Source organism: Rissa tridactyla, chromosome Z, assembly GCF_028500815.1.
Source record: "Rissa tridactyla isolate bRisTri1 chromosome Z, bRisTri1.patW.cur.20221130, whole genome shotgun sequence".
Lineage (NCBI taxonomy): Eukaryota > Metazoa > Chordata > Aves > Charadriiformes > Laridae > Rissa > Rissa tridactyla.
Window position 1 is genome coordinate 30,151,615 of NC_071497.1, and position 248,733 is coordinate 30,400,347.

General features: G+C 38.2%; 1 protein-coding gene across 2 annotated transcripts; it reads left to right on the plus strand.

Annotated features, from left to right (window-relative positions):
* The first annotated feature begins 55,419 nt into the window (after positions 1-55,419).
* FBN2 (fibrillin 2) lies at positions 55,420-230,243 on the plus strand. Of its 2 annotated transcripts, none has more exons than XM_054186701.1 (65): positions 55,420-55,649; positions 56,536-56,618; positions 60,497-60,595; positions 61,168-61,263; positions 63,678-63,773; positions 96,415-96,612; positions 109,327-109,452; positions 119,623-119,748; positions 121,751-121,903; positions 122,684-122,917; positions 123,812-123,949; positions 130,955-131,074; positions 131,657-131,782; positions 132,443-132,565; positions 134,650-134,772; positions 140,710-140,862; positions 141,759-141,812; positions 146,357-146,482; positions 149,480-149,605; positions 157,827-157,946; positions 162,904-163,041; positions 164,271-164,321; positions 164,793-164,918; positions 167,947-168,174; positions 170,691-170,816; positions 173,131-173,259; positions 175,384-175,509; positions 176,232-176,357; positions 177,171-177,293; positions 177,426-177,551; positions 179,477-179,602; positions 180,664-180,786; positions 182,358-182,480; positions 183,611-183,736; positions 186,497-186,619; positions 186,999-187,121; positions 191,861-192,022; positions 193,075-193,143; positions 193,789-193,914; positions 195,049-195,174; positions 195,742-195,894; positions 200,722-200,790; positions 201,298-201,423; positions 202,229-202,354; positions 202,769-202,894; positions 204,368-204,484; positions 206,401-206,529; positions 207,546-207,665; positions 211,001-211,126; positions 211,361-211,513; positions 212,098-212,163; positions 212,449-212,574; positions 212,681-212,800; positions 214,001-214,123; positions 214,575-214,706; positions 215,959-216,084; positions 218,450-218,656; positions 219,367-219,492; positions 220,090-220,212; positions 220,361-220,477; positions 221,144-221,272; positions 222,935-223,054; positions 224,796-225,027; positions 225,703-225,862; positions 228,278-230,243. In XM_054186701.1, exons 1-65 carry the CDS (start codon positions 55,420-55,422, stop codon positions 228,650-228,652), a joined length of 8,703 nt encoding a protein of 2,900 aa, XP_054042676.1. In that variant the 3' UTR covers positions 228,653-230,243. The 2 variants fall into 2 exon arrangements, with proteins under 2 accessions (XP_054042676.1, XP_054042677.1); XM_054186702.1 differs by having other exon boundaries at positions 214,575-214,619.
* Positions 230,244-248,733: the final 18,490 nt, after the last annotated feature.

The window sequence follows — 248,733 nt, forward strand, 5'->3', positions numbered from 1 at the left end:
AAACCTGACCAAAACCTTCACACGGGTTCAAGGTTATCAGGGTTTCCATCTCCTCTGGAGCCATGTAACACAATGATTTACTGATTTTTCAATAGAGGGATGCAATAAAGAAAGGCGTTCATTTTAGCAGTAGTGCAAGCTATACTATATTTTAACAAGCCCAGCCTAAGAAAACTATACATAAGCCAGTCTTAACATAGAAGACTTCACAAAAATGTAATGAAGGTAAAAACTCAAAATTTCATGGTTCACATACCTGTCTAAGTTTAAAGAGGAGCCCAGGTCACAGGGCTCACCAGTATATCAGCTTTAACAGCGCGTCTGGTTTCTTACTTACAGTGTTTCTGTAAAGCTAGGATGCTGACTTCTGCATAGTTATCACATTTTTCTGTGGCAAGACTCAACATATGTGTGCTCTCAGATTTTTTATTTCTGAAAGAAATGATTCCTTTTAGGACAGTAAGTATAACTGCATCCTGAAACCGCAACTCATAAATCAAAAAGTCCACCATAAAATTTGGTGAAGTATCACATTAGCTTTCATTTGCCCAAATAGAACTTTAACAAATGTATACTAAAAATCTAGATTTCAAATTCTGTGAAATCTTTTAAAATAAATACAAATGATCCAAAATAGTAATGACAATTTTTACTTTGTGATAAAATAATACCATATATATCAAAGGGATAATACTTACCTTTGTGAATTACTTGCTTTTGTAAGATATTATGGGATTTAGATTACATGTTTGTTTGGTTTTTGTAATTAGAGAATGGACTTCTGCAGTTTTGACAACTTCAGGAAGTGCAGTATCTTTTTCTATTCATGGATACAGTGGTAACTGGTCAAATTTCAAATGCAGGAAAGAAAGAGTCTATTAGAACATTTTAAACTATAAATATATAGGTTTCTAGGTTATTAAATTATTTTCTTATACACAGATATTACAGAAAAATGGATGATTACTGCTCTACCAATCTGATAGATAGAGTATGTACAGTAATATAGTGTTTAGCCTCCCCCTAAACAATATTAAAAACTTCCCATTTTCACAGATCTATTTTGAAGAGATTTTGATATGAAGTCACAGACTTTATTCGCTTTGGTTTTGTCCACATATTAGGAATTTCTAATCTTCCTTCAGAGGCAGTACTACAGGATATATGGGGAAAAAATTGGAGTAATTCATTAAATGCAAGACTTTTGGAGCATGTGTGGTGAAATGTTTATAAACCATCATAAGAAATAAAACTGTAATAAATTCAGATTAATATTCTTCATAGAGCTTTTTTTTCTCCCTGCTATACTTTATCAGATTGGATTAGATGCCACATGTGGGAAATACAGAAAATAAACACTTGCCCAGGGCTTCACTTGATTAATATCAGTACTCATACTTTTCAATACCTTCTTTAATTCCTCGGAAAGATTGAAATATACACTCATACAACCTGAGGCACCTTACTAGATTGACCATGAGTTGAAATCCCTTTCTTTTCAATTTCTCATTTTAAAGCTATATGAAGGAGAATTGAACACACTCACAGCATAAAACAAATCAAAACTAGACAGGATTAGATTTATAAATGGACCAAAAAAGTCTTTTGGGACAGGAAATATGACTTTTCTGCAGTGAGCAATTTTTACCACTCCTGAATCCTGACAGGTGATCCTGGTGATCCTTTCTAAGTAAATGGTATGGTTCTGTGTTTTCATGAAATACTTCATACAATATATACCATGGACCATACCACTGTTAACATCTATTATTTTATCCACTTTCATTAGAACTTGTAACAGTCAGGCACAACGATAGTGTTAACATGAATGAGATAACAGGCATGTTTGGTTTTAAGTAGATATTTTTTATCAAAGCATAAAGGAAGGATAAAAGACCATTGATATATTAGCCACTAATGTTTTCATCAAAGCTTTTATGGTTTATCTGTTGAGGCCCAGTGACATTCACAGATGCTGAGGACACCTCATGCAGTTAAACTGCAGGGAAATCAGAAATACAAACCAAGCTGGAACAAAAAGAATACTTTAGTGGTTTCAGAGAGATGGAGACATTATCTGTGCCAGCAAAGGCTTTCACGAAGTCAGAGAACTGTGTACTGTCCTTCCATTTCAACAAGAAAAAATGGTTATCTGTGTTACCTTTAACTGTTCTTGTTTATATTAAATAAGGATACAAAGTATTTTTATTGACATGTTTAAGAAAACTTTAGTCTTATTAGAAAAAACTTTTAATTCTGCGAACTTTCTTCTTACTGAGTTATAACATAAGAATTTTAGTCTTACTTAGGGAAACAGAGATATAATGGCTGATGCTAACCAGGAATGTTAGCATTTAAGTGGTACCAAAGAAACTTGTGGTGCGTCTCTTTTTCCTTTACGGTGTAAAAACACTGAATTAATCATAATCTGCATTTTCTTTTCAGATAGACCAAAGTCATTATGTTAAATTCCTCAAAATCAAATGCTACTGACATAAAAGTGACTCCCAAGAGGAAGAATTAAAAGAGATGACCCATATGTACTTCAGCCAACCTACACAGTGTTCATTAGCAGCACTAGAGCTGTCCGTAGGTCAGAACAGTTAGCGGAACAGTTTGCCAAACAGCCAGATGCTGCTGTTGGAAAGACACCAACAGCGCCTCATCTGTGTGGCTCTGGGCATTGAAAAACGAGTCAAGGCAGCAAATAAAGAAAAAAAGCTGCCTTTGGTCCTGTCCAGAACCGTGATTTAAATGACAACACTAATTAGACAAAGCAGAGTCATTCTTACTCTGTGGACTTAAAGGATATTTCACACAGATTAAAAGATGGAGATCATGTTCTCAGAAGTCTTTTTTTTTTCCTTCTTTGTTCCCCAAAGGTAGGGGTAAATTGGAAATTAAGTGTCTGCAATTTAGTTTCTCTAAGTATGGCAACACATACCCAGTTCTTGCAACACAAACCCTGTCAAAGTTCTGACTCAATGCATAGTTCAGCAATGATACCAAGCCAAAAATTCACATACAAACCAAGAAATTGTACCTTGTAGTTCTTTTTTGCACAAAAATATTAAATCAAACACTGTTTGCTAAAATATCTGCTTCATTTGCCTCTCTGGGTCGTCTTGATGGATCTCTTTAAATGCATTTAAAGGAAGTGGTGGATCCATTTAGGGATTAATTAAGGAAACAGGTTAGAAAACAAAAAGCCAAAAAAACCACAACACGTGAGGGAACCAGCAACAACAGGTGAACTGTTTCATTAAATACTATATTCCATGGTATGAGGCAGAAACTTGAAATAATACTAGAACTGTTCCAATCAAATTTAGAAATTGCATTTGTGCTGCAAAATAGCTTTCAGATGGAGAAATACTGTATTTAGATAAGCTTGGATGCAGTGATATCACAAAGGCTTATGCCAGATTTTCAGGGAGGAATGAGGCTACGCCTGCGCTGTAACTCTGAGTGCTGGTGGCCTCTGTATTTGTGAGGAAAATAGTGTTGAGTTCTGTCTCTGGTGTATGCTGTACAGCGCCTGCTTACAGCGTGCTGCCAGTATCCCCTACTTCTGATCCGTAAAGGCAAGAATTCAGACAGGAAAGGAAAGCAATGAAGCTTTCCATATACTGAAACTGTCTATATACTGAAGTACTTGAAAGAGCCTGGTTGCTACAGCAAAATAGTGAGGGCCAGCTTCTCCCCATTTGCTTCGTAAGCATGGAGCTTACCTAGCAATGGCTCAAGCGAGTGGTCATTAATGCTTGTTGTCCTTTCCCTCTTGCTTTTTAATGATGTGTCCCCTCTCCTTGCTAAGCACAAGTCCTTCAAAACCCCGAGGGGGATCTCTGGCACTTTTATTACCTGCTGCTATTCAGGCCCCCTGGGAATCTCAAGCAGAACTCCTGGTGTGCCAGCAGATTGGCATAAGAACAGCAAATGGTTTCTTTTCTTTTTGCAGCATTTGAATAATGCAGAAAGTGGAAAACTTATTATAGCCTAGCACACTGACAGCTGCTTTCTGACATTTCTGTACGAGTACGCATATTTCTCAGGAGGCCTCGTTACCGTGCCCCTACACCAAGCTAGGTTTTGCTGGGTGCTCCATGTTTCCTATCTAGCTGCGGACTCCATCCAGGAACTGATGACATAACCAACATCTCTTTCACAGATAGGGCAGCAATGTGAAACCATCTCACAGAGCCTGCAGAGAGACAATTTATGCAAAACAGCAGGCACATGGCAATGCGTTCCTATGCTGCAGGCCCCTGTGCATACCCCACCACATCAGTGGTTGATGTACTTGTATCCATGGTACTTGTATCCATGATTTCAGATGAGGACATTAAAAGTAAGAGCAGGAAGGCCCACGGTCAGAGAACCTGAATGCACGGCATGTTTTGGGTAGCTGGCACACACAAGAGAGACCTAATCATTTGCAGAAGTGTAGCACATCCTGGATTGCACAGCTGAAATAGGCCAATGGAACGGGACTCTACGAAAATGAAAATATTCAAAACTGTCTTTTCTAGTGCAATTTATTCTGCGTTTGATATCTCAATCAGCTCTGCTAATTTAGTGTTGTAAAGAAAGGGAAGCAAGGGAATAATCCCACTTCCTTGCTATAGTTTTTTGTCAGATTTCTTTTCCTTTGAAAGAACTCTTCTGAAACTTCTTTTACTGCATCATCCTGACAAGGTTTCAAGCTCTGTGCTTTTTCTTTTGACAGAGGGGGCTTATCGTCTGCACTGAGTAATAAGCCAATTGAATCAAAAGGAGAAATTTCAATGTTTATTAATGTATCAAATTCTTTAAAATTAAAAATCTTGCTGGTGCTCTCTGATTGTACAATCTGTTCAGCTGCCATGCTTGGGCTCCATCTCTAGGTGATACTCATTGACTTTCTGCACCACACAGTAGTTGACAGGGCATGCAACAGCATTCAGGAAACCTCTTACACAACAGCACCTGCATAAATGAGGACAAAAAGGCAGAATGCATCAGGCTCTATTTATATCCTCTTATTGCAGGAGTTAACACTAGAGATATATGAAACTATTTGAGAAACAACAAAAGACATAGGCTGTCTTTATTTTCATGTTTTTACTTTTCATGTGTGTTTTTAAATTGTTCTTGAAGATGTGTGGGCACAATCCTGGTGATCAGGGTAAGGGGCACAGCTGCCCCCCTGGCTCCAGGCTGGCAGGGTGATAGGCAGCAGCTGGGCAATACTCCAGGCAGGTGGATGCTATTAGCCTGGAAAGGAGCAGTGAAACACTGACCTCACAGATCAGAAGTGACAAAAAATAATAATTAAAAAAATAGGTAGTCAGGGTGGATAGGTGGAGTTTGCTGTGTGGGCTTTTTAAACTTAAATTACACTGCTGTTTTGTTTGAGGTTTTTTGTCTATTATTGTTTAGGGTAACATTAAGATTCAACAACTTTGGATATATGTGCTGTTTTAAGTAGCATGCAGAGAGGGTAGCAAAGAAGAGAAAATACACGTGAATAAAAATCAAACTAGCGCGGACTAAACCATTTGCTTTTATGAGACATTGTTCTACAGTCCCGTATTATGAAACTGATTGGAATCTGTGTGTCTTATACTATTGTTGCTTCCTGTAGAGGCAATTTATTGCTTTAGCTCTACCTTTCCTTCCATAGCTACAGCTGCATGGGAGGTTGGAACTGCAGTAAGCAGCCAAATTATCATGCCTATTTCTCCGAACAGGTCAACCACCAATAAGAAGTGACTTGGTACCTTGTTGAGTGTGGTATACCAGTAACAAGGCAAGTTCAGTTGAGCTTTTCCTAGGGAATGTTTTAAGTTCTTCAGTTCCTTGCTTCTTCCTTATGCCCAGCCTCCCTGGCTTTCCAAATAAGAAGACATTTTTAGGCTTCTTTAGTGATTGTGTGGTTAGACTAACCACCTTCTCAAGAAACAAACAGAGGATAACCTATTTTAAAACACGTGTAGGAAAAACACTATACTATTAAATCTCATCTTGCTGAAATATCAACTGCTTACTCTCTTTTTCTTACTAGGAAGTAGCTAAACTTGAAAAATAAGGTGAGTCAGTTCTCAAATATTTGATTTCACATCTCTTTTTTTCTTCAAAATAAGGTACTTCTACATATAAAAAATGATGTTTATTTTCTCTGCTGCCATAGTTTGTTCTGCAAAGCCATTTTATTAAACTATTTCTTTAGCAGAAGAATAAATACTGTTAAGCTTGATCATGTATAACAAGAGGTTTATATAAGACTACTGAAATTAAATAGAGGCTCTTCTAAAGGACAGTGACAGAGTCATACCTGAACTAGAAATTTAAAATGAAAAACATCTGGAAAGCTTTTTAAGTTCTCTTCAAATGCCTTAATGCCTTCTGCATCAAGAGTGGCAAAATAAAACATTATCTGTTTTCTGAAACTTATTTGCAAGTGAGGGAATATCATAAGAAATGTTGTGTAATACTTTTCCATGAAACAATGATTTCCTCATGGAGTATTTTATTGCATTATGTACTGTGTAATTTCCATTAGTAGCTGGAAGCTAATATTTTCTTTTCTCCATCACTTTTCTTGACAGCCTACTGTCTCTGAAAGCTAACAGTTGCAGTTGATGGTGATAAACTCTCTAAATTTGATGGTTATGTTTGTTTTTCAGTAGTGACTTTACACAAACACATACACATATATAATATTGTAATCAGAGTATACAGAAAACAGATGAACAGATAACGTGCTACGCCTCTTCCGGCTATGTAGTAGCAGAGCTTCTGAGATTGGTCAAATCCTTCACTTTTTAAGCAGTATATCCCATATAAACTGTGAGGGAAATCTTTTTTTGTGGAGGGATGTCTGTATAGATATGAGAGACACTTAAATGTAAATGCAACTTTTCTTACCAGAGAGCTGCTTTCCACTCAATTTCTGCTATGAAATGTTTATTCAGCTTCTCCTTTAACTCTTTGAGGGGGCCATTTTTCTCACACGATCTCAAATCTGCCTTCTGTATTCTCTGCAGTCCAAACCACATCAGAAGAACAGCACAGTTAATCTCTGCAAAAGCTGGAAGATTTTTCTACCTATAGACCACCAAGCCTGGACGAAAAACTCTGGGGAACTCTGGTAGGCTTCCGAAAAGAACCCTTTTCTTTTTTCTTCTTCCTGTCACCCCTAAAGACTTTAAGGCCTGTCACAAAGAGCCACATGTTGCTAAGTGGTACCTTACAAGGACTCCTCACTGACTCTGCAATCAAACAAACATTTCCTATTTATACAGCTATTAATGAATTTCTTTCAATTACTTCCTTGCAAGTGCAAAACCAGAATCACGGTGCAATATGAAGTTTTAATAAGCAAAGTTTTTAAAGACTAATACAGCTATGAATTTATGTCAGGCATGCAATTCAGTGTAATCGCATGATTAGGCACAATAGGAGTCTTCTTGTTGTCAGCTTTAGCTTTTTGGACATCTGTCAGTCTGGATTAAAAATGTTGCTTTCTTCTTAATTGGAAATGGTAGTGCCTAAGTACTTGTTTTCTAAGGTCCTTTGAATCAGTAATAAGAACCTTCTTTATTGTGAGACAGAAGAGTGAAATGAGAGGTGATCACTTTAGTTGTGGACCTTATAAACAACTAGCCATCTTTAAAAATAACCATTTTAAAAAAATACATCATATATTTGTTACTGTTGAAGGAGCCGTAGGTTGTGAGGGTTTCCTAGCTTCCCTACTTCTTCGTACAAATAATTCTCCCAAGCCTTGTAGGCTTTGCTTTCTATGAAAGTCTTAAATAATATATTAAAGGACTGCTAGGGCTCTATAAAAACAAAAATCATGAGGTATTATAGATGGAAGCAATATGAACTGATGTCACTAGCTTTTGTTCATGCTCCCAAACCATATTTACTTTGAGGCGTTGTTTCAAATCTTGCATATGCCTCTGTACGTTTGTGTTTGCCGCTACCATAGAATAAAATCCATCATCAAAACAACATGGAAGAATGCCTTAGAGGACAAAAAAGGAAAGAATCGCACCAAAACGGTGTAGCTTTTACATAAAAGAGCCTTTCATATCTCAAAAGTGTCAGTGCTACAAAGTGACACAAAAAACCTCATGTTTAAAATGGAGAGTGTGTGGGGTGTCAATGATTTGAGCGGAACGTGAAAGGACTATTCCTAAAACTTGATTTTGCTGTTGTTGATGTCAATGAAAATCAATGCATCCTTAGTGAAGTCAATATCAATATAATCTCCAAATGAAATCAGAATTCAGTGTCTTCGCTACATGCAGAAGCAAGAAAGGTTTTTTTGTTTATTTTGGTTTCCCTTTTTGGCTATGGTTTCCCAAACAAGCAGAGCTGTTCTTCTGTCCCCTTCCAACAAAATGAGAACTGTAGCTAAGTGGTGGACTGTATTGTCTGGAGTTTTATAGGGTTGGGGGTTTTGATCACTGAACACAATTAAAATAAAAAACAGAATTTCCCCAGTCACACATACTGAATTCTCCCCAGAAGTTTGACAAAATTTTATAAATAAAATCTACAACTGTTGTGTGTCTAAGGAAAACATTTCTATTCACAAGAGGGACAAAAAGCCATCTATGGTAAGAGTGCTATAATAGAATACCCTATGCTTAAAATGGGCATTTCTAGTAGTAGAAAATCATTACCAGCCCACATATTGTTTTCCTTATCTTCTTCCCATATATGCAATATTGGAAATTGTGTGATAATAAATATTACCTTGGGTTTTTAGGAAAGGAATTCTTCTTTCCCACTTGCAAGAAGTCTTAGAATTGGTAGAGTAGAAAGCTGTAAGTGTTGTAAAGTGTGAATGGAATTATTGGACCCAAAAGTTGAAGGGAAAACAGTAAAAGTACACAATGTCTTGTCTCATAGAAGACATTGCCCGAGTTCATCCAAGTTTCTTTGTTTATTTGTCCAGATCATTTTACCAGCATCACACTATTATAGTGTAGGTAAGGCAAGTTATCCTTAAAGTAAGCAAGAAAGATTTTGTTTCTTCAGAGGATCTGTTTGTCTGACAGGGTGGGCTTCTCTCTGGTTCAATTACAGAATCAAAAATTAAAATCAAAGAATTAGAGACATTAAGGGAGTTATAAGATATCAGAGTGTCTCAGCCAGAAAACATACAAATGCTGAATACAATGGTGGTTTTGTTTACGATAACCTCTTCATTAGCTAAGTATCTGAGTAAGCAGTATCTAGTGTATTCTTCTTAACTGCTGAGCAGCATTTGCTTGAGTTCATCACTGCTTTGAACTAACGTAATGATGCTTCAAACTACTAAAAATGTCAGGCATTTAATTGTACTTTTTCACAGCTGTATATATTTGGAGTGTCTACAGTGAAGTTTTTACAGTTACTCCAGTTTATATTTGAAAGAGATCTTGGCAACACTGAAAAGGCAATAGGGAAGCTGACTGATTTGCACCATTGCCCTATTGCCATTGGCATGTCAAATGCCCAAGGCAGAACAGGTGGTATAGAAGTGTTACCTAATTGTAGGGATTATCTATGGAGCAACAACTCTGTTACCTTTGTTTAAAAAACACGATATGCATCTGTTGACATAGGCAAGCTCTTCATTTAGCAGCAAGAACTAGTGAAGGGTGTTTTGTAAATTAACCCTAATTTCTACACAACTGCATAAAACATCAATGAAACGAATGAAAGATCACATTTACTAAAACTGATGACATCATTTTAGGAGTACGGAAGAAATGACTGTTAGCTATTTTTGTTTTTATAGGGTGGCTATAATGTAGTAGAGATTCACTAGTATGTAATAAAAATCCTATGAAAAATTAAGGTGTTTTTCCCCTTATCTGCAGCTGAGTTGTCTCTACAGTCAACTCAGAACAAAGCTATGTATGCACAATGATGTTGTAGCCACATCGTTGTGCTTGAACAACGTGTAAATTTCTGAGTTTGATTTGGAAATAAAGTGTTCCACCTCATATTACGGTGCTTCCAGAGGTTGCTACTTATATATGAATTATAGTCTTGTTTTCTAATCTAGGATACGAAAGAAGTGCTGTGTTCACTGGCTACCCTCTGAGTATAATGCAACCCTTGGAACGAAAACAACAAGGTGGAATGAAAGGTTAGCAACATAATTATTTCTTTAAATTTCATTATGGTCATAAACAATTACATTATAATACTCTTCTTACATCAGGAAAAAAGGTGTCAGATACATCTCTGAGTATGTAAAAGGCTTCAATAAAAAAGAGAGAAAATTATTCTTGTGGACAAGCTAAAAAGAAATTGGCTTAGATTGGAAAGATCTAGATTAGGCACAAGGAATAATTTGGTAAAAAAAACCAAAGAGCCGCTGTAATCTACTGCTTGAATGTCTAAACACGAGAGAAGAGTTTTCTGGGAAGATTTTTCAAAAATACCCATTATTTAAAAAAACTCAAACAACCGCCTAGGTTGTTCCTGTTGTTATCCCTTACTCATTAAATTATAATTTAATTTTTGCTTGTATAACACCTCACCTTGCAACCCTTTTTGTGTTTGGTAGTTCGTATATGAAGAGTATTTATTACAGCAAGAGTTTGGGAAGAAATACCAGAATACAGAATTCTTCAAAACAATTCTTCTTTTTTAATCAAGAATTATAAAAAGAACATTAAGCAGAATTTGGGGCAGGAGAGTACTCCTTTTAGGTTTTACATTCCATTTCTTATGCTTATCACAGTAACTAATTGTGTGGCGCTAACATTCCTTAGATACTTGTAAATGACTGAGTTGGGTCTAAAATAATCTCTTCCTGCCCCATGAATATCCTAGTCACTCTGTACTATGTGAGTTCACTCTTCTCAAGCATAGCAAAGAATTGAACTAGGTCTTCTGTGGTATTTCAGAGTAGAGCATTTCTACAGGAAGTAGTTTGGCAAGAGGGGCCATGTGAAATGCAATAGCTGTCAACAGATTGACAGACAGAAGTGTTTGTATATCACTGTGGCATTCATCTCCTTTGTGAACTTTACTTTGCGGCTTCGTTTTATTGCAGTATATAAAACTTGATGGAGATACTAATACAAAATCTGATGTGCTGGGTCAGCATTGGTTTTCCTTGTACAGACAGATACCCTCACATCTACTATAACATATCCATTGGTTATGTCAGCATAGAAGAAAACGATGGAAAACACCATTTGATGTAAGTGCCACTTTCAATGAAGTGGTGTTTCCTGCTGAACTTAATGATGGCTCTGATTTAGTTTGACTTACCTGTTCTGTATCATTTTCCTGCAAAAGCAAGTGGTAAATTCTATAAGCAGGAAAGAAGGGGAGAATTATGTTTGTGACAACATACAGAATTAAGCAATTTTAGAATCAGAATAGACACCCTAAGGGTATAGTGTTCACGGTTTTCATGCTCTGAAAACTATTGTTGAAACTATTTAAAAGATTCAAGCCAGAAAATGATGACTTGCACACAAGACTTAGAACTACAATAGAACGCAAAGTTTCCCACATTATTGTGCTTTTATGATGGTCTCTAGAGAACCAGTAGAGCAATGCAATTGTTGCAAACCTAACTACTAATTGTAGACTTGACTCTTTTTTCCATAGTGTTAGCTGCCTACAATATGCCACTGCTATGTATGGTCTACACCATGTCTTGGCCAATTATTCCACTGTGGGCTACATACCAATTTCTCAAGGTTTTTTATATGCTATTAAGTGATAAACAAGGGTATTTCATTGAATTTATGGACTATGAAATCATATTTTGTGCACATCTTATTGAGAATCTCTAACCTGAGAACCCCAAACTTTGAAAATATGATACAAAAATCCTATCACAAAACCATGATATAGTTCATTACAAATTTTACATGTTACACTGAACACTTTGTGCCACAATAGTGTTCTAGTCTTGAAAGGGAACTTCAAGAAATGGAAAAAAAGCCAGTAGATCTTCACACACTTCCAAGAAAAAATCTGGAAGCTGCTCTTCAATTTCCAGAGGTCCTCAGTCTTTCCTTTTTTTGACAATGGCACTTTAAGTAGCTCTGAATTTCATTACTGTAAATGTAGGAACAGTGATTTTTTTAAAATGTCCTTCCTTAAGCTGAATTTATACTCTTTTAACATTAAATTTGTTCTGGAATATAAAGTGGGGCTTACACTTAAAAAAAATAATGTATTTTTCATTATGTAGAAGTAGCCTGAGATTTTGAAACCTTTGCTTTAGTCTGCAAAATAATCAAAAGTGTAATTTTTAGGATGTATTACTGGAGAGTGCTAAGTAGAGGTTCTTTGTAGCTGTTATATTAATGATAGTTCACATTTTCTGCTAGGAGGCAAGTATGAGTCATAGTGGCAATTTTAATCCAAGCAAATAATGATAAACTCCAACCAGGGCTTCCAGGAACAAATTAGGGTGACATCTATCATTTTAATCTAAACTAAAGTACCGCTACCAAAACCAAATCTTTACGAAGTATAGTTTTAATATTGCAGATAGAATTTTTCGTGCTCTATTTCTCACAGGCTAATATACAGTCCTACCTTCAAGGAAATTGAATCTAAATAAATGTTAAGAATTAGGGACAATATCCAGTATTAAATATTTACTCCCTTTTCAAACTGCTCAGATTCCAAGTGGTCTAAATTCTGGAGGTAGTGCAAGGTAAACCAGGTGATGTATCTTAAAAAAAAGAACAGTCAAACTGTATGAAATTCCATTTATTTTTAAATACCCTGTTTGAGACCAATGAAAGCGGATGAATAGCAAACTACTCATGAGTGCAATGCCCATGGCATTTTCAGCTTCTTCCAAGTACCCTCACTATAACAGTGAAGTAGATGAGGTAGGGTAGCTTCAGTGGATGGATGGAAATCATTTCAGTTAGAGAATATTTCTCACCATATCACCAAACATATTCTTCATATTAACCAGCAAGAATTTTTCATGTCAATCTACTGACCTGTACTATATGCTAAGCAGGAAGCAAGTGTATTAGATTTTACTCATGTTTAACACTGAAATAGAAGTGATAGTATGTGTATAGAATAATGGTAACATACTCATGTATTTGGGAAAATTCATTACAATTGTGTGTTTCTGTGAGTGACAAATGTTCCGTGGGAGGAGGTCACATGTGCCATGTCCATCACCCCCACCAGCCTCTGCAAAGCTCTGCTTTCCCTTAGAGAATGGGGAGAACGGGTTTAGGTTGCATAAGGCAATGAACCATGAGATTACAACATTCACAGATGCTTTTATCTGCTGGTGTATTCAAGAGCAAATGCAAATAGATTAGGTTTGTCCACTTTTCATGTGAGCAATTTATTTACTACCTGTGTGCTTTATGTAGGTGAGATTGTGCACCACTAATACTGACAACCTGTAAGATTTATATTTCTGTCGACTAATGGACTAATCGACTAAGGTGACTTCTAGGAAAGATGCAGCAAAATAACACTTTTACTGCCATGAGTCATCACCCCCAAAATTTTCTTCTTTATTTTAATTGGAATATTTTTAATATTTTGACTGCTATAATCAGACAAGTGTGAAATACTGTGTGTTCTCTTAAGAAATCATCAGTTCAGGATCTTCTGGAAATAACACTGCCAAATGAACTGTGAGCTAATTATTCTGGCAGACTTCTGGCACCTTTTGCCTGCCTTTCCAAAAGTAAACATAGATAGGGTTTGAGAGGATTTTATCAGGATCGTAACAGTATCTTCAAAGCTTCATGCAATGAGCTTTCTCACATAGTAACAAGCTTTGGAGATGCTTAGTTCGTTTCTATGGGTTATACTGACGGGCATGGTGTTTCTATGCCATTATGAAGACCATATATTATTCTCACCTATTCTCACAAGACTTGGCAGAAGTACTGATGGGAAGATTTTTCCCAGTGAAAATCTTTCTGTTCATAAAAGTAGTTGGATTTCTCAATAGGTATGTTCTAGGTCAAGTAAAACAGGAGATGGACTTGAACATTGTGGAAAAGCCTCTGCACAGATTGGAGGCTATAAATTAATTTCACATGTGTCTATACAAGCAAAACACCTGCACACTGTAAACATAAAATTTCAGCAAAGCCAGCACTAGAAATCAGCGTAAATTGAGAGTGAGTGACAATTATGGGCTACAAAATCATATTCTGATAGCTTTCACAAAAGTTTTTCATGCTTACAACCAGATTGAGTAGCTAGTTTGACATGTTAACACACAATGTAAATGAAGTTTTAAGTGTACCAGTTATGGTGAAGGTGATGCCCATATCACCTGCCTTTCTAACATTCTAATCACTAAATAGAAACATTAATGTCCTCACATCTGAAGCTCCTTAGAGGATAAGCTAGTATTTCCTACATTATTAGGTAGATGTTTTAGATCCCATAGGGACACATGATATGTTTTGATATATGTAAATTACTAGTTTCAGTCAGTGTTGTTAAGTATGCTATGGACAGTAAACACAGGTCCAGACGCTTCTCCCTGCCATAAATCCTCCCCTCCCTCCCCCCGCCCAGTTCATAACCCTTTATTGATTTTCAGAAAATAATAAATAAAACATATTCCAAGAATTTTCAAAGTAAAATAATATTAAAAGTCTTAATACAGCTTCACAAAATTTCCTGACATTTATTTTAGTGCCATTCATGTTTCTCTGCTTTAATCTATTACGTGACAGTCATGACAGTCCTAAGTCCACATACCTTACATATCCAACAACAAATTATGTGCAAAAGTAATAAACAGATACGTATCCAAACTCAGTCACTGGTAGTGTCACTACAGCCCACCTGTTTTATCATGCTCATTCATTTATAGTTTTTCTTTATGATGGTCAGAAAAAAGATAACATTTCTTCAGATTTCTGTAGTAAGGCAAAGCTTCCATGAAGCAAGTGAGACTCAGTCTGGCGTTTATTGGAGAATTAGAGCCTAGGCTTGCATATTTTTGTTGCTTTCATGTTTTGAAAAATGATTACAATATTTTATTTCTAGGAAGAAGGCAAGCTCCAACAAATGATTTTTAAATTTTTTTTAACAAACAATACTGGATATTCTCAGGGTTATTAGATTGTTTATATGTAGCAAATTTCAATTCCAGGTTTACTTAGTTTATTGCTTCCAGGTTTATTTATTCAACCCTCAAATATTTTATCAAAAGGTATATTGATTTACAGAACTATTAATGGTGGTATTTGTTGCTTGTGAAATACTAGAAGGAACAGGTAGTGCTGTGTGGTGCAGTTTAATATGTTTGCCATAGTATATCTCAACTAAGCAATTTAATTTTTTATTAGATTTCTCTGGGAGGATTTTTATCACAATGCTTTAAATTTTTTAATTATACAGTATTGTATTGTACTTTTCCAGTTTTATATTTACTTCAGGAGAATATGGGAAAGTAAACTATCACACAGAGGACTTTATGCAGGAGTAAATCATGGCTTTTGACCTAAGGCTGAGCTGAGCTTTGTATAAATGTAAAGCACCTTTTTGGTCTTTTTGAACATGCGCATTTAAAATCTTTATTGATATATACACACACATCTGCTCCATAGATTTTTAATATACTTAGTAGACCTACATATTTGATGAAAATTTTCATATTTCTGTAGCTAGACTGAGTTCAATCAGCAATTCCCTTAAGAAAACCAGTAAAATGTAGGGAACTCCTTTTGTTCCTCAAAATAGCATAATGCAGATCTTTTAAAAGTGCTTTTGGGGGTGAGGAAGAGACATCTTAAAAGAATTAATAGTAGTCCTATGGTAAAATCTTCTCACATTTCAAATAGGTAGCTCCACCAATCCTTACCACTCAGCTGTTTGAGTAATTTGAATGCCAGAATTAACTTGCTCATAAAGATAGGGTAAGGGCCATGAAATATTTATTTATTTACTTCCGCCGAATGACTGTTTGTTTTCAGCAAAACCAAGACATTATTCTAACATTTTATACTAAAGTGGAAGATTCAATTTCTGCTAGTTATACCAAATAGTTGTGGTTTTTGGGTAAGGCCAAGTCTTAAATTCTTTGGCTGGTTGTGTACCGTCTCTGGCCCTTCTTCACATAGGTTCAATACAGACAAAACCTCCACTGACCTTGACCAGCTGTTCAGCTACTGGTCTCTTCAGTCTGGAAAAAAGACGGCTGAGAGGGGTTCTTACCAAAGCTTATAAATATTTAAAGGGTGGGTGTCAGGAGGATGGGGCCAGGCTCTTTTCAGTGGTGCCCAGTGACACGACAAGAGGTAACGGGCACAAACTTGGACACAGGAGGTTCCAGCTACACATGAGAAGGAACTTGTTTACTTGAGGGTGGCAGAGCACTGGAAGAGGCTGCCCAGAGAGGTGGTGGAGTCTCCGTCCCTGGAGACATTCAAAACCCGCCTGGACGTGTTCCTGTGCAACCTGCTCTGGGTGACCCTGCTCTGGCAGTGGGGTTGGACTAGATGATCTACAGAGGTCCCTTCCAACCCTACCATTTTGTGATTCTGTGATATTGCTGCTGGTATTCCTCATTACAAATGCCCTTGCACTGGAAGACAATTTAGCTGGTAACCTGTCAAGCTTGAAAGACTCCGGGATAATCTTCCTGGCAATTACAGTGCTTTTTTCCAACACACAGGTGACCTCTCTCCTTATCTTTTTCCTTTCTATTCTAGAATAACAGGTCAAAATCAATTTTGTGACCACCTGCTCATCTCCACCCTAAACTAGCTTAACCCAAACTCAGCCTGTGTTCTCATGATGCTGGCGTAACAGAATTCCCAGAACAATGCTGTAAAGAGTGTGTCTGCTTAAATTCACTGTGTCCAGACCCTCTGCAGCATTAGGTCATCCTGGTCATCCGCAGAACAATGATGCTCTGCTCTCCGAGGCAGGCTTTGGAATGGAAACTACAGCACACTGCTAGGAAATACTACTTCTGTCTTAGTAGTTAATACACAAAAATAATTATGTTGGGTAGCTGAATGACCAGACAATGGTAGGCTGTTGAATTCATAGCAGAGAGATAGCCTTAAGAAATTTTTTTGAAAAGATACAAATAGAGCAGCATACGAGATAAAAAGTTAGCAACAATGATCTCATTATTTTTATCAAGGTTCTTAAAATAGTTAATGGAGTCAGAAACAATGTAAGTGTGTCAGACTTGGTCAGGGGGAAAAGATAAGGAAAGGAAAATTGGTGCCAAATAGGAAGTGAGTACCACCAAAGATAGAAATCCTTGTTTTTTATGTCTGTAAAAAATACATTTAAAAGCTGGGGGGTGGGACTAAGCTGATTATATGGCCTGACACTAGTTTTTTAGCTATAATAGCTTTTTAGTGATTCCAGCCTGGAATCGGAGCTAGCTAAGTCTGTTCAAGAATGAGGTGCAGTTTAATTGCATCACCGTGCACTTTCATGTCATGAGTTTGCATTTGCACGACTCAATACCGCACTGTGTACACAAAGTCACCTAAGCCAGAAATGACTTGGTCTCTGCATTGTGCTGCACACAATGTAAACGTGCCCTCGGAGCGAAGAGCAAATTGCTAAGTTATAAATTGAAGTAGTTTGAGGTTCAGAGTTTCTGAATGTCTAGTGCAGCGTGGAATTTTACTACGCCTCTTGAGAATGAAGGAACACTTGTAATTTTAAGTTTTATAAGGCTAAATTAAGTTTTATTACTCATTTCTTGTGAGAGATCCTGTTACATATTTTGCTGTAATAAAAAATATTTAGTGATATAATATTATCACTATTTTATTGCAGCAGAATGTGTAGGTGGACACCCCTGGGAACACAAAAAATTAATGAAGTTTTAGCATAAGCTATAAAGACTCCTTGAGAAAGAGTCAGGCTTGGTGTTTCGTTACTATGATGCATACTCAAAGCAAACTGGGTGCTATAGTTTCCAGAGGGTCTAATGAACTTGTAAACCAGAAGCTCAACCTGTTGGAAAGAGAGATACTAAAAAGGAGACACCTATATACATAGTCCTTCATAATTATGAGTGAGGAAATTTATTGTTCTGACAGCCAAACTGGTGTGGCAACGCTTACTTTATTGAAAGTTAGTTCTCTTTGGTCTTTTCTTTTTTCCAGATTTTAACAGGTCATCAGGTATTGTGTAATGACCTAATGTTTAATTAGTGATTTCAGACTGTGTACAAACAAAAGGTTTTCTTCTCAAACAGATGTTTTTCAGGGAAGCTGCACGAATAAGTTCTTCCTCTAAAAAAATAAGAAATTGCAGGCAGGAAGCATATTACTAAACCAGTAACATCTACCTGACTCAGCAAGATTTAACCATAAAATAGTAACTCCTCTGTTACTGAGGAGAAGAAATGCATTTCCTTCAGCTGAAATAGTAAAAAAGAAGCTTCTTATAGATTTTATCATTATCATATATGCAGTAAAAGCAAAGCTTCTACACCTTGCTGTAGCTGTCATGTTGAAGCAGTAACAAATGCCTTTTCAAAGAGGAAAAATAAAAAATTAAATTACTGTTATTATGACATTTATCCATCTGCCAGAGACATTTTCTCTTACGTTATGGCTGAAATCATTGTGTGCAGGATTTTGTGCAGGCAATTTTTACGTTAAAAAAAGCCCAGATTTTAAGCCAATGGTGCTGCTTGCACCTTTGCAAAGGAAACTGCCTGTTTCCTTGGGGCTGTCTTTCGGACAAGCAAATTGATGTACCAGTGTGAAAAGTGGGTATATCCCAACCATTACGTCCTCTGTACCTTTGCTGTGTTGACTGGGCCCGGCAAGTTGATTCTCATCAGAGTTTCTTAGGTCTGGCACTCTGATTAAATCAACTTAGATAATATGGATGAAAGGTGCAGCATTTCAGGAGTACCCAGTAGTTCAGAACAGTGTCAGAACCTAACAGCTGAGGTGCAATATAATAAATCAGACTCTATGTAGTGGCCTTATCAATACATTAAGGTGACCTTTACGATATGAAGGAATTTAGCTTTCTACAAGAGAAATATGAAAAATAACCATAGTTGTTTTGCAACTCCAGAGAACAGTTTTCCATGAAATGTCGCCTCAAGAGATTAATGCAGCCTAAAAATTTTAGGGGTGCTCATTTGATGTGACCACATAAGATTAGGCAACCATCATAGTTGGTGTAGTGAAAAGCTTCTATATTCCCATCATTTGTGTCTCTGAGGGAAATGGAGAAACACATGACACGTTTACTGGATTGTGGTTAAAAGTGGTTGCCTAATTTACAAGCAAAGAAGTCATACTCTGTTAAGAAGGTCTTTATGGATGAATTTTGTATGAAATTAACTAGTTCAGAAATATTCTATATAGTTCCCTAAATATATTGGTACTTTTCCTTCCTGCCTTCCATTTGTTAATGGAAAGTGTCTTAGTTGCCATAAGTGCAACCTTACAGAAAACATAAGATCTCTTTTAAAGAAATGCCGAATAATTTGCCTATTTTATGAATGAGTTACTTAATGTCTATCAATAGTCATCTATGTTTAGAAGTAACTACACATATGTCTGAAACAGACCTGGCAATCTTTTTCTAACAATGCAAATTTTCCCATTCTACCTCTGCAAAGTTGTGAGATGTGAAAAATTTCTATCATGTTGTCTGTTTTAAATTACAACTTTTTAAACTATTTATGAGTTTAGAAGCTTGTTATCTATCACCCTGGAGATTTTTTAGTGGGCCCAAAACTTATGGCTGTCCTGTAAGTACCAAGAGTTGGTGGCATAGTGTCACTACAGTGTACAGATATTGATTGTCTGTTTCTTTTGACTTGTTTAACAGCAGAAAATTATCAAGTGTTTGTCACTTGGTGCCGTGGAATCCAATTATTTTCTCAGAGATAGCAAGAGTATGCTATATGCCTGCACATTAGCTTATCACACCCTCCCCTAGGCTTGAACTTTGCATGTAAATAACATGTAGCACAGTATTACTGTGTGAGTGAGCTCAAAGTATACATTTAAACACCCATTCAAAATTACAAATGCTATTTTCTCAGATCTGTAAGAGATGGAACCATGTATGTTAAAAGTTGCCTACATTACCATAGCATAAGCTGTGTCATTTTATCTGTAAAATTTGTAGTTTTGCAAGACAACTTCTCTGGAAAAATTTGATAATTATTTCCTATATATATATGTCTTCTCTTTGTTCAGTAATAAATAAATAAATAAATAAATTTAGCTCAACATCACAATCAAGCAAGTTTGATAGTACACTTACTTACACAAAATGTCAGCAGTCGGACCACATGTAAGATATTTCAAACCAAGCAAGTTTTGCAAATTGCTCTTATGGATAAACAGTTATAACTTCTTAGAAAGTAATAATAAAGACAAATGTTTCATGCCCAATAACATTGCTGGAACTGATTTTTAGCTTTCCAGGGAGTTTCAAAAGTTAGTAAGACTTTTCTTAGAAAGCATAATTCATACAAAATATAAATTATTTCTTAATAGTATATTTGCAAAAGGAAACAGTCTCTTAGGGCTTCAAATGCTACTGGGAATGGAGATCATTTCTCAGAAGTGATGTTTGGTATGACCAAACCTGATGAGTTACTAAATTTCCGGACTACAGTATTAAAGAATTCCACAAGTTTACTTTGAGTTCATGAACTATTTTTCTTATTATCATTGAAGCCATTATTACAAAAACAGTAAGTTTTTGGTTTAGAGTTATGTACCAGTGAATTTAATTTGTCAAATTTTTCATTATCTCTTGAAAGAGCAATTTAATATACTATGTATATCCTTCAGGTTGGAAGCACGGCTTATTGCCAGGGGGAGGATAGTGTGAATTTCTCAATTTCTTATAAATCTGCTTTGCATCTTTCCTTGCCCTGAGTATATAAAAAATCACTGCTGATGACTTCTCTATTTTGGCTAAATGCTATAAGCTGCATGCAAACACTATTACAGTGGGAGAAAAGACACCATAGGGATCCTCCATTAATTTCTCATATTCCCAAAATTAATTTAGGATTCAGAGACCTCTGTATGATATTATTTTGTGACAGGGAGAAGGCATCTGTCCCTAGTACATTCAGATAGTTGATTATCACACCTGGCCCAGAAAATTAGAGTGAAATCCTCTAGCTATTACCCTCCAGGATATCCTACCACATAGCAGCATGCGGGAAACTTGTCTTTCCGTCACACTTTCTGACTCTGCGTGAAATCAGCTACAGGACTATTTCCAAGTCAGTATGCAAATAACTCTGATTACGGGAACAGGAGATACTTGCTCTCTGAAGTTCATGGTCCAGCTGATCTGTGGCTTTCTTGTCTGTCTGTGGTGGTGAGGCCAGGAGGAAGGAACGCTATAGACAAATTGAGTGTGTCTCTGTTGTGCAGCTTTAGCGGGGTCTGCCTAATAGTGGTTAGGAAACTCTTGAGCCTGTGCCCATGGCGTGGTGTTTCAGACCCCTGTTACACAGTCTGGGTTGTAATTCTCCACTCTGCCATGCAGTATTGAGGCTTGCAACAAGTCAGGGTTACAAATTATATTTGGGAGAGCTACTGAAGAACACTTAAGATGCTGTGCTTCATTCCACAATTAATTCTCGTGAGCAAATTTGTTAGGAACACTTTGTCATCTTTTTCATTCCTTTGTGAACGCACAGATGCCTTTTTCTGGCTCATTTCATAGGCTATAACTGTTGATACTATAAACAAAGTTTCGTAAAGACAGATGTCTGTGGGACTCCACAGAAAAAGGAAAAAAATCCTCAGATTCCTCAAGTATGCCTTAGCAGCTGCAGTAGTTGGCACTGACTATGAGGGCTGTGCAACATTAAGTTTTATGGTTTTCTAAGCATTTCAGGTACCATTTTATACCATTCCATTGTATCAAGCTTTCCATTATTTTTGGCAGTACATCCTAAGGAATGTCTGCTTCATTCAAAAGGAGTGCTTGTGCCAGTCTCAAACTGGGGTGAAAAAAGGAAGATGGGGGTGGGGAGAGCTGTGCATGAAGGGGACACCTCATTCACAAATCACCCTATGCTTAAGGAGATGCTCACCACGTTCACCAGTCACCTCGTGTTTAAGGAGCTCCTGATTTTTATGGCATGTTGAAATCACTTGGGAAGTTCAGTGACTTTATTTGCCAGAAAAACATTCATTCATATAATTGCTTTGCTTTTCTTTATTGGCTAATATACTCATAGGAATCTAAGCATCACTTAGAGATGGAAAACTGGCTTCACTGAATTTAAGGAAAGAAAAAAAATATCTTTGAATATCTCTATTACTGAAGCACCTGTTTTGGGCAAAGTTGCATAATGTAAGATTTTGGCTTAAAGCGTTTTGTAACCAACTAAACTGTGTTGGTTTGGATGATGTTAAAAGAACTTTAAAGATGTTTCTTAGTTTTATGTCTAGACTTCAGCACTGAGGTCACTCAGCAGCTGTATTTAGTAGCTGTTGACACACTGGTACTTCAGCAGAAGTCTGAATAACGAAATATTAAGGTAGTGTACTGCTGACACTGCTTTAAGACACCATTCCTTTGGCCAATAAAGGGTTAACTGTGAAATCCTACAACAAGCTATGAAAACCCTTTTTCAGCTTAGTTACACCATTGCCTTAGTAGAAAAGCAGGGAGAATGAATCCAAGCTCCTCTAGTTCTGGATCAGCAATTCTCCTGGGAGGAACCAGAAGCTGCGTTCACTTGTCCATGTTTCAGGTTTAAATAGGCATTAAAAGGTACATTTGGGTGCGTAATGGGCAGGAGGGGGATGCAGAGTTGAGGTCAGCGAGCGGTCACTGTTACTACCCAAAACGGTTCATATCTAGGCACTTTTCTTCATGCTAACTATTAGTGTACTCCAGGAGTAATTCTGTTGAAATCATTATGACTGTTCGTACAATTATAGGTCAGGTTGTGTCAGTATGCCAGCACCTGGCCCAAAGGAAAGGGAAAAACGTCAATGAGACATTTTTCATTCCAGTTATGAGCAAGAAAAAGAGTGGGTCTTGCAGTTAGAATAGAGTAAGGACTGCCAGTAAAGTAAGCAAGGGTAAAGTTGATTATTGCCCGATGAGGGTAGAGTCCTTGTCACCTGCAATGGATGGGACAGACCCTAAACAAAGATCAGATGGGATTGACTCTATTTTTTTCTTATATCAGTTCCCCATACTTTACTGAAGTTACTGTGATATGAGGGGGAAATACATTATAAATTGCTCTCTCTTAAAAATCTCGAACCTCCACTTGGTATGTACAAATAAAAATTAATCATTTTGAAAGAAACCATACGCATTTGTCAGAAATAAAATAATTACCTGTGTTTGTTCAATCAATAACAGGTATTCACTGCATTTACTGGACTTTAGGATCTGAAATAAAGGCCTCCAGCAACTATCCTATTTTAATTTAATCTCTGAAATGCTGAATTCAATGACAATTTCATACATCTTCAACACTAAGTAAAATTTTAGGTATTTAAAATTATTTATTTTTCAAGTTAAATAAATTTATTGTCAGGAATTGCGAGTTTTAGAATATTGACATATTTTGAGTAATCAATCTTTCCAAAGTATCCCGGGAATTTAATTTCATTCCAAACTTTTCCCTTCAAAAAAGATGTGTGAAAAATTGAAATTATTTGAAGATATTTTATTATTGTTGAAAACATTGGGACTTTCTATTAAGATAATAGTAATCTGAATGTGCATAGCTCAATTTAGAAATACTGGAATGTCCTCCTCTAAGGGAAGGCTGTAGTTCCCTCTTTTATGTCTCTGTTTTCCTTTTTGTTAAGAGTTCTCCGTGTAGATGTACCTCCCACATATGATATCCTATAGCCAGGGCCTTTGATGTCAGCTTTCCTGTTCACAAGTACAGAGGGACAAAAACATTCTAAAAATATCATTGCATTATATGTAGTTAAATAAATATTGATAACATTTTCTGTAGGACAAGAAAATAAGAATTTTTTTTTTTTACCAGCTGTGTTACTGTTAGCAGAGAACTGAAATTTTTGGAAGCCTTACTCTTCTATTAATGCGTGTATCGTGTTTCAATATGGTACTGTTCCTAAAATACAGCACACTAATATTGAGCGTACAGAAGAGAATTTTCATGATATAAGAGTTTGTATGTGGTCACCATTTGATAGCTGCCTCTTAAAATGATATATCCAGGATGATTAAAGATGTGAAATTACTTTGGTCTATGACATTCACTTGCATCACTGTATTTGTTTTAGAAGAAGTTTTTATTTAAAACTTTTGGCAAAACAAAGTGCTTCCTCAGAGGTACAGACTAACCTGTTGAACACTTGTGTGTATGCAGGTTTCTCTGTTAGAAACAGACAAGTGCTTTCCTTGGTTTTTTACACCTATGCATAAAAGCAAAATTTTAGAGAGTAAAGAACTTGAAGACTTACATGAATCCAATTATTTTGTATCTGTCAACTACAATAATGTTCATCAATAACTAGTCCCTAAATTCTGAACAATGTGCTTCTTATATGGTAAAGAACATGTGCGCATATTTTGGCTGGGACAGAGTTAATTTTCTTTATCGTAGGTCATACAGTGCTATGCTTTGTATTTGTGACCAAAACAGTGTTGATAAGCACCCATGTTTTAGCTATTGCTGAGCAGTGCTTGCGCAGCATCAAAGCATTTTCTGTTTCTCACACTGCCCCACCAGCAAGCAGGCTGGGGGTGCAGAAGAATTTGGGAGGGGACACAGCTGGGACAGCTGACCCCAACTGACCCAAGGGATATTCCAGACCATATTCCAGCCTGCTGAGCAATAAAAAGCTGTGGGGAAGAGGGAGGAAGGGGGGATGTTTGGAGTTATGGCATTTGTCTTCCCAAGAAACGCATGATGAAGCTGTGCTTTCCTGGAAATGGCTTCACACCTGCCTGCCAGTTCCTTTTTTGCTTTGCTTGCTTGCGCAGCTTTTGCTTTGCCTGTGAAACTGTCTCTGTCTCAGCCCAGAAGTTTTCTCACTTTTACCCTTCTGATTCTCTCCCCACTCCCACTGGGGGAAAGTGGTGAGCAGTTGTGCCAGGCTGAGCCGCCTGCTGGGGTTAAACCACAACATTATGGAATCAAAATGTTGCAGTATCAGCTACACAGTCAGTTTTCAGATTTAATAGCCAAAGTACTTGAACTTCACTTAACCTGGATAATTAACTTAATTTTTTGACCAACAGCTTCCAAATAGTCTGCAGCAATATCATTCTTAAACTTCAATATTTTTCATGCATCACCGTCCAACTTTACACTGCAATTAAAGTCAATGAAATGTAATTAAAATGTAGGTGGTTGAGAGTTTAGAATAGTTCTGCAGGGCAGCCACAAGTTACCATGGCTTTACAAATCAAGTATAAGGATCACAGCTTTAGACCAATCTAGAGAGTTTTTTTTCATATTAGGCTTTAATCCTTCCCATATGAGACCTCGAGTCCACTTTCTTAAATGCATCACTTAATCAGTGCAAAAATCTTTATTGATAAAATCTAAAGTTTTCTTCCACCTACAATTTAGGTAATACCATATATGCAGGTTTTTGGTGTTGAAGCAATGTGCAGGCATATTTTAGATCCAGAGCAAGAGCTACATTGCTTCTTCAAGTTTCTCCAACACTCCATTTCTATTCAACACTATCACATATATATTTGTGCTTAAGTTAAAGTGTATAATTCCACCTGTACTGTGAAAGACCAGGAAAACAGCTTGTGTTCCCCACCCACACAACCTGTAGCTATGGCAGGGATGGACAGAATATGCTCCAAAATAAGGAAATGAAAACAAACAAGCTGTACTTGCAGTAAAATAACACAACACTATAGATCAGATTAAAGGAAAAAAAAAATCAAACGTCACCATGAAAATGATGTATTTCTCTCCCCAGTAACATTGAATCAGCTCAGAAAATTCACTTCAACAATTAAATGAGACAGAAGTCAGAGGAAAAATATCTCTTTGGCAACCTGTAGCAACATAATTTGTGCTTTTCATATGCACGCAAGCTCTTTTCCCTGGAAGATTCAGACCAAACAGCATGTAACCAGGGGCGAAGAAGTAGCAGGGACCAAACATGAGCTGTAATGGGGAATGCATTCTTAAGGAGCTTTGCTTAGTGGCATTAAATGAAGCGTGATTTCCAGATGCATCTTTCAGTCCATGTTCCTGGTGAGCCAGAGTCTGATTTGTCTAGCAGAAGGCAGTTTTTCCCCTGCCTGATTTTCACAATTCTCTCAGCTGAAGGTTCAGGAATTGCTATAACTTGTTCTTTGGGATACATGCTTTCCTGCTTCAGAATTCACATATAATGCTCGGGACAAAATGCTAACAATTCTTGTCAAAAACTTTTTCAGTCTCCTACTGTATCTGCCTTGTCAGGGCAACCTCTCTTCTTGGTTGGCCTATCGTGCTCAGGAGGTATTCCGCCAAGCAGCTGTAAGCAGCACAGTTTGTCCACATGACTGCAAAGGTAAGACAAAGTACAAGCAAGATGAAACGCAGGAAAGAGCTTTAGGGTTGGGTTTTAAGGAAAATTTAATTACCAAATGCAAAAGTGGCCAGGTGTGCGACCCTAAGTTCACAGGACACTCTTAGCCATATTCCTTTCCATTTCCTAGAGAAAAGGTTTTGGTACACAACAGAAATAGTGTGGAACAGAGGCTTAGCCGATACCTGTAAATACCAGGCTTGAAGGAAGGCACAAGAAAACGAGAGAAGGTGGCAAGGTCAAATTATTGGTGCGTTCTGGTTAGCTTTCACTGGTGATCTGTTACCTTCTGTCGTAGATCTTATGGCAGTCTGATGAGACTGTAAAGTTGCCAAAATAGGCAATATATGAGAGATCTGTAATCAGTTGCACAACTGGCTTGAGCATCTGCTCTACAATGTGCATTTCACCCATTCCAGAAGTTCCACTTGTCCTTGTTCAGTGTATTTCCCAATATCCATCAATGAATTCCCATGTGTTTAGCACATGTGAGCGTGCCGAAAAGTATTGAATGTTGCTGACTCTAGAATATTTGAAATGCTGATTTCAATGCAGTCAGCAAGAGCAACAGTTACATTGCACAATACATCCATTAATTCCTTTTAATCATGTCAAATTTTCAGAATTTTTACCCATGAGGGAAAAATGTGGGTTTGTATGTCCCTCTGTTGTTTGCCTGGTTTTCTTGTTTGTTGAAACTAAAGGAAAATAAATGGAACACATTGTCATATTGATTTAAAATAAAAGTACGGAGAACATTGAATAAATATTACAGATCTTATTTTTTACCATTTGAGACCTAAATGAATGTATTTGTTGATGGGAGGAAGAAATGGTATTTTGCTACTTACTAGCTTAAAAAACACTTCAACCAGCTCAGGTTTTGTTGCTTGCCAGAGACAGAAACTGCGTTTTCAGTTTTCAACAAACGAACAAATAAATTAGTCGTCCTTGGAATCTGTCGCACATTTTTAAGCTCTGCTTCTTCAAGTGAAGGAGGAATTTCATGGAAAAACCCTGGACATATTTTGAAGTCAGCAGCTGACAGTCTAATAAATTGACAAACTTTATATGTTTGATATAACTTAATGTAGCCATTGGGAATGTAATCTGCATCACTAACCGCATGCATTTTAGTAGCTTCTGTGTGTGCCATTCTTCTAAACAGGTGAGTGGTAAATTCCTAAGCTTGGTTGTTTCTGTATGATATGAACTCTGCTTTTCCATCACACTGATCTGGTGGCCTATGAGTCTCCTCATAGGTTGCTCCTGGTTGCATAACCCTGTCTTCTACCCTACTTCATAGCTTTCCCAATTGATGTCTCAGGGATGGTCTTGAACCTCTTTCTCATAGGTCATCTTCCATAAAGCTATGAGGAAGTTTCAGTCTGTCTGCTAAACTGCTTCTCTCACTTTGAAAAGATGGATAAATATTGTTCCTGAAGAATTCTTTCAGGCTAAGGAAGAAAACCTTGAAATCATGCTTTCAAATTGATCCCAGTTGTCACTGTGTGAAGTTCATTCATTAAAAAAAAAAAAGGGGGGGGGGGGGATATAATAAGATCTTCTGGATGATATTAAAAAAGTAACTTGCATTTGAAGCCAAGATGGTGAAAACGGGGTCATTTTGAAATCACGTGGTGTATCCAGCTAAAAATACATTGCTTCTTATTCAAAGAGCAGTGGACTGAGACTAAATTTCATCATACAGTCAGTTCAGAGGCTGGAGTATTTTGAGTCCCAACTGACTAACGAGAACATACATTACTACACTGGCACCTGTGCAGTAAAAAAAATCTGTCAGGCCTAATCCAGGGCAAATATAAATCAAAAATATCTTGCTACAAGAGGACAGAAAGAATTTCTTATTACAGTTGGAATTAAAATGTTGAGTTCATGAAAAAAAAGACTGTAAGGAGAGTGTGAATAAATGGCTTTCCAGAAAATAAATGCTGTCTAGGGAGCTAACAGCTTGCTTATATACAGAACATGGATTCACCCAAATTCATCAGTGATATGCAGGAAGATAAAGTGTTCTTTATATTTTTTGACACTCATTTCAAATAGAATATTGAAAAATGGTTTATTTTCATTTTCTGTCATCTAAACATACCTTTGACTTATTCAGCCATCAACAATCTTAACTGACAGACTATTTTATTAGTAACCATAAATTTGAAATTAAGATGTTGTCAGCTGTCTAATTCGGGTGGTGTCTTTGCTGAAACTCATAAGGCCTGTTTCATGAGTGGTGTGAAGCCACACTGAACCCAGGAAAGCAGAATATCTTCCTCTACTTTTCTAGTACCCTTTTAAAATGTGTAGTTTCTCCCACATTTTTTCATAAAACTTAAATGTATTATTACAGAGGATAAAAGGATTTGTAAGGTAATTACTCAAAAGTAATAATCTTTCGATTACCATGGGTATATCACAGCAGAGCTGGCTAGTCTCTGCTCTGCCCATACAGTATTTCCACTTCTTTTCATACAGCACTGCCATGTACAGGAAAGAAAGAAATTAGAAAAGAATAGCATGGCATAGCATGGCATAGCATGGCATGGCATGGCATGGCATGGCATGGCATAGAATAGAATAGAATAGAATAGAATAGAATAGAATAGAACAAATGGGATGGGATGGGATGGGATGGGATGGGATGGGATGGGATGGGACGGGACGGGACAGGACAGGATGGGACAGCATAGCATCGCATAGCATCGCATAGCATCGCATAGCATCGCATCGCATAGAATAGAATAGAATAGAATAGAATAGAATAGAATAGAATAGAATAGAATAGAATAGAATAGAATAGTTCAAGATGGAAAGTCCTACAAGGATCATCTAGTCCAACTACCTGACCACTCCATGGCTGACCAAAATTAAGCCCTACTATCAAGTGCACTGTGCAAGATGCCTCTTTTTAAGGCATTGAGAGACTTGGGGCACGGACCGCCTCTCTAGGAAGCCTGTTCCAGTGTTGGACCACCCAGGAAAGGGTGGGCACAGCCCCAGGAAAAGGGGTAGAAAGTAACACGGGTGGGGATAGCAAGGCCACCTGCACAGTTAGTGACACACCAAGACACTTTCTGCAGTCTTAGGGCCTTTCTCTGCTTTTACAGCTTGCTAATTAGACTCAGAGGGCCAGGGGCCCTTGAGGGCCAGCGCATGCCGCAGCTGCTGGGCCGGTGGTGGTATTGGCAGTGCCTGGGGCATTCTCCTAGTGCCTCCCGTGGGGTGGCCTCTTCTTGGCTGGAGAAGAGGCCTCGGGGCTGCCGTTCCTTCTCGTTGGGGGACAGCGTGGCCCCCCAGAGGAGCGTTCCCTGCCGCCGCTGGAAGTCGATGGAATTGCCGCAGCATCCTCGGGTTCCTGCTGGGGCTCCTCTTGATCCCCGGGGACAGGAACGGGGGCAGAAAGGGGGCTGGTGGCACTCCCACGAAGGGCAGCTGCTGACATGCCGGGTAGGTCATCCATGCTGGTTGCTTCCACGCTGTCGGAGTGGGTGAGGCCAGCAGTAGGAGAGCTTTCTTGGGAGGCAGCGGGCACGGGGGCAGCTGTGGGGCTCTCCTCCCGCTGCCTCGCAGCATGGCCATTGTCCAGGCCCAGCAGACGGCGGGCCTCCCCGCTGCACCGTTGCACAGCAACGTCAATAAGCCGTCGGACAAATGTTGCCGCGCGGTTTTGGAGGCAGGCTTCCATCAGCTCGACCATCATTTCTTCTTCCAGGCCAAAAAAGAACAGGAAGGGCATGAGAACGTTCTCCGCTATGTCTGCCCGTGAACGCCGGCTCCCAAATATGCGTCGCAGCTCCTGACGCACCCAGGTCCGAATGGTCTGGAGGAGAGCTGGGTGCTGCTGGAAGAGGGATGCCCATGTGCTGGGCTGGAGTCCACCCAGAGGAGCCCCGGGCACCATTCCCACAGGCTGTAGCTCTCTTGCTGCGCGGCTGTGAGCAGCTGGATGTGCAGGAGCTCCTCCTGCCTGGTGGCCGACGACAGGTGGTGCCTCAGGTGCTGTGACGACGTGCTCCTGGAAGTCGTCGTCCGTCTGCACCGAGTGCATGATGGAGCAGATCCTCCTCTTGCAGAGGGGGCACTCAGGCTTGGTGTCAACCCAGCGCAGGATGCAGGGGTAGCAGAACTGGTGGAGGCATGGCAGCAGGTAGCAGGGCTCCTCCCAGCTGTCCAGGCAGATGGGACAGCGGTTCTCCAGCTCGGCGGCCATGCTCTCCACGCTCTGCGCTGGGCTGCAGGGAGCTGCGGATGTTAAGTGGCTCCCTCTCGCTGGCGCTGCAGCAGCCGGTGTCACGCTAGAAAAGGAAGAGAGGCCACAGTCATTTGCTGGCTGCGGGCAGGGGTGGAAGAAATGCCCAGGTCCCCCAAGAAGGAAAGCCTCCCAGCTGCCCAGGCTGAGGTTTCCCCTCCAGCTCACCTCTGCTGCTGCGAGCGTGCCTCCTGGGTGCCCCGGCTGCCGGAACGTGGCAGGGCTGGGGCAAGTCCTCGAGTGGCTCTGGGTCAGGTACGGAGAGTTGCAAGAAGCAACTCCCCAAGCACGACACCAGTTCCTAGGCTTTCCTCAACACTCCGGCCTCGGCAACTTGCTCAGCTGGAGTGTGGGCACAAACCGGCTGGCTGGGCCTCGGTGCCTGCATATAAGCAGTGAGGGGCACCTGGTCACAATCCATCACTAGCTGACCTCACAATTCAGCCCTCGGTGACATCAGAACCCATTGCTCAGTCACCAAGGCCTCAGCTGTGTCTTCCCAGGGCCCCCTCAGGTCAGTCTGGCCGTGGCAGATGTCTCCAGGCACATGTGGCACGAGGGTTCATTGGATGACATGTCGTGCCTCCCTGGGAGGCTGCAGGACAACGTCCCACAAGACACCGTCCCACAAGCTCTGCCCACACCCCAGCACTGCTGGCCAGCCCTCTGGGCTGCCCTGATTCCTCCCATGCTGGGACACAGGCAGCACTTGACTCACAAGGGTGGTCCCCTCTGCTCAGCACCCGTCAGGCCTCATCCAGGCACTACATCCCTTTCTGGTGTCCTGGGCAGGAGGGAGGCCAGGAAGCCAGAGGGGAGGCTCATGGGAGGCAAGGAGGGTCTGTGGGGCTGGGGCTGGTTCAGCATGGAGCAGAGGAGGCATTGGGGCACCTCATAGCGCACCCCAGTGCCTATGGGGAAGGCATCAAGGGGATGGGGACAGGCGCTTGCCAGCCCTGTCTGGTGGGAGGGTGAGAGACGGTGGCACCTCCTGAAATGGGAGAGGTTCAGGCTGGAGATAAGGAGTGACCCCCCAAATCCCTGCAAGGATCATGAAGCACTGGAGAGGGTTGCCCTGAGAGGAGGTGGGATCCCAGAGCCTGGAGGTCTTCAAGACCTGAGTGTCCCCAGGCCAGAGCACAACTGTCACAAGCCCATGAAGGGATGTGGTTTTCCATCATGCCTGCCAGGGCACACTGCTGACTCATATTGAGCTTAGTGTCAACCAAGCACCCCCAGATCCCTTTCTGCAAAGCTGCTCTACAGCCACTCCTCTTCCAATTTTCACTTGTGCCTGGCATTCCCTTGCCCAAGGTACTGATTACCCAGTGCTTCAATCTATCTAGATACCACTCTAAGGCCTCTTGTCACTCGAGAGAGTCAACAGCACCTTCCAGTTCAGTACCATCAGCAAATATACTAAAGGTGCTTTAAACTCCTGCCTCCAGATCATGGATAAAAATAGTGAACGGAACTGGCCCTAGAATCGAGCCCTGAGGAACAACACTTGTTACTGGGCACTAGCCAGATGCAGCCTCATTCACTACAACTCCTTGAACCCTGCCATTCAGGGCCATTATTTGAACTTAGTATTTTAACAAGACCACAAATCTTATCTGTCTCTCCCATCTTCTCCCATGTCCAATTAACTGAGTTTCCTCTATCTCTCAAAGAAAGGACATAAAAGCAGCAAGCTCCTGATAAAGGAAATAATATATAACTAGTGCAAAATAAGCAAGGAGCAGAAAACTATGACAGGAAATTATGAAATATATCACAAATACAAATAAGCTTAAAAAATACTGACATAAAACCAAGCGACTGCTTGAGCAAGCAAACACTACAAATTTCTTGTCAATTATTTTTCATTCTGTCTTCTATACACATTGTTTTAATTTTTCACTGACATTTTTTGAATGTTTTACTTTTTCGTATTATCTTTTTTCATGTTTTTTCCCTTTGTTAATCTTCATTAATAATTTCTTTAATTTATTTTTTTAGTTCAGTTTTCCTTCATTAATTTCTTATCATTCTCCTTTCTCTGGGTTCTAGATAATCTACATTACCTGTGTTTGCAGTCTTTTTTTTTCCTTTGCACCCATTTGGTGATGAATGAATGCCCTAACAGGAGCAAAAGGAAACAGGCTCTCCCAAGAATGATGTATTCTTAAGGAAGTTCTCTACGAGAAGATACATTTAACTACAACTCTAAATGTTTATGCCTGTGTTTTGTAAATATTTAATGTAAAATAGTGAAATCCTGCCTTTCAAAGAGTCCAATGATAAGCAAATTACTCTAAGTAGATCATTATAGTAAGGTAAGCAAATAAGATTGCCCAGTTATGGGATTAAGATGCAAAAAGGTGAACGTCTGAGAATAGATAATCAGAACGTGACAGCAAAAGGAATTATTTAAATAAATCTGATAGATATGATGACTCTGTTGAATATGCGCTGCCTTGTGAAGCTTTTTTTTTTTCCATAAATGGACTTTAAATTGTTCTTCCTCCTTTTTTCTTCTCTGGAAAGACTGAATAAGTTTCTGTATTGTTTTTTTCTCCTCAAAACGACACATTTCTCTAGTTCTTTGCAGCAGAAGAGCATTTTATATGTTTGCATTAGACTATATCCCTTAAAGCATTACTGTTACGATCTCTCACTTTACATCATTAGGAAGGATGAGAAGAAATCACCGTAGTACTACTGGCATGCGTTTTTCAGTCAGAATAAAAAAGGGTAATTTTATCACTTTCCACTTGCCTGTCTTGAAAGTAGAAGATAACGAATTATTCTGGGAAGACCTGTCCTTTTAGTGGTTTGTGTACACAAAGATTGTTTGGGGGACTTCACTCTCTCCAGATATTGATGCTTCTTACAGGAAGAGCAAACATTTCAATAATCCTTATGAATACCCTAGCAAGGCTCTTTTAAACAAAGACTGAATTTACTTATTTGTAATCTTGCTGTAACCGTGTGCCAGCTCTTCTTTTCCCAGGAAATACTGAATGCTGTATACCTTGGTAGGCTGAAGTCAGTACACAAGATCCTTTCTTAGCATACAGTGTGAGTTTCGAATACAATTAGCAGAACTCACAGGAAACCCAAGCCAGTAACATTACCTGTCTCAAAGCTCTGAGTGTTGTGTGTGTGTATGTTTGTGTGTGTGTCACATTATCCTGCACCACATGCAGCCATTGCATTTGTGCCGTATGGTGCCGAACACACCCTTTTGGGGCCGTTAGACCACGCTTTTTCCCTGGTGCAATCTGTTCTAGTCCACTGTTCACGGCATGCAGAAAACTACCACCAACGAGATCTGGCATTAATACACACTCACATCTGCAGTCTCGGTGAAATACCAAAACATCCAGACATGAAAATGAAACTTCACAAAGTAGTAGAAAATACCTAGTAAGGTGCAATTCTACATTGGCAGAAGAATGCAGTAGATGACCTAATGTCTTCCCCACTCCACCTCCTTTTCTTGCTACTTGTTAGTGTTGTTACTTCTCTGCTTTTTGAAGGGAACTGAGTTGCTTCCTCACTACCAGAACTGGACCTTCTAGAACAAGAGCATGATATGAGCAGGCTACCATACAGAAACTTGGTCTGAGTTTTACCATTGCAAGGGCTTAATAAAGGACTGTAATCTCCAGATCTGCCAGCTTGACGCCTTGCAATCACAGTTCAAAATTATGTGATACCATAAATAAATAGCATGGAACTACATGGTAATATGCAGTACAAATACTTTTGTAGTCTACACTGAATTTGAAGTTTCCTCCTATGGAAATAGTTTTTACATTTTGAGACTGTTAAACATGTAAATTTATAGCCAAGCTACAATACGAGATTGCACCCAATAGTGGTCACAGCTCAGCAGCAGAGTGTAGCACTGGCACGGGAAATAAAGGTGTTCAGCACCATCCTAGCTCACACCGTAATGCAGCATTCCCAGATACAACTCTCAACTGCTTAGAAAAGTTCAGTCTCCCATATTTTGGCTCTGTATTTCTTTAAAACTTTAGCCAACTGAGCTTCAAGAAAAACATATTCTAGGATTCTGGAGGACAGAAATACCAATGTAATAAAGGGCTATCTCTCTAAAGTGGGTGGTAAGTCAAACTATCAGCGTTTTTTACACCTAAGTAGAAAAAAGACATTAAAAACTTACACATGTTTAATTTAATGAAACAAGTAACCTACTGCTACTGGAAATTACTGCTCAGAAAGACACCCTCCTGCCCACACCCACACACTTAACTGTCTTGAGTAAAACTAAAGATGTGGGATTCTCCACCGTGTATGCATATTTCTCTACTGGAGTTTATATATTCAGGACAGTTATTCATGGTTTCTGAATTCAGTTACTGGAGACAGAATGCAGTAATGAAATCTCATCTGAACTGGCTGTGCACTCACTATCTTGGATGATTTCAAGGTCAGTAAGACAGAAGTGATAAATGAGTTGCAATGACTCAAAACCAATAAATCCTCAGGTCCAGATGGGTTTTATCCAAGGTTGTTAAAGATACTAAGAAAGAATAATGTAGACTGGTGGCAGTAATCCTGGAAAATTAGATTATTGTGAAGAGGTTTTGGAAGCTACAGGAGAAATAAGACTGACGTACAAAAATGTAGTAAGCAAAATAATACAAAGTTACTTAAAATGCATGCAAAATAAATACAAGCAATCTGCACCTGGTATGAAAATACCTGCTAAAAACACAGTTGGATAATAAATAAACCCCTTCAGGAGATCAGGCTGAGCTAAGGCCATTCAATGGCAGGCTTCCCTCTCTGAAAAGGAGACTCCCTCCTCACCCTCATCTCCCCACTCCCATTTTCAGCCAAGATCATCAACAACTGCTTCAAGAGCAGTCATTTAAACCCTGACACAGAGGCTGAAAGCAAGACCTTCAGGGTATCTCCAAGAAAATGTATTAATAAAAAGAAAGAGGAGGACCTTTACACTGGTTTTTGGATTTGTCTCTCAAATCATACTGGAATTTCTAGGAAAGAACATTTTAACAGTTTTAAAAGATTGTATGTATTCTATACATATAATGCATGGGAAATCATAGGCAAAGTCATGTTGTTCTTTTAGTATCATCTACCATATTTTCTCCTGAATGTTTTATTAGATCTAACAGTAAGATTCTGATTTTTTTTAATGATTCTGATAGTCTTTGCTAATTATTTTCTGTAATTGTAGATAGCAAGAAAGAACCTAGCATATTACTGAATGATTCCCTGATTGCTAGCCCACCTATGGTAAGGAATGGCAAGCCCTGAAATCACATGAAGGAAACTAATGAGAAACCTTAAAGCACATGGGAGGGATGAAGTAGGTCCTGGAAATCTTGGGAATCTGCTGTCTGTGGGCTGAGGGACACTGAGGATTCTCAGGACTCAGTGAGGAGGGTGGCAAGCTAATAGAAACAACTGTTTCTGCCAAGGCAACTATGGGTGCAATCCTGTGGACATAAACTTTTTTTAAAAAATGTGGCTACATTACTGTTCTCTTGAAAGCAAATTAATGCAAAAAAACCCCAAGCTGTATTGTTTCTTTATTTCTTGTTATCTTCTAGTTTCTCTACTGAGACACTTTTCTGAAAATATCAGTCTGAAAAGACTGATACTGTTTATGAAGCACGGAAAGGATTAATCTGGTCTCACTCAAGTGTGTGTTCCAAGTCAGCCAGTAACAAGGCGCAAAGGGGGCAGGGGCGGTGGGCAGCGGGCATACTTTCCTATGAGAAGTATCTAAGATTAGAGCCATGAATTTGTCCCTTGGTACTAGAGAGAGCATAAAGGACTATTTTAAACTGGGCATCTAACCTTGAAGCCACATAGTTTAATTTATGATAGAAATTTGTATTGTATACTATCCTTAAAGTATCTTCTGCTACTGAAGCTTATTTATAGACTAAATTAACTTCTCAATAACAATGGTAAGCTCTTTCCTAACGTTAATTTCCTAATTCTGTTGTCAAAATGGGACAAAATAATTTGATGTTATATTGATATGTTTGAGAATATGTTGAAATAGCAAATACAGCAAGTGCCAAATGTTCTAGTCTTGAGAACAACTTGCTGCCTGTCAAGAGAGTTGGCTATAGGAAACAGGCATCAATTTACAGCTTTAAGTTTACTCACAAAAAAATATATGAACATAAATCTTAAAATTTCTGAGATTAAGGTATCTGAGATAAGGTGGGATAAGATAAAATGCACTCTTTAGTCCTCCAACTTTATTTAAAAACCTCAGAACTCTGTTTCTGGGTTTCTTATTTTTCCATGCTCTATCCTTCATCTATAGGTTATCACTTTTACAAAGAAGTGAAGCTAAGAACTCCTTTTTGGTTCTAGTCTCCTCATCTAATAAAAATCTTTGTTCTCTGAATTGAATCCGGTCCTATTTCTCTAATTTATTGTCATGGAATTCAGGCTGTCAGTGCAAGGTCTGCAAGGATAAAATAAAACTTAGCTGCAGGTTCTTCCCACCTCCTTTCTCTATCTATTTTTAGTAGTATTGCCATCCTGCCCATCATTCAAGCCCATACTCTCATCATCATTCGCAATTTCCATCATTTGCTCTGCATATGATGTTCCATCTCTATGACCAAAAGTCTTGTTCTGGCTGTCATCTCACATGCCAGTGAGGACCACTCTTTCCCTAGTGCTTTGAAATGCAATATATATCCAGATTGCTAATACAAAGATAAATTTCTTCCATTGTTTCACTGATTTCACATCCTCTATTATATCAAATATAGATTATATGATCTTACTTTCTAAGACTCTTGCAGTAACTTCTCTTTGGGATTAAGAGACTGACTGTTGTCTGGCCTGTGGAACAAATGTTCACAGACAAGCATGCTTAAAAACTCGACATATTTCTGCATCTTTCTTGCTCTTTTTCCTCTTTGGAAAAATAAATCCTGAAGGTATCTGTAAAATATCCTTTTTTCCCCCTCATTCCTATTTTTCTATATTTTTTACTAAATAGCTATGCCACATACATAATGAATCCATCTGTCAAGCTTAACAATATTTCTTCTGTGCCATCTCTCCTAGATAATTCCTGTCTCTTTTATATTGATCATAATATTTTGCTATCAAGAAACTTTAATTCATGTGTTTATCCCACACTTGTAGAATACAGTCTTGATCCATTAATAAAGCCCCTAGATGTCACTGTAATAATATAAAAAACAGTAAAATTGTAAATAGGAGCAACATTGTTTTACAATTAAGTTGATATCTGTCATGATTTTGGCCGGATTGGCCAATCAGAACGACAGATGTCCCCCCCCACTCTCCTCAGAGAGGAGAGGATGAGATAAGGAGATTTACGAGTTTAGAAAAAGAACTAAACTACTCTAATGAAAATAATAATAAATAAGGAAATAGTAAATAATAACGGAATAATAAAAATTAAAGAAAAAAGTATACAATATATACAAAACCGTATCCAGCTCCCAGGATGATGATTATGTCACCAGCAGACACAGGGAAAGTCCCACACTGGAGTCAGCGACGGACAGGAGCTGAATTCTGGAACTAGAGTCAGGAATGCTCGGATCGGGATCAAAGGCAGACGAACAGACAGGGTCCTCCTCAGACGTCGGCCATTGAAGAAAGAGCGAGCCAGAGGCACCTTGCCCTTTTGATCCCTCAGCTTTTATACTGAGCGTGATGCATGTGGGATGGAATACCCTGTTGGTCAGTTTTGGGTCACCTGTCCCATCTGCTCCTCCCTGCAGGTGGGACCCCTCTGTGCTTCTCCGCTTCCGACCCTCTAATGGGGCAAACAGCGACGTTAGCTGACCTTGGTTGTTATAGCAATAAGTATAAGCAAGAGCCTCTGTGCATACCATTCCTTGGTATAATCAGGTCTTATCAGTCTGAGAGTGAACAGTTTCTGAACAATATGCTGTTAATTTCAGGCTTTAGTCAGTTAGAAGAGGCCCAGCTAAAAAGTAAAATTACAAATCAGAAAACTGGTTCTGTTTTACCTCAAACCAGGACATTCCACCCCTTATTCCATACCATTTGCATCATGCTCAGATTACTGTCACTTCTTTTCCATCAAATATATACATATATATAGATACATAGATCTCTCACTTATGATTTTATCTTTATACACCAAAGTTCATCAAGTTCATTTAGGTCATAATTGCAGGTTTTCTCCATCATAGCAGACTCTCAGGGCAGAAAAGATGATGTAAAGTTTATTGCGGTCCACGTCCACAGGTAGTATGTCCATCCTGAAGAGTTTGCTGGACACCACTTGATGAAGCTAGCTCAGGTCTCATCACCATGTTATCCTGAAAAACACTTACAGAACACTGTTAGTATTATATAACAATTAACATCATACAGCTCAGAGTTGAGTATTTTCACGAAGGGTTAAATTTCCTTGAGGTACACACTGAATTTCTCCATTCTCCATCATCACCCACCAAGTACATCCAGGTCCTTGAGAAAAAACAGCCCCATGAATGGGTTTGCCTTTGCCTGAAGTAGGAGAAACCCAAACAGCTTTCCCCAGCATATTCCTTTCAAGCACCACAGGGACCTTATCCCCTTCTATATTATGTTAAAGGTCTGATTGAGTAGGACCAGCTCGATTGATGGATCCCCTGGTGTTAACTAACCAGGTAGCTTGTGCTAAATGCTTGTCCCAGTTTTAAAAGGTTCCACCCCCCATTGATTTCAGGGTGGTTTTTAATAGTCCATTGTATTGCTCAATTTTCCCAGAAGCCGGCGCATGATAGGGCATGTGATATACCCACTCAATACCACATTCTTTTGCCCAAGTGCTTATAAGATTATTTTTGAAATGAGTCCCATTGTCTGATTCAATTCTTTCTGGAGTACCATGTCGCCACAAGACTTGCCTTTCAAGGCCCAGGATGGTATTCTGGGCAGTAGCATGGGGTACGACATAGGTTTCCAACCATCTGGTGCTTGCTTCCACCATTGTAAGCACATAACGCTTACCCTGACGTGTTTGGGGGAGTGCGATGTAGTCAATTTGCCAGGCCTCCCCATACTTACATTTCAACCATCATCCCCCATACCACAAAGGTTTTAACCTTTTAGCTTGTTTGATTTCAGCGCATGTTTCACAGTCGTGGATAACCTGTGCAATAGCCTCCATGGTTAAATCCACCCCTCAGTCACAAGCCTTCCTTGATGACCTGACGTGTCATGGGCCCACCAAGCTAAAAATAGTTCACCTTTATGTTCCCAGTCCAAATCTGTCTGGAAAATCTTAGCAGCCTTATCCACTTGCTGATTGTTTTGATGTTCCTCAGTGGCTCGACTCATGGGTACATGGGCATCTACCTAGCGTACCTTTACAAATAGTTTCCCTAGACACTCAGCAATGTCTTGCCACAATTCAGCAGCCCAGATGGGTTTACCTCTGCGCTGCCGGTTGCTCTGCTTCCACTACTTTAGCCATCCCCACAGAGCATTTGCCATCATCCATGGGTCAGTATAGAGATAGAGTATTGGCCACTTTTCTCGTTCAGCAATGTCTGAGGCCAGCTGGATAGCTTTTACCTCTGCAAATTGACTTGATTCACCTTCTCCTTTAGTTGCTTCTGCAACTTGTTGTGTAGGACTCCATACAGCAGCTTTCCACTTTCTGTGTTTCCCTACAATACGACAAGACCCATCGGTGAACAGAACACATTGTTTCTCATTATCAGAGAGTTCATTATATGGTGGGCCCTCCTCAGCACGTGTTACCACCTCCTCAGGTGGTGTTGTGAAATCTTTGCCTTCGGAGCAGTTTGTGATCACTTCTACAATCCCTGGACGATTTGGGTTTCCTATTCGAGTTCACTGAATGATTAAGACAACTCACTTACTCCAGGTAGCATCGGTGGCATGATGAGTAGAAGGAACTTTACCCTTGAACATCCAGCCCAGCACTGGTAATTGGGGTGCTAAGAGGATCTGTGTTTCAGTACCTACTACCCCTGAAGCAGCTCTAACTCCTTCATATGTTGCCAATATTTCTTTCTCAGCTGGAGTATAGTTGGCTTCAGATCCTCTGTATCCCCGACTCCAAAATCCCAGGGGTCAACCTCGAGACTCCCCTGGTGCTTTCTGCCAGAGGCTCCAGGTAGGGCCATTGTCTCTCGCTGCAGTATAGAGCACATTTTTAATGTCCTGTCCTGTTCGGACTGGTCCAAGTGTTACTGCATGCACAATCTCTTGTTTAATTTGCTCAAAGACTTGTCGTTGCTCAGGACCCCACATAAACTCATTTTTCTTTCGAGTCCCTTCACCCGCCTAAGAAGGCTTGTGTTTCCTTTTTGTTAGTAGGTGGGGACATAGATGTTATTTTTTTAATCACATCCGTTGGGATCTGACGATGCCCATCTTGCCATTTAATTCCTAAGAACTGGATGTCTCCTGCAGGTCCCTTGACCTTACCTCTTCTTATGGCAAAACCTGCTTTCAAAAGAATCTTGATTATTTTCTTAACCTTTCTTGAAAACTTCTGCTGTATTAGCCCACACAATGATGTCATCAATGTATTGCAGGTGTTCTGGAGCTCCACCCTTTTCCAGCAGAGTCTGGATCAGTCCATGGCAAATAGTAGAGCTGTGTTTCCACCCCTGGGGCAGTCGATTCCAGGTGTACTGGACACCGCTCCAGGTGAAAGCAAACTCTGGCCTGCACTCTGCTGACAAAGAGATTGAGAAAAATGCATTAGCGATGTCAATTGTGGCACACCACTTGGCTGCCTTTGACTCCAGTTCATACTGCAATTCTAGCATGGCTGGCACAGCAGCACTCAGTGGTGGTGTGACTTCATTCAGGCCACAATAGTCTACTGTTAGCCGCCAGTCTCCATCAGACTTTCGCACTAGCCATATTGGGCTGTTAAAGGGTGAGGGAGTCTTGCTGATCACTCCTTGGGTCTCCAGCCAACGAATCAGGTTCTGGATGGGAATCAGGGAGTCTCGGTTAGTGCAATACTGTCGCTGATGCACTGTGGCAGTAGCAATTGGCACCTGCTGTTCTTTAACCTTCAGCAGTCCCACAACTGAAGGGTCATCTGAAAGGCCAGGTAAGGTAGACATCTGTGTAATGTCCTTAGTCTCTACAGCTGCTATACCAAAAGCCCATCGATACCCTTTCGGGTCTTTGAAATATCCTCTTTTGAGGAAGTCTATGTCAAGGATGCATGAAGCATCTGGACCAGTGATAATGGGATGCTTCTCCCATTTATTCCCAGTTAGGCTCACTTCAGCCTCCTGTACAGTCACTTCTTGAGACCCACCTGTCACTCCAGAAATAGTCACATATTCTGTCCCTTTATGATTCGATGGCAATAGGGTGCACTGTGCACCAGTGTCCACAAGGGCTGTATATTTTTGTGGCTCTAATGTGCCAGGCCATCGAATCCACACAGTCCAATAAACTCTGTTGTCCCTCTCCTCCTCCTGGCTGGAGGCAGGGCACCTCTAATGTCTGTAATTAGTAGATGAGTTTCTACCTGGACTGGAGAACCGCCCCCTGTGGACTGGAGCAGCAGTCCTCCTGGAATAATTTGTTCTTCTATCTGCATTACCTTGCAATTCACTTACTCATGCCTGTAGGGCTGAGGTAGGTTTTTTATCCCACTTACTCATGTCCTCTCCTTAGTCACAGAGGCAAAACCACAGGATATTTCGTAGTGTGCTCTGTTTCCTCTGAGTCTGTCTCATAGGAGGGAGTCTTCTCCTAATGGCTGCAACATGGGTCCGCGCAGGGGAAGAATAAGATCTCTCCTCCATCCTAGATAGTTTATCAAACAGTTTCTCATTTTTCTCAATCATTTTCTCAGTTTTATCAGTTAATCTTTCCACAGCTGCTACAGTGAAGGGACAAGAAAGACTGTCTTCATACTGTTGCATTCTGCTAGCCACTTCATTTACAGTTAGTGAATCATCATCAACTCTTCCCCAAATCAGCATTGACAAGGTATGGGAATACATTGGTGGTGCACCCTGTACAAACTTTTGCAGCATAGGTCATCTACATGGCATTTCATCAGGATCTACATTCACTTCCCAGTCACCATAAATCACCTCTTTCACAGCCATTTCTCTCAGGTACTTAATACCTTTCTTTATGCTGGTCCATTTAATTGGGCGGCATTCAATATCATCCTTAAAAGGATATCTGCCTTTTACGGCTGATACGAGTTGCCTCCAGAGACTGAGAGTCTGTGACTTTTTCCCAAGAGCTTTATCTACACCGCCCTCTCTGGCCAGGTCTCCTAACTGCCTGGCTTTGCTACCATCTAACTCCATGCTATCAGCCCCATTATCCCAGCATCGGAGCAACCAGGAGACAAGTGTCTCACCATCATTCCAGGTAAAATCCTTTCTCATATTTCGCAGATCCTTCATAGAGAAGGATTTAATGATCACCTCTGTATCTGATTCCTCCTCCTGGGCTGATGCAGGAGCCTCTCCCCTATCGTCTTTAGAAGAACCCTTTCCTCGATCTTCATCAGAAGAGTCCTCCCCCCTGCTATATGGCCTTACTTATTCTTTACCACAAGGCAAAGAGGAACTTACTGACTTCTTCTTTTTCCTTCTGGTCACCGGGGCAACTTGTACCAGTGCCGATGGAGTTCAAGTAGTGCATATCGTACAATACCTACTCTTGCACAAAAATTAAAAGAGAAACCACCCCTGCACCCCATGCAGGAAAATCGACACCAAAAGCATGATTTTAGGAGCACAAATGTCATTCACGATACCCAAAGGAGATCCCTCTCCTGGCTCTGATGGTGACAATTTGACATAAGAAGTAAAGGGCGAAGTAAATATGTCCATAGTAAAATTCAAAGTATAATTAGTGTAAGTAGTAACAGAATCCATTATGTAATGCCCAAGGTATGAAGATAAAGAAGTTATACATTCAATCACAGCCTGAATCAGAGTTAAAAACAGCAGCAAAATAGCACATTTGAACTATTGCATACAGACAGAAAGAGCAAGCAAGCAATACAACACATAAGGCAAGCTAAGCATTGTCATATCAATTAACTTTAAAGCAATCCCTACAAAGAGACGATACAATAATCTGTTTAGCAACAACATGATATGAGCTGTCTGCATCAATCTCTGAGTAAACTGGAATTCAAACTATTCAGACCATCTATCAGAACTCTGGTAGTGCCACAGTTGGGCCACAGTTGGTGCCCCACTCCTCAGACGTCGGCCATTGAAGAAAGAGCGAGCCAGAGGTGCCTTGCCCCTTTGATCCCTCAGCTTTTATACTGAGCGTGATGCATATCGGATGGAATACCCTGTTGGTCAGTTTGGGGTCACCTGTCCCATCTGCTCCTCCCTGCAGGTGGGACCCCTCTGTGCTTCTCCGCTTCCAACCCTCTAACGGGGCAAGCAGCGACGTTAGCTGACCTTGGTTGTTATAGCAATAGGTATAAGCAAGAGCCTCTGTGCACACCATTCCTTGGTGTAATCAGGTCTTATCACTCTGAGAGGGAACGGTGTCTGAACAATAAGCTGTTAATTTCAGGCTTTAGTCAGTTAGAAGAGGCCCAGCTAAAAAGTAAAATTACAAATCAGAAAATTAGTTGTTTTACCTCAAAGCAGGACAATCTTCAATGACACTCCACTCAAGTAACTTGATAAACAGACATCAGTCAACAGATTAGGGAGAAAAAGAGATGTTTTGTAAGCTGTTGAACTTCAAGAATATTACATAGATGTTGTGTTCCCTCTGCCTTTGGCATTACCTGGCTAAAAAGAAGATTCTAGAAAACACTTCCACAACAACATTGTGTCAATAAAGATAACTGAACTACAATGTAATTAAAAGGTATTTTATAACACAGTGTGTTAGACTATAACGACAAAGAGGATCTGCTGCGTGAGTAGGCGTCCGTTCTGACCCCACCCACATTCTAAGTGACCTGAAGTATCCTTGCGGGCTCAAGTAGAAATTTTGTTTGACTGTTAGTTAAAGACCACTTCTGCTTGGCAACAGACCTTTGTGAGTCCCTTGAGCAGTGATTTAAGAGTAGTTTTACTACACTATGTTTACAAACAGGAATCACATTACCAGTTGTTGAAGCATAGCCATCACTGGAGAGATCCAGTACACAGCATGGAAGGATGAAAGTTTTGAGCAAAGAAAACATGTTGAAATCTGCCTTCTTTCAAAAGTGGACTGTGATGTGCAAAGGTGACTTTTCACTTTGAGAAGATTATAACAGGTTCACCCAAACCAGCATACTCTGCCCTTCCTCTATTATTCTAGTCCTTCCCATCTCTGGCTGGGTCTATGAATTGTCTCAGGCTGGAAAGATGGATAATGGATGTATTCTACTGTCACATTCACATATATTTTCCACTACTGAAAGTATCTTTAAGATTTGTGCCAAAAGAAATCAGTGGAGAATGTGGCTTGGTTTTAGCTGCTGGTCTGAAAAGCTCTGTCATGGTAGTCATACAAGTCTTTGCTTTTACTCTGTGCAAAGTACTTTCTAGGCTAAGGTAAGTATTATCACATTTTCTTTGTTTGGTTTTCTAAGGTCTAACTGGGAAGTGGATACTAAGTCCTTCTAAAAAATATTTACATTTTCCATATATATAGCCATATTTATATATTTGTACATATAAGAGAATATCAATATGCTTTCTTCCTAAGCAAAAGAGAACATCTAAGAGAATGAAGCTGTTCATATTTTTGTCTGTATGGTGAAAAAAAATCTGAGGCTAGGTTTTCTAGATTGTGAAAAAACGTATACATCATGATATGATGCTTGAATTAACAAACACAGGTTTTTGATTTTAAAATGTCAAAGGCAAGTTAAAAGAGAGTACCTGGTCAAAGAGTTCTATGACTATTTTTCTCTGAATGCAAAACACATATGCAATCTGTGAAATGTTCTACCGTAGGCTGAAGGGAAAGGGGTGTAACTAGCATTTCCTTTTCAGTCTGAAAATTTACAGGAATGCAACAGCACATCTGTATGGAATTAGCATGGCTTCTCTCCCTAATACATTGAGATTCATGTGACTGCAAACCTAGAGTCTATAATCTTGAGTCCAGATTTGTTTTACCTAATAAAAACATCAGGACTGATTGTACCTTAGGGTCTAATATTTAAAAACACTAAAATTGTATTTTTAAGAAAATAAAAATAAAAGCAGACAGTTTCCTAGTATTTTTAAGCCCTTGCATCTTTAGATATCTGTGTAAGAAGTTGTGTGTAGCAGGCTATATACCAAACAACGTACCTATATTAGCAGGCACTACAGCTAGATTTACCATCAGTATACGCAGAAAAATCCTTCTTTTTGGAAAGGCACATTACAAACTTTTCTGCTGACTGCTAGTTTTCTTCTGGAATTTGCATTGGTGTATGACCTATTCTTTTTCCTTCCATTAGTCTATAAAAAGGACGTGCTATATATATAGCCATAATATGCCATAATTACAATATGCTGGCATAGTGCCGCTGAAATAAGTTAATGCAAAGCTTGAATTGTTCTTAGTATATGTAGTGCCATCACAGATTTTCTAGGCATTCCATAATGATAACATATATATATATATATATCATTCTATATGATATTATGTATTAGACTTTCATAATAGAATATATAACAGATACTTATTTCTCCATGTGTTTTGAGCATGGACCTATTTTAAATCTCCTGAATAATGATCAGTGTTTTATATGCCAAGATTATGCTGATTTGAACCTTACATAAATTTTGTACCCATCTGTTTCAATTTGTGGTTGAGTGAAAATTACCAGCCTTGCTTTTCGTACGTATGTGACTATATAAAGGAACTGCCATGATAGTAATTCAGCAACTTAACATTTGCATGTTTACACCATGCAGTAAATCACAATCTACCTGTATTTACATTCCATAAATCTATTTTAATTTGTCAAAAATAAGTTTGGTTCTAGTATGCAAAAAACAATGATCTCATGTCCATCAGAGTGGAAGAACACAGAACAAACACAACAGAAAATTGTTGTTTATTGATTTATTGTTAAGAATTATTTTTATTTAGGTAACGCTACTGTTTAGTTTGGGACTTACCAGAAATTCTTGGGATTGCTGTCAAGATTGCTTTTCTTCGGTGATTCCACAGATGAAGTAGTATTTAATAAAAAGAGAGAACATGGGCTTTAAGCAGTGATACAGCCAGAGTGGCAGTCACTAAAAAGTTGCACTATTTACATGAATGGTGGAATTCAGGTGAACTGAAACTTGGCTGCAACTCTTAAATACTCTCCCAGTTCATCCTTGTTGCCTTTAGTTAAAACTTCATCTTCATGTGGACATGCAGAAGCACTGAAATGTAGAAGCACTCTAGTTTTTCAGATTCCTAATTTGTGGTGCAATACTCACGTGGTTGTAGCAGCAACTCCTAGAACTTCACCACTAGTTTGGACAAAGAAAACTGCCTCAGTGCACAAAGTCAATGTGGAGATGTTGTTGGCACACTGCATAATAACTATTACATATGCTTTTAGATAGATGAATAGCCAAAGGAATTAATATTTGAACATGTAATTTCAGTGAGACTTAGGATACTTGAATCGTTTCTTTTTAAAGATGTTGTTAAAGAGAAGCTCAGTCAGAAAATAGTGCTTAAAGGAACCTATAAGAGAACAAATACTTTCAATCATACAGCTATAAAATTATTAATGTATTTAAATAATTAAACCCATGTAGTTCAGCTTTTAATGTCAGGTGAAACTTCTCATGAACAACTGAGCTCTTTTATGTGCTCCACCTACAGACTCCTCAGGGTAGTTTCTAGAATGAAGGCAAATCAAAACAGTTACAACTATAGAAGTCTTCCTGGTAAGTACTGTAGCAGCTATACCCTTTTTTTCATAGACAATACAGAATATCCAAGAATCTCTGTTGTGTTTTATATTTTATTTAACTTGACTCATTTTAAAATAGGCACTGAGGTGTTTGAGCTCTACTAAGGGATGGCTTCAACCTCCTGTTTCATTTAAGACATGTATACAGATCTTATTTCCATTGATAATCTGCTTAACCTCTTCTGCATCCAGGAAAAAAAAAAGAGTGCTAAATTTTTGGTTTGTCCACCCTTGACTCCTTACATCTGATGATTGACTTTGGAGCTTAAAGTAGGATTTCATTTCTGGTAGATGAGATGTCTAAATTAGGAACATTTCACTATTGTTTTTTCCCACTTCAAATAAAGAAAAAACAGTACAGAGTAGTACACCCTACCTCTCCCATGCTAAAAAAAATAAATAGCCAAATAATACAAGGTTTAACAGGCAAAATAGTCAAATCAGTCCTGGAAGGATGTACCTTACTTACATTTTTGTATGTATCATAAAGGTAAAGTAGCTGCTATCTTAAAGTTATGAGTAATTTTCTCAGGAATCAGACATTCAAAACTAGGTTATCTTTTTGTAGCTGAAGCTTTGTAGCACTGAAATATTTTTTGTTTAATTGCATGGAACAGTTCTCTTATGACATGTTTCAGTACTATGATGGCTTTTTTGCCTTTTTCAAATTGTTTTTTTATGTCTTAAGTATCTTCCTGTTCATGTTTTATGACGCCACTTAATGGCTTCCTTTCTTCCTTTCAACATGCCTTAATTAATGTATACTTTTTTTTTCATCTGCAGTGAACATATTACTTTGAAACCACTGTTAAACTAATTTTTAATTTTACAAATGATAAACCTACAACTCTGTGGGATGAGTGATCTATATGTTGTATACGTAAGGGACTTTATGTTGAGGGACAATATCCAATGTCCTGACTGTAGAGTAACTGTAAGTGAGTTAGTCAAAATTATGAATCGGAATTTCTTCTTAAATGGTTGTAATATCCTTTATATGCATTGAATTTTGCAGATGAGAACAGAAATGGAAGAGATCATAATTATTTACTTATTTGGTTTTTATTGAGATTAAGTTTTATTTATTGTTCTTACTAGTTTTTATTTGTTGTTTACCAAATTGTGAGCATATACCAAATCAGTGCACACATTTAAACAGAGGAAAAAGGAAGTGAGGCCAATTAATTTAATTTCCCGGCCTGAAATGATGCTGAGAAGGAGATGATAATTCAAGTTTCCATGTGAAAACAAGAACATCAAAGAAACCTAAGAGAGACTTGTCAAAAGCAAGCAAGAAGATCAATAAAACAGGACAGAACAATAAAAATAGATGTTGTCTACCTGATTTTAGTAATGCCTTTGAAACAGTCTCAACTGACAAGCAGAAATCACAGTCTAGATTAAATTACTCGGTAATATATAATCGGCTAAAGAAAACATCCTAGAGCAGCTATCAATAGCTTACTGCCAAGGAGGAACCAAGTACTATGTGTCAGTTTCAGACAGCCTTGGACCCATTACTTTTCAATATGTTTTTTTTAAAGAGCATATGATAGAAAATTTATTCCATTTGCAGATTAATGCCAACCTGGAGGGAGAACAACTACTTTGGAGGACAGGATTAGCATTCAGAATAGCCCCATAAATTAGATAAATGGCAAAAAGAAAAAAGAAAAGGTTAAAAAAAAAGGAGTTTGCACCTCACGAAAATGAAATGTGTTTTTACTGCTTAGGTATCACTCTTGTAGAAAAACATTGGAATATTACAAAATTCTATAAGCTAAAGTGAATAATAATGTCAGTACTGTTTTGAAAAATACAAGCACCCTATAGTCTATAAACATTATTGATTTTAGGCTGTAAGGTAAATTAATTACTCCCTCCTTTCCGATCAGCTTGGGCAGTCTCAGCTAGAGAATTGTCTTTGAGCTTTGAGCACCTCACTTGAAGAAGTAAGTCGGCCCAGCAGAACAAATCAAGGCAACAAGTGAAGATCTGGAAAGCCTCAAAAAAGACACATGCTTGTTTAGTCAGAGAAGAACAAAAAAGGACAGAACGATATTCTTCAAACATGAAGCACATAAGAAGATGCTGGAAATAAAATGGGAATGGGAGGGAGGTTTTTAAAATGCAGAACTTAGGATTCCTATTGGGTATTTGGAAAACTTTTTAGTGGTAAATCAATGGCATCGGTAGCAGATCACCTGCAACCCTGCAGAATTCCTGCACTTGAGTCACAGGTTAAACGGTCAATTTCTAGGACACACGTTGTAGCTGGGTTGTTTTTTTTTTTTGCTTTACAGCAAAGAGGATTAATTAGATGACTTTCCAAGGCCTCTTCCAGAAATACTTTTTAAGTGTTTCTGTGATGAAGATACCGTAGAAAGATACCAAATGAAGATTTGGCCCTGACTGAAAAGGTGAAGATAGGGAGCATGCATTAGATCCACTGGGGAAGAGGGAACAGCTGAAAAGAGTAAGAGAGAAAAAGAGCTGCTGTAGTTGGAGATACTGCTGTCAGCACTACTCTCAAACAGGTTTATATAAGGTAAGGCCAGAAAAGAGGAGGCAGCAATAAGGTGCAAAATTAGACCCACAGAATCAGTTTTTTATCTGGGTAGACATTACAGCTTGACCGTGTACTTCTGGGGAAAGAGAAGACGTAGCAAAGGATGATGACATGGAAGTTACAAAAGTGAGCAACAGAAAGTTTACAAGATTTGTGTTGTTCCGGGTTGGTTTTTTTTTTTTAAAGAGGAAGGGGAGGACTGGCTTAAGAGGAATAATCCAAAACCTCAATTTTTACAATGTTTATTTTAACACAACAACTAAACATTCACAGGAAGATGTCAGAAAGACAGGATGACATGTTAGACTAGTTGAAGGAAACGGTTTATCAGAAATGAGTGGTGTTTGTGAGCCATCAACTTGCCAATAGGAGTTCACTCAGATGCCTCAGTTCTTACAGAACCTGAATTCCACTCTGGCCTGTTTTCCATGGGATTTAGTACATGGGAGCCTAGGGTCTATTGGGAATCAATAGGTATTTTGCACTTTGCTTTATTAACAGTGGAATAAAAAGAGAAAAAATCAAACTGCACTTCACAGGCATTCCATTCAACATGTTTATAACTTCACAATTTAACATTTTGCAGTATTGTCCTATTTCTTAGTCTGCTCTGCCACATTTTAAAAAAATGTTTATGTTTTTTATGTTTGGAATGGTCAAAAATAGTGGTGGTAAGAAGTCAGGTGAGAGCATTTGTCCTCCTGTCAAAATAAAGTATACCAAAATAATATTACAAAGATGCATATGTTTAACAAGTAAGGAACTTGTTTTTACACAAAAAGTCAGTTGTGTAGGTTGAACTTGAGATGTACTTAGAAAAGGAGAAAGAAAGAGCGAAATTCTTGAATTATTCATTTTTTAAATTTTTTTCTGGTCCCTTCTAACCAATATTTATCTTTTGAATCACTTTTTACCTAGAATAAAACTCGACAATCTCAAAAGAACTATTCAAGCACTTTTTCTGCGGAGGCAGCAGGAGGTATTGCTCATGATGCCCAAAACCTGAACGCTTCCTGCTATACTTGGTATGGCCACACGCTCAGGTACATCCCTTGCTACCGGGACAACCATGTGGAAGGACCAGCAAACCACATCCTGTACCTGTATATAGCCAAGTGCTTAAACCTGTGAGCTGATGACCCTGTTTCACACCATATGCTAAGGTCCTAAAACTGGCGTCTGGCACTGAACATTGAAAAGATAGGGCCCGGCACCTGAAATCTACAGAAGCACAAGTTCACACATTTGTAATGATTTCATTTTTACTGTAGCCATGAAGCAAAAGAGCAACAAAAAAAAAAAAACCAAAACACCCAACCAAAAAAAAAAAAAAGCCCCAAACACAAAAAACCTCAAAACAAACAAAAACGGTTTGCCCTATACTGGAAAACCCTTTAAGACAGGTATATTCTTTTATATCAAGTATGTGTTATAATTTACATGACTTATGCTTTCAGTCTATGGCCTTGGGCAAACAGATGGGCCCAATACTGCAGCCTCTTTCATTAAGAGAAAACTTTCTGTAGGACAGGACCAGTCCACAATAGATTCAACTCCTCTTAATGCTGTGGAAGGAAAATAACATGACAGCAGTTTGGATAGTAGCATTAAGAAGAAAAAAAAAAGGTTTTTTAAATTCAGACAGTCTCTTGTCATTTGTACTTTTAATACCAGTACTGATCTAGGCATCCACCGCTGAGTGCTTTTAATCATTCGGCGTAATGAATAGCTGAGGATATTTTTAACTGACAATCAAATGTGGCCATTGAGAGAGATCATTTTTAGGACTAAAAGAAATGATTTGCATCCAAGAAGTCTAGTTTAACTCAATCCTGCTTCAGCAAAGTGATAGCCCACATTTTTACTTTGTTTCCAAATGCCAAAATAGTAGGAGTGCCTTTACTTAAAAATAACTCCCACCCTTGTTTGGGAAGAAAAAAGTGAATCACATGGGAAAAGTGTGGATTCAAGAATAATCTACATTATGAGTTTTTCTCTGGGAATATTTTCTGTATGTAAACGTACAATTACATGTTTCCTGAACATCCACTATATATAACATTTTGAACTATTTTTATCAGAATTGGTCAGACTTGAAGTGGAAGTTCAGCTACGACAAAGTAGCCATCGTTCATCCTTCTGCATCAGTCACATGATGTCAATAGATTATGGCATCCTCCATGAAAGGAGCTATTCTATTTTATAACAGCTAGGGAATAGACTGGGAGGGAACCTCTAGCATCATTGAATTCAAATGCTTTTTAAGAGATGGAAGCCACAGTCAATAACATCTTTTCTAAAGAAATCTAGTTTCATCTCAAAAGTACTTAAAGTTTTAGATTCTACTTTTTCCATTGCAGAGTTGTATTCCTGTCTTATCCCAGAGACTTTTCTAATTGAAGCACTAATTTGAATTATCATCACTTTGCACTTTCGTTTTCTTCTTTTATTTTCCTTCACTATTTTTTTAAGAGAACTGCTGTTATCAGAAGAACCCAAACTCTTTAGCAGTAGTTTTCTTCCCTTGACCATACCAGTGGCTTTTTTTTGTGCACTATTCCAATTTTAATTTGGAATTCACATCTTTTTCTAATGTGAATAATCAGAACATAATCATTATTTTAGATGATGTCTGATCAGTGCCTTGTGCCCATAAAAAGTATTAATGCTTCTCTTTCTAATGAACACAGCTTTGTTGGTAAGAACTTAATTTGTATGCATATCTACATGGACTATTTGTATCACAATCTTATCAGAATTAAGACTCCTTGCTATTGAATGTTTTTTATTTTTGTGTGCTAGTTCCTTGCAAAATTCTAGAAAGTTGCTACCTAGTCCTCTTCTGGTTTGTGCGCAATGGGGTCTCTGAGTCTTAGAAATCACTTAACAAATCAGTGGTAGATGCTGACCATTTGCTTTTGTTCCTGGGCTCAGTATCTACAGTTTCAAAGTTAAAAAACCCAACCCAACCATAAAGAGTCTATATATATTGGCTTTGAACCAGAATTCCCCCCCCCCGCCATAATTTCTAGCCCACCGCTGCTGTGTAACTGGTTAACTTTTTTTATTTGTTTGTTTCCCTGATCTTTTTTTTTTTCCTTAAGATTTTCTTGTGTTGTCCTTTTCCAGATGTAGCTCTGTTTAACTTCTGGGAATTACTTCTTTATCTCTGTGCTTCCTGATATCCAAGGCCCCACGCTTATCTCAGATCAGTTCTTTCCTTTTTATTCTTTGTAGCCTGCCTGCTTATTCTTTGCATTTTTCTTGAGATAGTTATTCACCCAAACAGGCATGGAATCCTTCTCTCTCCCTGGCTTTGTTAGGTGCATCTTATTCATGGCAGGTTTAACAGCTTCTGTTTTGAAGAAATTCCAAACCCCACCTATATTCATAAGTTCCTGCACTCTTCTAACTAGTTGTCTTCATTAAATACTTCCCTTAATTTCTCACGGGTTTACCTTTAAAGATTCAGATCCTCCCATGTGAAACTGCTTTTGCTAACCTTCAAAATTTAAACAAAATTAGCTTCTCATCAATCAGAACATAGATCTTTTAAATGGAGCCTCTACAGTGACTTGAATAAGGGAATGGCTTCATGACCTCTCAGCTAGTGGGTTTTATTTCAGAGATAACAAAACATGGCTCCTGCCTCTCATTCCAGAATTAGAAGTGACAGATAATATGCGCGTGGAGCTAAAAAAAGCTGCTACATGGTTTTTTGTTTTGTTTTAACGGACAATAAAAGAAGTTTCCTGGTTGCCACGGTATGCCACAGTATGTATGGTGACGTGCTCAAGCATATAGCTGTAATTCAGAGCGATAAATCTTCTCAGATGACAAAACCAGATTGTGTCCTGTTGTTATCAGAATGACCCACAGGGAGCACTCGGGGACTTTCAGCTGGGACATGTCTTCATTGCTTTTGTTTGCTTTTTACTGGTGGCTAAGTATTCAGCACATCTAGGTAAATGCAATGGGTTTGGACTTGAGAAGTAAGTACAAAATTAGCCAAGCTGGGGTTGTTTTATTTGCATTCATTTTCAGATGCTTATGTAGAGAAAAACAGCAAGCGGAAAACAATTAAAAAAAAAAAAAAAAACCGAAGGCGTGCCCTTGCAAAACCTACTCTTAAAGGAAACTGCAAACTAACGCAGTTCAACGTTTCTTAGCTCTTGGTGTTTTTCAAGTGTTTTGAAGACATTTGTCGACTTGCTGACAAAAATACCAACAGACAAGGCTGAAGCGATATTAGGCGGAATGAGCTCCCGCTTCAGGCGCCTCCGCCCGGCACCGCTGTGCCCAAGGCAGGTGGGTGCGGGCGGCCGGACCCCCGCACCCCACACAGCCCTTCCCGAGCCCGGGGGAAAGCTCCATCCCTCGGCTTCACCCTGCCGGGCCGGTCCTCATCCTGCAGCTTCGCCCTGGGGCCTTTCATCTCAACCCCAGGTGCTCTTCCATGGAAGGGTTTTACTTACAAACCCCTCCACAAAGGCGGGATCGTACACATTTCGTGGCATGGCTCCCAGAGGTTTCGGAGGATCATCGTCATCACCACCACCGCAGTCACGCACCTCCCGCACCCCTCGCCCCGCAGCCGCTCGCCCCCGCCCCCCCCGGGGCCGCCGCAGCTACCGGCCGGGAGCCGCCGGCCCCGCCTCTGCCCCCCGGCCTCTCCCGCACCGCCAGCCCGCTGTAAAACCGCGCTCCGCGCCGGGCAGGGGCTGCTGCTCTCCTCTCAGCCCATCCCGGCGGGTCGCATCGGGCGCCGTTATCGTTAATTGTCATCCTTGTACTTGTGTTTGGTTTTGTCCCCCCCCCGCCACCTCCCCCCGGGAAATTCAACGTGGTTCTGTTGGATTTCCTTTTTCGGAGGAGGGGAGAGGGGGAAGAAAATCCCAACTAACTCAACTTCTTTTTCTTCTTTTTTTTCCCCCCTCTTTGAAGAGAGGGGGGGGCGGGTGGGATGCGACGTGGACCCCGCTGTTGGTATCACGGCGTCCCGCTGACGGCTGCTGCGGCAGGGCAGGCTGGGGAGGAGAGAAGAAAGAGTTTCCGCGGCTGAAGCCTTCCCCCGGCGAGGAGCGGAGCCCTGCCGGCCGACGGCGGTGCGGGACAGGCTCACCTCTCCCCGCCTCCCCCCCCGCCGCCTCCGCCGCTTCCCAGCCGGGGCCGCCGCAGGATGGGGAGACGGCGGTGGCTGTGGCTGCAGCCCTGCCTGCTGTGGCTGGGCTGCCTGGCCCTGTGGGCTCAGGGAGCTGCCGGGCAACAAAAGCCGCCGCCGGTTCGCCCGGCGGGAGGAGCGAGCGGCATCTACCCCGCCGCCGCGTACCGGGAGGACGGGGCCCATCCCGCCGTCGCCGCCGCCGGCCGGGTCCGCAGGCGAGGAGGACAGCAGGAGCTGCTCCGCGGGTAGGGACGCGCCGCCATCGAGCCCCCCGCCTTCCGCATCCCCGGACCCCTTCCCCGCAGCCCCCCAGCCACCAGCACCACCACACAACCCCCCCCTCCCTTCTGCCCCCCAGCACCCCCTACCTCCCCCGCCTGCCCCCTACCCCCAAACCCCATCCTGCGGTCTCTCTTCCTGCCTACGGTACCTCTGACCTTCCGGCCCCTTTATGGGACGAGGGGAATCGTGTGGTTAATCGGACTTGGGTGTTTTGTCCTCGGCTGTGAAATACGGTCTTTTAATTAGTGCGATTATATTAAAAGCAGACATGGTGTGGGGCTATGGTACAACTAGCAGATGTACCGTGTTGGGCTCTTCATTCAAGCGTATTGCAATATTAAGATACTTTGGCATTCCCTTTACTTGGGCTTCTGCTGAGAAACTATTCAAAATCTGCTTTTTTTTCTAATGTTTTGGGGAGTTCTGGGTGATTTGAATTAGTTTGTTAATCTGTATGGCCAGTCATCCCTTCTGTCTTGTGTCAGGCGGCAGCACGAAGCCAATTTTTACAGCAAGACTTCTAAGGCTGTATATGAGCACAGAGCCAAACTCATCCCTTGCGTATCCTCAATAGTTCCACCAGGGATGAATGTGGCCTGCTGTTGCCTAGTCTGCCTCTCCTCTTTATACTAACCAGTGGAATGAGTACAAAATAAAATGGCTTGGAACTTCTTATAAGTGGAGGAAGATTTTGTTTCTTTGGGGAGGATTTTTTTGTAGACATCTTTGCTATATGCTGTTTTTTTTGTTTCATGCGTCTGGTTTCTTCCCTTGTGTGCACATAAAACTTTGGATTCTATTTACAGTGATTTATATTTTCGTATATACATTTATTTGTTTGTGTGACAGGCCAAATGTGTGTGGCTCTAGATTCCATTCGTATTGTTGCCCTGGATGGAAAACTCTTCCTGGAGGAAATCAGTGCATTGTTCGTAAGTGTCTGACTTCAAGTTTCTACTGCCCTAGGGGTAATAATAAAAAGAAATATTCTTCTGTAAGTTATGGCCCCATTCAGTATGAGAAAAGAGAATTTAGTTCTGTCTTTTGCCTTATTTTTAAAAAGAAGAAAAAGAAAAAAAGAACGATGGATTTACAGGTCCATGTTTCTTGTAATCGAAAGATTGGCCAATTACTGTATTTTATTTGGTGTGTTCATAAGGGGTATGTCTCCACTTTTTAAAAAGAAGGACATCACAATGAAGGAAAAGGGAAAAAATCAAATAATCAACTATAGTAACAGGAAAAAACAGGCCAAAAAGTCTTGATATAAAGCACATCAGATCTGAAGTTTGGTGAAACTTCTGTGCTAGGCTTGGAATTGCAATCAAATGGAAAACTTTTTTACATCTGGGGTGCGTATTCTCTTGCCTGTCATTTTTAGTTGTGTTTTAATAGCTATAAAGCATGTAGACTTGGATTATATGGCTGGTCATAACAGGTACTCTGCTGACAGATGTGGCTGTTGACATGGCTTGGCAAAAAAAAAAAAAAAAGAAGGGGTGGGGGAAATCTGCTCAGTACTCTGGTTAGGAAACATTGTCTACCTAGAAAGGAAATGGAGAATTAAGTTGAATTTTCTGTCTGTTAGATAAAAGCTGGTATTAAACACATGCTTCTTATAGTCCTTGAATTTTAATGTGAGTCTGTTCCCATTCGTCCTGGTCTGTCACCGTCTCTTTTGCTAGTAAGTATGTTCAACTTCAGAATTCAGGTCCAAGAACATTCTGCCCTTTACATAAGCAATGAAGGCCTTTGGAATACTCCATCTAACAAACTGCAGACATCCAGGACTAAACTAGGGAAGGATGGGTAGTAAGCCAAGATCTGCTAGACTTAAAGATGACTTTTGGGCTGTTGCTTTATGATTCAGGACTATCAGCCTGCTCACATCTATTTGTTTTACATGAATGAATTTGTCTTGCTAGTATTTCTTATCATTGTGCCATGTATCAACGATTTTCATGTAAGATTGACCTAGCATTTCCTAGAAAACGTTAACCATGTTATTAAGAGGAAGATGCTGGTATCAATGCCAATGTGGAATAAGAGGAACTCCTCAAAATGTTCAGTTCACATTTATAATCTCTTATGATATTGTCTTACTTAAATGTAAACCCGAGTTTTTAAAATAGATTTAGGCTGCCTAATGGATGAGGCTTTGAGCAACCTGGTCTAGTGGGAAGTGTCCCTGCCCATGGGATGAGGGTTGGAACTAGATGATATTTAAGGTCCCTTCCAACCCAAACCATTCTATGATTCTATAATATGCTGTTGATAGGTTTTTCAAATTCATCTGGGCATCTAGCTCGAATGAAATCAGGGAGAGACAATGATTTTGGTGCTTTCAGAAATCCTTATAATGTACCCTTAAATTGTGACTCTTGGTGCCTCTTAAGGACCTCAGTCTCAGGTCTCTTCACATCCAGAATAATCTTTGACTTATTATTAATTTATGTGCACAAAGGACATCTTTTAGCTCCTGTTTCCTTACTGGAGCTTCGTTGCAGCTCTCTAACATGTTTGGTGGGTGAATGATTTTGCCAGACCATCTGTAAGATTGGCTGTGACACTTTTCTATTTGTACTTTTGGTGAAGGTTTAAGACCACAGATTTCTATGCGCACATTAAACATTTGTTGGGATGGTGGTCCCTCTAGCCAGAGCTGTTTAGCTAGAGAAAGTCTCCTGCACAGGATGATGGACAAGCTAGCAAACTTTTTATTGGAGATGCGTTAATTATAAACAGTGCAGATTGTAACTGGTGATTTTAAAGTATTATTTCATGAAGAGAGATCTATGAGACAGTGGTAGGTCAACAGGAAACCATTCTGACTTAGAGTGTTTTCAGTTGATAACATGATGATGGTTGTTGGCAGTCTGTGACATATTTATGATTAAAAGTGATCTTTTATCTAAAAAACAAAGGTCTGGTTGGGTTTACTTTTTCTTTAAATAAAATAAACTGTACTGATGAAAGCATATTTAGAAAATGCTTTCAGCTATATGGCTTTCAGTTGATAAAAAGTTATTCCCTTACAGATAATAAACTAACAAAATGGTCTAAATGTAGACCTTGCTTAATCAAGAGATTGAGCTATGTTGTATAAAGATGGACAGAACAGTGACATAAGGAAAACAGCCTGGTTCCCTGTGTTTGTCAAGTGCTCTAAATCTGAGACCTGTTTCTCACTTTTATGTCTGCTAATGGAAAAAGCGTTTCGTATCAGTCAGTGGTATGTCTCTAATTTCAACTGAATAACGAAATCCCACAAACTCCTTCAACTCTCATGCCTTCACATTTAGGGCATAGTTGTAGAGGATTTCATGATAAATGTAGATGATCTGCATTCCGTCTTTCTGCTGCCTGATGAGTGGTGTCAATGGACCACTAATGTGGCTTTGTCTATGCTCTCATAAAGAAAATGTGTCCTTTATAGGTGTATGTCAAGGAGGACGCGGGTTTACAAAATTTGGCCTGGTTTGGTCATGTTTGACATCAGTACAGAGCTTCTCATTTGGTGGAGAAAGGGTAAAAGGGAGCATGTAAACTTCACAGGTATCATATTTCTATAATAGGGCAAGAAAACAGTTTGCTTCCATATGGGAGTTGTGTCTCATTTATGCATGTTTTCCTAAGTCAGAAGTGGAGCACAAACATTCCGGAAAAGGTCTTATCTCTGCTTTCTTTTTTTTTTTTTTTTTTTTGTGTGTATATGGCCAGGTGGGGTTTTTTTCCCATTTCTTTTAATGTATACAGACAGGTTTTTTAGGTAGTCGGTATATTCTTAGCAGGTTATTTACTGGAGGTATTTGTTGCTTTTGTTGGCCTTCAGTGGAGATGTGCTTTCAGATTCTCTCAAAACCCTCAAGTTATTTACAAAGAAACTGTGATTCTTGTTTGGTTTTTTTGCTTTCCAAGTTGTCTCTTGCAAGATAAGTGGTTTTTGAGGTCTTCGTGTGCCATACTGCCTCTTAATATTTCAGGCTGTCTTTTGGTGCATTTGCTAATCCTGCTAGATGAATTCATTTGGATCTCCCGTAGAATCTGGATTTAGCCTTTAACTTATTTCTGGTTCTGTTGTTCCCTTGTGCGATGAAGCTCCCTTGTCTGGTGAGCAAGAAGGGAAGGTGGGACTTTGATGCATCAGGGGACAGCAGCATGGCATGCACGTTACACACACAGGGTATGGTGCGGAAAGGCTTCCCTGAGATTTCATAAAGTCAGTTTCTAAATGACAATGTGGAAATATTTGAGTATAGAAAACTGTATTTAGGGAAACTACACAAAATCTGCAAAGCCCAGCGTGTGGACATTGACTTCCCACAAAACAGCTTTGTGTAAAGGATGGATAAGCTTAGAAAAGAGACCCTAAAATGCCTCTAAACCAGCGATTATAAGAGAGAAGCCATACCATAAATTGGCATTTATGATCTATATTGTTTGTATTCATTCAAATCTTGGATTCTTGGTAAAGTTTTCTACAGGTCTTGTGGTCTAAAATATATAATTTTAATAATTTTACATTACTTGTGTAATAGGGTGGTATTCCTAATTAGGGAAGGAGTTGATTATCTGGTTTCAGTGGTCAGACCAGTGTTTGAATATGCCATATTCAATTCTGTTTTTCTTTAAATTTGTCAGAGATACTGATTACACCAAAATTCAGTTTACTTTGTTTAACTTACAGTTAGTTTCATATGTGTATTAACTGTCCCAACGAACTGTGCATTCAAGTGGGTTTTTATTTATTTATTTATTTAAGACTAACGTTACTGTTAATCACTGTCTCTTTAATTGTGTTTTTCCTCAGCGATTTGTAGAAATAGCTGTGGTGATGGATTTTGTTCCCGTCCTAACATGTGCACTTGTGCAAGTGGACAAATATCACCTACTTGTGGATCGAAATCTAGTAAGGACATACTATATTTATTTTCATTAGAGATTCCATTTTAAGTAATTCTCTTTGAGTATCAACTCAAAAATAGCTACTGTGTAAATTCTCTAAAAATAACTTGTAATTACTGCATACACGCATGTAACTTACATTTTGGTATATCTCTAGTTTTTGATAAAGTTTGGTATACTATGTGTGCATGTTTACTCTGTGTGACAAATTGAAAAAAAAAAACGTGTTTAAAGCAATAAGCAAGTTCAAATATAAATGTCTGTGATATTAACATTTTTGGGTCCATTTTCCTAAGAAATATAGATCATACAGGCTTTAAGATAGTTAAAAGCTCTACGTTGCTAAGTATAGTAACGGAAAACTCTAAAAATCAACTTTTCATGGTTGCTTTTAAATTAATGGCTGTCTAATAGCTACAGCTTGGATGGCTTAGGTTAGAACAACACCTGAGTGTACGCTTAAATACATAGCATATATTGTACGAAACTCATGTCTGCTTTCAGACACGTCTTGTCTTTTGTCCACGTTTGCTTCCCAATGTGGTGTTTTTGCCTGACGCTGGTGTCTCTCTGCAGTACAACAGTGCAGCATCAGATGCATGAATGGGGGCACCTGCACAGATGACCGGTGCCAGTGCCAGAAGGGCTATGTGGGAACTTACTGCGGCCAGCGTAAGTAACTGCTCTGCTGCATCTAAAACTACGTCCACGTTAAGTCCCGCAGGTTGGCCTTCTTTCTTTAGGTAGGGTAGGAAGATAAAAAAGCCAATCTGCTGAAATACAATGAAGTGTCCGTGAGCAATGTAATGCTGTTTTGAGGTATAGTGTGTAGCTGAAAGTCAGTTCATGCATGAAGTGCATTTGTGTTGTCTACAAATTTGGGATTGAATTCAACAAATAGTTTTGGAAAATCCTTTGGGAGCAATGGCCATATACATCCCACTCTCCTTTTCTTACCAGATGATCACTAATTTTTCATTCTCTCTGGCAAAGTTTCTACATCTCCAAAGAACAGCCTAACTGCTAGGTTAAAGCATGTTTTTCTGTTTTCTGCTTGACTAAGGAAAACGATGAAATACAGTTCAAGCTTTTGGATACCTTTCTGGTTTGGCAGACAAGCTAGAAAGTCAATTATTTGCACAGCTCTACCTATCACAGTGCAGTGTTTACAAGCTATACAAATCTAGCAAACAGTAAAAATCACTAAAGGCTGCAGGGATGAAGAAAGACTCATAGTGTATTCTGAGGCCAGCTGGCTACTAATTAGCTGAGAGATTAATTGCTGAAAGTAGTCTGAAGGAACTAGAGACAAACAAAAGGCAGCTAGGCTAAGAGTAGTTAGGCTGAGTAGTGTGGAAGAATATCCTTTTGTCTTAGTCGTTTTTGCAAGTGCTGGAGACTAGTCTTGTTCTTGCTTTAGTTCTACCTGGGTACAAATCTCTAAAATTTGGTAATAATTGTAGTCCTAAAATGTGACCCCAATCACAGTCAGGTTTACCTTTAAGGGTTGGTGCCCTCTTCCTGTTTATTTTAAAGTATTGGGTCAACCCTGAATGCTCTCAGACGGAGCATACCTCAGGTGAATAAATGAAAAATGGATTAAATTTTCAAGCAGTCACTCTAAAGCAATCCAGAAAAATCTGAACAAACTGTGGAGACCGGTCTCAGTGTGTAGGATAGTTAAAATTTCAAGTAAGATTGAGTACTTGTCTTCTAGAGACGGTGGGGAATAAATGTCTGAAAAATTTAAATATGTCTTTATTTCTTTTTAATAAAATGTAATTGTGTCACAAATATGCTGAAGTTAATTGTCACACCGAAGTATTATTGTTTGCTAATTCAGTAATGTAACACATGCAGACAGTATCTTCATTTTATGCATGATATGTATTCTCAGGAAAAAGTAATTCCGTTTTCTAGTTCTTGATAAGAAGTAAGGCTTTATCACATTTCCACATAACAGTATATTATGCGTTCCCCACAGTGATACAGGAAGCACGGGTACATTTTTTCCAGTTTGAAAGATTTACCTTTTCTAGGTTGCTGAGGTTCTTTGCACTGGATACTCAAATATATTGCAAATGTCACCTTCCAACTGGGGAGACCTGTGTAGGAAGGCAGCCTAGAGACTTCTAGATCTAAATCTCTTTGCTATTGTTCAGAGACACTTAAAAATGGTGGGGCTGTCCTTTAAGGTGAAATACTTCAATTTGTTATGTGTGCTAGTTCTGAACAAGGCTATAGATCCTGGAAACAATGACCCTGAAAACAGAATTAGTTAGTTAAAGCTCTCTTTTAATGGTATTTTTCAACCTCGCTGAAGAACTGTCTTCCTTTCAAACTGAGAGGATTTCAGTTCTTTTGCAGGAGGCTTTGTTCTTCATTCATGCCATTGATAAATAGCATGAGTGGGTGCTCTGAAGTCCCACAACTGTAAAGTACCTTCTCCATGTGTGTATACTGTGGATTTATACTCCCCCCAAATCATATTATTTCTTGTTGGGATCTTGTAGAAAACACAGTTTTTAAAGGTACTTAAGGATGAGTTAAACCAGCGATTCTTTTCGCTTCCTCTGAGCATCACTTCTTCTGCCAGCACTATCAACTCTGAGAACTGGGTTATCTGTCTCTTGGACTCCCCAAGCCTCCTTTATTGAAATGTCTGTTGCCGTTGTGACTGAATAGCACAACTTAATATGCTCAAAAAACCTCAAAATAGTTGAATTTTTTTATCTGCTAACTTCAGTGGTGGATATAAGTTTTTACGATTAGTGACTAGAGCTGCACAACTGTTTAAAAATATCCATAAGTTAAACATCTGCTAAGAATATGTGCTGAATATGATTAATTAAACAGCTGCTTGCAATTAGTGTTAAACAGGTGCTAATGGAATTTGGGCTAATGGAATTTGACTTGAACAATCACTATTGCTGGTCGTGATGGGTAGGAAGGAGATCAGTTTGATCTTCAAGTCCAGAAAGACTTAGAGCAGTTGAGAGGAGAAAAATGTTTTTTAATACTGCATGTGGTATTTTTTGAAATGTCATTACTATAACATTTAAAACTTTTTTTTTGGTTAATTAAAGCTGTCTGTGAAAATGGCTGCCAGAATGGAGGACGGTGTATTGGACCTAATCGCTGTGCATGTGTCTACGGATTTACTGGCCCTCAGTGTGAAAGAGGTAAAAGAAATAAATAAGGAAGGAAATTATGAGCATTTCTATCCAACAATACAGTATGTACATATTTTATGCTGTGTATTTTCTGGCTGAGCCAGTAGGCTTCCAGTAAACCATTTATTATTTATAATTTTAGAAAGTGCCTTCCTTTTTAGTCTGGTATCCACACTTCAGCTTGGCAAGTACAAAGCTGTCACAATTGGTAGGAATTTGAGCTAATTTAGGCTGTTTATTTCGTTCATATAATAGTTAAAACATGAACTCTCAGCTACATGAAATAACATTACAGCAAAAAATGATGATAGTGTTAGAATTGCGTAAATGTAACTAATTAAGGATTGTTTTTCTGTATAACACCTCTTTCATAAGAGGAACCTGGGAAGTTATTTGCTCTGGTTAGTTCTATCCTAAAGGAGAAGCCAGAGATAGAGTGAAAAACTAACCAGCTACCATAACACTGAGATCAGTTCTTAAACCCACTCTTATTCAAGAAAACAACTTAGACTTGGCTTAATTTGTAATTTTTTTCACGAACTGGGGACTCGGCTACAGTTTTATTGTAAAATTTCATGGAGAAATCCCTCAGCCTTCTTTTATGGGCTTAGAGATGCTGACAAAGTCAGTTTTAATGATGCTGAGCAAAACATTTTTAGGGTTACGCTATGTGATTAGCACACATAATTAATGCACTAAGTCCATATATAATGATTTAGAATAAACCTGCTTCCACTTTTTAGTAAATCAGAGCATTGTTTGTATTGTGAAACCAAGAGTGGAAGTACAGTAATGTTGAACAGGTCAACATTAGATGTAATTGTAGAACGTATTCTGTGTGCATCAAACTGACAAGTGTAACCCAAAAAACTGTCTATTTAGAATGGATTTTTAATGAGTGGATACAGTGAGGAATGCTTATCAAAACAATAATGTACATCCTTCAGTATGAAGTTTTAAGAATAATCAAAGGTGATGCTGAAGAGCTTAGCAGAAATATTCTTTGTCTTCAAGTTGTTGTGTTTGTGAATACATCTTCTTATCAAATAGGGTACTAAAGAACTGAGCAGTCATAGTGTAAAATGTGAAGTACTAGTATGCATAGTTATCTTAGTCCTTTAAAACGTACAGAAGATTGTCAATACTAAAAATGGAGATGGGATCATTTGCATTAATAGAAAACAGGAAGTCACATTCTTAATTCACATTAGCAGTGGACGAGACACCCACTCGGGGTGGGTGTAGTAGAACTTCTTAGATCAATGAAATAATTTAAATCAGAAAGGACCTCCACAGGCCAACTAGTCCAAAACCTGCTCAAAGCAGGTCTAATCAGATCAGCCTGCTCAGGTCCATGTCCTGTCAGGTTTTGAATGCATTCAAGGATGGAGATTCCACAACATCTCTGGGCAACCTGTTCCAGCATTTGACCAATCTCCTGGTTTAAAAAAAAGAAAAAAAAATCCCTAATATCTAATTGCAATTTTGCGTGTTCCAACTTCTGTTTGTTGCCTCTTGGTCTGTTTGCTGTGGGCCTCCAAGAAGAGTCTGCCTTCAATTTCTCTGTATCCTCTGAGCAGGTAGCAATTGTTACAGGCAGCAGTAAAGTCACCTTGAAACCTTCCCTTCTTAGGGCTGGGTGAACTCGGGCTCCTCAGCCTCTCCACACAGGGCAAGTTCTCCAGCTCCCTGACGAGTTTGGTGGCCCTCCCCTGGATGTCCTTCAGTATGTCCATTTCTTTCTTGTACTGGGAGTCCAAAGCTAGATGCCGTACTCTGATGCAGTCTTAGAAGTGCCAAATGGAGGTGGAGGACCACTTTCCTGAACTGGATGCTAAGCTCATCCTGATCCAGCCCATGCAGCTGGCCTTCTCTGCTCCAGGGGCACACTGCTACTTCATATTGTCTGCTAGGACCCCATAATCCCTTTCTCAGAGCTGCTTCACAGACAGTTAGCCTCCAGCCTATGTTGTTCCATCAGGTTACTCCATCTCAGATCTGAGACTTCTTTTGCTTTTTCTTAACTTGATGAGATAACTGTCCACCCTTTTCTTCTAAGCTGTCCAGATCACACTGAGTAGCAGCCTTTCCCTCCAGCATATTGACTGGTGCCCCAAATTTGGTGTCACCTGCAACCTTGCTGAGAGTGCACTCCAGTACCATCACCCAGGTGGTTAATGAAGACATTAAACTGTTATTTGTCCCAGTACTCATCCCCGAGTGACTGCAGTACTTTCCTAGCCTCTGGCTGGACTTTGCTGATCACAACTCTTTGAGCCTGCAGTCCAGCCAATTTTCCACTCACTTTATCTGTTATTCACTTATTCAACCTGTATCTCACCATCCAAAATCTCTCTGTGGGAGCCTGTCTCAACAGCCTTCCTCAAGTCAAGTGACATCCCTTACCCTCTCCTTGTCCTGGGCACCAGCGACCTCAGGGCTGACATTTGTCCTTGGTAAACTCATGCTGGCGGCTCCCAAACACCTTCTTGTCATTCATGTGTTTAGAAATGGCTTCTGAAGGGAATCCAGTGGAATTCTCTGTTTCAAATACAGCTCTGCAGTGCTCAAAGCTATATAGATACTTTGAAAATATCTTGCACCGTTTTTTTTACATATGTTGACTGTGAAATGGAAATAATTTCCATGTAGATGAAGGAAATAACTAAACCAAACACTGAAAAAGCAGGAGTTTCTATTTGCTATTCCAGGCTGTTTTGTATACCCACTAGATGTCACAAGCAACAGAGAAATGTAAAGGATGAATTTGTTTCTTTTGTCTCTAATTGCTTGTCACTTTCATTCTTAAAACCAGATTTATGGACTTCGATTCATCACTGTTGGTTTAGGGTTTTGCTGTTACATGTTACATCCATCCCATTCTCTGTAGTTGCTTCTTACAAACCAAGCACAAGGACTCAAATATTTTATATTTTCCTTAGTTGGGAAATAGGAAGCATTATTTTATTAAAAACTCTGTTAATATTTACAGCCATTTTCAGAAATATGTCTTTGTAGAATGTATACCTTCCTTCTAGGTAAAATAAGAGACTACCAAGTCTGTCAGTTTAGGATGGATTTTCAAGGGACTGGACAGTGTGAGGATGCTTTATAGTTTGAGCCTTAGTTCAGATGGAGCTTATATTTGTCCAAATTCAACAGTCTAAGCTATGTATCTAAGATGGATGGTATTTATAGATGAACTATAACATGATAGAATTTTAATATTGCAACTTCATTTCTTTTTCTTTTTTTTTTTTTTAATTGATTGCATTCAGGTACTACTTTTATTTATTGCCACACAATTGGTAAGCTTGCGTTTTGTCCCAGATAGAAGCAAATCTTAACCAGGAACAATTATATTCTCTGACTAGATTCATGACTGTGGAATTGTGTTAATGAATATGACAGACTCCATCTGTGATGATGGCGCAGAGTTTTTAATAATGATGCTTATACTTGAAATAGGTTGACTTGTTTAAAAGATTCTAGTTTGTATGGGTATTGTAACTTAACTTTTGTTGTGATGAAACTGTTGAAATTTGCTTTCTTACAATTCGTTGTGAAACTTCAAGCTGCAGAATTCAAGCCACGTAAAGGAATTAAACACCAGTATTTTGGCATCTATATTTCTTGGCTGTCCTTGAAAGTCTTACCCTTTCAATTCTATCTATAGAATGCTACTGTTGTATGAGATTTAAGATACATTACGTGGTTATTTGGAAATTGAGTTGTTATAATTAACAGTTCACGTTTCCTTACTTGAAAGTGGAGGTAGAAAGCCAAATTTGCTTCTGTCACTGCCACAAAAATAGAACACATATGTAATACATATAATTGCATATATAATATTTATATCTAATATAATATCATATGCTTTTACAACAGTGGAAAGGGCTAAATAAAATTTCACCTACTCTCTTATCTTGGTGTTGCCTAGACTTTCTCATGTTCAAAAAAAGAAGTTATGAATTTATTGTACTATTATTTGGTTAAGGAAAGATGACTCCTGTAGTATATCTTGGTAATGACTGTTAAAAGTCTCAACTATAGTAACTGTAAATGTTGGGGGGTTTTATGCTGTACATGAGCTGGAGTACATGAAAAAAACTGTAAACGATACCTTAAATGCCTACTCTCTTCAATAGTAATTTGTAATTTACGCGTTTAACCTAAGAAGTTTATGCTTTCCAACAAAATGCAGAAGGCAATGATTTCTTCATCTGTTAGTTGCAATTGTTGCCTGTAATACTTCACAGTAAGAAATGCCTCTGTAGTTTAATTTTAAACAGAGTTTAGCAGCAGTTCATAACTCCTTAACTAAAATTTTATAGTTCAAGGTTATGTGAACTTCCGTTGCAGATCACATCAGAGTCATAAGAGATTCTATTTTGTTATTTCTTTTACATCGCTGTGTTTTAAATGCATACTTTTTATTGTTCTGTAAATTAAGTTCTTTTAAATTAGGTATTTTCTTCCTAATATAGAACACATGTAGCTTTCCTTCAGATTGGCCTCCCAGCCTCAGTTATATGATAAAACGTGACTGCTTGTTCAGCTATCTGGGCTCCGAGCAGACTAATTTCCGGGCTGGAGACAGGAGGCTGAGCAGTAACTAATGACTGGCATGATTACAGTATTTAACTTGAGACTTGCTGCTGGGTTAACAAGAAAGCAGAACCTGTTTGGGAGCTCGTGCTTTACATTCTGGTATATACAGTGACCTTTTATATTTCCTATCAAAGTCTGTTCTTTTGGTCAGCTTCTTGCCTTTGATTTGTAAACACACAAGATTTGAGCATTTGATTTTGGCTGTTTTGTCGTGGGTTTTTTTAGGAAAAAAAAAGATGTTGAAATTTTGCTGTTGAATTTTTCCCAGTGAAAAATAATTGAAAAAAAAAAACCCCACAAACAGATTGATTAAGAGATCTCATCCTCAGTTATACACATAAGAGCAGTTTTTTCTAGCATGACCAGTTCCTCTGGTTTCTCAAGGCTGTCTGAACAAATGATATTTGTATTACTGCACATGGCCTGTGTATTTTTTCAATTGATGATCTGTAGAGGTAGGAAGCAGTGGAAAAGCAATGATGTTTCTTCCTTCTTTATCATGGGTTAAAGGGAGGAAGAAGTAGTGAGAAAGGAGAATCCTGTCACTAGTCTAAGTTTGCCTTCATCGCTTGTAGAAGGAGGAAGAACAATGCTCGCTTACTCTGTACATAAATGGCTTATAACGAGAAGCAAGAGAGTTTGGACTGAGTGAAAATGCATGGCTTGGGAAGAATATCCTTTTGAAGAAGAAAGGGGATTTCAGATAAAGCTATCAAGCTTGGCCACGTGAGAAAAGAGGAAAAATGAAGAAATAGAATAGTCGCATATAGCGCGAGAACTTCTGGAAGGGGAACTTTTGGGTTGTTCTCAAGAAGATTGTTGCACCTGGTATTGCAGGTACATGTGCCTGGACACTTTCTCTGACTATCTGAATTTTGGAATTCCTGCCTATCAAAGAAGTTGAGAGCTTGTACCTCATGACAGATACAGTAAATCACTGATCGGGGCAACTGCCTCCCTACAGGCTCTTACTGGGCTGATAGGTAAGACTCTGTATAGATGCAGCCAGGTAGTCAGTAGAAACCCTCCTAGGTGCAAGGCAGCAGTTGTTATGCCGGTTCTGCAATGCCTACAAGAACTTGGCGCATGCAATTGCAGAGTCCCAGGAGAGACATCAACAGGGTAAGGGAAGAGTCCCTGGGGCTGGAGAACAGGATGTTGCAGAGGACAGTGGAAAAGGTTTGAGTCAGAGGATGTAACTGAAATAGAAGTTCATTTTGTGGAGTAGGAGACCGTACGTTGAACATGATACTTGAGATCAGTTACCTTCATCTGACCCTCCCCGACAGGAAAATAATCAGTGATGATCCTACGTCTAAGGACAATAGAAGAAAAGGAGGAAAAAAGTAAAAGGTTTTCTTCAAGCTGGGAAGAGGACGAAGAAGCTAATCAACAGCACAGAGAAAGTATTCTCAGTGAAAGTGTTAGTAGCATATAGTAACTGAGGCAAAAGACGAAAGAACGAAGAAAACAACTGAAGTGGAGCTGCATTGAAGAAACTGATTGACATGTAAGAGTTACAAAGATATTTTGGGATAATACATATGAATAAAATTAAGCTTATATAGCAAACTGACACAGTTTTGTTTAGGGCTCTCTTTATATATTCTCAAATATATTTTTATTATAAAGAAAACATAAAATTCATATTTGGTCTGTAGTGCTGCTGAAGATGCTTGTGTGCACTTAAGTGACAGTGATTAGGTGTAAATGAAGGAAGAAGGGAATGCAGTTCTTTAAGAAACTACTCTTTCCTCTGTCAGGTATTCGAAAGTTCTTTTAACTTTACACAACTTTTCCGTATCTGTTGGTGGTAGCGGTAGCACAAGAAGAAGTGAAATCTTTTGGGGATGTATTCAGATCTTGTGTATTTGGTCTTACCCCTGGCAGAACTTCTTGCCATGCAGGCTACAGCAGGTTATATTCAAGAGGTTTCCTGCCTGCCAGCCATGGTGTACTGCTGCACGAGTGGTTATAAAAGGACCTGTCCTTTTTCTTAAGTTGCGTGGTTTATTTTATCTGCCCCCCTCTGATTGTAAATTTTGTTCAGGTGCTTAACAGCAAAAATGCTCTTTTGATCAGTGAGCTCTTCTCTTTTTCTAGGAGTCGTGGGAACGTAACTTTTTAATTTTGCTGGGTTTTGCTTTATAGTGGCTACTATTAGCCTGAGCTGAAATAGAGGTTCTTTATGTGGGAGAGGACGCGTGTGTGTGTATGTGTAAGTGGGTCCCGGGTCTGAAGAGCTAACCAGACAAAGGAGGTATTATTACTCTCCTCCCAGCCCCCAAGACAGGCTGGGGCATGTGAGGGTGTTACTTGTTGAAGGCTGAGCAGGGAAGCTTCAGCAGACTTAGCAATCAACCAAATATCCTGAGTTTCAGTCTGAGGTTTTAACTAGGGGGGTCATCCTGCCTGTTTATTTAAGATGGTGTAAGACAGTTGAATTTTGCACGTTCTAGGAGTGAGTATAAATTAAAATGCAGGACATTTTAGGAGAAGGCAGGAAGAGAAGAAAGCAGTAAGATTAAAGGAAAAATAATTACTAACTGCCGCTCTCAAATATCAGCCAGCATTATTCTTTTCTTCTTGCCACAGTGCCATTTCTTTTTTTTTTTTTTTTTACACTACACAGTAAGTGGAATATTTACCTGCTAAATACCAGTTTAATTAATTTTCAGTCTGCTCTTTGCCATTGGCAAGTGAAGCATATGGTCTTGAGATATTTTCTGCAAGTTCGTAAAGGAGTCATTCAAGGCTTGTTGAGTGAAGACAAAAAACATGAGTTCACTGTAGCATACTCTAACTAGTGGTCCAGTTCACAGGGGGTGTTCATCACCACTGGGGTTAACGCAAGAGTTACATCATCAACTTTATTTTAATTAAATTAATTTAATTTTAATCAATTAAATTTAATCAATGTCACTAAAAATAAGTTAGCGGTAGTTTAAAGCCCTACAAAATGTGAATCTTCCTAAAATTTTCAATTTTCCCCATGCCTTCCTACTTAGTTTTTAACAGAAAATTTAGAAAATAAACTGTTTCTGTCATCTTTTTCCACACACAGTGGAAGCAAAAGGCCACAGTGGTGGTATTATTTTTAAAAAAGCTTCAGTTTAAAATGAAAAAGCACACCTCTAATTTCTCTTGGAGATAGTAAGAGATAACAATTGCACATACCTGGAGCAATGAGAGGTAAAATTTTATCTGACAGTTAAGTACCTGAGTCAGGAAAATAGATCAGATTATCTCTGTTAGGAGAACCTGCTAATTATTTTCATTGTTTTTTGAGCCCAGAGGTGTCATCAGGTGTTTATGATACATACAATTAAGTGCAGTCCCTGTTCAGAGAACTCCTTTTCCTCCTACAGGTTCAGACCTGTAGATATTTGCATACAGCAGTCTTTGATAGATTACAGTAGTTCTGAAGTTCAGAGAGCTGCTTTCATGCTCTTAGATATCAATAGCTACTAGGATTACAGGACTCTGGCAATACTTTACCTGCTTTTGCCATCCATCATTGTCTCCAATAACAAGGTTTTCAGACTTCCTTCCCTTGCCTTTCACAAGCTGACAAATAATTATCTAAAGCATTAAAAACCCCACGAGATGTCTACAGAGTGTACGTTTGTTTGTTGTTAGCAGGTATCTGAAAATTTCTCTCTTCTAGCTGAGCAAAAGGTTTAACATTTTGCAATTTAAAAAAACACATGCATAATGCTGAACATGGCAGCAATGATTAAGAAAGTAGTGTAATCCCAGTCCAGTATCTTTCTCTTGCTTCCCTCTTTTCCTTTCTTTGGGTTCTTCAGAATGTGGTGATTAGTATTGCCGACCTCTTGTCCACTTTTGCTGTGGTTGCATTATCAGAGTTAGTCTGTTAGACAAGTATCTAGCAATGGGTCCAGCAAACAAAGTCACTTTGTACTAGAGTGTTAATAATATATAGCACGTATTTGTAAGTTACTTGCATAATTCTCATAGTGTGTGTAGTACATGTTGTCTCTGAACGTAGAAGACCCAAGCTGGTTGTGCTATTTTAGACAGAAATGATCATGGTAGCAGACTCAGAGAGTCTGAACCTACGGTTCAGAGATGCAATGGCAGCACAATCATTCAGCTAAAAGGGATTAATCAACTGAAGAAGGACAATTTCTGGTCTGGAGCATTCCTGTGGCCCGTTATTACATATGAGAAGAGGGAAGGATGCTTAAACTGAATATGGGCCTTCACAGGAAGCCAGCAGTAGTGGGGAACCATTCCTTTCAAAAAGCTGTGGTGTGACTGGAGAATTGATTCCTTCCTTTCCTTTTGTGGAGAAAACAAACCTTGCAGGAAGCAGATAGTTATGGGCATCTTTAGTTCTGAGTGACTTCTGAATAGCACAATTTATCATAAGTAGCCGCTGCCCACTTCCCAATTCCAAAAGTCCTGGGTATAGAACAGTTACAAGTTCCTCCAGAGCTGGAACTGGGGAGGAAAAAAAAAAAGAAAAAAATAGAAAAAAAACCAAATTTGAGTATCACTATGTTTCTATCCACAAAACGTAAGCACCAGCAAAAGAAAAAGTTAAAAGTCCTTCGATGAAGCAGCCTTTTTACTTTTTACTGTAGCTGGTTTTGAAGCACTTGAAATCTTTAATACTTTTCAGGTAGTTCAGGCATATGACAGGTAAGTATTAAAGTATTCTAGATGTGGGGTTATTGCACTTCGTGTTAGAAATAAAAGCAGAAGTTTTATGCCTTTAACCTAGGTCTGCCAATGGAAGGTAAAAATACAGATTTGAATAACCTCTTCCAAGGACTTCAGAATTTTCACCACAGTAAAATGGAGCTCTCCTGCAACTCAGTCAGAGGGAAAGCTTCTTTGCTTCAATTCAGGGTTTAAAAGGCAAGCATGGTAGCTACATTGCGCCAAACTGTGACATGAAAGAACGAACTAGCAGAGTTGCTATACTCTATACTAATGGCAAATAGAAACATTTTCTTCATATACATATTTTTAAAATCTATATCTGAAAAAGTTTTTTCTATTACCTACAGGAGTAACAAGTCCAGGAGAGCATAAAGTATTTGGTTTTCATGTGTCAGGTAGGACATAGATTGGATTATGTTCTGCATCTAGAGATTGTTCACTAAAAAGTAAAACAAGGGTTTGGTAGTATAGAGCAATGGACCAAAATTATGAGTGGGGAATGTGTTGCAGAGGAGAGGGAAGATGATGTCTTTGGAAAATTCTCTCTAGTCTTATCTCTTTCCTTCCTCAGTGAAAATTTTACTCTGTCCGATACAATAGAATTTGACTTTTTTTTTTTTTTAATTACTTCATCATCGGCCATGATGGCTTCGTTAGAGTTTCAGAAGAAAAAATGATTTCTTCAGAAAAATAACAAAAATTATTAATTTAATTAATTTGTAATATTTAATAATATGTATTAAATATGTAATATTTAATAATGTAAAATTACAAAGGAAGAAAAAACCAAAACAACAAGCTGGAGATATTTGCAGAATATCTAGTTAAGTTAGAGATCACAATAAAATTGAGACACTTGTCAATGGGGATTGTCTTTAACACAAAAAAGTGCAAAGCCCCCTGAAATATTTGAGTGAATAGGAGCACTTTTGTCAAATTCAGCAAGTGCTAATGTTTTGTATTGCTTATGTAGGCACTGTATGCAAATTTTAATATTGGAAAAAACCAGAAATACCTTAAATTAAAGAACCCAGTTCTGAAGTACTGTAAAAATGAAGAAAAAAATTGAAGTCTGCTTTTGTGTAGAATGTATTAGGACAGATTAGACAAGTAGATTTACTGATAAATTTACAAATATTGTGTTAGGGGAGGCTTGGGCCATCCTCTGGGGAATTCAGGAACCTTGAAAGCTGTTTATTTCTGTAATGTTTACAGATGTATGAAATTATGTTTAATTTCTGTATTGCTTATAATTACTTGTGTAAAACTTGAAAAACCTTTAAAAATTCTGCCCATAAAGAGATCCTGCTGAGGGGTAATTTGAAACACTTTTCATGTTGTATAGAGGTTTATATTATCCAAGAACATTTGATGAATGAAAAGAAGCTCTTGAAAATGCCAGGAGAGGAAGTCACAGCATACAGGAGAGCTATCATACAAAATCAGAACAAAGGGTCAGTCTAGGCTAGGATCCCTTTGCTGCCAGTAGCCAGTTTAACAGGAAAAGTGGCATTTCCCTGAGTATTTTCCCAGGGTCAGGTAATTTTGTGTCTGAGGATTTTTCTGAGCAAGTGACATTGTAATAGTTGTAACACTTTGTCATTCATTTTTCTGTGGTGCTTGTGACCAGCTTTGTTTGTCCGTTTCCTCACTCCTGAGAGCACTTAAGAATATGTGAATCAGTGTGTATCCCAGCATTCCTCCCAGTGTGAAAATGGGCCACCTACTCCCCATTTCCTCTTTCTTGTTTCTTACCCATGTAGGGAACTTCCCTCGTGTTTTGTGCCTTGTTTTCTCAAAGAGAGACTGTATCTATTTCCACCTAATAGGAGTATTGATTCATTAAGGAACTCCACTAGGTACATAAGGTTTGATTTTCTTCCACAAAAGCCACATTGATTCTTCCATAATGCTATACTTAACAGTATTCCTACATCAGTTACAACCTAGCTGTTGAAAAAAGTAGGCTTATGGCATACTTCTTGACTGAATGTTTTTTGAATTCAGATTGGTGTGGGGATGGGTTTAGAAATGGAAACTACAGGAATTCTGCAATTTATTGCCTTTTTTTTTTTTTAATGTGAAGATACATGAATTTCTGTAAACTTAGTAATAAAGTCATGCTCTGGGTCTCTGGGTTTTATGCCTTCCTTTTACCCTCTGACTTAATCTACTTCATTGGCTTGTGTTAATTGTCTGATTTTTAAACTGTGGTCACAGATTCTTTATATAGAAACAAATAATCTTCTTGGTAATGTTCCACTTCCTCCAGTTCTCTATATAACGTTTTTTGTTATTATTATCAAGTATTGAAAAGAAGTGTTTAAATAGAAAGCTTTACAGCACTAAAATACACGAACAAGATTTTCACTGTTTTCCAATCTAAGTTTTATGAAGACTTTCAAGTCTTGATTGGGTGAATCAAAAAGTAGTTTTGTCTCCCACCCTTGGTCATTGACCTTGCATGCTGACAGCATCCACAGTTGTTGCAAATATGGGAACTGGACAGAGGCTACCAGTCCAAAGATACAATGCCTCGGACTGAAGCCTCATCAGGGACAAGTGGTTAAAGCAAACCAAATCAGCTCCTGTGGTGGGTTGACCCTGACTGGCACGTAAAACCCCACCAGCCGCTTGCTCACTCAGGGAAGGGGCAGAGCAACTGAAAGGCAAAAGCTGAAAACCCGTGGGTCAAGGTAAAGAGAGTTTGATAGGTGAAGCACAGTGGTCTACGCAAGCAAAGCAAAATAAGGAATTTATTGACTACTTCCCATTGGCAGGCAGCTGTTAAGCCATTTTTTGGAAAGCAGAGTCTCAGCATGCCTAACAGTTACTTGGAAAGACAAACTCCATAACCACAAACCTGCCACCTTCCTCCTCCTTCCCCCCAGCTTTTGTTGCTAAGCCTGAAGTCACATGGTGTGAAATATCCCTCCGGTCAGCCTGGGTCCACTCCCAACTCCCACTCCCAACTCCCACTCCCTAATCCTGGCCTCCTGGCTGGGGAGAGTAGAGGGAGAAAAGGATAAAGAAAGAAAACCTTGACACTCTGCAAGCACTGCTCAGCCATAGCCAAAACACTGGTGTGTTCCCGACACTGTTGTAGTCACAAATCCAAAACATTGCATTTCTACCAGCTGCTGTGAAGAAAATTAACTCCATCCCAGCCAGACCCAGTACACCTCCGAAAAAGTTTCTCAGACCGTATAGATTTATAGTGGACTTTTTATTTAAAAAAATGAAGGAATGGATAGGAATTTTCCAGAATTCATCTTTAATTGAAATTCACTTTAGTTTTTGAAATTCAGATTAATCAAATTAAAGATTTAATTATTGGTGCAGCAAATTGAAAATAAACCATAATGCCATCACTATAGGGTGGATCTCACTGAAGTTCTGTATGATCGTTTTGTATGATTCTCCTGTGTTAAGCATTGATGTCCTGGATTGTTTGTCCTTTATTCATCGTTTTAGCTTGTGTCATTACTACAAGTCAAATATTGTTGGGTGCATAATTTGTCATAGATTTATATGCAAAATGAATCATTGAAGTGTGAGTTGTGTGTATAAGCTTTGTTATTCCAGTTGTTACCACATGCATCTGAGTTCTTTTATAAAAACAGGTGAGAAAGCAGTGAGAAAAACTACTGTTCTGACAATAGTGAAATAGTGGCATTTTACATATTTTTACAAGTTCTAAGGTGATGTTGGTCCTGTTCTCTTTCCTCTAACTTCCAGAGACCCCAAAACTCCTTCTGGGTTTTGCCATACCCAGGATATTTTCATAATAAGATGCCAAAACGATCTGGTGAACATTTATTGTAGATTGCTCAACTTACATAATAAAATAGTTGACTGTTCTGTGACTTGTCTAGTATGGTGCCAACACATTTTATCTATGGCTTTAGATATTGATGAGTAACTGTCCTGAAGCATCATAAGCCTTATTGTTCTTTTGGCATACCAAAATGATGTGATGCTCCTTCCCTTGAGTGAATGCTTGTCATCCGTAATGCCAGCGTGGCCTTGTATCAATGTAGGAAATGTATGAATAATTCAGTAGAGTTGTTTCTCTAGAGTAGAAACAAACTAATCTTTTCTTCAGAGAAAAAAAACATTTTGATTCATGTTGTTCTTAGACACTCATGAGGACTGCTGTGCATGGCTTGTGTATGTTTGCAAATGACTCCTGCTGTTTAAAGACTGTAATCTTTTAGCCTGGAAAGTTGCAGTCCTCTTTCTTTTCCCTGTTCAAAAATGTTTGAGTCATCCAACCCATAAAACAGGAATTACACCATATAACCAGTTGCATAGCACAATGAGAAATAATCAGTGTGTATATATATACTAAGATTAAAATTCTTTGAAAGGATTTAGTTCATAATTCATATAGTCATAGAAATCATTATCATAATTTGAAAAACAGTCAAAGAAGAATTAACTATATCATGTTTGTTGTTTGGGAAGGAGCAAGAACATGGCCAAAACAAAAAATGTTGCACAAAGCATGCAACTGACAAATATTTTAACAACTTATGAAAAGGAATGTTTGACAAGAAGGAGATTTGCCATGAGTCCTTTGGGAGGACGCTATTTTTTCCTCTTTTAGAAGTTGCGTGCTCAGACTGGTTGGCTCTGCAATTCCTCCCAAAGAGCCAGTGAAAGTTATGGTGGTCTGGATTTTCTGGTCGTTCTAAATGAAAGGAAGGGAGGGTGCTATCTGCTCAAGTTTCTTAGTTAAGGACTTGAAATTTTGTAACTGATAGATTGACATAGATAACAAATATTAATTTTCCATACAATGGAAAGGGAAGCGCTAGCAGAAATTTATAGCTTAATTTATTAGTATAACTAAGTTGATAACAGTAAAATGTGATTTAATTGTAACTGGTATTTAGATTAGGTGTTGTTGGATCAGTATTAAATATGTTTCTAGTATAGTTACGACTTTTCATGGTCTAGTAAAGGTAGAAGAAAATGATGATGTTTTCAGGCAAATGTCCCTTTAGGAACACTGGTTTGTAAAAGCCTTTTGCTGACCTTGCTTTAGATGACTCTATAAAGAGAAGATTCTTCATTGTTTAATTGCTACCTAAATTAGCCAACTAATAGCCAGTGATATGCAAAGTGTTCAAAGCATGAAAAGCCCAAAAGAACAGCAAAGGAAAAGTCAATGGAAATAACAAATAAAGCGGGAGTTGAAATATTCCTTATGAAGCAATTAACTGTGGAAATGAGTGAAAGGAAAACAGTCAGGAATGAAACTGAATAGAATAAAAGCAGCATGGGTAAATGGTAAAATCTGCATCTGACAGGGTTTGACAAAAAGCATTTTGATGAGTCCCATGGAAAATGAAGACACGAGTGCTTCAGGTCAGTTCATAGCCAAGTTTCAGCACGTTGTCGGTTCACAGCGGTGGAGCTGTACACACTGTAACACTATCAGCACATCTGAAAAAGCTGTTGTGAGTTACTGGCTGGAAGTCTTGACATGTTGCTAAATGCACTGAGGTGTTAAAAGCCATGCAACAAGGATATTGGATAAATTTCAGAAAAAGCAGGAGGGATATCACTAAGATCAGTTCTTACTGATCTTAAACATAAAGTGAAAAAAAAGAAGAGGTAATAATAATCCTTCTAAAGGAAATATTACTAGAAGAGTAGTGGCATAGGTCTGCCTGCTCTTCTTGGAGCCTTCAGCTGCTCTGTGTGCTGTGTTACGGACACTCACCTCAGCATATGGCTTTGAGCTACTGTGACAATCTTGCAATTTTTTTAGTGTCTTGGTGTGGTTTGCTATTGTGGTATGAAATTTATTTTTCAAAAAATTAAGTACTATTCACTACTGATGTGGCAGGTTATTGGGCAAATCCTATTGTGGAGATTTTGTCATCTTCATGTTTAAGAAAACATTTCCTGAGAATTGTATTTTGCCTGTGAAGTTTAACATGCAATGCAACCTTTTCCCGTATGTGTGCAGCTTTGTATTTTATGTGAGCTTTGAGCTGATTTTCAAGTAGGGTATGGCATATATTATGTGTCCTAAACAAATGGACGATGACAAAAGATTCCCTCATTCCAGTCAGTGGCTTAATAAACATGGTCATCTATTCTTAACGAGGGCTGAGGAGGGATAGAAAATTTTGCAGTCTGATGACCGTGTATGGTCCCTTCTCTGCTTGACTTTTTCCTCTTGGGAGGCAGGTGTGTAATACCATTTTAATGTGAGTTCAGCATTACAGTAGCTAACGTTGTCTACCAAGAAAAGCTATTTTACATCTGTCTCGCATTATACTGATTCTTAGCCTGCAAGAATCCAGTAAGATTAAGTGTCCTGATTTTTCAAAGGTGATGAACAACATTTCTCTTACTGACTTTATTAGAAGCTCCAGGTGCTTCTTGGAAATCAGGCTCTAATATAACTAACAGGCTCACAGAGTACCTTCAATTCATTGTGCTTTCAATAAGTGTAACTCATCAAGGAAAGATACATTTATAGCTGATGTCCAGACTTTCTCTTCACACCTTAAAACTGTCAGATTAAACTTTTTCTCATGCAGGAATCTTCCTGTTGTCTTCCTCTGTAGCCATAAATCTCTGGCTTCAGAGAAACAATTCCCTGCCCAATTCTCCCTGCTGTCATGGTATCCAGCCCTGTAGCCTGCTTTTTCTTTTCTGCTCTGCTCTTCCTCCCAAATTATCCTCTCGTGTTGGGGTGAGACACAGAAGGCTGCTTCTGTTATCCTCCCTGTACTTCACATGTAGGAGTGTATTTCTGGAGTGGGTGTATCATTCCTCAGTCCCTGACTCTGCATTACTCTGAATCTGCAGTTTTCTTGTTAGGGCTGACAGTAAGTGACCTTTGCATGTGAGCTATAATTTTGCTCTTCATTTGCTTCAAGACCTCAAGCTGTGTCCCCTCTTTGTGTCTAAAACTTGAAACGTGGTTTATACACTAGAGAGTATATTGAGAGATAATATAGAGAATATATGTGATTCTGTGTGATTTTCAGTTCTTTGCAGCCTTTGTGCCTTGTAGCGTAAATGACAAGAAGAATATAAAGGGAGAATCCTTGCTAATTTCTGACCTCATTTCAACTATTTTAATTGATCAATCACACTGTAATGTGACTTTTTAGACATAGTACTACTACCGACATCTGATGCCCAAAAACTTTCATTGCTTCTGAATATTTGTAGAATGCAAGCTTAGTCTGCAATATCTACAGTAAATGGAAAGTTTAAGCAAGGCCTCCTAGCTAAACCAAAACCATCTGAAAATAATAAAATGTAACAATGGAGGAGACATTTTCCAGTATAGAAATTATATCATTTGAAACTGTAAGATGTTTTCTTTCCTGAGAAACAACTTCAATTATTTTTTTTTAAACCGTGCCTGATTGAAAGTTGGAGATCAGTGTCAGAAAACTAAGTGGTACAATTTAGAATCTCATCTTGCATTTATTAGGTAAATGATTCCTTTGGTTATTTGACTGCTGTATGCAAATGTGACAATTTAGGCACATATGTGAAAAGATGCTCCCTCTCCATGTTAGAGTTAAGGTGTATAATGCAAAGTTCTTTACTGATAAAAATTTAATTTCAATGTAATTTCATAAAATTTTCACTCTTCTTGCAGTTTTGTAGAACAGGAATTAATGCTTCTGTTTTCAGTCCCGTTTTTGGACCCTTTTATTTGCTTATTGTAACTGCGGACTGGGCTGTGCTACTGTGTACCACTGAGGCTCCCCAGGGCCAAAGTTTAAAACCATTGCCCCTCATCCTATTGCTACATGCCTTTGCAAAAATCCCTCCTGCCAGAGGAAGAACTTTCACAACAAGCTGCAATTACTGTTTTATTACTGTAAAGTGAACTGGTGTTGCTCCTGTATAACCCTACATCTTGCCCATAGAAAAGATGTTTTGATTGGGGTGGAAGAAGGGGCTTTAGTAAGTGATGTCTGTGATTTCTAACAGTTGCTGGAGCAATCATCCTTACTCATAAACATGTATAAGGAAAGTGATGAATGCTGTCTGAACTTTGTGAGACATCAGGTTGCTTACAGATGGACCAGCATCATGAGCAGAGTAAAGCTATTTTTTTTAATCTCCTCTTCACAAGGTATCCAAAACACAGTTTGAGTGTGGCACTAGGAATCACTGGAGGTCTTTGTTCTTTTCTGGCTAGGGAATAATTTAACTTCATTTCTATTAGCGTATCTTAATGATGAAAACTTTTATAATTTGATGAGTATCTCACAATATTAAACAATGTCAAAGTTATTTAAACTACAGATCTTCACAACAGTTAACCAAAAACTTCTAACCAAAGAGCTTTCTTTTGTTTCATTTTCTGAGACAATAGTTTTTAAAGAAATAGAGCAGTTTTCTTCTGGTGTAATTGTGTTTCAGTAAATTTCTTTTTCATTAATGCCATTACACTCCAAAGGTGTAATTCTATTGCTTCATAGTGTTATGTTTTTACAATTCCCTTCTGTCTCTATTGCCATCCTCTGCCTGAATTTACTCTGCTTATTGTCGAATTCAAACATACAAGGTTCAAAATTACAATGAACTGAACCAAAAGCGTACTGGCTAGTTGTGATGTATGCCTATTTCTAAAATATAACACCATAACAAGCAATATTTTTTTAATGCTTGCATATATTATTAAGATTTTGTGGGTACTTTAAAAATACAGCTGTGTGATGTTTTTTCACTCTGCCTCTCCTCACACTTTTCTCCTTAAGAAGGAAAAAAACAAATACAGGGAAATGCGTAGAATGGATTAGGAGAGGAAGGGGTGGGAACTGCCTATAAAAGAATTCGAAGAAACCTAACACAGAAACTTGTAACAAATCCAGCTTTACTGAAATCTAGTGGAAAGATTTCTGTGCATTTCAGTCAGGTTAACTAAGGCCTCCCAAGGACAAAAGGAAAAGCCCTTGAATGCACGGATTAGGCTTTTACTTCTGCATTGCTTTCTAGTAACATCTGAAAATACAGTGACATACAGACATTGAATAAGTACAATTCTGAAGGAAGGGCTGGGGGAAAGATACCTCTCACTAGTCTGTTTTACATAATTAAAAAAACCAGACAAACCCTGAGTTTTTTCAGATGTGATAAGGGGACAGAAATCCCAATTACTTTTCTATTTTTCTTTAGCTGTTTCAGCTTTATCTAGTAAAAGAGTTTACCTTTCTGTATCCATTTTACGTCAAACTATGTATCTAAACTAAAATAGCTATAGAAATAGAAATTATTCAAGATACTTTTCTGGTCAAAACAGTCAAGGAGCTAACCCATCCTCATCAGCAGTGCTAATTCGCTTTCAAAAGCTAGAAACAAGACGAGATGGAAATGTCATAATAATTAAAGTGGTCTGTAGGATTAGTGTTTGTCCCTTGAATTTTTTAGCTCTAAGTAAGGACTTAATTAATACTGTGTAGTCGTAGATGTTTAATTGATACTTTGTAGTCATAATTGTTTTTAATATTTGAAACAATGTCAGGAAATTTTGAACCATGCTACATGAATGAATTGTTAAGCTGCAATTGCTTCATAGAAGAAGAGGTCGTAGATGAAAAAATCAATCAAAAGAAAAAGCAAACACAGGCCTTTATTACTAGTACACAGGCAATTAAAATTTCAAGTTACTTCATACTTCGAGTAGGCTTTGGCAGTTCCTCTCTCTCTCTCTCTCTCTTTTCTCCCCCTGCCCCAGTATTGGTAGCAAGTTTCCAGTAGTCTTAGAATCATAGAATGTGTTGGGTTGGAAGAGACCTTTAAAGGTCATCTTGTCCAGCGCCCCTGCAGTGAGCAGGGACATCTTCAACTCAATCAGGTTGCTCAGAGCCTCATCAAGCCTGGCCTTGAATGTCTCCAGGGATGTGGCCTCTGTCACCTCTCTGGGCAACCTGTTCCAGTGCCTCACCACCCTCATTGTAAAGAACTTCTTCCTAATGTCTAACCTAAACCCACCCTGCTCTAGTTTAAAACCATTGATCCTCATCGTATCGCTACATGCCTTTGCAAACAGCCCCTGCCCAGCTTTCCTGTAGGCCCCCTTCAGGTACTGGAAGGCTGCTATAAGGTCTCCCCTGAGCCTTCTCTTCTCCAGGCTGAACAACCCCAGCTCTCTCAGCCTGTACTCATAGCGTAGGTGCTCCAGCCCTTTGATCATCTTTGTGGCCCTCCTCCGGACCCACTCCAACGGGTCCATGTCTTTCTTGTGCTGAGGGAGACAGCACTCCAGGTGGGGTCTCACCAGAGCAGAGTAGAGGGGGAGAATCACCTCTCTCGATCTGCTGGCCACGGTTCTTTTGATACAGCCCAGGATGTGATTTGCCTTCTGGGCTGCAAGTGCACATTGTTGGCTCATGTCCAGCTTTTCATCCACCAGTCTTCACTGTTTGTCAGTCTAGTATTTCAAAAACAATCCTTTGTAAGGAAAATAGGAAAAGCAAATTAAAAAACAGTTTTTACACATTGTCAGTAGTCCCAAAGAGAATTGTATTGTTAAACTGTTGAAGCTTGTGGGGTGTATTGGTAGCATTAGTTATGTCATTGCTTTGGGTGTTTTTAGAGGTTGTAGTTTTGCTAGCTATACAATCATTCCCACACTTTAATATATATAATTATATATTGTTATTCCCAAATTTTTACACAGGAATGTGCAAGCAAGCGTAGTAAAGATATGTTAACCCGCTGTACTGTTGACAGTGTTCTGTAGGTGTAAATATATATGTCCATACACATGTATATATGGTCGAGCGAGAAGTAAAAGAGGAAAAGTATAGATTTATTTTTCAGTAACACCTGAATAGTTCTTCTTATGGAAACTTGAGTTTGAAAAATAAGAAATGGGAAGATATTTTGGTTGGTTGGTTGGTTTGTTTTCCCTTAAAGGGCATATTCATTCACTGTAAACCTTATATTTATTTTGATTAATAAAAAAGGAGTTTAATTAAACTGTTGAGCCAGGAGCATGACTGTGGAGGACACAAAACTCTCTGTGTCTCTATGGTTGGGGATTAGACAGATGCAAGATATTCAGAAATAATTTTCTATGTTCTCCTCCCATGTTTGTTGCATGCCCTGATATTTTTCACTGTCCATTCTGCTACCAGCTCCCTGACAAGTTTTGTGTTTGAGATCAGAGTTTACAAAATGCAGGGCCTCTGAGCAGCTGGCAGATCTAGTCTTTGGAAGCATTGACTTTCGAGTGTCTTTCCCATTGATTTTTGTTGAGGGCGAAATTTTTGGTGAGTGCGTATGTCCTTCCCTCTTTGCCATGTCTTCATTGTCTCTCCCTGTGTATAGCCCTCCCCCTCATGGAGTGCCCTTCACAAGGCTGATAGTGTGCTGCAGTCGTCACTCTCTTCTGCTGACAGCAGAGATGAGAGTCTTCTGTCTCTGCAGATTCCCAGGGAGCAGCTGAAGCCAATGAAAATAGACTTTTTGGGTTCAGTCCTGCACTACTAAGTCTGGCAGAAATCCCAGAGAAGCTACTGGGAGTTTTGATTAAGAACAGAATTCAGGTTTAGGACCATTGTTTGCATTTAAATATAGTGCTTCTGGTTTTGCTACCTAAACACTGCAGCACTGAACCAGTCTATAAGAACTAAAAAGGGAAATGGAAAGATAGAGGCTAGAAGATGTTTCTGTTACTCGGCTTTGAAATAGTCAAAAAGTAAGCTTCGTGTAACTGGTGGAAAGCATATTGCACTTTAAAAGTAAAGTTTTAGTGATTTTGACAGTGAAGTATGGCATGGCAATTATGTATCAAAGAAAATGTTCAATTTTAAAGTATTGTTCAATTTAAAATTAATTAAATATGAAGGTTTAAAATTATTTATATTTAATCTGCTTTAAATTTTCAACCAGATCTGTCTTCATAAGCATTAGTTATGCAATGTCTTTAATGCCCTTAGTTTATTAGTTACTCTAATAAAATTGTATGGAAAAGAGTCATCCAGGTATTATCAGGGATAGAGTTTGCTGAAGCCAATCAAGCGCATTTTGTGTCCAGGCTTGCAGAATGCTGGAGTGCCCAAAGTAAGCTGGTTTATTCCACCTCAGGGTAATAGCTTGGTATTGGAGAAAGGACAGTAAGTGTTTTCTTTATTGAGAGAAGAGATGAATCCTCTGAATTAACTTATGTCCCAAATTTGATTGTTAAAAGATAACTCAACCTTATAGTGTCCCACTGAAAATATTGTATAAGCCAAAGAGTTAAATCTCTAAAGCTCTTTTGTTTTGCTGAACAAAAAACACAGATCTGAAGAAAAGAAAGCTACGCTTCTGCCTCTATACAGAGAGAACTCTAGTAAATAATAATTGGCTGGGCTTTTAGTTTATTATCAACTCAAACAAAGTATCAGGACAGTCTAGACACTCATCTGGGGAAATGTTTCTTGAAAGCTAAATGTGATTATTTTTTTTTTCTAAGAGCAATGTGTGAAACAGTTGTTTCCTACTTACATTAACAATTACAACTTTGCATTCAGCTGCGTGTCTGTGCTTTTAATAGTGTTTCTGATCTGCTGAGGCTATTTGCACGTTTTCCGTAATTTATGCAGTTATTGGTTATGAAATGTTTTCCCTCCTGTTTTTGTGAGTATGGGTGCATTCTGAAGGCCTTCCTAAAATGGCGACTAAGAAGAATGCAGTTAATGGGTGAGACTTCATGGCTGCAGTCATTCACTTTTCCCTAACTTCAGCAGAGGCTCCATCATGCGTTATGGTGCCTAACTTTGTTCTGACTCTGGATTGTGGCCAGCTGGGGGCTAGCATGTAAACATCTCCTTTTATGTCTTACTTCTTATTTTTGACCTCACAAACTAGTATGCAGATTGCCAGAGGGCTGAAAAAAGCATTAGGCCACTTATCCACCTACCTCAAAAGTTTAAGTTGCGTTTAGCTGCTTTTAAGCTTTGCAACTCTAGAAGACTGTACATTTGCGCCTTTAAATTGTCCCGACTGCTCTTTTGCACTCGACTAATTGAAGTATGTCCCAACATACCATGGTGAGATCAGACTTTCTGAGAATAATTAAGTATTCGCTGTGGACCTGTTCTGCAAACCCTTATGTATGTGGGTACTCTTAACCAGTATAAAATGCCTCATTTTGATTAGTGGGATTGGTTTCTGGTATGAGTAATGACACTGAACTCCGAAGTGGGGGGGTGAGGGTTGAGTGGGGGAGTCTACACTGTGCTCTTTACGCTGTTCTTCAATACTCTCAAAAGTTTATCATGTATGCAGTACTGAATCTTTAAATTTCCTCTTCGCTGACAAGGCATTCTGTTTCTTTGAGGTTGAACTGAATAGGACTGATTTCCGGGTGCGGGGAACAAAAAACCTGTGGAAGATGTAATGGAAGTTTTCGTACTATGGTCCAGAAAAGCAGCATATTTTCTTTGCAGGCCTATAGCAAGTTATTGATTTCTTAATTGTTGGGTTATGAAGGAATTAAAGAATATGGCTGTCCAGAGTCCAAGTTTTAATGAGTAATATCTTTTTCTTTTCATCATGTGGGCAAATCTTGTCTTGTCAATGAAATCTGAATACAAGGTTTTGTGCAGGCTACAGAGTTTCAACAGAAGTAAGGAGAATCCTTTCTGTCATTGAAAATCAAACATCCAGCTGTCAGGTTGTAACACAAAATCTTTCTGCACTCCGGTGTTCTACCTACAAAGCTTTGTTGGTAGTACAGTGTGCTCTCCCAGTGAGGATTTAAATGGCCTTGGCTTCACTCTGGTCTTCTGGTATTTGGTGGACTTAGGTCTTACCCTTGCCTGTATGGCAGAGAGGGAAGTCTCTGGCTTCCCTTCCGTTTTGAGGGTGTGTATTTGTTGTGCTGTAGTTCTGAAGGAGCCTAGTTGTGGACCAGAATGCCAGTATGCTTGGAATTCCTCTAACTCAAAGGAGAAACATAAGAGGAGAGAGCAGTAGGCAGCATGGTACGCAGAGTTACTTCGCTGCTTTGAATTTTGTAGACATCTCAGCAAAGTACAGACGTAAGAAGCTAATATTAAGATAGCAGGTATGAACTGCTGAATCCTGCAAAACAATTATTCTTGTGAATTCTTATCTCCATGTACAATTTGCACAGGGGTAGTTCAGCCTATAACAACTTCTTATAACTGATGATTAGTACTTCGTTGTGTGTCAGCTTGTGTGTTAATTATTTACTCATAGAGATATTTCATTACAGTCCAATATCCAAACTTTATATGGTAGCAGGGCTTGTAGAAGTATAAGGAAATACGCACATTTACAAGAAGCTCCAAACAAATCAAAATTGGAGTCCTTGCTGGAACCAAGATTCAGATATATTTATTTCCCATCTTTTATTCTACACTTGGAATTTTGTAGCAGTCCATGCATGAAACTGCAGTTGCACATGGCAACAGTTTCTTCCAAGAAGTTTGTAAGTATATGGGAATACTTTGCTTTTGAAACCAACTAAATTCCATAAACTACAAAAGCAAAGCATTTCCATGCTTCTATCTTTGTCTGCTTTTTGTGTGTGTATATTTATTAAAATGTTTTGTGTCTTAAAATATTAGAAGCATTTTATTCAATGTTCAGATGGACTACAGAAAACTACATTTTATGTCAGAAATATTGTTAGTTGTCTGGTACTTTGCCATCCTTTCTGATGTGCTTAGGTGTCTAAGAATTAATTATTTTTAATTAAAAAAAAATTTAAGATCTGCAGATAATACTGTACTAATACTTCGTCTGCTTAAAACTGACATACATCTGCTTAAAACTGACATAATACCAATTACATTAAAATGGGTGTACAAACCCTGGAATGTTGTTCTTGGAAAAGAGATGCTTTCACTGTTCCAGCAAGAGGAAAATGATAATGTGCTTAGAATTGACATGACAGCAGTACTGGTGGAAACTGGAATTTTGCTAAAAGCTGCAAACCCCACATACACTGTTTCATTAAACATCCTTTTTTTTCTTCTTTCATTTAGAGCTGCCTTCCACTCCCTTTTAATTGCAATGTGTATATTAAGTTGCCTAATCAGTCACGGGAGTTTGTGTGATGGAAGGTATTGCATTGCGGGAGCTGGTCAGAAATGGTTATGTGGGACCAGTAGAACAGTAGTAAAAACTCAACCTGAAAATGAAAGCTGTCGTCTGTATAAAATTGTTCAAGCCCTCATGAATATATTTAACATAAATGTTCAAAACCTTTTTCAACTAAACTGCTCTTCTTCACTATTACATATCAAAATAAATTTTGTAAAAAAAACATTGCTTCAGACAATGACTAAAGAACCTTCTGTGGATGTGTCTCAATTTTGAATTATCTGTACTTTAAAATGTTTTAAAAACTTTGGTGTTCATTGTTTTCATTAATCACAAACTTAACTGTGTTAAATAATTAAGGATTTGACGTATAAGTTTTCTTTAAAAAAAAAAAATTGGGGGGGTAAGGAGGCTCAAACTTTACTATTCAGCTTCGGTTTATGTGAACTTCTTAGTCTAACTAGTTGTACTGCCCATAGACTATTTTTTCCAACAGAAATTAATAGCTTTGCCAAGTCTCTTTTATTTTCCAAGAGACTAGCTCTCGTTTTCAGCCAACAATCTTTTTTTCCGTAACTTGTTGGATGTCACCTTTGACAAAAATGCTTTTTATTTATATCAAGCCTGAATCAGTACAATTCATCTAACTTCATGTTACCTTTGAAACCTCCCTTATGGTGAACCCTCAGTGTTGGCAGCTAAGCATTACTGCAAAAAGAACAATTTTCCATATTAGGATGATTAAAATATTGAAGGAAAAACAATTTTAGATAATCTTTAATAAAACAAACATATGTACCTTTGTAATGTTTAAATATCTTTTTGCATACTGTGACTTATGATCTGCAGATGTTGGAGTTGAACAAGAAGAATAATATTTGCATATGCATACATTTCAGATTTGTGGTCTGAACTAAAGTACAACTATGAGTATTACCAACCCTTTCATACTCAGATGAAAAGTTAATCAAAGAAAGCCCTGATCTCCCATTTTTTGGAAACACAAGGTCTGGGCAATGCTGTCATTTATGCAGAATCAGTAGGAGAACGGGGTATGCCTTGCTGCTCCAGTCCTGCTGATACTATGGTAGGAGCCACACGTTGTGGGATTTCCCATTGCAGGAAGATGGAGCTCAATTATACATTTAATTATTGAAACATTTAGATTTCATATTGCAAAGGGGAAAATTCAGGTACAGCTGCTTTGAAAAATCTCATCGGTAATCAAGGAGCAGGTGCTGCAACAAGCAGCAAAAATAACTTTCAGGTTTCTGCAGACCTCTGAATGTTTGTGGAAATTATGGGGAAATTTGCCACAGCATCCTATCAGAAGTTTAATAAAGACAGTTGCTTCTCCAGCATGTTTCATGTTGGAACATCTCCTAGTAATTTGAATTTAACTTTCGATCTTTGCCAATATAGACTTAATCTCTCCACTCTGAAGGTTCCCTGACATGGAGTCCAGTCTCCTTGGCTTCCACCCACTGTGCTAATTTTTCTTTTGGAGGGGAACAAAGTTCCTGGTAACCCTAATAGCAAGTACTACTTTCCAGCATTCAGGTCCCATGTGTGAGGTTGTTTATCTAATAACCCTGATGTGTGCAATGGATTTTTGAGGTGTGATTAATAACAACAGGCTGTTTACTATACTTGAGCCTGTAAGTTAGGTGGTAGAAGTTGGAATGACTTACTTTCTCATCCCTTCATTAATATTTGTGAAATCATAATTATGGGACAGAAGTTCTGAAAAGTTTTTGTAAGGAAGTGAAACGGATTTATCAAGTATTAAGTTTTGTTCCTTAATTGACAGGGGTGGGAGGGCATATCTCAGACTTCCTCTTTTACTCACTCATGTGGTTCATACTGATCAACATGCTTAATGTTTTCAGTATTTTATTTTTAACAATAGAAGTATCAATATTCAAAATAGCTTATAGTTAAAAGTATTTACTTCCACACACATGGCTTGCTTATTTAGTTATGGTTCTATGGAGTCTTGTTTAAATAAGATGATGGAAGAGACTTTACAGTTCCTTCCTGCTAATCTTTCTAGCACTTACAGACATGAAATATAGGATTTGTGATAATATGCTGCTCCAGCACTGCAGGCTGTGTCCTTTTACCCTTACGGAGCTTTTACACAGGCTTTACATAGCTGCTGGAGACTGCCACTGTACCATGAATAATACTGTTGGGCTTGACACAGAAACAGTATTTTGGTATTGTGAGCCTTCAGTTAAAATTTCAGTCTGTGCTTTCCCATGAAAAGAAACTTCAAGTTTTCGTATTCTTACAGATAATTTGCTATAGACATTCCAACATGTCTAGGTGCCTCTTTTCTTTTTCTTCATGTCTCACTTTTTCTCTTTTTAGTTACCTGAGAAGAGGTAAAATTTTAACAGGTAGGACTAGTTAGTTAACACAGTATGAAACTGTGGAGGCTAAGACTGTGACAAAACTCAGATAGAAGTTGGATCCTTACATGTGTAGCAAAATATTTTAATGTTTTGGCCTGAATGACAACAAATGGTAGTTGGGATGTTAAACATTGTGTTTCAGGTTTTGAGTTAGTGGGTGTTAGGGTCCAGGAGGAAACTTAGTGTGGCAGACAGATTATCCCATGTCTACTTGCAGCAGGCTTTTTACACCTTCGTCTGAATCATCTGGTTTTGGCCAGAGGTACAGAAAGAAAAACAAAATAGATGGATATTGGACCATACCCAACACTAGAAGTCTTACGTTTCTAATCCTTGTGGCAGGCTCCCAGTCAAATAGCCTTTTTAAGTTACAGGTAGAGTTAGAATCTACTTATAATTTTTTTAAAAGGAATTAATGAAAAAAATTCCAAGAACTGTGATAGTTGGGTAGTCCCATTTGTGAATACAGAATGCACACTTCTAAGAAAGAACAGAAATGCTGCAGTATAGTTAAATTTAGAAGTCCAGTATGCTATTTCCAGGGTTTTTTTAATGTTGATGCCAAGAACAAAGTACTTCTTAATAAATTTAATTATATTAACAATTTGGATTGTTGATAAAGGTTGTCATTATTCAAGTCACTGTGCATATTGAACAATATTGAACATAATTTTCTGAGGTTAAAAAAATGAGTAACATGTATGTGCTGAAAATCACTTTCTTTCACCAAAGCAGTTACCCTTTCTAAGCAACAAATGATTTATAACACATGTTCTAACATATGTTCTTTCTGGCAAAATTACTCCAGCAGCAATGCTGGGAAAGGAACAAATGAAGAAACACCTAACAATAAGACAAGAAAACCAACATGGAAAAGCTGATTGATTCACAAACTCAGGGTTTTTAAGGTCAGATGAACCGTTATAATAATGTAGTGTGACTGCCTGTGTAAAACAAACCGTGGAATCTCACATGGCTATTTCCGAATCAAATCCACAGCTTCATTTGAAACTACAAATTATCTTCTGAATAGTGACTAGTTTTAGTGTGTTTGCTTCCCCTAAGTAAAAATATACTATGTGACTAGAGACCTCTATGTAAACAGCTGTACTTTAACATGCCTGCTTTCACTTCATATTTTGAGATCTTACATTTTCCTCTAAGAATAAAATACCAGCCACTACTCAGACTCTTTACCTTTGGACTTCATTTTGGATAAACTGAATGGACAAAGGTGTTTAAAATGGATACATTTGTTATGGATAATATTTTTAATTGCAATATTATTTTAAAATATTAAGGATGTTTCCAGAAGGATGAAAGATGTTTCCAAAGGATGTTTCCAAGATGTTAAATTTTGCTTCTGACTCTTTCTGTAGTTTTTCCAGTTTTCCGTCATCCCATTTGAAATGCAATTGCCATAGCTGTGCAAAGAACTATTCTTGCTGGGTGCAGATAGCAGGTTACTTCCCTGTTGCTATCTGGAAACGATCTGCTGCTAGGTTTCTGCTTCTGTAGCCCAAGATTATAGGAGGTGCACATTCTCTTAGGAGCTCAGCATCTGTTGCTTATATGTCATTACTCTGAAGTATCATTCAGCATCTCAGCATTTTGGGTTGATTTTTTTATTATTTGTAAATCTGCCCAAAAATTTAATAATAGTTTCATTTGTTCTTCTACTGTTTAAGTCTTAGTAGTCAGATTTTTAGATGACCACCTGCAGACCTGGAAGTTGCTTTGTAGTCTGGTTATATTCTCTACTCTTTCTTTCAAACAAAGCCTCCAAACCGAACTTTTCATTACTAGGGTTGATAGAGTATACACATAATCATCTTATGCTTTACAAGAAGGTAGTGGAATATGCAATTCACAACTCAAGTTTAAGTTCCAAGTTTAATCTTATCTGATTGAATTCCAAACTTCTTACCACAGAAGATCTTTGGCCAGAATATTCCTATGGATCACCAACCATTGAACAGAAAAATACATAATTTGTATTTGTACTCCTACTGTAATTGCTTCATGTTATCTGAAGGTTGGTCCTATTAAAAAGTGTAGCTTAGAGAACACATGCAGTAGAAGTACAATGCAGTCCAGAAGAACCACTTATTTTCTGAATAGGAATTCCAAACTAATCTGGGATGTCAAGATTATCAGTCCTGGTGAAAGCTTTGGAAATTTTAGAGATGCATAATACATCAGTATTTGATTTCATTATATGGGGCATTCACCCATGGAGATCTGGACTCCTTTTGAGTGCATGGAATAAGGTATGCATGACCAGCCATCATGCTTGTCGTCATGCACATTCGGTAGCACTCCAGGAATACATCCATGCCTACCTGGGCTGATGCAGAATACAACTTCATAATTAGGACAGGATTTGGTATTCCCATACAGATCTGTGTGGATCCAGAGATCACAGAATCATAGAATGGTTTAGGTTGGAAGTGACCTTAAAAATCATATAGTTTCAACCCCCCTGCCATGGGCAGGGACACCTCCCACTAGACCAGGTTGCTGATAGCCCCATCCAGCCTGGTCTTGAACACTTGCAGGGATGGGGCACCCACAACTTCTCTGGGCAACCTGTTCCAGTGCCTCACCACCCTCATAATGAGAAATTTCTTCCTGATATCCAATCTAAATCTGCCTTCTTCCAGTTTGAAGCCATTATCCCTCATCCTACTGCTACATGCCCTTGTAAAAAGTCCATCTCCAGATTTCTTGTAGGCCCCCTTTAAGTAGTGAAAGGCTGCTGTAGTCTTCCCAAAGCTTTCTCTTCTCCAGGCTGAAAAACCCCAACTCTCTCAGCCTGCCTTCATAGGAGAAGTGAGCCCTCTCATCATCTTCATGGCCCTCCTCTGGACTCACTCCAACAGGTGAATGTCCTTCTTATGTTGGGGGCCCCAGAACTGGATGCAGTACTGCAGGGACTCCTCCTGAGAGAGCACTAGAGGAGCAGAATCACCTCCCTTGACCTGCTGGCCACACTTCTTTTGATACAGGGCAGGATGTGGTTGGCTTTCTGGGCTGTGAGCACACATTGCTCGCTCATATTGACCTTCTCATCCACTTCACCCCCAAGTCCTTCTCCTCAGGGCAGCTCTCAATTCATTCTCTGCCCAACCTGCATTTATGCATGGGATTGATCTGACTCACATACATGGCCTTACAGTACTGGAGATCTCACTTTCCTCTGACAGTGATTATATTTTATAATGGGACTCTCAATGTTGCTAGTGGCTCATAAATGGTCTTTTCAGGTTTACCTACACACATATCCTTTTGTCTTTTTCGTCTTCATGTTTTTGAGGATCTCATTCATGAGGAGTCTAAAATCAGCCTTAATTTTCAGGAAAGACTCAATCTTTATTGACCTGACTGTAATCAACACATAGGCAAAAAGTCTGCAATGTGCGGGTTACAGTCAAACTATCATCTCTCAATACACAGAGTAGACCACAGACTTTCCCAGAATCTGCCTATTATTTCTACTTTAATCATTGTCATTAATGAGAAAATGAAACAAGTGGACTCTCTTTAAGCACTTGTATTACTATCATATCAGCAGTGTATATAATTCAGTTGACATTAGAATGGGAGCCTGCTCACTGAGCAGTTCTAAAAGCTTTTTCCATGCATATGAAGCTTATTACTTTCACCATGTGACATAGAGAATGCTTTTACAGATAATATTGGGCAATAAATTATAATACAGCTATTTGCTGAAGAACACAGTACTGTTTCCCAAGAATTTAATAGTGTTTTAGTGGAATTCAATAGCCAAATTCCTATTTGTTTTCACCAGAATCAGGATTTAACTCAATTTCTTTCAGTTGTTAAATTCTGAGCAGTTCTGTTTTTCTTCTGATAGCAGGCTGACCATTGCTGATGATTTGCAGGTTAAATGCAGTCTATCACGTATTACCCTCAATCTTTGTGACACCTGAGTAAACTTTATGTGAAAGAAGTATACAGTCATAATCTGTGATGGAGTCTTTTCCTTACCGTTATCCCTTAACTAAAATCCAGACAAGATTACTGTGAGTTACTGGAATTTAAATCTTTGATGGTTGGAGTTTGTGTTTCAAATATTTGTCATTCTCATATGAGGCTATAGCTTGATGAGATCACTGTCTTCTGCTATCAGTCATCAGGATCTGTATTTTATAAGTTCAGCTCTCTCTGATTTGGCAAGGACCTTGGACGTAATTAAACTGAGACCATTGTAAAGCTGCTTGTCCTCCAGCATGTTAGATGAAAGGTCACTGAAACCTTTTTCTAATCGACAGGATTTTCTTTTTATGATGTACATGTTTTACTAAAAGTTCCATCTTTGTCGCTTGATGGACACAGGGGAAGCTCAAAGGTAAAACTCTGAAGGTCATTTTCTAATGAAAATCAAGAAAGATTAAAACTCACAATCCTTACCAAGTATTTAAGATCTTTTAATCTCCTTCTATTGTTAGGCATTTTTGTTGGGGATAGTCATGTACTTGCTTAACTTTATTTAAAGTCAACAGCCAGTTGAAATTAACTGCCAATGTGTATAAATAACAGCTTGCAAAAGTCTTTCCTGGACCGATACCTGAATGAACCTTATGAAAGATAGGGAGCAGCACATTTATTTCTATTTGAGCAAGCTTTTACTTTAAGAGTCTTGTGTCTTATTGCAAAGAAAACTTTTAAATTTTCACTGGGAAGAAAGAAAGAAAACTGAGGTCTCACTGGGAAGACCATTTTCTCCCTTTCCAAACACAGCAAAGCTCTTATTTTTATTCTTCAGGGTGGAAGTATTGAATTCTAGAAGGCATCGATTGTCACATTTTTTACCTTCATTGTAAGACCAACTGCACACTAATGAAGATGTGCGGAAGACAGTGTGTGACTCACATATCAGTACTGGAGTCTGTTTTCAGTAGGAAAAAAAGGAGAATTGGACAGGATAGCAGGGAGTGCAGCCGTAACCCCACTGTTACACATTCTTTCACATGACTGAGTCTGAGTGGAAGCTTTGCATTTTATTCTTTTTTTTCCCCCCTCTTAAAGTTTCTGTAAGGATATGAAATCTGGCTTAGAGCATCCGTTTCTCATTTGTTCCTAAAGAATTTCAGTTAATTTTTGTTCCCAGTTTGTGTTGCCTCATAAGGTCAAAAAATCTTTCTTTTTATACAGGTTGAACCTTGATGAGGTAGCTATTTACAGGAATTTGACTAGGACTATATTTTCATATAGTTTGTATGCTATATTGTGTACTCAATATAGCTTGCATAGGTTGTGTTATCTCATGTTATTCCTCTGAAAATAAATGGTGGTTTACCAAATAGCGTTCATAGGTAGCACTATTTTGCACTAAATGTTCCAGGAGGAATGTTGATTCTGTGACAGTCACTGGCATGGACCTTGATCAATGTGGAGTGAACAAATAGGTGGCTGATGTGGTCTGGAGTTCCCTCCCATGAATTGCCATGAAGTAACGTGGTAACAAGAAAAACAGTTCCCAGTCCTTGTTTGCTTAATCTGATCTGATCTTTTGATCGCTTGGTGGCTTGTTTGTTTGTAAAACTCTTCACTTGTTTTGGATTTTACTGGCTACATTGTGAATACATAGATCAGGTTTGAGTCCAGCTGCTTTCATTACTTGCATCTATCAGAAAAATAAATTGAAAGGTAAGATAACATTGTGAGAATCATTACCTCCAGTGGAAGGTGTCATGCTACTTCTGTAAGCAGTAACGTAACTTAAATTTCCAGGTCCTCTTGGAATTTTCTTAATACCGGTATCTACTGGGTTAAAAATTGATTCTTTCTATAGTTAGTAGTAAACTATCTTGTATAATACAGACTGTCTTGTATAATTTCCTTTTTTCCAGATTACAGAACAGGCCCGTGTTTCACACAAGTTAACAACCAGATGTGTCAGGGCCAGCTAACTGGGATTGTTTGCACAAAAACCCTCTGCTGTGCAACCATTGGGCGTGCATGGGGTCACCCCTGTGAAATGTGCCCTGCTCAGCCTCAGCCATGTCGTCGTGGCTTCATCCCTAATATTCGCACTGGAGCATGTCAAGGTAAGTCTTATGGTTTGAATTGTGTATGACCATTGTGTTGCTGATATGCACCCTGAAATCCCTGTGTCCACTTAAAACAACATCACTGTTTTCCTTGTGTGTGTTCTGTGTCTTTACTTTTGATAAATTCGGATATGCTTTGCTGTTGATAGGCGTTTTCCCAGGTTTCATTTCTCCACCAATTAAAGTTGGGATAGGCATATTCATGGCACTGCTGTGCCATACCTGGGGGGCATCTGTATCATCCATGCAGCATTCTTTTCCCACGTGAATAAAGCTTGATGTATAGTATGAGACCAGAGGGCCCATTTCTCTTGAAGTGGGTCAATGAGTTTGGACTCTTTGACCTTAGAGTAGTAATTCACTGCACTTGGTTAGATTTTGGTTTTGTCCTAAGTGGATGTACCAGGGAACATCTTGTATTGGTGGAAACCAAGAACTTGGAAAAGTGTGGGAGTCGCTGTTTTACTGCTTCTGAATTCAACCAAACAGTGTCCCACAGAGTACCGTTGCATGTTTCGTCTGTGTCTGTCATGTCACAATCTTGCATTGTATAGGAAACAAGAGATTCGATGCATTAAAGTGGGTTAAATTAAATTCAGTGCTAGTGGTGATCCAGTCCCAGTCCCGAGTATTGGTGTTGGTCATCCAGCTATTTACCCCTTCCAGGCAGCCTTCACTGTCATTTGGACTCAAGAGCATGGGACCTCAAGCTAGAGGTATACAACACACCTGTACACCTTCAGTGGTATTGAGGGGACCTGCTGTTTTGGAAGTGTTTGCTATTAATTCTGATATGTCAGTGCCTGGGCCATAAAGGTGTAAAGGTGAGCTCTCAGCTGATGTCGGAGTGGCTTTAAAGGCAGAAAATGTACCATCGTTAGTGCCCACATCTCACGCAAAACTCATTACCATTTGCAAGACCACATCACTTTTACGCCCTTCCTGAATGGAAGCATCTGGTTGTGGGGCTGTGCTAACGGCCATCAGGAAAAAAAGGCCAAGCCACCTCATATTGGCATGGTTCAGGCGCCTGTGATGCTGCTCAATATGCAACTGGTTGGCCAGATGCTGCCAGTAGCAACTCTACACCAAGCCCTTTCAGAATAGTTCCTGGTCTAGGTCGCCGCTGAGGATAGTGTCATTTATGGCGTCCATCTTAGAGGTATGGTGCTGCATGCTGAACAGCAGCACCAGAAATTCAAAAAACCTACGTGAGCCCATGCTGACCTGGTCACTACGGGCAAACCTCTCCTCCCTCCAGTAAGTCAATTCACACCACCTAGTATCCCCACTGTGCTGGCAATAGTAAAATACAAGGACCATGTACCATGTAAGTGAACCAAATGACGCCATTCTGAGTGATGAATTAATCCATGACATTCCTGCAGAACAGAAAAGAAAATCGTTTCCGTGGGGAAAGGCCAGACGATTACCCCTCAACCCTCTTGTGGGGAAATTTTAGGGTGTTGTCAGGAGTCTGAATGCTCCAGATGTTCTTACACATGCTCAGAAGGAAGCCTTGTTTAAATCCCTTTGTGGTTAAAAGATACTCCTTGCCCAGCCTGCAGTCCCAGGGAAGTCAAGAGATTTGGCAGGGGCAGTCCAGGCAGAAAAGTCTTGCCAGTCAGTTGACCGTGTGTGCCCCAGTGGAAATTTATTTTGGTCAGGGCTGTCCCCAAGCTGCTTCCTCAGCCAGGCTTCTGGCACTGTAGAACTTGTTTTAGGTCTGGAACAAAAGCAATGTTTCTTCATCAGGAACGTACAACACCTCACAGGCAGTGGACACAATGAGAGGTTGGCTGCCCACTCCTTCAATGTGAACACAGGCATGGGGAGACATACCCAGGGCTGCCATTAAGGCAGAGGGAAAACAAGAAATTCAGGTTCCAGTGTCAATCAAACATCTTACAGGGAATCTATGAGGGCCTGGGCCAATAATGACATGTAGATTCCCCCTTGGTGTCCCACTCAAAAAGTTTAAGCTGCCATACCCGGGACACCAGGCAGGGTATGGGAGCTACTAGTTTTCTGCCAGTGGGGTGATAGCACACCCAATGACATCTAGAGCCTCTGTAGCATCTTTATAAAATGGGTTGGCAGACAGGTGGTCTGCATCCTTGCCACGCCAGCCGGCTTCATGGGAAGCTTGGACCATGGTCGCTAAAACTGCTAGTGGGTTTCATAATCATTAATTCTAGTGACAAATCTAGGTCTAGACCTTCCCTTCATAGCCTGGTTCTGAGATCTTTCTTGTCCCACTTGAGGATTTGAGGGTTCTGGCCTCTTTCAGGTGTATTGGTCGGGTGACATCTTCATTGCACACTGTTGTTCTGGTTTTTAGTGTTAGTTGGTGTATGAACCATCTCCAGTTGTTTTGCCTGTTTTGCATTGCATGGGTGGTACTAATTTAGATTGGTTTAAGGCTGGGTCCCAACCTGCATGTGAGCAGTCTGAATTCATCGAGGTTTGGGATCAGGTACAGTGGTGCATCTGAAGCTTCCCTGTTGTTATTGTGTCCCCTTTGATCAACAAACGTTCAACAGCCAACTACACTCATACCTTAGCCAATTCCTGAGCAGCGCAAGTGTGAATACATGGTTATTCTCCTTACTTCAGTTTAGGGACACCTCGGGTCCAGCTTCCCTCCTGAGCTTCCTCTTGGTTGAAAACTATTCTATCACCTCCTACATCATGAAACTCATTTGACCCACTTGATTGCAGACTTATCGGGCAGTTTTCCAAACTCCCTCTGTAACCTGGACAGATCAAGGGCAAGTGGTCTTATCTCCATCCCGGGCAGGTCTTCCATCTGTTCCCCTACTTACCTCATGTTTGATAACAACAGAGACTCCTTGCACAGTATCATTACCATAGTCTGGCCAGTCACCTGGGTCCTCACTGGGGCCATTCCCAACGTTCCCGTCCCAGTGCTCAGGATCTCGTGTTAGGGCCTGCACTTTATGGGCATCCACAGTCCCAACCTGTTTCTTCAAGTTAGCACTGACCATCTGTACTACTTTATCTTCTAATCTCTTCTCATTTTCTCTCTGTTTCTGTAGAGTTAGACCTTGCATCATCAGCTGCATCTCGTGCCTTTGCACCTTCTCTTGTAACCTTTCCATTTGAGCAAGCAGTTCTCTCTTTTTTTGTCTTCCCATTGCTTCTTTTCATTACAGTTAGCATGGCAGCATACACACAACATCTTACAGATGGTACCTTTACCTTTTCCATCTTTAACTTTTCCCTGTGCCAGGTTTATGTGGCTTTTCACTGGGTCCCACTCAGACCACTGGTCTCAGACCTCAGCATTGTGAAACCAGGGCCGGCAGGGGAGAACCCCGTGCTTACTCAAAAAAACCTCCACACTGCTATTCTCGAACCCTGCTCGCTGCACCATTTTGTGTCGTGGTCAGGCCCTCTGCTGCTATCTGCCCCTTGAAAGAATAAGGTTCTGAGTCTGAGGTACAAAGTGATGTGTTTTAGGATAAGGCACTTATTAAGTGGATAACAATTATGCACCCCGCGAGTGGGGACTATTGTGCTTCTATTCCAAAATTCCTTATAATCTACCTAGTAGATATCACCTAGTTCCTGGAAAGGCACTCCTTCCCTTGGCAACCCAAGGGAGGGGATATTGCCAGGGCACCCTTCCTCGGGCTCGCTCGGATCAGATGCCTGGAATACTGTATCCAGCTTTGCAGTCCTCAGCACAAGAAGGACATGGATCTGCTGGAGCAAGTACAGAGGAGGGCCACAAAGATGATCAGAGGGCTGGAGCACCTCTCCTACGAAGGCAGGCTGAGAGAGTTGGGGTTGTTCAGCCTGGAGAAGAGAAGGCTCCAGGGAGACCTTGTAGCAGCCTTGAAGGGGGCCTGCAGGAGAGATGGAGAGGGACTGTTTATCAGAGAGTGTAGCGATAGGATGACGTGTAGCAGTTTTAAACTAGAGGAGGGTAGATTTAGATTAAGTATGAGGAAGAAATTTTTTACTCTGATGGTGGTGAGGCACTGGAAGAGGTTGCCCAGGGGAGCTGTGGATGCCCCATCTCTGGAATGTTCAAGACCAGGCAGCCTGGCCTAGTGGGAGATGTCCCTGCCTGTGGCAGGGGTTTGGAACTAGGTGATATTTAAGGTCCCTTCCAATGTACACCATTCTATTATTCTGTGATTCTACAATTCATACAGCCTCCCCATGGTGCCCATGCTCAGTGCCTGGTGGGGCCACTGCCCTGCAGCCCGGCCCAGCCAGCCCCAGCCCAGTGGGAGGGAGGGGAGGCCCAGCCCGGCCTGGCTGTGCAAAGTGTGACCCTACGCTGAGCGTCGCATCTGTGAACAGTGCGGTTAACGCAGGTTAGTATTGGGGCTGGAATCAGGTGCTGTACATCAGTGCCCTTCTTTGAGTTCTGATTATGACCTGTACAATGACATAAATTAAAAAAGACAGCAAAATCCTCTTTGATCAATCAGTCCCTGTGGGGCAGCACGGCTAGGATACTGCAGGCATTGCCTGCACAGCAGATCTCTGGGACTGAGTTAAGACCCTTCTTAGCAAAATGATGAAGTTGGCTAGAGTGATCTGCTCTGAATTTTTATTTAGGTGATTCCCTATAGTGCTGGAGAAATTTCTACTTTTACTTCCCTGTTTACAACATAACGAAAAGCAAAATTGGAAAACAAATCCAAGTAGTGGATTTGTTTGGGTGCTTGCATGTGTTAGCAAGAATTTCTGTTAGGCAATTCAGAAAATGGGCTTTGATGGTGTCTCCTGTGAGACGTTGGATGTACGGGCTGGATGAGCAGTTGGTGAGGTGGATGGGAAACTGGCTGAATGGCCTGGCCTAGAGGGTGCTGATCAGCATCGCGAAGTCTAGTTGGAGGCCAGTGACTAGCACTGTACCCCAGGGGTTGATACCGGCTACAGTCCCGTTTAACGCCATTCATGGGCTGCATGATGAGTCAGAGTGTATCCTCAGCAAATTTGCAGGTACACCAAACTGGGAGGAGTGGCTGATATACCAGTGGGTCATGCTGCCATCCAGAAGGACCTCAACAGGCTGGAGAAAGGGGCTGACAGGAACCTCATGAACTTCAATAAGGAGAAGGGCAAAGTTCTGCACCTGGGGAAGATCAGCCCCAGGTACCAGTATTGCTGGCTGCTGATGATCTTGAAAGCAACATTGCAGAAGAGGACCTGTGGGTCCTGGTAGACACCAGGTTGAACATGAGCCAGCAATGTGCCCCTGCAGCAAAGAAAGCTAATGGTGCCCTGGGCTGTGGAAGAAAAAGTATTGCCAGCAGGTCAAGGGTGGTGATCCTTCCCCTGTCTTCAGCACTGGTGAGGCCACACTTCGGAGTGCTGTGTTGTGTTCTGGCCTCCCCAGAAAGAGCAAGATGGAGCTACTGGAGATAGTTCAATGAAGGGCCACAAATATAAGGGACAGGAGCAGCTCTACTCTGAGGAAAGGCTATGTAAGCTGGGACTCTTCAGCCTGGAGAAGGCTCAAGGGAGGGTCCAAAGAGAATAGAGCCAGGCTCTTTCTAAGTGGAGTCCAGTGACAGGACAAGAAGCAATGGGCACAAACTGCAACACAGGAAAAGCCTCCTCAACATCAGGAAACATTTTCTTACTGTGAGGGTGGCTGAGCACTGGCACAGGTTACTCAGAGAGGTTGTGGAGTCTCCATCCTTGGAGACATTCAAAAGCTGTATGGACATGATCCTTGGCAACTTTCTCTAGATGTCCCTGCTACAGGAGGGTGGTTGGGACCAGACGACCTCCAGAGGTCCCTTCTAACCTCAACCAGTCTGTGATTCCATGAAAAACATCCTGATTCAGGCAGCTGCTGTTGCCGATAGTGTTATAAAATATTTCAGGAAAGTTACTCTTTTAGTGCTTCAAAAGTGCTAGGTAATGTCCTTGTTTTCTCACTTTTATTTCCTAGTCCTTCTCTTTCATCTATTCTGCGGCGCCATGTGTTGCAGTATTATTCTTAGTGCTGCTTTCTCCTACACTGCACCATAGCTCAGTGGCTTAAAATTGCACAAATGTAACAAAGTCCATTGTTTGGGTGGATTTCTACTTCAGGTCTCCTCCATAAGTGTTCTTGGTAAGGGTCCTCTATGAACTTGAGTTGAAAAATTGGGAGAAAATCAAGATGTTGTAAGATTTTTAATTATTAGAAATTAAAACTTGATGAAACATCTTTTTGGATTTTTCCTTCAGTTTTCATTCACATAGTGGTATGGTTGACCTGAAACCTGAAAACTGAAGCTATTAGCTCAAATTCAATTCTATGGAACTCCTCACAGTATTATCTTAGCAAAGGCATCTATTTTATTTAAAATACTTAGATGAGTTTTAAGCAACAATAAATCCCTTAATTTTTCTTCATTTCAAATATTTGCTTTCCTGTTTTTCTGTGCCTACACTACTTAAAGCATCCAAATTATACTAAGGAGAAATATTTTATTGCGCTTTTCCTTATATGTCAGAAATAGGCCTCTCTGTATAACAGCTTACATTTTATTGTTAATCTTGAAGTGATTAGTATATTTTAGACATTCTTTTCATAACAATGTCATAAACAGAAACAGCGTACTGAAGGCATGCACATTGGTTGCAATCTCCAAGTGAAACTCCTTTGTATGATGAAGAAGTTGGCCAGTTATAATGAATTCTTAAAACTTCTCTGCCAAACTGATCTTGGCATAGCTTCTGGGGCTTCATTTAAATTATGTGAGAGATCAGTAGAGCTCTTTAGCACCCGTGCCCACAATACTTTGTTTTCTTTTTCTGCCAACTTATTCTGTGTGGCAAATATTTTTAAGTTATGCAGTTAACATCATTGCTGAATTCCACTGGGAAGCATAGAAACGATGTGGTAGTCTGCTTTGTGTGATGGACGAACAAAGGAAGTATAAACAGCCATCATTTTTGCTACAATTTTGGCATACTATTACTGTATAGGAAGATCTGATTGTATTTATGTCAGCAGGAGTTAGCATGTAATGTGTTCAAAGATGATGGTAAGGCAGAAACAGGTGAAAAAAAGTTAGATTTTCTGAATGGAAAAGGAGAGACAAAGAATTTATTTGTTCCACAAAATCACTGCCTTTACTTCCAACAGTCAAGATAGTCCCGTTCAAGCTCTGAGTACTGGTAATTCTTCCTGACCTAAGTCCTGTGGTTTTTGCAGTTGACAGCATGTTGTCTACTCCATCCTGAATTATCAGACCACTCTACTGGAGGAAGGGACTGGAGGAAGTAGCCCTTGACACTGGGGAGACACTGTTCATCTTTCCACACTCCATGTTAGGGTACATAGTCTGTAGAAATAAGCTGCAGGATTTGCTACAGCTAGGTATGAAAACTTTAGAAAAAAGCAATACGGCAGTGTTGTTCACAGGGGGTCAAAAACCACCTCCAACAGTCGGTTAAAGTAGAAACTCTAGGAGGGAGCCAGAGGGTATGCTGAACAGACAAATTGGGACCGAAGTACTTGCTACTACACTGAAATACTGCAAGCAAATATAATCAGCTCTCAAAGTTTCTGTGCCAAACTCATCCTGGCAGAGAAAGGTGAATGGAGAGTTTAATCCAAATAGAAGGAGTAAAGGGTGGTAGATCTGTGAGTTGTGCAATAACAATAGCAGGTACAACCGCACAGAGGTAAACTGTGAAAAAAAAATAAAGGGGCCAAGATGGAGCTTTCGGGGTGTGCTACAAAAAAGTTAACAAGAGAGGAGTATTAGCAATTCAGGAAATAGTTGTTCTCCTAGTGTGGTAGCTCCTGAGGAAACTTCATTTCATTAAATAGAAAGGTGACATTAAATATTTTCTCTAAGGATTTTAGAAACAAATACAGGGATCTGGCTAATGCTTTTCAATGCTTTTCGTTTTGCTGATGGCATCAGATTTACAGACTTTTGTTAAAGGAATACAAAATCCCTCGATATTCAGTAAAACTGTATCTTTGTCATATATCAATTAGACCAGGCTCACTCAGTCCATAGTTTGAATGCTTGGCATTTTTTATGCAGATGCTTACATCAGCAGATAGCCTAGTTCAGGAGTTGATATGAACAAGTCAAAACCAGTAGAACTTGCAAGGCTTACTATTGGAAAATAGGTCACACAGGAGTGTGACAAGATTTAACTATTGACTATAAAGTTGTTCCGACTTTTCACAGGATGTGCATGTTGCAATCTTAATGTATCTTAAATGGCTCTTTAGCACCTTTTCAGGGTAAATTATGTTCTCTGAGTAATGCGCTTATATAGAACATTAGGATAGTATTGGTATTCCATTATTACCATGAACAGCTTTTAAAAAATTAGAGAAGCAAAACCAATCAAAATTCAAATTGTTGGTTTTGGGTTTGTGGTTTTTTTTCCCCCCCAACAGTTTCTATTCAGTCATTGCTTAAACAGGAATAGTAGCTGTTCAGACATCCCTCTTCCGAAGAATTTAGGCTGGAGGAACTTAAATGTTCCACTTTAAAGTACTTTATTGCCATTGCTACACAGCCTTAGGAATAGCATAGTGGCAGAAATCCTGTGTTGGACGTTTTTTCAGTTCCTCCCTGCATTCCTCAACAGTCCATTTCTCAGCTACACCCTTTCCCTTCAGACAGTTAATTTTTTGCACTAAGGAGAGAAAAATAGTTCTGGCTGAATAGCTTTTGAAAATATGAAGGTTTTTCTTCCTGCTACCATTGCTGACATTGTTAAGTATATATAGCCATTACAGGAGATAATATATTAAAAAAAAAAAATCTCTTCTATAGTAGGAGTATACTGTACTGTATGTTAAAGGCACTGACATGGACTGGACAAAACAGAGAAGAAAGATGAAGGTTCAAATTCACAATGAAGAGTGATAGATGATAATTTTTAGATAATCTAGTGCATGAAATTAATGTGTCTGGTTTACTGACAGTATTAACAGTGTCATTTAGGATCCCATTCTGCTATCATGAAAATAAGCATTAAAACAGGAAAAAAAAAGTTTAGTATAATTTCTGTTGCATGTTTGTATTTGTACTATTTCTGTTGTCTAGGATGCAGAGGAAGAACCACCAGTTTTCCATTGTATTCACAACCAATTTACTTTTAAGTTCCCATATGCCAAATCCATTACAAAGAAATTCCCCATACATATCATAGGTAGAATTCAAGAGAAAATTTGTATTTAGGTACAAATAACAATTTGGGTAATTGTTATTACTACCACTGTAAATAAAAAGAGCATTTCCCAAAATTTGTGTATAAATTCTGAGAGGATTTATTTTTCCTGAGATTTTTGGTTCTTCAGAGAAACAGTCCACTCATCAGAAAGGGAAGCTGAATTTGGCTGTATTTTCAAAGGTACATGTTTAAAGTTAGCTGTGCAAATCCCGTAGGCATTTTTCAGAGAAAAGTCCGCAAAAGCAAAGAACCCTTTTTCATTTGCCAGATATTATCAAGCCTATGAACACATGGAAACATTCTACCTAATCTGTAGCATATTGAACCTCTGTATACAGAACTGTATCTAGAGAGTTATTCCCCTAATTGTCTGTTTATTGCAAAAAGTTTATTGTGCTAAAGTGGTTGGGGTTTAAAAGCATGAGTAAATGGATAATTAATATGCTAAAACTCCTGTGTGGCTTAGCCTCACTGTCAAAGATATAAAAAAGTAAATAAAAATATGCTTAATTTTAAATTTGTTGTATTTTCAGAAAAAATACTCTTACATCTTAAAATGGCATTTAGGAAGCAATTCATAAAGTGTGCCCTTTTAAGAAAATATTTTTGTCCTTTTTGACTTTTCTCAGTTCCCAAACACTAGTGATATATTAAAACAAACTTGGGTTTTCATCAAAATGTGATACTGACCAAAAAAAGCATCAGGCTTCTAGTGTGTATATATGTTTTTAAGCTAAGACTGAAGGTGAATATATTTATTCTCTTTACATTTAAATATGACTTAGAGTAGTTAACATATAAGCCCTCACAAATTAAGATTGATATTAGCACAGAAAAGCAAGATAGTGCACGTGATTCAAAGATTTGCAGGATCTCACCTTTCGTAATGACACCCACCGTTTGTGTTTTCTTTTAATCCAAATTATTCTTTCAATAATTGGGATTGACGTTTCGGACTTCAGCAGAGCTTGACATTTATTTGTCCTTTTAAAACCATAGGATTGGAGTTGAAAGAAATCAATGCAATCGGTAGGTCTTAAAATTTTGTTAATTTCAAGGCTCCAGTGATACCTTTTCTATTTCTGGAAAGTATTAATTTCCTGCTGCTACTGCCACTAATTTACTATTACTTGACATCTTTGACTTAAAAAACTATGAAAGATACACAGTGGTTATTTTTAACCACTGATCTGCTGACACAGTTGGCTTAATTTAAATAAGCATTAATAAATGACAGAAGGCACAGGCATACTATGGATGATGAATGCATTTTGAGGCCCAAGGGTCAAAAGACAAACACCGTATTAGTTTTAGCCAGAAGGGAGCTACTGGGTGGGCTGGGTGTGAATAAATGGTGGAACCCATCTTCTGTCTAGGTGTTGCTAAATCATGTCCAAATTCCTTAAAATGCTTCAGAGATGAAAAGTTTGCTTTCCAGGTAAACTAGATCGCACCAGTGCTTACTTATTTAGAAGAAAAATGCTTGCAGAAAGTTTATGCCTCTGATAAAGTCATTAATCCATTTACAATCTAACTGTTGCATTTGGACATGGTACTATGCTGACTGAATCAGTACCCATCCAGGAACTAAATGCAGACTTCTCCAGCAAATGTACTTAAAACCAAGTGCAGTGGCTTAAATGCAATAAATAAAAAATGCCTTCTTCCTTGATTATGAGCGATTATTATGAAAAAGCAGATAAATGGACAAGGCATATATCTATAGTATGAATACCAGGAGTAACAAACACTGAGGAAGTACTATAAAGCACAGACTCAGGTGGAATTTCAGTGTCCTGTAAGGGCTTTTCAGGAGTACTGTATTCTACTATTAATATGTTTGTCCTACTCTATCTGCATCTTTCGGTTCTTTACATTCATAGTGGCAAAGAGCTTGTCATGGAATTGAGGAGGCAGAGAGAAAGAAAATGAACATGAACGCGAAGAGGAAAGAAATACTTTCTTCTGCATCTTAAAGTTTACCAGCTGCTTCATTTCATAATGTAGGCAAGCTAACAGAAAAACTGACTGAAAATGGAAAAATAGGCAAATGATTAAAACTCTTTTTTTATTTGTCATTAATGAGCAATTTAAGGGAAGGAAAGATGAAAAATATTTTTCCTAAATGCTTTAAAAATGTAGTAATCTTAAGCAGGTATTTTAATTATAATGGAGAAATGAGTGAAATAAAATTGATTTTTTTAAAAATAGTCAGTGTATTTAAAAATAGTCAGTAAGAATTCCATACTTAATTATAATTCAAGAAGAGAAAACAGTATGAAATTGACCTCCACACAGAAGAAGCTCTTTGGAAGTCATGTGGCTCCCTTTTCTACAACCTGGAAAGGACATTTTGCCTTTATATCTATTTCACAGTGTGGAGAACTAGCAAAATCAGTTTATTGTTGCTTCTTCTGTGGAAGGGAAAACTGTTTAACAAGAAATATTACCTGAAATCTCACAGAAGAGCTTCTGCAGGTTTTGGAACGAAACTTCCAAGCCTTCTTTCCTCTATGAAGATTTGGATGCCTGTGAAATTTCATGTGCATAACAGAACTCTCTGATAGCTGTAGATTAACTGAACTTTTAAAAATAGCTACTGAGAAGCTAAATACCCACATCTAATATGTATGTGATGCACTAGTCTAGAACGTGTTCTCCCTTTCCCTGTGTACAAACAATTTCAATCTGATTTAGCACTGGTTATTTCACAGAGACCTCTGTGATCCTTGGTATTACTTTAATTGCCTGTTTGCACTTACACATTGAGTTATAAGATAGTTTTGTATAAAAACCTGCAGAAATACAGGATGTTTTATGTATAAAAAAAAATGAGAGTGGGGAACAAAAAATGCAACACAATTTGAACTGGAAGTTGCACATAATAAAATACAACAGGAAGTTACTGAAAGTAAGAAGTAAAGTAAAAATGGCAATATATTTTCTAAGAGCATTTATTTAACATTGACAGTCCAGCCTAAAGAAATCTATGAAATTCTAGTCTTACTTATTACTTCAGTAAATAAAGTTATGCAGATCATTTGCCTTACAACTTATCCTGTCTGAATAGTACCTATATTCTATTGACTTGAGCCGTTTGACTTCTGTCCGGAAAGAATATCCTGCAAGAATTATCATATCCAGTTAAGATGGACAGGAGGGTTGTCCATATATACAGGCAGAGATCCTTTCAAAATAAGAATCTGTGCTTTGTAATGGCCCTGTATAAGGAACAATCTGAGGGCCCGGGATACCAACAGTAAGTTGTACAGATTTGAATTATTAAATATTTAAAGCTACCTAAGTCATAAGTCAATACACATAATGCATTTTGAGCTTATATGGAACAACACACATGAAAGTCTGAGCCACATTACTGCTGTTATTGTCATATCTTATATGGAATGTGCTCGGGTTTGCTATGGTTATTTTTAAGAATAATTTCAGACCTCTCTTGTCTATCAGCAAAAGCCATGATGAAATTTTGTATCTTATGTCAAGTAATCCTTCTTTTTTGTCTTGTAGATGTTGATGAATGTCAGGCTATCCCTGGAGTCTGCCAAGGAGGAAACTGCATTAATACAGTAGGTTCATATGAGTGCAAGTGTCCTGCTGGTCACAAACAGAATGAGGCAACTCAAAAATGTGATGGTAAGCGATGATGTCAGAGAACATACCTAAAAAGTAGTTAAGTAAAACATTAGAGCGCTTTAGTAATGAAAGAAGAGGTTCTGAATAGTTGCAGTGTCTGATCTGAACAGACATAACGTAATTGTACTTTGCTTTTTATTTCTTCGTTGCAACATTGTCTGTTCTACTTTGCAGTTTATATTTTGCATTAAATGTTTTTTTCTGTCTGACTCATATGGGTAAAGGAAGTGTTTATCCTGTGTCAAAATTTAGAACTGTTGATACAGAGTGCATCTGTAAGCAGCATAAAACTGCAACTAAGTTATTAGGATTTTGTTTGTTTTCTCAGACGTGTCCAAAATATTCTAATATAAGTAGGTATTTTCAGCCTACTGACTACAGTGTGAAAAGCAAGTGTGGCAGTTTTGGTAAGGGATGTAAGAAATTGCCACTATGTAGAGTTTGTGTTGAAGAGCCTGGTTAAGTAAAAAATACATAGGAAATGTACTTCTTTTTTAGATAAAAAGTCAAATAGACCACGTTTAATAAGCATAGTTTAATGAACTACCACAATAGACCATGTTTATTCAGTAAACATGTTGATACAATTAAGAACAGCAATTCTGTATAGTTTAAAGTAATGAGATAGAAAATTGCTGGGTTTGATGAAGACTTCACTGATTTGAGTGAATTTGCTATGCCTTCAAAAGAAATCAGAACTCTCAAACTTCATCCCAACCAGTGGGTACCTTCACATTCAAGTTATACAGATGGGAGGACTGCTTGTTCAAGGCTTCGACTTGTGGTTAGGTGGCAATTTAAGTATATTACCAAATTACATTATACTCACTATTCAGTTAGAAACAAATACATTGTTTGTAGCCAATTTTAGAAGTCAGAGTTTTCTGTAATTTTGCCTACAATACAGAATTCACAGAAAAATTAAGTAATACAATCAGTGTGAAAATCACATTTTATAAGTGAAAATGTTGCATCTGGTGTTGTTGCAAGTAATACTGAAGAGTAAGTAAAAAAAATATCCAAAGGTATTTTTCTGTGGTCCTGTCCTCCACCTTCTTCTGTTTTTTTATGTTGACTGGTTTCAATTTTTGCTCAGTACACAATGATATTGCTGTCATGAGTTTTTCTAGGGGAAACCTGGCTATATCTTTTTAAAACCTTCCAAGAAACAGTTTGCAAGAAATACAGCTGCAAGCATAGAAATAGAGGTATCCAGCATATGCGCAGAGGTTTAGGGCTCTGCAGGGAGCAATCACGTTCACAGGGAAAGCAGGTCCATTTGAATCATTGTAGAAGTAAGGCAACACCAGGAGCCTTGCTGAGACACTGGGAAAAAGAATCTCTCCATACCTTGAAGAAAATAGAATACAAAAAGAGTTGTACAGCAATAGAACAGTATGGTCCCAACTCCACAGCCTTCTGCAGGATCGAGGGAGAAACCAGAAGGTACCATGTGGAGTGAGGAATCCTACAAAAGAAGGTGACTGAAAGGGACATTTGTAATCAGAACCACTTTACTTGGGAGAATTAAATCCAAGGCATTTCATCTACCCTGTGCTGCAGAAGAACCTGTGAGGATCAGGGCTAAGCAGAAAGTGGGCAGCACATCTTAGTAAAATCTTTCACTTTTTGTGGGAGACAGAATGGGACTGTAACCATAGGCAAGAGGTAGTGGGATGTTCTGCCAGGGAGGTGAGCAAGAAGGAGTGGCTGGGTAGGATACAAGGGATTTGCAGGCCCTCAATGAGGCATCAGCATATAGCAAGAAGAATTCTAATCAGAAGAAAAGGAAAAGGGTATGGTGTTTTGTTTTCCCTTCACAAGAGCCTTCCTTTGGGCTTGCCCATGTTGTAAAAAGTGGAAATGTATCTACCACTCCTGCTGTTTTCAGGAAAGGATATCATGCTTATCAGCTTGTGACCCTTGGCTTCTTTCTCCTCTCCGCCTATGTGGAAAGAAGCCTAAAGGATGAAGCATCCCTTTCCATTCATTGCTAACTGCAAAAACACCAGCTGCTGTTGGAATTGCCTGCCACTTGGTCACTGGTTCTTAAAATTATAGCTTGCTTTTTATTTCCTTTTTGAGTAGGAGTGACAAGGGGTGTGGGAGCATTAGTAATAGATGAAGCAGAACACAAAGTATACATGAGCTTGTATAGTAATAATCTAACACTACTTGCTTTTTTCTGATAATGGACTCTAGTATTTTTGAAAGGTGATTCGGCAGATATCCTTAACAATTGCCTGCAACTTAGTCTATGACTAAGTTTACATGACAATGTCTGGCACTACTATCAGGTCAGACATGGTGTTGTACTGATGTGGGTATGTAACTTGGGCACCAGAGCTTACTGGTATCCTGCCAGCCTAGAGCACAGGCACAGTGAACTTAACAGCTACCTGTACCCACTTTAAATCTGACACATACCTGACATGATTGATTTTGTTAGTATCTTAATGCTGTCATTAGCTTCTATGCAGTGTACTTGTGTAATGGTTACACAACATTTAGGAAGTGAATAAGCGTCTACTGTTTGCAGTTGTCTTTGCATAACTGGCTATTTTTACCATCATTTTGTATTATGTGGGATATCAAAGAATAAGTACCGTTATCATGATTTTCAAAAATTCTGGCAGTACAGTTTTTCTTTCAGTAGAATTCAAGCTTAAGTTCACTCAGCATCACAACATAAAGTACACAAAATATAGAAACATTTTCTTGTAATTATGCCATTAAATATAAACAACTATCAGAAAAAAAAATTGCAAATACTGAATGTTTTCCAAAATGTGACTGTGATGCCTCACTTGAAAGAGTGGATTTGAAAATGTTAGAACTATAATAAACTCGTCATTTCAAAGTTGAAGCAAAACCAGCTGTTGTTGCCAAACAAACGTGTAGTGTATTTGATTGTGTAGCCAATGTATAGATTAGACATTAATGTTTTGTTGTTACTCATTTTGGATTTGTGTTGTCAGTTGCAAGACATTTAATTGGAAGGCTTTTATTCAAATTGGTATTCTTTGAATTACATCAAAGTATTGATTTTGAATTACATTTTATTTCAGCTTGAGACTGCTTAGAACTTTTTATAGTATTAAATGTAATGATTAATCTTAGAGGGTAACTTCTATGTGTTTTTGAAGAATAGTTACTTATCTTTGCTCATCAGAAGTGCACTTGTTTTTTCGATTCTCTTAATCGTGGTGTATTTATTATTATTCCAGAGACTTTTACAGCAGGAGTAGGGCAAGAGTGCTTTTGCCCAAGCCAGCTGTTGAGGTGTTAGTCCTAAAAAAAGGCATTTCTAATGTGATAAGTACATCATCAGAGCAAAGACAGCATGTGGATATCTGTTATGATGGACTACTGTCTCAGTTCAGTAAATGAAGTCCCTGTTCTGATGATGTCTGTAATCTACCCATGGCAGCTCTCATGCTTTACTGTTGTTAACGCTAGAAGATCTGCATGTGAAGGAGACCCAATACCTCCTCTCAGGCGAGTGTGCAGTTATGTCATATGTCAAATAGGTACTTTCAAATAATGCAGGTCATTTTGTATATGGTGTGTTTCTGCCTGCCATCTGCACTCCAGTTTTGATGCCAAAAGGAGAACTTATTCAGTGGTATGTTTCCTCCCTTCTGAAAACAGTAATTAAAGCATTCTTTGCATTTTACTTCTTTAACCTATGTAAAGATCTGCTTTAATTATGAAAAATGTTATTCAGTGGTTCTCCCTGATAGCATGCATAGGAAAACATGAATGTGTTTTTAACACATATGTGCTTAAAAGTCTGTGATGCTTATGGGACCATGCATAATAGAAGTGAAACATCATCTGCAGTCTGAAATATTTGCTTTTGTTTCATAGTTCAGTAACCAATGAGTTTTCATTTCCTACTTTGTTGGCAGCCTGCTGCAGAACAGGTCATATGCTCCGGCTTTGTTTCTTCTAAGCCTCTGCCACTTGTGTCTGTGGCAGAAGTTAGGTACTAATTAGTCCGTGGTCACAGCTTACCCACTAGCTTTCTTAGGATTTATGTAGATATCAACCTGCAGTGCCCAGTTTGTACCATTTTTTCTGGGAAAAAAAACCCATAATGAAACTTACTTGTCCATTTCCCCATGCTTCACAGCCAAGGTGGTAATGCTGAAATTGTACCAGCGTAATACCATGCTTACATTATTCCAAGAATGGAGCAGAGAATGAAAGCCAAGCCATGGTTTTACTCAGTTTTTTTTTGTTTTTTTTTTTTAATAAAGGCTTTGAGAGTTCGTAATCTGTCAGTGTGAAATTCATAGGATAAAACTATAGCCAGTCCTTCAAACAATTACACTTTCAGTTTGTGGGACTGGTCATTTGAGTAAAGTTACATGGTTTCTATATGTGGACTGGTCCATTGAGAAGGATATAAGGAATTGGTCTCCTATGAGTTAGAACACGTATACAGAGAAATTATTTAATAGAAACTGCATTGTTTTAATGAAGTTTTTTATTTAAGAATTTATATAGAAGTGATGTAGGATGGAGTATTCTGCTCACTCCTTTCCCTTCTTTAGGTATGGAAAACCAGATCAAATATTACTTGCTGGCTACAAAGGACAAAATCCAAGTTGGAGTCAGTAACCAGGCAAGGCTCCAGTGTTCAGAGGCAGAGGCTAGAATCTTACACTAACTATTCAGACCTTCTTTATTTAACGGCAAGTCTTCTACTTAAGAGGGAGGGATTTGAGATCCCCTGCTATATCCTTTTACCTTAAACAGCCTGATGTATTTTTTGGGTTAGGATTTTTTTCTCCCATTGCTCCTCCTTGAAACAATAGCTATTGTTAGAGTAAGTAGGAATGTTCATATTATACTTTTTGTGCTGTAATGGATTTTTGCTAGAACTATGCTAAGCAATAGATATTGCTTTGCTAGATTATTTGCTTGCGTTATATTCCTGTGTTTCTTTTTTAAAAAAAAATCAGTAAAAAGGCATGTATTCATTTTACCGGATTTATTTTGAGCCTCAGATTACAGTTTACTGACACTGACCTTTCAGAAATTAATGGCAATTGTATATCAGTAAAGAGGGTTTAAAAGATTTCCAAAGCACATGAGAACAACTTGTATGTGTAACAGTGTGTGTATGCCCTCATGTGTAGAAAAGTACCTAGGTATCTTAGGCTATTTAAAGGTCTTAAAATACGACCTTTAAAATTAATCCAGCTCAGGGTTCAACATTACTGATTTTATTTATAAGCTTTTCTATATTCCCTATTGATAGACTTTCCACAGTGGTCAGGACAACTCCCTCCACTACTGGGCAAGTTACGGAAGGACTCAAGGAATGGCCACAGATCTGAAAAAATTTGGAAAAGGCCATTACAGGGGTTGTACCAAATTCCAGATACCCAAAGCACTGGTGTGATGTCTTAACTAAAAAAAAAACCCAAACCCTTCTCTTTTTTGGCCTAAAAGTTTTGATATACAACGTATTGAGTTTTCATTGTCTTTTTAGGAATGAAATTCTGTTCATTTTTAGGATATTATCTTCCAGAATTAATGGCACTTGTCATCTCTGGATTGTTCAGAGATGGATCGTATATGGATAAACTGAGATGAGAAATAAGCTTTCAGTTGTGCTTACATAAGAGGTGGACTGCTACTTATTAAGTACTTCAAAGATCTAATAAATGTGTTCCACTTACTCTTCTCAAATTGAAAATAAAACATATTCCTTGACTAAATGGAGTTAGTTGTGACACCCTTTACAGTCAAAGGTACTCTAAGAGGTAGGATGCCTCTGATGCTCTTCCAAAAAAGACAGGTTGCTGTAGTGTTGACATCAAAACGATAGGTCTGTATGATACCGGCTAACTCTTCTTTTTTTTAAAAAAAAAGAGTTTGCACCAAAATGCAAGGAACCTTTTAAAGGAAACAGTTCTGTTTCTGGTTTTCTTGCTTTAATATGTAATTTCGCTGCACTGTGTGTTACTCAGATTTGATACTACTAGGTATTACTATAGACTAAAACTATTTTCAGGGAACCCTTTTTCTGAACTCAGCAGTTGAGAGTCCCTTTTCTGGTACTTTTAATTCAGTAATTCATAAAATCCTGCTTACTGTAGCAGTAAAAGTCATGAATTTTGGATGACAGGTAGCCAGGCTGGGGTTTTTTTGGCAGAAGCTCACCTATTAATACTCACACCTGCGAAGTTTATGCCACACATTTAAATTGGTTCTCACATTGAGACTGGCTTCTTCATCACGTGTGCAATGTCGGAACCGCAGCCATTCACCCTTAAGACAGCATCTCCTCTTACTATCTTTGGAGTATTTTCCACAAGACTGTTAATTTATGTATCTTGGAGGGGGGACGGGAGGAAATTGCCTAACTTTTTCGATCAGCCATCCTAAAAATAGCTCTTCCTGAGGTAAAGTCTCAGAATTTCCAGTCAGAGGTAACAGAGATCTTGTTGAAAGAATTGCACGTGCAAGAACCAGGGAGAGGAAAGGAAAGGCAGAGATTCATCTCAAAAACTAGTGAAACAAAAAATGCACTGATTTGGTACTGCTCCAGTAAGAAGTAAGAAGTTTATTTTTCCGCAAGATTTCTCTGTGTTAATTGGTTAAAAAATGTTTTTCTGTCTGCATGGAGAAGACTGTGGAATCGTCCTTCCACTCTGGTCACTGCCCAGATTTCAGGAAGGTACTTCCTCCCTTCACAGCTCCTTGTCATTCTTGGACAAGAGCCCTAGACAGCGTTAAACTCCTGTGCATGTAGCCAGGTGAGAAGGATGGTCTATGTTCTGCAGCTTTGCACAAGTGGCTAACTACTTCCTTCCTAAGTCTTTCACTTGCCAGCACTACGAACGCCACCAACTCATTACCCCAGTGGGCTTTGTAGGGTATGATCAACTAGTTGGAATTTGGTTTCCTTTCGTAGAAGATCAGGTATTGTGTTCTTGTAATTAAGATCACTGCATTTAAAGTAGCAGGTACCTGTGTGCGAAACTGAGTGAAAATGAAGAGCAAACTTTCAATTTTCAAGTGCCTATTGGTTTTAGTAGTCAGGTTTTTATAGATTAATTTTTTTGTGTGTGTTTTTTTTCTTACGTGTAGTAGCTGCTATTGTATCTCAGTTATCAAAAACAAAAAGATAGAAATGCTATGAAACCTGAAAGATTTAAAACCCGCTCTCTAGGAGAGTGACTGAATGAAACAGATATTCTGGAAATGCTATGTAACTAGGTTCCAGCACATGGATTCTTAAATTTAACTTGCTCTTGTATCACTGGTGGCAGTTGCTACCAGCTTTGTGGCGTCCTGTTTGCGTGTACAGCATTTGCATCTTCAGACGGTATTTCCACGGTGGTAAATTTTGATCAACATGCTGGTAACATCTTTATCAAAGTTTGGGTGCCTCTGAACTTTCAAACTAGTCTTGGAATTTATTTTTGGAACCACTACGGTAGTGGTAAAAAAGAGTAGTGCAGTATTTCCTTGAGATCGAAAGTGTGTGTCAAGTGATGGTAAAATAAGGGAGTTTTCTTGCATGAGCATCCAGTGACTCTGCCATTGGGAAGGTGTCACTTTCTAGAAAAAGTAAGCTCTTCCTGCAGGGTCCTCATTTCATCCAGTTTTCTTGCCTGTGTTTCTGACATGATGTTTCAGGCGGTTTGTGTATACAGAAGACAGTATTCATGTTTGAAAGACTTAACAGGTTGTGAAAGACCTGTACTGTATGAAAGACCTCAGCAAGGCACGCAGCCAGTTCCGGTTCTGTTTTGATGTATACACGTGGTTTCATTTCATTGGATTAAATCAGAATTGTCTTTAATATAGTAAATGAATGCAAGATTTCAGAGATTTCCTGGGGAATAATTTGGTTTTGATTTATACCATCATTTGGAATTCTGGAATCTCTGCAGTGGGTAACTACGAAGTCTGAAGTGAAAGCATTATTTCTTAGAAGTATTTTGATTTAGCAAAAATGACACTGCCTTTTGTACATACTTGAGAAAATGTCTCAAATGTGGGGAATAGTTGTCATCATTTCATAACTATTTTAATGTAAAATTTAAACTTTTTGCATCCTCTGAAATGCATAAATAACCATATTAAAATGAAATAATTTTCACTTTCTCTGATTCTGCTTCATAGTTTAAAACAAACAACACAGGCCACAGGATGGTTATATGTATGGACTAGTTAGGAAGTTTGAAGACATTTTACCTGTAAGATAAATTGTCTTTTCTACAATGACACTCCAAATAACATGCCAGTGGGAGAGGAATGGTTTTATTCATACCTTTATTTTACAAAGAACAGTGTTCACATTCTTAGTGGCCTTGTGGCAAAACTTAATGTTCCTTTTCAGTACTTGAATGTCCTCTGTAGATCCATATCCTAAGGGCGTTTTTCCATGTATGGACCTTCCCACAGCAGGGAGTTACCATTTTAATATAGTTCCTGTGCACACCAGATCGTTTTGGGACTCTTCTTTGAGTTTTCAGTGTGGAGAATGTAGCAAGGGAGGAAGCAAAGTATTCATCACATAAAAGCCTCCTAAGAAATAACACCTGCTGAAGTTTGTTTCTCAAGTAGCTATTCTGAGATGAATAGAATGATAGCATAGAATTAATAGAAAAGATTAATAGAAAATAGAAAAAAAATAGAAAGAAATGGAAATAGAATAGATGAATTAGTAGAATAGAATCTCCATTCTGAGATGAATAGAGAATTTCCAGAGTGACAGGTCCAACGATATGATAGGTCTGTGTAAAAGTGAAAGGAATGGTCTTTGGCGTCCCAAGCGTTTCTTAAAAGGAATGTGAAAACCTTCACAGTGTCATCACAGGATAATTTCTGTCATAGGCTCTTTCTGATGCTTCCTCTGCGCTATTTGATATGAGACAGTCTGGGCTCAGTAGTTTGATTTTTTTTGTTTTGATTTTTGTTTCGCAGTATGAAAGCTAATTTAAATTAACACTGCATCCAGATTTTTACGAACAAGTTAAGCCAAAGTCTTATACCTATGACTACCTTTGGTATTAAGCCACACAAAACCTGTAGTATCATATCACTACAACTGGAAAATGTAACTCATCTCAAGCTGCTTAGAAGGTTGGCCCATGTTTCCCCTTATTTTCTGATAATGCCTCCCATGTTAAACCAGTTCGCTGGTTAAAGTTCAGAGTTCACATTCACTGAAAATCATTTGAAAAGATAATGTACAGAGGTCACTTAAAAACAAAATAAGGTTACTAATTCATATGTCTAAAAAATACCACAGTTGTAGAATGAAGTGGTTACTTAAAATAGCTTGCTTGTATAAATCGTAGTGATAGTCTTTCCTGCTGTTCTTCCCACTTGTATTTCCTCCATTCCAGTTTGCTCTGCTATGCTTCACATCTCTAACAATACAGTCAGCCTGGTTCCTTCCAGTTTGTCTTATTTTCTCAGCTCTTCATTTTGCTTCCAGTTCGTGCTGGGACACACAGCAGAGCATGGTAGTCTAAGTCCTGGTGCCAAGTGCCCTTAGCAGACCCTTGTTACCTACAGCAGCTCGTTCATCTGCTTGATGACATCACACTTTCTATGTATTTACATACAAAATTGTTTCAGTGTTCAGATGAGACCACTGCTTTTAGTTAGCAGAACCATTTGAATGGATTAAAAATACCTGAAAAAGAGTAAAAATGCAACATTTGGTCACATTTGAAGAGCTTGGACAAAATTCTTGCTTCCAGTTGGAGAATTAGAAGGCCAGAAAGTGGTCAGATCTGATGAATAATATTTCTGTGGTCGCAGAAGCCCAGACCTGTCATGCTTGGCTGCTGTACCATCCCTCTTCCTTCAGCTCAAATGCAGGATGTGTATTTTGGTATTGCATTGTAGCTGTTGCGTGCTTCCTAGAGATGGTACTCAGTATGTGTCATTTAGAGGAAATCCCAGGCTGCTGTCATGTAGTCTGTGATTCGAAGTGGTGTGCTCCTTAAATGTATAAGGAAAGCCTCCATTAGGTGGCAAACAAAATTATTTGCAGTATGCAAACACCAGCATTATGCTATTGGATCTGAGTTGAATAACAACTTTGTTTCAGAAAAGCTGTCTTTGCCTCTTTCTAATACTACATGGTCAAGTGCTCTGCTAATTATCCTATGTTCTTTCCTTTTTGGATAGATATTGATGAATGCAGCATCATCCCAGGAGTCTGTGAAGGTGGTGAATGCTCTAACACCGTGGGAAGTTATTTCTGCATCTGCCCACGGGGTTATGTCACATCTGTGGATGGCTCCCGCTGTGTTGGTAGGTATTCCACCCTGTAGGCTTTTAGACCTCTCAAGGTTATCAAGGCAATTTAATTAAGCAGCAGAACTTTTGTCCCAACCATCTAGCACTTCCCCCCTCCCTCCCCGGACCTCACTATGTGCTAACTAACTGGTATTGCTGATCCAGCTACTTAAAATTCATAGCAGATGATGATGATGATTGCCACTGCAACCACCTTTATGTAGGCTTTATGTAGACAGTGGACCCCTCTGTGTTGATGGTATTGTAGCCTGAGAACTCCTGCCTGAGACCTCATTCTTCATAGGAAAAAAGTAATTAATATCTCTCTGTTGTCTAGGCAAACATAGCAAATATTAATTGTAATTGTTTCTTTAACCTGCATCTGATAAAACCAAAAACTAAGCTCATTTTGGTTCTAATGGAGAAAACATTTATCCATTGTTATTTCAAGTTCCATCTTACATAGGTTAATTTAACCTTTAGAGATCCATATAAGGCACATATATAAACTCTGAAGTGTATACTGAGGTGCCACTAATTTGGCTGTAACAGAAAATAGACCAAATACTAGATTTCAGTAGATTGCAGCTTTTATAGGACAATTTATTTAAAACCTGTTTCTATGTTATAAAAGAGACGTATGCTTATTTTCACATGTGGTATTTTCTTTTAAAGAGCTGCACATGTCAAATATACAGTATAAACCATTGTGATGAATGAACTAAAAATACCATGTACCATGTTTAAAAAACATTAACAATTGCTAATGTCTTTTCTACATCACATGTGGTTCTTCTTGTTTCAGACATCTCAAACCACTTTGTTCTCATGTTGGGAAAGGGATGGGCATTCTGATGAATTACAGATAAATGATGTAAGCCAGTAGCAACCCAAGACCTACAAGTGATTTCACATGGATAATTTTTTGCACAATGTACCCAGCTTTTGTTATCCAGCTTCATCTGATAAGTGCCAAACTTCAAGTATATTGTGGCTAGCCTCAGGAATACTGAGAACCGATGATTTCCAATATGATAAAAATTTCTATGGATTTTGGCATGGTTTACAGTCTGATTTCTAAAGTCAGCTCCCAGAACCAATTTCACACAAATCACATGCCCTAGTCCGCTAAGGCAGGCCTTTGTGTCACAGAGTCTCCTTCCCTTAAATGAGCATGTGTCTGAAAGTTCTTGTGCTCTCAAATGTTTATACTATTGGAGTATAATTTGTATACTCTAGAAGTATAGTTTCTCCTGTACTTAGGAGAAAGTGAAGAATATAATCCTTATTAATACAGATTATTTTATTCTTCCTGGTTTAAGATAAATATTTGCTTTTAACCAAAATACCAGGATGAGCTTGGTTATTGTAATTGGTACTATGTCTTTCCAAATTCATTGAGCTTTTCTCCTGATCAGCATTCAGGAGCGTGACAATCAAAGATCTAGGATGTGTCCTTGAAGGAACTGGAATGTAAAAAAGACTGACATGTTTATATAGAGTAGTTTTCACATGGCACTAATAAAAATACTGTCGCACATTCAGTCTCCTGAGCAGAGCAGACTGGATAGCATTTCTTCAGTCAGATACATCTACACCAAGGAAAAAATCATTAAATGAATTTACTGATGTTGCAGATGTTACATGAAAAGTCTTGATTTTTGTCATAGTAGGCTTTTTATGTATTTTTATCTAGTTTCTATTTGTATTGCTTTGTATCTTTTGTATCATCCATATTTCTTGTTAGCTTCAGCAGACTTTAAGATTGCATGTTTGATTAATGCAAGACTAGTGTCACTGCACATACGTGATCCTGCAGTAAAGCAAACATAGAATGCATTGGTGCTGATCACCTCTGATAAGAATTGGGTGTGTTTCAGAGTATTTTTGGATTTGGTTTGTGTTTTTTTTAGTACAACTTTTTAAACATTTTAGTCCTTACATGAATTGAATAAAGGGAAGTAATTTTGAGAGTTCATGTTACTATTTTTGGTTTTCTTTTTAAATTAACTTCCAGATCAAAGGGCAAGTACATGTTTCTCTAACCTAGTGAGTGGCCGCTGTGCACAGGAGCTTCCCGGTAGATTCACCAAAAGGCAGTGCTGCTGTGAGTCTGGCCGGTGCTGGGCCATTGGGTCTGTTCCAGAGATGTGTCCTGTCAGAGGATCTGGTGAGTGGCTGGCTGGTTGGTTGGTTGGTTGGTTGGTTGGTTGGTTGGTTTTCTCCTTCTTCTTGCCCATTCTAGTTGGGATGGAGGTCACTGGAATATTTTAAACGGCTTTAGAATGTAGGTTAAATGGAAAAAGAGAGTCAGAAATTACATTATTATTCATTCTTGTGTTTTTAATACTGATGTTACCATCTGTGAGCCATTTTTTTCTGGTCCATGACTGTTGGGGACTAGTTTGTTTAACATCCTTTTGTTGACTTTGGAAATAGTTCTTGGGAAATGGGAAAGATTTTGTGGTTAAGCTCAAAGAGGAAATGACTCTGAGGGTCCATAGTTCATTTTGATTTAAAGGAACAGCTGCTCTCTTGTTCCATTAAATTTTGGGTTACTTTGAACTAGAAATGCATCAGTATTTCATTTATTCTTTCAGCTCTGTTCACAGAACAATAGTCCACATCCCTAGTGAAATGTATTTTCAGTTTATCTATATCAAGATCTCTGAGTGACCAGGGAGTTACAGTGTTGCTGGCAATGCATCGACAAAAAGGTTTCAACAAATAGTTTTAAATTACAGTATTTATCTTTATTTTTTTTGTGTCTTTTGTTAAATAACACCTGTCACAATCATGGATTGGGGGTGGGAGAGGGAACACATAACATCAAAGAAACAAGGAGTTGGTGTTCTGGTTTTTGTAGCATACAAAGATCTGTACCTTCATTATAAGCTGACTCTGAAGGCTTGATTTACTTTATGCTTCTCTGTGTGTTCCTGTTTAATAGATGAACACCGCAGACTTTGTGTGGATGGTGCTTCTGCTGGAGGTGGTTCCAGAGGTGGTGGGACAGGAGGAAATGGGTTCCTTCCCAGTGGCAATGGCAATGGCTACGGCCCAGGAGGAGCAGGATTCATTCCCATCCCTGGAAGCAATGGTTTCTCCCCAGGTGTAGGCGGAGCAGGGATAGGGACAGGTGGTCAAAGTCCCACTGGAAATGGCCCAATAATTACAGGGCTAAGTAAGTACTTGCATAGTTGTGACTTCTTTCTCTCTTTTTTTAATTCCTTTTATTTTTCCTTTTTTTCTGCTTGGTTTTTAGTCTGGAAAAGATACGGTGTTCTTAACACAAAAATCCCTTTGTATTTAGGACTTTTAAGAGACCTCAGTTGATATATTAGTAAGTTCAAGAGACCTTTTTTTAACAAGAGTTCAGAGGTAGAAATTTTTTTCTTCACGTCAGTTATAGAGTCCTTGAGCCTATGCTGTCCCTGCTGATCTGTCTTGGTCAGCACTAATAAAACTCCAAATTTCTAAGTGTTTTCAAAAAAAACCCACTAGGGTTTAAAATAAACTGTTCTTTTTTCTTTTTTCTTCCAAATGTGCAACTTACCTATTCTGCACGAACACTGCATTGACTGAAAGCCCAAGATGAGTAATATTCAGACGGAAGTCTCGTATATGTAAAGTTGCTTGTAACATGCATAAGCATGTCTCTAGGATGAGAACCATAAAATGCATGCAAGGATTATTATACAAGTATTATAAAGACAGGTAAACCAAAAATAGTAAGCATATAGGAACAGACAGCTTCAACTTTCATCCAGATTGTGGTTTATTCTTGAGGCCACTGACAATCTAATCAGGCTATACAAGTAAATGGTAAATCATAATTAAGACTGTTTGTCTAATGTGTTTTTTCTTTCTGAGAGCTACTTGTTTTTGTTAGTTTACTGTTGCGTCAACACATATGGAAAAATACTTGATTGGAAAAAATACTTGGAAAAAATACTTGATTTGATAGATATATTTATGCACCTGATAACATGCTTTCTGAAGTCAAGTATAACCTTCATATTTACTTCTATTTGAAAATATGAATATTTGTCACATGTTCTGTTTTTTTTTTTATTAGCAATACTCAATCAGACAATAGACATCTGTAAGCACCACCTCAACCTTTGTTTAAATGGACGTTGTATACCAACCCTTTCTAGTTACCGATGTGAGTGCAACATGGGATATAAGCAAGATGCAAATGGAGATTGTATTGGTAAGTGGACATTTCTAAAATCCATTTTCACTTTTAAAATGCTAATATTTTTCCACCTGTTTTTTTTTTTTTTTAAAAAAAACATATTCTTTTTCTCCTACATACGTACAAATTGTAATGATACTGCTCTCGTAGGGAGAGTGCAAAGACCATCACATTACTTACACTAGAATAACTTAAAATCTTTTTGTGAGTTAACTGTTTCCTTAAAAAAAACCAACAGAAGTCTTTAATCGCAAATATTGGTATTGAGTATTTCTGTACTTGGTGCATATTGTACATTTTTGTCTTCATGTTCAGTAAAGTAAGTTCTGTTCTATGTTCTCTTCTGTTATGCTCACATAGCTTCATTTTTGCTACAGCAGTTAGTGTCTAGTTATGTTCAAGATAATGAAGGGCAGAACTTACATTTTACCTGCTCGTAAGGATGAATGACAGTTTGAAAGATACCAAGTCATTAAAAAAATGTATGAATTAACTTTTCGTTATCTTTACATTTCATATGAAAATATTTAATGCTAACTTTATAAAACAAGAGCTGAATTTGGGATTCTGCACTCTTATTCAGTTACTGTGGGCTTCACTCTTGCAGTGTTAAAGGTTCATCAGGTATTTCAGGGAAATAAAGAGTTTGTGGGTTCTGGGGTAGTTGTGTGGAGAAGAATCCTGTATGCAGGATACGGCTTAGTATGTATATAGGATCGATCCTAAATAGAAAGGTCTGGTTATATTTCTGATTGAACATTTGCTTACTAATTTTTTATAAAGAGATTTCAGATCTGTGAATGGAAATACTGTACAAGAGCTTGTTAGCGTTAGGCTTTTCTCACTGACACTGTGCTTTTAGAATAAATTTCTAGCATGCCTGTGAATTAGAGGAAAATACAGAAACAAAGGAATGCGGAAGATTGCAGCTACATGAATCCCTAAAAAAATCTAATTGAAGACTATGCAGTTTACAGTATGCAAGTGAGAATAGTACAGGCAGATTCTGACATACATGCAGCAGATGGGGTATCAACCAGAAGCTGAGCTGGGAACACTGCATCTCTGAGTTGCAAATTCTTCCGCCTCCCACTGAATTGCAAACTGAGTACCAGGACCTGCCAGGCTTGGCACCCTGCCTTCTGGAAAAGTGAAATGCGACAACTGTTGAGTAGTGCTTTTCCTTTGATGTCCCTGTTTCTTATCATGTTTAAGCTCTCTGTTTTCCTTTCTTAAATCAGCTTGATATGCTGCACCTCTAAGTTTGTGAGTCCCCTTAGCTAGGCCTTCTCTTGCACCAGAGAGGTCGGTTATACTTAGATCATTTCTGACCATTGTTTGTACAGCCGCTTCTTTAGAAATGTCAATTGATGGAGATTCCACCACTTCCCCAGGAAGTTGTAGTGCTCCAGTAGTTGAACTTCCAGAAAGTTTTCAGAACGTCTAATCTAATTTGAACACTATTTTGCAAAAAATCTCAGCTCAATTGTTTCTTGTCCTATGCCCAGTATATAAGGAAAGCAGTTCAGTACCTTCCTCTTTGCATTTTTGTGTATTTGAAGACTGTTACGGTTCTTCTTCCAAGTTGTCCACTATGATATAGCAAGCCCAACTTTTTCACCTGTTTTTGTTTGGGTGAAAGTTTTCTGTACCTCTGATCTCTGGCTAGGAAATTCAAGACACTTAGTATCTTGCTGTGTCCTTCGGCCCCAGGAGGTAAAAGTGCATTGTAAAGTGGGAGTGGGAGTTTTACTATACATCTGTCTTCCATGGATATTCTTTCTTTACAGTACATGGAAAGAGCCCTGGCACTATTGTTCCCAGTGCTAAATTTTACATTGCTGAAATCAGTAATATTTTTAACTATGATGGACCTTGACTCTTGAGGAACTGTCTTGAAATGTGCTGGGCATCTTCTGAGAGCTGGCATATTGAACTACTGTTTCGTGATGAAATCTAGTTCACAGCTTGTAGTAGAGGAGCAAGTTGAAAATATCTGAAGCACACAGATATTTGTTATCTATTTGATAATACACAATCTATTTATGACTTTTTTTTTATGTTTGCTTTCTAAGTTCAAGTGAAGAAATATAGATGAGTAATAATAATGATTGTTACAAAGCTAGCAACAAAGGCCTTTCTAAACTTTACTTTTTGAGGCAACCATCCTGTGTTCAAATCACTAAAAAGCAGTGATAAATAACATTGTGGTGGAGCATGATTATGATAAATGCTTGCTTATGCTTATAAAGAATTATTCTACATGAAGAAATATACTGAAAGAGCACATAGCTGTAAAAAATGAGCCTGCATACCATGGAAAGTCATGGTGTCACCTGTCCCTAAAATAATTTCCTGTTAAGGTAAGACAGATTCGACTGAGCTACTTTGTGCTTCAAATCAGCAGGCTGAATAAAGGTGGCATGTGATTAAGTAGCAGTTCACCATGGTATATGAGATTTGAATGCTGTTAAACTCACAAAGCCCTTTTCTAATTTGCAAAGCATGGAAAATAAATGGAAATGCAGAGGTAAAAATTAGCATGGTTTGATACTATTACAATCATTTGATTATTAATCAAATGCATATATTGATAATTTGTCATACGTAAGTTAAAAGACTAGGAAAAAATGAATAGTGGAAAATAAACCAAAGCAAATCTGGTTGCAGGTGGTAAGGTTAACTCCTAAATAAGATGTAACTCCAGATTAAATACTAGATATTAATAATACTAGAAAATTTTAGGTAAGTAGATAAACCAAAAGCCGCACCTGAGTTTGGGTCACCGTTTAGACTTCTGCTGTTACTGAACACCAGTTTCAACTACTGGCACAAAAGAAATGGTGCCTTTGGCTCCTTTTTGGCTTCCCAGCCTAAATGACCAGGTATTCATGTATTAATCTGAGAGTGGCTTTTTGGATTAGTCCAGAACAGGATTAAACTTTGTAGTTAAGCCTCTCGTGAAATGCTTCGTTTGCTCTATCTTTCTGCCCCTTTATAGTTAGGTTGCAGCAAGTAAAGTTACACAGATTTAATTTAAACTTTATATTTTTCAATTCTCATTGAAGAAATAGTGCATGAAAAAATAAAGTAGGTCAACCATCTGTGGTTTAAAAGGCCCATCAGATTTAAATGTCTGGGTGCTGAAATTGATTCTTCTAAACAGCTGGCTGGCATTGTGTCCTCTTCTGTGGGGTCACCCTCTAGACCACCAGCCTTGCCATTTACCTTCCACTCCAGGCTTGCGCTAATAGTGAAGTTTTATCTGATTTTCAGTTTGAGGTTTAAGTGCCTGAAAACTGTCGGACTAGACTGAGAAGTGCACGGAAAAAAAATATTGTAGACCTGTTTAATTCTCGAACACAGAGTTAGATGCCCAGGAAAAAGGAGTACTCAGATAGGGAACTTAGTCTTGACTTTGTAATGCACACCCCAGCATGAAATGGTGGTCTGAAAATTGAGGCAATTTTGGATACATTAGGATCAAAACAAAAATTTCAGCTGGTTTCACAAAAGTGGAAGGTGCTGTGCCAGATACAGTAGTGTTCTAGATTGGAAGAAAGGAAAAAAACAACCAACAATGGCTTCCAGCAAATTTAAGTGTCATTTTGCCTATATTTTTCTGTATGAAACAAATCAGTCATTATTTTGACTCTTCAGTTGTTTGCCTTTTGAGTAGCTGCTTGTATTCCGAAGACTTTTTATAAGAGAGTGTACTTTATGAATATTTATCTTAGACAATACAGCTTTGTTTCACTGCTATTTTCTAGTAGTAGTATAAAGAAGAAACCATAGTATCTTAAGTACCACACTGAATTGTGTGTGGTTTGTGAATGGTAGTTGCTATGTAGGCAGGAACTTAACTACATGGAATTTCTGTGTGTACTGATACATATTAAATGAAATTAAAGCTTTGCTTTAATCTAACTTGGATACTCTTCTCATTACTGAAAAAAAAGTCCTGGGGCGTTGGGAACAGTTACATTTCACCGTGTGGGGTAAGGTTAATGGTGTATAAATGAACACTGCTTCCATACCGCTCTATCTCTCTGGCTGCCTACTCCCCAAGCAATAAATAAAGAACCTGGAAATCATTAGATATTTATGTATAAAGTCTTATTTCAAAATTATCCTGCCAAATAAAAAAATAATGGTGTTACATACTGCTCTCTGACCTAAACTTGTATTATGCTTCTCTCATGATGGAACATGCCTGATGGGTCAAGGACCATACGTCTCCTTAGTGATCTGACACTGAATGGTCAGTCCCCTTCCCCAAATAGATATTATTATTACTTTTCTTTATTTCTTTATGTTTATAAAAACTCTGGATAAAATTGTAGAGACTTTGAAAGTGGCAGCAAGCCTGTAGCTGTGCTGTGTTGAATTTTAGTTGTTTTGAGAATACAAATCTGCATATTTTAAATTTTGTAATGTATCTTCAGACTCATCACAGTAGGTCTTAAGGGGGTTTTGGAAGTTCCATATTGTGTCTAGTGAAATTCTGACAAGTGTTAGAGATGAAACACTGAAAAGTGAAGATAAGTGTGATGCAAGTGGTGAAAGAGAAATATTTGACACTGAAGAGTGTTGTGCTGGGAGACAGAAAACGTAGGTTAAATATCTCTGTCTCAGATGTTTCCTGTTTATACTTCTGGAATATGCATGGTTGCAATGCAAACTCAAAGCCAACTACTCCTTTATATTAACATATATTTGCCATTTCCCTCTTTTATCAAGAGCTTATAAAAATAAGAGCATCTTAAGATGCATATTTTATATGGAAATCATCTGATGCACATGGCTTTGGAAGGATTTTCTAAGCTTAAGTGAGCTGTTTCACAGAGGAACACTGCATTCCTGCTGTACAATTTATAAATTAATTTACAGCAGGATACATTTCTAGAATGAGCATGCTTTCTTCAACAGATGAAGCAAGTTGAAACCTATAATAAAGAAAGTCATAAATGTCATTGGCTGTAGGAAAACTAAATAAAATAGATGAGTGCCATATCTAGTATTTATAAGTTCCCCCTGTCCTCCCCTATACTAAAGCAAGATAAATATGCAGTAAAGTCATTTGAATTAATTAATATTTGACAAAATATTATTGTGAAAATGTGGTTTAGAGTTTGAGTTTTCTTGGTAGCTGAGGACTTTGTTCTGAAGGAATTATGTGTGATCCTCCTTGACATCCCATATCAGCTGAGCACAGAGTTAAAAATACACAATCTAGCACTCATGAGAAAGAGTATCGCAACAGCCAGGTACCCTAGAGAAGCACGAGAGCAGGAAACTACTATAATTACATAGAAGTCTACTCCAGTGTAAAGACACAGTCACTGTTTTTTTCATTGTATTTAACGTTCGGAATGTCTCTTTTCTTTATCTTCATTCTTGTGGTTTTAATGGAGTGGTGCTATCAGCTGCTATGCAAATGTGAATGAGCTATGCGTGAAAGGAGGTATTTAATTCTTTCATTTACTTTGCCTTCATTCATGTAACTGTTTACCCAAAGCGATCTGATTACATCTAGGCACGAAGAATGCTGTAAACCAGCTCGTTGAATCAGTGATTTGGGTAAACTCAGATCTCTTTGATATGTATATTGACAGCTTAGAGAGTTGGGGTTGTTCAGCCTGGAGAAGAGGAGGCTCCGGGGAGACCTTATAGCAGCCTTCCAGTACTTAGAGGGGGCCTACAGGAAAGATGGGGACGAAATTTTTAGCAGGGCCTGTTGCAATATGACAAGGGATAATGGCTAATATTTCTGGTAGCGTACACTGCAAAATGCATGGGAAAATTGTCATTACTAAGAACTGATCAGTAGTGGCTTTACTTAGCTCCAGGTTCCTATAGCATCTTACAGGCAGATACCACAAATCAGCATTGGCTTTGTGGTGTTAAAGCCTACTTAAATGAAGAGATGAGTAATTTCAGACCTATAAGTGAAATGGAGGGCATAGCTGGAGGTGATTGATTAAGAAAGGGGGATTTCATCAAGGAATCCATTCAGTTTGTAACCTGTGAATTTAGCTGTAGCAGAGAGGAGTTGCTCAGGTCATCCTCTGGTAGCTGCAGGTGAGACTGAGCCATCGGTCCTACCTGCCAGACCAGAGGGATGGCCTCACTTTGCTCCCTCGATCACAGAGGGCAAGGATCCTGGCAGGGTTTAGAGGAGCATAGTGGGGAGGGAACGATCAATGTTATTTTAGAGCTGGGAATAGCTATCTCGGGCCAAAGACACAGCTGACTCATGGATAACCACTGTGGATCAAATTTGGGAAGGGTTCTTGAAAGGAGTTAAAGTTCTCAGAGCACTGTATCAAATTTATTTCTAATCAGTTACCTAATATTTAAGGTGATTAAAGTGTGTTTGGTTTACTAAAAACCTTTGGAAAGGAGAGTAAGGTACATTATAGAAAAGGGCTCGATTGAGTCTGGCATTACTCCAATGCAAAGACTGGGGTTGATGGTGCAATGGGGCATAAATAATTGAGATGTGGTGCACAGACTGTGGTCTCATTAAGAATCCCTCCCGCTGGTGCGTGGCCCCTCCTCACATTTCTACAATAAACTTGTAGCATAATGGAGGGGTTTTGGATGCTATGATTTGCTCTAATTTTAAAATGCCAATTTTGATTTGCATTGTTTTTATTCCAAAGAAGAACAAATGGTCATTCACTTAAATGAAACTATGTTGAATAAAGTGTTGTTCACTTTCACTAGGCAACCATCAGATCCCATGTCTCAAAATTCTCACACATATTTTTTCTTTTGTCTTTCAAGATGCATATAAATGATGTAGTAGGATTTCACTTCTTAAAAATGTCTGCCTAAGACAGAGAACTAAGAACAGCTCTGTGTTCTTAGAAAAGTAATGATTTTGCACGAAGGACAAGTTTTATTAATTAGCATTTGACTGTTGGTTACTGCCTTTTCCACTTAGAAACTTCTAGACTTGAAAAAAAAAGTTGTATACGTTGTGAAGTCACTAATGCTCCTCTATGCTGCCAACAGATGTTGATGAATGCACATCAAACCCATGCTCTAATGGAGATTGTGTCAACACACCTGGTTCCTATTACTGCAAGTGCCACACAGGTTTCCAGAGAACTCCTACCAAGCAAGCTTGCATAGGTAAGAAAATTTGTTTCACGTCTGCTGACATTGCAGATGTTCTGACCCCTTATGTCAGATACCATTGGAGTTCAAAAAATAGTTAGCAATGCAATTTCAGTAAATTCCAACAGTTGTTATATTAATTTGAGCTCCAGTTCTGGGCTACAATTCCATTTGTTCTGTTGTTGCCTTTTAATGTTTATCCATTATTCTGGAATATCTGTCACTTGGATAGGCAATTCCCCTGCCAGGAGTTCCACAAAAAAATCAGGAAATAGACTATTAGCACAACAGGTGTATATTTGTGTATTTACACAGATGAAACTGTGAGTAGGGTTTTTAAAAGTATTCATAAAGTAATTGCTGAGCATCACAAGATATAGCATTGTATCATTTATTTTACAAGTCTGTAAAATAATATTTTTCCTATCACTGATGCAATGAGAATAAATTTTTAAACATCTTTGGAAAATTTTTTCAAGTAATATTTAAATAACATGCCAATATTTTTCAAAGCAATAATTGTGACTATACACGTTTTTGTCTTAGAGTAGTTGTCTGATTATGTTGTTGTTTTGTTTTGGGGTTTTTTTGCCTTAGATATAGATGAGTGCATCCAGAATGGTGTTCTTTGTAAAAATGGCCGGTGTGTAAACACTGATGGAAGTTTCCAGTGTATTTGCAATGCTGGGTTTGAACTGACTACGGATGGAAAAAATTGTGTGGGTAAGAACTCTTCTAAATAAAGGGACGGGCATTATCATGGTGATTCTAGAAACTGTACTTCATATTACAGTTAAGGATCATTAAGGATTACCTTTTTTTGAAATGAAGTATGACCTGAGTTGAACTTACAGCCCCTGCATTCAAATAGTTATTGTACAGAATTGCATGATTTCAAAGAAAACTTGAGGTAATTTTTGTTTTTGAAACCACATGTCTCCTCAAGAGTCCCAGGTAACTCAGTGCCAGGAATAACGTTTTTCCCTAAAGCTTCTTAGCAAGTGCTCCATATATCAGCACTGCTGAAGAAATAACTGTTTTTAATTTTGACTATACTGTGTAAAAAAAAAAACTTCCTAGATAAATTTAATTCTGGCAGATGACTGAAGCTTTTCATCCTTTCATGTAAGAAAGACAGAGGCACCCTGTTCTTCTATACATAGTCTGCTGAAACACACAAAGTAACTGATCACAGTGGGAAAAAAAATGGCTCCTTTGTCCACAGTGTGAAAACTCTTCAGATAGATACTTCATCAAAGTTATAAGTAGAATTTAATCTTCAAGTGAAGGAATATGTCACATCAGTCCTGATCATTTATTTTTGCTGTGTTGTCTTCTGTAAGGTGAAGAACTATAAGCAGTTTTCTTTCCAATATTTTGCAGACCACGATGAGTGTACCACTACAAACATGTGTTTAAATGGGATGTGCATAAATGAAGATGGAAGTTTTAAATGCATCTGCAAACCAGGATTTGTTCTGGCTCCAAATGGACGTTACTGTACTGGTATGTAGAACTGAGGGGTAATGCAGTAAGACAATCTTGATTGAAAATGGCTTTTCTCATCCATTCATTCATGTAAGAATGGCAATCTCATCACATGGATTTAATATCATACTAATACCTTACCATTACAGTAGATTTTTTAAGCTGCCTGGAATAGAAATAGGTCTTTCACTTACAGAAAGAAATAACTGAATTATTTAATAGTATTGTGAAAACTACAAGAGACGATAAATCAGCTTTTGAAAAGTCTTGGATCATTGTAAATGCAGCAAAATATGAAGGCCCTTCATGAAGTGGTAAAGTGATCAGCAATATGGGAAGTTTAAAAGTTTTTAAAGATTTTACATTGATGAACACAAACAAGCGTGTTTTCCACTTCATTATTCTGACAATTTAGAGTGCATAATACTTAAGACATTGTATTTACCACATAGCGTTACAAATGTTTTTAAGTGAAGTCATTGAAAACTTATATTAAACATTTTAAAAATAGACTCTGATTTAGCTTCGGTTTAAGTAAACTAATGCAAGATACTTGTGGCTGCCAGTAGAAGTAGACTCTGGCACAGAGTCCAGTTGGAGGCCTGTAACCAGTGGTGTCCCTCAGGGGTCAATACTTGGACCAATTTTGTTCAATATATTCATTAATGACCTAGATGAGGGGACAGAGTGTATCCTCAGCAAGTTTGCTGATGATACCAAGCTGGGAGGGGTGGCCAACACTCCAGAGGGCCGTGCTGCCATCCAGCGTGACCTGGACAGGCTGGAGAGCTGGGCAGAGAAGAACCTAATGAGGTTCAACAAAAGCAAGTGTAAGGTCCTGCACCTGGGAAGGAAGAATGCCAAACACCAGTATAGGTTAGGGGCGGACATGCTGGGAAGCAGCTCTGAGGAGAAGGACCTGGGGGTCCTAGTAGACAGCAAATTATCCATGAGCCAGCAGTGTGCCCTTGTCGCCAAGAAGGCCAATGGCATCCTGGGCTGCATAGGGAAGAGTGTGGCCAGTAGATTGAGGGAGGTCATTCTCCCCCTCTACTCTGCACTGGTGAGGCCACAACTGGAGTATTGTGTCCAGTTTTGGGCTCCCCAGTTCAAGAGGGACAGGGAACTACTGGAGCGAGTCCAGCGTAGGGCAACCAAGATGATTATGGGACTGGAGCACCTCCCTTATGAGGAAAGGCTGAAAGAGCTGGGACTCTTTAGCCTGGAGAAGAGAAGGTTGAGGGGGGACCTGATTAATGTTTACAAGTATCTAAAGGGTGGGTTTAAGGAGGACGGAGCCAGGCTCTTTTCAATGGTTCCCAGCGACAGGACAAGGGGCAATGGGCACAAGCTAGAACATAGGAAGTTCCGTTCAAATACACGGAAAAACTTCTTTACAGTGAGGGTGACAGAGCACTGGAACAGGCTGCCCAGGGAGGTTGTGGAGTCCCCTTCTCTGGAGATTTTCAAGACCCGCCTGGATGCAGCCCTGAGGGATGTGCTTTAGGTAATCCTGCTCTAGCAGGGGAGTTGGACTAGATGATCTCTAGAGGTCCCTTCCAACTCTGAAGATTCCGTGATTCCGTGATTTGGGCTTGAGTCATTTCTAGTAAGTGCAAAATCATCTGAATTGTTAGTTTCATGGTTTGAAGTTGAACCATTTCTATTAATAGTTGTTTTCATAATTTCATTTCAAAATGTACATGCAGCTGGGCTGTTGACTTAGACAGAAATTGATGACCACTGAAAAGTTCTTTGAAATTAAAAGTTACCATCTTATGGATATTCTATGCTTCCTTAACCAGACTTTAAAGCAAAGTTATAGTATAATGGGCTGGACAAAAGGTAAAATTTATCATTAATTTTGATTAACGTAGAGTCTGAAGTGCCTGTAATCCTACAGACTTTCTGTTGGTTTGTTTTGTTGATGGAATTTTTATTATTTAGTGTAATTCCAAGATGAAATTTTTACTAGAACAAAACAAGGATATGTTGATGATTCATCTGCTATCATAAATTCATTTGGTAATGTTCCTAAAATATTAATTGTAATCTGCTTAAAAACGGTGACTAGGTTGTTGAATTGTGTTGCCTCCTGATAGATATTGATGAATGTCAGACATCAGGAATTTGCATGAATGGTCATTGCATAAATACTGAAGGATCCTTTCGGTGTGAGTGTCCACCTGGCTTGGCTGTTGGAGTTGATGGTCGTGTGTGTGTAGGTAAGTGAGATTTTTTTTTTTCATCTAAAAGCAGATGTAGTTACCAGGTTGTCAAATTAAAGAAATGCATTAGATGACATCCTTCTAGGGATGCTGACAACAAACCACAGAGGATCTGTTCTAGGATAAATCTGGAATATTTGTCTTTTGTTCTGCTGTGTGTTTGTGTTCATGTATATGCATGTCTGTATATATATACACACATGTACATATATATTCATATTTATATTCAGTTGTGCATCATCCACTCCAAATCACTAAAGTAGGTACATATCTTGGTTGCAACACTGATATTTTTATACCCCCCTTTTCATTTCTTTCTCTAATCTGAAAACATTTTATTCTCCCTGTACACCATAGCGTTAAAAAAGAAAAAGCTCTAGCAGAAGAAATAGTGAAAACTAGATAGACTTGTTTCTGTGAACTCAAACATCATTATTAAGAGTTATTAGGAAATCTTGCTTTATGCTATCTCATTAACCTAGTGTTAAAAAACAAGTTTAAATTCCTCTGTGGAATCGGAGTGGCACCACCTCTTGTTTACCTGTTATTCCTATAAACTAAGCTTACAGTATTTACTCTTCCTGGCATCTCTTTTTGGTTTTGAGGCTTACCTTTTTTAGTCTGCTGATGAATAATCGTTTGTCATATAATCTGAACTGCAGCCTCTTAACCCCTTAAATGTTACTCGTTGACGGTTAAGAGTCTTCACCCAACTCCACCAGGAGCTCTAGCATAGCTTCAGGGAGCTCACTGGAGAAAAGTGGAGCATTTGCAACCTGGTGAAGAATAAAATAAAAAGGTAGCGGGCAAGAGGTATTCAGTTCCTTGTTTTCTCCTGAGTGCTGATGAAGAGGGTGGAGAGGAATACACATTTTACAAAAATTTCTGGGAGTGATGGGACTACATGCACTGGGGACTGCGGTACTGCAAAATGCCTTAAACCAATTTAATCCACAGGTTATCTGTGGATAGAGATACCATCTTTCCCTTCTTCTGCATATCATAACATCAGTTCTGTATCCCCTAAGTTTCTTCTCTAGCTTGTGAGTGTATCTATCATCAGGGATATTGGTGACCCAAGGCTCAGTTGGTGGGTAGGCATGGCATGGCATTAAGCTTCAGCAGGCATGTGTGCCTGGAATGGGGTCTCCTTGAGTGAAACAGGCACTGCTGGCAGCATCACAACATATTAGCTTCACTTTTGGTACGTGGTCTGGTGTGTTAGTTGCCGCTGGTTACTGGGCTGCCATTGGATCTGGTATTAGATCAGGCCAGCTAGTTAAATCATGATGTTTGACAGGTTCATGAAGCCGTAAAGGCAGAGAGGAAACCATTGGCTTGGCTCTTCAATAGCCCTGTATATTAGTCAGTGCTATGACCGTTTTTGCTGATGGATGCATATATGTCTTACCTGTCTATGACTTAGCTGCGTGTGTCCAAATAAAGGAAAGACAGAATTCATACAACATTTGGAGGTTATCTCACGCCAAAGGGATGTGAGATACTACATCCTTGTGTTGCTATTATCCATTCATTTAAAATAACATTTTAAATTTTGCAGAAGTTCATAATTCTTTAAAATAAAATCTAGTGCAAGCATTACTGTTGAGGGCCTGCGCAAGTTGGGCCTTTCGGTTACCACTTCAGTTTAAAAAATGCATCATAAAAACTCAGAATGCCTTAAAAAACAGGCTAGTAAAAAGCCAAAACACCTTCTCAGTCTCTCAGTTGGAACCCAAATATTTGTTGTTTTAAATAAATGAGATTTTTTAGTAAGCAAAACTGTACTAAAGACCGAACCAAGAAAAGCAAGGTTTGTTCTCTCCTATGTAGTAGCCAAGTTGTTTTCTTCTGATTTATTAAACGTTTGGAGAAAAGCAATGGAAAGATAAAACAATGAGAAAAGACTTGCTATACTGTTTTTAATATAGGAATTTCATTGCTTAGTGGCACAGCAGCAAAACCAGATTTGAGTACAAGCTGTTCAGTACCTTTTTTGTGGTCCAAGTTGGCCTCATCTTTACCCCTGTCAGTGATACAGCTGCAAAGAATCAATGCAATGCTCAGTTTTCTGTGCTTTCATTTACCTAGTGCTACCACAGTTCTAGCAGCTAAAGGCTTCACAAGTTGGCCATCAGCTGTAAACGCTATTTTTTATTTGAAAATGTTCGGCTCCACATGTCACAGAGCTTTAAGGTTTACCATAAATGCTTACGTTTTCAACAGGAAATATCCTTAATATGACAAAAATCGCAAGGCAAAATCTTTATTTATTTGGAAAATTAATTTTTAAAGGATGATATAATTATTCGAGGCATAAAGTATCACAGGAAATTTCAAGTATTGCATAACAAAGATATCCTCATACATGACCTTTAGAATAGAATTTCTGAGCCAATCTGCTGTTCAGAATTTTATATATGTGTGTGTGTGTGTGTGTGCTTATATATACATACACATGCTGTGTTAACTACAGGAACTCTCTGTCTGGTTATTCTGTTTCATATATTACATGAGCTAAATAATACTTTTCAGACATTCTGGCTGCTAGAAGAGTATTTGTAGTCACAGAATTAATAAGTTACATGGGGATTCCTTTAAACAGTATTCTCACAAATGTGCTAGGCAATTAGCAAAAATATAACATTGAAGAGCTTACAGTCTAATTGTCTCACTTCTACTTTGAGTTGTATTTTACTTCTGAATAGTGCCATTGATTCTGGTGGGACTATTCATAGAATAAATTGCTTTTTTATTTAGTATTAATAAGTATGGCAGAGTCAATCACAAAATGTTATACAAGTTTGGACAAAAAATACAGCAAGGGATAACAAATGCTTGGAAAAGGAACAGTTAGATAAGTGCTCAGAACCAAACTAGTATTTGCATGCATTTCAGGTTTGGCTATACTTCTAACTGCAGCTCCGTGCTTAGATACCTCAGCTGGCTCTGGGTGTTGTGTGTTTGTGTATCACCTCAGAACTTGTACAGAGCTATGGCTATAGCTTTGCACAATGTTGTTTGTTCTCTGCTGAGACACTTTTAATTACAATTCAGTCTGCAGTTCACATCTCTACCCAAAACTATAGCCACACAGGACAAAATAACTAAGTTTTATTTTACATTGGTTATTTCGCAGAACCGTACCTCAAAGTGCCTGTCATAACCATTGCATTATTTGACCTTCTAAGGCACCTGGATGGGTGCAGTGACTTTCACTGAGAATAGGTCAACCTCTGGCCCACCTCACCTTGACCACAAGGTGATAACATTTGCAGAAGTGATATACCACAAAATTTAAGACTCTAGAAATGCTATTTTCTGAGACACAGTGGGGTTTCCCATAACCAGGTACACTGTTACAGCAGCACCAATGCTAAACTCTGAGCCAGGGCACAAAGTTCTCCAGTGTTCTGAAATTAGTAGCCAAAGGCTGATCAAACTATACATGGGCAGCAGCACAGGTTCATCAGTAAGGTGTATGCTCAGAACTGTCATGACATGGGGAACCTGAACTTGGTGAGGTGCCTACAGCAGCTAAGTCATGGACAAAACAGTGCCTGTCTTTCTCACCCTTGCACAGCTCAGGGAGGACATTCTTCCTGTCATATGATTGCTGTTTTGGTTCTTCACCTTGCACAGGCTTTGTGAATCACTGACTGTGTAGATAAGACTGTTTTCCTATAACTAGTTAGGCAATCCTCCCCAGATTCCCTGTGCTTCTTCTATAGAAACTTTGGTTTATATGGAAAAGCACTTCCTCTCTTCTTATGCACAGCAGCTGCTCAGTACATCTGTAGCTTCCTCCAGCTGCTTCCCACACTTCACATCTTTGAAGACCTTCCTACAGAGTATTTCTTTCACACTTTCCAATTTTTTTTCCTCTGCAGTTTCCCTTGATGCCATTTCCTTCCTTTGAATTGCTTCTCCATTCGCTCCCAGACATATAACCAGGGGGAAGCCTTCCCCTCTGTGAGAGGACAATGATTGAAGCCTCTTTATTCATGGCAGAGCATGGCAGAGTGGCATCTGGATTTGTTAGAGGTGGAGGGAAAGGATGTGATGCAAGTAATTATTTTGCGGAGTACATGAACAGACATTTCTTGTGCAAAAAATTCTTGATTGTTGTCAAGCATAATAACCTTTTCCTTCTGTCAAGTGTAAGCAAATTGTACTGGCTTCACCTAGACTCTTGGCAAGGAATAAGCCCTGAAATCTGGGCCGTATTTAACTGTGCTCTAGAACTATCTGTTCCATGAGATACCAAAAGCAAGGGAAAACATTTATGTACAGGCAATCCTGTTTTATAGGAGCCAGCTTACAACACTCAAAGAGCAGGCAGAACACAGAAGGAATTGCCAGTTCTTATTTAGATTGGCACAGGATTTTCAACATCCACTGTAAGATTTTTCATGCAACTTTTCTTGGTTGTTTTGGGGTCATCTTTTGAGTAGGTAACTGTCTGGATTCCCTCAGACCCTACTCAGTTTCTGAGAGCACCCAGGCTCATGTCCAGGCCACAATGTATGGTAGTTTTACTGGGAGATTAACAAGGAGCTTAAATTAAAGCCATGTTCTGGCCTGGTCCATAAAGATGACTGAAACAAAGAGTATTTCTGTAGCTCCAACAAGTGCCTGTAGAAGTATAGAAGTCAAAACTAAAGGCTGTTTAATCCATCTGTATGCTGCAGTTCTCACCCACACATTTAGGTGGACTGTCTACTCACATGCTTGTTTGAATACCTCCAGTATTATCCTATAAGCAAATATGCAAAACCCTGGAATGACCAAAAAACCAAACCAACAAAAACCAAAACAAAACCAAAACACATAAAAAGCAGTCTAAGAGACATTCTCATAGTTCTCAGGTAAGTATAGCAGATGGTTATACCTGCAAAGATGTGTCTCAGAATATGCATCTTACTACATCTTATGGGTCAAGTCAGTCCTTGACTTGGCCCATACTAAATCAGCTGCAAGATTGGCAGTATGCATGTGGTGAGTCCTACAGCTCTGTGGCTGTCCTGTGTAATTCTGCTGTCTTTTATGGCATGATTTTCAATGTTGGAGACCTTCCTGTTTCCTTTGTGTAATAAGTGGTGGTTTGTCCTGGCAATCATTTCCAGCCCTCTCCCCAGGGATAGCACTGAAGTTTCCATAGTGGCTTTTCAATCACAAACCTCCAGAAATTTCTTATACTCAAGGCAGTAGTGCTGCTTTTCCCACTATCTAGTCGTGTGTAAGAATTGCTAAATTGCTGTTGCTAGTTAGGTATTGAGACCTCCTTGATATCCTGACCCTAATCCAGCACTGGTGCCAGTTTATGTGTAAACCTATTAAGATAGCCATGTCACGTAAATGCTGGTCTGAACAATGTGGTGGAATTGCATTTCTGTTCAGAATTTGTAAATACAGTAGGCAGCTCTGCTCCTCTTGGAAATAGGAAATAGGTAGCTTCCCATATTACCAGCCCTGGGCTGCTGGTGAGTTATCCTACATGAGGAACCATTTTGGAAGTAAATAAGAGATCTGCATGTCCAGGTTACGGTCGTAGCACTTCTCAAAGGGAAGAACTAGTCACCACATGCTCATTCAAGTCATTCTGTGTTTCTTATCGAGATATGTGTTGACGGAATTACAAAGCTCTGGTGTGTGGGTCATCTTTGCTGTGTCCTATAGAATGCTTTTAAATTTGCTCACAATATGCTAGTTCAGGTGGTTTTAAAGTGCTCTGGAAAGAGCTCTGGGAGCTAACCATTTTGAGAATTGGCCTTGATGCCATCAGGATTATTGTAGCAGAACAATGCAAATGTAGCCAATGTAACCATTTTGTTGAACAAAACATGTAAGTTGTTTTTTTTTAGCTCTCATTGAGATAGTATGCATACTCTCAGCCTAAGGAAATAAATTATTTCTTTTCTTGCCCTTTCTCAGATACTCATATGCGTAGCACATGCTATGGAGGCATCAAAAAAGGAGCATGTGTCCGTCCTTTCCCTGGTGCTGTGACAAAGTCTGAATGTTGCTGTGCCAATCCTGACTATGGTTTTGGAGAGCCATGTCACCCCTGCCCTACTAAAAATTCAGGTAAAATTTCTTGTTTCTTTGAATACTATACTGAACATACAGACTTAAAAAAATCTCACTTAGATCAGATTGTTCATTAATTTCATGCCTTAAAGAGAAGCAAATAGGACACTTAATGGAATTGTACATTGATTGTGGAAATGGTTTCTCCTTTAAAGAAGAACTTTCTCATATTTTATGTTGCATATTTGTGTCTCTATGCCTTGTAATGTTTGAGGTGAATCTAGTTCCAAAGCTGGCCAAACTGACAAAATTCAAGACATGAGCATGCTATGGATGAAGCTGGGTCCCAGAATTAAGTGTTGGCTATAAGCAATAATACTTTAAAGAGAATAAGTGGAGTTCCCTGATGAATCTGTAAATTTCCTAGTCAAATCAGTCCAGTTTAAAAGAGCAGCCCATATTAATTTTAGAAATCTGTATTTCATTTTATAAGAATCAATTCTCCAAATAAACCTGGGGATCGATTAAAAAAAATCTCTTGACTGTAGAACTGAGGTGATGTATCTTGGACAGTATTTCCATTCAGTGTCATTTTCTGAGATAACAGAAAACTAATCAGAAGAAATGAAGTAAAACTGGCATTGTGGTTGAAAGCAGTAACTGAAGGAGACAGTACTGTCAAGAGGTTGATGAAATCACTTGAGTGTATAATTCTTGGTGTGAAATTTCAGTTTTGTCTATATGTGAAAGTTCAGGGTGGAATGCTACTTGACGGATTTAGCTATAATGTCAATAAATAGCTATTTCATGTGAGCATTGGCATTTTATTAGTTACATTGTAGAAGAATTATTTTGAAAAAAGATCATGTGGATTTGGTTTAGGATTAAAGAAGGTGAAACACTGGAAATAACATTTTCTTTTTTCCCCAACATCTCTTGCTTCAATTGCATAGCTGAATTCCATGGCCTGTGTAGCAGTGGAATAGGTATTACTGTGGATGGACGAGGTATGTTGCACATTTTCTTTAATGTATATGACTCAAGGTTAATATATACTCAGAATTATATTATATATTATATCCCAGAGTGGAGGTTTTTGCCTCAATATTAATATGCTGATGTTAGTATTTTCATTATCAAAGTACAATAATTAAATGTTGTCTAAAGAAAAGGCCAGAATTCATTCTCTACAACATTGGATTTTGCCTGACCCTGACAAAAAGTCATCCATTTTAAAGGTTTGACACATAATTTATTTTTCTTAGAATGGGCATAAGACAGTTCTCCCTCATTTGGGGAGTGACAGGAGCCAATTGCATTTGCAGTTGATTTTCAGTCAGCTGGGATAGTAGTAGAGCAGTTTTTCATTCCAGATCCAGTGTTCATTACATGGACTGTTTCTGTGGAGGCATCATTTCTCTGGTGAGTTAGAGTTGGAAGGGAGCTTACTAAAAAAGATTGTCCTAAAGAAAGTCCTGAAAGCAAGCAGTTGCATTTGGTACTGGGAACTGTAAAGCTCTAGCTCCTTTTTTTAGCACCACAGAGAGCGGGATTTTAAAAATAATAGCTGAGCCAGGCCTGAAGTAGGGGCAACGCATACTGCAGCTGCCAAATAAGTAGGGTGGGTTGAAGAAGGAATGGTGAAACACAATATTATGATTTATTGCTAGATAGTTCCCTGATGAGTTAATAAAGTTGCAGCCAAATTAAAGCAGATAGTGTACATTTAATATTTCCAGGCATTTAACTTATATAGCTTTTATCCTTGTCAGCATTAAAGCTCCTATTCAGTTCAGCAGAAACAGAATGAGACCCTCTGATCATTATACTTAGTAACAGCCCACATAACTTTTAAAAATAGTACTGTAATAAAGAAATTCTGTTTCTGTTCAGTACTGTAAGTGTATATGCATACATTTTTTCTTCCCTATGAGCTCATTGCTTAACATGTTGCCAAACTTACAAGTAATTTGAAATCCATAGAGTTTGTAAATTCTCTACCTTTTCAGTGAATTATATAAGGTCCATTTGAAGGATCTCTAAATCTCATGGGGAAATAATGGCAGTGTACCATAATATTGTTGTACAAACAGCATCGTACCATGAGAATTTGCATGTAGTCTGGTAGGGAGGTTATATGTTCTTTTTGATACATGGAAAATACAATTTCTCACTAAAAACATAAAACCAGTTGTGGTCATAACCAAATTGCGTGATAAAAACTATGATCTCTCAGTGTTCATGTCTTAACTAAAATCCCTCTTTGTTTAGGTTTCTAAAGAAAACCCTAGTATTTTCTGTATATCTTCTGCAGTGACCTTGCAGTCAATTTTCTTGCTGCTACTCCTCCTGCTGCTTATACCAAGGGACTTTGTTTGCCAATTCCATTTCCTGAAGGAGAGGAATACTAATACCACATTCAATCCCTAATGAAAATTCTGTTGTGTTCTTCATGCATTCTCATTATCAAGAGTGAGTGGGAATAGACTTTATCAGTGAAACTCTTGTCATAGGGATGGGATTCAATTTGACTTTTAGTTGATACATAGCTTGTTAATTAGACTGCAGTCCATCACCACATCCTTACTGCTCTCATTCAGTTTGTGATTAACAAGCGCAAAACCTTCATGTTTTCATGTGAGTGAAATCTGGACATAGGTAAGGACAGAGATTTTGCAGTCTGGTTCAATATGAAAAGTAACAAGAAGGGCTGGACCTTCGGAAATGATTCATTTGGTAAGGAGAAATAGAGTTATGAAATTGTGTGGCTTGTCCCCCAGATACAAACAAGTTTAGTAAACTACAGAAAACTATTTACTCAAAAGAAAACATAGAGCTGAAATATTATGCTAATTCATATTTTCTTATGAATTTTTCACGTCTTATAGCTTTGAGTTTAATCCAGGGATAGCATGATTTTTGCAAATGCGTATCTGAGTATATGTAAATAATGATCTAAACTGCACTATGATTAAAGAGGAAATGTCCTTTATAAAAAGTTGAGCAGTACAAGTAAAAAACAAGCTTTTTATGAAGTCATAGTTAGGCCAGCACCCCTACTGTTCTTTCCAGAGTTTGGAAAGGGAACTATTTAAAGTAATGGGCTTACCGTATGGGAAGAAATAACTTAATATTGAAAAGTCCTCTTTTCCTCGGAGGCAAAAAATACTAAAACTAGCCTGTTCCTGTTCTTATAGTTCATATAAATATTTTGGAATTTTCCAACTACAGCAGAAATTCTATATGGGACTGTAAATTCAGGGAATATGTCTCATTCATCATCCTATTCTGTTGATCTGAGAAAAATTCTAAATTTCCAACAAGTGCTATAATTTCTGCAAGACTGAGTATGCTGTGGTATTTACCTATGCATTAGTCCTGTATTAGAAAAAGTATTTGTGTCACCTAATAATTTATAACTTCTTACCTAGATCCTTAAACCACAGGCACTGAGTGCATGGGCTACATATTTTGCATCAAGGTATTCTTACAAACACATAGTTCCCTATTGATTTAGGTTAGAAAGGATATCTGGAGGTCATCCAACCTAACGTTCTGCTCAAAGCAGAGGTAACTTCGAAGTTGAATCAGATTTCTCAAGGCCTTGCCCAGTGGATTTTGGAAAATCTCCAAGGATGGAGTTCCCATAGCCTTTCTCAGCAGCTTACTCTAGTGGTTAGCCACTCTCATGGGGAAGAGTTGTTTTCCTGGCGTTCAGTTAAATTTTCCCCTGTTGTAACTTCTGTCTCTTACCCTCTCATTGTGTACCTTAAAGAAGAGTCTGGCTCCATCTTCTCTGTAACCTTCTATTAAAATCAGAGAACTGCTCTTAATCCAGGTGACAGGGGAAGTTAGCAGAGGAGAAGTGTCACTGGAGCTGTTGCTTACCAACACAGATGAACTAAGCATAATGGCAGCCTGGGCTGCAGTGATCATGCCCTGGTGGAATTCGTGATGTTGAGGGATATGGGCCAGGTGAAGAGTAAAGCCAGGATTCTGAATTTTAGGCGAGCAAACTTTCAGTTGTTTAAGGAATTAGTGGATGGACCCCCCTGCGAAACCGCCCCCAGGGATAAAGGAGCAGAACAGAGCTGGCAGCTCTTTAAGGACATTTTCCTTAGATCACAAGAGCTCTCGATTCCCACATGTAAGAAATCGGGCAAGGAAGGCAGGAGACCAGCATGGCTGAGTAAGGACCTCCTGGTCAAACGGAAGTGTAAGAAGGAAATGCACAGGCAGTGGAATCAGGGACAGGTATCCTGGGAAGAATACAGGGATGCTGCCCATATGTGTAGGGATAGGACCAGGAAAGCTAGGGCACAGTTGGAGCTGAGTTTGGCAAAGAACGTGAAGAATATGACAAACTTCTACAGGTACATTGGTCAGAAAAAGAAGATTACAAGAAGATGTACACAGACACACAAACACGATAAATATCACAGGAGAAGTAGTGACAACTGACATGGATAAGGCTGAGGTACTCGACAACGTTTTTGCCTGAGTTTTCGCTGGTAATCACTCTTCCCATATCTCTCAAGTCTCTGAACATCAAGGCAGGGATTTGGGAAGCAAGGTCCTTCCCATCATAGCAGAAGATCAGTTTCAGGACCACGCAAGGAACCTGATGCATCCCAGGGTCCTGAGGGAAATGGCAGATGTAGTTACTAAGCCAGTCTCCATCATATTTGAAAAATGGCAGTCAGGCGAAGTCTCCAGTGGGTGAAGAAAAGGGAATATCACACACATTTTTAAAAAAAGGTAAGGAGAACCCTGGGAATTACCAACCAGTCAGTCTCCCTCAGTGCATGATAAGATCATGGAGCAGATCCTCCTGGAAGTTATGCCAAAATATGGAAGATAGAAGTGATTAGAGACAGCCAACATGGCTTCACCAAGGGCAAATAGTGCCTGACTAGTCTAGTGACTGCACCAGTGGATGAGCGAAGAACTCCTGATATCATCTGTCTTGACTTTTGTAAGGCCTTTGATACAGTCCTGCACAACGTTCTTCTCTCTCCACTAAGTTGGAGATAGATAGGTTTGATGGATGGACTGATAAGAAATTGGCTGGATGGTCATGTGCAATGAGTTATGGTCAACAACTCAATGTCTAACAGGAAGCCAGTAACAAGTGGTGTCCCTCAAAGGTCCCTACTGGAACCAATACTGTTTAATGTCTTCATCAGTGACAAACATAGTGGCATTGAGTGCACTCTCAGCAAGTTTGCAGGTGATGCCAAGATGAGTTGTGCAGTTGATTCACTAGAGGCAAGATAGCATCCAGAGAGACCTTGACAAACTTGAGGAGTGGGCCCATGTGAACCTCATGAAGTGTCCCAAAACTGGACACAGTATTCCAGGTTTGGCATCACTAGTGTCAAATAGAGGGGAATAATAATTTATTTCAGCCTTCTGGCTGCACCCTTCCTATACCCTTGCTCTGAATGACAACCTCAACATCCAGTGAGTCAGATATTGTCCACATCTATCACAAGATCATGTTTTTCATATCTTTCAATATCTGGTTATCTTCGGTGTTGTGTTAATACAGATATTAATGAGTGTGCATTGGATCCTGATATTTGCTCCAATGGAATTTGTGAAAACTTACGTGGCAGCTATCGTTGTAACTGTAACAGCGGCTATGAGCCTGATCCTTCTGGAAGGAATTGTGTGGGTAAGTTGCTCAATTTTTTATTATTGTTGAAGAATTCATCACTATATTGATACTAATGTGAATTGACAGAATTTTGGTTGCAAGACATCTACTAAAGTTAGAATGAAAATGCGAAAAATCTCTAATGAAAATGCTTTTCTCAGTCACTGCATAGCTTATATTCTTACTGGTGGTTTTTTTTTCTGTTATTTGATGGGGGCGTATTACTGTTTGAGAAGTGTAAGCAGGAGTTATTGCAGGTTAGGAATTAATTTTCTCAAAAGTATGGATCAGTTTGTGTTATATTTTAATAACATTTGTCAAGACCACCTAAAATGTGTCCTGTTCAAGGCTGGATGATAATTTGTCAGGAGCTGAAGGTCATGATTTTGCATAATAAAATGTAACAAATGGCTATCATTATCGTAATGAATGATAATTGGTGGCCTGGGAGCACAATCTCCGCTGTATGCAATAATTCATGATGTTCCCAAATTAAACAAGTACAGCAGAATGGGTTGCTGCACACTTAGTCTTCTAATTTCTGAAAGCTTCAGCTCATGGAGGAGGCAATGAGCCACTCTCAGGATTTCACACATCAAGTCTGAACATTGGGATCAAGTGTAACAGCTATTCTTTCATTCTTCAGAATTTGTCACCAGTATACAGGAATGATTCACTTCAGAAACTTTTAGTTGTCACTTGAAGTTTGGTTTAGGTTTATACCAGATGGTTGTTGCATTATCTAGATACATTTTCTTCAAGTGTCTAGGAATACTCAACAGAAGATACCTATGTTATACGTTTCACTCTCTGTCTAAAAATTTTTTTATTCATGGTCATACCTGAAATTCAGTATTTTTTTTTTCTTTTGGGAATTCTTACATCCAAAAAAAGTGTGTTATAGCACAGGTACATTGTACAATAGTATCGCTTATAGCCCTGTTATCATCCTTTAATTTTAAACAGAAAACTGAAGTTTGATTGTATTAAAAAGCTAATGGAAATCTATCTGAAACCATTAGAAAGTCTTAAGTATTGTCCTTCTGTCTGATGTATTTATTTTGGGAAATTACTGCTCTCTACACTTAAAGGTTTACTAACCTATCATCACTGGTATTTGTGGTCAACAAAACCCCATCATTTTTGGTAGGGGAAACCTGGACTATATAACCGTGGTACAATTTTAATACCAAACATTCCTACCTAGTGATGCAAAGCACACACAAAGTAATAAAAGTGTTTCTTTTCATCTGCTTGACTTAAGGAATTTTACAGCTAGTTACTTTCTAAAGGCCCCAAATATGACTTTTTGGCAAGAAAAGCACTGCTGCGGAAAACTGTTGGTGTTTCTTTAATATACTTCACATAATATTCCTTTTCCAAATGGATTTTATGGCAATAGATTTTATTTATCTAGTTACACTTGGGATTATGTAAGTGCTAGTATACGTATATGTCTGTTTAATTATTTAAATAAAAATACACCATACTGACTGTGAGAATGCATTTATTTTTAGATAGGAGAATTTTTGCACAAAAGAAGTTAATTATGAATGCTTAAATAAAGGGTTGAAATGTTTTAATTAATGATACAGTTCATGAGCAGCCAGGAAATAAAAATGGTCATCATACAGAATGCAAACAGTACTTTTGTCAGTTTTAAGTGTTTTTAGAATATGAGCTATGTCGTTCTGTGTTTTTTTACAGTGCGTATCACCAGAGATTACAGTTCAAATCTGAAGTTATTCTGTGGTATTGTAAGGAAATAATATGTTCGTAGCACTACTAGTTTGGGTAAAATGACAACAACCTCAAAATTAAAGTCTGTTGGTCTTGAAAATGTCAAATTCCAAATTCACCTTCCTTTGCTGAATTAAAATCGAATGAGGTTAGATAAAGGACAGGTTAGTTTAGAAGAGCTTCTTTACAGCTGCCAACTTAAATCTCTGATTCATCTTCTGGGGAAATTTAGACTTTACTGTCTGAATCCTAAAGGAATTTATAAGCATAGCTTGCAAAATCTAATGTAGTTGGGAAACCGGAAGCCTCTAGATTGTAATTAGATTGCATTCTTCTTTTCTTCTTTTGTTAAACTTAACTGTAAGATTTCAATTGCAGTGTTAAGTTTGGGAATCAAGCACGCAAAACAGAGGAGACACCCTGAAGCAGGATAAAGCATCAGGTTTATCATGGCTTACCCTGTCAGTATTCTCCTGTAAGCTTAAGTATTTGTGACATGTGATGGGCATTAAAGTAACTTACAATTATTTTTTTTCTTTTCAAAAATAAACAATAGGGCAATGAGGAAGACCGATTGCTTTTTATTGGCATTATTTGCAGTTAATATAAGAGGAGTTCAGGAAGTGATGTTAATTTAGGGGTTTTTCCTATTTGCTGTACTTGATATCCTCATCTTAATCATAGGGAGTTTTTTTAATACAATATACCTCTGGAGGGGAGGTACATATGTGTATTCTTGAGATGTCTGCCGTACACGAGCTGTATAATTTAGATTTTAATGCACATATTCACTTCATGGATAACAAAATCAATTTTTGCCCATAAAAGAGGATTACAACAGTAATCTAACACACCATTATTTATGTATTTTAAAAAAGAAAATTAAAATGCTGGTTTCAAAGCAAATAGACCTTCATGAAATTGTCATCATTATATAGTCATACAATTGACAAAGATCCCAAGGTCATTCCAGGAAAACATAATTATTACTTTAATACAAACCATGAACTATTTTTAGAGCCTGCTAATGAAAACCTTTTTTCAGAACAGATTTTTTTGGTAATTTTTTCAGAACAGATTTTTTTGGTAATAAGAACCTGAATTAGACTTTTGAAACTAGGGATTGGCATTTTTACTTGCTCCAGTGACTGTTGTAGAAAACTGCGTATCTGGCAACCCAGTTGTTACTGTAGAAAGCAAGAGGGGCTACTTGTGGAGGTGAAGGGCTCTCATGGCATTTGCACTTACTGTTATGTCTAACTCATCTTTTTGCAGACATTGATGAATGTTCAGTGAATGGGCTGCTGTGTGATAATGGGCTCTGTCGAAACACCCCTGGAAGTTACAGCTGCACTTGTCCAAAGGGCTATGTATTCAGCACTGAGACAGACACATGTGAAGGTGAAAAATCTGCAAGTTGTGTTAATTTTATTGCTTATTATACAACATTAAAGCTAAATGATCACAAAAGTGATGATGAATACAGAGGAAAAGACAGAACTAATATATTGCATAAATCATTGCATTCCTCTTGCAATTTCTCTGCAGTATTTTTCAGTGTGTCGGGTCTTGCCATTGAATTTCTTTCAAAGTAATCAGTTCGGTTTTATATGAAAATATTTTCCTTTCCTTAGATAAAACGTTTGTTAAGCTGGAATAAAGGGGAATATACGCTCACCTTTGATCATGTAGCAGAGACACCTAGTCTTATCATTTAAGGAAGTGCATCTATTTTGACCACAGACTCTCTTCTTTCTTTTCTCCCTTCAGTCTGTGGCGATAATTAATTCTAGATCAAATTCTGGTATTTGTGATGCTTTATGTGATGTTTGAATTCCAGGATCTGGATATTACTGCCTGATGATACTTAAATTGTCCTTTATTTTAACAGTATAATCAAAATGGCTTTCTTATATGACTTACAAACACAGATGTTAGATTAATGAAAATGTTACATAGCAGAAACTAATGAGTAGTTTTAATTATAAAAAAATTAAGCAAGGCTGTACAAAAAGAGTCAAAATAGAAGCATTAGCTTTTGTCTCAAATTTTATCTAGTATTAAGAGTAGTAAAATTTTACAGGTCTTTTGCATTATTTTTTATTTGGTTCCATGATCTGTAAATCTCAATATTTTTCATCATTAGAAAGTTTTTATAGTAAATAGTCTTGCATTTCAGTGAGCGATGGAGAAGCTATAATCCTTTGTTATGGAATACCTATTATGTGAACTGATGTCATCGTCTAGATTTGTCTGAAGCAGTGGAAGACATTATTGTCCTCAGCTGCTTGTTATTACTGATCAAACAGAAGTTGCTGCCATACAGCTAAACAAACATATAGAAGGGAAAGTGGAAGCACTCTGTAAACCATTGGTGCTGTGTAAGATCAATCAGGTTAACTTAAACCATTTCCTTAGCAGCATATGCTGAATGCACTTAACTTTGCACGAAGCAGGTGAGGAGCACTCATGTGCTCTTTGCCAGTTTTCAGCAGAGGAGTGGAAGCAAGCAACATGGGGGGCCATAGTGTTTTGAATGCCTCCAACCGTTTGGAAAGTGAACATGTGTTTACATTCAAAACATCTCATGAAATGGTTTAAAATCTGGCAGTATCAAGTCATTCACCTCTTCACCCTTTCTGTTCAAAAGAAATTACGTTCCTTTTAGTAGATGTGTGTTTCAGAGGTCACTTTTAAAAGTTAAAATGTCTTCTCTCCCTGTATGTTACAAATTAGTAGCGCTTGTTCAGGTTAGGGCTTTTCTTATACCCCCATGGATTTATAGTGCTCTCTCTGCTAAGTTGTCTCAATGCCTAGTATTTATTCACAATGTTCAGGTGAAATTTTTTTCTTCAGTGTCTGTCTGTATGTTTAGTTTCTATGCACTGAAAGACTTCTAGCTGTGAAACTACCTTGCTGTGTGCCCTTAATATACATGTTTCTTAAGGAATCTTATAGACATTAAAACGGGAGTAGTATAGTAAAGAGAGATATTCGTTACTGAAGTGAAAAGGCATAATAACTTCAGAGAATAATATAGACCAAAAGGTAGATGAATGAGATGCAAGAATGAAAAAAATCTAATTATTGAAATAAAATGTATCTACATTTTCCAATATAAAATGTATTTTTTAATCATAATAATAATAGTAATATTAACATAAATAATAATATTAATACTAATTTAATATAAAGGCACAAAATTGGGATTTGACAACAACAAAAATAACAAAACAAGTGGTTTCATGGTTGCATTGAGCCACCACAGCCTTAGGAAAAAAAATCTTTTTTGTCTTCTGGACTTCCTTGTCATCGTTGCAGTCAACATGTCTCTTGTGCTAGAAGTTTGGGGATCATGATTTAGTGAACTAAATATGGGAGTCCCTTATCTTAGGTTTTTTGGAGGGGGGGTCTAAGTGGAGAACAGCGTGATGGAGAGTCGTTCTGGAGGGGAAATTAATGTACTGCTTAATTCATTGAGGACAGCATGACTTCTTTAGATAGCATTGCCAGCTGATGTTGACTGCAAAACCACAGTATAAAAAAAAAGTTACAATTAGAATAGAATTTACAGAAAAGTATATGAAGAGAAGATACTAGCAGAAATCCAGATGGTAGGCATGACCGCTCTTAATGGCACCTTAGCGCATTTTTCTAAGGAATGTGACCACTTTTAGATCTTGTCTAAGGGAATTAGGTGCGTTCAACAAATTATCAGTTTATGAATCAATTCTAAAAAGGTGAATAAAGAACCAGTGTGATTTATTCAAAGTAACATGTTACACTGCCTCTGACAGTCATCTAGTAATACGGGAACTGAGATATTTCATAATTCGAACCAACCTGAGCATGAGGTAGTAAATGCACACACACAGTTTCACAGTTTGTGAATTAAAATATGTTTTATTGTGTAAGAATAATTACTGGGATGATCGTTCAAGCTCATTAAATAAGACTGGTGTGTTTCTATTTGTTGGGCTTGGTGAGATTTTAATTAAGGCATTTAATCTCATTTTCTTTTTTTAACCTTTTTTTGGTACTCATAAACGAACATGCATCTGTACATGTTTGCAATATTTGTACTGTGACTCCTGCAAAAACTAATGAAAGAGTGTTTTTTGATATTCCAAAAGATTCAAAAATAGGATAGATCTATCCCTGCCTCATCTCCCTTTCATGGTGGTCATGAGGTTTAGCTTGTTGCTGAAAATGAGGATATTTTGCCATCTTTGTAGAGTAAAAGTGTCTGTGCATCTCTTGGCTGTATTTCATAATCCTCCATGTCCGCTGAACTCTGAAGCAATGGGCTTCTGATTGAGCATGAATGGTGCAATAATGTTTAAAATAATAAAACTTTTTGTTAATGGAAGAAAAAAATAAACCCAAATGACTGATCATTAACTAAAACTTCAGATTTGTAATTTCCTTTCTGAATGTTGTTTAGTGTAATTGCCCTAAAATACTTCTAATTTTTTATTGTTTGTACAGCGGAATCTGAAGGATTTTCAGTTTCTCTTAATATTCTTATCTACATTAACTTACATATATAAGTCATGAAGGATCTGTCATCTTCATCTTGAATCTCACAGATTGATGTTTAAATTTAGCTGATCAGGTAAAAAAGTGGAACAGGAGCGGTTTGGCATAAAAATGTCTATAAAACGTATCACATTTTTTCTGATGTTGAGTGGGTTGGCAGTAGAGGAATAAATTCATCTCGTTCTGTCCAAATTCTATTTTCAAAGAAACATTGTGTAATTCAGTTGGGAGTTAACAAGTTCACTAGTTGCAAAAAACTTCTGTGGCCAGAAGCTTTGTGTTGTGCTCTGAAAATGCTCTGATGCTTATTACTCACCAGTATATTTTTAATTAATATAACTCTCATCTGCAACTCTGAAGAAACAGCAAAACCTTTCACTGTTTTCACTTATAGTTCAATTGAATTTTTTTTATCAATTTGTTGTGGGGCGTGGGGGAGTTGTTTGAGGCTCCAAAGTCTCTGAAAGTCGAGATTTTTACAACAAGCTCTGTGGTTTAGATTGTGTTTCCAGTGACATAACTAGTTAAACGTAAACCAGATGTGCTTTGAAGTTCATTTCCAGGAATGTACAGTGGACTTTTTAAATTTTTGTTTCTCTGACATTTAAAATGTACACTCACTTCACTTAACAAAAAAATGTCCTAAAAAAACCCCCCTGATAAATATTTTCATTAGTAGTGGCTTTTATTCTAAAATATAAGACAGTATTAAAATCAATTTGGTTTCTTTCTCACTCTTGTTAAAACTGCAATTTAATATTATTATAAAAAGGTGTATGGCAACAATTTTTGGAGTTTGTTTACATTGTGGACATGACACTTTTTCAACTGATTCAGCAGAGCACTAAAGCTGAAGTGCATTCATCCTTTAATTTTTTTTTTTCCTGAACGGTGGTTTTGGGGCTAGTCAATGCAGTATCATGAGCCTGTTAATACCCAAAAGCATTGATTTATTTTTTTGTTTCTTTTTTTTGTTTCTTTTTTCCTAGCATAGTGCTAAAGTATGTCAAATGCAGAAAGTATCAAACTTTTTTTTTAATGTTAGAGGCCTAGAGCATAGTGACAAGATCATTTTAGAAACAATCAGAAGTTAATGCCTCCAGGTATGTGTACCCTAATCCTCAGTGAAAGCTGCTCTCCCTTTTCCCACTCTGTAGAGAAAAATGAGATGAGCATTCCTTCAACTACATCAGGGCAAAGTGAAGGAGTCTGGTTCCATCATACATCTTCCCTCATCCCTCGTCTTGGCAGCCAACTTCTGCCATTCTCATCACAGAAGATGGAGAGTGACTATTTGTCTGTGGCATCAGTGAGGAGCTGGCCCTGTCACTTGAAAAGGGTAGAAACTGAGACTGGGAGAAAAAGGAGGAGGAAGGGTGAAAAGGGAATGTCCGCTCTGGACAGCAGGAACCTGCCAGATCGAATCAGCTGTTTCACCTTTCTCTTCTTCTCCATTTTTTCTCACCCATATGTTCAGTTTCAGTCATCTTCTCTCCTTTCACTGTCTTTGGTCAGACACTGAAGAGCATGGCCCATGAAAGCAAGAGAGCTGCTTTACTCTTCATAAGGTGTTGAACTTTAGGTGCTTTGGCCCCTCCATCTACACTTATTCACTTGTCTTTGGTTGTAGTTTTGGGGACACTGACTTCTAGGTGTGGCCCTCAACTATTTTTGTTAGGTTTGGGTTTCTTGCTAACTATGAAAACCTAAAATACAAGATGTGTTTTCCTAGAAGAAAATTGATTGTAAACCTAACTTGCTAAGTATCAGGGAGAATGAAAGATAGCCACGATAGCCTCATATTGCATCTATAAATGTGAAATATTTTAAGTTTAATGGATTTTATTATATTATAAATGTGATTGAAGTGAGTTTTGGGTAGTGGCAACTCTCTGCTCATTAAAATGTTTTGTCTTGCACATTGGTTGTATATGTGCAGATCTCTTTGTGATTGGGCTGCAAACTGTTAAAGCCATGAGAGACTTTACATGAAAATCACCTGTTTTCAGTTATAAATATCTTCAGCAGACTTCAAGCAGTTGACCTGTAATATTCATCACTGGGTGTCTGACTCAGATTTGGCCTTTAAAAAATTCACACAAAACTTTCTGTTCATTTCCAAGAAAATGATGATCTGTGTATTTAGAAACATGCAAATCTTGTGGCCTTTTCTGTGAAAAGCTGTTGCTCCTCTGTGCTGTTGTAGCTTGAAATAAGAAATATCATTCTCAAGTAGTTTTTGTGTCAGGATGGTGCCCTTTACTCTGAAAATTTTCTCAGATGTGGCCAAGTTGTAAGTCTCATTTTGCATAGTCTCATTTTGCATGAGTTCCGTGAAGACTATTTTTAATGTCCAAAAGCCCCAAAGATTCTGTGGCACAGATTATACCTGGTCCCTCATGGGAACTTCTCTGAAGGTGCATCTTAGCTCAAAGCGGGGAAGAGCGCTTGCAACTGAGTGGACAGAGAATCTGTCTGCGTAAGAGCAAAGACATAAATGCAGAGACTGATCAAAGATCCCTCTGACCCACAACAGAGCAAGTATACAAGATTACTTTCCAAGAACAGTCTCTGAATCCCCAGCAGTTGTGGTTCAGGGACTTCTGACAGCAGAAGTAGGATCTTTACCTCATAGAGACCTTGGTGAATTTATATTCCATGAACTTGTCCAGACTGCCATTGATTAATGCAAGCTTTCAGCATCCTAGGACAAGGATTTCAGTTTCTCTGCCTGTTGTGTAAAGAGCCATTTCTTTGCTTGTTTTGCTACTAGCCAGCTTCATTGGGTGTCCCTTTGTTCTTGGACTTTAAGAGACAGTGAACATTTGTTGCCTTTGACAGGGAGAAACTATATATAGCTTAAATTTAGTTAATTTGCCCTCTCCTTTTGTTTTTTCTCATTTTTTTTAAAGCTAGACGAACTGCAGAAAGCAAGATGGCAGATGGAAAGGAAGAAAAAAATGTGTCTTTCTCCAAGAGCATTTCTATACGGAGAATTACTTGGCATATAGTGCATATTTAAGATGACTTCTTTGTCTCAGTGTGATCTGTTTCTAATTGTGGGAACCAGATATTTGGTTTGTGGGAACCAGATATTTGGTTTCTCTGCAAAAGCAGCAGAGACTACTCTCTGCTACCAGGTATTGCTGGCTGGGGAGAGAGCAGGAGGCCAGGGAGGCAGGGAGCGTATCTTGGATAATAAAGTCTTAGGTAATAAAGTATGAAATGTATTTACAGGGAGGAGAAGGGATGCAGAGCAGATGAATGTTGGCAAGCCCTCCTGGTTGCCAGCTCAGATACAGAGGGACTTAGAGCTTGCTCTGTCAGAACTAGCTGGCTTTCTAGATCTACCTGGTTACTTCTGCACTGCACTTCCCAGCACATCAAGTCAGCATATGAGCCGTGCCAAACCCAGCCTGGCGCTACCTGCTTCTATGCTGTGCTGCATACTCCATAGTAAGCCGTCTCAGAAGCCAACCTGAGACAACATGACCAACTGTGTCTAAGCAGGCTTTTTGCAGAGAAACGTGGAAGCTCTGCCTAATGACCTAAGAGACTACCAGCCCATAGTAGGATGGGGTTTACCAGCTTGGGTGCTGCCAATGCAGTTAGCCCAGTGCATGGCCAGCCATTGCAGCTGTGTGGGTGTGTTCATGTAACACACTGTCTTGACCCTCCTAGATTTTATATCTCTGCATCTGTGTATGATTAGTGTGTAAACGGGGTAATCCACAAGTTTAAGAGTAGACTTCACAAATGTAAAGCTCTGTTGGTATTTAAAACCTTGCTGGCATTCAAGGACAAGTCCTATTTGCTCTTTGTAGGTAATTCCATTAAGTAAAAGGTCTGTGAAAATTGGCTTTTAAATTAAGTGCATGCTTTTGGCATGAAGAGAGAGATCACAGTTTCCTAGGTTTACTGATTTCAGCACATTTTCCATCTCTCTTGTATCATTCTTTGTTTTTTAATAATATATACATAATTTGGGGAGTATTTTTAACATATATTCCTTCCTATGACCCCAGAAGATCACGAAATACATGTCTAGTGAAATGAAGGCTCGATGCACCATAACATCTCAAATAGCAAATGGTACCTTTTTCATGACTTCTAAAAAATAAGGAAGATATTTCAGTTTGTCTTGAAAATGATCTCTTGATGCTATTATTGTTTCCATGCTTAACTAGATCCTACATTAATTTATAATTAATTCAAATCAGGCTATTTTAGTTTATGGATATGACATTATTCCTAATGCACTGCTAGCAAACGTCAGCAAACACTAAGCAGTTTTATTTCTGCCCACCAACGGAATGGTCTGGTTGGATTATCATTTAGGACCCAAATCAAAAAATGAAATGGTGGAGTTCAAGAAGAAATGGTGGATATGCATCTGCAATTGTTCTTTGAAAGAATTTGGTAGTATTGTTTTAGTCTTAAAACTCATTTCACTTTAAAAAAGAAAAAGCAAATAATACTGTCTGCAGGGGTCCTATTCTTACATGTGAACAGGCTTAAAAACTCACAGGGGTAATAAATAGAAGGAGTTAGGGGCTAGAGGGAAGTACCATTTACAGTATTCCAGTTTCAACTCCTATTTCTTGAACGCTTTCCAGAACTAGAGAATCGCAGCCAGCATTGTAATATTTTGCTTCTGACAGGGTTTTCTTAATTCTTCCAAAGCCTCATGGAGCCATAAATGACAGAAACAATAAGGCCTTTGTTTGTGCACTGCATGTTGTGGCTGGGAGTGCATTGCATTCTATGAAAAAGGAGTTTTGTTTTCTCACAGGACAGTTATAGTTGATGCTGGAAAACTTAACAGTCCAAGTTGTTGGAAATTACTGTCTTTGTAGAAAAGAGCCATTTAATTAACACTTTCAAAATATGTGCTCCTGTACAAGTGCACCTACATGCTAACTGTCTGTACCTATAGGTTTTGAATGTCATGCTGAGAGGAGTTGGGGGGGCAAATATGCCCGGCAGTCTTGGCAAATCATGGTCCACAGCAGCATTTGTACAGTATAATATTTTCCAGAAGCACATCATGGTTCTAACAGTGTCTTTTGTTTCTGGATTATAGATATAAATGAATGTGAAAGCAGCCCGTGTGTCAATGGTGCCTGCAGGAACAATTTAGGATCTTTCAATTGTGAATGTTCACCTGGCAGCAAGTTGGACTCTACAGGACTGATTTGTATTGGTGGGTATTTTCTCCTGTTATTTTCCCTTTTTCTTAATAACTTGAAAAACATTGATCATATTGATTAATTAATCAAGAAAATAATGTATTTGGGTAATTTTCCCCATGATAGCAGACAATATGTCTAGTTCTGTAGGTAGGACTAAACAAACATGAACTAATTTGATTGCTTCCATGAGAGCAGAACAAACAGAGAAACAAAATTCCTGAGGATGTCCAAACTATGGTGAAAGTGGTGAAATGCAGATATTGACTGGGGGGGGAGCGTGGGAATGTCTTAATAGGAATTATCTTGTCCTTTGGGAGAATGAGAATACGAGTAAAGTTAGAGGTGATTAGTCTGGTAGTTGAGAAACTGTAAAGCAGAAATGACTTTCCAGTTCTTTGGCTACTTTTAAATCTGAGACAAGATAGCAAGTAAAACTGGAGGAACATCTACTTAAATAGGAGTAGGGTAGCATGATGATAGGAAAGCATCTAGGGTTCAGGACATTCTTCATAAACTGTGAAGACTGCCTTTCCTAACTATAAGGAAATGTTAATGGCTTTTGCGTTATAGCACAAACTCATACTTCACCTCTTTTGTAGGAAGCTGGTAAAGGTGAGTAAGACAGATCTGAGTTTGTCAGGATCCCTGCCCCTGGAGTAGATGCATGACTGTTGTCTTAGTTTTATATACACACACACACATGCACATAAACACACATACATATACAAAAATGTATCTATAAATAAATAATATTAGCATCCTTTGAGGATTCTGTTGCCTTGAAAAAAAGCAGAGCACTGCACAGATTTTATTGGACCTAGCAGCAACAGTTGTCTGCAAGATGTCACTGGCATTATCTTTGGAAGCCATTTATTAGTGCTTTTTTTTTCTTGCCTTTCCAAGAAAACTCAAAGGATGGGAGACATCTGTACCTCCCAGGTGATCACAAGCAGCCATTGTTTCATCTTATTTGTGTAACATAACTGAAGTCATTGTAGGATATGTGGGATAAATTGGATTGGATGATTCTCATTTTAAATGTTCCTTTTATTTTAAGATGAATTTGTCTGGTGTTCTTGGTTCAACTTTTTGCCTTGCCAAATTTTTCTTAAGGTAGGAAATTGAATGCAAGGACTCAAGTTTCCATTTAATGATGGAGTCTGTAATATGCTTTTAAAGTGAATGTTACTTTTGTGTCTAAGCTTTCTCTTCAGATTTCCTTGTAGTACCACTGCCCAGTAAAGTTTAGTATTGTTTTGTTCATTTTTACATTGTGCTAATTTCTTGATATAACCACACTAACCAATGCTTTTTTGTGCTGCGTATTTATAACTTGGTTGTGTTCTCACATCCAAAAGTACTACAAGTGCACTAAGGGCCTAATTGTAACAATGTTCTGGATTTAGTTTGCAAATTATTTCCATTGGAATGTTTACAATGGGAGGTTCCATTTGGCCTGAATATTTGTGTTAAGTAACATAAAACATAAAAAAATATCTGAACAGTGTGATAAAAAGTAAAGAATAGGAGCCACCTATGTACTGTGGGCCTAATCATTAATTTCTCATTGACCCAAGTTGTCTCAGGAACAGTTTTTTGAACTAAAGGTGGGAATATGATAGGACAGAAGGGTCTGAAGTACAGCTAATGTGAGACATACAGACTTATACTGTTAGAGACCAGTTGTGTATTTTTCTACCTTGGCAAAATTTCTATTGGAATTGGTGGTCATGAGAGGAGGGCAGAGTGGATTATTGAAAAGTGAGTAAGGGATTGGAAGTTAAAGGTAGTCTACTGTGTGAAAAAATTGCAAGTGCTGTTGTCAAATTTTAAATCTACCATTTTAAATCTCTATGGTAGAGCAATTACTATTACCACTGCAATGAAAGACATGTATGTTGAATGCATTTACCCTATTTTTTTTAGCGGATTGCTCCTATAAAGCACTCCTGTAGCATCAGATATGAAAAGCACAAGCCAAAAAATAAATGTATGGCTACAACAGTGTTGTGGTTTGGGAATGTGTTATATTTTTCTTGAGACTGATCAAAGTAATGTCATATTCTGACCCCTCTCTATTTTTTCTTTAACATCAAATTTGCTCTCATGTCAAAACCAGAATCAGTCGTACATTATAAGGGCAAATTTTTATGTCTTTCATGATGATGATTAAAGTTATTGAACTTAAAAATGGCACAAAATTTTTAAGTAAAAGCACATGACAACAATATTAGAATTTTTTTACTGATTTTTATTGTCTTGTGGACTCAGGTCATGTATTGCATGTTAGACTGATCTTATATGGAGAAGCTACGTGGCTGATGCATGTTCGTTATTGAGTTTGTGGACAGAAGACTTCAGTCTGTCTGGTCCTCTGGTTCCGTTACTCAGACTGCTCAGCATCAAGGCTGAAGAACCATGTGGCTTGAGCCATTTGCATCCATATTACCTGTAGAAATTGAGCATCGATGTGAGCCATTTGTCTCTTTCTGTGAGCTTTCCTGGGTAGAGAAAAAATGATTTGCTTAAATTATGATCAGAATTCAAGTCACAAAATTTGTGCTCCAATTTAAGCTCAAACCTCCAGCAAATGAGGGTTGTTAGTTCAGCAGTTACAATAAAGGCATTCAGCAAAAATGTTGTCATGTTTTGTATTTACTTTGCTTGCACACTGACAGTGCTTGCAATATTGAGGCTGCACTGTTAGGGGAAAAAACAGGAGTTGTTTTTGAAATACCTCTGTTGATGGTCCAAGTGTTGCACTTAATATATGCTTTTTATGCATGTTTTAGTCTAGATTCATGGAATTCATGTGCTGCACAATAAGTAGGCTGCCATCTGCCTGTAGTATGCATATATTTTTCTTCAAGTCAGAATCAAAGAGATGCCAGCAACAGAAAGAATGCTTTGATGCTGGATAATAACTTTTTCACCAAAGCAAAACTCACAGTGACTGCCCACTGTAGATTTTGTCTGGACAAGAGAGATTATGTAAAATAAAGGAAATTAACCCATAGCCTGAAAAAGATAAGACAAGCAGACTTTGGCAGGATAATGTAGATGCAGCTGGAGTGAGGAAAATCACCCACTAATTTGTGTAGTTTAAATAATTTTTGAGATATTAGTATGATTTTTCCATCCTGTAAAGTTGGCTACTAAAAATAAATAATACTGAGCTCTAGTGAATAAAGCAACGGGAGTGTTTACGTTTTGGTAACATAAAGCAGACATACGAACATGTGGGGAGCAAGCTGGATGTGGCCTGAAAGCAAAGCCAAAGAGCCTATATTCCTATGTGTTAGTCCCTGAATTTGGGACATATGATGACCAGGGACATGACCGGCTAAGAGCAGAGCCAGCTAATGACTGCCCAGGTTTTGTCTTCAGTCTTGTTATGCTAACCCAGGTCTTGACTGTTAGCTAAAGGCTGATCAAGGTGTGGAAAAAATGCCTTTTCCACTCTTCTGTACCCCTCGTTGCTTTGTGCATTTAAGTGTGGTGTTCTGCCCCCCATTTTGAGACCAACATAAACCTACATAATACAACTGCTTTACACTTAACTATTAATGAAGTATGTAGCACAGTTTCTGCGACTGATTCTAGACACATTCTTGGGCCGGTTTTTTTCCTGTTACTTTAGTGAATGAAGGGTTGTGCTCTCTTTGGTCTACATAATTTTATAACGTGACAATTTTGTAGAAAATTAAAAGTTGTTTGAAAAAAAAAAAGCTGTAATTGTTCTATCTTAAGCACATTGCTCCTAAACATGAGGTATTAGTAATAGTGATCAACAGCACCTAATAGATGGTCTGGCTTTGTACATATAACTAAATCTTAAAGCCAAATCCCATTCTTCTTCCATTAGTCATCTCATTAAATTCATCTGGGCCACTTGCTTAGCTTTGAACTCCGATTATGCACATGCGTTTAAATACCCAGGCTGACCTCCCAGTCTGGGTTAGATCTTTACAGACTGCTTTTGCTATCTGATCCCAAAGGTTGTTGTCTGATTAAAGAAATTTTATACCATTTGAGTGTAACATTGTAAAGGTATTGAGCAAAGGTGCTGTAGGTACAACTTTTAAAGTATGTAACTGATTTAAGATCTAAAAAAATGGCTTGGGTACTGAAAGCATATATTTTAAGACTTGAAGATTTGGGTACCTGAAAGAGAATTTCAGAGGATTTCAGGCAGCAGAGACAACAGTGAAGTCTGAAAACCTACCCTTTGCTCAGTGGCTGTCTAGCCTCGGCAGCAGTCAGGAGGTGCTGCCTGATGTGGCTAGTCACTCACTGGAGGGGACTGGCCCTGAGCTGCTCTGGGTTCCTGGCCTGGCCATCCAATTTGTGATTCAGGAGCTGGGTGTGCTGTGGCTGAGGAGCAGAGAGTGGAGTATAACCTCTCAGGAGCAGAGAGTGGAGTATAACCTAACGGGCGTGTTCAAAGTATAGCTAATGCACTAGCAGAACCAGAGCCCTAAAAGAATATAGCACGCTCCTATGTCCCACATTTTTATCTTTTTTTCCTTTCTGACAACCTTGAAGGTTCACCGAGTGAGAGAAAGGCAAGAACACCTGGATTTCATAACCCAGTGGTTCAGGCAGTCAGCTGGAAGGAAGAGTCCCAGGTTGTGATCTCTGCTTTTGTTGTAACTTGTGTATTTTAGACTGATCGGTCACTAGAAATAAATAAATCCACTGTATTATCTGGAGAACCTCTGCTAGCTGTGGGACCTAGACTATAAAACGCCTCAAGCAGTGTGCTCTATTGCTCCCTTCTAGTGATAGTGCTATTCCTTTCCACCACTTCTAAACTAAAATGTGATGTGTACAAAAGGACTCTGATAGAAGGTTTATTTTCAAAGAGAGCTTGTGCTCCCTTGGTACTCTGACTACACATGGCATGAACTTGGCATGCCAGCTCTTTTTTGCTGTGACAATTCCATATTGTTCTCTATTCTGCTGCAGATAGCCTGAAGGGGACTTGCTGGCTTAACATCCAAGACAGTCGCTGTGAAGTCAACATCAATGGTGCTACACTGAAATCTGAATGCTGTGCTACCTTAGGAGCAGCTTGGGGCAGCCCGTGTGAACGATGTGAATTAGGTATGCTCTGATAAGCCGCATCTCTTGGGAGAAGAGGGGAAGTACCACTAGACAGACGCTCATCATTTTCTGTATAGAAAACAAACAAACAGACAACACACAAAAACTGTGAAATGAAGTTGTCTTATTTAGCATCGCTTGTAATCTCCACCATCAGAGATCATTCTAATTACTTTGAAGTTACCAGGAAATAACATGTGAATAAATCTTTTAATAATTACATATGTTTCGTCTCCACAGGAACTGTGCATTGGGGTAGGGAAGTAAGGACTACAATAATAAAGTGAAATATCTGGTAAAAGTCTTAAGGGCATTTTATGTTGTGGGCTGTTAACACTTTTTCCAGCTGTTTTCCAGCACATAGCTTATGTGCAATTAGTATTACTGTTAGATTACAGAGTTAGGTCTACAAGTTGGAAGCAGGAATGCTAACTGTGTTTGTGGAAAAAGTACTGTGCCGCATTCTCCCCATAAGGTTTGAATAATGCCACTTGCAGCAGAACCAGTGTCAGGATGTTTTGGCCTTTCATTTTTAATTGGAACAATAACTGTGGGCACATGTATCCCATCTAACAACCATGGTGCAAACAACATCCAACAGAGCTGTGAACTGTGCGGTACAGCATCAAGCAAAGATATTACTTTGGACTCCTGGAAGCAGCATGGTCAGATCAGACTGGTAAAACTAATCAAAACCTAAGCAATATAGAGAGCTAATTAGCTCAATCTGGATACATTTGACTATTTAATTTCCTATTCTCTAACTAGTTAAATTTCAGCAAGCTTTCATATCACTCATCGTGCTACATTTTACATGTGTATCCTAAAATAATGTCATTGCTTAGATCCTTTATTAAGCTGCCATGAAAAAAAAGCCGTTACTGATGACTGACATCACTAAAGCTTTAAATCTTCAGGCAACTTTACAGGAAATTTACCTTTCAGCTACATCTGAGTGCAGAGATTGATATGATTAGATGCTGAGCATTCCAGTCTCCATTAAAGAAAGCACATGAGAAAGTAATTGTCTAAGATTTAATTTCCTCAACTATTCACTTGTTTTAAATAACATGTATGAGTCAGTACTTTTCTTGATTGAGGCTAGAACACTCACCACCTTACACGGTCACATTATTACAGAATACCAAAGATGCATTTATTTTTAAATTATTTACTCCTGTATTTCTGTCATTCCAAAGCAGTGATATATCTTTCTGGCTTGATTCCAGACACAGCTTGCTCAAGAGGATTTGCCAGAGTTAAAGGCGTTACCTGTGAAGGTGAAGTTTTTGCTTCTTACTCAAGATGTATTTTTTTTTTCCTTTGAAAATGAGATAAAAGGGCATTTATGATGTTGTTGCTTTTCTCAGGCATAATCATATCAACCTTACATGAATGCCTTCACAGTTACTGACTGTTGGGAAGTGTTATGTTACACTGTTTGTTGGATAATATCAAAATGATACAGAGAGAATGGAACTGCTCCTTCGAAATACATTTAATCCCGTTAGGTTTTCCTCTCACCCACCCATATCCATCATCTTGTCTAGGAGAAGAGAATGTGGCGTCTTCATGCCCCATGACTTGAATATCTTGAGACTGAGCCACATGCTTGTTCAGAACAGTGATCAGACGCTAATACAGTACGGATGAAGGCCTCTCGCTTTCTTTCATGTAGCTTTAATTCTCAATAAAGCTGTAGCTGTCTCCTTTGAGTTAACATATAACTCAACTCTTTGTTTCCCCAACAGATGTAAATGAGTGTGATGTTTTCCCGGGGGTTTGTCCCAACGGGCGGTGTGTTAACAGCAGAGGTTCATTTCACTGTGAGTGCCCTGAAGGACTGACCCTGGATGGAACAGGGCGAGTGTGCTTAGGTAAGAATGCACTCAACCCTGCCAACTTTTTAGGTGTGTCCAGCAGTTGTCCAAAATTATTCTCAAATGGGTGTGAAAGGATGTTTTATTTGTTTCTGAATTCCTCCGAAAGCAGTTTGTTAAGCATACATTTTAGTTTATGCCTGCTTAGGTATCTAATGCCCCTGCCAGTTCAGGGGAGAGCTGTTAATCCCTTGGGGGAATACGAATGTTTGTGTTAAGACTTGTTTTGCCCACAATGCAGTCAATAGGTTTTGCTAGAGTGCTGCCCTTACTCTGACTCCCATTCACAAACAGAAATGTCTAGCTCACTGGGAGCTAGATGATAAGAGGTCAGGTGGTCAGCTAGCAGCTTGTAATGCGGGGTAAAAAGTCCTCTCCTCTGTTGCTATCTAGTCATTTTGTGAAACTCAGATGCTACCTTGTAGCATGAATATGCTGGTGCAAATTGGTCTGAGAGTAATCAAAATGAGTGTAGATAAAAGTAAGACTTCATCTTTATTGTACAGATTAATATCTTCTACTGACAAAACATGATGTCCATGAAAACATACATTTCTCTAGGAAAGACTTCAGGTATAAAAAATACTGAACCCCTGTGTAAGTTCACAAAAATAGAAGTATCCTGTAGCAAGTGTAATTAGTGTTATTAGTCTGCATCTTTAGAAATCAATGGTCAGAGATGAAAAAAGATAAAGTCAGGGTACTGGATGTTTAGAATACATTCTGTAATTCGTATTATTTTTTCTTGACAGTTCTGAGGACTGTAAAAATATGATTACTGACAGAGTTGATTTCTTTTAAGAAAACAGTGCAGCAAAGCAAAAAAAAAGAAAATTCAGCCCTTGCTTCATGTCAAGAATTTTCCTACTCTAACCGTTATTTTTTATTTCAACAGTGTGCTCTTTCCTCAAGCAGATTAAAATATAAGCAAACACTTTTGCTTTAATTGCACTATGCCTTACCGATAGTTGATACAAACAGTTACCAGGTTGTGGGGATTTTTAACGTTAATTTAATTCTAGAGATGTTTTTTAAAATAAGCAGAATTTTGAAATGAAGAAGATGGTACAATCAATATAAATGTCTCAGAATAAAGAAACAATTCAAAACGAAATCTGCCCACGTGCACGTATCCATTACATTTGTGCTTATCAGATGCAGTTTTGCATGTTAGGTTTTACTTTCTATTCCACCCTCCCCCAAGCCCCACAAACTTAGTAGTTCTGTTGCCACTCACTGGCATCTGTGTCCATCAAGCCGGTATTATTTCTTAATGAGAAATTCGGTTGGACAAGTGTGAATTTAATTGTGGTTGATAGATACAATGAAAAGTTTGAACAAAGGAGCCATTTTCAAACAAGACACAGGATTCCTTTACCCTCAAAGATATGTTACCTTTTCTTATTTTAATGAAAAAGCAACCTTTTATATTACAAGATATGTGCCTTCCATGCAACACAAGCAACTGTGCACTATGTCACGTATTTCTAAAATATGTTTATTTCCTGCTGGATCCACTACAGTGATTTTAGTGCAAACAAATATTTATTAGCAGTATGTCTGCTGGATCTCTGGAAATGAAAATAAGTATCATCTTGATGTGGAATAGTTTACAGGAAACCATAAATAGTCTTTCAACAATTTCCATTTCATATACTTGGTTCTAAATTTTTTAACTTCAGATGTGTGTAAGGTAAATTTATATTATAAATATGCACAACTTTTAAGGGCTTGTATGAAAAACAGTTCAGCAGCTCATCTGTGTTATTTTTAGATCTTACATCTTTTTCAAAGCTTTTTGTGCTAAGCATTTAAGAGTTCTGTTAGGTTTGCTAAAGCCTAACTTCCAGTGCAGTATATCATATATATTGTGAAACATTAACGTTTATATTTATCCTGAAAATACAGCTTGACCTACAGTCCATTTCAGTCGTTTCAGGACGCTCTAGAGTATGTCCAGAAGTTATTTTATCAGACAAAGTGTGTCTTTGTGATCTTCCTTACACACTGAAAATAATTCTATTTCCGTGGAGAGCACTAAGCTACCAATAACTTTCTGTATAGTATCACAGACGTCTTCTCTAGCACTGCTGTAATTGGTATTGTCCATTTCCCATTATTGGTATTATTTGCCAGAGTTTTGGAATTTGGGCATAGAAATTCTCTTGTGTTCTAGAAATTAGCATGTGGAGACACATTTTTAGTACCAATTTGTTATTTTAACAAGTACTAAATTTTTTTCTAAAAATTTTAAACTATTTTTCTTTACTGAAATACAAAGAGGTGAAAAGTGTAGAATGTACTGATGCTTTCAAATGGGTTATTATTGTTATTTTTCACTGTATGTGAGATAACAGCAAAGCTGATTTTTTTCTGTATACATACCAGCACGTGGTACTTTTCCTGACAGTTGGGTATGCAAGTATAGATGCTGCCTACACACTTGGTTGATCTATCTTTTTGTTGACTTGCTTTTCTGCAAATGAGACCCATGAGTATAACCATAATTATTTTTCTGGAAACCATATTGTTTTCTCCTGCTAACCGGTGTTAAAGTAAGCCTAACAACCGTGAGCAATTTTTTTTTCTGTATTCCTTGTATTATTAAATTCATTTAATAATATAAATATAGGTAGGAATATTTTTTTTTAAATTAATGTAGGTCAATTTGTAGATGAGAATACCTGATATATTAAGGAAATACATGTCTCTGAGCTATCAAATACACATAGAAACATAAAAAGCAGAATCATGTCAGAGTAATGGTATATCTTGATATTGGGAGGCAGCAAAATAAATGCTTGTACTTTTGTGTGGTACAACAGAGATCCAGAAACTTAACTATAGTGCAATATTAGCAACTTCAAATGACTGAACTTTGTGCAGAAGTGTAGAGTCTTAAGCAGAAATCTGTCTCCCAAAAACTGAGCCTTACATGTACTCGTGCCTCAGAAATAGGTGCTTCTGTAAAACAGAAAACTTGAGCAAAGGTGATAATGTGTATTTGTTTTTGTAAAATGAACAGATATTCGCATGGAGCAATGCTACCTGAAATGGGATGAAGATGAGTGCATTCAGCCTGTGCCTGGCAAGTTTCGTATGGATGCCTGCTGCTGTGCTGTGGGGGCTGCCTGGGGCTCTGACTGTGAGGAGTGTCCTAAGACTGGCACCAAGGAATATGAGGCTCTGTGCCCCAGAGGTCCTGGCTTTTCCAACAGGGGAGATATTCTAACTGGCAGGCCATTTTATAAAGGTAATGGTTCATTCTTGGATCTAAAAATGAATTACAGGTACACCTGGGTGAATATTCTAAGAAAAAGCCAGGATTTGTGTCTACATTTGTTATGTACTTGAAATAAGAGATATTATAGCAATGTTTGCCTGAAAGACCTGACCTTACAGGCGGGAAAATCTCTGCTCACATGGGGCTCAAGATGTTACAGGAACCTAAACTGAAAAGGTGCAAAGTTTGAATTTGGTAAGGAGAAAAAGGAAATGACTACATCAGAACTGAAGGCGGGGGGAACTCTAAACGATGAGAATAACAGAAAATGTGCACCTTTTTTAAGGCAGTGCTTTACAAAGAGTGAACTGACGGTCAGATAAAGTTCCATGAAGTCAGGGAGTTAAGATGTAAACGTAAAATATTACTAAAATTTGTCCCAGCGTCTCTGAAAGAGAGACTGAGGAAGGATGAGTTCTTTCTCTGGTTTGCGCAATTAATAAGTGATTAAAAGGGAAGGGTGTCTGTCGCATTAAAATTATGAGGGCAATGATAACAAGGAGCTGCAGTGATTAAGAAGTAAATAAAAGCCTTTTGACCAGTTTTTACTAGCTTTAATTCCTGTAGTGCAAAAACAAAACTGAAGAAATTGCAAAATGTTAAGAAACCGTATCTGAGATATTCCAAGTGACTGAGATCTGTTAAGAAAAGCTGTAAATTTCTGTGTGCAGACTCTGAGGTGATCCAGAAATGTTTTGGTATTTTATTTTTAAAAGGATGTGTTCTGAAGGATTTGTCTTGAAATACGTTGAGTTGCATGAGAAAACTTTTAACAGATTGGACCTCTGCTTCACCATAAACAAGCTCTCGTTTTCAGGAGTTACCATTCTCAGGCAAAGTTCTGAATGTTCCATGGTGATTTACTAAGCAAATAAGGAATTTAATAATAATATAATTGTTTGGTTTTATTGAAATTTATTTAATTAGAAATAATAAGTTCATAATTATTTAATAATAATAAAATCTTGTCCCTTCCCAAGATTCTTGTAAGAATTTGCTTCTTGTTTCTGCTTTTATATTTGGACCATGCTTTTCTTCCATTTACACTAATACATAGGAGATAGAAGTTTGCTTCATCAAAGATGATTCTTGGGTAAGGACATTCATCCAGCAAATTATATTGTAGAGCGTAAGAGAAGCTTATTCAAGTTTGTAAGTGCTGTTGGGGGTGTGCATATGAGAGAGGCTGACACATGAAAAACCTTTATTTGTCTTATGCAAGATCCTTTAACAGCTTGTTGCTATCCAGCTGTCCAGCAAAACGCATTTCGAAGAAACATTTCATTTGATATTCTACAAAAGAGAAATTACTCTTTCCTAAACTGAGCTCCATATATCATTCTGGCAATCTCAATTTGAAAAAAAAAAAACAAAAACCAACCAAACAACAAAAACCAATCAACCAGGGAATAGTTACATCTTTTACAAGCTTGCTCAGGAACACCATGAGTATTCATTGTGTTAGAAAGCAGAATAGAGCACAATACACGTATTGGTGTCATGGTCACTGAATTCACTGAATTTGGTTGATTGCTGGTTAACATAAACTTTTAATTACTGGTTCAATTATTGAGAAGCAAAGAAAGCATAAACAATTCAACAGGTAGGGAAATATCTTTTCTGCCTTACCCCCAGGCTCAGCTTCAGCCCAGCACCTCTCCTCCACATTTCCTGGTGTCCGGCCCTGGTAGTCCCACGGATGAGATAGTTGGCAGCACAGGGCCTTGGGGACACTGAGATGTTCTGTCTTTGTCACCCCTTGTTGCTTAGTCTTCTCTTTCACTGCTCCTTCCTTCTTATTCATTTCCTGTGCCCTGGCATAGGCTTCTCCATGGGACAGAGGCCCTCTGGGGTGTTCCTGCTCCAGCATGGGTTCTCAAGCCCATGCTCCTTCAGGATGTCCCAGACCCAGTGTGAGTGACTCATGTACTGTAGTCCCTGGGATGTGTCACTGCCCCAGCATGGATCACCCACAGTTCATGGTCCCTCAGGGATCTCCCTACCTCAGCAGGGGTTGCATGTGGGTCAGAATCCCTCAGAAGTGTCTCTGCCCCAGCATGCGTCCTTCATGGGCCACTGTGTGTCAGGGTATTCCTGCACCTGCCTTGATCACCTGTAGGCCACAGTCCCTCAGGCATGTCCCTGCCCTGGCATGAGTCAACATGGGTCCTCAGGGGTGTCTCTGCTCTGACATGGGTCCTCCAGGGGTGGCAGTCCCTCAGGAGTTCCTCCTCAGACATGGAGTTCTGCCTTCCAAGAGTGCGTCTCCAGTCATGTCTCCAACAAGGACTGCTCTTGCATGCCTTCTCCGTTTCATTTTTCCAGTCTCCTAATCTGTTTAGGAGGAGGCCATCCCTCCAGTCCCCTGCAACATAAACCTTGCCTTCCATGCCCAGTACAATTGCTAAGAATGAACAGGAAATTCCCATTAATTTTACATATATTTGTGCTTAAGAATGCTCTTTTCTTTTGTTTTTATTTCATAGATATCAATGAATGTAAAGTATTCCCTGGTATGTGCATGAATGGTAAATGCAGAAACACAATTGGAAGTTTCAAATGTAGATGTAACAATGGGTTTACTTTAGATATGGAGGAAAGAAACTGTACAGGTAAGTCTTGCATTTTCCCCAGTTTTCCCTAGAGTCATAGAATAATCCAGGTTGAAAGGGACCTTAAACAACTTTTTGTGGGAAAGGGAGCCTAGATGACATTATCTAGCACCCTGTCCATGTTGAAAACATCCCATGATGGGGACTCTACCACATGCCTGGGGCATTTTAAATGAACTTGCACTTGTTATATAGCGTGGTTATCTGAAAACTTAATATCATTCATTTTCTTCAGTTTCTAAGAGCTTAATCATTGGACAGAATGGCCAACTGTCTTAAGTTTCCCTTTCAGAAAGTGATTCTTCAATAAACGTAACATTCTTCTTGTACATGTACATTAGGAAGTTTTTTAATTGGTGTGAAGATGCTCAGGTCATGCTCTATCAGTACAACCTGAAAAATGAATAAGGAACACCAGCGAAGCCAAGTTCAATTTTTTAACATACAGATTAACTTCATTTATGTCCCTTACTCTCTGGTCAGTGTATTACCAAATGAATTTAGAGACTCAACTGCAAATTAATTTCACTTAGATTTGACAGCCAACCACACACAGAGGCACCCATGCAATTCTGACATCAGTGCAACATTAACTCAAGAAGAGACATGCATTTAATTTAAAAGTTTAATATTTTTTTTATTCACCGTCTGGAAAAACTGAAACAGCAGATAAGCTTGATAGTTTTCTGGTTATGAGAACCTGGATGCCTGCATTGTGGGTGGCTGTGTGCTGAAAACGAAGGAGGTTTTGTTATACTACACAGGCGTCTATGAGTGAGTCTGAGTAACGTGAAGTGTGGGTGGTAAGGCATGTTAACTGAGGTTGGTCTGGATGTTAATGTTGCCCTAACTGGTGATTTCCTTGTTTTTATAGTGATTGCATTGATGAGAAATGCATTTAACAAACTTTATTTCTAAACTAACAAGAATAGGTCAGAAAACTTCTCCTTACAAAAGCTTTTTTTGGTTCTGTTTTCCATTGAAGGATTGTTCTGATGAAAATGTTCCACTGAGCAGCTGTAGAGAGCCAGGTTTTATTAAATGGAAGAGGTTTTTTGTTTTAAATTAACAACAAAATGTTTTATAAAGCCTACAGGAGGCCAGATACTCTAACATCCCAGGCCCACCACATGGGTTACCATCCAGCACCTCCACACATCTGTGTGTGAGGGCTGAACTATCTTCACCTGGAAGAAACCTGGCCACGGGGAGTGACACAGAGGCAAAAGAGTCTCTTGAATGTGGTGAAAAAAGAACTGTTTTGAATCTTTAGCAGTTTCTTTAGTTAAGCTTATACTTGCCTAGTTTTCCTCAGCCACTTACACAAATGAGTCTACTGCACAGCTCAATAACTTACTGCAAACATGTTGGTGCTCTTCTCAGTTTTCTTCCTCCCTGAACTTCTTGGATGACAGAACCAATCCTGTGCCCTATCCTGGACTAACGTCTTCATTGTTTCAAATATCCTGTTATTTTTATTTCCTGTAAAGACTTCATGATTTCTTAATATATAAAAATTAGTGACACAGTAATAAATGAAGCTGAAGGTAGAGAGTATAGTGCAGAACATGAAACAAAGGCATTGAACCCTAGTTCACCCCAAAAACGCTGGGTGGGCAGTAGAGTAAGGAAGAGAGAAGTCTGGAAAGATGTGAGGCGATAATAAATAACAGGCTATCCAGTTCTTCTTTCCAGTCCTCTTCTTCAACACTGCCCTGTTTCACTGGATCATATCCATATTACAAATTCCTCTTTAGCTTCCTGCCTCACTTCCAGTGTGTCTTATAAAGATCTCTTCTTTCTCTTCTCTTTTTATCTTCTACAAACCTGCTATAGTTTTCCACAGTAAGTTTCATTCAAACTTAACTAATAAGATAACCAGTGAACTGTAAATCTAGCCTTTAAGCTTATAATGCTATTACTGGATAGACGTTTTCATAATAAGCAATTTAATATCGATGGCACTGTTGTAATGAAGTCAATTGGTACCTCTGTAATAACAACAACTCAAATTCTGTTACAGTTAGTAATTTCCTTAGAAATCTAACCTTAAATTATACTTGATGTAAGCCTACTTGTTACATAGTTCATTGAGACCTCTGAAGGCATTCCGTTATGAATCTTTCACAAACTGTTTCACATAATCAGATATTCCTTTAAATATTAAACAAATTTAATTTTTCTCTGCTGATTTTTATACTGTGTAAGATTTCTGTAGAGTTAATTTTTAATGGACAACTGTTCACTTCTGTGAAAAGCAGGATAACCTTAAACTCTTATTTGATTTTTCTACCTCTCCATTACTATAAAATAGACATTGATGAGTGCCGGATCTCACCAGACTTATGTGGAAGTGGTACTTGTGTCAACACTCCTGGAAGCTTTGAGTGTGAATGCTTTGATGGTTACGAAAGTGGATTTATGATGATGAAGAACTGTATGGGTAAGTGTTGCCAGGATGACCTGGAGACTGTCTGTTCACTGTACAAAGCCTGACTGTACTCTGTACTATGCTTGCGCTGCTCCGCTGAACACTTCATATGTGCAATTACTGTGACATCTTGAACAAGTGAGACCAATATACAGTTTATAGGACAGATAACTGAACTATGCCTATAGCTTTGCTTGTTCTTTTTGCTAATTACTTTTACACATTTCTGTACAGATATTTTAGAATGGCAGCAACTATTCATTCATGTAGTTTAAAAATGGCTAATAAGGTATCCAAACATTTGGTAAACTTAGGAATAGAAGGCTGGAGTTTCAGAAGTAGCGTGATTAGCTTTTCCTTGATTCTGCTAGGACTCAAGAAATTCTGAAAGCATTTCCTGAAAAATCACATCTCTTCAATCTGTCTGAAGTTGTAAGAATAGAAATGGAGGCACCAAAAGTTACTAGTCACCTTAAAAAATCCTGAGTTAGTAGCGTGGTGTACTTAATGAAATACATCATGAAATATATAAAGAAAATGAAAAGTTTGAGATTTTCATCCTAATGAGGCTGAATGGGTCCCACTCCTTGCTGTTCTTGAAGATAGGATTGACATTTCCCCTCCTCCCAACCTAAAGATCCTTGCCTGATTTCCATGACCTTTCAGGGATGGTCTGGAGTGGCTTCAAAATGACATTGGCCAGCTCCCTCTCAGCACTCACAGGTCTTTTCCATGTCCTTTGTCAGTAGTTCCCTTCCCCCATTTCCTCTCATCTCTTTGCTGCTGTTGTTATACCCTTCACATCCCTTGCCAGGGTCAACTCCTGGTGGCTTTGGCATTCCTAACCCCATCCCTGCACACTCAGACAGTGCCTCTATTTCTCCTCCATCTACTGTCCCTGCTTTTGCATACTTTATACTTCCTTTTTGAGTTTGAGCTTTGTCAGGAGCTTTTGTGCTCATAACTGAACTCAAATGAGTGATCATCTGCCTCTGTGTGTCACAAGGCCATGCAAGCCTCCTGTCACCTTTACTTGATTTCCTGAAAATTGTGATGCTTTTAGACTCCAAAAGTGAGCAAAAAATCATTGCCTGAATCACAGATGGACATAATAAAGAAAAAAACTGTGGAAACTGAGTAGCCTTCATGAGAGACGGAGTACAAATGCAGAGAATCAATACAGGGGCATGATACAGGGAAGCATGATGTAAGATAAATAAGCAGAGAGTGAGGACATAAGAGAAATGACTTCATGAGGACCTGTTGCAGGAACAAAGGAGGGGAAGGCATAATGTTCAATGAAGACATTTTGGAGCTGCGAGGACTATCCAAGCAGAACTATAGCAAAAGGAATGTTGAATTCCATCGTCAGGCAGTTCTTCCCCACATGTGAATAACCTGCAAAACCCAATGGTATCTTGGCTGAATTCTCAGGCTAATGAAAGATAATGCTAGTCTGCCTATCTGAATAAAAGTTTCTAGTTTTAAGTTTAGGTAGCCATAATGCTTCCTGGGAGTCCGAAAGTGTGAGTGCATCCTACACCTTGAACATCTTTTGTACATATTTCTCTTCATCCACATCTACAGTATTAGCTGGTTTTATTAGGTTTGTAAGTCAAATATTCAGTTTGCCGTTATAAGCTGTAGCAAGCATATTTCTCCACCACACAACGACATACACAGGAGTTGATCAAAACAAATTGCCATTTAGTTAACAGTTTACGCATACATCCCCATTAACATAGACAAAATTTTGAGTGCATACATAAATGGGTGTCTGGTTGCATTAAGAAGCACTTTTTTGACAGTTTCATCACATTAATACATTGTTCTAAATGGCAACCATCCAAACAGTTGCTGTCTTCTCTTGTGTTCTGTCTCTCCTAGAATGCTTAATTTTGAATGATGAATTTCTGGTTTTCTTGAGCGAAAAAATACCTGGTTTTAGAGTTAATAATGTATAGTTTTTTGTTTGCCCTGTTACGCAGCATGAGGAAAGGAGCAGCATTGCTTCAATGAAGTAATGCTTTTATTTCTGAACCCCACATTCTGTCACTTACAGACACTGACAAATGCTTTTCTCTTTGTTGCTCCTTAGTAATGATCTTATACTTACTTATCGTGGTTTCTTCACAGATATTGATGAATGTGAACGCAACCCCCTGCTGTGTAGAGGTGGCACATGTGTGAACACCGAAGGGAGTTTTCAGTGTGACTGTCCTTTGGGACATGAGCTGTCACCATCACGTGAGGAATGCATAGGTGAGTTTCAACTCAGAATAGTAGTCTTCGGCTTTCTAGGAAAAGTGGTCATTTGTGCTATGAAAACTTCTTGTATCTGGCAAGAATGGGGCCTCAGGAATGTCTTACACAAATTCATGGTCTTCCTTTATATGAGTATCTTCCAATTAAAACCTTATAACGGATCCTGTAAAATCTCCAGTACCCTTAACACTGTTGACTTCAAAAAGGGGTATTTTACCAGGCCTCTTAGGGTTTATTTAGCAACCCAAAGGACTGTACCAGTTATGTTGGCAACTTTCAAGTAAAATATGTACAAGCACAAAGTGAACTTCAGTCCTACACTCACTAAAAAGTATTGTCCTTTATTGAAATGCAGCTCACCTTTTTGCACGTAATTCACCAAAATTGTGAAAAAAAATGCAACCCCCATAATACATATTATATCTCCGGTTTCTGTGTTTGATGCATAGTTGCTTCAAGAGTTGGTTTAAACCCACACACTGTGCAGTTAATGTTCACAGAGGAGAAACAAAGAGGATAAACCTTTGGACACTGTCTTAAATATACTGTTCAGAGCTCCATACCTTGAATTAGAACATGCTAAGAACAAGAAAGAAATTAGAAAAAGCCTGAAAGCCACCAGTTTAAAATATTACCTCTCAGCCTCTTTCTCTGGCATTTGAGTGGTTAGAGTCTGCTTTCTGAATAACAACTAATTGATTTGAATGATTCTTTTCCAGATGTAAATGAGTGCTCGTTAAGTGACAGTCTCTGCAGAAATGGCAAGTGTGTGAACATGGTTGGAACATACCAGTGTTCCTGTAACTCTGGGTATCAGGCCACTCCTGACAGACAAGGCTGCATAGGCAAGTGTTGTACACCTTCACCTATTTATTTGTGCTTCAGTATATATTGTTTCATCTGTCTTTGCTTTTATTTAATTTCATACCTTCCTTTTGAAACTGAATGGGGCCATCTTCTTATCTGCTGCCAGGTCTATCATGAACTATTAGAACCTTAGAAATATAAAGAAGGTGTAAAAAGATTGTTGCTGTACTAAACTCTGCAGAATACTTTGAGAAAAAATGTTCTTATGGTACTACTCCATTAAAATCAAAGGCTTGAGCTAACAACCAGAAAATATTGCTTAATTACTTGATCAAGCAAGAACAGCCCCAGGCATTGATAGTTTCTCTTTAACTTTTTCTCCTTATTGTATATATATCTCTTAAATCCTTCACTATAGTAATACTGAATTATGTAGTTGTCATTACATTGGTAAAGAGAAAGGGGATATTGAGAGGTTTTTTATTTGTTGGGTTTGTTTATTTTTTTGCAGAAATACAAATTTGTGCTACATTTCAAGCTTTAATGAAATCTAAGTTCCTCAGGGCTTTTCTTTCTGTCCTTTCCACATGTTGCCTTTTGCACTTTTTTTTACATCCCTTGTAATACATACAAACAAAAGCAACAACTAAAAGTAGCCACTTGCTTCCACAGATGAAAATGCAGTTGAAAGAGAGATAGCTGTTCAAAATATAAATCAGACAGCAGAGTGAAAATTAAAATTCAGAATCAAATTACTGATAAACTGTTTCATCGGCTAAGTAAAATGGCAAGAGAAGATGATTTTTCCTTAATAAAAATATACTTAACTGTTACTAATGTTGTTTCCCCAGATATTGATGAATGTATGATAATGAATGGAGGCTGTGACACCCACTGCACTAACTCAGAAGGCAGCTATGAATGTAGCTGCAGTGATGGCTACGCACTAATGCCAGATGTCAGGACATGTGCAGGTAGGTTTTAATATCTTAAAAGTTCCAACATCATATCTTTCAGCCAACACAAACATGGTATTCTTGTAGCCGATCCGTACCAGAATGACAGAATTATTCTCTGCTTTTTTTTCCACGCCCCCGCCCCCCCAGATATTGATGAATGTGAAAACAATCCAGATATCTGTGATGGTGGGCAATGTACTAATATTCCGGGCGAATATCGCTGTCTCTGTTACGATGGATTTATGGCTTCTATGGACATGAAAACCTGTATTGGTAAGTAGCTGTACACACCAAATTTAACGCAAGTATAAAAATTCTGCAGCTAATATTTTTGGATGTTCTGCTGAATCCTTGAAAGTGGGTGTTAAAACTATGTATATTATAACAAAAAAAAATTTATAGATCTTTCTTGCGTCTCGCTATAGGTGTCAGGAAGGGTAGAAAAAAATTTGAAAAGTCCATGAAGATTAATCAAATCACATAGTTCCAAAAATAGGAGTGATTTAATTGCAATTATAAGATTTCTCTAAAACATCTCTTCTGAGAAGAGGTTATTTGAGTGCCCCAGCATTTTCTTTTCTCCTGTAAAAGTTTTAGTTTATTCCGTCAGCTACAGAAAGTTATCATGAGTAATTATAAAGGAAATTAAAATAAAAGTATCTCCTCAAATTAAACTAACCTGTTTAGTTTATCTTGGTGCTTATGCGAAGTTCTTACCTTTTACATTTAATATAAAGTTTCACATGTTTCTTATTTTAAGGTGGTTTTAGCTATACTAATTACATCTTTTTATGTTTTGTGAGCATCTGTCAAACAAACCTTTATTTCGCACATATGCACACTTACACAGACACACACACAGAGGAGGAACTAGTTATATGTAATGCTGAGTAAAGCCGTCCTGCGCTGCCTTTATCTCCTTTCTTCCATAATTAGAGATGAGTTTAATATTTTCTATTTCACCTTCACTTTTCTGTTATTCCAGGTTCTTGTTTTCAGTTTTGCACACATACTCCATGTTTACGCAACCAACTTGAAAGTTTAGAATGGATCTTTTCAATAATTTTTTGTATTAGCCATGTTATTAGCTGTAAATCAGAATGCTTTTTCCATTTTAAACACAACTGCTCTTAAATGTTCTTCTCTAGGAAAACAGTATCTGATATTAAGGTTAGAAACCTACAGTGAGAAAGTGTGAATTTCTGCCATGTATGTAATTGTTTTCCTTGCTAACGGCATCACCCAGTTTGTGAAAAAGCCCTTGGGGTAACTACAGTTTCTTACTGGACTTAACACTAATTTCAACAAAGTACTTGATTTTTTTCATCAGAAATACTTGAAATATCTTGTATTTATTTGACAATATGTGAAATTAGATGATCTTTGCCATTTAACTAATATAAAAATTGGAGCTATTTGAATAAAGTCAAAAAGTTGACATAGGTGTAACTCATAATAAGACTATGTTTTAACTACAAGCTGTTAACCAGGACTTCAATTATAAACTATTTAGCTTTCAAATGAGGTAAATTCTGGAATAATGTTAAAGCCTTATATTATAGTTGAAAGCCTATACTGAAGGGTTAGCATGCAGTATAAAAATCTAAAACACAGTTCAGGTACACACTACGTTATTCTTTAGGAGAAGCTTTCTTCCTAATGGAAAGTTTTCATTGTATATGCAACGCTCAGTGAAATTGGGAAGAGCAGGGGTACATCAGTAGGAAACTTACCTCTCTTGAAACTGTAGTCTGCATCAAGGCAGCAAGTGCTGAGCAGTCATATTGTTGAGGTGCCTGGTAGGGAGACTGGCACAAGAGCACATCTACAGTCACGATGCCCTGTTTTTCCATGTGACTTTTTTTTCATATGGTTATGGGAAAACTTTTCTGTTTGTGGCTCATCACTTGTTCTTTCTGCAAGGGTCTTTCCCCATGCGACTTGCAGCTTGACTTATCATTGAATGTTACTTTTGTGGTTGCTTTTTGTCTTTGTATGTGACAGAGATAGCTCTAACTTTTGGAAGCATTTCTTCTCCAGGTGTGCTCCTAATGTCTCTGTTCCTTACCCTCTCCCAAATTGGCTTTCAGCAACAGCATTTGGACAATTTCACCTGAATGAAAGTATTCCAAAATGACAAAATATGCTGTTAAATAACAGCAGTGTTCAACTAATAATGAATTTATGTGCATTTACAGATGTGAATGAATGTGATTTGAATTCCAACATCTGTATGTTTGGGGAGTGTGAAAACACTAAAGGGTCCTTCATTTGTCACTGTCAACTAGGATATTCAGTCAAGAAAGGAACCACTGGATGCACAGGTAAAGCAAATTTCCATCATGTCATGGTGTGCACTTATCTTGGCCTTCAGGTAAAATAAATGCAGAAGTGTTCACACGCAAGTGAGAGATCAGTATCTGTACATAGTACTAAACATAAGAATAAGTATTTTACTTTAGTCAGCATGTACTGAGTTTGAAAAGGTGTGTTCCTTGACCAGTACGAATATGATATAGGAGGCCCCTTACATAACTGTAATTTTAAAGGCAAAGCTTTTATCAGTATAGATTGGGGGAATATGTATCTTACGAAACATAGCTTGGGTGGGCACAGCTGCATTTGTATTAGTAGTATTTTATCTGTACTCATTTGTCTTACATACTGAAAATACGAACTCATGTGTCAACTAAAGCTGCAGGAAATGACCCTGTAGTCTAAGAACAGGACAAAACAAAAAAAAAAAAACAGTACGAGAATGAAAAAAAGTGATGATGTAAAAGGTAAAGTTATATGTCATCCTTCAACCCATGCTAACAAATTTTAAAGAATCAAAGTCAGTCATTTTCAAACTCTCTGAGTTCCTGTGATAGTTACCTTGTCTTTTGCAAGCTGCATCGACTGCGTTCAGGAGGCTAAACTAAGTTCATCCAAAATTGCTTTTCTGGGAAAGTTGGCAGAATTTCTCCTATAATTTGGTCTTAAAGAATTTGTTGTATAATTACTAAAATCTTCGATTAATCGTTTCTGTAACTGAAACATGCCTGTGCACCCTCTCATCCCGTTCTTAGACATATAAACATCAGCATATATATTATGTCTGGAAAATAGCTTTAATTTCAAAGTGAAAAGCAGTTGTAGGAAAGCAAACTAATTTTGTCATTTTTACAAAGAACAAAATGAAAATACAATTATCACTATTTTTTATTAATGTATAATGTGAAGTAACTTGCTTGAATTATTCTCTACTCCTGAACATTCATTTTTTAAAGAACTGCGTAGTGCAAACCTGCACAGGGGAAATAAGCAACATGTAAAACTAACATAATTTGTAATATTCTGGTGCTCCTGATGTAGATACTAATAGGTTATTTTGTGCTTGTAGACGTAGATGAGTGTGAAATTGGTGCTCACAACTGTGACATGCATGCCTTATGTGTCAACGTACCAGGAAGTTTTAAATGTAGTTGCAGAGAAGGATGGGTTGGAAATGGCATTAAATGTATTGGTAAGTATACAGAAAATAAACTTTTTCTCTTTATTCTTTTTTTTTTATTATTATTTTTAATGAAAGCATGTAATGTGACTGTGTGATTACTCTATTACAAAAAAGTATTCTTTTATTGGCTGCACTCTGTGGTAGATAGTTATATGCAAGGTTCTTATGTTTCAGGGGTCTGGTTTTCTGAGAAAAAAACTGGTTTTGTCTCAGAAGCCTGTCTGTGTAACATCTTACCGAGTTAACTATGTATTTTACAAAGTTTACATGCAACTGGTAGAATGTGCAAAATAAAAAAAATCAGTCAGAAATAAATTGAATTTGTTTTGTGATTTCGTGACAGCAAGATAATATTTCTGTTACTTAATACCATTTTTTGTAAATGTCCTATAGTATATCTAGTTTATAGGCTCTAATATAAAGCAGATTGGACTTGAGGTGGGGGAAACTTGATTCTACTTTTGCTGAGCTGATAGAGTAGCATCATGTCCCTTGCCATCATTTTTTAGTTTTCTGTGTAAAAGATTGTAATATCTACCTTTTTTTCATAACATTTTGGAATCCATGGAAGAGGAGCTTGTTTTAAGAATAAGGCTAATAAGAATTAGGCTAATAAGAATTAGGTGTAATAATGTAAAAGAAAAAGTATCACATATTAAGATTCTCCTGCAGGCCAGATTTTCTAAGCTTTCTTTAAGAAATATCTGAGAAAAAGAGGAGAGGTCCCTGGTCCTTTAATTTAATTAACCCTTTATTATCGTTTAATTAAAAATATGTGAGGTTCTACTAAATAAACAAAAAGTCCCATTTGAAGGAGAAATCTTTAAAAAGTTTTTTTCAGAAGCATCCTCATAGTTATTTAGAATAACTCCTGGGAACAGAGTGCTCTTCCAGGAGGGCACTCCGCAGATGGGTGAGAAGGGACTGTTTGTTACCCCATAGCACTAGCTAATGTGACTCGTGTCATGGACCCATACGGCCATTCCCATCAAACATGCCCCTGAGAGGGAGGAGAGCCTTTTCTTTTTTTTTCCCTCCTTCTCCTTCTCCTTCTCCTTCTCCTTCTCCTTCTCCTTCTCCTTCTCCTTCTCCTTCTCCTTCTCCTTCTCCTTCTCCTTCTCCTTCTCCTTCTCCTTCTCCTCCTTCGTCTCTTTCTCTTTTTTCATGCAAGTTGACATCCAAGTAAATAAGAAAGCTTGCATTAATGTTTATGGGGTTACATTGTTGTCACACTCTTCTGTTACTTGAGAAGATTCTGCAAATGTATGGCAGATTTTCACCTCGCTGTTATTTTTTTGGTTTATTGGTTTTTTAACTCAATTTGATTTCAAGTTCTTTAACAGCATATTAAAGTTCAAATAACAAGTCAGCTGAATTCCATCTGTTGCTTGGAAACATTTTTCCCAATCCCATACATTTTAATTTAAAGGAAAAAATATTAAAATGAAATCACTATAGATTAACCCTGTATATTCCAATGAGAACTTCTGCAGCTGTGCTTGTTAGCTTGGCAGTTAATTGTAATCCCAATATACTAACTGCTTTGTTCCTGCTTGTGTTCTCTTGCCCCTGATGTGCAGATCTTGATGAATGCTCCAATGGCACCCACCAGTGCAGTGTGAACGCTCAGTGTGTGAACACCCCAGGGTCATACCGCTGTGCCTGTGCGGAGGGATTCACTGGGGATGGATTTACTTGTTCTGGTAAGAAGTTTCTGTGAAAGGTGATTTGTCACTGATTGTTTCTGTTGTATGGAAGCTTTGCAAATTACATCTAAGCCCAAAGTCCAAGATAATAAATACAGAAGTGTCTTTTAAGTTCAGGATTCTTTCCATCTGCTGAAGAAATGCTAACAAAGGCAACTGATTGTTCTTTTTATTTGTGTGGCAATTTGGACCCCCGGGCCTATTTGTTGGGTGAAGTACCTGTCTGCTTCGTCCTCCTCCTCCTCCTCCACTTCATGCCAATTTTTTTGAATGTGTATGTGCTGCTTGCAGCAGCACTCTCTAGTCAAGAACACAAAATACCAGCTCCCTGTTATGGTTCCTGTCTTGTAGGCCAGGTCTGTCTCTGGCAGGGAAGGCATCATCTATTTTCCCCTCACTATGTGAGTTGAACCAGATTATTAACACACTGTTTCAGATCTGTTTTTTAAAAAATAGACGGGATACTAGGAATTGACTAATAAAATTAAGAAAGTATATTTAAATTTTTTTTTACAATCATAAGCATATCTGACTAAATTATGAGTCCTTATGATGACTGCAATGCTGAATGCCTTCCTTTGTCTTTCTGCTCTGTTGTAATTCTCAAAAAAAATCACTTTTAGGGCGTACTAGAAGAATCCCCAGTAGTGTGCAAATGGTAGTTGTAATGTTCATAATCCTCAAAGAATATTTTCTAAAATGCATATGAAAATAATTTTCTATGTATGATTCACTTAAGAAAGTTTTGCCTTTTGAATGTGTTTTATGTCAAATTAACATAGAAATATATACCAGGAGACAAAGTTTTGACTTTGTAGGAAAAGCTTTCAACTTATTTGTCAAAGCTGATAGTACTAAATCTGAAAATCTTACAACATTAAAAAACAGTTAAATCTGTTAATGAAAAATAAGTAGTCAGGAATCATGACAGAGTAAAAGGAGCAATTTTGTAAATGACATTATATTTGCTTTTCTGCATTTTTTCTATTTCCTTCATCTTCGGGTGTAAATGTTCTATTTTATATCAGCTATGCTCAATAGAACTATTACTTTGAACATCAGGACAATGTTATTTGTGTTTTGCTAGTGAAACATGTAGTTTCAAAGAAATTTTCTGTTTCCCACAGATGTTGATGAGTGTGCAGAAAACGTTAATCTGTGTGAAAATGGACAGTGCTTGAATGTCCCTGGTGCCTACCGTTGTGAGTGTGAGATGGGATTCACTCCTGCCTCGGACAGCAGGTCGTGCCAAGGTAAGCCACTGGTACTTCAGGTTCGTTTTCTGAGTTTGGATTGGCTGCTATAAAGAAAATAACAAGAAGTGTTGGAAGGACCTCAACCTGGAAGCAGAATATTCAGCACATGCTTCACATATAAGTAATTTCTTCAAGCAAGGATTATTTTGCAGTGGGAATTATGTTGAAAGTAGCTTTCATCTTTTTATGAAGTTTTCCTGACCTTGGCCCAAAAAACCCAGGGTAGAGGTTTGGCTCAGTAATTTTGTTTTTTTAATTATCTCTCTTCTTTTTGTCACTAGTGAACAATGTGTGGAAAATCCTATGTTCATCACTGTTTTATTTAATGTGTCTACATAGGAAACACATTAAGGAAAACATAGGAAACACACAGGAAACTGCATTAAGTGACCTCATTTTAAAATAATTTTTTTCAGGAAAATTGAAGTAGGCAAATCATTGCTATATTTGACAAGTTTGTAACACTCCTTAAAATGCATATTGGATATTTTTTATCATCACCCTTTCACTCCCAGTATTGTACCAGATTCTCTGAAGTGCAAAAGGAATTATCTTTCTAGTCCAATTCAGCTTCTATTCCCTGTTGTGTTCTTACGCCTTTGGTTTTGTTTAATGTAAGAGAACTGTATAGTAGGTAAAGTCTTTTTAGTTAGTGCTCCAAAACTTTTTAACTTGCTTCATATTTAATGGTGAAACCTCATAGCATCTTAGGAAATTAAAATTCTAAGATGAAATATTAAAAACAGATTCCAAAATGTAGTCTCTAAAATTTAGTTCATAACTTGGCATATTCAAACATTCAGGTGTACATATATGAATCAGACTTCTAGCTGCAGAAAAATTGCAGATGCTTCTGAAAAATTAGTTACACAACAGTTTTGGTCAGATCTGTTAATAGTTACCAAGTGTTGTCAGTCATCTTTACTGAATTTCTCAGTGCAGCTCAGTTAGTCAGCCATATTATAGGCATGCTAATGTTCTAATAAAAATCCCCAAATAGATATCAGACAATCAATGTTTTGAAAAACAATACGATTTTAATTCTTGGGACACCGGGTTGCCAACATTTGGCTTTTCAATTGGTCCACAACCATGATCTGAAAAATAAATAGAAGAATTTTGGAAAAATACTTGGTATATTGGTATATTACTGTGATCCCAACAGAGATCTGAATGCATTCCATAGATTAAATTGTGCTGTTGGAGAACTAAAAGATCTGGGTGATGAATACTTAAAAGAAGTTACCTTTTTTTTTTAAGTTGATATATTAATTTGTCCTATGATAATGTGAGTCCTTGGCTGATTTCTGCCATTAAGGGACAAAATCCAAAGCCTGGATTTAGTGCAATAATTGTAATACAAACAATTAATCCAATATCTTCAGAAATCCCTTGAGATGTCAGTGCATTAGCTTCTCAATGATATAGTCTTTTCCATAGCTTTATAAAGCTTCGTCTGAACACAAGTTTTGTTCATAACCTGATTTGGAGGTCATTCCATGGCTGTACTCCAAGGTACTTAGAAATTTTCCTTTACTTTCCAGTTTAAATTTACTCAGGACTGTTGCATATTAGGCATTTATCTTAAATTTCATTTTCCCTTGAACTTCTCACTCTCCCCCTCAAAAGTTACCCCTTCTCGTATGTTCCTATAAAGAGGCATTATATCACTTCTCAAGCTTTGGCTAAGGCAAACAAGCCTTGTTCAAAATAGATATTTCATTACTCTAATGATTTTAATATCCCTTTTTTACACCTCATCCAATTTTAGTTCATCACTCTTGAATGGAGCACTGTATACAGGATTTCAAATGAAGATTTAGCTGTGCATTGTGAAGTGATATTAATGCTTTCCATTTTCCTGTCTCTGCTAAAAATAGCTCACGAGTACATGCTAGAGTTGCATTAGCACAGCTGCTTTATTTTGGCAACTTAAAAAAGTCTTGCTATCAGACTTCCAGGGTTTTTTTCCCCTCTTACCCCTCTTACCTTAGTTACCTTCAACTCGGAAGTCCTTCATAGTTTGTGTCGAAAACCATAACTTTGCACTCTGTGCTGTTAATATTTAACTTCTTTTCTAGCACTGTATTTGACAAAGTCATCTAATTTTCTGTCAGTGTCTTTCAACTTTATTTCAATTTACATGAGCACACAGACAGTTCTTTACATGCATTTTAGCTTACCTAGATATAGTTACTACACGACTGCTTTAATGTGGGCTTGAGAAACTCATAGGTAATTCTTCCTTCCTATATTACTTTACTCTGTATTCTTTCTCCAAGGAGATGTAAGTAACCATTAATGCCTACTCCCTCTCTTTCTTCTTACTATATTTTTTTTTCCTGAGAATGGTATTTTGAAAATCTTACTTGCCATTAGTAAGAAAAGTTGCAGACTATGAGCTAAGAAATGACTGACACCTTTGTATGGTGTTATGCTTCATTCTGTTTAATGCACATTTTGAAAGGAACTTACTGGCTTTTGGGCTTATCTTTCATTTTGACTTCTGAGAAGTCAGTTTTGCTATTTTTACTTCACACTAGGTAAACCAGGAATAGGTAACTTAATGGAGAATGCCTCACAAATCCCTAGCTATAGTATTCTACAGAAAACCAAGAGTGATTACTCGGTGTGGCTTTTTTAGTATTTTTTTTTTAAGTTACATGTGTCTTCATTTGCTATTACTAGTACAACACACTATTGTAATATTAATATGGTAATGATATGTAACTTTTTGTTCTTTTTATATTCCTTCAGATATCGATGAATGCTCCTTCCAGAACATATGTGTATTTGGTACCTGTAATAATCTACCAGGAATGTTTCATTGTATCTGTGATGATGGCTATGAACTAGATAGAACCGGGGGAAATTGCACAGGTATATCTCTTCTGTTCAGAAATATGTCAAGATTTACTTTTTTTTTTTTTAATTGTACCAAGTTAATTTAAAGATGAGTTCACAAAACATGCATTGTATTTTATTACAACGAGAGTGCATTTTTCCCCACTGAACAAGCAATGCATAGAATTGTATGCTTTGGAGTTGTTTAAGAATGGAACAAAAAGAATGGCTTCTTAAATATGGAGCTGTACAAAGGTTATTCCAAAATGTCTGAATCGTTAGTAGTCCTTTTATTCAATTTCATCTAAAATTCACTTGCATTTGAAATTATCTTGCCTGTTTTGTCTTAAAAATTAAAATTATTTTTCTTTTCTGTTCAGTGAGCAGATTTATGAATGTTACCTTCCCATTTTAGATATCGATGAATGTGCCGATCCCATTAATTGCGTTAATGGTCTTTGTGTAAATACTCCCGGAAGGTATGAGTGTAATTGCCCTCCAGACTTCCAGCTGAATCCTACTGGAGTGGGTTGTGTGGGTAAGTAAAAGCTACCTGAAGTATTACTTTAGAAATCACAGCCAAGGTGACTGTTTTGATGCAAACAAGGGTAGAAAGATAGAAAAATTATACTTCTACATGCTGTGTATCCTGTTATATAGTTTTCTAGAGATGGAGTTCATTATTTTAACTGATTAATGGTGTTTCTATATTATTTCTATAAAATACACCTTTTTAAAATTTGTCAAAGCATATATTATCTGCATTTCCATTCTCCTGACAGTCAACAATTCTTATTTAAAGAACTGAATTTTTTAATCCTAGATGTATCTTGGGACTAATTTATGTGTTTAGCTTAAGTCTAAACTGGAATTAAAACTGGTTGGGGTATCCTTTTGTCTGGAAACAAAGAAAAAGACACATTTCACTATTGTTTACGTAATTCTTTCCAGCTTACACAGACTTAAAGTGAATTTTCATTACTTTTCCCCTTTGCTACATGATACGGGACTGTGATGTGATTAGAGTATATACTGACAGTCTAGGGAAGTTTTGGGGAAGCGAGAGGGTGAGAGAGGGGCGAAGGTTCAGCCATAAGGGCGTGATCTTGGGAAAGCCTTCTAATTTTATATTTGGGAAGACTCATATTCTCCTGAACTGGTAGTTAGAACTCTCCATTTTCTAGATGTTTACAATAATACTACAGTGTGATGGCAAATAAATATTCTAAGGAAATGATTTCTAAAGAAATGCAGATTTCTTTCAGAACCAATTTTTATTGTTCATCTTTTCCATGTTTCTCCATTTTTTCCCTGTGAATATTCTCTGTTGCTTCTCTGGATGCTAGGAGAAAAGTCCTGTTTGAGACCTTTAGATGTCCACAGTCTTGACCAATTTATTCTAAAACTTTAAGCTGGGACTTTTAAAGAATAAGTGAATTTATGTAATCTATTCCCATTGAATTGGCAACCTGTGTTTATGTCTCCCATGGTCTCTTCTGACAATTCCTGCCATAATACTTTTCTTCTGCAGTTGCAGTCTGACTTAAGTTTTTAGCTTTGCCTCGTCTGAAGATTCAGTGGAAACAATGAAATCCTGCCTTTTTAGCATCTCTTCTGCAGCGTATAGCTACTAAGACCCTCATTCTTTCCTACAACCAGATGCTGTGTATGATCAGCCCTGCAAGCCCTGAGTTATGACCAAAGAAAATAAGTGATCCCTGAAGAAGCATATGAGAACGAATTATCGTACTGCTAGCTGACTTGTGTGTCACTAAAAAACAGGAGTTTGAGTTGGCAATCTACTTTGTGACCAGTTGTCCCAATGACATTTTTGCCAGGGGTCCCATGTTTACTCAAGGAAGCCTCCACAGGGGAAGGGTACTCAAGGGTAAATCCCAAATGAGAGAGCAAGCCCTCCCTCTCTGAAGAAAAAATGCTGAATAAGAAAGTGGTAGAAAGACTATTTGACCCTTCCTTATTTCTGTCCCGAGGAAATACTACAAGGGCTGTCCCTCTCTCTGGTACAAAGACTCTTTTCCCTTGCGTAAGAAGCATTGTTAGTTTCTCAATGACTGATTATACAGAAAAGAGACTCCTAATACTTATCCCCCCGAGTAAATGTGGGGTTTGGGTTTTTTTCACATTCAGTTGCAGGCAGTGGCAGAACTGGAATCCACTTATCTGTCAGTGGGAGGAGCTGCAAGCCTCAGGTGTACACTTTCCATCTCTCTACAGCCTGAGTCTATGACAGAGTGCAAAAAACATTCAGTGAACATTCAGCTTTTCTTTTTGACAGCAGCAAGCAAAGCTTCTGTTTCCCATGAAATAGCACAGTAAGATAATAGGAATAAAGACCTAATCCATGAATGAAATGACACTTTAGTGCCCGATTTTTAGAAGCCCTTGAAGAGATGGGGCACTGTGTGCAACTACAAATATACCAGTTACACTATTTTATATGATAATAAACATTGTTAGGTTTTGAACTTTTTTCTTTCACCAGCAGTTCTCATTTGTAATATTTCTAGGAGGTTAAATGATTTTGCATGTGAAGTGGAAACAGAGAGTGATGCCATTCCAATTAAACTATACTAGTTCTGGTTCTACATTTGGTATGCTTTGGGTATGTCTACTTTAATGACTTAAGCAGTCCAAAGAGGGAAGAACTGAAGTTCAATTGCTTGTGATCCTTTATAGTCTCAGGACTGCAATTCCAAATTGCAGCTTCACTTGCAATGATGTTTGTGTCACTGGCACATGGTAAAACATTACCCAATTTCCACTCTAAGCTTGTAGACAATTGGAAAAAAAATAAACCCACAGAGGCTAGTAGACCTCACCAAGAAAAAGGAAAGTTTCTTGCTTCTGGACTACACAAGTTGTGTTGAAAAATGTTCCAGAAACTTCCTGTCAAAAGACAGCAGCTTCTGGTTCTCTTCAATAGGACTATCTCTTGCATGCTTGAGCAAAAATAAGGCGGAGGAATGTAAATTCCAATTCCTTTCAGAAGAAACAGAAATATTATCCTTGGCAAAGAGGAACATGGTGCTGTGTCAAGACAGTTCATGTGAGGGGTAAACCAAAACCTAAAACCCTTGATGGACTCAATATCGATATTCTGCTAGAGAATTCCAGGCCTTCGTTCCAAGGTCTATCGTCTCCTATTGTTCTTAATGGGACTGAGGTCTTGGGCTGGAGCCGTCTTCTAAAATGGTCATTGTTTTTCACTTTTCCCAAGAAGAATGAAGCCAAATGTCTTCTTGGCTTCTCTTAAAAGGCAGATGTCTTGCGCTGTCATGAATAGAGAGAAGCATTCAGTTCCTCTGAGAACAGGAGGAGATAGGTATTCTCAGAATAACCACGTTTGGCTTCTTTCAGCTCAAGTCCACAATGAGAACAGGCTGTGCCCTTTTAAAAAGGCAGTTCATTTTACTCTCTTCTAACGTCGTCTGAAAAAAAAACCAAAAAGGACTTCCACTCTAACATACTACATACATCAACTACCTGAAAGGAGGTTGTAGAGAAGTGGGGGTTGGTCTCTTCTCCCAAGTAAGAAGTGATAGGACAACAGGAAATGGCCTCAAGTTGCGCCAGGGGAGGTTTAGACTGGATATTAGAAAAAACATTTACACTGAAAGGGTTATCAAGCATTGGAACAGGCTGCCCAGGGAACTGGTGGAATTGTCATACCTGGAGGTATTTAAAAGACACGTAAATGTAGTGCTTAGTGACATGGTTTAGTGATGTTTTTTGTCCATGTTACGTTGATGATTGTACTCTATGATCTGAAAGGTCCCTTCCAATCTAGACAATTCTATGATTCTATGATCAGTGATCTCAGGTAAATCTTGCCTCTAGGGAGATTAAGATATCCTGCTTGAAGTTTTTTTTTTCTTTCCTTCAGATGCTCAGAGGTAGAGAATACATATGCCTCTGCCATGCAATTCTTAACTGAGTATTTTAGCTTTACAAGTGTGCATTTCTGGCGAGATACTGAAATCTGTTGTAGAATATGTGGGGCACAGGAACACCCTTCTTTTTCACAATCTCTGCTACAGTATGCTCTTAAAACTGCAGAAATATTCACCCAAACTTGTCTAATTATGCTTAAATTTGAATAAATTTCAATCCTTTGGAAATCTTGAAGGTTTTATCTTGATTGATTTTAAGACCCTTTAAAAAAAATACTCAGTCTGAAAATTAATGCGAAGTTGTGGTTTTGTATTATACATATTTAACTAACTTGAGGATCTTGAGAATAAGTAATTCCAAACAATTCGAAAGTTGCCTTCAGGTTTTTTCCTAAATATGTTTCAAACTTCAAGATAATTTAAAAACCCGTGTCATATCAAGACATTTGTTAGACTCCGGAAATTTTGAAAGTATGAACTACCCCCATTTATCATCATGCATTCATTTTACTCTGTGTAAATTGCTAAGGCTATAGCATCTGGCCCTTGCTGCAAGCAGTAAATTAAAAACATGGTATTTCTTCGTAAAATATGCATTTGTGAAATCATTCAAAAATTCATTTATAAGTTTCTTAGTCATACCATTAACAGAAATAGTAAAAAATACAAAAAGATACTGCAGCCTTTATACCATGGATTTATAAAGAAATTTTGAGTGGGTTTCTGTGCTTCTTTAGAGGCAACCTTTGATAGGAAATTAATTCATAGAAATGATCTTTAGATTCTTAGATTCCTTGCTCATTCTACTGATGCCAGCAGTTGTCTAAACCATTAAGTTACAGTTTGAGTGAACTAATAAGCCATTTTTCCTCAAACCTACTGCACATTTAGATCATTTGTTTCAATATTAATGATTTTGGGGAAATCTGTACGACTTCATACTGTGATTCCCCAGAAAAATATGCAAATTCTTCTAATTCCAAAAGAAAAAGTCATACTCTAGTCACAATCAGAATATGAAGACGAAATACTAACAGCAAACTGCAGCAAGGTTTCTGATATTTTCTGGAGTGAAAGACTGGCATAGTGCATGTGCTACATTAGAGTATGGTGTGACTTTGGAAGGCATGAAACATTTTAAACTCGTCTCTGGGTACTTAGGAAGCTGAAGCTACCCATTTTCCCTGCTGTCTCTCTCAACATCAGTACTGTCAGTTTACATGAGTGTTTTGAGCTTGCTAATGACTTCAGAAGCACAATGTTATCTGAATTCCTGCTTCTAGATATGAAATGTTAGAATGAATGCCTGCTGTCCCTTTGTTCGAATCATTGTGTGCAGCTGTAACCGTGTGTGCTTTATATGTAGATAATCGTGTTGGCAATTGCTACCTGAAGTATGGACCACGAGGAGATGGGAGCCTCTCCTGCAACACTGAAATTGGGGTTGGAGTCAGTCGTTCCTCCTGCTGCTGCTCCTTGGGAAAGGCTTGGGGAAATCCCTGTGAGACGTGTCCCCCTGTAAACAGCAGTAAGGAAATTATCTCTTATTCTCCCCTTGCCCTCTTATTATAAAAGATGCTAACAAGGGATGGAAAAAGTATTTGAAATATTTTACGGTGTTACTATACATTTATTGTTTAAGAAACTGATTTTCTTCATGAGGCAGTGTTCTGGCACAGGAAGAAAATCTCCCTGCAACTGTCAGAGGGGTGATGCAGAGTTGCAGACCTAAGTATCAGAAGACCTGACCTTTAGTCTTCTAAGTCAGTGCCTACTCTCACAACAACACATCAGTGGTAACTTTAGAAGCCACTTCCCACTGGAGTAGGCCCATGTACTTTGAGTAGCTTGGGGCACTTTATTTTATTTTGCTTTTACTTTTCTCCTGTAATAAAAAAAAAATAAGGTTGTTGTAGATATGCTTATGTGTCTTAAGAGTGAAATGGGTTGCATGCATCTGCTAGGAATTTTTACTCAGCAACTCCATGTTGATGGGAAAATAAAGAAATTAATAGTGCTTACAACTCAAATTATGTCTTTAATTTGGAGCTGCAGTAGTTCTCAAAGGAGAGTTGATAACTGTTGGGTAACTATTTCTAAATCCCTCTTGAGTACTTTCAGAACTCTTACTTGATGATACTTACCAGTTTTGTAGAGCTTTGAAGTTTTTTGAATGAATAATGCAACAGAAATGTCAAGCATGTTGTTCTTAACAGTCTCATAATACATGAATTCCAATTTTAACATGTATCTTTATTGATGGTATACTAACATTTCATATTAAAGAACTAGTCAAAGCACAAACTATGTGCCTTTATAACAGCATAGTATGGAGAAAACAATATTATGCCTGCCTTAAGAGTATCCGAGGTTATGGTAGTGTTTTAAGCGGAACTCTTAATCTTACCTGGATTTTCTTCTAATCCAATAGCTTCATTTACTGTGAATAGGTCAAGAAGGGTAGAAAACCAATGAGTGTAGGGAAGAAGGATCATTAAAAACACAAATGAAATTTTATGTTTCTGTTGTTACCATTTTATTCTTCATATGACTAGCATGCTCTTTCTTTTTGCACTTTAGCGGAATATAATACCCTCTGTCCAGGGGGAGAAGGATTCAGACCAAATCCTATCACTATTATTTTAGAAGGTGAGTTCATCATAAATGACTGTGGTGGCTGGTAACAAAAAACAGTGTCATCTTCGGAGAGATGTATACAGGAACTGTATTTGGCAGAAATCCTTACATTTAGTGCAAAGCAAAACCCTCTGCTCATATGTGTTGGACAACAACACGATGAAAAGGCATACTGTAAAAGAATATTGAAGTCCAGCTATGTTTCAGTAGGAAAATAAGCTGATGCATACCTTTTTTGTGCTTCCTTCCTTGAGCTGGCCTTTGAAATTGGCCCATGAAGGCCAAGTCATTTATGAAAATTATAGCTTATCAGTGGAAGGTATAAATTTCAGGAAATATTCATTGGACAAAGAAACTCTGGTTCCAATGAGTGTGCAGGAATGGGAAATTAGATGCCAAATTCCTATAAACAGTAATGGAAGTTGAAGTCCGTGGCCTCATTGAGCTGAAATCTGCGCCTATTGATGAGCTATTTAAATGGAAGAGAGTGAGCATCTCATCCATGCTTTCATGAAGTGCAACTTAGAAGCAAAAAAAATAATAATCTATGTGACAGTTAAAAGCTACTAGTTGGTAAAAGTTCAGGGGAGTACTTAAAGGCTTTTGTTTCTTTTCATTCTGGAATTAAAATATGGTGGTTTTTTTCTCTGTTTTCAGACATTGATGAATGTCAGGAACTGCCAGGTCTCTGCCAAGGTGGAAATTGCATCAATACTTTTGGCAGCTTCCAGTGTGAATGTCCGAAAGGCTACTACCTCAGTGAAGAGACAAGAATCTGTGAAGGTTGAGTCCCTTGAAACCTCCTTCTCTGTCACAGCACAGTTATTATGAAAAATAGCCTTAAATCCATTAAGTGGATATGGTACCCACACCCTTACCTAAACTCTTCTCTAAAATCATTATCTTTGTCACCGGCGATATGATTAATATGAAACTTGAAATGCAACTCTTGAATATACTAATGTTTATTTTTACATGATAGATCTCAGCTATGTGTATTCAGTAAACTAAGGTGGCTGTTCATGATTTCTGGCTTCTCTCTTCAACACCTTGTATCTCCTGCTAGTTTCACTAGGCTCCCTGCATTTTAAGTGAGAAAAGGTTTCCTCTTCACAGTGTTTCAGAGTAGCAGTTTAATTTAGGCAATATGTGAAGTAAAGTTAGTATTGGTCTTCCTTTTGTGTTTGAGATTTGTCTTAAATGTTAGACCAAAAATTGTAAACAGACCCAAAAATGTAAAGAATTTTTCATGGTTTCTCCTAGTTTGGAGTGCTGTTAGTCAGCTTTCCCTTCTTCATTCACTTTGTGAGAAAAAAAAAAAAGAAAGTCTCCTTTCAAAACAGAGCTGGTGAATCCCGAGGCTTTGCTAAGCTTGGGTGAAGAAAACTGACCAAACTAGTTTGAAATTAAAATTATATGGGCAAAAAGGGCTTACAACCCAAATACCTTAAATAAGAAGGTCGAAGGTTAGACCAGCAAGACTATGTGATTATTCAGCTTGCCTATTTCTAAATAGAGGACTTAAAAGGTCATTTCTTAGCGGAGTAGTGAACACATGAACAGAACTGAAAAGTGACAGTAACGTTCCTGTGAGAAGAGGGTGCGAATGTCTTTTGTGGAGCTGACGGGGCACAAGGTATTCCAGTTGCAGTGGTAAATTCAACAACGTTGAATTTATTTATGGTGTTCTCTTGCACTTCACTGGCTGGACTTAATAGAGGTTAAGGAAATTACTTTTCACCAGCTGTTACAATAGCTACCTAACCCAAATCTGAGCTGTACTTTCCCAGCTAGACTTTAAATGAAACATTTTTGTTTTCTTAGCATGGTTTATTGTGGTCGTATTTCTCAGAAACATTTGCTAGGACATGGTCCTCTTTTCTGTTGTTAATTATAGTGTATTTTCTTGGTCTCTAGATATTGATGAGTGTGTTGCACATCCTGGTGTCTGTGGTCCTGGCACCTGCTATAATACCTTGGGGAACTACACCTGCATTTGCCCACCTGAATATATGCAAGTGAACGGAGGACATAACTGCATGGGTATGCAAAATGTCATCTTTACTAGAACTGTCTGACTATCAGGCTGTTTTGGGACCAAACTCCCTGCTTAAAATTTCCTTTTAGATGAGGCCATTTCTACAGCCTTATATTGCTTTTTTCTACCTTTAACTCCCAGACAGTTATGTCATGTAGTCAGGAAGAAGATCCCAGTGACAGATGTCCAGTGTTCAAGTGTTCTTATTCCTTAACAGAACTCAGAAATCTTTTTTATTTTCACTAATCATTTCCAAATGGTAGGGTTTACTATACAAATGGATCTGATGAGTTATCTCTAGTGTGTTTCTGATTTCTTGGGAGTTTTCCTTTTTCCCCTTTGTGTCTTTGAATGAAAACTGAAAATATGTTGAATTTCAGGTAAGTCTAAAACAAAGACTGTAGATTACTTCAAACCTTAACTTATTTTTAAATGCACCCACACATATGCTTGCGTTGGGTTGCATTCGGAAGCCAGAGTTAATGAACCACTGTCTAGGTTGGTGGGGGGTTGATACTTACTTAAGTTAGTTTGTTGGTTACTTCATCAAGTGATTTGTTTCTCACATCTAGACATGAGGAAAAGCTTTTGCTACAGAAGCTATAATGGAACCTCCTGTGAGAATGAACTGCCCTTCAATGTGACCAAAAGGATGTGTTGCTGCACATACAATGTTGGGAAAGCCTGGAACAAACCTTGTGAACCATGTCCAACTCCAGGAACGGGTAACGTCTACTCTGATCATCCCATTTTGTTACTTTCTTTTTCTCATCTGCTCCTTTGACCTGTTAGCTAAAGTTAACATTGCAGGCCCAAAAAAACTGTGTTGTACTCCCAAAGCAGAGTGACAAAACCCCTGCCATTCTGTCACTGGCTGGATTAAGTCTTGGTGTGCCAAACAAGTATAGGTATTTCTTCCATATTTTTAAATGGAGGAAGTATCACTCCATATTGAGTGGAAAGATACAGCTTGAATAGTTTGAAGGCACCAATCATTTCTCCTAGATGAAAAAAAAAAAAAAAAAAAACACCAGGAAGAACACGCATAATTTCCCTTCTCAGCTGCCCCTGAAGGCAAGGGCAAAGGAACAGACTACTGTCAAGTGTCACTGAGATGAACAAAGAGGCCTGGAAAGTACAGATTGACTTTCCCATCTGCAGCAGGAGTATGTCAACCCTGTAGATTAAAAGGATGTTTGTAACAGAGGTATCTGTAGGTAGATCTAATTATTTAGATCATTTTTTTGTGGTGATGGGGCTCTATAAAATGAGTATACTGTGGTTGTTTTATTCTTTATTTCTAACAAATACCAAGGCTTTCAGAGGTCTTGTATGGACATATAATTACTTTCAATAATTTAGATTTATGTCAAAAATGTTTGTGTAGGTAAGACCTACCAGGGTGACACAGTAGACATAAACAAGTTTTCTGAATGCATGGTTACAGAACTCCCATCTCTAAAGCTGTCACTTTGAGGTTTCTGGAAAAGCAGTCATCGGGCAAAAATACTGGGGTTGAAGATACTGGCTGACAAGAGATGCCTGCTGCCTGGTCTGCCTTCCAGGATAATTAGTTTAGGATAGTATGATTTAGTTACTGCATAGCTGGGGATACATTTATCCTGGTAGGATAAATGTATAATTTTTAATCTGTCAAAAGAAAAAAGATGGGGTTCCACTACTGAGTGTATTGCCTTTCTAGATTTTTCACTTGTGTCTCACATCTGAGTGTGATCCTCTCAGTTGTTTCTACATTTTCTGTATTGAAGGTGATGAATTTGCAAAAAGCTTAATAAGCAAGTCATTGTAAACATAAGTAAAAACTCCCTTGTATAAGGGGAGGTGAAAATAATTAGTTACGGTTCTTTTTCAGTTAGTCTTGATGGAGTTCCTTGCCTGGAACAAAACACCCTTGAAAAGTCAACTAAGAAAAATCATTGGTGGAAGAATCATCAACTTGGAAACCTGATGGTAGCACCTGGCCTTCATTAAAAGATTCTTACATTTGTAAAAAGAGAAAAGGTGTCTAGATAAAACAAAAAAACTCAGATGCCTGTTTAGTACATTTTGTTGTTTAATTGACTTTGCCCCAAGTTTACTTCCACTAAACCCATACCTCTGGTACTGCATCATTTATGATGTTAGTGTAAAGAATGTATTACTTTACTTTAATTCCAAGTGGTTTATCCTGGTAACATAAGGGAAACAGCAGATAATTTAGGAAACACTTTCCCCCACAACCAGGAAAGAGGAGCAAAATTGGACTGAAGAGAAAAAACAGCCTCTTCCTTTTCTTTGTTAAGTAGGAGGAGGGAGAATGAAGGAATGTTCCTTGCAGTCAGGAATGGGAGATGGAAATAAGCTTGAGAGAGGAAATACATGTTTGCTATCACAGAGAGCTCATAAAATTCTTTCCCATAGTAATTTATCTCAGTGCCATAAAATTGTCATCATGATGACAACATGATGAGAAAAAATACAGCAAAGTACTAGCAGGGAGTCATGCAATTAATATTCTTGGATGGAAGAAAGCATTTTCCTTTTAAATTGGTAAGACTGAATTTCTCAAAAACTTCGTAGCTTTTAAAGATTTAAGACAACTCCACTTAGTCTGCAAGCAGTTATGGGGTTAAAATATTTCCTGAAATATTTCAGTATTGCTTTGTTAGCTCTTCTAACTGCCTTTACTGTATTTGGAGATATGGTTGAACCTTTTTCACCATGAAAAGAGATTGTTTGAGGGATCAAACACAAATTCCAAGTGTAAATGCTTGAATAGCTGCACTTATGTGGTATAATCAGTTGTTCTGAGATCTGGGTGGGGGCTACACATCACAGACAGGGGTTATGATACACTGACCTTAACCAGTTTGCTAGACTGAGCCCAGTAGCTCATTAAGAGCATTATTCTGCTCTGATGAGAATCATATTGTTCCTCTAAATGAACTTCACATGCCAATGCATTTGCATTTTTTTCTTTGTGAACAGAGCTCTTTCTTCCTTTTCATATATTTATGCTTAACAATCAGTCTCTGTTTGATGAGTTTAGATAGTAAAGACTGTATTCTACAGATCGTAAGGATTACCATACAGACTTTAATCAGCTATAATCATTCTTGTTTGGTTGGTTTTTCACCCAAAGAAGTGTAAAAACCTACTTCACTACTAAGAGGTAACCAAGTGTTTACAGAAGTCTTTCATGGTTTGATCATTTCAGGAATGCTTGACCTCAGAGAGGGTTTTTTTTCTGTTATGTAATAGACCTTTTTGTCCTAAAAATTAATATAGTGATAAGTATATAGGGTTTCAAAATATTTTTTAAATCATTGATGCAAAGTCAATTTCTGGCGTGTTCGTGTATGGTTAATTTGGCACTGTGTGTAAATGCATTATCATACAGTCTTTACCTAATTATATGCTCTTTTTCTACACAGTACAAACTGAAAAAAATGTGGAAAAAACTATTAAATGGAATGCATGGAACACGTAGATAGCATAACACAGAATGATAGAAGGCCTCCAACCCTCAGAGCCTCTTCTTCATCCTCTCAGACCTGAAGTGTTAGGCGTTATCACAGGAGGAGGTTATCTTTGCCCATGGAGACAGGGTAGTGAGCAGAAGGCCCCCTTTTTATCTAGTACGTGTGTTTCACAGGTCTACTGACAGCAGTAAAGAGCATAAAGCTCCTTGCAGAAAAGAACTGTTTTCTAACCCTCAAATCTTATACATGTTAACATAAAAGAGCAGAAGATTGCTGAATGGTAAAACACTCTGGCAGGGAACTATATGGCCCAGTATCCTGTACTGCAAGAATAACCTCAGTAGGCATTACGCAGTCATTAAACAATAGGACAGAAGAGAGGCAAAAATGCTGAAGTTCAGGTATAGTGGATCCTGCTTGGCTTATACAGGAAATAAAGAATGTTTGAACGTGAGAAAAATATTTTGCCAAATCTCATTCTGAGCAGTGATCAACTACATTTGCTGAAGTTATAATAAATAAGAATGTTCAGTGTAAGGGAGACAAGAATTATGTCTCCCTTACATTATAAGTTACTGAAGTTTATAATATAAGCTTCTGAAAATTATAAGCTACTGAAGACAGCTGCCATTAAGATGTAGACAGCCAAGAAACTCAGACTACAGCAAGTAGAGAAAAAAATTATTACCACTCTAGATTTAGGATCATTACTCACAGGAAAACAGAAGGGTCTCCTTTCTCTTTTTTTGGTGCTAGAAGAGATGCCTAATAATTTGTCTGCATTTCAGGTTTAGAGGTGACTTCATATGCCTCCTCTTGTGGGATAGACAATAGGCTTCCTATAGGTCCTCAGCTGCATGAACAGTGGACCAAGCACTTAAGTCTTCAGATATTACACTTCCAGAACCTCTTGGAATTTTATGTCAGTGGGACATTTTTGTAAATTTTATCCATGTTCTTTAGAAGGTTATTTTACCTTGGTTTAATGCCCTGCATATATAAATATCTACTGCATGCTTTGGAATTTTTCCTTAACAATCGTTTGGAAACTTAATATTGAAAGATACTTACTATTTTTCTGGAGAATTTGAATGCTGATATGATCTAAAAAGATGCTGAGTAGCAGCTACATGTTTATCGTTTGCAAAAACACACTTAAAGTAAACCATTCATTCAAATTGGTTGGGTCTTCACATTGGAATTACTTTGCTCCCCTCAAACAAGTGGGCTTTCAGCACACAATTCTATTGGTAGCCAGTATTTTACAAGTTTGATATAGTTATAGCTGTAGGCCTGACATTTTTCATATTTTTCCCTAGATCAAAATTTATCAATGTACTGTAAATATGTAGTACATTTTTTTCTGGAAAGCACTGTTTTACCAGAAAAATCTCATGCCAGCATAGATGCTTTACAAGAAATATATGTTGCAAATCTACTCAATTTTATACACCTTGCCTGGAAAACCATGTGTTTATTGATTTTATATTTTATACTGTGCATTTCCCATCCTCAATATGCTCTGGACAAGAGGCTATAAAAAGAGCATACTAAAACGATGCTCTTTTTGGGAGCATCTTTTTCGAAAGCGGAGTGACCATTCTGCTCAACAGTTTAGTGGAACTAAGCTGCAGTAATCTCTGCAGAAAAGAACGGAGATAGTATCAAAGAAGGCTAGGTACTGGTAAGTTACATTTATTTCTCCTCTCTGAAACTGTTGCTGCAGATTCTCCCTACACGTTTCTAGAAAGCAGGACTAAACCTTAAAGGTAAGTTAAGGAGTTCTATTTAAAACAGAAACTGAAGTGCCACATTCTCAAACCAGACATTTACTCATGTGCAAAAGTCTCCAAAGATTTGAGAAGAGAGAGGTATGAATTAGTGTTTCAATTTACATTCATTTATTGTCAATCTGAATTTTCAATACAGTTTGTACAGGTGATGGCTCTTCTACAAGCCAAAAGTAGATTTGGCTTGTATCAGCTCTTGAAAAGCTGAGATGCCTACAAGTAATTCTTGGAAGATTTATAAATGTTCACTAAAAATGCATTGTTCTCTGTTTTACTCTAGCTGAATTCAAGAACATATGCGGGAATATTCCTGGCTTCACTTTTGACATCCATACTGGAAAAGCTGTTGGTAAGTTTCACGAAACTTACTTTAACCAAAAATTGGTTTGTGTAAGTTCATTGCAGCTGCACAATGGTACCAAAATGAACATTTCATGTAGTAAAACTCTGATTTCATTGTGAAGTTACAATGGTGACATAAATTATGAGACCGATTTTTGTGTAAAATACTTCTGATTTATATTTTTTTATTTCTACATTTTTTTACGATCTTTTGCTCACCCTCCATCTTAGTTCATGGATTTAAAAAGTGGGGTTTGGCTTAAAAAATGTTGTGGGATTTATCTGCACATTTGTAACAGTTCTGCATCTTGTCTAATATTTAGTATTACTCTGTTTTGGCTGTTTCCATAGTTTATTTTCTCTCATAATGGGTGTATGTTTAAATTTATATCTTGTATACGATTTCTGTAGATTAAAACTAACCAACTCAGTTTTAAGCACAGTGAAGACGAGAATCCAAGCAGTACATAAAGTCATGAAGTACTGTACCTTGACTAGCTCATCTCACTTTCAGACATTGATGAATGTAAGGAAATCCCAGGAATCTGTGCGAATGGTGTTTGCATCAATCAGATTGGCAGCTTCCGCTGTGAATGCCCCACTGGATTCAGCTACAATGACCTGCTCTTGGTCTGTGAAGGTGATTTGAAATGACATTATTTTCTACTTAGCCCCCATAAACATGCTTATCTTAAAGGGAAGGGGAACATTTATTTCACATATTTTTCAAAATCTAAGAGACAGACTGTGAGCTTTTTTGTAGGGCTCAAATCTATAAATCAGTTTGTGACGTGTTTGTCTTTAATACATATGCACATGCATGTATTAAAATTTGTAATAGTTTTGTGTCAAGCAATTAATTGACTCCAAAATAGGAAGTAAATGAAATTATTTTATTTTAGGGAGGAAATTTAATTCTTGTTCTTAAAACTTCTCAAAGAAAAGTCTCCTTGATTTTTTCCATCTTGTGTCTGTTCTTCTACAGGTTTATCGGTAGAGGTATTCATAGAAGCTAATAGTAAATTTTTATGTGTCCTAAGTCAATAGGATTTTTGTCATTGGTATTCAAGGGTCTTGTACTGACATGTCCCCCCTAAAAAGCTAACAAACTGTGCCACTTACTGTCTCAGTTCAAAGGCAAAGAGGAACATTTTTTAATAGAAGAATTTCTTTAGGCAGACGTTTAAAATTGCAGAGCCACCTCGATGTGTAGTAAGTTGGGTTTGTAGGATCCTCCTTCACCAAAAAGCATGTTATTGTTGAAACTGTATTGATTTTGCCTTTCATTTGCATTTACAGCACAGGAGGCTTAAGGTCAGAATATTCATGCTTTGTTGAGGACAAGAGATTTGTCTTGCACAAGACGGACAATACAGTCTAAGTTCTAGGCAGAAGTAACTATTTTGTGGTTTCTGATGCCTGAACCATGACTCTTGGTATTTCAGATATCGACGAATGCAGCAATGGTGACAATCTCTGTCAGAGAAATGCAGACTGTATCAACAGTCCTGGTAGTTACCGCTGTGAATGTGCTGCTGGTTTTAAACTTTCACCCAATGGTGCTTGTGTTGGTAAGAAATCAGTCGACTTTTCTTGTCTACTTGAATCTGTTTGTACCTAACCAATGGTATGTGCATGATTCTCTCAAACAGTAAAAGAATCATTTATTTTCTGTTACCTTGCGTATTCTGCTGGTTTATGTAACTTTATAGCCCTGTTTCTCTGTAGAAGGGAAGAAAAGACAGGGTACAATTTTTAAAGAACATTCTTGATGTATCAACCAAATCCTAACAGTAGTTTTGACCTCGAGGTGTATAGGCAAGAAGTTCCTATAAAATGAAGTTTTGTTATGATTCAGGTTTAGTTATGGATAATTTTGTGTCTGGTTTTAATAATAATAACAGATTGTAAAAACATGTTTGTGTAAAATGAATGAATAATAAAAGTCAATAATGTGTACCATCTGTTTTATATTTTTGTTACAGATCGCAATGAATGTCTGGAAATTCCTAATGTTTGCAGTCATGGTTTATGTGTGGACATGCAAGGAAGTTACCAGTGCATATGTCACAATGGTTTTAAGGCATCCCAAGACCAGACGATGTGCATGGGTATGTAAAGAAAATGCTTTTGTGTGTGGTTTGTTTGGGTTTGTTATTTTTAAAAAGGGGGGAGATGAGTCTAAATTTTTGAGGAGATTATAATGATGTTAAAAGACTGATTCATATGTTTTGGGATTTTTGTGAAGAAAGCATGTGAAGTTGTCCTTGGAGTGGATATATTAGTTTGAGGAAAAAAATCACAGTATTCTCAGAGATAGCTCCATTTTACTGAATAATATATTAACCCCATTTTTACAAAAATACATCATAGTGGCTTATTTAACAGAGAAGTTCATAGGAGGTATCACAGAGTGAAAGAGTGGAGATAAAAAGAAGACAGATTTTAGTGTTTTGTGATCATTTCTACAGGGATTTATAAACAAAAGGTGATGCATATGTAAATTAAGTTCACTTTGAGAAAAACAGCCAAAAAATGGTGGGTTTTTTTAAACAACGATCATCTAAAAATGATCATCTAAATGTCAGTTCTAAGCTATAGAGAAGATCAGGGTCTTCTATAATATAGATGTATTCCAATTTCGACTTTAAACAGACATTTAAAACCTATTCCCATTGTATTACATATTCATATACACCTTGAATCTTCTCATAATTGGACTAAATCACATTTGTCAAACCTGAGGAGCATACTTGGGAAAATTACTTTTGTTAACAATGCAAAATTTTGAGACCCTAGTTACTCAAAACAGTAACTTAAATAATTCTAAAACTTATTCTAAAATGTCATAGTATGAAATACAAATCTAGACAATGACAGGTTATGGAAATGATCCATATGAAAAAATATTTACCTTCCGTAAATAAATAAAATGTTTCAGAAAGTCTGCAAGACCTATGAGAACAAGATCTAAATGCCTTCCAGATCCCCATGAAACTCCAGAAATTACTGAAAGACACAGCAGGAAACATTTTATTGCCTTTTAAAAATGGGTGTTTCCAAGAATTTGTAAGCAGTCTTTATAATTCTGGATGTAGTATTGACTTAGAATATATGCATATGTAAATTGGCTTGTGAACAATGTCACAAAACTTCTTTATAGAGCATTTTCAACAGGTTTTCATGGGCTTAAGGGTAAAATATGCACATAAAATTTGAGATAGTTCCAGGGCTGTGATGCTCAATCCTTTGTACTAAATTCTGATCACTAGTCTACATAAAGAAATTAATAAATGTTAGTATGGAAAAAAAACCCAACCCAGAATGCTTTGAGGTACTGCACATGCACTTACTTTTATCTTTGCATGTAACAGTATCTTTTATTTTAAAATATATACAAAAAATGTGTTATGTAACATTTTCCTATGTGTACCCACAATCTGTAAAAATCATTAGGATAAATAGAAAATGTGACAGATGAAAGGAGAGGCTGAGGTTTAGAATCTTGTCACTGCGCACAAATAACACATTAACACATACCTGGGAAAATCAATTCCCACCGACAGTTTTGTTTCTCTTTGCAGATGTTGATGAATGTGAACGCCATCCATGTGGAAATGGAACTTGTAAAAACACGGTTGGATCGTATAACTGTCTGTGTTATCCAGGATTTGAATTAACTCATAATAATGATTGTATGGGTAGGTGATGTAATCCAAACCTTATTCTCATTGTTGTGGACTGGTATGCCAAGGAGGATGGTACATAGTTAAAACTCAAATAGAAGACAGGTCAGGGTGCTAAGAAAGTTGAGTGCAGTAACTGATGCTGTGACCAGCCATTGATGTTAATCATTACTATCATTTTTTAAACTAATTAAAAATATCTTTCACTGGCCAGTTTGAGATAATGTAAACTGTAAATCTCTGAACCACTGGGGCAACCTTACAGTTCACTGACATTTTAATGCAGCCCTCACCTCCATTAGATTTCCTGGGTAACTGCAGCACGCGTCCTTGACTACTGCCACAGTCCATAGGCACCACTCGCAATAAGCACATATTATATCACACCGCCAGCGCTGCCTCATGAATTTAAAATCATTTCTTTATTTCACCATATTACTTGCCACTTGCACACAGTGTGAATGAGGAAGCAGACCAGCAGTAAGAAAACCAGTACAACTAATCTACCAAATCTGCTTTCCTAAGATGAACTCTGCTTATACAGAGTTTGTACAAGCATTGCTATTTCCTGTTGCCTAAATCACAGGACACCAGAATATCTGAACAATTTAAATTCCTGGATACTTGTGATAAAGCAACTAAAATATTCCTGGGCTGAGGAACAGGCTTGTAAGTCTCTGGAGATCCTCTCCTTTGTGCAGAGCATAAGCCAAGAGAGAGGAAGGCTTTACTGCTACAGAAGGAAGACAGAACGAAGCCTACTGGTCCCTTTCTGGTTCAGGAGAGAATTAAAACATCATAAATGTTTTTTAATAAGTATTTTTAATCTTCTCCTTGCCCAGGAAAGAGAAAATCAAAAACTTGTCCAAGTAAGAAAAGTCTCCTGCCAAAGAATGGCGCTATTTGCCAAAGAGGTTCTTTCCCTTGGCAGTATAGCTGCCAGTCTACTGCCAGAAGCATCCAGTGCCTCTGCTCCCGTCTGTGCCTTCAAGGAGCCCAAGCTGACGCAGAGACTTGGCCTTTTGCTAGCACTCCTCTTAACAGCTTGAAGCACCTCAGGGCTTTCTTCCAAATTCTCCCAGTCATTCAAAGGCAATACAGCCCATCCCAATATAATACTTTGGAGGTATTTCTGCTTGTAGAACTGTTACACAGAAGAAATGCGCTATGGAATAAACTAGTAACACAGGCAGGGCTGTACTGGCTGAAGCAGAAGGTACATCTTCTTCAGAAGCACAAAGTAGACTAAAACCTCCCCGGTAAAACTGATGTTAGTCTTCATCATTCAAACTCAAAGTATTGTAAAGCAGCGAAGTGTAAGTTGTTCTTACACCATGATGTTTATCCAAGCCCCTTTTGGTATATTCTGAAACTCTCTCATCTATATTTTTCCTTATGCAGTGCTCCTTTAAGTCTGCATTATTAAAGAAAGTAACTCTACAAATTAATAAGCATTTTTAAACTTCATTTTCAGAACTGTTAAGAAGTAGAAAATCACCCTGTAGAAAGCAAATGTCATATTCCAAAATTTGAAAATGACAAGGCAGGTTTTAGGAGGAAACTCGAGCAAATACAAATGCAGATAAAATCCAGAACACTCCATGTAACTTTTTCTTTTCTGTGTCTGGAGTTAGTATCATACAGTCACTTGGCAGTAATTGAATGTCTCCAGATGCAGTAGCTGAGGTAATGCTGCAAGTTTGAAAATTATAATACCCTATAAAAAAAGAGTGTTGTTTAAACAGAACATACACCTTAATGCACTTCAGTGGGAGTTACTTTCCACTAGCTGTCAGCTGTTCCCTTGTTGTGCAAGATTTGCCTTTTCCACAGAAATATATATTGCAACTTGAGTGTGTTTATAACATACTGTATGTATTATGCTGGGACTCAACTCTCACTTCTGGGGTTTTATTTGGGTTTTTTTTCAGATATTGATGAGTGCAGTTCCTTCTTTGGTCAGGTGTGCAGAAACGGACGGTGTTTCAATGAAATTGGTTCCTTCAAATGTTTATGTAATGAAGGATATGAACTCACTCTGGATGGCAAGAATTGCATTGGTAGGTATGATGCCACATGGAGGTGTTAAAGTACTGATGAGATGAAATAATCAAACTATTAGCTCCCACCTAGAGGGAAGCATCACAGTGTGAGTATCTAAGTATTAAAAAAACCAAATGGATTAATGGATTGAGAGCAGGCTTGCTGAGAAGGACCTGGGGGTGCTGGTGGATGAGAAGCTGAATACGAGCCAGCAATGTGTGCTCACAGCCCAGAAAGCCAACTGCATCCTGGGCTACAACAAAAGAAGCGTGGCCAGCAGGTCAAAGGAGGTGATTCTGCCCCTCTGCTCCACTCTGGTGAGACCCCACCTGGAGTACTGTGTCCAGCTCTAGAGCACTCAGCACAAGAAGGACATGGACCTGTTGGAATGGGTCCAGAGGAGGGCCATGAAGATGATGAGGGGGCTGGAGCACCTCTCCTATGACAAAAGGCTGAGAGAGTTGGGATTCTTCAGCCTGGAGAACAGGCAGCTTCAGGGAGACATTATAAAGGCCTTACCGTGCTTAAAGGGGGCCTACAGGAGGATGGGGCAGGACTCTTTTATCAGGAAGATAGGACAAGGGGTTCAGTTTTAAACTGAAAGAGGGTAGATTTAGATTAGCTATCAGGAAGAAATTCTTTACTGTGGGGGTGGTGAGGCACTGGAACAGGTTGCCCAGAGAAGTTGTGGGTGCCCCATCCCTGGAAGTGTTCGAGGCCAGGCTGGATGGGGCTTTGAGCAGCCTGGTCTAGTGGGAGGTGTCCCTGCCCATGGCAGGGGGGTTGGAACTAGATGATCTTTAAGATTCCTTCCAACCCAAACCATTCTATGATTCTATGAAGAAAAGACAGTGACTTTAATGAAAACACAGTAGAAGTAACTAGGGTTTGGAATAGTTGTTGATCTTCAAACATTTAAATGCCTTATAAAATTAGAAAAGAAACCTGCAGTCTTTTTCATGAATAAGCCTGTTTTGTTACCATAAGAATTACATGATTCTAAACTTTTCTTGGTTCCATCTACTCTCCAAAGATACTAACGAGTGTGTGGCACTACCTGGTTCATGCTCTCCTGGTACCTGTCAAAATTTGGAAGGATCATTCAGATGCATCTGTCCACCAGGATATGAAGTAAAAAGTGAAAGTTGTATTGGTAAGGCAAGTTGTAATTGTTGCTTCTGAACAACTTAAAAATTAGAAAACGTATCTGGTTCTAGTTTGGTGGAAAGTAGTTGTACACCCTAATGTTTTAGAATGTTGCCCAACGTAAAATCATGGTGACAGGGAATAAGTAAGTAAGAGAAGTCTTCAGAAAGAGGTTTTAAAAATGGAAGACAAGATATTTTGTACTGTATTGTAGTATATTTTGTACATTAATTTCTTCATTAATGCAAACAAAAATATTTCCTTTTCAAAAAATGGTAGTTTATCTTTCATTCAGTTTTCTTCTTTTTTTTTATATCTCATTCATAAAACAAACAAACCTGTGTACTGGATTTATATAATGTTTACAGAAAGGTAACTATTGGCAGTCAATGCATGAACTAAGTTTCTGGTTTCAGAGGGCTATGAAGTTTAAAAATGTTAATAAAATTATGGAGCTCATGGGAACAATTGCTTAAATTAGTTTCTTCTAACAACTGTTTTCTGATTTCATGTTTTGTATAATGTCTCTCAAGTGCTGAGATTCACAGGAGGAATAGCGTACAGAAGACCCTTCATCAGTTTGCATGTTCTTGTTTGTTCATATGTCTCATTTAAAGCTTTGAATATCATTCAGGAGCTGAATGCCACACAATGAGTTAAGATTTGGTTTGGCAGAGAATGAGAAATAAATCAAAGTTACAACTCCCTTTTCCAGCAGAGCAAAGGACAGGACTACTGTGAATTTATTGGGCATTTAATGTAATTTTGTGGGGCACCTGGCAAGGAGGGTGCAAACGACTAATTTTGGGTAGGTAACCTAGAAGCCTTAGGTTTCTGCATGGTCACAGTACAGAGAAAGCACCTGCCTCTCCACTGTGACTATATTAAGAATTGTGGTTTTACTCTTAAATGACTGAAGTTTAGCTTGTGTGACACCGTAGACACACATTCATCCAAATAACTCCCAATAATAAATAAGGAGCTTGTCCTTGTATGGACTGAAGAAAAGACTGGGAAGGACACGAAGATTTGGCCAATAGCCACCTAATCTGTATGGGTGCAGGAAATGGATCACAGGAACCTTTTTGCATTTTTATCTTGAACAATAGGATGTATTTTCTAAGCCCCAGAGTTCTCTCATTCTTTTGTATCATGCCACCATATTCAGTTTACCTGCCAACTTCATGGTTTCTTTTGGCAGCTGCTGTTTCCATATTAGCAATTATGTGTGAGATTAATTCAAATCACCTACAGTTGTGAAATCATGAATTTAAAATGAAATCTTTTGGTTTTCTGGGAATATCACTGTTTATGGCCACTTTAGTATCCTGACAGAATCTCTTGATGTTTTTGACAGCATCAGTGACTGCCAAACAGATTTTTGCCCAAATTGAATAAAAGGGACTTAATTTCATTCTTTTTCTTCATTCTGCCATATGTCCAGGAAACTTGCAGCTAAAGTTCCTAGAAAATGCCTGGGTAATCACATGTGATTGTACGAATACTTTGATTAATATTATGACAGCTCTTGCAACATACGTTCCCCATTACTTTCTATTGATTTTATATGCAAACTGCTTTATAAGAATTCATTACTTCTGTCTGTAATGTGAAGGTTGGCAATGGCTAGATTATTTTATAAGCTCAGGATGATTATATGCAGGAGAAACCAAAACAGATGGGAGCCACAGAAAAATTCTTAGTTTCCACCTACTCATTTAATTTATTTCCTTTGATTTTATGGGAATGAAGGGGAGAGGACTCATTTACTTCCTGGCTGGTCACCTGTTCATCATGGGCACAAAAAGAGTCTCTTCAACTCATCCCAAGTCATTCATTACAGTAATCAGTACCTTCAAAAGACCAATTTTCCCATCCCATTAATGCAGCTGAATTGCTGAGCTTTGTATATTAGCAACTGCCACACTAACTGAGAAATTAATTACCTGTTTTTCCACTGAAATAAGCTGATTTAAAAGGCTTCACATTCACGAGAGCCTGTCCATGGGAAGCTACTGTAAGAGTTTGATCATTATGCCAGATTATGTTACAGTGGTTTGCTCATGTGCTATACCTAATAGTAAATTCTGAAGATGGGACTCAAGGTAATATTTTCCAGAAGTAACATCACCTGACTTCTTCCATCGCTCCACAGATATTTTCATAGTGATAAAGTCTGTATTTCCATTGTTTCTTTATCTGCTAAATACTAATAGGTCAGTTTTCTAAGATTCAGTATAGTAGAGAGTCCAACAAATACCAGGAATAATGGTGCTACAAATTTGTGACTCAACATCCATGAAGCTTATTTTCATGGAGAATACCTATTCCTGCCTCCGCTTTGATTAAGATCAATATGGATATTATTGCGGAACACTTATACAGCCATAGGCCTCTGTGATGGTTCTTTTAATATCCCTACTGAAGGACTCAGAAGGGGTACTGCAGGTATATCTTTGAAGATTATTAAAATACATTTCACAATTTATTAAATCATAGTTACCTTTAAAAATTACTTTAGCAAGGAAGCTTATGTGTTCTGTCAGTATTTGCAGAATAGAATAAATTAAAATATACTTTAAAATAACAGATATGAAAAATGGAAGTTCTAGTAATGTATTACGTTTCATACTCTGTTGTCTATATAGATACAGGATATGCAGCCCGATGCTGTTTGAGCTGCATGATTTTACAGGCACTTGGTGTTTGTATTAAGTACTCTTTTATTTTGGTTTAATTTTCTAATAATTACAAAAATATATCTATTTTTTAAAAAATTAAATCTCACATCTAAATAGTCATAGCAATATATTCTCTATTATGCAATTGAATGGAAAAAATATAACTAACATATCAAGAGTGGAAGATGGGTAAATATAAATCTGAATATATAAATATAATCAGGCCTGCCTCTACTAAATAACTAGCTATAGTTTCAGTTGAAGAATCAATCAGCATGAAAAAAGCCCACCTTTAATTACAAAGATCCCCCAACATACAGATGTGTAAAAACTCATCTTTGGATGTTTTATGTTTACAGAAAAACATTTTTCTTATCAGAAATATATCTACTTCCCTGTTTAAGTCTGAAAGCATTTATTTAATGTTTATATTATAAATTTGGCAAAGCACAGAGAATGGTTATTTGGAGAGGAAAGTCCATGCCACTGAAATGCTCTAATTTGAAAGAGTTAATGGAACGTTTGGGCCGCTTTATCTCTTGGGTGCTTTATTGGAGGAGCATGTCCTGCTGAAGTTAAATGAATAAATAAACAATCTTTCTTGACCAAGGAATTCACAGCTAATGGGTTTACAGTGAACCCCTTCTCCTTTAATTTGCAGATATTAATGAGTGTAACGAGGATCCCAACATCTGTCTCTTTGGCTCTTGTACGAACACTCCGGGAGGTTTCCAGTGCATCTGTCCTACAGGTTTTGTGCTGTCTGATAATGGACGGAGATGTTTTGGTAAGTTAAAGACTAAAAAATGTAATAACTTATTCTAATAGATAATAGATACTCTGTACAACGAGTAAAAAGGGACCTCTGCAAGTCCCTTCCAAAGTATGCCCCTATGAGGGTTGGAATGTGCTTTCAAAATAGCAGGAAAAATACAGGTCTAACATTCCTTTCAGGGATAGACAGTCGCCATCTAACCAGGTAGGAGGTGCTATCTCCACTTAACTGTATTGTCTTTTTTAGATACTCGCCAGAGCTTCTGTTTCACTAACTTTGAGAACGGGAAATGCTCAGTGCCAAAGGCTTTCAACACCACAAAGGCGAAGTGTTGCTGCAGTAAAATGCCAGGAGAAGGATGGGGTGATCCTTGTGAGCTTTGTCCAAAGGAAGAAGAAGGTACACATTAAGATTTAATAAAGCCTTTTTAGGTGGGAGAAAAGGAAGAGCACATTTGTGTTGTACCTTTTTGATCATTAGAAGGAGAGACCTTTTTGGCATTCTCTCTTAGCCTTTTCTAGAACTATTTTGGGTCAACAAAAGGAACAAAATTGGACAGAAGAAACCACAGAAAAAGAGAAATCTTGAGTTGCTGGTTTTGCTCTGTAGAGAAATGAACTAATACTATTCACTACTAGAATCTGTAGAGCTAGCCTCCTTTGGGCAAAAGAGAGGAGCAAAATGAGACAGTGCCAAGATGTAATCAACAGTTTTCCATTCTTGGTTTTCTCCAAGTACAGAAAGGGAAAGGCACCAAGCACAGACACATGGAAGCTTAGTGAGTTCTAGCACTGCTTCCCTGACCTAGAGACAGTGTTACTTTTGCATCTGGCAAGACAGCATAAAGACTGTGATTTGAACAGTTGACAGTTTTGCAAAATGTGATACAGAAGACTTTTGGGTGATAAAACCAAAAGGTAAAACCTTCTGACATGGTGCTCTCTCTCACTCACCCTTTTTTTTAAAAAAACATACCTCTGCAGTTGCTTTTCAGGATTTGTGTCCATATGGCCATGGAACTATTCCTGGAATTGATGATACACGTGAAGGTAGGTATTCTTTTTCCTGATAATTAAGAAAAAAGTTATTTATACTTAAAACTAGACTTGGAAATTATAGTATGTGATGGCTTACTCCCCACAGCCCCAGGTGACAAGAGGCCGATCTTTAATAAATGTGGACCATTATGAAATGATGGTTAAAAGATTACCCTTGAAATTGCATGGCTAGAGACAAACAGAGTAGGGCACTTTCAGTTTTTGTAAAATGCTTTTTTAAGACTCGATACAGAAATGCGTCATCTAAGTGGTTGCTCATATCTTCCTGCTTTTTAGATGTCAATGAATGCCTTGAAAGCCCAGGGATTTGCTCAAATGGCCACTGCATCAATACTGATGGATCGTTCCGCTGCGAGTGCCCCATGGGATACAACTTAGATTACACTGGAGTACATTGCATCGGTGTGTCCATAGTTCATAAATTATAAGAATTGTAGTACCTAAATTTAAAACATAATTCAAAATGTGTCCCAGTTCTCTTCAGTCTGCATTTATTCATTATATACAGATACTGATGAATGTTCGATTGGCAACCCGTGTGGGAACGGTACATGCACTAACGTGATCGGCAGTTTTGAGTGCAACTGTCATGAAGGATTTGAGCCCGGCCCAATGATGAATTGTGAAGGTAACTTGTCCTCTTTATTTTTTTTTTCCCTTTAGTTTTTGTCCAGTCCTCAGTATCCAAATTACTTTATTAACCAGGCTAAAATAACTAGGAGGGGAAAAAAGGTTCTCTGCTTGAAATACGTCATTGAAAAAGAAATCCTGAATTGATTGAAGCAGTATTTTTAGTTTATCACAGGATTTTCCAAACTGCATGTTGTGGTATGTTACGTTATTCAGCTGTTTGGAGGGGGGAGAAAGTAACTGTTGAGCCTCCAAAATATCCTTATAAATAGTATTGCTAACTGTGGCAAAAATGCCTGAATTTGCAGAGCATTTTTCTTAACTGAAGCAGAGCAGTTATGAACTGACCCACTCATCACAGTTAAAGTAACAATTGACTCACACTGACTTAGTAAAAAACTGAAGTCAGACCAATCGTCCATCTAGTCCTTTATGCCTTACAGTTGAAATGCTAATTCAGCATACAAGCATGACTAACAAATTTCTGCAGTTCACTCCTCTAATACAAGAGCTGAGGATACAGGGAAAATATAATGTAAACTGGGGGATGCATCCCTGCAGAGTGGGATTAGTATCCACTTATGATCTGTTGTCCAAGAATCTGTCCAGTACAGTCTTGAATCTGCTGATACTATCTGCTTCCACAGCCTCTTCTGACAGCAATACCCAGAATGTCACTACTCTTTCTACTTAGAGAAGTATTTTCTTTCATCTGTTTTAAACTAGTCCCCTATTAGTTTCATTAAGAACCTCTTATTTTTCACAGTGTGGGATTTGCGTACAATCATTCTGCTCTCATCAGATGTTGATCAGGATGCTTCTTACAAATTTTATATTTTATGAATCATATGTTTGCTTTTTGAAGCAAGAATTCTTTTTTTTTAGAGTTGGGAAAAAAAAGCTCTCATCACACAAAAATACATTAAAAAATGATCATATAATAAAAATCTGAAACAGGCCCATTCAAAATTGTCATTCTAAGCTCAAGTAGTTCCATATTTATTATGCCATTATTTCTAAGTAGAGATTGTTCAGTCTTCTCTGGCTACTCAAAACCAAATGTCCACAAGTTTCTGGTTTGAATTATTACATTTCTGATACTTTTTAGCTGACAAGAGAAGCACAGATAGAAGAAAACCTTCTTGGTGATTGTTTTAAAACTTAGTGGAGAATGATTTTTTCGTTCCTTTCTGTTCAGATATAAATGAGTGTGCTCAGAATCCCTTGCTGTGTGCTTTTCGTTGTATCAACACTTACGGTTTCTATGAATGCACGTGTCCAGTCGGCTATGAACTAAGAGAAGACCAAAAGATGTGCAAAGGTAATGACTGATATATAAACTCCTTCCCAACTTCTGTCCTTTTTTTCGCCTCCCCCTTTTTTTGCCTGTACTGTCCAGAGCATAATGCGAATATTTCTGTGCATCTTCCATTCATCATGTCAGTGGAATCCAGCAAACAGCCCAGCAGATGATGATTTACTCTTTCAGAACTCATGCACGACCACTATTTAGTGTTTTTGTGATCAAGCGTACCCCTTGATGGGGATTGTAAAGCCAAGAAGGTCACAATGGGGAAGTTCATCTTTAACATGACAAGATGATACAGCTCACAAAGATTAAGACAACTGCAATTAAGCATAGTTCGTAGATTTTTCTTCAGTGCTTGTTAGTTAGGGAAGTCTGTGTCCTTTTTCTTGAGAAAGTGCTAGTTGTCTTCAATAACTGAAGCTACTGGAAGGAAGTTCAAACATAAAATTTCTTTTTTTTCCAGATCTAGATGAGTGTGCTGAAGGTCTTCATGACTGTGAATCAAGAGGTATGATGTGCAAAAATTTGATTGGTACCTTCATGTGCATTTGTCCTCCTGGAATGACACGGAGACCTGATGGAGAAGGCTGCACAGGTAAAGCTTAGAAAGGGAAGACAGCTACTGAAATACAAACAAGTAAACAAATGAAAAATTCTCTGTAAATGTATAAAGTAAACTAGAAAATAGCAATTCATAAAGGACACTTAGGATAGCTAATGATGACCAACATCTTAAACTTCCTTTTTTGTTTCAAGGTTTAAGCCTTATCTGAAAGTAGTTCTAAGTGACTAATAAGTATTTCAGAAGAAGTCGTCTGGTTTTGTTGCTTTTGTTGTAGAACAAAATCAGAAAGTTTTTCAGACACTTGTTAGATTTAAAAAATTAAGTTGCCAAACCAAAGAGACCTCATTTGATGAGTAGGAAGCAAAATTATCATGAAGAGCCACAGGGTCATTTTCCACCCTGTAAATAAGCAAACAGCTTCCCTCCATCATTTTCTCAATGACTTGAGGGGGAAACAGTAGCTACATTTTGGCAAATAATACATTCTTCTGGTACATAAAAAAACACAAGACCAAAGTTCGCTGTGGACAGATGTAGCTGAGAATGTCATTGTCTCAGAGGAAAAAAATAAATTAAACATCCATCTCAGTTAATGCTTTAAATGAATATATTTTAAAACAGTGTTCCTTCAGCAAGAGAATGTCTACTCTCCTTTACAGATCTTTATGTTTTTTTTCAGGGGAAATAATCTGTATTAACAAGAACTTTGCCGGTTTTTTTTGCCATGTAATGCTGCCTTTAAATCACCTGAGCTTTTTTCTGAGGTTGTATTTTAAGCATCTGTAAGGTGTGTGATTGCTTACAGTATCTGTGCTGTTAGCTATGGAAGAAAACACACTGAGATTGTCAACTTTTCCAGGAAAATGATGGGCTGAGTGAAATGTGACCGATTGCAGAAGAGATCAAATGTATTCAGAGACTCTTAATGATTAGAAAGTGAAAATTTGTTACGCAAATCATGCACATATTCCAATTTTATTTAAATGTTACTTGCCAGGTAAAAATTATGACTAGAAATTGCTCTGCTGCAAGTGTGTTCTGCTTCTTGTTATAAGTTGCAAAGAACATATATGGATTAAACCTTTCATCCTAGGCTGCAGTGCATAATGAATGGAATAGGATAGTGTTATTAGGAAAGACCTTTCCAGGCTTAATCAGTTGTTTATTTTCCACTTGTTGCAAACATTTTGCAAATATTATGCAGAATAATTAATGCATTCTATGAGTCTGATATATTTTCTTGTAACCATTTATTTAATTTTTCTATTATATTTTTGTAAAGATGAAAATGAATGCCGCACCAAGCCAGGTATCTGTGAAAATGGTCGTTGCATGAACGTTATTGGGAGCTACCGATGTGAATGTAACGAAGGATTCCTGTCAAGTCCATCAGGCATTGAGTGTCTTGGTAAATGTCTCTTCTGTATACATTTCACCTTACATTGAAGTGTAAAGGATGCAGAGCGTAAATTAGGCTTCTGAGTACCTAGCAGCTCTCATATCTACAGAAATTAAATAATGATCCTTATTAATTAAACATTGACATGATATTAAATAATGATAGGAATGAGGAGTGTCTTGAGAATGTCAGCTGAGTCTGGCAATCAGGGGCCTCACACAGAAGTGTCTAAATTTCAAAGGACGTAAATATGGTGCTGTGCAACACTATACAGACAAAATACAGGTATTTTTAAAGAAGCAGCAGAATTGAGTTTCCTTAAATAGACCAAAAACTGGGAAGCAGAGAAAAATTCAGTGTTTGCATATTCAAAACATGATCTTAAGCACCACACCACTGCAGCTAGGCATCTGAATTTTCTCTACTTTTAATTCAGAGAGTGCTTATGAATACAAAATACTAGAATTTCACAAAAAAATGGCAAGATACATTGAAAAGTTTTTTAGGCAGGTCTGCACACTAAATGCTGATTAAGCGTTTTATATTCATCAACTCCTGTTTCCTTTTTGATATGTTCAGAGTTGTCATTTGCACTTTAAAATTAATTGTTCCCTTTTTAGAAATCAAACAGAACTGCAAAACCTTACTTTATCATCACTAGTGTTCAAGTGTAGTTACTTCAGTGTTCTACAATATGGAAACTGTAGGAGTATTTGTTAGTATTCTCACATCAAAAACACTTGTGTATTATCTTACGTAAGAACTGTAAAACCAGCTCCCTGTAAATTGTCATAAGTACTGTGCTGACTTCATGGCAAAGCAATAACATTGGAAGTGCAGGGTATTTCCTAAGGATTAAGACCACATTGGAAGAGGATGCTGCAGTCTGTTAACCTCTGCCAGTCATTAATGCCAAGGAAATAGCCTGCTTTGGGGTCATTATTGCTTTCTTATATTTAATATATGATTTTCTTGTTATTTTCTGAAAACTGTGCTTTGGGTTAGTTTGCTTATTGCTGCTTTTCTTTTAGGGCTTCCCGGATCAGAAATTACAATGAAAAATTAGTCTGGCAGAAAAAAAGCACAAACTTTAAGTCTTAGATGACATTATTTTGAATATATTGTGCAAACCTTTAGATTCTGTTCACATTAAAATTTATTCCACATCTCAAACTGGGGACAAAGCTTTATATGTTCTTCAAGTCATAATATGCACAAAGACCTGCACAATAATATACCTGTCTTGGAGAACAGAGATTGCAGAGTCTTGCAAATTATGAGAGTAAACACGGTGTCTTACACAATCGACACTTTCAGTGAGGACACCTTTATTTGATGTAAACAGTTAAGTTACCGGGCACCCAAAAAAAGTTGTGCCTAAAGCCAGAGTTTACATTTTACCTGATTCATGTAAGAAATGTACAGATGCTACTCATCATACTTGTAAAAGAGGTGGTCAGATGGGTGTTGATACATTTATACATTCTGATGGATTTGAAGGATTTTCACTTTTAGCTTTGAGAGAAAAAAAAACTATCTTTCCTTTAAAACAATAAGTGTCTGTCAGACCATAGTTGACAAAGTCTCCATTTTAATTAACAAGTAAGACAGGTGACATGGCCTATTTAGAAGTTAACATCTCTGCAAAATTCAGAGTTTCCATTAGCACTGGAAGCTGGTATCTCTGCTCTCCTCAGCTGCCTCTTTGAAGAAAACATGTAGGAGCTTAATGACTCTGAATTTCTGCACCTCTTTTATGATTGACAGGTTATTAACCAGAAGGTTTAAAAATGTAGGAAAACAGAATTAGTAAGACCATATAATTATTTTTTTCCCCACAAAAACTAGGAGTGACACTGGAAAAGCACTGAGTTGCACAGACACTTTTTTGAGTGCTAGGGATTTTGTCACTTAAGCCACATCAGGATCGTTATAGGTGATCAGACACGCTACTTTGGCCAGTAAAAGAAACAAACAAAACTTCTAACCCTACTCCAAATAAATCTTTCAAATGCAAGCCAATCATCAGCAGCTTAAGTGGAAACTCAGTTTGGCCAAAGCCTGTTTTACTATCAAGCAAGATCACCAGATATGCCCCGGGGCACAGCTTTCCTAGAAGTGAAACTCATCATGAGTATCCAACCCAGGCAGGTACTGAACTTTAGGGGTGTCTGGAATACACTTGGAATGGCAGCAGATTATCAGAAGACACAACAATCTGAAAGGCTAAGTCAAACAGAGTTCACAGTCTGGTTGCTAATAATCTTCTAGGGCTTGCGTGTGTTGACAGAGAGCCAGAATTATACATCAGATGCTTAACGGATCAGATGTTTATCTCCTGCTCTTTCTTGATTTCTCTACTTCTTCATTGCAGATAATCGCCAAGGGTTTTGCTTTGCTGAAGTTTTACAGACAATGTGTCAGATGGCTTCAAGCAGCCGGAATCTTGTCACTAAATCTGAGTGCTGCTGTGACGGAGGCCGGGGCTGGGGTAACCAGTGTGAGCTGTGTCCACTTCCTGGAACCACCCAATATAAGAAACTCTGTCCACATGGACCAGGCTATACTACAGATGGAAGAGGTATTTGCAGGGATGAAAAAAGGCAGAAAGGGGGAAAGGAATATGCTCACATATTTAAGAAAATGCAGAATTCTTTTTGAAGTTCCTGCAAAGAATTTCCTGTGAAACAACAGACGTGTTTTTTTTTTTAAATGCTGCTGAGAGACCAGAAATTAAAAACACCTTTTAACAGTAGCTGCACCCAGAATACTCACAGCTGAGCACAGTTTTCAGGGTTGGGATCTAAAACAGGAGGTACCAACCAGTAACTAAAAGCTAAAAATGATCCCAAAGCCTTTGGATGCTGAAAAGTTTCATACATGGCAAAGGCAACAAGACTTGTTCCAACAACAGTCTCACTGAATGCTTTGCAGTTACTATTTATACACAAATGTATGTAGCAGAAGCTAACATACATTTTTAAACTCTGGTGAAAAATTTTTGATGTCATCTAGCTGGTCATAAGAAAATTCACTTCTATGGGTTTTGTATTTTGAATTACCAAAACTGGAACCTGATTACGCAATGAAATAGCAGGAAGGTTTTGATACAAAAAACAATAATGAAAGTTGGAAGGATGTGTGACTTTGAATTCAGATCCATTTTTAAAGAGAAAGAAAGGGTAAAGTTCCTATCAAAAGCATGATGACAAGGAACTGTGCAAAAATGGAAAAGAAGAAAAAAGTCGAATTTAAAACTTAAGGATGACATATTTAATATTTTCTGTACAGATATTGATGAATGTAAGGTCATGCCAAACCTATGTAGAAATGGACAGTGTATTAACACTATGGGTTCCTTCCGATGCTTTTGCAAAGTTGGCTATACCACTGATATAAGCGGCACATCTTGCATTGGTAAGATTCAGCATCTTAATCCTCAGTTATTTTTTTAATTCATGTATAATGACGTATCAACCTCTGTAAACCATTGTATCAAAGCAGTTTTTTCTCTTTAATTTCTTTTCTGTCTTCCTTTGGCTAATACACACTTCTATTTTTGTATTTCATTTGGGGAAATGGAGAAACAAGCTGTACTGGCAATATTCCTGCAGTAGAATGAGCACTGAAATATATTGCAGCTGTATAACCATTTTGACTGACAAACCAGCTCATTACTTCGTGGTCTACATTTTCCCACTTTCCTGTTGGTTAACAAATATAAGTATACCATAGTATGCCCAAAAATAAATACTTAGTCCTTAGATGAAAATAATAATGCCCCTGTCACTCTAGTGTATTACTCTTTCAAGACACTCAGTTTGAGCTGTAGAGACAACTACGTAGAAACTCCACAGCAACACATCCATGGAGAAAGAAATAGGAACTCTGAACAAATGTAAATTGGGGACTTTTTCTACATTTTTCTCTTAAATATGGTGTTGTTTAGAAAACACCCTCCAAAGACAAACAAAGAAATCAGTACAACAGATACTTAACAGTTTCTCTCTTTAGATCTTGATGAGTGCTCCCAGTCTCCTAAACCATGCAATTTTATCTGCAAGAACTCAGAAGGGAGCTATCAGTGCTCATGTCCTCGGGGCTACATCCTTCAAGAAGATGGAAAGACATGTAAAGGTAAAGAAAGTTCTACACAGTAACTTTTAATTTTGTCACACCTTGACTTAAAAGGAAATAGTTTTGAAGTGTGATGTTTTTATCAAGTTAGACTAAATGTACCTTTTTTGTTGACTTTTCTTAAGACAACAACATCTCTTACTTTCAGATCTTGATGAATGTCAAACCAAACAACACAATTGTCAGTTTCTCTGTGTCAATACCCTTGGAGGCTTCACATGCAAATGTCCACCTGGTTTTACACAACATCACACAGCTTGTATTGGTAAGAAAAACATCAGTTTTCTTGCACCAGTTTTTCTGTAAGAACAACTTTCTCAATTCTTATTCTTTTGCTCTGTAAAAACAGTAATAATACAGACCAATAATGTCAGACGTCCAGAAAACAGATTTTGAAGAGCAACAATTACAGTAAAGAAAAATCAGCCTATCCACCATTTGTATTTTCTTGCTTCGTAAACAGTTGTATATATTTAATACATGTTATTGTATTCTAAGTATAACCACATGGAGACAAAGGGATAAAGTATTAAAATCTGATTTAAAATGTAGTTAAATAAAAACAGACTGCGTTTTCTTTTTTAATAGATGCAGATGTCTTTGGATCTTAAGCATATGTATGAATCTTGCCAACTGAAACTATTTTAGTTCAGCTAATACAGAAGTGCAGCATTTTTCCACTGTCAGCAATTACACACTTGGGTCTTTTACACTCATAACTAAATTACAACTTGCACTTCCAATTTATTAATTGCTCATGGCTTTGCATGAGTTGTCAGGTCATCTGATATTTAAATATGAAAAGCTACGTTTTCAAAATAAACGGTTGCACCACTGTAGATGTCAGCCTCTTAAGAAATGTTTTATGAACATGTCTAAAATCATGCCACAAGGTATACCAACCTTCTTCTCTCTCCTCTGCATTTTTAAGATAACAATGAATGCGGTTCTCAGCCATCACTTTGTGGATCAAAAGGAATTTGCCAAAACACCCCTGGAAGTTTTACCTGTGAATGTCAAAGGGGATTTTCTCTGGATTCTACTGGATTAAACTGTGAAGGTAACTAGCAAAGGTCAAATTTTTTTATGGTGCAAAACTTCTGTGTCTGTTGAATCCTGTGATATCAAAGACAGATAAAAAAGAGCACCATCCATAGTAAAAGCAAATACCAAAAAGAAATAGGAATGTATTTGGGTAATTGTAAGCAAAACTATATGTAAGAACATGCTGCCTGAGTAATTTTTACACACATTAGAATAAAAAGCGACTTTTTAGCTGACTCTTAAGCAACTGTTTCCAAGCTGCCATTTCAAGTTCGCATAGGTTTATGCATCTAAAAGTCTAGCTGTTTCTTATTTTTAATTTTCATTTTATACAGTCTAAACTGAGTCTCTCTACAATTTTTGTTGCAGCTAATTCTATCGTCCACCTGAGGGTATCTAATTTAGATTCTAAATTGCGTACTTTAAGTCTTCTACCTTAGAGATATACATTCAGAAGGGTAATTCTCTACAGTTAAAATACAAATTACGCTGTTGAGCTTCATCTCTCTCTTGTCCCAAAGGGGCCCCAGTCAGGAAATCTCTATTTGAGAGCTCCAGACTCTTCAGTGGGCCTCAGATATTGAGCAAAGAAGAAATTAAAAGGCCAGCCCATCTGGCTGCTGAGAATTAGAAAATCAGAGGTATACGCATACAAATTTATGACATCTCAAAATGTCAGCTACCTTGATAGAGCACAAAAATTACATGTAGAGCCTATTTCTAAAGTAACAGTGCAGAGTACACACAGCCAGAAGTTTTATAAAGCATTATCTTCTATCAGATTACTTTGTTCACATAAAGTAGGTACGTCCTTATTGTGCACTTTACCCAGCACCTGCAAAACAAAACCCTAAATTATACATACCAAAGCATTCACAAGATACATATACAACTAGCACATCAGAACTGCTCTGCTTGCCATTACTAATAAAATGACAGCTTTCAGTTCCTGGCACAATGGTTTTCTGCACCTCAGGCTTTGGGACATCACAATTCCATTAAATTTGTTTCAAACTGTGGACAGCTAGAGTGTAACTTGGAATCTGTGATACCATGTGTGATTTTTTGTTTCCACTAGAAGTGCATACTGTACCTGACACATTAAGCTGCTTACGATCTATTTATTTCTTACAGCCGACACTATTTCAGATGACTGAGTTTTTATCTTTTGTGGTTTTTTTGTGGCTTTCTCCTTTATTTACACTTACCTCAGAGACTTTTTAGATGGCTTTTTCTTTTTAGTTGCAAAGGTTAGCACTTACATCCAAATTTGATACGTGTTCCTCATATTCAAACACTTCAATATGTTCCATATTGACTAACTAAAAGTTTAGTCCTACATAGTTGGTTTGAAAACTGAAATAAAAAAACATTCAGATTCTAAACATTACATCAAAGCAACATCATGTGGGATTAACAGGAATAGTGTTTCTTCTACAAATCTGAGTAATGTAAAAAAGCTCATGTGCTTCAACTACATTATTGATAGATAGAAAGAACACTACATTAATTGACTTTCAGGTTTTCCAAAAAGGCAGCCTGAATGGGGCTTCTATCTTACAGCAGTACTCCTCTGTCAAAAATGGTGTTTCAATGATTATGATCAAAGTAAGTAACATATTTGGCAACACGTATAATCGTTGTTCTTTCATGTTGTACTTTTCTGCCGATTGCAAAGATGTGGATGAATGTGATGGAAACCACAGGTGCCAGCATGGCTGTCAAAACATCCTGGGTGGATACAGATGTGGATGCCCACAAGGATATATTCAGCATTACCAGTGGAATCAATGTGTCGGTAAGGAAACAAACAGCACAGAATGTATTTAAACAGCAAAGGTGTCACAGTGTTTATAGCGACAGCTGTCAGGCGAGGACAAGAATGGGCAGGACAAAGGGTATGCAGACAGAAATAATTTTTTCCTCTCTCCCCCTCCTTCCATACACTTGTTACTCCCAACATAAATCAGTCACATAAGGTAACACGAAAACAAACTCATCCTGTTGAAACTCTGTGTGACAAGGAGTTTTCCTAGTAAGGCCTAAATTCTGACTCCCTTCTCCTCAGGAAAATCCCCATCTTAGAACGGTGGAAAGATGTTCATTGAATTCATGAAAGCATCAATGTAAATACTTCTGCTGGGGGAAAAAAATCCCAAAAGAAAAAAAAACAAATCCCACCTTTCATCAGTAAGAATTGCTCACCATCATTAGCAATTTGTGAATACTACAGAATAGCATCTATAGTGCATGGGGAGAAAAAATATCAACATAACCATTAGGGGTTTCCTGCTTCCAAAATACAGTCTTAAGGGCAACATTAGTTCTTTGTGCAGGGAACAGGGACAAATTAATCAGTTCAGCAACTTTATTGTAGGTTTAGCTCATTCAGTCCTCATTTCTCTTCTCTTTCATGAACTGATCTAACTCCCGTACCAAATGAAATGTGGGAATTATTTATTTTTTTTATAAAACCCAACATACTCCGTAACAACCCCATCCTGTATACTGTTCACAAGGCATCATAACAACATATTTACCTTTTCAAGTATGCTTTCATGGTTCTCTGTCAATGGTGTCATAATCAGAGGATGGCTGTGAGCACTGCCATACATTTCTTGCTGGCTGATCTTACTGTCCTTATTCTAGACATATAAATTAGCTTATTATACTCATTTTACATTAAGTAGCACACCATCATCACTCATTACTTAAAACTGCTCTACAGCAAAGACTGGCATGGGAGTGATAGGAACACACAATGAACAAGTCCCACAAAACTCCAAACCAGCTACAGTCTCTGAATATAATAAACAGTCCTCAAAACAATGTCTCCTAGTGATTGCCGGCAAGAAAGGTAAAGCATACACCAATGGTATTGGACAGGAAAACACCTACAGGAAAGAATACAGGGAAAGTAAGATAAATAAAATAAGCAACACATGCCAACTATCAAAAGCATGATCTTCCATACAACAAGCTACTTTTTTAACAATATAGCCTGGAACCAAATCAGTCACGCTGACTGGAGGAGTCATCTTCTCTGTATCTTAATACTTCCCTTTCTTTTTCATTTTTGTTGGCTATTTAGATTGGTTTTCCCCTCACAGAGCCTGCAGGTTTCCACTACAAGTATGTGCTGACTTTGCTCCATCACTGTGTGCCCAGGAACACTATCACAGTTGGAGCATGACTGGAGTTCCAGCTCGTTTCTCCTCTGTGTACCTTATATGGTACCCTGTAAAGAGAAAGAGGACTCCCAAGCAAAACAGGAGACATACCTTGCAGGAAGGGGGAACATTGAGTCAATATAAGGTTAAAAGTAACAGTATCCTAAAATACCTTTACAGCCCAGCTATATGTGTTTGGGACCTTTGCCAATGTCCTTTTTCTTCAGAGACCAAGTATCTATGGCGTAATGAGGTCAAGGATGTAGCAGAGCCCTAGGACTTGCAGATGTTCTGATTTGTTAGCTACATCTTGCTTTCCTGATACCTATCAGATTAGAAGATACCAATATACTTTTGTTTGCTTACTAGATGAAAATGAATGCTCCAATCCTAACACATGTGGCTCTGCTTCTTGCTACAACACACTTGGAAGTTACAAGTGTGCCTGCCCATCTGGATTTTCTTATGACCAATTCTCCAGTGCATGCCATGATGTGAATGAGTGTTCTTCTACCAAGAACCCCTGCAATTATGGTTGTTCCAACACCGAAGGTGGTTATCTTTGTGGCTGTCCACCTGGCTATTACAGAGTGGGACAAGGGTGAGTATCTCCACACAGTCATTTATCAAAGACACATTCAGAAGGCTATTAACCAGCTGGACCCTAGTCAGAGAGAAGAGCACAGTGCAAATGAAGGACGGGCTACTAAGCTGTCCTTTCTACTCCCTTTGCACGCAATATCCATAAGCTAGAAAAAAGACACGTCTGTACATGCAGCATGACACTCATTTTAAATCTAGCATATAAGCAACATTAAACAATTAGTTCTGCTTTCTCTCTAAATACCAGCATAAGAACTCGTTGACAAACCTGCTCAATGAGGACTGTTACTCTGTAAGGATAGGTACCATCTGTATTGAGATAATTAAGGGTTTTAAGCCACACTGATCAACCTAGAACATGAAACACAAATGAACGGGTTCATGTCACGTTCTGGTACATGACAATGGCTAAATTCTTCTTGCTAAACTCAGGGCAGTTTCTTTGTAAAACTTGAAAATTTGAAAAGCCTACAGGCCTTCAAGCCAACAGTTGTATTTCATTCAGTATGCCACACTAGTGTGAAGAAAATTTATGCACAGACCTCCTGCTGAGGGAAGGGAAAGGAAGGGGATACAGACACTGTGGTACAGATTACATACGCTCACTTTCCATTTAACAGGACAGTTCATAAAACTGCAAGAAGTAACTAAAACAGATGTTTTTATTCAACAGCCACTGTGTCTCAGGGATGGGATTTAACAAAGGCCAGTACCTGCCACTGGATGGAGATGCCGATGAAGAGAATGCTTTGTCCCCTGAAGCATGTTATGAGTGCAAAATCAATGGCTATTCCAAAAAAGACAACAGGAGGAAGAGAAGTGCTAATGACACTGTACGTACCAGGATAAATAAGCACTATAATGTACTTTGAGGTATTTTCAGAGATACCGTACTCAACATTATCACTAAATGGAGGGAATTTTTTAACACCACATTCAATGTCAAAAATCTTCTTTTCCCCTGCCTCGGTGGTTTCTACACTTGGGTCCTATTGGCACGAACAATGTGACACTCAGAAAGACATCAACAACTACGACGTTTTTAAAGCTTGTAAAGAATCCTTTGTCGTGTGAGATGTGGTCTAGTTCCTGAAAATATATTCAGAGAAATAATTTTCCTGAAATTACAGAGAACTAGGAAACTGGTCATGTCTGCAGTCTGTTCTGCTGTCAGGAGGAGACTGGGCAGCATTTTATGGTCTGGGACAGCTAAATAGATCTTATTGCAGATCATTTTAGTCTAAGTTTAGTCATGGTTGCTCACAATTGTGGGAGACTAGAGTCCCTGACCGAGCTGATATGCTTAAGTTAAATATTTGCAGAATTGCTGAGGGTATTCGAGAATTACCCTTCAGACTTAATTTTTTTTCTTACTGCATTTGTGAGTTTATAAAATAAGTTATGGGAAACTCATGAAAGGACAGCCCTGCTATTTACACCTTTTAGATGCTTTTTTTTAAAAGTTAGACGAGTATACCTGTATATCTGTTATCTGCATTATCTGTATGATAGGATGTTGTCTTGTAGCATTAGCTCTGGTCTTGAAACCTGCAGTAATAGGAAACTGGCTCAGTTTAGGGGTGGGCACACACACAGACTTTCCTTCAGTAGTACAAGCGTTGTGTAATGCAAACAGGCAAAATGCAGACCCTCAGCTAAAATGGTACGGTGTGCTAGCCGCACAAGTTACATTGAAAGAATGGGGAAACAAGTCTCCTTTCTAAAACGGTAAAGGCACAAAACAACCCAGAAGCTCCAGTGTTAGTACACGCTACTTTGCATGATGCCATCAAAGCCAGTTCTTGTATTGGCAAAGTATCTAAAGACAACAGTAATCCTGTAATTTCTGCTCTAAAGGATATAATGTTGGCACTTAAAATCTGAATTTTTGATTTCCCCACACACATCCACCCTTCCCATAAACATCCCTTTTCCGTCCCCACCACCACTCCCATTGGACCTGTTCCACCCTGAATTCTGTGGTCAACCCACCACAGAAATACATGGATGTTTTGAAAAGCATTTTTTCTATTGCATAGTTAATTTCATATCTAGTTCGTAATTGTTATATCTTGCTACTACGGTTTTTTTAATAGCATTAACCTTTTCAGTTTTTAGTACTAGAACTACTTGAGCAGTAAAAGGTTTCACATCCATAAAACTATGTGAAAAAAGAAATAATCTCATCATTAATAGCATCTATTGGGTGTGGTATTTAAAATACTACACTACTTGCTCCTGTCCACAAATTTTCCTTCTTTGCACCATGTGTTTTGAATTTCATTATGTATTAGTACACCTATGTACTCAGATGTGATTGGAATTCCCTCAGAGAGAGAAATCCTTTGCTATCTTTACAGCGTGAAAAGATCTTGACATGTAGGCTAAGTACCTCACTTAGTATCAGGTTTCCTAAAGAAGACTACAGCATACATATTTATGTAGAAGCACTTTCAAAAGCTGTTGCTTGTTAGATGGCTTTCCTAGGAATGCACTCATCTCACCCCCCACCCTCAAGTGTGTTCACAGCTAACACCTATGGACAGATTCACACCTGCAGTGTAAGCATACTGAAGCTCAAATTAAAAAAGAACATGACTGATTTGTCAGAAAAACAATGCTGTGACTTTCTTCCACACTCCTTTCAGTGGTCCAAATAAGATGTAATCGGACAACGTGACACACTAGCCCTTTCTGTAGAAGGCTAACAATGTTCTCTCCTTACTTCAATTTCCTTTGTACTTCCTCACCACCAAATGCTGAGCCTACTTGTTTTTAGAAGCTAGGATTCATTAAAACAGTTTTACTAGAAGTTTCAGGGAATTCCCAGTGTTGTGGTATGTGTTGCTGTAATGTTCCTCACTGAAGCTGATCATAGGAACAAAACTGTGCCTCACATGCAGTCTTTACTGCAGCAGTAAACACAGGTCTCTTATTTACATGGACTTTTTGCAAGCATGAAGTTAAACAGATTCTGAAAAGAATCTGAAATCTGAGCCCCCTCTGTAGACCCGATGCTGTAACTTTAATTATTCTGTTAAACCTGTGTGGGAAGCCTGTAAGATTTACAGGGTGTGTTATATGGAATCAAGCAGTTCTCCCAGGTGGAAAAGATTTACAATTGCTTCTTTCACAGATAGATTTTGACAAATGCAGAAACTGTTAATAATCACATACTATTTTTCTTTCAATGGAAGTGAATCTCTGTTTCTCTCCTGCTCTAAACGATCTTTCCTCCTTTACTTCAGATTGAGCAGATTAGCTTGGAAAGTCTGGACATGGATAGTCCTTTGAAGATGAGAATCAACATTTCCAGGCTTGACAACAAGGAGCACATCCTAGAACTCATGCCAGCCATTGAGCCCCTTACCAACCACGTGCGCTACGTCATCTCACATGGCAACAATGATGGCATCTTTCAAATCTATCAGAGGGATGGACTGAGTTATTTGCACACAGTTAAGAAAAAGTCAGTGCCTGGAACTCACACACTGGAAATCACTAGCATTTCTCTATATAAGAAAAAGGAGCTAAAGAAACTGGAAGACAGCAATGAGGACAACTACCTCCTAGGAGAGCTTGGGGAAGCTCTCAGAATGAGGCTGTGGATAGACCTCTACTAGCCATCTTCCAGACTGAATCCGGTTCTTCAGTCACTTCTGTTCACCTATCTACCCACCTGAGCGTATCTGTTTTTCAAAGGCTTTGAAACAGTCACTGACTTTTGGGGGAGGAAGGGAAAGGGAAAGACCTCTTCCGTTTCATCCTGCCAAGACTGGAGAACCACCCTTGCAGGAGGGTAACTTAAATTCTGCTACCGCCAAAACTTTGATTACAATGGCAATCATGGTTACTGTATCTTTTATATAACCTCAATTTAAAGTATATTAAAAAGCTAAAGTTCAAGAAGTCATCATATGGCACTAAATGGCACAAAAATGTGAGCTATTTTTTTCCTGTTAGCAGTCTGTAACACTTTTGGTATTTTGCTATAGTTCCTAATTAAAAAAAAATATAGAAGTTTATTTATTTTTAATGCAGTAATATATGGAGAAAATAACAAATTATGTAAACAAAAAGGGAAACTTGCTTGTTTTTCTTTAGATTTATAAATTTGAGCTATAACATTTTAGAGGTACTTTCTTAATTAAAAAAAAAAATAGATTTGAAAGACGTTTCCTTTTGGGTTTGGGCCAGTCATCCAAATAGCATATAAGTAATTTTAAAATGTATCAGAGCTGAAAGAGCAAGAGCACTGTAGTACATCTTCTGGATATTCTGAAGTGCTCTTGCAAAACTTTGAGTATTCAAAAAAAAAGAAAAAAGAGAGTCTTGAAGGACAAGAATTACAATATCAGTCTCTGCAGAGATCATATTTCACAGCAGCTCAATAGGATTGTATTCTGAATCAGCCACATCAAATAATGGAAGAAGAGGCGCAACCACTGTAGCAAAATACCTTGACTGCTTTTGATACCATTAGAATTGCAGAACCAAACTGTACTGTACTTCCAATAACCTCAAGGAACCACACATGCAGCCACACCTCATTCTCAGAAAGGTGCTCTACAAACTTGCATTACTGTAGGCAGCTGAAGAAAATAATGTCTCTCTGAAGGGAACATGTGATGTTTCATACTGTTTGGTGCTGGCTTGAATTAATGGTGCATTTACTAAAAACTGAGAGCTGTATCAGGACTGCCATATGTGCAAACTAATTACGCAGTGCAGACAAGGAAAATGTGTATTTGAAATCCATTTGTTAGAAGTTTCATTAATACTGTAGTTATACACCGTATGCCTCATTTTATCATAGCTTATTTTGTAAGAAAGATGTTTGTACAATGAGTTGACATTTAGTTTACTTTAGTAATTTTTTTTTTAAATGTCGTACCATTATGTGTTAAAATGTATGTCTCAATGGTGCTTTTTTTGACAGCTGGTGCCTGTAACTAGTCATGTAACAGAATCTCATATGTGAAAATAGCCAAAGCACACGCTGACTCCAGGATTGTTTCAGTCGCATATCAGTGCTGACCAAAGATTATATCAAGTTATACTCAGTGATTTTTCTTTTCTTTTCTTTTTTTAAGTTTGGGGATTTGGAAAAGAAAAAGAAAATTTGTACATTTTTAATCAAATGTTTGTAAGAAATAAAAGGTTTGTTTGAAGGTCTGTATCAGTAAGACAACACTTTTCTTGCAATAAAGCTTATTTTGGGGTAGTTTTTTTTCTTTGAAATGTCTGTGTTCTTTACCCAAAATTAACACCTAATTGTAAATCTGAAGGATTTCAGAGCAGAAAAAGGAGCTGATACGGTGCAAACTCCTCACTCACATTTTAAGGCCATACAGCATTTGCTGACTTAGTTTGTCTGTCATGACAGAGCTTAAACACGGGAATTAAACCATTCTTACAAAGTTAAAACTGCCTCAGCTGTCTCAAAATCTCTTATATATTAGGTTAAAGTGGGCTGGCATTGCAGAAAGTTTTACTTACCTGTGTAATGGGAGAAGGTTTTGCTTATCTGTGTAACGAGGGCTGAAGAACCATCACAATTTAAATTTGGTAATTCAGCTCTAAAAAAAATAATAATCCCCATAGATTTAAGAGAAGGAGTGTAAAACTTCCACCTACCTGAGAGCAAAAATCAGGTAAGACCATCAATGAAGGTACTTCTGCCTGCTAGCATTCCCTTCCTTGAATGCCCTTCATTAGGCACACAGTCAAACCCAAGAGTGCAAAAACTGTTTTTTCTTAAAGTGTGCAAGGTTTCCACAAAAACCTCATTACATCAGCTACACTGTCTCTTTATTCCATTCAGAGTTAAACTGGTGATTTTTTTTAAATAATAGCCAATACTGACTGTATGTTTCTGTCACAGCGATAATAGCTAGTGAAAGGGAAATAAAACACATTGGCTTAAGCACTGAATTAAGATGCAAACTGCTCGTTTTAGATGTACTCTTTGCTTTCTGAATATAAGACTTAGCCTGCACCAGCAGAATTAGCCCTACATATTCTATTGCTGTTCTTCTGAGGGAGTGGCACTTGAGAAGTTAATTGCATTAAAAGCCAAGTTGCAGTTCTAAGTTTCTAATTACTGGATGCAGTAACAATGAGTTTCCCTAGCGTTTGAGACTTTTTTCAGCCTGAAATTGCTCTTCCCCATGCTTTCAAAGATCCAGGCTAGCATACTTTTCCTGCCAACCTGCTGTCCCTCTCCTCTTCCCTAAAATATTCATAAAGTAATAAAAGAAATACAAGGTATTAAAGGAATGATGCACTTAGATTTCACTCAAGAAATAAAATAATCAGGAATTACGGCATTGTAATTATTTTCATATATACTGTTTTATTTGATGGGAGTTATTTGCCTTGGGTATTCCTTGAAACCTACATATGTATTCAGATTTATCTGACATTTAATAGGGCATCAGTGTAAACAAGAAAATAGGAAATTGCCTAGAACCAGACTTATTTGACATGACCTTCAGATATGGTTGTGCAAGTTTCATTATGATTCAAAGCTGCTTCAGGGTAAAATGACTGACATCTACAGAAATAAAAAGACCTCTAGAGCTCTGATAAATATATCCAGTACGCCACTGACTTAACAACTCTTAACAGCTAGCTTCCAAGAAGGCTACTCTCTGTCCAAAATGGGAGCTTTCCAGGAAACACTTATGGCAAGAAAAACCAACAGACTGAACCCAGTAGAGCATTATCCTTTCTTGCCAAGTCTCAAAAAAGGAGAGAAAATAGTAGCAACACTCTTAATAATGACTCCTCTGAGGCTACAATTTCTGGAGGATTTTATGGGTAGAGATGATTTGCATATGCTATGCACACTTAGTAGATTTAAAGCCTTTTTTCTAAACAAGAAATTATCATCAGATAAAACCTGTGTTAACTAATCATACAGCAAGTACAAAGAGGAAAAAAACCCTTCTCCCTTTACTGAAAAGGCAGCATTATCCTCTGCCGTCTTAAAATATACAAGACGGTCACGCGCAATACCTAGAAAGAAGTCAACCCCAGATACAAATCCAGATGAAAAAATATCTTGGATTAAAAAAAGCAGCCCAAGAAGAAAGAAAGAAATCCAAAACAGGGCCACTTCCTTTTCATCTAGCCTATCACAGTATATATTTGTATACCCATTTCTTCACACTCTACCCTTTAAAACCCTCTAGCCTTTTAATTTCTAAATGTTTAATGAGAAAGCTGACTACACATGCACAGAAAGACTAGTGTTCCAGAAAGCTACAAAACCCCAAAATCTGTTGCTAACAGTAAAATGAAAATTGTCTTGCTGTTTAAGAGAGGCTGCAGTATAAATCTCTTGGCAACTTGAAGCAAGATTATAGTGAGTAAAGGTATAATCTAAATTAGGCCTAGACAGTGGGAACTTCATCAGTACACTCTAGCTATTCTGACAAGTCTATGATACTTCATCATTATAATAATTTAAAAATATATATGTATAAATAATTAATAACCTAAAATTTCTTTCTGAAGAAAGTCTTTTGGTTCTTTCCAGCTTTGCTGCAAGGACTTAGCCCCTCAGGTCTAAACATTTGCTTTTCCCATCATGCCAAGTTCAGCATCATTTACTATAACCCCACATTACCCGGCCCATCAAGGAACGCATGCCTCCTCTTCTATCCTCAAATGCTCCACAGTGTTTGACCTCTATGTATGTGTCAAAGTGTCAAAGAAGTGTGTACAGACTTTTTAGGGCTCCTCCTTCTTCCTCAGGCATGGCTCCAATTCAATAGACACGGGAACATTGCTGGGAGTATTGCTGAGTCTCTACATCCAGTAATTATTTCTGAGCACATCATGTCCTTTCTTCACAGCCACACCTCTTAATCTAACCAGCAGTAATGCTACAGCAGTTCAAACACATGGTTATTTCATGTTCCTTCTCTGACAGGATGGGCCTGTAACAGCCTTTCATAGGCCAGGCTCTTCAGTCAGCATTCTTGAAAGGACTATTTTTCTAAGGGATTTTATTGGACTGACTTGGAATCAACAGTTAAACTTTGGTGTAGTGGATGTGGTCTGCAGACACACAGCTCAAGAACCTGCCTTTGTGCTAAACCCACAGAAGAATTCAGGAGCGTCGATGCACTGCAAAACTAAATATAGCAAATATCTCAATGCCATAAGTGTGTTTCTTATTCTTCCCATGTGTTATAAATGAAGCCTAAGCACCTAAACTAATCAGTGCTGCAAAACACACAAGTCTTAAATCCAAGAAAAGGGCTGGATTTATGAACTTTACTCTGAGGGGACAAAGATTCACAACTCTACATTCACACTTCTTAAAGCAGCAGAGAAGGAAAACATGAGAGGGCAGAAATACATTTTGTATCTAAAATAAAATCCCAGTCCCTAGTGCAACTGCTTATGTATTTGACACCAAATTGCTATAGCAGAGATAGGAAATAAGTTCTTTGCTTCCATAGCCTTACAGAACTGAGGAAGGAGCTGGTTTCTCATGCAACCTGTGAAGATTGTTCCAAGAATGCCAACCGTATGTCAGCATGGGTGGTCACAGAAATTTTTAACCTGTGTATCTGGACACGATTTTAGTACAAGCAAGCCTCCTTGCTGCTTGGGCTTGTCAAGAATGAAGTGTTTCTACCCGTGGCCAAAACCATATCTTGAGACACAAGGGATGCCAGCAGAAACAGCTGGTGGTGTACCATCACTTTGACGCCATGAAAAGTACTTGTTACCCAAGCAGGGATTTTGAGGTTTAAAATTCTGAACTCCAAGGACAAGCAGGAGCTCAGCAGCACTTCCATGCATCAGAGGGTGTCTACATTGTACCACGATATATCTTGAACATAAGCTTGAACAGCTTGAACAGCTACCTCAAATCTAGCTAACCTTAGAAACCGCTGCTACAAATGACACCATGAAGAAATTATGAAAAAGTGACGGAATGAACATTACTCATCATGAATGAGAAACACAGGACACTTGCTCAGGGGTCTGAACTCCAGTCAGGCATAGGAATAGCAACTGAATATGCTGAGGCACTAAAACGGGGAAGCATACACAGATCTATAGTAACTTAAAGAAATAATACCCACAAATTTAAAAGTCTAACCATTCTCACTGTTTTACCAGCAGGAGTATTAAAGCACAGGGAAAGCTAAGACTGTCAAAGTCCAGACAAGAAAACTGCTAGATGGGAACACTAGGTTCCTACTGTATCTGAATCAGAAAAAAAAAAAAAAAAAAAAAGAATAGCACCGTAGCAGTTTTTTAGTGCCCTGTACATTTTAAAGTCCTGTTCTTACATAAAGTAAATTTGATATACTTTTATTAACTTTCCATTAACAGTAACACGTCTTCTATCTTTTTACTGCTGGCAGTATTATATTACTGCAGTTTTATCCACTTCTGGTATTTTTATACTGTTTACATATTTATAGAAATATCTTACATTTCTATACTTCGTCCTGTAGCGTTTTCTACCCAATGTAGACTCAACAAAATCCTGTCAGTTGCCAGTAAAATTTGCCCTGGGGCAGGGCTATAAACAAGCTGCCAAAAAAGAATTTCAAAAAAATCCCAGAGAACGTATATATGACCATAGCTACACAGACACGCCCTCTTCACTGCAATGAAGAGAACTGATGAATAACTGTCTCTGCTACACCAGAATTTTGGAAAGTTTTTGAATTCTAGGCCAGATCACCAAAGCGACAGCTGAACACCAGATGTGTTTTCAAGGCCTGGCTTGTGGTTTGAAGCCAAAGAATACATATGCATTCAGAAAACAGGACCCTAAGCCCAGTATATTTATTTAGCAAAAATAATGCATTATGTATATCTAAGTGATGCAAATAACAAGGGCCTAAACCTGGATTTCTGAATTCTGGAAAATAATTGCCATATCTCTAGGTCTTAATATTCCTCATGTGGAGACAGCTTATGGAAGTTCATTGTCCTTCTCTCTACCCTATGCGTTTAGACTGAGAAATTGACTGACATTGAAATGACTGACATTCATCACTGAGAAAGAAAAAAGGCGGGGGGAAAGTGGTGTCAAATAACCACCAGGCCATAACCTTCAAGTGCACATTCAATTTTTTTTTAAAAACACGACTTTTAAGGTAAAAATCAACACACAGATCAACCGTATCACCAAAAGGCACAAGTTTCATGAGCCGTCAGTGTGCACTAGCAGCCCAGAAAGCCAATCGTATCCTGGGCTGCATCAGGAGAAGCGTGGCCAGCAGGTTGACGGAGGTGATTCTGCCCCTCTACTCCACTCTCGTGAGACCCTACCTGGAGTACTGCGTCCAGCTTTGGAGCCCCTACTAAAAGAAAGATATGGACGTGCTGGAACGTGTCCAGAGAAGGGCCACGAGGATGATCAGAGGGCTGGAGCTGAGGACAGACAGAGAGTTGGGGTTCTTCAGTCTGGAGAAAAGAAGGCTCCGAGGAAACCTCCTAGTGGCCTACCACTATCTTAAGGGGACCTACAAGAAAGCTGTTGAGGGACTTTTTAGGATGTCGGGTAATGGTAGGACTAGAGGGAATGGATTAAAACTAGAGATGGGACGATTCAGACTGGATGTTAGGAAGAAGTTCTTCACCATAGGGGTGGTGAGACACTGGAACAGGTTGCCCAGAGAGGTGGCGGAAGCCCCATCCCTGGAAGTTTTTAAGGCCAGGCTGGATGGGGCTCTGAGCAACCTGATCTGGTGGGAGATGTCCCTGCCCATGGCAGGGGATTGGAACTACATGATCTTTAAGGTCCCTTCCAACCCTAACAATTCTATCCTATGCTGTAAGTTTCATTGCCATTTTGTCTGTCACAGGAAAATCACGTAGCAGAATCCTGAAAGTAGGCAAGAAATAACTGATTAAAAAATTACCAATTCAATAGAAAGGCTGCAAAGTATTTCACCCCCAAGCACTCTTCTCCCCACTCATATAACTTTTCTGAAAGCCCTAAATTCTTAAAAATCAGAAATAAAGGCAATTACAAGCATCTAAGATAGAGAACAATGAGAACATTATAGCAGCATGGCTCCCACACAACACTAACAGGCACAAATGACCTGTCCCTTAAGTCACCTGTAAACATTTAAGTCTAACATCAATGAGGAAAGGTTGTTTAATACAAATATAACACATCTGACATGCTATAATGAGATAGGATGATTTTGTGTACACATTTTTACCTGGACATAAGCACAGTTAACCCAGGATGAAGTGATCAAACTTGCAGATTTTGAGATGAACTGTGGCAAAACCATCAATTCGTACCTCTTCGAAACTGGCTTTTAATACCATATAAGCTTCATATTATACACTTAAGTATTCAAAACCAAGATTAAATTTCCAGCACCAGTCTCCCTCGCAGCCTTACTGACTCAGCACTGCCTAAAGCATAGCCTTAGCCTGCTCTTGCCTACACAACATCCAAGCTGCACTTGTTTCCAGGTCCTCCTAGTTTTATAGGCAACCACAATCTTCAGTGTCAGTACTGGAGACAAGTCTGCAGTCCCACACCATCTGGCAGTCACAGAGTTTCTTTCTTTTTACATCTAAATTACTCAGAAATTATGCAAACACTAACTTAACAATTTCTGTGTCACATTTTTGAAGGCCATTATACTGTAAAATGACAGCTATTATTTGGCACAGTATTGCTGGATGCCTTATTTTCATGGCATTGATTCAAATACACATCTGAAGAACCTAATATATTTATTCATGAGTTTGCTGCGGTCTTTATTTTCCCTCAAATTCTGTTCTAAGTTTCAGATAAGGCCTCTAATGGACTAGGTCACTGCACATATTAAGATCACTTCTTTCAAGGAAGACTTTTTCTAAATTAAAATCTGTTCACCTAGCTAGTCAAACTATGATAGCAAATCAACTAATAAATGTGCAGGAAAATTCCAGCCCTACTAATAGCATCATCCTGACATTTTTATGCATAAAAGCATTTTCATATGATCTTCAGTTAAATTTTCCTCATTTTTCAATAAGCCTAAAAAAGCCATCAAGTTTCCATTTCTTCAGAAAACATGCAGGCACACAGATGAGGCAAAGTCTCAGCTTCCACAGAACTTGCAACGTGACATTGAACACATTGGACAAGGACAAAAAAAATGTCCTTTTTCAGTGTTGGGCTTAGGATTTTCAACTCAGTGGAAGAATTCTTAACATCGCATGTAAAGCTGAGCCTAAAATCTAGCCAATAACTTTAAACACTAAAATTTGAATACCTTACATTATAATCATATTTTTGTCCATTTTGCAACATGAACTGATCAAAACGACCTACCCTATAGCCCACACCTCCTCTCCAGTCTGAAAACCTTTTATGAAAACCTTCCACTCCAACATGGAGTGGAAGAAAGGAGAGGGGAAGTTCTGAACAAAACACCTTCCCTCAGAACTTGCATTTTAGTAGACAGTCAGATCTCCCACCCTACCAGGTGTTTCAGCTAATTGTTTCTACTATAAACTTAGATACACTATTATCATCAGCCTTGTGTGCTGCATTGCCCAACATTTATTTTTTCTGTTCAAATCACTCTTTCTGGCATCTGTTTTGAATCATTTCCCTCCGTAATTTCCATGCATCTCCCTGTCTCTTAGTGTTTTCTTCACAATGAAAGTAATACTCAGGGTTTATACCATCTATGCTTAGTAAACGCATGCAGTCATTCCCACTTTGGAGGGGAGGGTTAAAAGAGGTCTTAATTTAGAATTTACCAGCTCATATGCATCACTCCTGGCATCAGCTTTTATTGCCTTCATATCTTTATACAAGTGTTGATGAGAACAGGTCACAATGGCGCCATTGCTACCACAGTAATTGAAGCTCCTGTCAGCACTTCCCAAGTAGAATCCTGTATTTGGTCTTATTACGTACCTGTAATAATGCTCAAAAGTGAGTGTGTAAGGCTGATGTGGAAGTCTATGTGCTTCTTTCCTTTGTTACTCCTGAAAATATATTATTTCGTCAAATGTCTATGTTTATGAACAAATGTAAAGTAGTTTACTTATTAATAATTCACTTAGACACAGATCAATTTAAAAGAAACCAAACTGGGTAACACAGTGGATCCAACTTCTTTTTTAAACCAGGTTTTAGAAAAAGTATTTTTCAAATGGACACAAGTTGTCTATTTCTGGATCAACGAACGTTTTTCCAAACTATATCCCAGCCATGTACAAAGTAGTAACGTATGATACTGCTAAGAGATTTATCTGAAGGAATTAAATTCAATTAGCTGTAAAACAAGGGGGGTTTTCTCTGTTTTTTATAAGTCATAAACCCAAAATTAAATATAAAAACCTGAGAACATCTGACATTTGCTAGCTGAGAGACTGAAAATTGATAGTTAAGAAAAAAGAAAGCTTGAAATGCCTGTCACTAAATTTAGTAATTGGTTCACAGAGTTTAGAAAAGACAAATTTAAAGCAAAAAAACAACTACAGTATTTTTAAGGACAAACTCACTACTGAGATACCTCAGCTCTTTGTCTCTCGCTCTTGATTAGTAAGACTAATATCACCAGACAGTTTAAGTCAACACTAGTCCCATCTCTGGAAAGTGCGAAGTATTTCTCAACAGGCCTCTGAACTTTGTAGAAAAGCACTTTTCTGAATCATCCATTGAATTCTTAGACACACAATGCACAGTATTTTAAGCCTTTCATTTCAGTATGCCTAAAACTCAGTGAAATCCTTACAATGAGTACTATTGTTCACTGATCAAGCACACCAAGATGGTCTTAAATAGCTGCTCTTGAATCAGAGTGAGCTTCATTGGGATAGCTCCTAATGTAGCCCATCTATTAATATTACTCCATGGAAAATACCAAGTATACCAGATGTGCTGTTAACTAAATGGATTGAAATTCCTTTGCCTGCTTACCATATGATGCAAAGAAACAATATTTCTAAGTATCCCACAGAATAATAAGATCCATTCAGTCTCAAAACAGCTGTTTTTTGGCTAAACAGTAGCTGTCCTGGAATCCAGTTTTAAAGCCAACATGAAAGTAGAAAGTAGACTCTTTGAAAGGAAATTTGATAGTTATAAGTCATTTTTCAGCTGCTGAGAACACAGATGTAAATTTTATAAATGTGCCCACTTCAAAATACAAGAGTTTGTGGAATCTGGACCTAACCACAGATGAGTCCTGTTTCCTTCTGCATGGAGTGAGTTACATCCACCACTTCCTCGGTCTAGCCTCCTCTCCTGAGAAGAGGAGCAACACTTGCTTCATGCAACGCTGACCAGAATATGATAGCATTACGCAGTCATATTATTGATGCGAATCCAACATGTTGTAAGGCACTGCAATGTCTTCCCAGTCTATCCTTTCCTTTTCACGGACTGAACTGGCTCTTGTGTATATGTATTTGTATTTAACGTCCTGTGTACTCCTATATGTTCCCCAACTTCTTCCAGTGAAAAGAAAACTAAGCTACCCTTCATCAGGACATGTGTTTTTATGGAAAGCACAGTCCAGAAAAAATAGCCAAGAATAACAAACCACAGTAACCAAAGCTTGAGTTGAGCACCAGCAAAGCAAATAATTGAAAAGCTCTTGTTTCCATAAAGTTACATTAAAAACCCACTAAAACACTGCTGCTTGCGAGACAAAAAGCCGGTAAAAAAGAATATGAGATGGGCCTCAAATATGTATATAGCTTGATATGGCTAATAAAATAAAAACACAAACACAAACCCATACTTTGTGGAAAGCAGATTTTTTTTTAGTGTTTCTGAAGTTTCAAGAGTGACATCACAGAAAATTGAGCCATACGTGCCTATTTATCCATGGAAAATTGGGCCATACATATTTATCCATAGAACATGCAAAAACATTACAGTCACAGTGCCAGATTTACCTGCTTTATCTCTCTGACAATACTTTCCAAAATGAATATAATAGAAATGTCTTCTAGACATGAGAAGGAACCACTCTTAAGTCTCTCAGCCCTTTATCTCTCTTCAGACTAACAGTTGTTCAGATTAACAACTAGCATCAGTTAATATTATATAATATTTTTTTTGTGAAATAATCATCAGCTGGTTAGGAAAGCTGCTTAGTTTTGCTTTTGTTTAGTGTTGCTACCTAATTAAACACTCTGGTTTTCTTAATTTTTCACTTTCAGCCATAATTTTTTTTAAAAATTTGCCTCTCAGTTTCCTAGTGTCACGACTTCTCCTGTATTTTTCTCCATGGCATTCAGAAGTCTCATCTCCAAAAGCAGCGCACCCATCACCAATACGCATAAATATACAGAGACTCACTCTGTCACATGCTACTGTAGTAGCATGTCAAAGAACTATGCATTCAGACATAGAATGCAGTCTACATCAAACAAGCACACAGGGATGAAAGCTGGTTATGAAAGAAACCAAGAGCAAATATTCTAAAGTGACCCAGCCAAAAAGCAAGATTTGTTAAAAAGCAAGAGGAAATAGAGTCCAGAATATGGTCCACATAAGCTGTCAAATCCCAACACTTTCAGTGATGCAAGTAATATGAAGTATTCCGTAACTAAATGGCTAATTATGAAGAAAAAAAAAAAGATTAAAAACAGTGAGGGAAAAAAAAAGCAAAATTCTTTAAGCGCTTCCATAGTACACTGTGCTTTTTAAAAAAAAAATAAAATTAGTATGCACAGAGGGAATTCATACACTCTACGCACCAGCTCTGACAGAAAATGGAAATAGCAAGAAAAATCATTCAAAATGTTAGGCTGATTACCACTACTACGAAGTTTTTCCTTCACATGCACCCTCATTTGAGTAAGACCCCACATCTGCACTCCCAGGTATCCTGTAACACTTCACCAATGCCTTTTTATGTCCATGCAAGACCTTAGTTTCTCTCCAGAAGAGTGAGAGAAAAACAGGTGACAAAGTTCTGGCCTTCCTCCTCTTCTTGGCACTCACTTACCCCCAATTCTATTCCATGGTTCATGCATTTCTCAGTCTGTCCCTTCTGTCCTCACTCTCTGAGTTCCCAATATTCTTCTGACACCCAAAACATGCACTTCACTAATCTCTCTAATCCATGATCTATCTTTCTTTCATCCTTACGTGAACTGAATGTGCCAGTTAATGGTTTCCATTTAAATTCCCATCCTCTTAAAATTCCCATCCTCTTAAAAATTCCATTATGACACTTACGATGTCCTCTCCAAAACAGAACCATAGGATCTCCTTCACAGGCATTCATGTTCTGCCAGTTGGCTTCAACATACTATTTCACAGCTACTGTAGTGGCAGACTGATATAAATTTTCTTGACTCTCAACTCCTAAGTCGAGACATGGATTGCTTCTAACATTTTTGCAGATGATTTTATATTCCTTTCTATTCTCCTAAGAGCATATGTATAAACATCTCAGAACGTACTTGCAAGAGACAACTGAAAGAAGCCACCTGATTACAGGCTCTGGTACTTAACAGGGTATTTTAAACACAGCAGTATCTGTTGGAGGGGTAATGCAGTTGGGAAAGCGATTTGAGAGATTTCTTGAGTGTCTTGGTGATAATTTCTTGATGCAATGGCTCAAAAAGACACCTAGGACAAACTCTCCGCTGAATGTTTTCTCACAAGAAATAATTGTCTGGTGATGTAAAAGCCAAGCTTTCTTGGCTGCAGCGATAACGACAAAGAGCAGAGTTTAAAATCCTGAGGAAAGTAAGCAAGACAAAAGGCAGAATTATAGCCTTAGACCTTCAGGAGAGCAGACTTTGGCTTCTTTTAAGATCTTGCATAGCTGGTTCCCACAAGAGACTGCTCTGTAGGGCAAAGAGACACAGAAAAGCCAGCTGATATTCAACAACAACCTCTTAAAAGCACAAAAAGCTTCCAATCAGATGTGCAGGAAGTTGAGCAAGCATGGCAGAAGGCCAGCACAGATGAAACAACCTCTGTATGTAATCAAACACAAGTACACAGAAGGTGGATGCAGGGACTGGCTGCCCATGAAGAACATCAGCACACTGACCAAGTGTACAGGGATGAAGTCTGCAAATCCAAAGCTGTTGCAATTGAAACTAGTGAGAGATGCGAAGAACAATAAAATGGGCTTCAGTTCACTTGTCGCAAAATACTAAGGAAATAAGCAAGCCCAGCATAGTCACCCAGATGACTGGGGACTGGGCTGGAATAAAATGTAAGAGAAGACTCAGAAAACAGGTTTTTCATCTTAAGAAGAGAAGGCAGTAGGGAGGTCTTTTTTAAGTCTTCAATAACCTAATGGGAATGCACTCGTCCTGGTGAACAATAGGATGAGAGACAATAGACAACTTGCAACACTTGTAATTTGAACACAAAAACAGATGCCCAGAGTGGCCTGGAGATATCAAAACCTCAACCTGACAAGGCCCTGAGCAATCTGGTATACCTGGAGCTGCTTTGAGAAGGGGGTTGGGATAGACAACCTCCACAGGCCTTTTCCAAAACAATTTAGTTTACAAGTATGATAATTCCCCAAATATAGAGCCAGATACTTTAAAAACGTTTATGTATTACTCCTGGAAAAGAAGTTGTAGCTTTGTTTTATGAACAGTTCTTAAAAAAAAATCCTGCAAGAACAATTTCTTAAGACCACAGCTCTCTTACTAAAGCAGGGACAGGAGGGCAGCTGGAAGAGTGAAAGAATTTCTCTAATGCTTTTTAAAGTTAAGAAAAGGAAATTATACCCTATCCATAAATAACTGCTCACTAGTGGCTCTCCTGGAGGATGAACTGCAAAAATCTGTCAAACAACGTGACCTGACCAGCCCCACCATTACTACTGCCATCATGAAATTTTTAAGTCTTAGGAAGAACCTTGTCATTCCTTCAAGCTCCACGTACCACAGACTAATTTCAAAGATCCATACATATATTGTAGCGGCACCAGTGAAACTACATGACATCTTTTCCTGCCTTTGGTTAGATTTGGGAAGTAGATAGCTTGGATCTTACCTTATGTTTATGGACTGAAGGAACAAGCTGTGTTATGTATTTGATTTTTATCACTAACAACTAATTATCCCACAACACAGCAATGTTTTAAAGTTAGAAGTAATTACACAGCATTGATTTAAAAGTGCTTCCCATTAAATGAAAGAAAGAACATTCCTAGTATTCAAAGCAAAACCTAGAAATCAGAATTTGATCGGAATTCCAGATCTGCCACTGAGTCACTTCCTGGCTTAAAAGCTGCCACAGAATATGGTTAATTACTGTCAGAACAAGGACAGGACTACAAACTCAGAACCTATTGCCCTTTATTTAGAGGCTGACTACCTATAGTCAAAGCTACAGTAGGAGAAGATGCTTTTTATTACGAACCTTGCCTAATCCTGCGAAAGTGGAAATTTCTTGTTTATGATGCATTTGGATTGATGGTGCACAGATAACATTTGTAAAGACAGACACCAAATCATAAATTAATTGTGGTGTGTCTGGGATAGAATGGGTTTTCTAGAATGACCTAAGAGTTTCAGGGTTGGCCAATAGTACAGGATGGAAAAAGTCAGAATGTTTTCTGGCTTAGCTCCCAGGTTGACAAGTAATCATAACCCTTTTTTTTTTTTTTTTTACCCATTGGAATCATTTGCATCATGGTGACTCCCAGATCCCAGTGGAAAATCAAACCTCATTTTTCTAGATACTTACAAACATGGCAAGAACAAGAAAGCAGCAACCCCCAAAGCCTGAAATACAACAAAATAAAAATATTGTGGCTAAAGAGTGCTTAGTAAGTTTTGGCGTGTATTTGCCAAAGCTTGAATTTTCCCAATAAATCCTACCATGTCTGAAATATTACTATTGCTAGTTGAAGGATACAGAAAGATTTTAATGAGAATAAAGACTATTAAAATTAATAACACTCAACTGTGCAATCAAAAGTAAAATGAAATTCTATATGAGGTTAGCCAAAATCCCATGGGAAAGCCCACACTATTCTGTGGTTAGCCTTGATTTCACATGTTAATACTGTGAATGGCTGTTGTTGGTTGACTCCATAAAATGTCATTTCCTTTGAGGTACAAGCTCCTTTTGGCAGGCACTGTGCTTTGACCTGCTATAATTTCTAGGTTACCGATGGTTAAACTACTATGTTTTACTGCAAGCAACAATGCTTAACTTTTGTGCATATATTTTTGCATTTTACATCTGCTTGGATTTTTTTTTTTTACAGCCACTGCTTATCAGAGATGAGTTGCATTAAATTAACTAAAATATTTATAAAACACATACACTAACATTGGATTATCTGGCATATTCTTTTGTACATATATCCTAGCCCCGACTTCATGTATAATTTTTTTAAATACTGTTCTAAATGTTTATGTAATTGGTAACAGTAGTAGAAAGGACCTGTTCAAGAGTCCCTACAATTTGCAACACTGTGGTTAAACCATCCATCCAGGCAGCTTGGTCTGAAAGAATAAATGACCACACAGGGCTGGAAGTGAGGATGTTTCAAGGCTAATCCCAGCTCCCTAATTTTCAGCCAGAGCCTGTGGAAATCCTTTGCTTGTGACTCCATTTTACCATCTGTTTTGTTGAGACAAATTTAATTGCACAGAGATGTTCCAAGATTTAGTTATTAGTTGTAAAACACTTCAACAGAGTGATAAAGTTATTCTCAAGCTTAATAAGCATGGAAATACTTAGTACTACACTATTCCATTTCCTCCAACACTTTAAATAGCCAGTACCTGAATATTTTGGGATGACTCAAAGCTTTTATCATCTTGCTCCTACCTCTGTACTTGTAGAAGATGGTGGATGTTTGTCTTGTTTGTTGCTTATGAAGGAAAAAATATCTTGTTGAATTGTTATGGATCGCTTTGAAACTAGATGGGACACATTTTGTTTTCTAACATCTCTTTTCTCTCTGCCTGCAGATTTTATCCTTCTGCTCTCTAAGGTTAACACAGATCAAAACAGCCACTAAGAAAAGCAAGCATCACCCAGTGCTTTATGAAATGGTGGCTCCTTGGTGGTGAATACGCTGTTTGAACTCAGTATCTCCCTGCAGATTCCTGCATCCTTTAGGACAAAACCAGAGTACTTTTCCCACAACGGGAGAGGGGGGAAAAAATAATATTAAATATTTATCCAATTCACAGTCAAGATTATGAAAAACTTAGTGCAAAAGAATACTATTTTGCGGATATGCGTTAAGTTTATTGAGAGCACTACGTCCTTTAGTCCATGAAACCGAAGGAACAGTGCAGGAATAGTGTATTTCACACAGCAGTTTCAGGCACTACCTGACATGTGGAAAGACAATAGTGCCACCTGGCGTTACTACTGCAGTTTGAATTCACGAAAAACTGTACGGAAAAAGTATTTCTTTCACAAAAAATGATCTTTTATTAGCAGGATTTTGCAACTATTACTGTGGACAGGAACTCAGGGGCTATGAAGGCGACGCACCTAGACCCAGAACCTCACACTAGAATTTGTTTAGACTACAGCTCATCAGGGTCAGTTTTCCCTAGCTGCCTGCAGGGTAGGAGCAGAGTTGTGAGGCCCTTTTCTCACCTCCAGGTCCTAGTGCGCTTAGATTCCTGTTAACAGCAAAAATACATTTCCGGCACACAACACCACGCACCAGCAAACAGAAGAGCACTTTACAAAAGGGCAGGCTTACGGCAAGCCAGCAAGGGCAGCTGTCCGCGGAGGCCGTACGGCATCCCACGCCACCCTCAGCCGCCGCCACGCTCCCACGGCCACCGCCGGCCCGCGGCGACGGTTTAACGGCCGCCCGTACCACAGGACAAGCGTCCCGCCCCCCGCCCCGCAGCAGCCAATAAGAGGACGGGGGGAGACGCCTGCAGCCAATAGGAGCGCGGAACTGCGGGGATGGGCGGTGCCGGGGTGTGCCCGGTATTCAGCGGCCGGGTCGGAGGGGCGGCAGGCCTGTGAGGGGCGCGAAATGGGGCTCTTTGGAGGGAGGCTGCTTAAGAAGTTAAATTCAGCATTGCCTGGCATTTTAAATGCTGAGCGCTTCCATTTTCCCTCACCCCATGACATTGTGACAAAGATGGCTGTGCGGGCTACGTGAGGGCAGCTTCTCAGCCCTGGGCCTGCAGAAGCAGGGCAGACAGGGAAGGGAGACAGGCTGGCAGGGGGCAGGGTGAAAGCAGAGTTCTGGAGCTGCAAAGCCAACCGTTTCTGGAAGAGAGAGAGCGAGCAGATCAAGGGTGAGACCAGCAAACAAACCGTTCTCAGACTCCTTGTTCAGCTTTCAGTTCTGTGCCCACTGACACCAATGAGAACAGGGGTGTCAGCAGTCAACACAGGCTTGACTTGCGCCTTGTCACACAGATAACTTCTGGTTGTGCACCTTGTCACCAAGTGTGATGTATACAGCCTAAAGCATAGAGTACAATTTCTTTGTTATTGTGAGCTGGACCTCTGGGCATATAAGATGCCTGACAAAATTTCAAGAGAAAGGTCTTTGTGTTCTGTTTGGAGAAGGTGCATGCTAGTGCTGCAACACTTAACTCTTCCGGTTCAGAAGTTGAGAAAGTGCTGATTTTCCCCAGCTTGTTTCCCTCTCCTAAATGCAGGCATCAGGCTCCATCAACTTAATCCACACTGTTAACTCTGAAAACCTGTTCCACACCATGCTGTCAAGAGGCAGAGTAGCAAGAAAGATTTGATGATTTTCACCCAGCACCAAAGGGAAGCAAGGCACTTGTACTGGAGCAGAACAACATTCAATGCCTTCATAGTCTCACAGAGCTGGAGCCTAGCTCCTGTGCCAGCTGAACATAAACCAGGTTTTAGGTATGGTGGCAAGCTTCACAGGATCCCACAGAGGTTATACAAGAAGTGTAGCTACACTAATGACAAATATTCACCAAGGTGATGGGAGTCGTGCTTTCCTGCTTCGAAACAAAACCAAGAGAGTTGTGCAGGGTGAACCTTCACTGTTTGATTGTGTAGTCACATGATGAGATCAACCTTGATCCAATTTTCATTTTTAGCTTTGAAAGCATATGTGAAGTCACTCATCAGTGAATTCAGATAATAGTACTCTATCATTATCAAGCACTTCTCCAGCAAAGAGGAGGATCTAAAAAACTGCTGCATACTTTCTTCTCTACCTCTTTACATTCTGAAACAGGTTAGAGCCAATGCCATAGAAGTTGGCAGTGTTAACAAATGTTTCAACTGTCCTCCAAACTTCACTCTCAGGGCTTAGACTTAAATGCATGAAGAAACTTAATCATCAATTATTTAGTAAATTAAGGATATACAGTAGACGTCTGAATTGATTAGAGGTTAGTTTTAAAACAAAAAAATCTCAGTTACCCAGCTACACTGGGAAACACCAGAATTGATGAGGTTAAGAAGTTCTTCAGTGGTTCTAAGTATCTATCATTTGATAGGAGAAAACAACTTGCCATTTCTCACTATGCTCTTGAACTTACGATTTTTCAGCTATTTTCTAGTTGAATGTGCATTAGTGGAGTTAAGGCCAAGCTTGTCTTGCTTACAACCAGCTTTGCAACTGAGTCTTAAAAGTTATTTTCCCAATGTATTTCCTCATATCCCAGTGGACTACTGTTTTCAGGAAGGAGGAGTTAGACAGTCCTTCGCTATTCTAAGAGGCAAAACAAATTACATATGTAATAGGAACAAGTTTTCAGATACTAATGTTCCAGCTTAATCATACCACGTATTGCGGACTGGTCTGCATTGTCTGTCAAGTCATGACAAATTTTAGACAGCAAAAGAAGGTTTATTTTTCTTATGCAACCACTGCTGTTCCTAGCCCAGTAGCAGCAAACATTCCTCTTGTACCAGACACCTGAATGGCTTTAAGTTCTACTCATGGTCCTATGCAAATTCTACAATAAAGGTAAGCATCAGGTGCATGCAATAAGCTTATTCACATATCAGGAACTATTTTCAGCATTAATCTGTTGAAATAGGAACATCATTCCCTATCCCCCACCGATAAAAAAGGCTTTGTTAGACAAGGCAGTTGTATTGAACTCATTTCCTTTTATTGCAGTGACATCCCCCTGGTACAAAGTATTAACTGCAATAATTACGTTAAAACATTAGAAAAGCATTTGTGTGTGACAGTTACAGTACAGTATCAAATCTTACATCTTCAAACCAAGTGGGCCATTACCCACTAACGCTCAAATCTTTAAATTATTTTCAGTTATTTTTAAATATGTCAGAAAAAGCATATAAAAAGAATGTATGTAAAAGGAAACCTAAATACAAGTGAACAAATAAATAATTGATTTTCACCAGCTATTACTGTCTTTCTAAACCCATACAAAGAAACCTAATCTATAGAAGGTATGAATTGCCATGTGTAAGTGATTTCATTTTTCAAGTAATTAATAGTGATTGGAACATAACTAAATTTGGCGTCAAAATCAAAGCAGAAGTTGGAGTGACTGCCACTAACTGACATCTGTTGCAAACAATTACCATTAGCTGTTGAAATTTTAGTGTAGCAAATAATCATGAAACTTGACCTCATGCCTAGCGTTAGTGGACTTCTGAGAGTGCATGTGAAAAGCATTCTACGTTATTTCACAGACATTACCTTAACTATCCCCATATGCATATTTAGATATATTTTATATAATTTTATACACATATATGCATGTATACACACACTTCATTTGGTTTCTGTGTTACAGA

What these genes read in the sequence shown, in the direction of transcription:
- FBN2 (XM_054186701.1), top strand. Translation starts at nt 55,420, where the DNA reads ATGGGGAGACGGCGGTGGCTGTGGCTGCAGCCCTGCCTGCTGTGGCTG. An exon ending in GGATGGCTCCCGCTGTGTTG is followed by an intron (nt 119,749 to 121,750) that starts GTAGGTATTCCA and finishes ATTAACTTCCAG; the next exon opens with ATCAAAGGGCAAGTACATGT. An exon ending in TGATGGAGAAGGCTGCACAG is followed by an intron (nt 214,707 to 215,958) that starts GTAAAGCTTAGA and finishes ATTTTTGTAAAG; the next exon opens with ATGAAAATGAATGCCGCACC.